This window comes from Ranitomeya variabilis, chromosome 6 (genome assembly GCF_051348905.1).
Source record: "Ranitomeya variabilis isolate aRanVar5 chromosome 6, aRanVar5.hap1, whole genome shotgun sequence".
Lineage (NCBI taxonomy): Eukaryota > Metazoa > Chordata > Amphibia > Anura > Dendrobatidae > Ranitomeya > Ranitomeya variabilis.
In genome coordinates, this window is record NC_135237.1 from 546,850,460 (window position 1) to 547,094,252 (window position 243,793).

A 243,793-nucleotide genomic window follows, 5' to 3' on the forward strand; every position below is an offset into this window, starting at 1 on the left:
ATCACCAGACACCAGGGACTGAGATACCAAATCACCAGACACCAGGGACTGAGATACCAAATCACTAGATACAGGACTGAGATACCAAATCACCAGACACCAGGGACTGAGATACCAAATCAGTAGATACCGGATTGGAGGACAATGATTTGACTTCCCCAGAATAGAGAGCAGACATGATAATTGTCCTCCATGTATAGGGTCCGGCCTTACATAACCCCTGGGCACATTGCAGAGCCCATACCCTTATACATAAGCCCCAGTTCTCGCGTCCAGGCCACACAATCGGCCATTGTGCCACATTTCTATAGATGGAGGATCTGACCCGCTACATAATGGGCGCTCTACTCTCCGGCAGACACAGGACATCGGCAGCTGGATTACATTCTCTCTGCATTTTCCTCCGCACTCAGAATGTGACAACAATCAATTGGTGCCTGTTCTCTCAGCAGCTGCACCAATTTTTTTTTCTTTTTTTGGAGGAAGGGGGTGAAGGACGGTTTTTACTTTTTTTTTTTCATTTTCAGAGGGGAATTGCGGCTGAGGATCCCAGGAGGGAGGGGGCACATCTTCAGCTTCATTTCTCAGAACGCACTGATGGATAAAGGGATCTGCACCGAAAAATGACAAACCACATCCTCTATTCGTTAACTGAATGGGTGGAACAGGATTATTTCTACATTAGACCCCCTTCCTCTCTCTCAGGGGGGCAACGCACCATGATAATGACGAAGCAGAAAAAGAGTGATGGCACATTACTATATACAGCCCGGACTGGCAGGGGTGCAGCTATAGGGGGCCTAAAGGTGCCATACTCCTGGGAGCCCGGACTCCAGGAAGAGCCCCCAAAACTCAGAGTACCCCACTTATTCTTTGTGCTGCCCTAGCCCCAATGCTCCTCATTACTCCTCCTAGGCACTGATATTTGGGCAGGGGTCCGGGTATTGTCTGCATGGTAGCACAGAAGACCCCACAGGGAATATCAGAGAGGGGAGCACCAGCAAAGACCAGGGTGTCATAGCTATTAATGGTTTCGTCCGGAGGTTTCGGGGAGGCCGATTCGAAATCTGTATTATTTTAGGGTGCCTGATCCTTCTTTATCATGGGGGGCACATCAGGGGGTCACATTTGTACAGAGAATCGATCTGAGGTCTAAATTATTTTGGGGGTCTGGTCTGGGGACTTTATTACTTTAATGGCTATCTTTTTATTTGGGGGGTCTATTTTTTAGGGAGCATTTATTTGGATCTGGCCTGGAGTCTAAGTTACTTTTCGGGTCTGTATTAGTTTTGGGCATCTGGTCTGGGGTCTGTAATAATTTGGGGGGTCTCGTCTGGCATTTGGATTTGTTTGAGGAGTTTGGCCTGGAGTCTATATTACATTTGAGGGTCTGGTCTGGGGGTCTGCAGTTTTTAGAAAGTCTGTTCTGGGGTCTACAAAACTTTTAAGGGTTTAGTCCTGAGTCTGGATTAGATTTGGGGGTCTAGTCTTCATATTTGTCTGATTCACAGTCTGCATTAATTAAAGGGGTCTGTATTATTTTTAAGAGTCTGGTTTGGGGTCTGTATTTATGTAGAGGGTCTGGTCTGGGGTCTATATTACTTTTGAAGGTCTGGTCTGAGGTTTTATATCAGTTTAGTGAATGTGGTTGAGGGTCTGTATATATTTAGGGTGGTCTCATGCAGAGGACTCAGCGGGGGTCAATAACCCCATTGAAGGAGTAGCCTTTTCTTGAGGGGGCAGAACGATTTCCTATCGGAAAGTCCTTTCTCTAACAGGTAAACTCTATATACTTCCAATAATTCTGAATTATTTTCCTATTAGGAGGTATAAGCGAGCAGAGTGGGTGGAGATGGGAATAGTAGAAGCCTCGGTATAGGGGGAAGCTCGGCTGCGCAGCGCGCTGTGACCTCTGCTCTGCTTGGAGCACGGACAGACAGTTAAATTACAGGACATATGTGAGAACGCGCTCCGGCCATAATTAGTAGGCACGCACCTATGGCATGCAAAGGCTGAATTTGGACTCGGCTGCACTTTATCACTGTGATTTGGATGGGATGTGAAGCGGCAGCGTGCTGAAGATGTACCAGAGCTGGATATGTCATTTTAACTCACTTTTTTTCATTGTACACAAGAAAATTCAGTCCATCTGCAGCGCTATGAAAAACCATTGGATCAATGGTGATTAGGGTCGCAGTCTGATCATGAGGGCACTGCGACCATGACAAGCAAGTTTTTAAAAAATCCAACACGGTTGGACATCTGGCGACTTGCTTATCATGGTCGCAGTGCCCTCAGAGTCTGGTCCTCTCCACCACATCCTTTCACCTTTGCACGTCTTTTCCACATCGTCTTCAACCTTCTTCACTCTGGGCCAGAACTTCCAGCTCGACCAGGTCTCTCCCGTCACTGCACACCGCGCCTTTACAGCGCACATCATGATGTCACAACGTTACGACGTGCGTTGCCTTAAGCCCTGTCAGTGCCCTTCGGGACGCACTTCGGTGATGACATATGCCGCCATGACACGGCAGCAGCATATGTCATCACGTGCTAAGACGTCAAAGACCTGGCCGAGATGGAAGTCCGGGACCAGAGGGAAGAAGATCAAAGAACATGCGCGTGACCGGGGAAGGCAAAAAAAAGGCACGAAGGATGGGACGCTGGAAGGTAAATGTTGAGGGGTTTTGTTTAGCTTTTTCACACTTTTTGACAGTCCTCTATAGTTTAGCAAAATACATGCTGCAGCAGGCGGCCATATTGCTTTATTCGCATGGAGTGAATTGCAAAACATACAAATGCTGGAGAATACAAGTTTTTTTTCATTCGAAAATTACATTTCACTCAAATAAATTTGCTTATCTTTGAGATATATGGATGATGGCTGGATGGATGGTTGGATGAATGAATGAATGGATGTGGACTGATGGTTGGATGGATGGATGGATGAATGTTTGGTTGGATAAATGGATGGATGGGAGGATGGATGGATGGTTGAATGGATTGATGAAAGGATGGACGGATGGATAGATGGGAGGATGGATACATGGATGGATGGATGTTTAGATGGATGGATGGATTGATGAGAGGATGGATGGATGGGTGGATGGATGGATGGTTGGATAAACGAATGTGGACTGATGGTTGGATATATGGATGTATACATGGATGGATGGTTGGATAAATGGATGAATGATGTTTGGATGGAATGATGGGAGGATGGTTGGATGGATGGATGGATAAATGGTTGGTTGGATGGATAGATGGATGATTAGATAGATGGATGGATGATTAGATAGATGGATGGATGGTTATTTGGATAGACCAACCATAGAGTGCAGCAGCACACTGTGTTCAACAAAATATTTACAAAATAACTTTTCCAATTTGTGCGCTATATTTCAGTAATGCAATTTACATTTGATATCATGAATGTTTGCAGGTATCTTGGTGCACACAGTGTGCTGCTGTACTCTTTTGTATCAATTAGTGATGAGCAAGGGTGCTCGACACTGCTAGTGATTCCATCGAGCATTAGGGCGCTCGGCACTGCTTGTTACTCCATCGAGCATTAGGGCGCTCGGCACTGCTAGTTACTCCATCGAGCATTAGGGCGCTCGGCACTGCTTGTTACTCCATCGAGCATTAGGGCGCTCGGCACTGCTAGTGATTCCATCGAGCATTAGGGCGCTCGGCACTGCTAGTTACTCCATTGAGCATTAGGGTGCTCTGCACTGCTAGTTACTCCATCGAGCATTAGGGCGCTCGGCACTGCTAGTTACTCCATCAAACATTAGGGCGCTCGGCACTGCTAGTTACTCCATCGAGCATTGGGGTGCTCGGCACTGCTAGTGATTCCATCGAGCATTAGGGCGCTCGGCACTGCTAGTTACTCCATCGAGCATTAGGGCGCTCGGCACTGCTAGTTACTCCATCAAACATTAGGGCGCTCGGCACTGCTAGTTACTCCATCGAGCATTAGGGCGCTCGGCACTGCTAGTTACTCCATCGAGCATTAGGGTGCTCGGCACTGCTAGTTACTCCATCGAGCATTAGGGCGCTCGGCACTGCTAGTTACTCCATCGAGCATTAGGGTCCTCGGCACTGCTAGTTACTCCATCGAGCATTAGGGTGCTCGGCACTGCTAGTTACTCCATCGAGCATTAGGGCGCTCGGCACTGCTAGTTACTCCATTGAGCATTAGGGCGCTCTGCACTGCTAGTTACTCCATCGAGCATTAGGGCGCTCGGCACTGCTAGTTACTCCATCGAGCATTAGGGCGCTCGGCACTGCTAGTTACTCCATCGAGCATTAGGGCGCTCGGCACTGCTAGTTACTCCATCGAGCATTAGGACGCTCGGCACTGCTAGTTACTCCATCGAGCATTAGGGCGCTCGGCACTGCTAGTGATTCCATCGAGCATTAGGGCGCTCGGCACTGCTAGTTACTCCATCGAGCATTAGGGCGCTCGGCACTGCTGGTTACTCCATCGAGCATTAGGGCGCTCGGCACTGCTAGTTACTCCATCGAGCATTAAAGTGCTCGGCACTGCTAGTTACTCCATCAAACATTAGGGCGCTCGGCACTGCTAGTTACTCCATCGAGCATTGGGGTGCTCGGCACTGCTAGTGATTCCATCAAACATTAGGGCGCTCGGCACTGCTAGTTACTCCATCGAGCATTAGGGCGCTCGGCACTGCTAGTTACTCCATCGAGCATTAGGGTGCTCGGCACTGCTAGTTACTCCATCGAGCATTAGGGCGCTCGGCACTGCTAGTTACTCCATCGAGCATTAGGGTCCTCGGCACTGATAGCTACTCCATCGAGCATTAGGGTGCTCGGCACTGCTGGTTACTCCATCGAGCATTAGGGTGCTCGGCACTGCTGGTTACTCCATCGAGCATTAGGGTGCTCGGCACTGCTGGTTACTCCATCGAGCATTAGGGCGCTCGGCACTGCTAGTTACTCCATCGAGCATTAGGGTGCTCGGCACTGCTAGTTACTCCATCGAGCATTAGGGTGCTCGGCACTGCTAGTTACTCCATCGAGCATTAGGGCGCTCGGCACTGCTAATTACTCCATCGAGCATTAGGGTCCTCGGCACTGCTAGTTACTCCATCGAGCATTAGGGCGCTCGGCACTGCTAGTTACTCCATCGAGCATTAGGGCGCTCGGCACTGCTAGTTACTCCATCGAGCATTAGGGCGCTCGGCACTGCAAGTTACTCCATTGAGCATTAGGGCGCTCTGCACTGCTAGTTACTCCATCGAGCATTAGGGCGCTCGGCACTGCTAGTTACTCCATCGAGCATTAGGGCGCTCGGCACTGCTAGTTACTCCATCGAGCATTAGGGCGCTCGGCACTGCTAGTTACTCCATCGAGCATTAGGGCGCTCGGCACTGCTAGTTACTCCATCGAGCATTAGGGCGCTCGGCACTGCTAGTTACTCCATCGAGCATTAGGACGCTCGGCACTGCTAGTTACTCCATCGAGCATTAGGGCGCTCGGCACTGCTAGTTACTCCATCGAGCATTAGGGCGCTCGGCACTGCTAGTGATTCCATCGAGCATTAGGGCGCTCGGCACTGCTAGTTACTCCATCGAGCATTAGGGCGCTCGGCACTGCTGGTTACTCCATCGAGCATTAGGGCGCTCGGCACTGCTAGTTACTCCATCGAGCATTAAAGTGCTCGGCACTGCTAGTTACTCCATCAAACATTAGGGCGCTCGGCACTGCTAGTTACTCCATCGAGCATTGGGGTGCTCGGCACTGCTAGTGATTCCATCGAGCATTAGGGCGCTCGGCACTGCTAGTTACTCCATCGAGCATTAGGGCGCTCGGCACTGCTAGTTACTCCATCAAACATTAGGGCGCTCGGCACTGCTAGTTACTCCATCGAGCATTAGGGTCCTCGGCACTGCTAGTTACTCCATCGAGCATTAGGGCGCTCGGCACTGCTAGTTACTCCATAGAGCATTAGGGCGCTCGGCACTGCAAGTTACTCCATTGAGCATTAGGGCGCTCTGCACTGCTAGTTACTCCATCGAGCATTAGGGCGCTCGGCACTGCTAGTTACTCCATCGAGCATTAGGGCGCTCGGCACTGCTAGTTACTCCATCGAGCATTAGGGCGCTCGGCAGTGCTAGTTACTCCATCGAGCATTATGACGCTCGGCACTGCTAGTTACTCCATCGAGCATTAGGGCGCTCGGCACTGCTAGTTACTCCATCGAGCATTAGGGCGCTCGGCACTGCTAATGATTCCATCGAGCATTAGGGCGCTCGGCACTGCTAGTTACTCCATCGAGCATTAGGGCACTCGGCACTGCTGGTTACTCCATCGAGCATTAGGGCGCTCGGCACTGCTAGTAACTCCATTGAGCATTAAAGTGCTCGGCACTGCTAGTTACTCCATCAAACATTAGGGCGCTCGGCACTGCTAGTTACTCCATCGAGCATTGGGGTGCTCGGCACTGCTAGTGATTCCATCGAGCATTAGGGCGCTCGGCACTGCTAGTTACTCCATCGAGCATTAGGGCGCTCGGCACTGCTAGTTACTCCATCGAGCATTAGGGCGCTCGGCACTGCTGGTTACTCCATCGAGCATTAGGGCGCTCGGCACTGCTAGTTACTCCATCGAGCATTAGGGCGCTCGGCACTGCTAGTTACTCCATCGAGCATTAGGGTGCTCGGCACTGCTAAATACTCCATCGAGCATTAGGGCGCTCGGCACTGCTAGTTACTCCATCGAGCATTAGGGCGCTCGGCACTGCTAGTTACTCCATCGAGCATTAGGGCGCTCGGCACTGCTAGTTACTCCATCGAGCATTAGGGCGCTCGGCACTGCTAGTTACTCCATCGAGCATTAGGGCGCTCGGCACTGCTAGTTACTCCATCGAGCATTAGGGCGCTCGGCACTGCTAGTTACTCCATCGAGCATTAGGACGCTCGGCACTGCTAGTTACTCCATCGAGCATTAGGGCGCTCGGCACTGCTAGTTACTCCATCGAGCATTAGGGCGCTCGGCACTGCTAGTGATTCCATCGAGCATTAGGGCGCTCGGCACTGCTAGTTACTCCATCGAGCATTAGGGCGCTCGGCACTGCTAGTTACTCCATCGAGCATTAGGGCGCTCGGCACTGCTAGTTACTCCATCGAGCATTAAAGTGCTCGGCACTGCTAGTTACTCCATCAAACATTAGGGCGCTCGGCACTGCTAGTTACTCCATCGAGCATTGGGGTGCTCGGCACTGCTAGTGATTCCATCGAGCATTAGGGCGCTCGGCACTGCTAGTTACTCCATCGAGCATTAGGGCGCTCGGCACTGCTAGTTACTCCATCAAACATTAGGGCGCTCGGCACTGCTAGTTACTCCATCGAGCATTAGGGTCCTCGGCACTGCTAGTTACTCCATCGAGCATTAGGGCGCTCGGCACTGCTAGTTACTCCATAGAGCATTAGGGCGCTCGGCACTGCAAGTTACTCCATTGAGCATTAGGGCGCTCTGCACTGCTAGTTACTCCATCGAGCATTAGGGCGCTCGGCACTGCTAGTTACTCCATCGAGCATTAGGGCGCTCGGCACTGCTAGTTACTCCATCGAGCATTAGGGCGCTCGGCACTGCTAGTTACTCCATCGAGCATTAGGACGCTCGGCACTGCTAGTTACTCCATCGAGCATTAGGGCGCTCGGCACTGCTAGTTACTCCATCGAGCATTAGGGCGCTCGGCACTGCTAGTGATTCCATCGAGCATTAGGGCGCTCGGCACTGCTAGTTACTCCATCGAGCATTAGGGCGCTCGGCACTGCTGGTTACTCCATCGAGCATTAGGGCGCTCGGCACTGCTAGTAACTCCATTGAGCATTAAAGTGCTCGGCACTGCTAGTTACTCCATCAAACATTAGGGCGCTCGGCACTGCTAGTTACTCCATCGAGCATTGGGGTGCTCGGCACTGCTAGTGATTCCATCGAGCATTAGGGCGCTCGGCACTGCTAGTTACTCCATCGAGCATTAGGGCGCTCGGCACTGCTAGTTACTCCATCGAGCATTAGGGCGCTCGGCACTGCTGGTTACTCCATCGAGCATTAGGGCGCTCGGCACTGCTAGTTACTCCATCGAGCATTAGGGCGCTCGGCACTGCTAGTTACTCCATCGAGCATTAGGGTGCTCGGCACTGCTAAATACTCCATCGAGCATTAGGGTGCTCGGCACTGCTAGTGATTCCATCGAGCATTAGGGTGCTCGGCACTGCTAGTTACTCCATCAAGCATTAGGGCGCTCGGCACTGCTTGTTACTCCATCGAGCATTAGGGCGCTCGGCACTGCTAGTTACTCCATCGAGCATTAGAGTGCTCGGCACTGCTGGTTACTCCATCGAGCATTAGGGCGCTCGGCACTGCTAGTTACTCCATCGAGCATTAGGGTCCTCGGCACTGCTAGTTACTGCATCGAGCATTAGGGTGCTCGGCACTGCTAGTTACTCCATCGAGCATTAGGGCGCTCGGCACTGCTAGTTACTCCATCAAGCATTAGAGTGCTCGGCACTGCTGTTTACTCCATCAAGCATTAGGTGCTCGGCACTGCTGGTTACTCCATCGAGTATTAGGGTGCTCGGCACTGCTAGTTACTCCATCGAGTATTAGGGTGCTCGGCACTGCTAGTTACTCCTTCGAGCATTAGGGTGCTCGGCACTGCTGGTTACTCCATCAAGCATTAGAGTGCTCAGCACTGCTGGTTACTCCATCGTGCATTAGGGCGCTAGGCACTGCTGGTTACTCCATCGAGTATTAGGGTGCTTGGCACTGCTAGTTACTCCATCGAGTATTAGGGTGCTCGGCACTGCTGGTTACTCCATCGAGCATTAGGGCGCTCAGCACTGCTGGTTACTCCATCGAGCATTACGGCGCTCAGCACTGCTGGTTACTCCATCGAGCATTAGGGTGCTCGGCACTGCTGGTTACTCCATCGAGCATTAGGGTGCTCAGCACTACTAGTGATTCCATCGAGCATTAGGGTGCTCGGCACTGCTGGTTACTCCATCGAGCATTAGGGCGCTCGGCACTGCTAGTTACTCCATCGAGCATTAGGGTGCTCGGCACTGCTCGTTACTCCATCGAGCATTAGGGCGCTCGGCACTGCAAGTTACTCCATTGAGCATTAGGGCGCTCTGCACTGCTAGTTACTCCATCGAGCATTAGGGCGCTCGGCACTGCTAGTTACTCCATCGAGCATTAGGGCGCTCGGCACTGCTAGTTACTCCATCGAGCATTAGTGCGCTCGGCACTGCTAGTTACTCCATCGAGCATTAGGACGCTTGGCACTGCTAGTTACTCCATCGAGCATTAGGGCGCTCGGCACTGCTAGTTACTCCATCGAGCATTAGGGCGCTCGGCACTGCTGGTTACTCCATCGAGTATTAGGGTGCTTGGCACTGCTAGTTACTCCATCGAGTATTAGGGTGCTCGGCACTGCTGGTTACTCCATCGAGCATTAGGGCGTTCGGCACTGCTGGTTACTCCATCGAGCATTAGGGCGCTCGGCACTGATAGTTACTCCATCGAGCATTAGGGTGCTTGGCACTGCTAGTTACTCCATCGAGCATTAGGGCGCTCGGCACTGCTGGTTACTCCATCGAGCATTAGGGCGCTCAGCACTGCTGGTTACTCCATCGAGCATTAGGGTGCTCGGCACTACTAGTGATTCCATCGAGCATTAGGGTGCTCGGCACTGCTGGTTACTCCATCGAGTATTAGGGTGCTTGGCACTGCTGGTTACTCCATCGAGCATTAGGGTGCTCAGCACTGCTAGTTACTCCATCGAGTATTAGGGCCCTCAGCACTGCTGGTTTCTCCATCGAGCATTAGGGTGCTCGGCACTGCTAGTTACTCCATCGAGCATTAGGGTGCTCGGCACTGCTAGTTACTCCATCGAGCATTAGGGCGCTCGGCACTGCTGGTTACTCCATCGAGCATTGGGGCGCTCAGCACTGCTAGTTACTCCATCGAGTATTAGGGCCCTCAGCACTGCTGGTTTCTCCATCGAGCATTAGGGTGCTCGGCACTGCTAGTTACTCCATCGAGCATTAGGGTGCTCGGCACTGCTAGTTACTCCATCGAGCATTAGGGCGCTCGGCACTGCTAGTTACTCCATCGATCATTAGGGTGCTCGGAACTGCTGGTTACTCCATCGAGCATTAGGGCGCTCAGCACTGCTGGTTACTCCATCGAGTATTAGGGCGCTCAGCACTGCTGGTTACTCCATCGAGCATTAGGGTGCTCGGCACTGCTGGTTACTCCATCGAGCATTAGGGTGCTCAGCACTACTAGTGATTCCATCGAGCATTAGGGTGCTCGGCACTGCTGGTTACTCCATCGAGCATTAGGGCGCTCGGCACTGCTAGTTACTCCATCGAGCATTAGGGCGCTCGGCACTGCTAGTTACTCCATCGAGCATTAGGGCGCTCGGCACTGCTAGTTACTCCATCGAGCATTAGGGTGCTCGGCACTGCTAGTTACTCCATCGAGCATTAGGGCGCTCGGCACTGCTAGTTACTCCATCGAGCATTAGGGTGCTCGGCACTACTAGTGATTCCATCGAGCATTAGGGTGCTCGGCACTGCTGGTTACTCCATCGAGCATTAGGGCGCTCGGCACTGCTAGTTACTCCATCGAGCATTAGGGTGCTCGGCACTGCTGGTTACTCCATCGAGCATTAGGGTGCTCAGCACTGCTGGTTATTCCATCGAGCATTAGGGTGCTCGGCACTGCTAGTCACTCCATCGAGCATTAGGGTGCTCGGCACTGATAGCTACTCCATCGAGCATTAGGGCGCTCGGCACTGCTAGTTACACCATCGAGCATTAGGGTGCTCGGCACTGCTAGTTACTCCATCAAGCATTAGGGCACTCAGCACTGCTAGTTACTCCATCGAGCATTAGGGTGCTCGGCACTGCTAGTTACTCCATCGAGCATTAGGGCGCTCGGCAGTGCTAGTTACTCCATCGAGCATTAGGGCGCTCGGCACTGCTAGTTACTCCATCGAGCATTAGGGCGCTTGGCACTGCTAGTTACTCCATCGAGCATTAGGGTGGTCGGCACTGATAGCTACTCCATCGAGTATTAGGGCGCTCGGCACTGCTAGTTACTCCATCGAGCATTAGGGTGCTCGGCACTGCTAGTCACTCCATCGAGCATTAGGGTGCTCGGCACTGATAGCTACTCCATCGAGCATTAGGGCGTTCGGCACTGCTAGTTACTCCATCGAGCATTAGGGTGCTCGGCACTGCTAGTTACTCCATCGAGCATTAGGGTGCTCGGCACTGCTGGTTATTCCATCGAGCATTAGGGTGCTCAGCACTGCTAGTTACTCCATCGAGCATTAGGGTGCTCGGCACTGATAGCTACTCCATCGAGCATTAGGGTGCTCGGCACTGCTAATTACTCCATCGAGCATTAGGGTGCTCGGCACTGCTAGTTACTCCATCGAGCATTAGGGTGCTCGGCACTGCTAGTTACTCCATCGAGCATTAGGGTGCTCGGCACTGCTAGTTACTCCATCGAGCATTATGGTGCTCAGCACTGCTAGTTACTCCATCGAGCATTAGGGCGCTCGGCACTGCTGGTTACTCCATCGAGCATTAGGGTGCTCGGCACTGCTAGTTACTCCATCGAGCATTAGGGCGCTCGGCACTGCTAGTTACTCCATCGAGCATTAGGGCGCTCGGCACTGCTAGTTACTCCATCGAGCATTATGGTGCTCAGCACTGCTAGTTACTCCATCGAGCATTAGGGCGCTCGGCACTGCTGGTTACTCCATCGAGCATTAGGGTGCTCGGCACTGCTAGTTACTCCATCGAGCATTAGGGCGCTCGGCAGTGCTAGTTACTCCATCGAGTATTAGGGCGCTCGGCACTGCTAGTTACTCCATCGAGCATTAGGGCGCTCGGCACTGCTAGTTACTCCATCGAGCATTAGGGTGCTCGGCACTGATAGCTACTCCATCGAGTATTAGGGCGCTCGGCACTGCTAGTTACTCCATCGAGCATTAGGGTGCTCGGCACTGATAGCTACTCCATCGAGCATTAGGGCGCTCGGCACTGCTAGTCACTCCATCGAGCATTAGGGTGCTCGGCACTGATAGCTACTCCATCGAGCATTAGGGCGTTCGGCACTGCTAGTTACTCCATCGAGCATTAGGGTGCTCGGCACTGCTAGTTACTCCATCGAGCATTAGGGTGCTCGGCACTGCTGGTTATTCCATCGAGCATTAGGGTGCTCAGCACTGCTAGTTACTCCATCGAGCATTAGGGTGCTCGGCACTGATAGCTACTCCATCGAGCATTAGGGTGCTCGGCACTGCTAATTACTCCATCGAGCATTAGGGTGCTCGGCACTGCTAGTTACTCCATCGAGCATTAGGGTGCTCGGCACTGCTAGTTACTCCATCGAGCATTAGGGTGCTCGGCACTGCTAGTTACTCCATCGAGCATTATGGTGCTCAGCACTGCTAGTTACTCCATCGAGCATTAGGGCGCTCGGCACTGCTAGTTACTCCATCGAGCATTAGGGTGCTCGGCACTGCTAGTTACTCCATCGAGCATTAGGGTGCTCGGCACTGCTAGTTACTCCATCGAGCATTAGGGTCCTCGGCACTGCTAGTTACTCCATCGAGCATTAGGGCGCTCGGCACTGCTAGTTACTCCATCGAGCATTAGGGTGCTCGGCACTGCTAGTTACTCCATCGAGCATTAGGGCGCTCGGCACTGCTAGTTACTCCATCGAGCATTAGGGTGCTCAGCACTGCTAGTTACTCCATCGAGCATTAGGGTGCTCGGCACTGCTAGTTACTCCATCGAGCATTAGGGTGCTCGGCACTGCTAGTTACCCCATCGAGCATTAGGGTGCTCGGCACTGATAGCTACTCCATCGAGCATTAGGGTGCTCAGCACTGCTGGTTATTCCATCGAGCATTAGGGTGCTCGGCACTGCTAGTCACTCCATCGAGCATTAGGGTGCTCGGCACTGATAGCTACTCCATCGAGCATTAGGGCGCTCGGCACTGCTAGTTACACCATCGAGCATTAGGGTGCTCGGCACTGCTAGTTACTCCATCAAGCATTAGGGCACTCAGCACTGCTAGTTACTCCATCGAGCATTAGGGTGCTCGGCACTGCTAGTTACTCCATCGAGCATTAGGGTGCTCGGCACTGCTAGTTACTCCATCGAGCATTAGGGCGCTCGGCAGTGCTAGTTACTCCATCGAGCATTAGGGCGCTCGGCACTGCTAGTTACTCCATCGAGCATTAGGGCGCTCGGCACTGCTAGTTACTCCATCGAGCATTAGGGTGCTCGGCACTGATAGCTACTCCATCGAGTATTAGGGCGCTCGGCACTGCTAGTTACTCCATCGAGCATTAGGGTGCTCGGCACTGCTAGTCACTCCATCGAGCATTAGGGTGCTCGGCACTGATAGCTACTCCATCGAGCATTAGGGCGTTCGGCACTGCTAGTTACTCCATCGAGCATTAGGGTGCTCGGCACTGCTAGTTACTCCATCGAGCATTAGGGTGCTCGGCACTGCTGGTTATTCCATCGAGCATTAGGGTGCTCAGCACTGCTAGTTACTCCATCGAGCATTAGGGTGCTCGGCACTGATAGCTACTCCATCGAGCATTAGGGTGCTCGGCACTGCTAATTACTCCATCGAGCATTAGGGTGCTCGGCACTGCTAGTTACTCCATCGAGCATTAGGGTGCTCGGCACTGCTAGTTACTCCATCGAGCATTAGGGTGCTCGGCACTGCTAGTTACTCCATCGAGCATTATGGTGCTCAGCACTGCTAGTTACTCCATCGAGCATTAGGGCGCTCGGCACTGCTGGTTACTCCATCGAGCATTAGGGTGCTCGGCACTGCTAGTTACTCCATCGAGCATTAGGGCGCTCGGCAGTGCTAGTTACTCCATCGAGCATTAGGGCGCTCGGCACTGCTAGTTACTCCATCGAGCATTAGGGCGCTCGGCACTGCTAGTTACTCCATCGAGCATTAGGGTGCTCGGCACTGATAGCTACTCCATCGAGTATTAGGGCGCTCGGCACTGCTAGTTACTCCATCGAGCATTAGGGTGCTCGGCACTGCTAGTCACTCCATCGAGCATTAGGGTGCTCGGCACTGATAGCTACTCCATCGAGCATTAGGGCGTTCGGCACTGCTAGTTACTCCATCGAGCATTAGGGTGCTCGGCACTGCTAGTTACTCCATCGAGCATTAGGGTGCTCGGCACTGCTGGTTATTCCATCGAGCATTAGGGTGCTCAGCACTGCTAGTTACTCCATCGAGCATTAGGGTGCTCGGCACTGATAGCTACTCCATCGAGCATTAGGGCGCTCGGCACTGCTAGTTACTCCATCGAGCATTAGGGCGCTCGGCACTGCTGGTTACTCCATCGAGCATTAGGGCGCTCGGCACTGCTAGTTACTCCATCGAGCATTAGGGCGCTCGGCACTGCTAGTTACTCCATCGAGCATTAGGGCGCTCGGCAGTGCTAGTTACTCCATCGAGCATTAGGGCGCTCGGCACTGCTAGTTACTCCATCGAGCATTAGGGTGCTCGGCACTGCTAATTACTCCATCGAGCATTAGGGTGCTCGGCACTGCTAGTTACTCCATCGAGCATTAGGGTGCTCGGCACTGCTAGTTACTCCATCGAGCATTAGGGTGCTCGGCACTGCTAGTTACTCCATCGAGCATTAGGGTCCTCGGCACTGCTAGTTACTCCATCGAGCATTAGGGTGCTCGGCACTGCTAGTTACTCCATCGAGCATTAGGGCGCTCGGCACTGCTAGTTACTCCATCGAGCATTAGGGTGCTCGGCACTGCTAGTTACTCCATCGAGCATTAGGGCGCTCGGCACTGCTAGTTACTCCATCGAGCATTAGGGTGCTCGGCACTGCTAGTTACTCCATCGAGCATTAGGGTGCTCGGCACTGCTAGTTACCCCATCGAGCATTAGGGTGCTCAGCACTGCTAGTTACTCCATCGAGCATTAGGGTGCTCGGCACTGCTAGTTACTCCATCGAGCATTAGGGTGCTCGGCACTGCTAGTTACCCCATCGAGCATTAGGGTGCTCGGCACTGCTAGTTACTCCATCAAGCATTATGGTGCTCGGGCACGCTTGTTTCTCGGCCTAGCATGGGGGTGCTCTAGCACAATGCTCGAATTCCTGTACCGCATGTTTCAAGGCTATTAGACAGCCAATCAACATGTGAGGATTGCCTGCTATACCCAATATTGCAGTAGCCATGTTGGCTACTGGCATTACTGTGGTTGGCCGGACGCATCTCATGTCATCGGGTCTATCCAAGACCTGGGACCCGATGCTCTGCACACTGACCTCTGAAATCAGAGGATAAAAGGAATATTCACTGCTTCCCCCACCCAATTCTGGGCGCCGAGCAATGGGTGGGGAAAGCAGTGAATATTTATTAAGCATTTACAACTGGCAGATTAGTTATTTAAAAAAAAAAAAAAATTTGAAAAAACTGACCGTCACATCCAAACATAGATTAAGTGTGAACAGGTGCTGAACCTTTGAGTCACCAACTCTTATACAGTCAAGCAAAAAAGGCAGCCGTAAAGTGGCTACCAGGTACACATAAAATTGGCCTTTTTTATGCGCTAAACGCTCTCATTTTTCATATTTCTAGTGCAGTAATGCAGTTCAATTTCCGTGTTTCATGTTTGCATGTGTTAGCGCTGCAGTGTGCTGCCTTTTTTGCTTGATTTAAGAAAAAAAAAAAACACACAAAAAAGGTGTCTATAAGACGTCCCCTGACAATTCCCCTCATTCACGCATTTATTGGAAAGTAAGGGTCCCGCGCACGTCTGGGGTAGTCCACGTCACCACGATCACCGCTGTAATGTCAGCAGCGTATAAAGCCTCGTTCTCAGAACAAAGCTTGATGTGCTGTAGCAGCTGCTGCTGGTTCTCATGCTGAGGGTAGCGCAAGAGCTGGCAGCGGTGACGTCAGGAAGGTTACCGCTGGTCACAGATGCTGTGTGATGGCAAAGGAAACAGCATCTGTAACCGATGGTAACCTGTTATGACCCCAATGGCGAGGGTCTCAGAGGAACGTGGGAGTCTGCAGAATACAAAAATCCAGCTCATAGGGCAGTGGTAACTGGGTTGACCATATATCTACTCCTAACGCCAACACTAGAAGTAGCCGGGGATCATTCCTACGTTGATTCTAGATGACACGCGCCAGCCGGAGAATCTAGCTACCCCTAGTAGAGGAAAACAAAGACCTTTCTTGCCTCCAGAGAAGGGGACCCCAAAGCTGGATAGAAGCCCCCCACAAATAATGACGGTGAGGTAAGAGGAAATGACAAACACAGAAATGAATCAGGTTTAGCACAGAGAGGCCCGCTTACTGATAGCAGAATAAAGAAAGGTAACTTATATGGTCAACAAAAACCCTATCAAAATCCACACTGGAAATTCAAGAACCCCCGAACCGTCTAACGGTCCGGGGGGAGAACACCAGCCCCCTAGAGCTTCCAGCAAAGGTCAGGATATAGATTTGGAACAAGCTGGACAAAAATACAAAACCAAAACAAATAGCAAAAAGCAAAAGGCAGACTTAGCTGATATAACTGGAACCAGGATCAGTAGACAAGAGCACAGCAGACTAGCTCTGATAACTACGTTGCCAGGCATTGAACTGAAGGTCCAGGGAGCTTATATAGCAACACCCCTAACTAACGACCCAGGTGCGGATAAAAGGAATGACAGAAAAACCAGAGTCAAAAAACTAGTAACCACTAGAGGGAGCAAAAAGCAAATTCACAACAGTACCCCCCCCTTAGTGAGGGGTCACCGAACCCTCACCACGACCACCAGGGCGATCAGGATGAGCGGCATGAAAGGCACGAACTAAATCGGCCGCATGAACATCAGAGGCGACCACCCAGGAATTATCCTCCTGACCATAGCCCTTCCACTTGACCAGGTACTGAAGCCTCCGCCTGGAGAGGCGAGAATCCAAGATCTTCTCCACCACGTACTCCAACTCGCCCTCAACCAACACCGGAGCAGGAGGCTCAGCAGAAGGAACTACAGGCACAATGTACCGCCGCAACAAGGACCTATGAAATACATTGTGAATAGCAAACGACACAGGAAGATCCAGACGAAAAGATACAGGATTAAGGATTTCCAATATCTTGTAAGGCCCAATAAAACGAGGTTTAAATTTGGGAGAGGAGACCTTCATAGGAACAAAGCGGGAAGAAAGCCATACCAAATCCCCAACGCGTAGTCGGGGACCCACACCGCGGCGGCGGTTGGCAAAGCGCTGAGCCTTCTCCTGTGACAACTTCAAGTTGTCCACCACATGATTCCAGATCTGCTGCAACCTATCCACCACAGAATCCACCCCAGGACAGTCAGAAGGCTCCACATGACCCGAAGAAAAGCGAGGATGGAAACCAGAGTTGCAGAAAAAAGGCGAAACCAAGGTGGCGGAACTAGCCCGATTATTAAGGGCAAACTCAGCCAACGGCAAGAATGTCACCCAATCGTCCTGATCAGCAGAGACAAAACACCTCAAATAAGCCTCCAAAGTCTGATTGGTTCGCTCCGTCTGTCCATTAGTCTGAGGGTGGAAAGCAGACGAAAACGACAAATCAATGCCCATCCTACTACAAAAGGATCGCCAGAACCTGGAAACGAACTGGGATCCTCTGTCTGACACAATATTCTCAGGGATGCCGTGCAAACGAACCACGTTCTGGAAAAACACAGGAACCAGATCGGAAGAGGAAGGCAGCTTAGGCAAAGGAACCAAATGGACCATCTTGGAGAAGCGATCACATATCACCCAGATAACGGACATGCCCTGAGATAGCGGAAGATCAGAAATGAAATCCATGGAGATATGTGTCCAAGGTCTCTTCGGGACAGGCAAGGGCAAGAGCAAACCGCTGGCACGAGAACAGCAAGGCTTAGCTCGAGCACAAGTCCCACAGGACTGCACAAATGACCGCACATCCCTTGACAAGGAAGGCCACCAAAAGGATCTGGCCACCAGATCTCTGGTGCCAAAAATTCCCGGGTGACCTGCCAACACCGAGGAATGAACCTCGGAAATGACTCTGCCGGTCCACTTATCCGGGACAAACAGTCTGTCAGGTGGACAAGACTCAGGCCTATCAGCCTGAAATCTCTGCAACACACGTCGCAGATCCGGAGAAATAGCTGACAAGATAACTCCATCTTTAAGAATACCAACAGGATCAGCGACTCCAGGAGCATCAGGCACAAAGCTCCTAGAAAGAGCATCGGCCTTCACATTCTTTGAACCTGGTAAATACGAGACAACAAAATCAAAGCGGGAGAAAAACAATGACCAGCGGGCCTGTCTCGGATTAAGGCGTTTAGCAGACTCGAGATACATCAGATTTTTGTGATCAGTCAAGACCACCACACGATGCTTAGCACCCTCGAGCCAATGACGCCACTCCTCAAATGCCCATTTCATGGCCAACAACTCCCGATTGCCCACATCATAATTTCGCTCGGCAGGCGAAAACTTCCTAGAGAAAAAGGCACAAGGTTTCATAACAGAGCAACCAGGGCCCCTCTGCGACAAAACGGCCCCTGCCCCAATCTCCGAAGCATCCACCTCAACCTGAAAGGGAAGTGAGACGTCAGGCTGGCACAAAACAGGCGCCGAAGTAAACCGGCGTTTCAACTCCTGGAAAGCCTCCACGGCAGCAGGAGCCCAGTTAGCTACATCGGAGCCCTTCTTGGTCATATCCGTCAAAGGTTTCACAATGCTAGAAAAATTAGCAATAAAACGACGGTAGAAGTTAGCGAAGCCCAAGAACTTCTGAAGACTCTTAACTGACGAGGGCTGAGTCCAATCAAGAATAGCTCGGACCTTGACTGGGTCCATCTCCACAGCAGAAGGGGAAAAAATGAACCCCAAAAAGGGAACCTTCTGTACACCAAAGAGACACTTTGAGCCCTTGACAAACAAAGAATTTTCACGCAAAATTTTAAAGACCAACCTGACCTGCTCCACATGCGAATCCCAATTATCAGAAAAAACCAAAATATCATCCAGATAAACAATCAAAAATTTATCCAGATACTTCCGGAAAATGTCATGCATAAAGGACTGAAAAACTGAAGGCGCATTGGAGAGCCCAAAAGGCATCACCAAGTACTCAAAATGACCCTCGGGCGTATTGAATGCGGTTTTCCATTCATCACCTTGCTTAATGCGCACAAGGTTGTACGCACCACGAAGGTCTATCTTGGTGAACCACTTGGCACCCTTAATCCGGGCAAACAAGTCAGACAACAGCGGTAAAGGATACTGAAATTTGACAGTGATCTTATTTAAAAGCCGATAATCAATACAAGGTCTCAAAGATCCGTCCTTTTTTGCCACAAAAAAGAATCCCGCACCAAGAGGGGAAGAAGACGGACGAATATGTCCTTTCTCCAGAGACTCCTTGATATATGAACGCATAGCGGTATGTTCAGGTACCGACAGATTAAACAGTCTTCCCTTAGGAAATTTACTGCCTGGGATCAAATCTATAGCACAGTCACAGTCCCTATGAGGAGGCAGTGCACTGGACTCAGACTCACTGAAGACATCCTGATAATCAGACAAATACTCCGGAACTTCCGAAGGCGTAGAAGAAGCAATAGACACAGGCAGGGAATCCCCATGAATACCACGACAGCCCCAACTTGAGACTGACATAGCCTTCCAGTCCAGGACTGGATTATGGGTCTGTAACCATGGCAGCCCTAAAACAACCAAATCATGCATTTTATGTAAAACCAGGAAACGTATCACCTCGCGGTGTTCAGGAGTCATGCACATGGTAACCTGTGTCCAATACTGCGGTTTATTTGCTGCCAATGGTGTAGCATCAATACCCCTAAGAGGAATAGGATTTTCTAATGGTTCAAGAGTAAAACCACAGCGCTTAGCAAATGACAGATCCATGAGACTCAGGGCAGCACCTGAATCTACAAACGCCATGACAGGATAAGATGACAGTGAGCAAATCAAAGTTACAGACAGAATAAATTTAGGTTGCAAATTACCAACGGTGACAGGACTAACAACCTTAGCTATACGTTTAGAGCATGCTGAGATAACATGTGTAGAATCACCACAGTAGTAGCACAAGCCATTCCGGCGTCTATGAATTTTCCGCTCATTTCTAGTCAGGATTCTATCACATTGCATTAAATCAGGTGTCTGTTCAGACAACACCATGAGGGAATTTGCGGTTTTTCTATCACATTGCACCGAATTAGGTGTCTGTTCAGACAACACCATGAGGGAATTTGCGGTTTTGCGCTCCCGCAACCGCCGGTCAATTTGAATAGCCAGTGCCATAGTATCATTCAGACCTGTGGGAATGGGAAAACCCACCATAACATTCTTAATGGCTTCAGAAAGGCCATTTCTAAAATTAGCGGCCAGTGCACACTCGTTCCAATGTGTCAGCACGGACCATTTCCGAAATTTTTGGCAATACACTTCAGCCTCGTCCTGCCCCTGAGACATAGCCAGCAAGGCCTTTTCTGCCTGAATCTCAAGATTGGGTTCCTCATAAAGTAAACCGAGCGCCAGAAAAAACGCATCAATATCAGCCAATGCCGGATCTCCTGGCGCCAGCGAAAAAGCCCAATCCTGAGGGTCGCCCCGTAAGAACGAAATCACAATTTTTACTTGCTGAGCAGAATCTCCTGATGAACAGGGTCTCAGGGACAAAAACAATTTACAATTATTCACGAAATTCCTAAACTTAAACCTGTCTCCGGAAAACAGTTCAGGAATCGGTATTTTAGGTTCTGACCTAGGATTTCTGATAACATAGTCTTGTATGCCCTGCACACGAGTAGCCAGCTGGTCCACACTTGTAATCAAGGTCTGGACATTCATGTCTGCAGCAAGCATAGCCACTCTGAGGTAAAGGGAAAGAAGAAAAAAAAAAAAAAACTCAGAATCTTCTTTCTTATAATCCCTCTTCTGCAATGCATTAAACATTTAATACTGGCCTGGCAAACTGTTATGACCCCAATGGCGAGGGTCTCAGAGGAACGTGGGAGTCTGCAGAATACAAAAATCCAGCTCATAGGGCAGTGGTAACTGGGTTGACCATATATCTACTCCTAACGCCAACACTAGAAGTAGCCGGGGATCATTCCTACGTTGATTCTAGATGACACGCGCCAGCCGGAGAATCTAGCTACCCCTAGTAGAGGAAAACAAAGACCTTTCTTGCCTCCAGAGAAGGGGACCCCAAAGCTGGATAGAAGCCCCCCACAAATAATGACGGTGAGGTAAGAGGAAATGACAAACACAGAAATGAATCAGGTTTAGCACAGAGAGGCCAGCTTACTGATAGCAGAATAAAGAAAGGTAACTTATATGGTCAACAAAAACCCTATCAAAATCCACACTGGAAATTCAAGAACCCCCGAACCGTCTAACGGTCCGGGGGGAGAACACCAGCCCCCTAGAGCTTCCAGCAAAGGTCAGGATATAGATTTGGAACAAGCTGGACAAAAATACAAAACCAAAACAAATAGCAAAAAGCAAAAGGCAGACTTAGCTGATATAACTGGAACCAGGATCAGTAGACAAGAGCACAGCAGACTAGCTCTGATAACTACGTTGCCAGGCATTGAACTGAAGGTCCAGGGAGCTTATATAGCAACACCCCTAACTAACGACCCAGGTGCGGATAAAAGGAATGACAGAAAAACCAGAGTCAAAAAACTAGTAACCACTAGAGGGAGCAAAAAGCAAATTCACAACAGTAACCTTACTGAAGTCACCGCTGGTCACAGACATTGCCGGCAATCGCAGAGCACTGCGAGATCCAGGGGTGTGTGCTGGTGTAACAGCCTATGAAGACTCTTAAAGTTACCAGAGTTCACAGCCACTGGATCTCCTGGCAGCTATGAGGTCGAGAAACCCTAAGAGAGCCTTTAAGGGAAACTTTAAGGTTACTGGAGTTCCCTGCTGCAGGGATATCTGGAGGCTGTGAACTCCGGTAACTTAAAATCTCCCAGATGTGTGCACATGCTGCGTTTTTACCGCTTTTTTATTGCGATTTTCACCTGCAATGAATGCTGTTTAAAGGTAGTTGAAAAAAATGAAATAAAGGCTTAGTTAAAGAGATAGAGGGATGGATAGATAGACAGACAGAAAAAGAAAACACAGCAACCTCTGCATAAGCCAAGCTATGTGAAAACACTAAAAACATTAAATCTAGACTGTGTTACTCCTCAGTAAGATGAACCTACAAAAATGAAAGTTCTTAGCGCATAAACTGGCAATTTATGTTTGTCCATCAACCATGGCAATGGTGACCTCTCTCTGATGGGTCCCTGTTCTAGTGTACATGCCTCTCTTGGGCTATCAACCTACAGTTAAATGGACAAACTTGTCTCTCTCGGGCCATGAGCCTACAATTCAAATGGGCAAGTAGAACTGATGAAAATCACCTGCTGGTCAATGGGAGGAGTGCAGAGTCAGGCTGGAGGCAGTCACAAACCTGACCAGCACCTCCTAAGGGCTTGTTCACACTATCCTTTTTTTGCTGCGGATTTTTCAGCTGCGGGTTTGGAAAACCCGCAGTTGAAAACCGCGGTGGTTTTGCAGCGCCCCAGAGTCCTGGTCGTTGCAGTACTGTAGCTCCGCCACTAAGGGGGGCTATGGTACGTCTGATGGCACTGAAGGAGTTCATCTGACCAGGTATCACAGACACCAATACATTTCACAGTCTGGCCTCCAGGGGGAGCTAAGGGTTCTATTTATTAGGCCACTCCTCACAATCTGGTAAAACTGGGGGTTAGGCAGGAAGTTAGAGAGAAAGCTGACTGGGTTGGAACCAGGCAACACCTTGTGGCAGAGGGTGTTGTAGGGGAAGATTCAGAGGGGTCCCTGTCAGGGGTGGGATCCTGACAGAGGCCTAGCAACCAGAGAGAACGTTACGGGACCGCGCCTGCACGATATACCGGCGGTACCCTAAGAAAGGACAAGAAGCGAGGTATATTGTGCTGAGTGAGAAACGAGATCAACGCAACAAGGAGAATACCAGTAGGAGTCGTGCTGTAAGACGAGGCAACATCCTATTGAGGCGCATAACCGGTGGCCGGAACGCCGAGGAAGTATAGAGCTCCAAGCCAAACTTCGAACCTACGGCAGGACAGTCAGTTATAGGCGGGCTGTCTCACCCAATTGACCTAGGAAGACACAGGGGGTTAACAACAGGAGTGGGGCGACGCTAGAGTCCTGGAAGAGCTCCGAGCCTACCCGTCATACGGGTGCGTCCTAGCCATATCATCTGGGGGGACGAAGAAGAACATCAGAATCGAGTTGTGAGGGAACTTCAGAAACAGACACAACAGTTGTGAGGACTATCCCGTGGTGCTCAGCAGGGAAGGACTACAACACACAAGCGCTAGCAGGTAGGCACAGATTTCCACCTGCAAAGGGAACTCTGGAGGTGCCATCGGACCGACCAGGCTTGCGCAGCCCGGTGAACCGTATTCCGGATTGAGGACCCTGAAGCCTTCAGTATAGAGGTAAAGAGACTGCAACCTGGTGTCCTCGTTATTTACTGCAACCTGCACCGCACCACTACAACATCATCACCATCCCGCACACCTATCATTGGGCGCCCCTCAGCAGGGTCACGGACCGGGTCTAGCCACCGTGACAATCCCAGAACAGAGACTCAGAGGCCCGGTACCGGGTACCCCTCGGCCCTGTGGCAGTGGGGGCGCTGCAATTTTGGCGTCACGAACAGGATCTATTTAAGCCTGAAGAATCAGGTCATGTGTGCCTTGGAACTGTGATTTGTTGTGCTTGGACTGTGACTTATTGCAAAGACTGTGTATTGCCACTTGCCGCCAGAAGTTCCTGCCAAAACTGCCGCCATTACAACGCTGAGGAGAGCGCAGGAGAAGAAGAGGGGCGTGGAAGTGGGCGTAAACAAGCTGAAGAGCGCGAAAGACAATGGCCGCCCAGTCTAAGTATTTCTGCACCGTGAGGACGTGTCCGTCAGCAGCCGAGATCCGCCTCCTGATTCTCAATGGTGGGCGGAGGCAGAGGAAACGAAACCGCCCACGAAGGAGAGAGCGGGAAAAGGACGAGGAAGAAGAAGCGAACCACGTGGAGGACGCCATGGCGAGCTGCCCGGAACCGGAGCGTGGGGTCGGAGCAGAGGACTCCCCCAGCTACCCGGAGGGACACCGTGACCAGGCCTCCACCGCTGATACTGACTTCCTGCCGGCCGGAGTGGATGAGCTCAGCAACCAACTCCTGCGGACGCAGCTGAGCACTGAGGCCGGGTGGAAGAAGACCTTCATCGGGAGCCTCACCAGACGTCTGTCGGCAGCCTCGTCTGGTCCGGAGCAAGAAAGAAGTTCCAGCACTCCGAAGCCAGAAAGCAAGGCTCTGCCGGAAAGCGAGATGCTGCAAACGGAGATGACAACGCCGCAGCGCAAGGCCCTGCAACTAGCATTCCAGACCCCAGCGGAGACGGAGCAGATCGGCACCGGAGGGACCGCATCTGAAGCAGGTATGAAGAATGACCCTGCCCCGCCAGCAGAGGACCTGCTGATAGGCCCCGTCGCGGTACCCCCTCTCCCTGGGACCTATAGACTCCGGCGCTTTACACCCTGGGATCGGGCCATGGGTATGGGGCACTTCTTAAAGGCTCCGATCTCGCCGATCACCGTGCCGAGCGAGGTCTATGCGGAGCTACGGCCGCCAGAGCGAGAGTAAACCTCGATGCCATGGATATGTAAATAGTTAACTGTTTGTTTCCCTGCTTTTTGCCGCTTTATACCCGTTTAGGGTTAACTCTTAAAGGGATCCCTTTGTTTACCCGGGATCCCTTCTTCTGCTTTTTGTTTTTGTCTCCTGTTTATTCATCATTGAAAGAACTGCTGAATCATGAACAATGCATGATTACAAACTTTTTGTACATAGTTTGCACCTTCTTAAAGGTGCTCTCTACTGGTTTTATACAAGGAAAGGACTCTTTGCGAAGACACTGGTCTTGGAACCAGCACCGGAGTCCTTACTGCAAACAGACTTGCAGCTTGAAAAGTTGCACTACCTCATAGAGACTTGGTTCCCTCTTAAAAGGAATGTTCACATATTGCACTTATGAACAGTGTTGCCTTGAGATGGTTAAATGGCAATAATGTCTTGAAAGAAGAAGTTAAATGTAACTAACTAGTTGACTGTAAGAAATGTTGGTAATGTGCTCTGAAATAAAGTCCTGTAAAGGTGAAAGCTAGAAGAAAGATGCAGCAGACCCGTAGGGGTAGACATAGCGTCCTGCATACATGTCAGTAAGAAAGTAATGAAGGAAGTTTAATGTTTTATTTAATAGAAAATGTTTAATAATGTGCTAGAAAATGAGGACAGGAAGTGAACCCGTAGGGGTTAGTGGTGAGTCCTCTTAGGAGCCATACAGAGATGGCTCAGTAATCCTGAACTGAAAGATGGATGATATGTTCTATACTGTGTATAGTAGTAGAAAGACAGTAGGCCCGGGCAGAAAGGGGCGGTCCTGTGACCGAAAGGAGAGGCAGTAGGTCTGGAGCAGTTAGGACAGGCGGTCCTGCCGATGTAAAGAAGGAGAATGCATAAAAGTTGATTAGCATTATAATGTTTTATAAGAGGGTCTTTAGTGGATTTAGCAAGTACGTCCTTAAAGGCAAAGTTAAATTATTGTTCGAAAATTTGCACTTAGTAGAATACCCGGTTGGGTAAGAAAAGTTATTTAAAATATTTAACCATGTTTGTAACGTTCAAGTGTCCTCACCTCCCATAAAGGGAAGCTCTGTTAAAAAGTTTACTTGTACTTGCAATTTCAAAATTGTATGTCTTTTTGCTGACATGTATTGTTGTTTTCTTCCCAGTCCAGGAGTACTGGATTTAACCGGGGGGGAGTGCAGCGCCCCAGAGTCCTGGTCGTTGCAGTACTGTAGCTCCGCCACTAAGGGGGGCTATGGTACGTCTGATGGCACTGAAGGAGTTCATCTGACCAGGTATCACAGACACCAATACATTTCACAGTCTGGCCTCCAGGGGGAGCTAAGGGTTCTATGTATTAGGCCACTCCTCACAATCTGGTAAAACTGGGGGTTAGGCAGGAAGTTAGAGAGAAAGCTGACTGGGTTGGAACCAGGCAACACCTTGTGGCAGAGGGTGTTGTAGGGGAAGATTCAGAGGGGTCCCTGTCAGGGGTGGGATCCTGACAGAGGCCTAGCAACCAGAGAGAACGTTACGGGACCGCGCCTGCACGATATAGCGGTGGTACCCTAAGAAAGGACAAGAAGCGAGGTATATTGTGCTGAGTGAGAAACGAGATCAACGCAACAAGGAGAATACCAGTAGGAGTCATGCTGTAAGACGAGGCAACATCCTATTGAGGCGCATAACCGGTGGCCGGAACGCCGAGGAAGTATAGAGCTCCAAGCCAAACTTCGAACCTACGGCAGGACAGTCAGTTATAGGTGGGCTGTCTCACCCAATTGACCTAGGAAGACACAGGGGGGTAACAACAGGAGTGGGGCGACGCTAGAGTCCCGGAAGAGCTCCGAGCCTCCCCGTCATACGGGTGCGTCCTAACCATAAGATCTGGGGGACGTAGAGGGAGAACATCAGAATCGAGTTGTGAGGGAACACGAGAAACAGACACAACAGTTGTGAGGACTATCCCGTGGTGCTCAGCAGGGAAGGACTACAACACACAAGCGCTAGCAGGTAGGCACAGATTTCCACCTGCAAAGGGAACTCTGGATGTGCCATCGGACCGACCAGGCTTGCGCAGCCCGGTGAACCGTATTCCGGATTGAGGACCCTGAAGCCTTCAGTAAAGAGGTAAAGAGACTGCAACCTGGTGTCCTCGTTATTTACTGCAACATACACCGCACCACTACAACATCATCACCATCCCGCACACCTATCATTGGGTGCCCCTCAGCAGGGTCACGGACCGGGTCTAGCCACCGTGACAACCCCAGAACAGAGACTCAGAGGCCCGGTACCGGGTACCCCTCGGCCCTGCGGCAGTGGGGGCGCTGCAGTTTTCCCTGCGGGTTTTTGTGCGGTTTCTTCTGCGGATTCCACTGCGGGTTTCCAACTGCAGTTTCCTATTGGTGCAGGTGGAAAACCGCTGCGGAATCCGCAGAAAGAATTGACATGCTACTTCTTTTTTTCCGCAGACAATCCGCGCTGATTTTCTAGTGGAAAAAAGCAAAGTGGGCACAGCGGTTTTTGTTTTCCATAGGGTAACATTGTACTGTACCCTGCATGGAAACCGGCTGCGGATCCGCAGCTGCAAATCCGCTGCGGATCCGCAGCAAAAACCGCAGCGTGTGAACATAGCCTTAGTGTAAACAAGTACAATCTGCGATGGACAAGTACAATCTGCGATGGCTGCATTTTTCTATATAATGCAGCTTTTGCAGCTTGCACCTGCTCACACTTAGGAGGTGCTGGTCAGGTTTTTCTGTGTAGATAAGATAGATATGGAGCATCTATTGTGATGTGCCAGGTTCTGGGGTGGCTGAGGGCTGATATTTTTAGTCTACAAAGGGGTCAATAACCATGGCTCTCCCCAGCCTGATAAAATCAGCCCGCATCTGTCTACTTTGCCTTAGCTGGTTATCAAAAATAGGGGGACCTCATTTCATTGACTTCCATTATGCTCGTTACTCGAAAAGATCTACCGAGCATTACTATTTGCTTGATTCGAGCTATGAGCACCCGAGCATCACCAATATCTATTTATCTATCTATATCTATCTATCTAGTTCCTGGAGATTTTACATTAATATTTTCCAACTTTTATGACCATAAATGAGTTTTCTATTGCCCAATACCAAGTACGGCAGGAGACCAAGGTGTTGGATGGATCCACCAGAACCACTCATGGTGATATCGCATTGTGTAACCTCTGGTTTCCCATAGGACTGAAGGTGACCTCAATGCATTGTAGGGCCATTAAGTGACAAGGTCAACCCTACTACATCTGAATATAGAGCAAACATTACATTTTCTATTAAAAGAGTGACAAACCCATAACAAAGGAATAATATGGAGAATGATCGATCACCTAGATGACCCGAGACACTAAGTCACCCCAGAGACATGGAAATGATCATGAAAGTGCATTCAAAACTGAAAGCTTCTGTGCCACTCTCTGGGGGTTGGGGAAATTGATCTAATTTTGGGTCTGGGTGTGAGCTACTCAGCTACGGGTGCAAGAAAAGATGCCGCATCACTCACATCCATCATCAATCAACCAAAAGGTGACAGGTTTCAGAAGGATGGGAAAGAAGAAGTGAAGCTCAATGAATAGTGCGACACACGTGCTGCCATCTGCACCACAGCCATATAATGGGACGAACAATTGCATCAATCTATGAATTTATCTCTCGGTCTCTCCATATATCTGTCCCTGCGTAGCCTCTAATGCATATTTCATAGTGTCTCTACTGCAGATCTATCACTTATCTATCTCCCAGCTCACCACAAAGGCAAAAGTCCAAAGCACAGCTACAGTACCAAAACCAAGCTGATACATAGCACCAGAAGCAAACTGACTTAATATGTAGGCACCAAAAGCTCCGGTAATCTCATACTAACCTCATATTTACCTGTCCGTTTCATATCGGTCTTTACCTTCATAAATTTCCCAGCTTCCCTAAGTACAAAACTTTAATGTACAGATATAAATTCAAAACCAATGTACTTGAACCATGCTTATTCCATAAATATACAAGCAAGCATACAGTAGGTGCGGAAAATATTCAGACCCCTTTACATTTTTCACTCTTTGTTTCATTGCAGCCATTTGGTAAATTCAAAAAAGTTCATTTTTTTTCTCATTAATGTACACTCTGCACCCCATCTTGACTGAAAAAAACAGAAATGTAGGAATTTTTGCAAATTTAATAAAAACAAAAAACTTAAATATCACATGGTCATAAGTATGCAGACCCTTTGCCCAGACACTCATATTTAAAGGGAATGTGTCACCTCATTTTTCGCATATAAGCTGCGGCCATCGCCATTAGGGGCATATGTACAGCATTCTGTATTGCTGTAGATAAGCCCCCGATGTAACCTGAAAGATGAGAAAAACAAGTTAGATAATACTCACCCAGGGGCGGTCCGGGTCCGATGGGCGTCTAATGTCGGGGTCCGGGGCCTCCCATCTTCATGCGATGACATCCTCTTCCTTGCTTCTGTCACGGTTCCTGCGCAGGCGTACTGATTTGCCCTGTTGAGTACTGCAGTGCGCAGGCGCCGGAAAAGCTCAAAGAGGCCCAGCGCCTGCGCACTGCAGTACTCAACAGGGCAAATCAGTACGCCTGCGCAGGAACCGTGACATCAAGATAACAAAATGAATACAGCACCAGAACTATGCTGATAACATAAATACAGCACCAAACCAAACATAATGAGAAAAAGCAAAGAACCAAAAAGTACAGTACAAGAACAAAGCAACTTTTCTTTTCCATCTGGCCCAGACCTTCGTGACGACTTCTCCTGACCCATCTATTCCAACTATACCTTCTCAGTTTTGCAGCACATCCCTATGCTGTTCCCCCTGATTATAGTTCTACACAGTGTACGACGCTAAATATAATGCTGCCACCTGAATAAAATAGTGGCCAATACTGTGTCCTCTGAATACACTAAATCCCCACTGAGGGCTTCCTGAAAAAAAAGAAAAATTGCCCAGACTGCTTCTGAATAAAGAAAAAGGTCATGATGTGCTTCCTGAATAAAAAAAATAAAAAGTCCTATGCTTTTCTTCTGAAATGTGGCAAACAATCTGTCCACTGAATAATAAACAATATTCACACTCCACCCCTTCAAAAAGCCTCTTTTATCATTCCATCTATCTAACTATATTACCTGATTTTACATAGGACTGCTTATAGAGCCATTAATATGCATCAAAATAGAATCCCACAAATAGCAACTCCAGGTCTGCGACTTTCACAGAATCCATGTGTAACAATACAATTCCATCGCATCGTAAACTACAATCTGGAAATATGAAGGGCAGGCGCCAGCCCATACTAGTAATCGGCAGCCTATACCCCCTCTATATGAGCTGGCATTCAGTTTTAGCATGGGAACGCATGTTAAAAGGATAAGAGTGAAGTGAGTAGAGAAAGGGGGAGCCGGCGCTTTTATCTCTCGCACAAAGGACCTCACAATCACTGGTCATTATGGGGGATTAGGTCTTGGAGTTGAAGGGCCGTGAAGGCGCAGGTCAGCCCTCCTACCAAGGTAGCATTGTGATCAGCATCCTCACCATTCACCGCCCATCCCGGCCTCTGTCCTGATCTATCACCAAAGCATCTAATCTATGGTCAGAACTAAAAGGAGGAAAACACTGAAACTCCACATCCAAAAGTTGCTTAAAAAGAAGGGAAATGTAGCTATAAATATTTTATTACCTTTACGATCTGCAATAAACAATCTATCATTTATCTATACTGTATAATATATATAGATCAGATATAGATGTGTTGTATTGTAGACCAATCTATGCCGGCCGGATTCGATGGCCACAGATGGTGAAATCTGACTCATCGTTTATGGGTTTCTTAAGTTGCTTTTCCTTTTTTGGCTCATGGTATTCATTCTCATTTTTAAGTACCGTAATTCTACAAAATAGCATATGGGATGCATGAATTTGTGCAGAGTCAAAAATGACCATTACTTTAGTTTTTAACCTTTTTTTTCTCTTAAACATTGCACATATACCAACTTAAGCTCCGGCTCATTTCTTTGGTCTTGCTGTACTTTTTTGTACTTTGTACAAAAAGGAGTGTGGCTCCATTTTTTGAGCTTGCATTTCTTTTATATAGCTTCCATGGGCAGGTGTCTAACCAGTCAGGCCCCTGTCCTGCTCTGGCCCATCTATATTGAGGTTGTCTGACACAGGGTAAATTTTTAATACTAGAGGTTAGGACCAGCCAGACTGGGTACACCTTGTCACAGTGGGATGGCTTTTACACTTTCTCTAATCCAAAACAGTGTTTACTAAGTACCCCATGACATTTATTTTATAAGTACTATTACTATTTACTTACTACAGGGTATGGGCACATTTTGTTTTTATGTTAGGTTTTGTCTGTTAAGTGCCACAGTGTGAATGTGCTCTTATATGTTGCATGTAGGGATGAGCAGACCTGTGGATGTTCGGATTCGTGAGGTTCGACCGAACTGCAGTCCAAAGTTCAGTTAGGGTACCACAACTCTAACCTGAACCCCATAGAAGTCAATGGGGACCCGAACTTCAGTGCTGTAAAATAGTCAGGGCTAGGAGGCTGCAAAATGAGGGTAAAAGCAGGACAATCGCCCTGCAAACAAATATGGATAGAGAAATGATTTAAAGTAATATAGAATAAAAAAAAATAAATAATATTAAAACAGGGAGCAGAGGGCCGAGTGGTGAAGGACGTGGACGTGGCGGTGTAGGTGGAAGAGGCTGAGGAAGAGGTAGGCAACACTGTTTTTGTGTTTTTTTGTGGAGAGTACTCTGAAAACAGACTCATTGGGGCTACACTAGAAACAGGCCGTGTAATAATTTACACTTTTTTGGGGTGCAAAGAATGAGGAGAGCATCAAATAGGGAACATGGACATGGTGCTTCAGGGGTATTGGTGTAGCTGCTGCAGGGCGAGAACGTGGTTGATCTTTGTGGTTTTAAATTGGATGGTTGAGAGTGTCTCCAGTTCCATCACATTGTCTTCCGCTTGGTCTCTTGCTGAAAGCGTAGAGTTGGCACCTGCGAACCATCGGCATCTGACTTCCACCTCAACCCCTTGCAATTCAGGCAAGCAGTCTGAGCCCCAAGACATGCCGCAGGCACTTCTGCTTTTTGATGACTCTGCTGTCTGTGGTTCCGTGGCCCATCCAACTGGCCCTGCCCAAGAAGAGGCTTAGTGCACTGATGTCCAACCACTTGTTCTGTTTGAGGATGAGTACGTGGGTGGGATTGTGCAAACGGTTCATGGACAACCGCAGCACATCTCTGATGATGATGACGAAACTCAAGTGCCAACTGCTGCGCTTTCTGCAGTGTGGCAGGGGTGAGGACTGAGTAGAAGATGATGCGGGGGTGGTGAGGTCCTAGCCCCCACATGGAGCCAAGAACATCCGAGTGATGTGGGCAGTTCCGAGGAAGAGGAAGTAGTCACGCTGTCCCAGTTGCACAGCAAAAGAGGGATCAGGGTGCAAAAGCACAGTGACCGGCCCCTAGCTAGTGCATCGGCTGCTACTGCCCACTGCGCCAATGTACTGAGCACACTAAAGGCAACTCAAAGGAGCTCTCTGGCATGGCATTTCTTCAGGCAATGTGCTGACAACAAGACACTGGTCGCTTGCACGCTGTGCCTTCAGAGCCTGAAGAGAGGTATAAATGTTCTGAACCTGAGCAACACCTGTATGACAAGGCATCTGAATTCCAAGCAGGAGGTGCAGTTGAGTGCACAAATCAAAAACCATGACAGACCTGAGCCTCCTCCTGCTCCCTCTTCTGCTGCGGTCTCTGCCTCTTCCTCCTGCTCACCATCAACAGGGCATCTGGCTCCCCGCAAAGAGAGGATGTGACACCACCACCACTAGCAATGTCACTGATCATCTCCACACCATCCCATAGAAGCATTCAGCTTCCCAGCCCCAAAACACTGGTGAGAAAGAGGAAGTACCCCCTATCCACCCATGAGCCCTGCTCCTGAATGACAGCATTTCAAAATTACTGGTCTTAGAAATGCCGCCATTCTGGCTGGTGGAGACAGACAGTTTAAAAAAACTGATGTAGGTGGCTGTCTCACAGTAGGTGGTTCCCAGCCGTCACTACTTTTCCAGGAGGGCCATTCCTGCCCTGCATGAACATGGTGCTGACAATATCAGGTGTGCTCTGCGCAATGCCATCAGTGGCAAGTACCATATAACCACCGATACGTGGACCAGTGAGCACAACCAGGGACGTTACATCTCCCTAACTGCCCACAGGGTAAATGTAGTGGCAGCGGGGCCTGAAGCAGAAAGCATTTTAGCATATGGCCTAACCACCACTGAGGATTGTTGGATGTTTCTCTGACCATGTTGCCTCCTCCTCCTACTCCGCTCCTCCACCACCTCCTCATCTGTTCAGCTTAACACCTGCATCCCCAACTTCTGCACAGCCTTGGTGAAATGATAGCCGACTGTCCTGAAACTAATCCCATACTGCACAGGAGCTGTGGATGGGATAAAACAGATCGACACGTGGCTGTTGTGTTGTGCTGGTGAACCTCAAGCCCAGCCTGGTGATGTGCGATAACAGCCAAAACCTCGTAGCAGCTCTGGGCCTAGCTGGATTGATGCAAATCCCTTGCCTTGTACATATGCTGAATTTGGTGGTGCAGAACTTCCTGAAAAATTACTGAGATGTCAGAGCTGCTGCAGAAAGTGCAGGATGTCTGTGCGCGCTTTCAGCTTTCTCATCCTGGTGCTGCTCGCCTGTCTGCACTGCAGCGTCACTTCTGCCTTCCTGCTCACCGCCTCATATGCGATGTACCAACAAGGTAGAGCTCCACTTTGCATATGATGGAGACACTGCGAGCAGCAGCAGGCAATAGTGGAGTTTTAGCTGCAGCACGCACGGGTGAGTTGCTCTGCGGAATGACACCACTTCACCACCAATTATTTGGCCACCATGCGGGACGTGTGTGCCGTGTTGCGCTGCTTCGAGTACTCCACGGACATGGCTAACACTGATGACGCCATCATCAGCGATATTATCCCACATCTATGCCTCCATGAAAAAAACGCTTCAAGCGATGATGAATAAGCTGGTGGCAGAGGAGAAAGAGGAGAAGCAGGGACCAATCACACCATTATCAGCCCCATTGTCTACACATGGATCGGAGGGTCGGTTCCTGCTCACAACTGACCAGCAAGGGGACAGTTTTGGAGGATGAGGAGAAGGAGCCATGTTCACAGCAGGGTGGCACTCAAAGCAGCTCTCGGGCATCACTGGAGCGTGGCTGGGGTATACAAAGGACACAGACGATCCACCTCCCATCGAGGACAGCTTATCGTTGCCTCTGGACAGCCTGGCACTCATGAGCCAATACATTCTGTTGTGCCTGCGCAACGACCGCCAGGTTGCCAGGATTGCTACCTGTTCTGATTACTGGGTGGCCACCCTGTTGGATCCCCGCTACAAGGACAACGTCACTGGAGCGTCATTGGAAAATGAGGGAAAACAAGTACCCAGTAGATAACAAGGGCTCAGTGGAAGCAGAGGAACAAGTCTCCAATGCCGCTGGTGTACCGGCACCATCTTCGGAGGGACAGTTAGCATGGCCGAAATATGGAAAACCTTCGTCAGCATGCCAAATCATATGCCACCACCATCTCATATGGTCCATATTAGCAGTAGGCAGCGTTTCGACAACATGGTGGAAGAGTAAATGTCCACACGTCTCCACGTACTGAGTGATGTGTCTGCCAAACAACTTCAGGGTCTCCAAATTGGACACATGGCCTAAGCTTGCCTTTTACACTTTACAGGTGCTGAACTGCCTTGGGGCAAGTGTACTGTCCGAACGTGTATTTAGCAAGGCAGGGGGTGTGATCACAGACAGGTGCATCCACCTGTCCACAGCCAATATGGGGAAGCTCACATTCATTAAAATGAACCAGGCGTGGATCCCAAAGGACTTGTCCGTACCTATGGCTGACTAGTCAACCAGCTGCACCCAGCCATTGTGATACTCTACTGCAGTTAGTTCGTTCTATTTGCCATTCCCAATGTTTTGGGACCTCCCCAAACTAAAAAAAACAACACATAGGCAGGTGGTTAATTGATACAGTGGGCCCTGGCTAGGGTGAGCTGTGTTGGGGAGTCGTTATTTGGGTGAGCTGATTCAGGGGGGCCTGATTTGGTTGAGCTGTTCTTTGAGTCCTGGTTTGCTTTGACCACCCACATCGAGCACGGCATTATGTGTTAAGCACTCGCACTGCTCCTATGTAGGTGAGCCCAGGATGACAGTTCCCTTTCCTGAACTACCAGGTGTAGAGAGAATTTGCCCAGTTCAGCCCAACAGGCACTGTTGGAGGGGCTTTGAGAAACCTGTAGAGGGGACTTACAGAATTCCAGATGCAATACTTATGTTGAGCTTGAATCCTACCTCGACTAGTGTGGGTATGTGTGATGGCCCCAGTCTTTCCTGCCATCCCAGTGTGGCGATGATGGAATGAACGGGTTTTAGCGAGACCCTTTGGATGGCAAAGAAGGTTCTGCAGGTCTTGTCTTTGAGCGTCTCTATGACTTGTTTGAAGCTGCCTGATTGATGGATTTCCAGGCCCAGGTAGGTGATTTGTCTGGTCCCTGTAAGTGCCCAGTTATTTGGCACAAGTGAATGATGCTGGGTCTATTTTGGCTTTCTCCTCTGGACACCATGATGTTGGTTTTCTTTGGGTTGATCAGTATTGCCCATGTGGAGGTGACTTTTTGCAAGATTTGCAGGTTATCTTGGAGGCCTTTCTCAGTTGGTGACAACAGCGGTAGGTCATCTGCCTACAGCAGAAATTTTACCTTGGCGTCATAAAGGGAGAGACCTGGTGCCGGATAAGATCCAAAGCAGTGGTCAATCATTGATTTAGATGGTGGACTGCAGCAATGTCTGACTCCACAACTCTGCTTGAAATAAGCCTCATGCTGCAGCAGTTCTCGGTATAGGAACTTTTTTTTTTTATGACGTCAGAGGTTTTTTTTTTTCCTGTTCTGCTCTCAAGCAGTTTCAGGAATAGTTTTGGAAGTTCAGAGGTCTTTCTAAATGCCACGAAAGAGGCATATTCTGTCCATGCTTCATGTTGTGGACGTGGCTCTGAATGAGGCTGTGCGGGGTGTAGATGTGGTCAATGGTGCGGTGGTTTGGCATGAACCCTATTTGGCTGTTTCTGAGAACGTTGTGCTCGGTGAGGAAGCTCAGGATGCCGGTGAACAATTTCCCAGGTTGATGCTGACACATATGCCTCTGTGGTTGGAGGGGGTCGTACCTGTCCCCACTCTTATGGAGGCGTTTGATGAGGCCTTGGTTCCAGGCACCAGGGAAGTTGCCGGCATGTCTTATGGATGAAATTCTCTATTATCTATCAATCTAATATGCATCTATAATTATCTATCTTCTATCTATTATCAATATATTATCTATCTATCTATCTATCTATCTATCTATCTATTAATCTATCATCTATCTATCTATTATAGGTATTTTTAGGTTAGGTTTCCAACTCATGTGTTTCCTCACCGTTGTTATTAACGGGAGCGCCACGCTATCAGCACATGAGCAATCACATCTTACTTACATTCCTGAGCCGAAATGTCGCCACTTTGGAATATTAAATAGCGCTTTTTTTCACCTTTAACTGGTGTGCTGCCTCCATTTTCTATCCTCTAGACTGAGGTTTGGTGCCTTGGTGGCACGGCCCCCAGGTACGCTGTTTGCCTGTTGCTGCTTTTTCGCTCTTTTTTCTTTATCTCTAATATATGTATCATCAACCTATTTATTATCTATCACCGAAGAGGCATATTTGCTCTTTATAATAACTTTGTGTTCCACTTCATTTCCTGCAGGGAACTTAATCTTTAAGAAAGCAAAGGATTAAAGGGTCAACGGGGTAACAGGAATCCCCGACAGCTCACTCTCCACACGCTTTCTACACTAAATCATATATTTGTGGGAATCAAGGAGCAGCAATGGCAAAGGGCGGGAGATGGGAACACGTGCAGATAGTAATGATGACAGGAGCCCAGTGACATGGAGGAGCAGCTGCTGTCACGGTCCTAACAAGTGGGAAAATCAAATCTTCATTCTCACACACAGCCCTGGAGGTCAGAAGACGACAAACACGGCAGGTTCTGCGCCACGTTGGGTCAATGTTAAAAATAATAAATTGCCATTCATCAATGAGGACAATGTCACGTCTATGTGATCATAAGTAATCCAACCAATAAAAAAGCCCCCAAATAAAAATAGGAAATCTTGAGTAAAACCAATATAGCCACTATTATATCGGATACATAGTTTGTCACCTATTTTTCCCAGGTCCAGAGGAAAAAACCATCCAATGATGCCGTTGCCCCAAAATCTCTATTTGTCTTTCAAAAACATAAGCAAGTAAACCTCTGATCATACTGACATCGCTATGCAAAAAAAATATATAACTACTGTCATGCTAAAAGAAAGTGAGAAAAAAATCACTGAAATCAGCTCACCGATATGCAGATCACTTGGAAGTTACAGTGCATCAGGGAAATGGAACAAAGGAAAAATCCAGAGGGGGATATTCATAAAAAACTTATCAAAATGTTATCGTGCAAAAAATGTTTTAGAGACTACAAAAAGAAACACTCTCCCAATGGAGAGAACATGTTGGATTTTTTCTTCATACTATAATACTGCTCCTATGTACAAGAATATAACTACTATAATACTGCCCCTATGTACAAGAATATCACTACTATAATACTGTCCCTATCTACAAGAATATAACTACTATAATACTGCCCCTATGTACAAGAATATAACTACTATAATACTGCCCCTATGTACAAGAATATAACTACTATAATACTGCCCCTATGTACAAGAATATAACTACTATAATACTGCCCCCTATGTATAAGAATATAACTACTATAATACTGCTCCTATGTACAAGAATATAACTACTATAATACTGCTCCTATGTACAAGAATATAACTACTATAATACTGCTCCTATGTACAAGAATATAACTACTATAATACTGCTCCTATGTACAAGAATATAACTACTATAATACTGCTCCTATGTACAAGAATATAACTACTATAATACTGCTCCTATGTACAAGAATATAACTACTATAATACTGCGCCCTATGTATAAGAATATAACTACTATAATACTGCTCCTATGTATAAGAATATAACTACTATAATACTGCTCCTATGTACAAGAATATAACTACTATAATACTGCCCCTATGTACAAGAATATCACTACTATAATACTGTCCCTATCTACAAGAATATAACTACTATAATACTGCCCCTATGTATAAGAATATAACTATTATAATACTGCTCCTATGTACAAGAATATAACTACTATAATACTGCGCCCTATGTATAAGAATATAACTACTATAATACTGCTCCTATGTATAAGAATATAACTACTATAATACTGCTCCTATGTACAAGAATATAACTACTATAATACTGCCCCCTATATACAAGAATATAACTACTATAATACCGCTCCTATGTATAAGAATATAACTACTATAATACTGCCCCTATGTACAAGAATATAACTACTATAATACTGCTCCTATGTACAAGAATATAACTACTATAATACTGCCCCCTATATACAAGAATATAACTACTATAATACTGCTCCTATGTACAAGAATATAACTACTGTAATACTGCTCCTATGTACAAGAATATAACTACTATAATACTGCTCCTATGTACAAGAATATAACTACTATAATACTGCTCCTATGTACAAGAATATAACTACTGTAATACTGCTCCTATGTACAAGAATATAACTACTATAATACTGCCCCTATGTACAAGAATATAACTACTATAATACTGCTCCTATGTACAAGAATATAACTACTATAATACTGCTCCTATGTACAGGAATATAACTACTATAATACCGCTCCTATGTATAAGAATATAACTACATTAATGTTGTACACTGCATATAGTGAGTTCCCGTCTAATCATAAACCGTGTAATTATGAATGAGAATATGAGACTAGTAGAAGTCCCGTCAGGTGAGCGGTGATGTTTTTATGTGGAGGAAACACACATCTTCATTGTGAATCCTCTGTCATTGCGGCTTCCGAGCTTTGCTGTGAATGATGTAACTTCGCTCTATGGTTTCCTGTCACTTCTGCACCGTCCTATTATATAATTGACACTTTCAGTTGGATGTGGCCAACGACATTCCTGCAGGGGGCCGAGTGTGTGACAGGTGATTTATGGCCGCCCTTGCGGGTTCTTCTTCCTCCGGCAGAACATTTATGTAACATGGGCAGATTAGCTGGAATTAGGCGATAATGAGAAGTGAACGTTATTACAGAGAAGACGTGTGTGGTAACACTCCCCACTATCGCAGACCGCAGGGGTCCACCATCCACAGAGAGTCCGTTACACAAGCCTGCCCTCATGTCAGGCTGCAGAGAACAAGCCCCGAGCACCAGGTGTAAACTTCATCTTATGGGATTTGTCAAGGGGTTTTTTAAAACTATAAATATCTTTCGACACAAAGGGCCAAATTGCCAAAATTTGGTTCCACATTTGTGACCCAGAACCTACATGAGCCCCCCCCACCTATGGAGGTCATGAAGTTATGGAGACCATGAAGTTCTGGAGACAACCAGTCTTCGCTTCCGATTTTCCTCTTACCCTTTCAAGACCTATACGTTTTTTCATTTTTTATACGTTTTTTCATTTTTTATTCAATAGTTGTATCGGGGCTTGTATTTCTTTTTCGCAGTCCAAGCTGAAGTTTTGTCTTTTTTTAATTCTTTCTATTCTATTTTTTTAAAATAAATTTTAGGAGGTAAAGTGAACCCCAAAAACTGAATTTCTGCCATTTTGATTTTTTTTTCTCCGACTGGGAATAAATATTGTGATATTTTATTAGTTCGTAACAGTTGCGCAAGAAGCAATTTCAGAATTGATAATTTTTTTTTTATATATTTCGGTAAAAGTTTGGAGGGTGAGATGAACTCTAATTTATTTTTTTTTACATTTTTTATTTGGACTTGACCAGACCATGCCATTGGCACCTCGAAATAATGTGGAGGAGGAAACCCATGGGGTCGAAAAGCAAATCTGCCATTTCCAACCTCTTGAATGCCACGGTCATAATGGACAGTGGCATATAAGGGGTTATCTGCTGCAGTTGGAGGGCGATCAGATCTTAGCAGATAGATTTGGGTGTCAGCTGAATTGCGCAGTCAGCACTTGTGCAGATCTAATAGCACCCTGCCTCCCCTACTGTCCCTATATTGGTTCCACACCAATCGCCGAGCAGGAACCTAAGCCCTGTATATTCCTAGATCTAAGGCTACTTTCACACTAGCGTTAACTGCAATACGTCGCAAATGCGTCGTTTTGCCGAAACTACGCATCCAGCAAAAGTTCTTGCTGGATACGTTTTTTCGTCATAGACTAACATTAGCGACGCATTGCCAAACGGTGCGTCCGTTTTGCGACGCTTGGGCGTGTGGTAGCGGACCGTCGGGAGAAAAAAACGTTACATGTAACGTTTTTTGCTCCCGACGGTCCGCTTTTTCCGACCGCGCATGCGCGGCCGGAACTCCGCCCCCACCTCCCCGCACTTCCCCGCACCTCACAATGGGGCAGCGGATGCGTGGGAAAAATGCATCCGCTGCCCCCGTTGTGCGGCGGAGACCACGCTAGCGTCGGGAACGTCGGCCCGACGCACGGCGACGGGTTGTTCCCGACGCTAGTGTGAAAGTAGCCTTAGCCCTGAATAGGGAAGGGGGATGAACACTGGTCAGTCCCCACTGTACACTAAAGAAAAAAAGGGAGACAAACAAGGGGAAGGAACTTAGTTTCAGCAGACTCAGAGAGGTAACCCCAAATGTCCTCCAACAACACCAGAGAGGAAATTAGCCAGCTGCTATAGCACCAAGCCTTCACAATGGAAAATATGATTACTGTCTGAAGTACACTGGGAGTCTATAAACACCCAGGTCCAGGTGTGTCAATTAGAGCCAGAGGGAGGTTGCCATAATAATTAAGAAGGCGTCTGCAATGCCAAACGCAGAGACCTTCTGCAGTAAGATGCAGAGCGACTAATCTGTAGCATCTGACACACCCGTGACACATAAAGTGGGCGCTTTTACAGCGTAGAGTCACAAAGGGAGCCTCATCAAGATATGGTGGCATAAAGGGGACACTATTACTGTGTGCAGGTACAAATTGGGCACTATTATGTAAAGGCACAGAGCTTTATTACCATGTGAAGACACATGGGGGCACTATTCAATATAGAGGGGGCACTATTCTGATATACTCAGTGTGGAGGCATATAGTGGGTGCTATTACAAGGAGCCTTATCAAGGTATGGCGGCATAAAGAGGGCACTATTACTGTGTAGAGGCACAGAGGGGACACTTAATATGTGATGGGAAAAAAGAGGGAACTGTTGTATGAAAGAACAAGGGGTCACTATTATAACGTGGGAGCACAAAGGGGGCACTGATACGATGTAGGGGCGCAAGGTGGACACTATTCGTGTGTAAAGGCATAGGCATGCCACTTTTACCTTGTGAAGATACAAAGGGGCACTATTACTGTGTGGAGGCATAAAGGAGACTATTACTGTGTATACAGAACCTTTATATCATGTACAGATCATATATAATATATGCAGAACCTCTATATTGTAAACAGATCTCCCAGGTGTATACATAACACATCCTATACTATGTGTACAGATCCTTTATAGCAGGTACAAATTCTATTTAATATATTCTATATAGTGAAAACTACCATATACCACGTCTGTAGTACATACTGATCTTATATAATCGATATTTTGACTCAGTGGTTAGCACTGCAGCCTTGCAGCGCTGGGGTCCTGAGTTCAAATCCCACCAAAGAGACCAAGTGCAAGGAGTTTGTATGTTCTCCCCGTTTTTACGTGGGTTTCCTCCGGATGCTCCGATTTCCTCTCTCATCTCAGAGACATACTGATAGGGGATTGTGAGAAATTGCCAGCCTTCAGAAAGTGTTTGCGACCATCAGGTGTGTTTTACAGAGGCAGAGTTGGTACACGGTCCCATACAGTGCTGAGCCCTATTCTACAACTGGTCTAAGCCAGAATATGGCAAGAACCACTCAAGTAAGAGAAACATTAGCCCATCGTTATTTTAAGACGTGAAGGTCAGTCAATCCGGAAAATTGATAGAACCTCAAAAGGTATCCCTCAAGTGCTGTCATGAAAACCATCAGTCACGATGATGAAACTGGCTTTCACGAGGACCGTCCCAGGAAACGAAAACCACAAATTACCACTGCTGCAGAGGATAAGTTCATCAAATTTAACAGCCTCAGTTTCTACATGTGTGGTGCCCACTGTGAAGAATGGAGGAGGTGGTGTGATGTTGTGTGGGCGATTTTCTGGTGACACTGTAAGTGATTCAGTCTAAATTTAGGTCACAACCATGCATGGCTAACGTAGTGCTCTGCAGCAACGTCCATGATGTCTGGTTTCGTACTCCGTGTTGCGTTGCAATAGCCTAAAAACCTCCAGGAAATGCAAGGATGATGTCACCAAGAGGGAGAGGGATGGAAGGCGCATCAGATGACATCGCCTCCACGATCACCCAACCTCAACCCAATGGAGACGGTTTGAGATGAATTGGACACAAAGTGGAGGCAAAGGAGCCAGCGAGCGCTCAGCACCACTGGGGCTGATGACAGCCATTACAGGTGCCGATCTGATGGATCCGCTGGAGAGAAGGCTGAGGGGGTATAACGCTGTCGTTATAGTTAGAGGGGGGCACCAAGAGGCATCTAAGGTGTAATACATATTCTGGTTTGTTTCCTTTGTTTTTCTTTACTCCTTGCTTCTGTACATTTTCCCTCCAAGTTTTGCTGCCTTCAGTCTGAATCTACAATGTGCACCTTGCAATAAGAACAATGAAAATCACACACAGAGTATTTACATCCCAGACGTCACGTTGAGGTCCACATTGTGCATGTGTTTCTGAATTTCAAGAGCCCTAGGAGCATAATTTTCATTTACTGAAATACTCTGTGCTGCTGTGATTTTTATATCTTCTGTGCTATAATAAGATGAACATTAAGCACAGGTGTGACAAGGGCAGGCAATGCTGGATGCTACTTAGATGTCACAGGGTGGACACATAAAAGTAAGAATATATTGGGACCCAGTGCAGCTCGGCGCTAGTGTCCGGTTTGTATAAAAAAAAAATTCTGGTTACATAAAAAATCAGAACGGAACAAAAATGACCAATTTCTATTCTAGGCTGCCTGGAACAATGGAGTTTTTTTTTTCTGCGCTTTTCACTGTCAGGCTGACCTTGTGGAGGCAGCAGCTGATGTTACATACACAGCGCATGATGAAACCCGCTGCAATAGGCGCCATCAATAGGAATGGAGCTAGGCTGCCATCTGCTGGAGACTACATGAAGTTCGCCAAACTGTCAGTATTTTACCTAATGAGGAGTTGTATTATTATTATTATGTACGCTGAGTTGCAATACCAAATGCCGCCTATGATCAAGAGGGGCGCTGTTTATGGGGAAAAAAAATAGTCAATTTTATTAAATCCAGGACAACCCCTTTAAATAACCAGAATGGGTGATACAATCATCTAATATTAAAGTTAGAACTCGGTCAAAAGTGAGAGAGATATAACTTTAAACACTGCTCCAATTGTCTGATTTTTGCTTTAATCGTGCCACCAGACAATTACAGGGCCACCAAACTACCCCCATTATAAATACTACTTTGCTCCCATTAACATACTTCTCTACTTACGGTGGCGCTGCAATAGTTCGCTTCCATTAATTATACTCCAAAGTTCCCCCCATATTTAGTGTCTGTTAGAAATGCTATTACAGTGCCCTTATTTACAGCACCCCTATTTACAGGGCTATCACCTCTCCATAGTGCCTCCAGGAAACATGCACCTATAGTGCCCATTTATAGTACCTCCATTATTAATGCCATCAGAGATGGCTGATGGGTCAGAGATGGGCAAAGATGGCTGATGGAGCCGAGCTGGACAGAGATGGCTGATGGAACAAAGATGACTGATGGAGCAGAGCTGGCCAGAGATGGCTGATGGAGCAGAGCTGGCCAAAGGTGGCTGATGGAGCAGAGCTGGCCAGAGGTGGCTGATGGAGCAGAGCTGGCCAGAGGTGGCTGATGGAGCAGAGCTGGCCAGAGGTGGCTGATGGAGCAGAGCTGGCCAGAGGTGGCTGATGGAGCAGAGCTGGCCAGAGGTGGCTGATGGAGCAGAGCTGGCCAGAGGTGGCTGATGGAGCAGAGCTGGCCAGAGGTGGCTGATGGAGCAGAGCTGGCCAGAGGTGGCTGATGGAGCAGAGCTGGCCAGAGGTGGCTGATGGAGCAGAGCTGGCCAGAGATGGCGGATGGAGCAGAGCTGGCCAGAGATGGCGGAAGGAGCAAAGCTGGCCAGAGATGACTGATGGAGCAGAGCTGGCCAGAGATGACTGATGGAGCAGAGCTGGCCAGAGATGGCGGACGGAGCAGAGCTGGCCAGAGATGGCGGACAGAGCAGAGCTGGCCAGAGATGGCGGACGGAGCAGAGCTGGCCAGAGATGGCGGACGGAGCAGAGCTGGCCAGAGACGGAGGACGGAGCAGAGCTGGCGGACGGAGCAGAGCTGGCCAGAGATGGCGGATGGAGCAGAGCTGGGCAGACAACCTATGGACAAACATGGGGTTGTTTCTAGGAAAAATAAAATTAGATCCATCTTCATTTCTCACTTTTATCAGCACCATCTATTATAGAAGTGTCTATACATCTTCTCACAGTCTGGGCCTCCATTCATATCTCTACAGGTGCGTTACCCCAGACCGTAATCTGCTTTACCACAATGTGCAGTCCAGGTGTGTGACATGTTCTGCAGGTGCCAGGCACCAACCGGGTGGTTTTTCCAAGTATTTTTACCACCCAAAATGTATTAATAGATCCGTGATATAATAAAAAAAAAAACAGCTGCAGATTTATATATACAGCGGAGCCTGAAATAAATGTATGCAGCGGAGAATGCCAGCTGTGTCCAGATGCCAATGCTGGGCTGGAGGGGGGTGTGCCGAGAGCGAAGCTGTTATACAATGCTGTGAGATACAGTTGCGTGAAAAAATCCCCCTTCCTGATTTCCTATTCTTTTGCATGTTTGTCACACTTAAAATGTTTCAGATCACCAAACAAATGTAAATATTAGACAAAGATAACACAAGTAATCACAAAATACCATTTATAAATGATCTTTATTATTAAGGAAAAAAGAAATCCAAACCTACAGGGACCGGTGTGAAAAAGTGATTGTCCCCTAAACCCAATAACTGGTTGGGCCGCCCCTAGCAGCAACAACTGCAATCAAACGTTTGCAGTGACTGGTAAGGAGTCCCCTACAACCCTCTGCAGGAATTTTGGCCACTTATAATTACAGAATTGTTGTAATTCTGTAAGGGGGAGAAACTAACCAGGTTTGCCTCATCCGTAACGGGTCAAGAACCGTCAAGTCTGTCATCTAGGATACAGGGGGGGAGAGCTTGGGGTGTCCGTGTGCTCGAGAGAAGGGGGCATGGCTAAGAAGATAATGCACGTGCAGAAATTCAAGCAGTTCGGGCGGGACGGCACGCGCGAGAGAGTCATGTCAGAGTAGATCAGCTGTGAGGCGACGGGGCAGCGCTGACCTGAGCCGGGGACGAAAGGAAACAACCAACGGGGACCCACTGAGACACCACAGATAACGCTGTCCTCACTAACACCGCTGTCCCCACTTACATCGCGGACCTTTAAGAGACTGCTGACTCAGCTGACGCCGCTGACATGACCGCCCCGGCCGGGAGTACTGACCGTGAAAGGCAAGGTTTGTGTACGGGATACAGGCGCTCATCGGTAGGGACCAAGTTGGCCATTATAGTGTCTGGACAGTGTCACAAGGTCTGGCTGTGTAGGGACTCTCACCGCTGAGGGAAGAGACTATTCCTCCTTCCTCCCTTCATCTGTTGGGGCCAGCGCCCATGATAATACCATAGACTATCACCTCCATCGCCAGGTTCACCAGAGGACATCACCACCACCAGGACCACCAGAGGACACTGTCATAGGACACCGCCATCATCAGGACCACAGGAGGACACAGTTGACGGCAGGGAAGTTTCTCCCATTGTTTTCACAGAACTGTGACAGATCCTATATTTTTTTGTCACGTAATCTATATGTCCTCAGTCACGGGCAGAAGCACACCCGTGGCTGATGCCCAAAGTGTTAAGAGTATTATTTGTATTATTCTCCCCTGTTCGTTAAAAAACCTTCCCCCCTATTAGTTCTCTATGTATTAGGTATAACCTTGCTCCTTGTGCACATATCTCCCTGAGAGGAGTAACTACTGTTTATTAAACCCCTTGGTCTGCCTGCTGTCCATCACTGCATCCCGCAACCTGCTTATAATTCAGCCACGTTGGGGGTTTCCAAGCATGAGCTGCCTTTTTTAAGGTCATGCCATAGCATCTCAATCGGATTAAGGTCAGGACTTTGACTAGGCCACTCCTAAGTCTTAATTTTGTGTTTCTTAAGCCACTCAGAGGTGGACTTACTGGTGTGTTTTGGATCAATGTCCTGCTGCATAAGTGTGCTCAGCTTGAGATCACAAATAGATGGCCAGACATTGTTCTTCAGGATTTTTTTGATACACAGCAGAATTCATTGTTCCATTTACCACAGCAAATCTTCCAAGTCTTAAAGCAGCAAAACAGACCCAGATCATCACATTACCACCACCATAGTTTACTGTTGGTATGATGTTCCTTTTCTGAAATGCTGCATTACTTCTACGCCAGATGTATTGAGACGTACACCTGCCAAAAAGTTCAACTTTTGTCTCATCAGTCCACAGAGTATTCTCCCAAAACTCTTGGAGATCATCAAGGTTTTTTCTGTCAAAAATGAGACAAGTCTTTATGTTACTATTGCTCAGCAGTGGTTTTCGTCTTGATACTCTGCTAGGCAGGTCATTTTTGCCCTATCTCTTTCTTATGGTGTCATGAACACGCATCTTAACTGAGGCAAGTGAGGCCTGCAGTTCTTTGGATGTTGTTGTGGAGTCTTTTGTGACATCTTGGATGAGTTGTTGCTACATTCTTGGGGTAATTTTGGTCGGCCCGCTATTTCCTGGGAAGTTTCACCACTGTTCCATGTTTCCACCATTTGACTAATGGCTCTCACTCTGGTTTTCTGGAGACCAAAATATTTAGAAATGGTTTTATAACCTTTTCAAGGCTGATAAATCTCAATTACGTTGTTTCTCATTTGTTCCAAAATTTCTTTGGATCGAGGTATGATGGTTAGCTTTTGAGGATATTTGGTCTACTTCACCTGGTGAGGCAGCTCCTATTTAAGTGATTTCTTGATTGAGAATAGGTGTGGCAGTAATCAGTCATGGGTGTGGCTAGGGAATTGTATCTCAGCTTCCCAAAGATGTGATAAACCACAGTTAATTTATGTTGTAAAGGAAGGGGAACAATCACTTTTTCACACAGGGCCCTGTAGGTTTGAATTTCTTTTTTCCTTAATAATAAAGACCTTCATTTATAAACTGCATTTTGTGTTTACTTGTGTTATCTTTCTCTAATATTTCAAATTGTTTAGGTCTAGGGCAGAGGTCCCCAACCTTTTTTGCACCAGGGACCGGCTTTAAGCAAGACCAGTTTTCCATGGCCCGGTGGGGGTGGGGCAGGGGCGGGGCTTTGGTCATATGGGGGTGGGGTTATGGAGGGATGGAGCTTAGTGCATACTTATCATATAATTATGACATTTATAATGAGAATGTGATTCAACTTACCATAGGTTCAGAATGAGTGGGAGCACCATGCTTGTTTCCCTGGTGCTCTGCACCATTATTGCCCCATAGCTGTGCCATATAGTGCTCTGCACCATTATTGCCCCATAGCTGTGCCATACAGTGCTCTGCACCGTTTATTATTGCCCCATAGCTGTGCCATACAGTGCTCTGCACCGTTTATTATTGCCCCATAGCTGTGCCATACAGTGCTCTGCACCGTTCATAATTGCCCCATAGCTGTGCCATATAGTGCTCTGCACCATTGCCCCATAGCTGTGCCATACAGTGCTCTGCACCATTATTGCCCCATAGCTGTGCCATACAGTGCTCTGCACCGTTTATTATTGCCCCATAGCTGTGCCATACAGTGCTCTGCACCGTTCATAATTGCCCCATAGCTGTGCCATATAGTGCTCTGCACCGTTCATAATTGCCCCATAGCTGTGCCATATAGTGCTCTGCACCATTGCCCCATAGCTGTGCCATACAGTGCTCTGCACCATTATTGCCCCATAGCTGTGCCATACCGTGCTCTGCACCATTATTGCCCCATAGCTGTGCCATATAGTGCTCTGCACCGTTATTGCCCCATAGCTGTGCCATATAGTGCTCTGCACCGTTATTGCCCCATAGCTGTGCCATATAGTGCTCTGCACCATTATTGCCCCATAGCTGTGCCATATAGTGCTCTGCACCGTCCATTATTGCCCCATAGCTGTGCTGCTGCTGCTGCAATAAAAATAATAAAACACATACTCACCTGTCTTGCTTGCAGCTTCTCGGCGCCATCTTCCCGGCGTCTCTCCGCACTGACTGATCAGGCAGAGGGCGGCGCGCACACTATATGCGTCATCGCGCCCTCTGCCTGAACAGTCAGTGCGGAGAGACGCCGGGAAGATGGAGACAGCGCCCGGCGTGTGGAACGAGGACAGGTGAATATGTCATACTTACCTGCTCCCGGCGTCCCGCTCCTTCCCCCGGACAGCTGGTCTTCGGTGCCGCAGCCTCTTCCTCTGTCAGCGGTCACCGGCACCGCTGATTAGAGAAATGAATTATGCGGCTCCGCCCCTATGGGAGGTGGAGCCGCCTATTCATTTCTCTAATGAGCGGTCCCACGTGACCGCTGAACAGGGGCGCCACGGACCGGCTGAAAAACCCCAACGGCCCGGTCCTGGTCCGCGGACCGGCGGTTGGGGACCTCTCGTCTAGGGTACAAAACGAAGACTAAAACCTGGTGATCGAGGGAATGAGTGAGGGCTAATACCTATTGGTTTAGAGTAAAAGTAAAGGCTGGTGGGTCTAGGGCAGACGTGGGCAAACTGTGACCACATCCAGCCCTCTGACTTTTCCAGTCCGGCCCGCAGACCAAGACAGCTGAAGAGTTGAAACAGCGGCCTACGGGCCGCCCCATGGCCCGCCCAACCGTGGCTGCCAGCTGTTACCACTCTATGCATCCTCAGGATATCTGTGGTGAATACACTGGTGACTCCATCTTCCACCAAACACCGTGTGAAACAGCAGACGTGATGACATTACATCGCGTCAGCTGTGCACTGCGGACAGTTAGTGGATCAGAGAGAGCAGACCAACGGGGTAACTGGAGCGAGGCGAGTACATGTGGTATAGTTTTTTTCATGTGTATGTGAGGGCACATACTGTATATAGGAGGCTATGTGGGGCTCATACTGTATACAAAAGGCTATGTGGGGGGATCATACCATATATAGGAGGACATGTGGGGCTCATACTATACATAGGACCCATGTGGGGCTCATACTGTATATAGGAGGCTACGTGAGGGCTCATTGTATATGAGTCTATGTGGTGGCTCATACTGTATATAGGCAGTCATGTGGGGGCTCATACTATACATAGGTCCCATGTAGGGACTCATACTGTATATAAGTAGCTATGTGGGGGCATACAGTATATAGATGGCAATGTAGGGGCTCAATGTATATAAGAGGCAATGTTGGGGGCTCATCCTGTATACAGGCCATGTGGAGACTTATACTGCATATAGGAAACTATGTGGGCACTCATACTGCATATAGGCCATGTAGAGACTCAAACTGCATATAGGAGGCCATGTGGAGGCACATACTGTTTATAGGAGGCTATATGGGGTCTCATACTGTATATTGGAGGCAATATGAGGGCTCATACTGCTTATAGGAGGCTATGTAGGGGCTCATACAGCATGTAGGCTAAGTGGGGGCTCATGATGTATATAGGAGGCTATGTTGGGGCTCATATTGTATGTAGGAGGCTATGTGAGTGCTCACACTGCATTTAGTAGGCTATGTGGGGTTACACTGTATATAGGAGGCTATGTTGGGGCTCATGCTGTATATAGGAGGCTATGGGAGTGCTCATAATGCAGTTAGGAGGCTATGTGGGGGCTAATATTGTATATAGGTGGTCATGTATGGGCTCATACAGTACATAGGAGGCTATGTGGGGCTCATACTGTATATAGGAAGCAATGTTGGGGTATATACTGTATAGAGGTGGCAACGTGTGGACAGTGTATAGAGGAGGCAATGTGGGAGCTCATACTGCATATAGGAGGCTATGTGGGGTCTTATACTGCATATAGGAGGCTATGTGAGGGCTCAATCTGCATACAGGAGGCTATATGGGGGCTTATGCAGTATGTAAGGGATGTCAGCATACATAATTCTGCTCAATATTAAGTGATACAATTATTAATATACGGTAATTAATATGTTAATATTAAACAGATGAATTAATTTCAGCCTATTGGTTCGGCCCTCCACAACAGTCACAGTGTCTCATGTGGCCCCTCAGAAAATTAATTTCTCACCCCTGGTCTAGGATATAAGTGCTACCTGATGATCTACAGCAGGGGGCACAACATTTTTCGGTCCAAGGGCCACATTGATATACTGAACCAATCCCAAGGGCCACATAAAAATGTAAAGGGATAATTACATGAATACATCACCAGAACAACCGTTAGTACATTAGACGCAGGCAGTATCACATATTTTCATACAAGTACTTTATAGGCAACTTCTGTTCTCACTGAAGTCGGTCCTTTTCTCTTCTCCATTTTATCCAAACACCATGATGAGATTTCATGCCCAAAGCTCGTATCTGCAGAATTCCCTGTTCTCTCTCTTCAGCAGCACTTCCCGATACGGAGCCCTTAAATACTGCCCCATAAATATCTCCTATACTACACCCCTGAATAATGATTACTCCTCACTGTGCTTCTTGCACAAAATATCCCCCCAAACTGCCCCTCTATAATATCCCCACACTGACTCTCTCTATAATATACCCCCACACAACCACTCTCCATAATATACCCTTACACTGCCCCTCTCCATAATAAACCCCAATATTGCTCTTCTACATAATATAACCCCATCCATAATAAAACCCCCACATTGCCTCTGTCCATAATATACCCCAACACTGCCCCTCTATTATATACTCCAAAACTGCCCCGTCTCCATAATATACGCCCACATTGCCTCTCTTTATAACATACCCCCATACTGCCCCTCTCCATAATGTTCACCCTCACAGCCCCTCTCCATAATAAACCCCCCACATTGTCCCAGTCCATAATAAATCCCCCACACTGCCCCTCTATAACATACCCCTACACTGTACCTCTCCGTAATATACACCCAGACTGCCTCTCTCAGATCGTATATATAACAAAACAACCACAATGCCCCTCTACATATTGCCCCACAGCCCCTTGCTATACTATGCACCCTTTCACAATCTGCCAATTGCCAAATAATGTCCTCTGTTTCCCCATTTATGTGCCCTCCGCCTGGACCACTCATCTAAAATAAAATCACATTTCTTCAGCTCCTCTATGGAGCATTTACCAGCCCAACATCTCTTCAGCTTGTGCAGCCCCGGCAACAGTATGATGATGTCACCGCTGTGCTGACCTCATCACGCTGCTGTATGTCGGCTCCCCGACGCGCGCTGCTCTGTCTAGGTCTTGGCAATGCAGTGTCCAAATGTATTTGAGTCTGAAAGAATATATGTTTCCGGACAGCACAGCAGACCACACAACATCGCTTGGACGTATGCGACCCACGGGCCATATTTTGCACAGGCCTGATCTAGAGTATAAGTGTGGGGTAATTCTTGGTATTCTTTGATATAAATGAAAACCAAAACCTGGTAGTAGAAGGAAGAAAATATTTTTTTGTTTTTTTAAACACTGGTGGTCTAGTGGTTTACCCAATTCCACCAGGGCCTCTTCTAACATAAGATCTGTGGATATGACATTAATTGTCTGTATCGGTAAATTTACATAATTTAGTAAAAATAGAATGTAATAGTCCCAAAAAAATATACAGTGGACACGGAAAGTATTCAGACCCCTTTAAATTTTTAACTGTTTCATTGCAGCCATTTGGTAAATAATAATAATTTTTATTTATATAGCGCCAACATATACCGCAGCACTTTACAACTTATAGAGGGGACTTGTACAGACAATAGACATTACAGCATAACAGAAATCACAGTTCAAAACAGATACCAGGAGGAATGAGGGCCCTGCTGCTCGCAAGCTTACAAACTATGAGGAAAAGGGGAGACACGAGAGGTGGATGGTAACAATTGCTTTAGTTATTTGGACCAGCCATAGTGTAAGGCTCGGGTGTTCATGTAAAGCTGCATGAACCAGTTAACTGCCTAAGTATGTAACAGTACAGACACAGAGGGCTATTAACTGCATAAAGTGTATGAGAACATGATACGAGGAACTGGTTATGATTTAAGTTTTTTGAATGGGCCACACAGGGATGGTTAGGTTAGTGCGTTGAGGCGGTAGGCCAGTCTGAACAAATGCGTTTTTAGGGCACGCTTAAAACTGTGGGGATTGGGGATTAATCGTATTAACCTGGGTAGTGCATTCCAAAGAATCGGCGCAGCACGTGTAAAGTCTTGGAGACGGGAGTGGGAGGTTCTGATTATTGAGGATGCTAACCTGAGGTCATTAGCGGAGCGGAGGGCACGGGTAGGGTGGTAGACTGAGACCAGAGAGGAGATGTAGGGTGGTGCTGAGCCAAGGAGTGCTTTGTGGATGAGGGTAGTAGTTTTGTACTGGATTCTGGAGTGGATGGGTAGCCAGTGTAATAACTGGCACAAGGTAGAGGCATCGGTGTAACGGTTGGTGAGGAATATGATCCTGGCAGCAGCATTCAGAACAGATTGGAGCGGGGAGAGTTTGGTAAGAGGGAGGCCGATTAGTAGAGAGTTACAATAGTCCAGACGAGAATGAATAAGTGAAACAGTAAGGGTACTGTCACACAGTGCAACTTTCCAACGATCACGACCAGCGATACGACCTGGCCGTGATCGTTGGAAAGTCGTTGTGTGGTCGCTGGAGAGCTGTCACACAGACCGCTCTCCAGCGACCAACGATGCCGAGGTCCCGGGTAACCAAGGTAAACATCGGGTTACTAAGCGCAGGGCCGCACTTAGTAACCCGATGTTTACCCTGGTTACCAGCGTAAAAGTAAAAAAAAAAAAAAACGTACATACTCACATTCCGGTGTCCTTCAGGTCCCTTGCCGTCTGCTTCCCGCTCTGATTGAGTGCCGCCGTAAAGTGAAAGCAGATCACAGCGGTGACGTCACCGCTGTGCTCTGCTCCGGCCGGCAGTCAGTCAGAGCGGGAAGCAGACAGCAAGGGACCTGAAGGACACCGGAATGTGAGTATGTACTGTTTGTTTTTTTTTACTTTTACGCTGGTAACCACGGTAAACATCGGGTTACTAAGCGCGGCCCTGCGCTTAGTAACCCGATGTTTACCCTGGTTACAAGCGAACGCATCGCTGGATCGCTGTCACACACAACGATCCAGCGATGACAGAGGGAGATCCAGCGACGAAAGAAAGTTCCAAACGATCTGCTACGACGTACGATTCTCAGCAGGGTCCCTGATCGCTGCTGCGTGTCAGACACAGCGATATCGTATGGATATCGCTGGGACGTCACGGATCGTACCGTCGTAGCGACAAAAGTGCCAATGTGTGACAGTACCCTAAGAGTTTTTGCAGAGTCGAAAGTAAGAAAAGGGCGAATTCTAGAAATGTTTTTGAGATGCAGATAAGAACAGCGAGCCAGTGATCGGATGTGGGGGGTGAATGAAAGCTCGGAATCAAGGATGACCCCAAGGCAGCGGGCATGTTGCTTTGGAGTAATGGTGGAACCGCACACGGAGATAGCAATGTCAGGCAAAGGTAGGTTAGTAGAGGGAGAGAACACGAGGAGTTCAGGTTCAGATAGAGGGAGGACATGATGTTGGAGACAGCGGTAAGACAATCACTGGTGTTTTCTAAAAAGGTTGGCATGATAACAGGAGAAGAGGTGTATAATTGGGTATCGTCAGCATAGAGATGGTACTGGAACCCAACTCTACTGATTGTTTGTCCAATAGGGGCAGTATACAAAGAGAAGAGGAGTGGGACTGATCCTTGAGGAACCCCAACAGTAAGCAGAAGGTGAGAGGAGGAGGAACCAGCAAAAGAAAAGTTAACAAAATTCTCGTTGATGTACACTCTGCACCCCATCTTGACTAGAAAAAAAATCAGAAATGTAGAATTTTTTGCAAATTTAATAAAAAAAAGAAAACCTGAAATATCAATTAGTCTTAAGTATTCAGGCCCTTTGCTCACACACTCATATGTAAGTCACATGCTGTCCATTTCCTTGTGATCCTCCTTGAGATGGTTCTACTCCTTCATTGGAGTCCTGCTGTGTGTAATTAAATTGATAGGACTTGATTTGGAAAGGCGCACACCTGTCTATATAAGACCTCACAGCTCACAGTGCATGTCAGACCAAATGAGAATCATGAGGTCAAAGGAACTGGCCAAGAAGCTCAGAGACAGAATTGTGGCAAGGCACAGATCTGGCCAAGGTTACAAAATAATTTCTGCAGCACTCAAGGTTCCTAAGAGCACAGTGGCCTCCATAATCCTTAAATAGAAGAAGTTTGGGACCACCAGAAGTCTTCCTAGACCTGGCCATCCAGCCAAACTGAGCAATCGTGGGAGAAGAGCCTTGGTGAGAGAGGTAAAGAACCCCAAGATCACTGTGGCTGAGCTCCAGAGATGCAGTAGGTAGTTGGGAGAAATTTTCACAACGTCACCTATAAAAAAAAAAACACATGAAGGACTCCCAGACTATAAGAAATAAGATTCTCTGGTCTGAAGAGATGAAGATAGACCTTTTTGGTTATAATTCTAAGCGGCATGTGTGGGGAAAACCAGGCACTGCTCATCACCTGCAAACTACAATCCCAACAGTGAAACGTGGTGGCAGCATCATGCTATTGGGGTGTTTTTCAGCTGCAGGGACGGGACAACTGGTTGTCACTGAAGGAAGCCTGAATTCGGCCAAGTACAGAGATATCCTGGATGAAAACCTCTTCCAGAGTGCTCTGGACCTCAGACTTGGCCGAAGGTTCACCTTCCAACAAGACAATGACCCTAAGCACGCACCTAAAATAACAAAGGAGTGGCTTCAGAACAACTCTGTGACCATTCCTGACCGGCCCAGCCAGAGCCCTGACCTAAACCCAACTGAGCATCTCTGGAGAGACCTGAAAATGGCGTCCACCAACGTTCACCATCCAACCTGACGGAACAGGAGAGGATCTGCTAGGAAGAATGGCCGAGGATCCCCAAATCCAGGGGTGAAAAACTTGTTGCATCATTCCCAAGAAGACTCATGGCTGTACTAGCTCAGAAGGGGCTTCTACTCAATACTGAGCAAAGGGTCTAAAGACTTATGACCATGTGATAATTCAGTTTTTCATTTGTAATAAATTTGCAACAATTTCTACATTTCTGTTTTGTTCAGTCAAGATGGGGGCAGAGTGCACATTAATGAGAAAAAAATGAACATTTTTGAATTTACCAAATTGCTGCAATGAAACAAAGAGTAAAAAATTTAAAGGGGTCTGAATACTTTCCGTACCCACTGTATATATATCAAAAAGTAATATAAATCAAATGATCAGTACAAAGCCTTATTTTAGAAAAATGAAAGCCGACTTTTATTTTCTTAACAGCCATCCGTTGGACATAAACATGCATACGTAATTCTGTTACGCACACATCACATTATTTTATGTTAGTCATCAAAGATTAAACATACAACATACGTCCTTACAAAAATTAGTCAAAATGCAACCTAAAAACATTTTCTTTTTTTTTCCTCAAGGTCAAAAAAATCATTGTGCTGGGTACCAACATATTTTTTTCTTTTTTTTTTTTTTTTTTTACAACAGTTAATTTAAACACATTCGCTCTTTTTTTTTTTTAATTCTTGGCTGCACATGGAGAAAAAAAAAAAAAGCTGAAAATGAAAAAAAAAAATCCAGTTGTATGTTTATATATAATTTTTTTTTTTTTTTTTACAGCAGAAAAAGGCCGATCCGCCATGCAGTTTAAGCAATATTAAATATTAGTATATTTTCTGGGATGGGGGGGAAATAAAATAAAGTTTAAAAATATTTAGTTCAAGTCACAGAATTTTCCCCACATTCAGGGGGAAAAAAAAAATATCGAATGCGATGCATAAATAGCTGCCACTGAAACGGCCATTGTAAAACTGTTTACACCGCCTTCCCAGGCTTCAATCCCATTGATTTTGGCACAAAAAAAATAAGACGACGTCAGAGCTTACTTAAGAACAAGAACACAGTTTAAAAAAAAAAAAAAGTTTAAGAAAGGGAAAGTGATAGAGAACCGGAGTGAGGAAATAAAACAGTAGAGAGAGGAAGCCAGGCAGAAATAGTCATTGCAATCACTGAAATCCTGTAAAGTCTCAGTCATTGCAGAATACTGTCTTGTGTCCACAGCAGATATGCACCGACGGCACTGTTATTGCAGCATTGCCTTGATTTGCTTCGAGGTAGTCTCATCATTCAAATGTTTCGTTGTGTACCTGGGGAAAGCAGAGGGTGATCACAAGTTACATCCTGTATTATACCCCAGAGCTGCACTCACTATTCTGCTGGTGCAGTCACTGTGTACATACATTACATTACTGATCCTGAGTTACATCCTGTATTATACTCCAGAGCTGCACTCACTATTCTGCTGGTGCAGTCACTGTGTACATACATTACATTACTGATCCTGAGTTACATCCTGTATTATACCCCAGAGCTACACTCACTATTCTGCTGGTGCAGTCACTGTGTACATACATTACATTACTGATCCTGAGTTACATCCTGTATTATACTCCAGAGCTGCACTCACTATTCTGCTGGTGCACTCACTGTGTACAAACATTACATTACTGATCCTGAGTTACATCCCATATTATACCCCAGAGCCGCACTCACTATTCTGCTGGTGCAGTCACTGTGTACATACATTACATTACTGATCCTGAGTTACATCCTGTACTATACTCCAGAGCTGCACTCACTATTCTGCTGGTGCACTCACTGTGTACATACATTACATTACTGATCCTGAGTTACATCCTGTATTATACCCCAGAGCTGCACTCACTATTCTGCTGGTGCAGTCACTGTGTACATGCATTACATTACTGATCCGGAGTTACAGCCTGTATTATAATCCAGAGCTGCACTCACTATTCTGCTGGTGCAGTCACTGTGTACATGCATTACATTACTGATCCTGAGTTACAGCCTGTACTAAACTCCAGAGCTGCACTCACTATTCTGCTGGTGCACTCACTGTGTACATGTACATACATTACATTACTGATCCTGAGTTACATCCTGTATTATACTCCAGAGCTGCACTCACTATTCTGCTGGTGCAGTCACTGTGTACATACCTTACATTACTGATCCGGAGTTACATCCTGTATTATACTCCAGAGCTGCACTCACTATTCTGCTGGTGCACTCACTGTGTACATACATTACATTACTGATCCTGAGTTACATCCCGTATTATACCCCAGAGCTGCACTCACTATTGTGCTGGTGCAGTCACTGTGTACATACATTACATTACTGATCCTGAGTTACATCCTGTAGTATACTCCAGAGCTGCACTCACTATTCTGCTGGTGCACTCACTGTGTACATACATTACATTACTGATCCTGAGTTACATCCTGTATTATACCCCAGAGCTGCACTCACTATTCTGCTGGTGCAGTCACTGTGTACATGCATTACATTACTGATCCTGAGTTACAGCCTGTATTATAATCCAGAGCTGCACTCACTATTCTGCTGGTGCAGTCACTGTGTACATACATTACATTACTGATCCTGAGTTACATTCTGTATTATACCCCAGAGCTGCACTCACTATTCTGCTGGTGCAGTCACTGTGTACATACATTACATTACTGATCCTGAGTTACATCCTGTATTATACCCCAGAGCTACACTCACTATTCTGCTGGTGCAGTCACTGTGTACATACATTACATTACTGATCCTGAGTTACATCCTGTATTATACTCCAGAGCTGCACTCACTATTCTGCTGGTGCAGTCACTGTGTACACACATTACATTACTGATCCTGAGTTACATCCTGTATTATACCCCAGAGCTGCACTCACTATTCTGCTGGTGCAGTCACTGTGTACATACATTACATTACTGATCCTGAGTTACATCCTGTATTATACCCCAGAGCTGCACTCACTATTCTGCTGGTGCAGTCACTGTGTACATACATTACATTACTGATCCTGAGTTACATCCTGTATTATACCCCAGAGCTGCACTCACTATTCTGCTGGTGCAGTCACTGTGTACATACATTACATTACTGATCCTGAGTTACATCCTGTATTATACTCCAGAGCTGCACTCACTATTCTGCTGGTGCAGTCACTGTGTACATACATTACATTACTGATCCTGAGTTACATCCTGTATTATACCCCAGAGCTACACTCACTATTCTGCTGGTGCAGTCACTGTGTACATACATTACATTACTGATCCTGAGTTACATCCTGTATTATACTCCAGAGCTGCACTCACTATTCTGCTGGTGCACTCACTGTGTACAAACATTACATTACTGATCCTGAGTTACATCCCATATTATACCCCAGAGCCGCACTCACTATTCTGCTGGTGCAGTCACTGTGTACATACATTACATTACTGATCCTGAGTTACATCCTGTACTATACTCCAGAGCTGCACTCACTATTCTGCTGGTGCACTCACTGTGTACATACATTACATTACTGATCCTGAGTTACATCCTGTATTATACCCCAGAGCTGCACTCACTATTCTGCTGGTGCAGTCACTGTGTACATGCATTACATTACTGATCCGGAGTTACAGCCTGTATTATAATCCAGAGCTGCACTCACTATTCTGCTGGTGCAGTCACTGTGTACATGCATTACATTACTGATCCTGAGTTACAGCCTGTACTATACTCCAGAGCTGCACTCACTATTCTGCTGGTGCACTCACTGTGTACATGTACATACATTACATTACTGATCCTGAGTTACATCCTGTATTATACTCCAGAGCTGCACTCACTATTCTGCTGGTGCAGTCACTGTGTACATACCTTACATTACTGATCCGGAGTTACATCCTGTATTATACTCCAGAGCTGCACTCACTATTCTGCTGGTGCACTCACTGTGTACATACATTACATTACTGATCCTGAGTTACATCCCGTATTATACCCCAGAGCTGCACTCACTATTGTGCTGGTGCAGTCACTGTGTACATACATTACATTACTGATCCTGAGTTACATCCTGTAGTATACTCCAGAGCTGCACTCACTATTCTGCTGGTGCACTCACTGTGTACATACATTACATTACTGATCCTGAGTTACATCCTGTATTATACCCCAGAGCTGCACTCACTATTCTGCTGGTGCAGTCACTGTGTACATGCATTACATTACTGATCCTGAGTTACAGCCTGTATTATAATCCAGAGCTGCACTCACTATTCTGCTGGTGCAGTCACTGTGTACATACATTACATTACTGATCCTGAGTTACATTCTGTATTATACCCCAGAGCTGCACTCACTATTCTGCTGGTGCAGTCACTGTGCACATACATTACATTACTGATCCTGAGTTACATCCTGTATTATACCCCAGAGCTACACTCACTATTCTGCTGGTGCAGTCACTGTGTACATACATTACATTACTGATCCTGAGTTACATCCTGTATTATACTCCAGAGCTGCACTCACTATTCTGCTGGTGCAGTCACTGTGTACACACATTACATTACTGATCCTGAGTTACATCCTGTATTATACCCCAGAGCTGCACTCACTATTCTGCTGGTGCAGTCACTGTGTACATACATTACATTACTGATCCTGAGTTACATCCTGTATTATACCCCAGAGCTGCACTCACTATTCTGCTGGTGCAGTCACGGTGTACATACATTACATTACATTACTGATCCTGAGTTACATCCTGTATTATACTGCCGAGCTGCACTCACTATTCTGCTGGTGCAGTCACTGTGTACATACATTACATTACTGATCCTGAGTGACATCCTGTATTATACCCCAGAGCTGCACTCCCTATTCTGCTGGTGCAGTCACTGTGTACATACATTACTGATCCTGAGTTACATCCTGTATTATACTCCAGAGCTGCACTCACTATTCTGCTGGTGCAGTCACTGTATACATACATTACATTACTGATCCCGAGTTACATCCTGTATTATACCCCAGAGCTGCACTCACTATTCTGCTGGTGCAGTCACTGTATACATACATTACATTACTGATCCCGAGTTACATCCTGTATTATACTCCAGAGCTGCACTCACTATTCTGCTGGTGCAGTCACTGTATACATACATTACATTACTGATCCCGAGTTACATCCTGTATTATACCCCAGAGCTGCACACACTATTCTGCTGGTGCAGTCACTGTGTACATACATTACTGATCCTAAGTTACCTCCTGTATTATACTCCAGAGCTGCACTCACTATTCTGCTGGTGCAGTCACTGTGTACATACATTACATTACTGATCCTGAGTTACATCCTGTATTATACCCCAGAGCTGCACTCACTATTCTGCTGGTGCAGTCACTGTGTACATACATTACATTACTGATCCAGAGTTACATCCTGTACTATACCTCAGAGCTGCACTCACTATTCTGCTGGTGCAGTCACTGTGTACATACATTACATTACATTACTGATCCTGAGTTACATCCTGTATTATACTCCAGAGCTGCACTCACTATTCTGCTGGTGCAGTCACTGTGTACATACATTACTGATCCTGAGTTACATCCTGTATTATACCCCAGAGCTGCACTCACTATTCTGCTGGTGCAGTCACTGTGTACATACATTACATTACTGATCCTGAGTTACATCCTGTATTATACTCCAGAGCTGCACTCACTATTCTGCTGGTGCAGTCACTGTGTACATACATTACTGATCCTGAGTTACATCCTGTATTATACTCCAGAGCTGCACTCACTATTCTGCTGGTGCAGTCACTGTGTACATACATTACATTACTGATCCGGAGTTACATCCTGTATTATACTCCCGAGCTGCACTCACTATTCTGCTGGTGCAGTCACTGTGTACATACATTACATTACTGATCCTGAGTTATATCCTGTATTATACCCCAGAGCTGCACTCACTATTCTGCTGGTGCAGTCACTGTGTACATACATTACATTACTGATCCTGAGTTACATCCTGTATTATACTCCCGAGCTGCACTCACTATTCTGCTGGTGCAGTCACTGTGTACATACATTACATTACTGATCCTGAGTTACATCCTGTATTATACCCCAGAGCTGCACTCACTATTCTGCTGGTGCAGTCACTGTGTACATACATTACATTACTGATCCCGAGTTACATCCTGTATTATACTCCCGAGCTGCACTCACTATTCTGCTGGTGCAGTCACTGTGTACATACATTACTGATCCTCAGTTACCTCCTGTATTATACTCCCGAGCTGCACTCACTATTCTGCTGGTGCAGTCACGGTGTACATACATTACTGATCCTCAGTTACCTCCTGTATTATACTCCCGAGCTGCACTCACTATTCTGCTGGTGCAGTCACATTACCCATATAATAAGAGGCGGCTCTCCACCTCTGTGCTTGCATTAATAGGGTGGCCACTTCTCTAAGATAAAACTTATCTGGCCACTAGATGGCGCTCAGGAGCAGACTGCTATGGTTATACATTGCATATTAGCTCCCTCTAGTGGCAGCACACGATGTTACTGCAGAGGATTATGTCGGCTCAGAAATCTCAGCTCAGGCGGCTGTAAAGATATGAGGATCTGTTCGGGAATGTTTCAGCACAGAATGTTGGTCCTTAATACGATATGATGATGAAAGAACAATATAAGAAATGGTTAACAATGGCTACACGGGCCGGTAGTGGCGGTGCTGACAAGCTGTAAATAAGCTTTTGTGCTCGGTCTGTGTTCTCCGCTATGGATCCACGCTCCATTACCTCTGAGTTCTTCAGTAAGCAGATGCTTCACATCTAGAGCGGAGGTGGTGTTGGGAAAAAACAAATGAGACAGTCAGGAGACTGCAGCGCCTCCCACAGAGTGCTGGGAAATGAGACGGTCACAGGCGGCTGGCGCTATAACTCACAACTCGCCCTATGGAAATCAGTGACCAAATCCTGACTCCTTCAGGCGGGTGGGGTCGCTGCTGGGAAGTCCGTACCTGAGAGCGTTTAGGAGACCTTCTACACTGTTGGGGGACTGTTCTTTGAGGACTTTAATGCAGCCTTTCATCTGAAACCAGAAAATAACAGCGGGGTTAATACAGTACGGCCCTAGTACCCCAACGTCCGTTTATTGCCATACATGCATGACGACCTGAAAGTAAAACAATCATAGCAAAAATAGTCTTCCGATGCCAAAACAGCGCCACCTTTGTCCGTGGCTGTGTCTGGTATTACAGCTCAGTCTCATTGACTTGCCTGCTATGTAGTGTCACTGTTCTAAGGGTTAAAAAAAATCCTGGACAATCCCTTTAAATATGACCCTCCCCCTCCACAGTCCAGTCACTTAAAGAGGGCGAGGTTACATTTTAAAGGTACATTCCCTATAAAGTGATGGTTATCAATACCCCATTATAAAAGGGCTGACATAAAACGCATGCTGCACAGTCCCTCTTAGGCTAGTTTCACATTTGCCTTTAAAAACGCAGTGTTTAAAACGCAAACGCTGGTGGTGAAAAAAACGCATGTAAACGCGTGCAATCGCTGCGTTTTTTAGACGCATGCGTTTTCTCATGCGGTAAAAAAAAAGCGGCGTTTTGACGCGTTTACATGCGTTTTTTCCTGCGTTTGCGTTTTTGAAACGCATGCTGAGAAGTGTGTGACAGCTGCCAATCATCAAAATCATCTAGAAAACCCACTATAAACAGAAATAGCTAGGGTTGGGGTTAGGGGTAGGATCCCTAGGGTTAGAGTTAGGCCGGGGTCACACTAGACCGTAATACGGACGAGTGCTATGCGATAAAAAAAATCGCATAGCACTCGGCCCAATGTTAATCTGTGGTGCAGCTCCCATTATCCGATATTTTCTCCGCCGTATTCAGGATCCGAGTGAAATCGCAGCATGCTGCGATTGTCAGCGTATCTCGGCCGAGACTCGCCAATGCAATGTGCCCTCTGCTGGATGTCCTCATGAACTGGAGCCTTGGAAAAGTTCCCACACTCGAGTTCATATGAGGAGATCCAGCAGAGGGCGCCTCACCGCAACTCAAGGTAACTACAGATCACCCTGCAATCCATTCATTCCCGGGGCTTTACAACCACGAGCAATGCTTTAGCACAGCTCCTGGCTGTAAAATGATTTAACCCCTTCAGATGAATTTACTTCGTGGGACGTGACAGATCATCGGAAGGTATGAGATATTGTTGATTTTTTATTTTTACTTTGTTACAGAACGAGGGTCTTCAGCTGGATTAAGAGAATAATAAAATATTACAACACCCTGTGTCTTTATTTCAATAAAGGACTTTGTAATAATGTGTGTGTTTTAGTAACCATTTCGTACTATTGGATTAATAATGGATAGGTGTCATAATTGACGCCTCTCCATTAACCTGGCTTAATGTCACCTTACAATAGCAAGGTGACATTAACCCTTCATTACCCCATATCCCACTGCTACACGGGAGTGGGAAGAGAGAGGCCAAGTGCCAGAATAGGCGCATCTTACAGATGTGCCTTTTCTGGGGTGGCTGGGGGCAGATGTTTGTAGCCAGGGGGGGCCAATAACCCTGGACCCTCTCTAGGCTATTAATATCTGCCCTCAGTCACTGGCTTTACCACTCTGGCGGAGAAAATTGCGCGGGAGCCCACGTCAATTTTTTCCGTCATTTAACCCTTTATTTTAGAAGCTACAGCGCCCAAATTTTGCACATACACACTACTAACATTAGTAGTGTGGAATATGCAAAAAAAAGGGGATATGAGATGGTTTACTGTATGTAATCATGTCTCATATCCTGTCGGGTTTCGGAAGGAGAAATGAAAAGCCGACAATTGAATTACCGACTTTTCACATATCTCGCGCTGAATTATATATATATATATATATATATATATATATATATATATATATATATATATATATATACAGGTCCTTCTCAAAAAATTAGCATATAGTGTTAAATTTCATTATTTACCATAATGTAATGATTACAATTAAACTTTCATATATTATAGATTCATTATCCCCCAACTGAAATTTGTCAGGTCTTTTATTGTTTTAATACTGATGATTTTGGCATACAACTCCTGATAACCCAAAAAACCTGTCTCAATAAATTAGCATATTTCACCCGACCAATCAAATAAAAGTGTTTTTTAATAACAAACAAAAAAACCATCAAATAATAATGTTCAGTTATGCACTCAATACTTGGTCGGGAATCCTTTGTCAGAAATGACTGCTTCAATGCGGCGTGGCATGGTGGCAATCAGCTTGTGACACTGCTGAGATGTTATGGAGGCCCAGGATGCTTCAATAGCGGCCTTAAGCTCATCCAGAGTGTTGGGTCTTGCGTCTCTCAACTTTCTCTTCACAATATCCCACAGATTCTCTATGGGGTTCAGGTCAGGAGAGTTGGCAGGCCAATTGAGCACAGTAATACCATGGTCAGTAAACCATTTACCAGTGGTTTTGGCACTGTGAGCAGGTGCCAGGTCGTGCTGAAAAATGAAATCTTCATCTCCATAAAGCATTTCAGCCGATGGAAGCATGAAGTGCTCCAAAATCTCCTGATAGCTAGCTGCATTGACCCTGCCCTTGATGAAACACAGTGGACCAACACCAGCAGCTGACATGGCACCCCACACCATCACTGACTGTGGGTACTTGACACTGGACTTCAGGCATTTTGGCATTTCCTTCTCCCCAGTCTTCCTCCAGACTCTGGCACCTTGATTTCCGAATGACATGCAAAATTTGCTTTCATCAGAAAAAAGTACTTGGGACCACTTAGCAACAGTCCAGTGCTGCTTCTCTGTAGCCCAGGTCAGGCGCTTCTGCCGCTGTTTATGGTTCAAAAGTGGCTTTACCTGGGGAATGCGGCACCTGTAGCCCATTTCCTGCACACGCCTGTGCACGGTGGCTCTGGATGTTTCCACACCAGACTCAGTCCACTGCTTCCTCAGGTTCCCCAAAGTCTGGAATCGGTCCTTCTCCACAATCTTCCTCAGGGTCCGGTCACCTCTTCTCGTTGTACAGCGTTTTCTGCCACATTGTTTCCTTCCAACAGACTTACCATTGAGGTGCCTTGATACAGCACTCTGGGAACAGCCTATTTGTTGAGAAATTTCTTTCTGGGTCTTACCCTCTTGCTTGAGGGTGTCAATGATGGCCTTCTTGACATCTGTCAGGTCGCTAGTCTTACCCATGATGGGGGTTTTGAGTAATGAACCAGGCAGGGAGTTTTTAAAAGCCTCAGGTATCTTTTGCATGTGTTTAGAGTTAATTAGTTGATTCAGAAGATTAGGGTAATAGGTCGTTTAGAGAACCTTTTCTTGATATGCTAATTTATTGAGACAGGTTTTTTGGGTTATCAGGAGTTGTAGGCCAAAATCATCAGTATTAAAACAATAAAAGACCTGACAAATTTCAGTTGGTGGATAATGAATCTATAATATACGAAAGTTTAATTGTAATCATTACATTATGGTAAATAATGAAATTTAACACTATATGCTAATTTTTTGAGAAGGACCTGTATATATATATATATATATATATATATATATATATATATATATATATATATTATACTGTATATATGTTTTAACGAACATTTGAGCCCATAAATCCATTAGATGTCGGTTTTGCAAGCCTGCGAGAAAATCTAGGCATACGGATGTCACACGGATCATTTGATGCGAGGAAATCGCATCCTCGCACTGCACACGGATGACTGTTTTTGAAACATTTGTGCGATTCTCGTCCGTGAAAAACGGACTGTTTTTTTATACGTTGTGTGTGTCCCCGGCCTTAGGGTTAGGATCCCTAGGGTTAGGGTTAGGGGTAGGGTTAGGGTTTGGATCCCTTTATCACCTTGATGGTGGGGGGTGGCTTATCAGTGTGTATTCTTGTTTTTTTTCTACTGAAACGCATGCGTTTAAAACGCAACCAAACGCATGTGCTTAAAAACGCATGCGTTCACATAGACAGCAATACGTTTTTTTGCCGCAAATTTTCTGTTAGTACAATAAACCTCATTTCAAGGCAGAAACATTACTGTGTCCAACAGTTATTAGATATATGAAACTGAAATAGCTGTTGCAAAAAAAACAATTTTTATAAAACATTAAGCTTAAGATTAATAGGGGTGCCCAAACTTTTTCATATAACTGTAGATACATAATATAGATAGATATAAATATATAGAAAAATTGTAAAAACTAAACTGTATTATTAAAAATTAAAAAAAATAAGAACATTTAGTATAACAACCTGACCTGAACAATATATTGTGTGAATAAATAAGACACAGGGTGAGAGTTGGTGTCTAGGGTGATAAGTTCAGGGCCGACTGATGTGATAATGGAGGTTGTGATTAAAGATTTTTTTTTCTTCCAGAGCAGCTTGAAAAGTATTTTTAAAAAATAAAAATGTGCTGTCCTGGCTTTCTTATCATCAAACCTTCAATTTCAGATCAGCATTTCCTAAAAGTGTTCAGTAGCCGCGGTCACGGAGGGGGTGACCCTGAGCCGGCAGTCTGTGTGCCCCGCCAGAGCGCCGGCTTAGTCTGTCATTTTTGATCAGGTCTCTTGACACCAGCGCGTCTTTGAGAACTTTCCTGCTGACTCGGTGTTGTGCTAATGGACACAGCGCGCGGACCTGCGGTGCTAATGCACTTCCTGATGCCGGCGAGGACGCGCCGCTCTTTAATATTCAAAGAGAACAAACATACATCAATCTTTGACATTTTGGCGAAGGCTCCCACGGGATGCACGTGGTCGTACAGGATGATGACTCCCACCATCACTCTCAGACAAAAGGACACGGTCTCTTCATTTGTAAACCGACTCCTGTATTCTCTGCAATGAGTGAGAGAAGCGCAATGTTGAATATTTCACCAGATTATTACCGTAAGATCACAATATATTGACGCATTCACATCTCTCAAGTGAATCTCCATGTAATTAAAATATTTTTTTTTAGAACGGTTATAGCTTCATTTTTTTCTCATACAGACACATTTAAAGGGAGCCTTTCACCAAGTCAAAAATGGCCGATTTTTGCGCTTGTTTTATTTCCGCTGCTCCCGTTGAGTATTCCGCTTTTTGTTTTTTTAAAATCCGCCATACGGTTCCAGAGATATGGGTCTTTTACTCATGCAGTGCGGATTTTACTGCCCTTTACTAGGGGGTGTGTCTGACAAAATTCTACAGGGGCGTGTCTAGCATGCTCCGCCCCCTCCTAAAGACCTTATGGTCTAACTAAAAAGGCCCATATCTCTGGATCCGTGCGAAGAATTAAAAAAAAAAAAAAAATGTTAAACTCAGGGGAACAATGGGAATTAAATAAGAGTTAATTAGTCGTCACTTCGGACCTGGTGACAGGTCTGCTTTAAATAATAAAAAAGGATTTTCCTGCTGTCACAACTATGGAGAATCTTAGGAGCTTACTGTATAGTTTCTTTAAAGGAGCTGTCCACCTTTGGGAACTTTATTTTTTTTACTTCAATGTATGTATTTGGGGCTAAAATTAAAAAAAGCAGTGAAATTGCAAAAAAAAAAAAGTTAAATTTCACAATTTTTAAAAAAATTTGTTTACTATGTTCACCAAATGCTAAAACTGACCTGCCATTATGATTCTCCAGCTCATTACGAGTTCGTAGATACCAAACATGTCTAGGATTGTTATTATTTAAGCGGTGAAAAAAAAAATCCAGTTTTTTGTATAAATTTTTTTTTAAAAAGCGTCATTTTCCGAGACCCGTAGGTTGATCTGGGGTTGGGTGTGGTCTTATTTTTTACGCGCCGAGCTGACGATTTTATCGATACCATTTTGGGGGTAGATATGATCTTTTGATCGCCCATTATTGCATTTTATTGTAATGCTGTGGCGACCAAAAAAAATGTAACATAATTCCAGGGTTTTGATTTTTTCCCCCTTACGCCATTTACTGATTTTTATATTTTTTTTTTATAACTTTTAAAACATTTTTTTTTTTACACTTTTTGCTTGCTTCAATAGTCTCTTTAGGAGACTTAAAGCTGCGATCATCCAATCACCTCTGCGGCAGACCTCGGCGCTGGGCGAGACCTGGGCGGCGCTCATAACAGAGCGGCAATGACAACCACATGGGTCTCCTGCAGACCCTGGGTTGTCATGCCAACTCATCGGTACCCCGCAATCATGTGACAGGGGCGCAGATGGGCGGGGTTAGTGACACACTTTCAGCACGGCCATGTTAAATGTCAATGTCAGACATTGACAGCGCCATTTAACATGTTAACAGTTGTGGGTGGATCATGAATCCACCCGCGGCTGTTAGGGGCACATGTCAGCTGATGAAATGAATTGGCATGTGCAGGAAAACATGTGGCCTCAGCACCAGAGTCCACATGGATGCAGGGACATGACCGATGACTTATGTATACGTCATAGGTCCTGAAGAGGTTAATTAACTAATAGTACATATAATACAATAGAAAAAAACACTAAAGAAAAATTTAAAAAATATTAAGAACTTACGGAGTTTCCAGCATTACCCGACACACACTGGCCATGGTGCTTAGACAATCAGTGGTATTTTCTATAGGTAGGTTCTTGTTCTTTGAATGGGGAAGAAAAGTAGAAAATCCAATGCAAGAAAAAAAAATAATTAAACTGATGCAAAAAAATGTAAACACATAAAATGTGATCATAAGAAATTATCTCGCCATGTTGATGTCCCAATAGGGCAACCTTATAGGTGTTTTAAGGGGAGAATGGGGTCTCCTGACCTTTGATCGTTTAATTTCCTGCTTTTTGCTCAAATCTAATTTAACATTTTTTTAAAGCAGCTATACTAGTTATATTTATTTTTAACTTTTTAAGTTTACATAAAATTTTTCAAGGGTTTTTGCATGTAGTTATTTTTATTATCCTTGACCTAACCCTAAACCTAACCCTAGTCCTAAGTCCAAAATCTTACCTTAACCATTACCATATTCCTAGCCATAACCCGAAATCTAACCTTAACCCTAAGACTAGACCTAACCGTAGCCCTAACCCAAGCTATAACCCAAGCCCTAATCCACACTCTAACACAAGCCCTAACCCACGCTCTAACCCAAGCCCTAACCCACGCTCTAACCCAATCCATAACCCAAGCCCTAATCCACGCTCTAACCCAAGCCCTAACCCACGCTCTAACCCAATCCATAACCCAAACCCCAACTCAAGCTCTAACCCAAGCCATAACCCAAACCCCAACTCAAGCTCTAACCCAAGCCCTAACCGTAGCCCTTACCCAAGCCATAACTCAAACCCCAACCCTAGCCCTAACCCAAGTCCTAACCCAAGCCCTAACCCACGCTCTAACCCAAGCCATAACCCAAACCCCAACTCAAGCTCTAACCTAAGCCCTAACCGTAGACCTTCCCCAAGCCATAACCCAAACCCCAACCCTAACCCAAGTCCTAACCCAAGCCCTAACCCACACTCTAACCCAAACCTTAACCCAATCCATAACCAAAGCCTAAACCCAAGCCCTAAGCCAAGCCCTAACCCTTACAACTGGTGAGCGCCTCCACCAAAAATGTTGCTCTCTTCAGTCAAAAATTAGAGTAACATTTCTTACGCAAATTACACCACACCCTTCGATGATTGAGTTGTCACGTGCCACACTGCTACCAACTACGCCCACTTTGGCGGAACTGGCATACAAACGAAAAAAGTTTCAAAACTATTGCGGAACTTCATGTTGCTCAAAAATATTGCGCTATATGAAGGCGTTTTATAACAGTATTCTGGCAAAAACACGTTCATGAATTGGACCCTTAAAGTAGTAATATAATGTTGGTGTTTTTTTTGTTTTTGTCGTACTGGTGGACCATTTTTAGTTTTTTGGATTTAGGACAGCACCCCCACCCCACCACCGGGTCTCTGTCTCTACTTCCACAAAATTACAAGCAAGAGGAAAGGATAGGAACTTTGGCAGAGCTCAGTGCAACATTTGTAACCTCTGTTGCTGACTATGCAGAGCGCAGCAGTCGAGATGAGTTTTGTCACTGGCTGCTGCGCTCTGCATAGGAGACGACAGAGATGACAAAGTTAATTTCACCATTCTATGAGCTCTGCATAGGAACCTGGAAACCAGAAAATGCCCTAGGCCTCTTCTCTTACCTCCGATACAAACTTAGTTGTGGCATCGCTTAACGTTTTGAGCATGGGCGTGGCCTCAGCGTAGAATAGTGACATCCTATTGGCCAGTTCATTATTTACTTCGTTTTCTCCCTCTGCCTAGAATTAGAAGTGTGGAAGAGGAATAAACATCATGTATATCCCCGAGATTCATCACATTACTCCTAAATACCGACTCATTACCGCGCCCTGAACAAGAAGGGGCTACATCGGAGACCTGCACTGAATCCGGGGGATGGAAAGGTCATTACTGGAGACATCTGGTCCCCTAATGAATAATCATCAAACTGAGAATCACTGATTAACCAAAGTCAGAAAAAAAAAACATATAAACACACATTTCAAACTTTTAGCATTTTATGCCATAATTTTGTGATAATTGTGGCACAAAAAAAAAAAAAAAAGAAAACCAGCACCATGCAGTGGTTGTGAGCAAGGGGGAATTAAATGCTAACAATCCTCAATGCAGAAAATAAAAAAATGAAAAAAGGAATAAAAATAATGAAAAAAGATGAGATGATGACCAATAAAAAAACACAAAAAAACAAAAAATAGATAAAATGTCGTACAAGAGAAAAAAAAATAATTAGGATGATCATAAAAATAATAAATGCAAAATATTTAAAAAAAAATAAAAAGGTATTTACAGGCTCCTACCAAACTTAAAACCTTTATAAAAAAAAAACAAAAAACCAGAACACAAAAAAATGTAAAGCAAAAAAAATATTAATTTTTTAAACTACAAATTAAGTAAATTTGAAGCACAGTTTTTTTTTGTTTTTTTTTTTAAACAACTGTTGACCAGGCTATAGAAGAAAAAATAAAAAGAATAATTGTTTTAATATTTGATTTTTGACTTAAATATTAAATGGATTTCTCCACTTTTTTCTTCTTTTAACCTAAAGGTGGAGAACCCCTTTAATACTTGCATTATTGGCGAAAAAAAAAAAAAGTGAAGGACCCCTTATAACTTTTGGCATATCCTTTTCTTTTTTCTTAAAAAACTATTTTTGATACAGATTTAGAAGAGAAAAAAACATTTGCTTAATGGTATATATATATATATATTAAAGATAAAAGAAAGAAGAAGAAAAAACATTGCAGGATATGCCAAGAGTATAGGGAGGCTCTGCACTTTTTTTTTGTATTTTATAAATAATGTAAATATTAAAGGGGTTCCCAACCTTTTGGTTAAAAAAAAAAATGAAAAAGAAGCGGAGCAATCCTTTAACATGTCTAACAGTGATGTGCGAATGTGTTGGGATAAGGTGTTTTCTGAGCATGCTCGGGTGCTAATCGAGTGACTTCAGCATGCTCGAATAATATTTTCGAGTCCCCGCAGCTGTTCAATAGCCGCAACACATGTAGGGATTGGTTAACAAACAGGTTTTTGAACAGACACAACACATGCAGCTGCAGGACCTGAGCATGCCCAGATAACACCTTATCCCAGCACGCTCGCTCATCACTAGTCTTTTAGCCAAAAAAAAAAAGCAAATATTAAAGGCGTTCTCCACTTTTTTTTTGCCATATTACATCACGGTGCCAGCAGGAGGTCGCATGAAGCCGTAATACGGTCGTGTGCAGGAGAAGAGAAGTGTAGCAGTGATGGCGGCGGCGTCTACTAGAAGGACGGCCCGCGCACAGCGTACCGGGACATTGTTAATCCGCATGCGGCTCAGGGTTCGCCTGTAATAGCTGAAATCGTTCTGTATAGCGGGATTTGTCATCTAGAAAGAAGAAAAAGGGACATCAATCATGAAATGAGCACAATACACGATAACTATAGCACACGGGAAAGAATGACAAACAAGATGGCGGCATGGCGGCTGGCACAGTGCGGGGACGACAACGTAGGGTGGAAACAGGCGGCCCCTCGAGTGGGTTTATGGCCATTGCTCAGCCCCCGGTATCTTGGTCTTACTAGCAGTGGAGCACAGCATTCTTCATACTGCTTAGTCTGAGAGGAACATGATGTAGGGGCAGAGACCCTGATTCCGGAGAGGTGTCATTTTCTGGGCTGCTTGCTGTAGTTTTGATAATTTCCTGCAGATAAAACAGTGATTTGATCACTAGAAGACTACTTGGCCTGCTGCCAGTGAGTCCAGCCACGGCCCTCACCACTGATTAGCAGCTTTCTGCCTATGCAGATACCATTGGTGTGGGCGGGCTTATTCAGGGCCTGGCATTCCAGAGCATCGCCACTCCAGAGCATCGGCACTCCAGAGCTCTGCTAGATCTGCAGCAGAGACAATAGGTATTTTATCAAAACTGCAGCAAGCAGCCCAGTAATTGATACATTGCTGGAATCAGGGTCTCTGCCCCTACATCATGATGTTCTGAGATTACATATCAAAAAACGGTTGATCGTAAAATCAAAAGGTTATAGGTCCAAAAAACTAATGTATTAATAAATGAGGACTGATTGCGGAGCTCCCCTCGTCGTCGGTCAGGCACATTTATGCAAATCGTCTTTTTCGCATCAGCTGAATATTAAATATCAGATATTTTACCTTAAGCTCATCAAAACGGAGAGTGAAGTGAAGGATTTCGGCAAACTGTTTGGCAAGAGCCTGCTCTCGCTCCAGGTGCTGTGTTGGGGAGTAGGGAGTGCTGGTGAGGGCCCCCAGGAGCCCCCGTAATGCCGCCTCTAAACACACAACCGAAAACTACTGTAAGACATCACACAACGGTATAAGGCACAGATACCAAGAGTGAGTCCGGCCAAACCCGCGTAACACTCAATATTCCCTCGAGACTCCGGGATTTATGGAAAACGCTGGCCGTGGGAGTCCCCCCTTACACAGTCAACGTACCTAGTCTTTGAGAAAATTCATAAAACTTTTTTAGTTTTCCGACTAGCGGCACCACGGCCCCCCAGGCTTTCTCCTGTAGCTTCTCATCAGTAGCATGCTGTATGGCCTGCAGAACAGAGGACATACACAAGGCGATGAGCAGTATATCAGAGAGTCATAGTACGGGGGGTATTGGCCACCATTACGTTTTACGTTCTCCCACACCGCATGCAAAACTGAGGGGAAATGTCCCCCGATGCATAGGAAGTCACAGGCCGACAGTAAGACAGTTACTGCCCTGCTGGATGGGACTAGATGAGATCCGGGCACAGTGCGGCCCACATAGGAATAGCCACAGGGTCAGACACAGTGGTCTTCAGCACCATGCGGCCACCCGACATGTCACCAGTGATGGCACCCTCAGAACACAGACACACCGGGGGCCGCCGGCTCCACAGGTCACCATTTATCCTGTTGTGTGACGGAGTCTCAGCGGTCCTGATGACATTACAAGAACACGATGCCTGTGTGGAGACTCCGTACACAGCGGAGCAGCACATCAGAGGGAATGGCGGGAGGGGGGTAGTTGTATTTTGTCTTTTAATTATCAGTCAGTACTTCTGGGGGCTATAATACTATGTGAGGGGATTTGGGGACATCATACTATTTGAGGGCTTTATACTGCGTGCGGGGGACATCATACTATGTGAGGGCATCATGCTGTGTCTGGGGGACAGAGGGCACATCATACTATGGAAGCATGGCAGTGGAGGCATCAAAATGTATGTCAGGAGGCTGTGGGGACATCATACTTTGTGAGGGCATCATACAGTGTGCAGGGGGGGGGGACTGTGGGGACATCATACTGTGTATGGGGGACTGTGGGGACATCATACTGTGTATGGGGGACTGTGGGGACATCATACTGTGTATGGGGGACATCATACTATGAGAGGGAATTAGGGGAATCATATGAGGGCATCATACTGTGTGGGGAAGACTGTGGAATCATACTGTGTCAGGGCATCATACTCTGTGTGGGGGACTGTGGGGACATCATACTGTGTGTGGGGGACTGTGGGGACATCACACTGTGTGAGAGACTGTAGGGACATCATACTGAGTGTGGAGGACTGTGCAGACATTATACTGTGTGGGGGACTTTTGTGACATCATGCTACGGGAGGAGGGCAGTGGAGGCATCATAATGTATCTCAGGAGGCTGTGGGAACATCATACTGTGTGAGGGCACCATACGGTGTGTGGGGGACTGTGGGGACATCATACTGTGTGTGGGGGACTGTGGGGACATCATACTGTGTGTGGGGGACTGTGGGGACATCATACTGTGTGTGGGGGACTGTGGGGACATCATACTGTGTGTGGGGGACTGTGGGGACATCATACTGTGTGTGGGGGACTGTGGGGACATCATACTGTGTGTGGGGGACGGTGGGGACATCATACTGTGTGTGGGGGACGGTGGGGACATCATACTGTGTGTGGGTAGCTCCTCTCATCTCCTCCTTGTCCCATCATACATACATATTTCCCATGGGAGGAGGGCAGTGGAGGCATTATAATGCATCTAAGTAGGCTGTGGGTACATCATACTGTGTGCAGGTTTCTGAATGCAGCTATACCAAATATGTGTATTTTTTATTGTTTATTTTCAATGGGGCAAAAGGGGGGCGATTTGAACTTTTATATTTTTTAAAACTTTTTTTTTTTTTTTTAAACACTTTTTACTGGCTTCAATAGTCTCCTTAAGAGACTTGAAGCTGTGATCATACGATCGCTGTGTAGCAGAAATTATTAACTGCTATGAAGACAGGCGTCTATAGGAGATCTACAGTGACAGGCACGGATCTGTCATGCCAACCCATCGGCAGCCGTCGCACGATGGTGGAGTTTCTGACGCATCTGAGACTGCACAGGTCACGTGTCCTATGGTAATATGTGTTAGCAGTAGCTGCTGCTCAACGTACATAATTCTGCTCAATATTAACTGATACAAATATGAAATTGTAATACACAGGAATCTGTCAGCAGTTTTTGCCAAGTAATCCGATAGCAGCATGATGTAGGGGCAGAGACCCCGATTCCAGTGATGTGTCACTTATTAGGCTGTGTTTTGCTGTTTTGATCAAATCAGTGTTTTATCATCAGGAGATTATCACTACAGGACTAGGTGCCTCCTAGTCCAACCACACCCCCACCACTAATTAGCAGTTTTCTGTCAATGTACACAGAAAGCTGCTAGTGGTGTGGGTGGGGCTATACACCGAAATCTGCCAATCAGTGATGTGGGCAGAGTTATACACAGAAATTTGCCACTGTTGTGGGTGGGGCTATACACCGAAATCTGCCAATCAGTGGTGTGGGCGGAGTGATACAGAAATTTGCCGGTGTTGTGGGTGGGGCTATACACTGCTCAGCACTCTGAGCTCTGTTAGATCTGCAGCAGATAAAACAGGGATTTTATCAAAACGACATCAAGCAGTCCGGTAAGTGACACATTTCTGGAATCAGGCTCTCAGCCCCTACATCATGCTGTTCTCAGATTACATAGCAAACACCTGCTGGGTAAATCAGTTGGTTTGACCTCTACAACAGTAAGGGTCTATTATGTTGCCACTTGGGAAAATGAATTGCCCACCCCTGGACTAGAATATAAAATACAACACAACCGTAAAAGTAATACTAAATAAATGAGTCAAAATAAAATATGAGAAATGAGCCATTTACCTCTCTGATCTCCAGCCCTGCTCCGCGGTACGACTGTAGATCATCCAGGATTCCTTCCGCGTCCTTTAATACTACATTCACCTGATTATAAATATCTTTCTCGGATTCTGTAGGTTGAGCATCTAGACGGCATGAAATCATAACGACTGTTACCATCGATATCAGGATCCCCGACAACAGGGGCAACAATGGGGAGAAGGAGAAGCAGGCAACCCTGACGGGAACTTCATTACTTCTGCACACTGATTACTACTTAAAGGGATTGTCCACATTGGACCCGCCATTTCCATAAGAAAGGTCCTCATGCGTCATGTCCATCTGCTGGGTATTTGTCCAGCAAGCATCACATGGAGCCAATAGTTACCAATGGGCACCCTGAAATGTGGGAGCACTGAAGACCCTCCGGAAAAAGAGGTGCCCTTAATAGAGGTGGGTCCCAATAAAAAGGCAGCCCCTGCTATAACTGCCACATAAAAGGGAGATTCAAGGTGGACAACCCTTTAGGTTGTGTGGGTAGGACTTCATTTTGGGGATGACCCCGGTCACAATACTGGAATGGACCCTAAAAGGCTACGTCCATCTTTGGGCCATGAACGAAAACTCTACCCCAATCTTCTAAAGGGCTAGAAAGCTTTTAGGAAGGACTCGGGTCCCTACCCCGGCCGCTCGGGTCCCTGCGCTGGCCCCTGCCCCTCGGGTCCCTGCCCCTCGGGTCCCTGCCCCAGCTGCTCGGGTCCCTGCGCTGGTCCCTGCGCTGGCCCCTGCCCCTCGGGTCCCTGCGCTGGCCCCTGCCCCTCGGGTCCCTGCGCTGGCCCCTGCCCCTCGGGTCCCTGCGCTGGCCCCTGCCCCTCGGGTCCCTGCGCTGGCCCCTGCCCCTCGGGTCCCTGCGCTGGCCCCTGCCCCTCGGGTCCCTGCGCTGGCCCCTGCCCCTCGGGTCCCTGCGCTGGCCCCTGCCCCTCGGGTCCCTGCTACACTCCTACGCCAGTCCTGCCTGCTCGTCTGTCCCTACACTGGCTATGCTGTATAATCTACAGTCCATCACTAGGTACAGTCCATCCCTACACTGAACCCGTGGAGTCTGGCACATACTGGCGCAGATTTACCAAGGTGTACACACATTTGGGGGCATAATGTTGTTTTGACTTTTTAGGTGTCAATCAGCAAAGATACAGCCCTAGAGGAGCCCGGCGTACAGGAACGGGGCTGTGGCTGAGAAGGCGGGACGGGGCTTCAATGTGATAACATTTACCACAATTTTCATGTAAAATGAGACAGAAATTCACCAATTTATCATCCAGAGGAAACCAATGTGATAAACTTGGTGCAGTCTTACGGTGAGTTCACACAGGGAGTTTTTGCTGCCTTTTTTTATGCTAATTTTCAGCTGCTTTTACAGTACCAGCAAAGCCTATGACATTTCAGAAATCTCATGCTCACACATTGGTTTTTGTGTGATCAGTATTTTGTGCTTTGCTGCGTTTTTTTGGACATAGAGCATGTCACTTCTTTCCCTGTTTTTGCTGCGTTTTTTCACCCATTGACTTGAATGGGTGTTGAGAAAAACGCAGCAAAAACGCAGGTATCATAATTAGCTGCTGAAAATCCAAAGACATTAGCGTGGACAAAGAGAAAAAAAATGCACCAAAAAACCGCACTAAATACGCAACAAAGAAACGCACCTAAACCTGCGTTTTTCACGCAGCTTCTTTCCTGCCAAGAAGATCAGGTTTTGCTGCAGAAAAAAAAGCAGCAAAAACGCCCTGTGTGAACTTACCCTTAGACCGTCATGTCTCAGTAGTGGACAGAGGTAGTAAATCTGTCCCAGTATGTCCTAAAGTCACTTCAACAATATTACATTATGAATTCCCAACCAGGATATGCTCTCATATTGCGTCCTAGGGGTCCTCATAACAGTCCTTGTTCTAATACTATCTACTCTGGAGTTTCTAAGCAGGCTATCCTCCGGGGTCCCTGTAACAGTCCCTTATATGGTCCATATTCTAATAGTATCTACACACGAGTTCCTAAGCAGGCTATCCTCCGGGGTCCCTATAACAGTCCCTTATATAGTCCATATTCTTATACTATCTACACATGAGTTCTTAAGCAGGCTATCCTCCGGGTTCCCTATAACAGTCCCTTATATAGTCCATATTCTTATACTATCTACACACGAGTTCCTAAGCAGGCTATCCTCCGGGGTCCCTATAACAGTCCCTTATATAGTCCATATTCTTATACTATCTACACATGAGTTCTTAAGCAGGCTATCCTCCGAGGTCCCTATAACAGTCCCTTATATAGTCCATATTCTAATATTATCGACTCAGGAGTTCCTAAGTAGGCTATCCTCTATGGTCCCTAAAACAGTCCCTTATATAGTCCATATTCTAATACTAACTACTTGGGAGTTCCTAACCAGACTATCCTCCGGGGTCCCTATAACAGTCCCTTACACAGTCCATGCTCTAATATTATCTACTTATGGGTTCCTATCAAGGCTATCCTCTGGGGTCCCTATAACAGTCCCTTACACAGTCTATGCTCTAATATTATCTACTTATGGGTTCCTATCAAGGCTATCCTCTGGGGTCCCTATAACAGTCCCTTACACAGTCCATGCTCTAATACCATCTACTCTAGAGTTCCTAAGCAGGCTATCCTCCGGGGTCCCTATAACAGTCCCTTATATAGTCCATATTCTTATACTATCTACACATGAGTTCCTAAGCAGGCTATCCTCGGGGGTCCCTATAACAGTCCCTTATATAGTCCATATTCTAATATTATCGACTCAGGAGTTCCTAAGTAGGCTATCCTCTATGGTCCCTATAACAGTCCCTTATATAGTCCATATTCTTATACTACAGGTCCTTCTCAAAAAATTAGCATAAAGTGTTAAATTTCATTATTTACCATAATGTAATGATTACAATTAAACTTTCATATATTATAGATTCATTATCCACCAACTGAAATTTGTCAGGTCTTTTATTGTTTTAATACTGATGATTTTGGCCTACAACTCCTGATAACCCAAAAAACCTGTCTCAATAAATTAGCATATTTCAACCGTCCAATCAAATAAAAGTGTTTTTTAATAACAAACAAAAAAACCATCAAATAATAATGTTCAGTTATGTACTCAATACTTGGTCGGGAATCCTTTGGCAGAAATGACTGCTTCAATGCGGCGTGGCATGGAGGCAATCAGCCTGTGACACTGCTGAGATGTTATGGAGGCCCAGGATGCTTCAATAGCGGCCTTAAGCTCATCCAGAGTGTTGGGTCTTGCGTCTCTCAACTTTCTCTTCACAATATCCCACAGATTCTCTATGGGGTTCAGGTCAGGAGAGTTGGCAGGCCAATTGAGCACAGTAATACCATGGTCAGTAAACCATTTACCAGTGGTTTTGGCACTGTGAGCAGGTGCCAGGTCGTGCTGAAAAATGAAATCTTCATCTCCATAAAGCATTTCAGCCGATGGAAGCATGAAGTGCTCCAAAATCTCCTGATAGCTAGCTGCATTGACCCTGCCCTTGATGAAACACAGTGGACCAACACCAGCAGCTGACATGGCACCCCACACCATCACTGACTGTGGGTACTTGACACTGGACTTCAGGCATTTTGGCATTTCCTTCTCCCCAGTCTTCCTCCAGACTCTGGCACCTTGATTTCCGAATGACATGCAAAATTTGCTTTCATCAGAAAAAAGTACTTGGGACCACTTAGCAACAGTCCAGTGCTGCTTCTCTGTAGCCCAGGTCAGGCACTTCTGCCGCTGTTTACCTGGGGAATGCGGCACCTGTAGCCCATTTCCTGCACACGCCTGTGCACGGTGGCTCTGGATGTTTCCACACCAGACTCAGTCCACTGCTTCCTCAGGTTCCCCAAGGTCTGGAATCGGTCCTTCTCCACAATCTTCCTCAGGGTCCGGTCACCTCTTCTCGTTGTACAGCGTTTTCTGCCACATTGTTTCCTTCCAACAGACTTACCATTGAGGTGCCTTGATACAGCACTCTGGGAACAGCCTATTTGTTGAGAAATTTCTTTCTGGGTCTTACCCTCTTGCTTGAGGGTGTCAATGATGGCCTTCTTGACATCTGTCAGGTCGCTAGTCTTACCCATGATGGGGGTTTTGAGTAATGAACCAGGCAGGGAGTTTTTAAAAGCCTCAGGTATCTTTTGCATGTGTTTAGAGTTAATTAGTTGATTCAGAAGATTAGGGTAATAGGTCATTTAGAGAACCTTTTCTTGATATGCTAATTTATTGAGACAGCTTTTTTGGGTTATCAGGAGTTGTATGCCAAAATCATCAGTATTAAAACAATAAAAGACCTGACAAATTTCAGTTGGTGGATAATGAATCTATAATATATGAAAGTTTAATTGTAATCATTACATTATGGTAAATAATGAAATTTAACACTATATGCTAATTTTTTGAGAAGGACCTGTATGTACACATGAGTTCCTAAGCAGGCTATCCTCCGGGGTCCCTATAACAGTCCCTTATATAGTCCATATTCTTATACTATCTACACATGAGTTCCTAAGCAGGCTATCCTCTGGGGTCCCTATAACAGTCCCTTATATAGTCCATATTCTTATACTATCTACACACGAGTTCCTAAGCAGGCTATCCTCCGGGGTCCCTATAACAGTCCCTTATATAGTCCATATTCTTATACTATCTACACATGAGTTCTTAAGCAGGCTATCCTCCGAGGTCCCTATAACAGTCCCTTATATAGTCCATATTCTAATATTATCGACTCAGGAGTTCCTAAGTAGGCTATCCTCTATGGTCCCTAAAACAGTCCCTTATATAGTCCATATTCTAATACTAACTACTTGGGAGTTCCTAACCAGACTATCCTCCGGGGTCCCTATAACAGTCCCTTACACAGTCCATGCTCTAATACCTCCTTATGAGCCTCTACACAGGCTATGCTGTGACACTGTAGGGCGTCCCTATGACACCCATACCAATACTATCACTGAGGGGCCCTTACATAGACGACATTTTAGCACTATCTACCCATTAGTGCCCCCAGTGGACAATCTGTATAATTACTTCTATCGTGAATTACTGGGAACGGAGTGGTAATTCTCCACGTGAGAGCCATGGTGAGCAATGAGATGGACACATGAATGATTCTGCTCAGTGGTCCGGGCTACGAGGGTCTACGCATAATTCTATTAGTAAGGGTCCGTCCCTGTGACCCTCGCATGTGGCTAATGCCCACCCAGTGATATGTGACGTGTAGGTCCTTTGTGTTCACAGATGTAAAATGCTTAATAGACGCTGACTAGAATTGAGAGGCCATCGCTTAAAGGGATGAGGGGGGAATTTGTAAGCTGCAGAAGACTGCTGTGCGGAGGACAGAAGCGGGTAAGATGGTACAGTCAGGAGCCACTGGTCATCAGCCCTCGTCATGCACCGCGCGATGCCCATCAGTGTCAGATCAGTCACATAATCAAGACTTGTTCTACCCCGGTAAGAATGGCGGCAAATGCCAAGCCAAAAGGTCCAGCAAAGAGCATCAGAATAGTATAACTGCGCTCCCATCAGAGGCGGAACACAGGCTGTCATAAGCAAGTCTGCTCTTCTGTATGCAGAATACAGGCTGCCACATGTGGGCATGTACACTGTATGAGAAATACCGGCTGCCACATGTGGGTATGTACACTGTATGAGGAACACAGGCTGCCACATGTGCATATGTACACTGTATGAGGAATACAGGCTGCCACATGTGCGTATGTACACTGTATGAGGAATACAGGCTGCCACATGTGCATATGTACACTGTATGAGGAACACAGGCTGCCACATGTGCATATGTACACTGTATGAGGAATACAGGCTGCCACATGTGGGTATGTACACTGTATGAGGAATACAGGCTGCCACATGTGGGTATGTACACTGTATGAGGAATACAGGCTGCCACATGTGCATATGTACACTGTATGAGGAATACAGGCTGCCACATGTGCGTATGTACACTGTATGAGGAACACAGGCTGCCACATGTGCATATGTACACTGTATGAGGAATACAGGCTGCCACATGTGCGTATGTACACTGTATGAGGAATACAGGCTGCCACATGTGCGTATGTACACTGTATGAGGAATACAGGCTGCCACATGTGCGTATGTACACTGTATGAGGAATACAGGCTGCCACATGTGCGTATGTACACTGTATGAGGAATACAGGCTGCCACATGTGGATATGTACACTGTATGAGGAATACAGGCTGCCACATGTGGGTATGTACACTGTATGAGGAATACAGGCTGCCACATGTGCGTATGTACACTGTATGAGGAATACAGGCTGCCACATGTGGGTATGTACACTGTACGAGCAATACAGGCTGCCACATGTGCGTATGTACACTGTATGAGGAATACAGGCTGCCACATGTGCGTATGTACACTGTATGAGGAATACAGGCTGCCACATGTGGGTATGTACACTGTATGAGGAACACAGGCTGCCACATGTGCATATGTACACTGTATGAGGAATACAGGCTGCCACATGTGCGTATGTACACTGTATGAGGAATACAGGCTGCCACATGTGCGTATGTACACTGTAAGAGGAATACAGGCTGCCACATGTGCGTATGTACACTGTATGAGGAATACAGGCTGCCACATGTGCGTATGTACACTGTATGAGGAATACAGGCTGCCACATGTGGATATGTACACTGTATGAGGAATACAGGCTGCCACATGTGGGTATGTTCACTGTATGAGGAATACAGGCTGCCACATGTGGGTATGTACACTGTATGCAGAACACAGGCTGCCACATGTGGGTATGTACACTGTATGAGGTATACAGGCTGCCACATGTGGGTATGTACACTGTATGAGGTATACAGGCTGCCACATGTGGGTATGTACACTGTATGAGGAATACAGGCTGCCACATGTGGGTATGTACACTGTGTGAGGAACACAGGCTGCCACATGTGGGTATGTATACTGTATGCAGAACACAGGCTGCCACATGTGGGTATGTACACTGTATGCAGAACACAGGCTGCCACATGTGTGTATGTACACTGTATGAGGAATACAGGCTGCCACATGTGGGTATGTACACTGTGTGAGGAATACAGGCTGCCACATGTGCGTATGTACACTGTATGAGGAATACAGGCTGCCACATGTGGGTATGTTCACTGTATGAGGAATACAGGCTGCCACATGTGGGTATGTACACTGTATGAGGTATACAGGCTGCCACATGTGGGTATGTTCACTGTATGAGGAATACAGGCTGCCACATGTGGGTATGTACACTGTATGAGGTATACAGGCTGCCACATGTGGGTATGTTCACTGTATGAGGAATACAGGCTGCCACATGTGGGTATGTACACTGTATGAGGAATACAGGCTGCCACATGTGCGTATGTACACTGTATGAGGAATACAGGCTGCCACATGTGGATATGTACACTGTATGAGGAATACAGGTTGCCACATGTGCGTATGTACACTGTATGAGGAATACAGGCTGCCATATGTGGGTAAATACAATATGAGCAATACAGGCTGCTACATGTGGGTATGTACACTGTATGAGGAATACAGGCTGCCAAATGTGCGTATGTACACTGTATGAGGAATACAGGCTGCCACATGTGCGTATGTACACTGTATGAGGAATACAGGCTGCCACATGTGCGTATGTACACTGTATGAGGAATACAGGCTGCCACATGTGGATATGTACACTGTATGAGGAATACAGGCTGCCACATGTGGGTATGTTCACTGTATGAGGAATACAGGCTGCCACATGTGGGTATGTACACTGTATGAGGAATACAGGCTGCCACATGTGGGTATGTACACTGTATGAGGAATACAGGCTGCCACATGTGGATATGTACACTGTATGAGGAATACAGGTTGCCACATGTGCGTATGTACACTGTATGAGGAATACAGGCTGCCACATGTGCGTATGTACACTGTAGGAGGAATACAGGCTGCCACATGTGCGTATGTACACTGTATGAGGAATACAGGCTGCCACATGTGGATATGTACACTGTATGAGGAATACAGGTTGCCACATGTGCGTATGTACACTGTATGAGGAATACAGGCTGCCACATGTGCGTATGTACACTGTATGAGGAATACAGGCTGCCACATGTGCGTATGTACACTGTATGAGGAATACAGGCTGCCACATGTGCGTATGTACACTGTATGAGGAATACAGGCTGCCACATGTGGATATGTACACTGTATGAGGAATACAGGCTGCCACATGTGGGTATGTTCACTGTATGAGGAATACAGGCTGCCACATGTGGGTATGTACACTGTATGAGGAATACAGGCTGCCACATGTGGATATGTACACTGTATGAGGAATACAGGTTGCCACATGTGCGTATGTACACTGTATGAGGAATACAGGCTGCCACATGTGCGTATGTACACTGTATGAAGAGTACAGGCTGCCACATGTGCGTATGTACACTGTATGAGGAATACAGGCTGCCACATGTGGATATGTACACTGTATGAGGAATACAGGCTGCCACATGTGGGTATGTTCACTGTATGAGGAATACAGGCTGCCACATGTGGGTATGTACACTGTATGAGGAATACAGGCTGCCACATGTGGGTATGTACACTGTATGAGGAATACAGGCTGCCACATGTGGATATGTACACTGTATGAGGAATACAGGTTGCCACATGTGCGTATGTACACTGTATGAGGAATACAGGCTGCCACATGTGCGTATGTACACTGTATGAGGAATACAGGCTGCCACATGTGCGTATGTACACTGTATGAGGAATACAGGCTGCCACATGTGGATATGTACACTGTATGAGGAATACAGGTTGCCACATGTGCGTATGTACACTGTATGAGGAATACAGGCTGCCACATGTGCGTATGTACACTGTATGAGCAATACAGGCTGCTACATGTGGGTATGTACACTGTATGAGGAATACAGGCTGCCACATGTGCGTATGTACACTGTATGAGCAATACAGGCTGCCACATGTGCGTATGTACACTGTATGAGCAATACAGGCTGCCACATGTGGGTATGTACACTGTATGAGGAATACAGGCTGCCACATGTGCGTATGTACACTGTATGAGGAATACAGGCTGCCACATGTGGGCATGTACACTGTATGAGAAATACAGGCTGCCACATGTGGGTATGTACACTGTATGAGGAATACAGGCTGCCACATGTGGGTATGTTCACTGTATGAGGAATACAGGCTGCCACATGTGGGTATGTACACTGTATGAGCAATACAGGCTGCCACATGTGGTTATGTACACTGTATGCAGAATACAGGCTGCCACATGTGGTTATGTACACTGTATGCAGAATACAGGCTGCCACATGTGGGTATGTACACTCGTGACACGCGTGTCTGCTCTTCTGTATGCAGATTACAGGCTGCCACATGTGTCTGTTCTTTTGCATGCAGATTACAGGCTGCCACATGTGTGTTTAACTGTATGCAGCACACATGGTGCTGTAAATGCGACTTCTGCTTCACACAAGATAACAAGTGTCTGCCGCACTGTATACAGAGTACAGGCTGCTACATACATGACTGCTGCTCTGTATACAGAATACAGGCTGCTACATACATGACTGCTGCTCTGTATACAGAATACAGGCTGCTACATACATGACTGCTGCTCTGTATACAGAATACAGGCTGCTACATACATGACTGCTGCTCTGTATACAGAATACAGGCTGCTACATACATGACTGCTGCTCTGTATACAGAGTACAGGCTGCTGCATAGATGACTGCTGCTCTGTATACAGAGTACAGGCTGCTACATACATGACTGCTGCTCTGTATACAGAGTACAGGCTGCTGCATAGATGACTGCTGCTCTGTATACAGAGGACAGGCTGCTACATACATGACTGCTGCTCTGTATACAGATTACAGGCTGCTACATACATGACTGCTGCTCTGTATACAGAGTACAGGCTGCTACATACAGGACTGCTGCTCCGTATACAGAGTACAGGCTGCTGCATAGATGACTGCTGCTCCGTATACAGAGTACAGGCTGCTACATACATGACTGCTGCTCTGTATACAGATTACAGGCTGCTACATACATGACTGCTGCTCTGTATACAGAGTACAGGCTGCTACATACATGACTGCTGCTCTGTATACAGAGGACAGGCTGCTACATACATGACTGCTGCTCTGTATACAGAGTACAGGCTGCTACATACATGACTGCTGCTCTGTATACAGAGTACAGGCTGCTACATACATGACTGCTGCTCTGTATACAGAGTACAGGCTGCTACATACATGACTGCTGCTCTGTATACAGAGTACAGGCTGCTACATACATGACTGCTGCTCTGTATACAGAGTACAGGCTGCTACATACATGACTGCTGCTCTGTATACAGAGTACAGGCTGCTACATACATGACTGCTGCTCTGTATACAGATTACAGGCTGCTGCATACATGACTGCTGCTCTGTATACAGAGTACAGGCTGCTACATACATGACTGCTGCTCTGTATACAGAGTACAGGCTGCTACATACATGACTGCTGCTCTGTATACAGAGTACAAGCTGCTGCATAGATGACTGCTGCTCCGTATACAGAGTACAGGCTGCTACATACATGACTGCTGCTCCGTATACAGATTACAGGCTGCTACATACATGACTGCTGCTCTGTATACAGAGTACAGGCTGCTACATACATGACTGCTGCTCTGTATACAGAGTACAGGCTGCTACATACATGACTGCTGCTCTGTATACAGAGTACAGGCTGCTGCATAGATGACTGCTGCTCCGTATACAGAGTACAGGCTGCTACATACATGACTGCTGCTCTGTATACAGATTACAGGCTGCTGCATAGATGACTGCTGCTCCGTATACAGAGTACAGGCTGCTACATACATGACTGCTGCTCTGTATACAGAGTACAGGCTGCTGCATAGATGACTGCTGCTCCGTATACAGAGTACAGGCTGCTACATACATGACTGCTGCTCTGTATACAGATTACAGGCTGCTACATACATGACTGCTGCTCTGTATACAGAGTACAGGCTGCTACATACATGACTGCTGCTCTGTATACAGAGGACAGGCTGCTACATACATGACTGCTGCTCTGTATACAGAGTACAGGCTGCTACATACATGACTGCTGCTCTGTATACAGAGTACAGGCTGCTACATACATGACTGCTGCTCTGTATACAGAGGACAGGCTGCTACATACATGACTGCTGCTCTGTATACAGAGTACAGGCTGCTACATACATGACTGCTGCTCTGTATACAGAGTACAGGCTGCTACATACATGACTGCTGCTCTGTATACAGAGTACAGGCTGCTACATACATGACTGCTGCTCTGTATACAGAGTACAGGCTGCTACATACATGACTGCTGCTCTGTATACAGAGTACAGGCTGCTACATACAAGACTGCTGCTCTGTATACAGATTACAGGCTGCTGCATACATGACTGCTGCTCTGTATACAGAGTACAGGCTGCTACATACATGACTGCTGCTCTGTATACAGAGTACAGGCTGCTACATACATGACTGCTGCTCTGTATACAGATTACAGGCTGCTGCATAGATGACTGCTGCTCCGTATACAGAGTACAGGCTGCTACATACATGACTGCTGCTCTGTATACAGATTACAGGCTGCTACATACATGACTGCTGCTCTGTATACAGAGTACAGGCTGCTACATACATGACTGCTGCTCTGTATACAGAGTACAGGCTGCTACATACATGACTGCTGCTCTGTATACAGAGGACAGGCTGCTACATACATGACTGCTGCTCTGTATACAGATTACAGGCTGCTACATACATGACTGCTGCTCTGTATACAGAGTACAGGCTGCTACATACATGACTGCTGCTCTGTATACAGAGTACAGGCTGCTACATACATGACTGCTGCTCTGTATACAGAGTACAGGCTGCTACATACATGACTGCTGCTCTGTATACAGAGTACAGGCTGCTACATACATGACTGCTGCTCTGTATACAGAGTACAGGCTGCTACATACATGACTGCTGCTCTGTATACAGAGTACAGGCTGCTACATACATGACTGCTGCTCTGTATACAGAGTACACTGCTTTATTACATTCCTGATGTGTCCTATTTGACTACAGATGAGTATGATATAACATTGATTGTCAGAGGGCAGATTTCTACCAGAAGTAGTCAGGATTCTTCATTTTATAAATGCAGCATCAATCACATACGGGGAAAACAAGTCTTGATTCACAACTGTCTAAAATAAAAGTACAATACCAAAATCCCATAGAGATAAAAGGGAGAAAAAAGGAATAAAATATAATAGAAAGAGGTGGAAAAAAAGAGCGAATAAGGACAGGATGGAGGAAGAAATAAGCGCTCTCACATTGCCCCATAGAACGAGGAGTTGCAGGTGGACGCACACACAAGAGACGAGACACAATGCGACAAGCAAAGGGCTTCCCAAGTTTATCCGCCATCATATTTTATTATTTAAAGGGACAGTAACATGGTTTAACAAGATTAGGCAGAATTTAGATAGGAAAAAGGGGGGAAAACTACAGCCTCCTCCACGACTGGTGTTCCAATCTGAACGGAAGGTGGCGGCTTTATGTCCACGGTCGTGGTAATCATCCATTCAAGGAGCAGCCGAGGATACAACGTCTGTAGTGCCATCCATAAGATCACGGCTGAGCATGCTGAACGCAAGACGGCCTTTTTTCCTAACAAGATAGGACTTAAAGGGGTATTCTAATTCCCTTAATTCACTGGGAGAGGGGGAAAACTACTGCAAAGAAACAGAGGAGGAAAAACAAGGGAAGCCCCAAAAAGCCAATTACAGAACTCAAATCCATCCATCTAATCAGTGATCGGCACCAAACCACTGAGTCTACAAGAAGTGCGCTAACATGGAGTCAGCACCCCCTGCAGGCACTAGGAGGTAACAGCAGCCATGCCGAACACTGGACGTAAACTTGCAACATCTTTACCATAGACTTTGTTTTTGGAGGACTGTAGAAATCTTCCACTGACACTATGGCTACATCAGAGGTCTACAATCCCGTGCTATCTAGCTGGGGGGACTACAACTCTCAGCATGCCATGAAAGCAGTAGACTGTCGGGTCACGGTGAGCAGAATATCTTCATGATACACTGTAATCCAGCACCGGTCTACATAGGGGTTTGTACTTTAGGTGTAAATCCTGAATGTTTCCATTCATTGAAAGCAAGCGGAGGTTTTCAAAACAGAAGAAATTAGGTACAGTGGCATGTAAAGGTTTGTGCACCCCTGGTCAAAGTTACTGTTATGCTGAACAGTTAAGCAAGTTGAAGATAAACTTACCGTATCTCAAAAAAGCCTAAAGTTACAGATGACACATTTCCTTTGTATTTTAGGCAAAACATATATACTTGTGCTCAAAAGTTTACATACCCTGGCAGAATTTTTGCATTCTCGGCTTTTTTTCAGAGAATATGAATGATAACACCAAAACTTCTTCTCCACTCATAGTTAGTGGTTGGGTGAAGCCATTTATTGTCAATCTACTGTGTTTTCTCTTTTTAAATCATAATGACAACCCAAAACATCCACATGACTCTGATCAAAAGTTCACCTACCCTGGTGATTTTGGCCTGATAACATGCACAGAAGTTGACACAAATGGGGCTGAATGGCTACTAAAGGTAACATCCTCACCTGTGACCCGTTTGCTTGTAATCAGTGTGTGTGTGCATAAAAGCTGAGGGAGTTTCTGGGATCCAGACAGACTCTTGCATCTTTCATCCAGCCACTGATGTTTCTGGATTGTGAGTCATGGGGAAAGCAAAAGAATTATCAACAGATCTACAGGAAAAGGTAGTTGAACTGTATAAAACAGGAAAGGGATGCACAAAGATATCCAAGGACTTGATAATGCCAGTCAGCAGCGTTCACACTGTGATTAACAAATGGAAAATCAGGGGCTCTGTAGAAACAAAACCAAGGTCAGGTAAACGAACAAAAATGTCATCCACAACTGCCAGGAAAATTGTTCAGGATGCAAAGAAAAACTCACAAATAACATCAGCTGAAATACAGGACTCTCTGAAAACTAGCGGTGTGGCTGTTTCAAGATGCACAATAAGGAGGCACTTGAAGAAAAATGGGCTGCATGGTCGAGTCGCCAGAAGAAAGCCATTACTGCTCAAATGCCACAAAGTATCTCGACTACAGTATGCAAAACAGCACAAAGACAAGCCTCAAAACTTCTGGGACAAGGTAATTTGGAGTGATGAGACAAAAATTGAACTTTCTGGCCACAACCATAAATGTTACATTTGGAGAGAGGTCAACAAGGCCTATGATGAAAGGAACACCATTCCTACTGTGAAGCACGGAGGTGGATCGCTGATGTTTTGGGGATGTGTGAACTCCAAAGGCACAAGAAGCTTGGTCAAAGTTGAAGGAAAGATGAATGCAGCACGTTATCAGCAAATACTGGAGGCAATTCTGCACTCATCAGCCCGGAAGCTGCGCATGGGACGTACTTGGACGTTCCAACATGACAACGATCCAAAACACAAGGCCAAGTCGACCTGCAATTGGCTACAGCAGAATAAACTGAAGGTTCTGGAGTGGCCATCTCAGTCTCCTGACTTCATTATCATTGAGCCTCTCTGGGGAGATCTCAAGCACTCAGTTCATGCTAGATAGCCCAGAAATTTACAGGAACTGGAGGCTTTTTACCATGAAGAGTGGCCATGTGAGAAAATAAAGAACCTCATCCACAATTGCCACAAAAGACTTCAAGCTGTCATTGATGTTAGAGGGGGCAATACACGGTATTAAGAAATGGGGTATGTGAACTTTTGATCAGGGTCATTTGGATATTTTGGGGTGTCAATATGATTTAAAAAGAGAAAATACACTAGTTTGACAATAAATGGCTTCACTCCAACCACTAACCGTGAGTGGAGAAAAAGCTTTGGTGTTCTCATTCATATTCTCTGAAAAAAGCCCAAGAAAGCAAAATTCTGCCGGGGTATGTAAATTTTAAGCACAACTGTATATATACACACACACATTTTCATCTTTTACATTTTAAAAATTACAAAAAGGAAAATGGGTTGATGCAAAAGTCTGGGCACCCTGCATGGTTAGTACCTAGTAAAAACCCCTTTTGCAGGTATCAAAGCTTGTAAATGCTTTTTGTAGCCAAGGAATTTCATCCATTCTTCCTTGGAGAATTCCTCCAGTTCTGTGAGATTCCTGGGTTGTCTTACTTCCTCTGCTATTTTGAGGTCTAGCCACAGATTTTCAATGATGTTCAGATCAGGGGACTGTGAGGGCCATTGCAAAACCTTCAGCTTGCACCTTTTGAGGTTGTCGATTGTGGATTTTGACATGTGTTTAGGACAATTATCCATTTGTAGAAGCCATCCTCTTCTCACTTTCAGCTTTTTTACAGATGGCGTTATGTTTGTATCAAGAATTTGTTTAAATTTCATTGAATCCATTCTTCTCTGTACCCGTGAAATATTACCCATGCCAATTGTATACAACACAACCCCAAAGCATGACTGATCCATCCCCATACTTAATGGTTGGAGAGATGTTCTTTCCTGAAATTCTGCGCCCTTTTTTCTCCACACATACCTCAATACATTATCATTGTGGCCAAAGAGCTCTATTTTAACCTCATCAGTCCACAGGACTTGTTTCCAAAATGCATCAGGCTTCTGATGCTGAATTTATGGTGAGGATGCAGGAGAGGTTTTCTTCTGATGACTCTTCCACGAACGACATATTTGTGCAGGTGTCCCTTTACAGTATAACAATGAGCCACAACTCCAGAGTTTGCTAAATCTTTCCGAAGTTCTCTTGCAGTCAAGAAAGGGTTCTGATTTTCCTTTCTAGCAATCCTACGAGTAGATCTCACTGAAATTTTGCTTGGTCTTCCAGACCTTATCTTGACCTCCACTGTTCCTGATAACTACCATTTCTTAATTACATTTTGAACTGAGGAAAAGGCAACTTGAATACGCTTTGCTATCTTCTTGTAGTCTTCTTCTGCTTTCTGGGCCTCCACCATTTTCATTTTCAGAGTGCTCAGCAACTGCTTAGAAGAACTCATGGCTGCGGTACGTGGCACAAGGTTAGAGGAGGCTGGGTGTTTATAATGCTGGGAAATTTGCATCACCTGGCCTTTTCTGACAATGATCGTGAACACGCCATAACCCTAACAGGCTAACTAAGGTCTGAAACTTTGGTCAAAGTTATCTGAAAACACAAATCTCCAATCAGGGCCAGCTCTAGGTTTTCATGGTCCCCGGGCAAAAGAGTCTCAGTGGGTCCCTTTAACACATACCACTATTCATGATGAACAGATACAGCAGAGAAATACAGGTATAGTACAATGCCAAAGATTTCACTTCTTACATTACATGAGTGATATCAATAGCTCAGAAACCAGACAGTACAGTCCTCCATACAGTATAATGGGCCCCATATAATGGTCCATACAGAATAATGGACCCCATATAATGTTCCATACAGAATAATGGACCCCATATAATGCTCCATACAGAATAATGGACCCCATATAATGCTCCATACAGTATAATGGACCCCATATAATGGTCCATACAGAATAATGGACCCCATATAATATTCCATACAGAATAATGGACTCCATATAATGCTCCATACAGAATAATGGACCCCATATAATGCTCCATACAGAATAATGAGCCCAGCCCCATATAATGCTCCATGCAGTATAATGAGCCCCATATAATGCTCCATACAGAATAATGGACCCCATATATTGCTCCATGCAGTATTATGGGCCGGGCCCCCATAGCGTGCCGGTGTCCCCGCCTGCGCACTTACCTGGGTGCTGACTCCAGGCCCTGTCTCCATTGATGCCCAAACTTTTCCATGAGCCCATTTTCCTTTTTGTAATTTTTACAATGTAAACAATGGAAATATATATATTTTTTATTGCCTAAATACAAAGGAAATGTGTCATCTGTAACTTTGGGCCTTTTAGAGAACACAACTGTTCACAATAACAGTAACTTTGACCAGGAGTGCCCAAACTTTTACATGCCGCTGTTTCATGGAACCAACTTTTAACCTAAAATATCCAATGAAACTGCAAACGCCGCCTATAAAGAAGGAGTAAAACTGATAACTTTATATAGCTTGAGCGAGTCAGTGTTCACATACAGTCATGGCCAAAAGTTTTGAGACTTATACAAAAGTTTGCTTTTTCGATCTTTTGGTTGGATATTTCCATGGTTACAATTATCAGAAGTTTATACATTCTTATTGGGAAACGCTTGAAGTTTCTGTAAAGTCTCAATATTTCCAGCGCCCTTATTTCTGCAGTTTCGCCCCGACAGCTGGATATCATTTTCTAAGCAGATCATGATTGATGGCCGCCAGTTCGCGTCTCATCAGTGCTTGGAGTTTATCACAATTTCTGGGTTTTTATTTGTCCTCTGATTTTTGAGGATTGACCACAGGTTGTCAATGGGAAGTTTCCTGGCCAATAATGCCATTGTTTTGCCCACTGAGCCACTTAGTTATCACTTTTGCAATGCGACCGTGTCTCTATTGTGCTGGAAAAAGTATCATCACCAGATTGCTCCTGGATTGAAGACGTTGCCTTTGGAGGAGATGAGGATCCTTTTCTGTATATATGGTCATGTTCTCAGGCTTCATTAGAGAAAGTCCGATCCCTGCACAATGTCAGTCTGTCCTTGATGGGGTTTTTTTTGTGGAGAGAAGTGGTTTCTTTGCTGCCCTTGTTGTCACCAGGCCGCCACCAAAAATCCTTCTCCTCACTGCCTGCTGCCATCTTGGAGCAAGCTCTGCACTGGTGCCATTAATCCTCTTTATTTAGGAGACGTCCTGGCACTTGCTGGACTTTCTCGGGAACCCTGCAGTCGCCTTCTCAGCCACTGAACCTCTCTCTTAGAATGGGGCTTTAGTGATCACAGTAAGTTAATTTTCATGGAAAGGAGTGACTGCACTTTTTGACATTCATCTGATCGCTCGTCACAATCTAAAAGTTTACGCAAATTACAACTATAAAAACTGCAGCAGTAAACAGAACGAATACCAAAATTTGTGTCAGTCTCAAAACTTTTCGCCACGCTTGTAGACCGTAATATAATTGCAATACCCCGGTATTACAGCAAAAAACTGGACACTAAAATGCATCACAATTATGGTTGTCAAGGCCAACTCTGCTAAGAGCTATCACTACACAACTCCAGAGCTGCACTCACTATTCTGCTGGTGCAGTCACTGTGTACATACATTACATTACTGATCCTGTATTATACTCCAGAGCTGCACTCACTATTCTGCTGGTGCAGTCACTGTGTACAATACATACATTACTGATCCCGAGTTACATCCTGTATTATACTCCAGAGCTGCACTCACTATTCTGCTGGTGCAGTCACTGTGTACATACATTACATTACTGATCCTGTAGTGATCCTGAGTTACATCCTGTATTATACTCCAGAGCTGCACTCACTATTCTGCTAATGCAGTCACTGTGTACATACATTACTGATCCTGAGTCACATCCTGTATGATACTCCAGAGCTGCACTCACTATTCTGCTGGTGCAGTCACTGTGTACATACATTACATTACTGATCCTGAGTTACATCCTGTATTATACCCCAGAGCTGCACTCACTATTCTGCTGGTGCAGTCACTGTGTACATACATTACATTACTGATCCTGAGTTACATCCTGTATTATACCCCAGAGCTGCACTCACTATTCTGCTGGTGCAGTCACTGTGTACATACATTACATTACTGATCCTGAGTAACATCCTGTATTATACTCCAGAGCTGCAATCACTATTCTGCTGGTGCAGTCACTGTGTACATACATTACTGATCCTGAGTTACATCCTGTATTATACCCCAGAGCTGCACTCACTATTCTGCTGGTGCAGTCACTATGTACATACATTACATTACTGATCCTGAGTTACATCCTGTATTATACTCCAGAGCTGCACTCACTATTCTGCTGATGAAGTCACGGTGCTATTTTTTGTACACCATTAGCTGGTTCTATCCAGTGGAAGATTTCTTGGTCTCCATAGCCAGACAGACATGTAGGAGCGGACAGACACCGAGTGCAGACGGACAGACACCGAGTGCAGACGGACAGACACCGAGTGCAGACGGACAGACAGACGCAGTCTACGGCAGGCAGAGAGAAGTAGATATATAAAATCATATTCTCACTTTCAAAATCAAGGAAAAAATTTGGCCCCTGCTCAAGATCTGTGCATGTCAAAACTTTAAGAAGGTTCCCCATGTTAAGATACCTGTCGAGACAAGAATGAGAAAAGACAAAGCATGTCTCCATCAGACAGAACACCCGATATACACAAGGAGAAAATGATTATGGAAGAGGAGGACGAGGCTTGGCACACGTGGCGGCCGTCCGCTCCCTGGAGAACCTGAGGAGCATAGACACTGAGGACATCACAGAGATTTTCACCCATTAGTTCCTTGGCAGGTCAGCAGTGGTGTCGCCTGGTCTTCTAACCTCCTTACGGGAGGGTGCAAGGCCACCAGAACCTCATCGGATGGCACAATGGGCAACGTAATCTTCTTATACGGGTGAGGAATGGTGGCCCAAGCCTAAAAGACACTGGGGGCATCACTGCTGACTACACGCCTGTATTAATACAGAAGGGAATTGATCACAAAGGACCCTCGATGGCCTCGGAAAAAAATAAAAACCTAACCAAGGGTCGTCAAGCAATGGAGATGTGTCCACCAACTCCAAAGGGTCGGTCACATTGCGTTGGCCCATCCTTGGTCTTTTGGATGATGTAAATGTCCTCCCTGACAGCGACATCATGTCATGCACCCTCTTTCTTTTTTTGGGTGGTGGGTTTTGTAACCTACAACAGTTCCCACCGGGTGGTGAATAATGAGAGAACCCCAGTGGGTTACCGGCCCCAGCTGTGGAGGAAGCGGCTGTGAGACTTACTTTCAAAATCCAAGAAAAAATGAGCGGCATTGTGGTCTAAGTCTCTGGTTAGCACCTTAATGAGATTACCCATGCCAGCCAAACCTAAAAATAAAAAATGGCAGTGTCATTCATTTCCAGTAACAGAGAGACATGAAAGCCGGGTGTCAGTTACAGCTTCCTCCTCCTGTGGTTTCCTACGTGAGTGAGTGCACGTGGATGGAGACCAAGGCTTGTAGCTCCCTGGAGGAGTCTGGGCTAATCGTGTCCTCAGGAAGAAGAAAGAGACATTACACAATATGTGACACAGGAACAGCAGAAGTCATGGATCCAGATGCCCGAGCCCCCTGGACGACTAAGGCAGTGTTCACACCTAGTGTTCCCGATGCATAAAAAAAAAAACATTAACCATGGATGCACATTTCATATCTAGAGTGGAAACGGAAAGTATTCAGACCCCTTTACATTTTTCACTCTTTGTCTCATTGCAGCCATTTGGTAAACTCAAAAAAAGTTCATTTTTTTCTCATTAATGTACACTCTGCACCCCATCTTGACTGAAAAAACAGAAATGTAGAATTTTTTGCAAATTTATTAAAAAGGAAAAACTGAAATATCACATGGTCATAAGTCTTCAGTCCCTTTGCTCAGACACTCATATTTAAGTCACATGCTGTCCATTTCCTTGTGATCCTCCTTGAGATGGTTCTACTCCTTCATTGGAGTCCAGCTGTGTTTAATTAAGCTGATAGGACTTGATTTGGAAAGGCGCACACCTGTCTATATAAGACCTCACAGCTCACAGTGCATGTCAGACCAAATGAGAATCATGAGGTCAAAGGAACTGGCCAAGGAGCTCAGAGACAGAATTGTGGCAAGGCACAGATCTGGCCAAGGTTACAAGAGAATTTCTGCAGCACTCAAGGTTCCTAACAGCACAGTGGCCTCCATAATCCTTAAATAGAAGAAGTTTCGGACCACCAGAAGTCTTCCTAGACCTGGCCATCCAGCCAAACTGAGCAATCGTGGGAGAAGAGCCTTGGTGAGAGAGGTAAAGAAGAACCCCAAGATCACTGTGGCTGAGCTCCAGAGATGCAGTAGGGAGATGGGAGAAAGTTCCACAAAGTCAACTATCACTGCAGCCCTCCACCAGTCAGGCCTTTATGGCAGAGTGGCCTGACGGAAGCCTCTCCTCAGTGCAAGACATATGAAAGCCGCATAGAGTTTGCTAAAGAACACATGAAGGACTCGCAGACTATGAGAAATAAGATTCTCTGGTCTGATGAGACGAAGATAGACCTTTTTGGTGATAATTCTAAGCGGTATGTGTGGAGAAAACCAGGCACTGCTCATCACCTGCCCAATACAATCCCAACAGTGAAACATGGTGGTGGCAGCATCATGCTATGGGGGTGTTTATCAGCTGCAGGGACAGGACGACTGGTTGTCATTGATGGAAACATGAATGTGGCCAAGTACAGAGATATCCTGGATGAAAACCTCTTCCAGAGTGCTCTGGGCCTCAGACTTGGCCTAAGGTTCACCTTCCAACAAGACAATGACCCTAAGAGCACAGCTAAAATAACAAAGGAGTGGCTTCAGAACAACTCTGTGACCATTCTTGACTGGCCCAGCCAGAGACCTGACCTAAACCCAATTGAGCATCTCTGGAGAGACCTGAAAATGGCGTCCACCAACGTTCACCATCCAACCTGACGGAACTGGAGAGGATCTGCAAGGAAGAATGGCCGAGGATCCCCAAATCCAGGGGGGAAAACCTTGTTGCATCATTCCCAAGAACACTCATGGCTGTACTAGCTCAAAAGGTGCTTCTACTCAAGACTGAGCACAGGGGCTGAAGACTTATGACCATGGGATATTTCAGCTTTTCTCATTGCAGCCGGCGCCACAACTAACTGCAGCCGGCGCTATAAGTGCAGTTTGTGGCTTGTGAAGGCGGGGGGCGCTCTGCTTTGCATCAGATGGAGAACCACAGTTTGGCGTCCATGGTTCTAAAACATGTCCTGGTTACACAAGCAACCACTGTAGGGGGGTGACCCAGAACAATGGAGGAAATCCCATCCATGGTAATAATCCCAACAATCTGTGCACGGTGAACAGGCAAAAGATACCGTGAACTCTTGGCACAATAGTTTGGAGGTTCACTGGGTATTTTTTGTGATGACTGTTCTAATTACATGGAAACCATCAGCAGGCTGCTCTTGACTGATCTCCTATTCCTGCCATGTCTGTACAATGCCTTTTTGGGTATGCCCGGCAGCCTGCCCCCTAGTGGCCATGTGCTGATAAATAATGAGATGGGTCAGCTGCAGCATCGCCTGCTTGTTGATGGTTTCCAGATTTTTTTTTCCCCGAACACTCCACAGATTAAATATATTGGAAATGCACCTTTCGATAATCTGGCACCTGGGAGAAGGGGACAATTGACTTTTTACACCAAAATGTGGACTCGTTTCTCTGTGAACGAGGAAGACTTTAAAAAAAAAAAAGTGGATGTTATAAAAATACCAGCCCCGTGAGAACTGCAGCACATACAGGGGGGCTTTGATGTTACCATGTACTGTTATAGCACCTGCCATCCCCCCAATATTCACACTGGCAGTATATTAGGACACCTGCCAGAGCCGCCTCCTGATAACATCTCCCGTCACTACAGCGTGGCTGCGTGGTTATATAAGAATGGGTTAATAGGTCAGTGAAGGCTGGTGCCTTATTACTGGTAGGGGTACACATGCAAACTGGAACTTCTGGTTAAAAAAAAAAATTAAAATAAATTGTATTAGCAAACAATTCTTAAGGCGCTGCCCGCGGTCACCACTAGGGGGAGCTCACTGCATACAGAACTTTACAGCTCCCATTGAACTGAACAGTAAACCCATGCTCCCTCTAGTGGTGGAAAAAAACAATTGCACCATTTACCCAACAGAGATAGAGATCTAATCTGCTGCACTAATCTCTCCTGTTCTGATTATTTGCTACAATGTGTCAGTCCAGGCACTGTCCACACTGGATAGAACTGCAGCAAATCCTGCAACTGTTAGTTACAGGAGTTAGTTACTCGTAGATTTCCATTCACTGAAAGGAAGCAAGGAGAAATGGAGCTGAGCTTGTGGGGTATTCGGTGCAGTCACGGCCGACATTTTGACTTTCAAAGAAACTGGAACGGTTTGATAAGACTGCGTAACTTATTTTTTAAAAAAGGGAATACCCCTTTAACAGCTTTTTAGAGGGGGTCTTCTAATCTAAAAAGTAACGGCGATAAGCCATCGCTTTATGATTGGTGGAGGCAGCACTGGGGTAGGTTTATACTGCAGTTCCCTGGAGAGCCTGGTGGCCGAGGGGGGCGCTATGCAGTAAATAAATCAGACCAGACCCCCACTGACCATAAAGTGATGCCATAAATACCCCCTTTAAGAATGAATATCAGGGGAGGGATGAAATAGGCACCAGATGACCTTTAGTATGTTGGGGGTCTGGGGTCAGTCGGGGGTCTTCTTCAGCAGAGAGTAGCTGGTTGTGGGAACGTGACCCGCCGCCATTCAAGGACACCATGATAAACTTGACCTAGTTCTCCGGAGTAAGACGTGCGGCCCGCCGCGTCCTATTAGCATCACAAGCCCCGCCGCAGCCTCATGGGGATGGATGACGACGGGCTCCATGTCAGGACCGGACAGGCGGAAAGCAGATACATCATCGGAAAACAAGCCTTGCACGCATGCCCTTCACGCTGCCAACATCCCAGCGTGATACCGGAGGGGGGGACTGCACCGCCATGAAGAGAGATGCCCGGGGGTCAACTGGGCGTGAAATACCATAACAAGAGGGGAAACTGAGCCCTGGCGGCCGGAGGGTCCGCAAAGGCAACGAGCCGATGAGACGTGCAGGGAGCAAGTGGTTAACTAGAGGCTGCATGATGCTTATGGGGGCAGCAGAGCCCCTCCGCACCCCAAGATGGTGCACCGTCACCCCTCCCAAAATCTTAATAGTCCAGTGTTTTAGGCATAATAGAATTAAAATAATTGGTACGCGTGCATCTGGTCTTCATAAAGGGGTGGTCTGCACAAGGAGGTGGTCTTTGGAGAGGATTCATTGTACGCTGTGTAGAAAAGGTGTAAAACTGATACAGCTATGGCAATCCCATCTGTGCTGGGTCCCACGGGGGAGCGACATGCCACCAGACGGCGGATGAAGCCCCCATGAGAACGGTGGTGGAGGAACGCTGACATCTAGTGGCGAGAAAAGAGAAGGCGGCACGTGTGAACGGTGTAACAGACATTGCAGACTAAAGGACGCTGGACACTGCGGCTGTATGCTCTGCTGATGTAAAGGCAATGTATCATCATTTTTACTTATTAAAACTATACATCAAAACATACTGGTACTATTATAAGGAGCCCTGGTGGTCTAGAGCAATGGAAGGGTTAACGTAAGGAGCCCAGGAGCAGAATTCTGGTGGCCTGGAGCAGTGAAGCGGTTAATGTAAGTAGCCCTGGTGGTCTAGAGCAGTGAAGGGGTTAACCTATGGAGCACTGGTGGTCAGAAGTGAAGTGGTTAATGTAAGGAGCCCTGGTGGTGTAGAGCAGTGAAGGGGTGAATCTATGGAGCACTGGTGATCTGGAGCAGTGAAGTGGTTAATGTAAGGACCCTTGGTGGTCTAGAGTAGTTAAGGGGTTAATGTAAGGACCTGGTGGTCTAATACAAGTAATGTAAGGACCTATGAAGTCTAGGAGTAGTGAAGAGGTTAATTTAAAGCTCTCTGGTGGTCTAGAGAAGTAGAGAGATTAATGGAAGAACCCCTGGTGATCTAAAATGATGACAAAAAGTTAAAGTAATGACCCCTGGTTGTTCAGAGGAATAAAAGCATTAATGAAAGCATCTATAACGGTCTAGCGTAATAAATGGTGGTACGGACTGGTGATAGGGGTTAATTTAAGGATCTCTGATGGTCTAGAGCAGTAAAGGGATTAATTTAAGAATGTAAGGACCCCCTGATGGTCTACAGTAATAACGGTTAATGTAAAGATCCCTGGTGGTATGGAGCAGTAAAAAACTTAATGTAAGGACCCCCTTGTGATGAGCAAAAAATGGAGTTTATGCAAGTAACCTTGTTCATCAGTGACAATAAAACGGTTACTGTACGGATCCCCTGTGGTCTCAGGCAGTACAGAGGTAAACAGGATCCCTGGTTGTCAAGAGTATTAATGGGGTTAAGGTAAGAACTTTTGGTGGTCTAAGGCAGTAAAGAAGTTGATGTAAAGATCCTGGTGGACTAGGGCGTTACAGGGATTAATGTAAGGACCCCTGACGTGCTAGGGCAGTAAAGTGGTAAATGTTAGGCTATGGGCACACTTTGCGGTTTTTGCTGCGGATCCGCAGCGTTTTTGGACGCTGCGGGTCCGCAGCAGTTTTCCATGTGGTGTACAGTACAATGTTAACCTATGGAAAACAAAAAACGCTGTGCACATGCTGCGGAAAAAAACGCGTGGAAACGCAGTGGTTTTCATTCCGCAGCATGTCAGTTCTTTGTGCGGAATCCGCAGCGGTTTGGCACCTGCTCCATGTTAAAAACCCGCAGGTGTCTAAAACCGCAGTGGAAACCGCACAAAAAAAAAAACACTATAAATCCGCAGTACTTTTTGCACTGCGGATTTCATCAAATCTGCTGAGGAAAGATCCGCAGCAGAATCCGCAAAGTGTGCATATACCCTAAGGCTCCCTGGTGGTCTAGGGTAGTAAACAGGTTAAATAAAGAAAACCCTGGAGGCCTAGAGAGAAAAAACCCCAAGGTGAATTAATGTAAGGTTTCCTGGTGGTATTGACCAAGGAAGTGGTAAAAGAGGAATTCCAGCCTTAGGGTATGTTCACACGGTGCGGTTTTTGCTGCGGATCCGCATCCTTTTTCCATGTAGGTTACAGTACAATGTAACCCAATGGAAAACAAACCCGCTGTGCCGACGATCCTTTTTTCCCCAGGAAAATCTGCACGGATTTTCTGCGGAAAAAAAGAAGTACCATGTCAATTCTTTCTGCGGATTCCGCTGCGGGTTTCCAGCAGCACCAATAGGAAACTGCAGTTGGAAACCCGCAGTGGAATCCGCAGGAGAAAAAGGACAAAAAACCGCAGAGAAAAGCACCGCGGTTTTCACTGCGGATTTTTCCAAAAAAGGACCTGAAAAATCCGCAGTGAAAAAAGGATCGTGTGAACATAGCCTTATACGTTTATTGATTTATGGCATAGCCTTCCAATGGGACCAGTATCTATCTAAAACAGAGCGGTGAGGCACATCATTACGTAAGGAGAGGCGGTCGGAAATTCATTTCTACGGTAATTCTGACTACTACTCTATTGAGTACAGAGTGCAGCGGGGTCCGGTATTGGAGATGGATGAGGGTCCCAATGGTGGAACACAGGTCTAACATACAGTCATGGGAAACTGTGCGGAGACGTGATAAAGGAACAAGATGGGACTCGCTCTTTCCTGTAAAGAAAGATCCTTATCATTTTAAGGAAGTAAAGAAATAATGTAATGATCCCTGGTGGTGTAGAGCAGTAATGGAGTAATGTAATGATCCCTGGTGGTGTAGAGCAGTAATGGAGTAATGTAATGGTCCCTGGTGGTGTAGAGCAGTAATGGAGTAATGTAATGGTCCCTGGTGGTGTAGAGCAGTAATGGAGTAATGTAATGATCCCTGGTGGTGTAGAGCAGTAATGGAGTAATGTAATGATCCCTGGTGGTGTAGAGCAGTAATGGAGTAATGTAATGGTCCCTGGTGGTGTAGAGCAGTAATGGAGTAATGTAATGGTCCCTGGTGGTGTAGAGCAGTAATGGAGTAATGTAATGATCCCTGGTGGTGTAGGGCAGTAATGGAGTAATGTAATGATCCCTGGTGGTGTAGAGCAGTAATGGAGTAATGTAATGATCCCTGGTGGTGTAGAGCAGTAATGGAGTAATGTAATGATCCCTGGTGGTGTAGGGCAGTAATGGAGTAATGTAATGACCCCTGGTGGTGTAGAGCAGTAATGGAGTAATGTAATGATCCCTGGTGGTGTAGAGCAGTAATGGAGTAATGTAATGATCCCTGGTGGTGTAGAGCAGTAATGGAGTAATGTAATGATCCCTGGTGGTGTAGAGCAGTAATGGAGTAATGTAATGATCCCTGGTGGTGTAGGGCAGTAATGGAGTAATGTAATGATCCCTGGTGGTGTAGAGCAGTAATGGAGTAATGTAATGATCCCTGGTGGTGTAGAGCAGTAATGGAGTAATGTAATGATCCCTGGTGGTGTAGAGCAGTACTGGAGTAATGTAATGATCCCTGGTGGTGTAGAGCAGTAATGGAGTAATGTAATGATCCCTGGTGGTGAAGAGCAGTAATGGAGTAATGTAATGACCCCTGGTGGTGTAGAGCAGTAATGGAGTAATGTAATGACCCCTGGTGGTGAAGAGCAGTAATGGAGTAATGTAATGATCCCTGGTGGTGTAGAGCAGTAATGGAGTAATGTAATGATCCCTGGTGATATATAGCAGTAACGGAGTAACGTAATGATCCCTGGTGGTGTAGAGCAGTAATGCAGTAATGTAATGATCCCTGGTGGTGTAGAGCAGTAATGGAGTAATGTAATGATCCCTGGTGATGTAGAGCAGTAATGGAGTAATGTAATGATCCCTGGTGGTGTAGAGCAGTAATGGAGTAATGTAATGATCCCTGGTGGTGTAGAGCAGTAATGGAGTAATGTAATGATCCCTGGTGGTGTAGAGCAGTAATGGAGTAATGTAATGGTCCCTGGTGGTGTAGAGCAGTAATGGAGTAATGTAATGGTCCCTGGTGGTGTAGAGCAGTAATGGAGTAATGTAATGATCCCTGGTGGTGTAGGGCAGTAATGGAGTAATGTAATGATCCCTGGTGGTGTAGAGCAGTAATGGAGTAATGTAATGATCCCTGGTGGTGTAGAGCAGTAATGGAGTAATGTAATGATCCCTGGTGGTGTAGGGCAGTAATGGAGTAATGTAATGACCCCTGGTGGTGTAGAGCAGTAATGGAGTAATGTAATGATCCCTGGTGGTGTAGAGCAGTAATGGAGTAATGTAATGATCCCTGGTGGTGTAGAGCAGTAATGGAGTAATGTAATGATCCCTGGTGGTGTAGAGCAGTAATGGAGTAATGTAATGATCCCTGGTGGTGTAGAGCAGTACTGGAGTAATGTAATGATCCCTGGTGGTGTAGAGCAGTAATGGAGTAATGTAATGATCCCTGGTGGTGTAGAGCAGTACTGGAGTAATGTAATGATCCCTGGTGGTGTAGAGCAGTAATGGAGTAATGTAATGATCCCTGGTGGTGAAGAGCAGTAATGGAGTAATGTAATGACCCCTGGTGGTGTAGAGCAGTAATGGAGTAATGTAATGACCCCTGGTGGTGAAGAGCAGTAATGGAGTAATGTAATGATCCCTGGTGGTGTAGAGCAGTAATGGAGTAATGTAATGATCCCTGGTGATATATAGCAGTAACGGAGTAACGTAATGATCCCTGGTGGTGTAGAGCAGTAATGCAGTAATGTAATGATCCCTGGTGGTGTAGAGCAGTAATGCAGTAATGTAATGATCCCTGGTGGTGTAGAGCAGTAATGGAGTAATGTAATGATCCCTGGTGGTGTAGAGCAGTAATGGAGTAATGTAATGATCCCTGGTGGTGTAGAGCAGTAATGGAGTAATGTAATGGTCCCTGGTGGTATAGAGCAGTAATGGAGTAATGTAATGATCCCTGGTGGTGTAGAGGAGTAATGGAGTAATGTAATGATCCCTGGTGATGTAGAGCAGTAATGGAGTAATGTAATGATCCCTGGTGGTGTAGAGCAGTAATGGAGTAATGTAATGATCCCTGGTGGTGTAGAGCAGTAATGGAGTAATGTAATGATCCCTGGTGGTGTAGAGCAGTAATGGAGTAATGTAATGATCCCTGGTGGTGTAGAGCAGTAATGGAGTAATGTAATGATCCCTGGTGGTATAAAGCAGTAATGGAGTAATGTAATGACCCCTGGTGGTGTAGAGCAGTAATGGAGTAATGTAATGATCCCTGGTGGTGTAGAGCAGTAATGGAGTAATGTAATGATCCCTGGTGGTGTAGGGCAGTAATGGAGTAATGTAATGATCCCTGGTGGTGTAGAGCAGTAATGGAGTAATGTAATGATCCCTGGTGGTGTAGAGCAGTAATGGAGTAATGTAATGATCCCTGGTGATGTAGAGCAGTAATGGAGTAATGTAATGATCCCTGGTGGTGTAGAGCAGTAATGGAGTAATGTAATGATACCTGGTGGTGTAGAGCAGTAATGGAGTAATGTAATGATACCTGGTGGTGTAGGGCAGTAATGGCGTAATGTAATGATCCCTGGTGGTGTAGAGGAGTAATGGAGTAATGTAATGATCCCTGGTGGTGTAGAGCAGTAATGGAGTAATGTAATGATCCCTGGTGGTGTAGAGCAGTAATGGAGTAATGTAATGATCCCCGGTGGTGTAAAGCAGTAATGGAGTAATGTAATGATCCCTGGTGGTGTAGAGCAGTAATGGAGTAATGTAATGACCCCTGGTGGTGTAGAGCAGTAATGGAGTAATGTAATGATCCCTGGTGGTGTAGAGCAGTAATGGAGTAATGTAATGACCCCTGGTGGTGTAGAGCAGTAATGGAGTAATGTAATGACCCCTGGTGGTGTAGAGCAGTAATGGAGTAATGTAATGATCCCTGGTGGTGTAGAGCAGTAATGGAGTAATGTAATGATCCCTGGTGGTGTAGGGCAGTAATGGAGTAATGTAATGACCCCTGGTGGTGTAGAGCAGTAATGGAGTAATGTAATGATCTCTGGTGGTGTAGAGCAGTAATGGAGTAATGTAATGATCCCTGGTGACATATAGCAGTAATGGAGTAATGTAATGATCCCTGGTGGTGTAGGGCAGTAATGGAGTAATGTAATGATCCCTAGTGGTGTAGAGCAGTAATGGAGTAATGTAATGATCCCTGGTGGTGTAGAGCAGTAATGGAGTAATGTAATGATCCCTGGTGGTGTAGGGCAGTAATGGAGTAATGTAATGATCCCTGGTGGTGTAGGGCAGTAATGGAGTAATGTAATGACCCCTGGTGGTGTAGAGCAGTAATGGAGTAATGTAATGATCCCTGGTGGTGTAGGGCAGTAATGCAGTAATATAATGATCCCTGGTGATATATAGCAGTAATGCAGTAATGTAATGATCCCTGGTGGTGTAGAGCAGTAATGGAGTAATGTAATGATCCCTGGTGGTGTAGAGCAGTAATGGAGTAATGTAATGATCCCTGGTGGTGTAGAGCAGTAATGGAGTAATGTAATGATCCCTGGTGGTGAAGAGCAGTAATGGAGTAATGTAATGATCCCTGGTGGTGTAGAGCAGTAATGGAGTAATGTAATGATCCCTGGTGGTGTAGGGCAGTAATGGAGTAATGTAATGGTCCCTGGTGGTGTAGAGCAGTAATGGAGTAATGTAATGATCCCTGGTGGTGTAGAGCAGTAATGGAGTAATGTAATGATCCCTGGTGGTGTAGAGCAGTAATGGAGTAATGTAATGATCCCTGGTGGTGTAGGGCAGTAATGGAGTAATGTAATGACCCCTGGTGGTGTAGAGCAGTAATGGAGTAATGTAATGATCCCTGGTGGTGTAGGGCAGTAATGCAGTAATATAATGATCCCTGGTGATATATAGCAGTAATGGAGTAATGTAATGATCCCTGGTGGTGTAGAGCAGTAATGGAGTAATGTAATGATCCCTGGTGGTGTAGGGCAGTAATGCAGTAATATAATGATCCCTGGTGATATATAGCAGTAATGGAGTAATGTAATGACCCCTGGTGGTGTAGAGCAGTAATGGAGTAATGTAATGATCCCTGGTGGTGTAGAGCAGTAATGGAGTAATGTAATGATCCCTGGTGGTGTAGAGCAGTAATGGAGTAATGTAATGATCCCTGGTGGTGTAGAGCAGTAATGGAGTAATGTAATGATCCCTGGTGGTGTAGAGCAGTAATGGAGTAATGTAATGATCCCTGGTGGTGTAGAGCAGTAATGGAGTAATGTAATGATCCCTGGTGGTGTAGAGCAGTAATGGAGTAATGTAATGATCCCTGGTGGTGAAGAGCAGTAATGGAGTAATGTAATGATCCCTGGTGGTGTAGAGCAGTAATGGAGTAATGTAATGATCCCTGGTGGTGTAGAGCAGTAATGGAGTAATGTAATGATCCCTGGTGGTGTAGAGCAGTAATGGAGTAATGTAATGATCCCTGGTGGTGTATAGCAGTAATGGAGTAATGTAATGATCCCTGGTGGCGTAGAGCAGTAATGGAGTAATGTAATGATCCCTGGTGGTGTAGAGCAGTAATGGAGTAATGTAATGATCCCTGGTGGTGTAGGGCAGTAATGGAGTAATGTAACGATCCCTGGTGGTGTAGAGCAGTAATGGAGTAATGTAATGATCCCTGGTGGTGTAGGGCAGTAATGGAGTAATGTAATGATCCCTGGTGGTGTAGAGCAGTAATGGAGTAATGTAATGATCTCTGGTGGTGTAGAGCAGTAATGGAGTAATGTAATGGTCCCTGGTGATATATAGCAGTAATGGAGTAATGTAATGATCCCTGGTGGTGAAGAGCAGTAATGGAGTAATGTAATGACCCCTGGTGGTGTAGAGCAGTAATGGAGTAATGTAATGGTCCCTGGTGGTGTAGAGCAGTAATGGAGTAATGTAATGATCCCTGGTGGTGTAGAGCAGTAATGCAGTAATGTAATGATCCCTGGTGGTGTAGAGCAGTAATGGAGTAATGTAATGATCCCTGGTGGTGTAGAGCAGTAATGGAGTAATGTAATGATCCCTGGTGGTGTAGAGCAGTAATGCAGTAATGTAATGATCCCTGGTGGTGTAGAGCAGTAATGGAGTAATGTAATGATCCCCGGAGGTGTAAAGCAGTAATGGAGTAATGTAATGATCCCTGGTGGTGTAGAGCAGTAATGGAGTAATGTAATGATCCCTGGTGGTGTAGAGCAGTAATGGAGTAATGTAATGATCCCTGGTGGTGTAGAGCAGTAATGGAGTAATGTAATGATCCCTGGTGGTGAAGAGCAGTAATGGAGTAATGTAATGATCCCTGGTGGTGTAGAGCAGTAATGGAGTAATGTAATGATCCCTGGTGGTGTAGAGCAGTAATGGAGTAATGTAATGATCCCTGGTGGTGTAGAGCAGTAATGCAGTAATGTAATGACCCCTGGTGGTGTAGAGCAGTAATGGAGTAATGTAATGATCCCTGGTGGTGAAGAGCAGTAATGGAGTAATGTAATGATCCCTGGTGGTGTAGAGCAGTAATGGAGTAATGTAATGATCCCTGGTGATGTAGAGCAGTAATGGAGTAATGTAATGATCCCTGGTGGTGTAGAGCAGTAATGGAGTAATGTAATGATCCCTGGTGGTGTAGAGCAGTAATGGAGTAATGTAATGATCCCTGGTGGTGTAGAGCAGTAATGGAGTAATGTAATGATCCCTGGTGGTGTAGAGCAGTAATGGAGTAATGTAATGATCCCTGGTGGTGTAGAGCAGTAATGGAGTAATGTAATGATCCCTGGTGGTGTAGAGCAGTAATGGAGTAATGTAATGATCCCTGGTGGTGTAGGGCAGTAATGCAGTAATGTAATGATCCCTGGTGGTGTAGAGCAGTAATGGAGTAATGTAATGATCCCCGGTGGTGTAGGGCAGTAATGGAGTAATGTAATGATCCCTGGTGGTGTAGAGCAGTAATGGAGTAATGTAATGATCCCTGGTGGTGTAGAGCAGTAATGGAGTAATGTAATGATCCCCGGTGGTGTAGGGCAGTAATGGAGTAATGTAATGATCCCTGGTGGTGTAGAGCAGTAATGGAGTAATGTAATGATCCCTGGTGGTGTAGAGCAGTAATGGAGTAATGTAACGATCCCTGGTGGTGTAGAGCAGTAATGGAGTAATGTAATGATCCCTGGTGGTGTAGAGCAGTAATGGAGTAATGTAATGATCCCCGGTGGTGTAGGGCAGTAATGGAGTAATGTAATGATCCCTGGTGGTGTAGAGCAGTAATGGAGTAATGTAATGATCCCTGGTGGTGTAGAGCAGTAATGCAGTAATGTAATGATCCCTGGTGGTGTAGGGCAGTAATGGAGTAATGTAATGATCCCTGGTGGTGTAGAGCAGTAATGGAGTAATGTAATGATCCCTGGTGGTGTAGAGCAGTAATGGAGTAATGTAATGATCCCTGGTGGTGTAGAGCAGTAATGCAGTAATGTAATGATCCCTGGTGGTGTAGGGCAGTAATGGAGTAATGTAATGATCCCTGGTGGTGTAGAGCAGTAATGGAGTAATATAATGATCCCTGGTGATATATAGCAGTAATGGAGTAATGTAATGATCCCTGGTGGTGTAGAGCAGTAATGGAGTAATGTAATGATCCCTGGTGGTGTAGAGCAGTAATGGAGTAATATAATGATCCCTGGTGATATATAGCAGTAATGGAGTAATGTAATGATCCCTGGTGGTGTAGAGCAGTAATGGAGTAATGTATTGATCCCTGGTGGTGTAGAGCAGTAACGGAGTAACGTAATGATCCCTGGTGGTGTAGGGCAGTAATGGAGTAATGTAATGACCCCTGGTGGTGTAGAGCAGTAATGGAGTAATGTAATGATCCCTGGTGGTGTAGAGCAGTAATGGAGTAATGTAATGATCCCTGGTGGTGTAGAGCAGTAATGGAGTAATGTAATGATCCCTGGTGGTGTAAAGCAGTAAAGGAGTAATGTAATGATCCCTGGTGGTGTAGGGCAGTAATGGAGTAATGTAATGACCCCTGGTGGTGTAGAGCAGTAATGGAGTAATGTAATGATCCCTGGTGGTGTAGAGCAGTAATGGAGTAATGTAATGATCCCTGGTGGTGTAGAGCAGTAATGGAGTAATGTAATGATCCCTGGTGGTGTAGAGCAGTAATGGAGTAATGTAATGATCCCTGGTGGTGTAGGGCAGTAATGGAGTAATGTAATGATCCCTGGTGGTGTAGAGCAGTAATGGAGTAATGTAATGATCCCTGGTGGTGTAGAGCAGTAATGGAGTAATGTAATGATCCCTGGTGGTGTAGAGCAGTAATGGAGTAATGTAATGATCCCTGGTGGTGAAGAGCAGTAATGGAGTAATGTAATGATCCCTAGTGGTGTAGAGCAGTAATGGAGTAATGTAATGATCCCTGGTGGTGTAGAGCAGTACTGGAGTAATGTAATGATCCCTGGTGGTGTAGAGCAGTAATGGAGTAATGTAATGATCCCTGGTGGTGTAGAGCAGTAATGGAGTAATGTAATGATCCCTGGTGGTGAAGAGCAGTAATGGAGTAATGTAATGATCCCTGGTGGTGTAGAGCAGTAATGGAGTAATGTAATGATCCCTGGTGGTGTAGAGCAGTAATGGAGTAATGTAATGATCCCTGGTGGTGTAGAGCAGTAATGGAGTAACGTAATGATCTCTGGTGGTGTAGGGCAGTAATGGAGTAATGTAATGATCCCTGGTGGTGTAGAGCAGTAATGGAGTAATGTAATGATCCCTGGTGGTGTAGAGCAGTAATGGAGTAATGTAATGATCCCTGGTGGTGTAGAGCAGTAATGGAGTAATGTAATGATCCCTGGTGGTGTAGAGCAGTAATGGAGTAATGTAATGATCCCTGGTGGTGTAGAGCAGTAATGGAGTAATGTAATGATCCCTGGTGGTGTAGAGCAGTAATGGAGTAATGTAATGATCCCTGGTGGTGAAGAGCAGTAATGGAGTAATGTAATGATCCCTGGTGGTGTAGAGCAGTAATGGAGTAATGTAATGATCCCTGGTGGTGTAGAGCAGTAATGGAGTAATGTAATGATCCCTGGTGGTGTAGAGCAGTAATGGAGTAATGTAATGATCCCTGGTGGTGTAGAGCAGTAATGGAGTAATGTAATGATCCCTGGTGGTGTAGAGCAGTAATGTAATGGTCCCTGGTGGTGTAGAGCAGTAATGGAGTAATGTAATGATCCCTGGTGGTGTAGAGCAGTAATGCAGTAATGTAATGATCCCTGGTGGTGTAGGGCAGTAATGGAGTAATGTAATGATCCCTGGTGGTGTAGAGCAGTAATGGAGTAATATAATGATCCCTGGTGATATATAGCAGTAATGGAGTAATGTAATGATCCCTGGTGGTGTAGAGCAGTAATGGAGTAATGTAATGATCCCTGGTGGTGTAGAGCAGTAATGGAGTAATATAATGATCCCTGGTGATATATAGCAGTAATGGAGTAATGTAATGATCCCTGGTGATATATAGCAGTAATGGAGTAATGTAATGATCCCTGGTGGTGTAGAGCAGTAATGGAGTAATGTAATGATCCCTGGTGGTGTAGAGCAGTAATGGAGTAATGTAATGATCCCCGGTGGTGTAAAGCAGTAATGGAGTAATGTAATGATCCCTGGTGGTGTAGAGCAGTAATGGAGTAATGTAATGATCCCTGGTGGTGTAGAGCAGTAATGGAGTAATGTAATGATCCCTGGTGGTGTAGAGCAGTAATGGAGTAATGTAATGATCCCTGGTGGTGTAGAGCAGTAATGGAGTAATGTAATGATCCCTGGTGGTGTAGAGCAGTAATGGAGTAATGTATTGATCCCTGGTGGTGTAGAGCAGTAACGGAGTAACGTAATGATCCCTGGTGGTGTAGGGCAGTAATGGAGTAATGTAATGACCCCTGGTGGTGTAGGGCAGTAATGGAGTAATGTAATGATCCCTGGTGGTGTAGAGCAGTAATGGAGTAATGTAATGATCCCTGGTGGTGTAGAGCAGTAATGGAGTAATGTAATGATCCCTGGTGGTGTAGAGCAGTAATGGAGTAATGTAATGATCCCTGGTGGTGTAAAGCAGTAAAGGAGTAATGTAATGATCCCTGGTGGTGTAGGGCAGTAATGGAGTAATGTAATGACCCCTGGTGGTGTAGAGCAGTAATGGAGTAATGTAATGATCCCTGGTGGTGTAGAGCAGTAATGGAGTAATGTAATGATCCCTGGTGGTGTATAGCAGTAATGGAGTAATGTAATGATCCCTGGTGGTGTAGAGCAGTAATGGAGTAATGTAATGATCCCTGGTGGTGTAGAGCAGTAATGGAGTAATGTAATGATCCCTGGTGGTGTAGAGCAGTAATGGAGTAATGTAATGATCCCTGGTGGTGTAGGGCAGTAATGGAGTAATGTAATGATCCCTGGTGGTGTAGAGCAGTAATGGAGTAATGTAATGATCCCTGGTGGTGTAGAGCAGTAATGGAGTAATGTAATGATCCCTGGTGGTGAAGAGCAGTAATGGAGTAATGTAATGATCCCTAGTGGTGTAGAGCAGTAATGGAGTAATGTAATGATCCCTGGTGGTGTAGAGCAGTACTGGAGTAATGTAATGATCCCTGGTGGTGTAGAGCAGTAATGGAGTAATGTAATGATCCCTGGTGGTGTAGAGCAGTAATTGAGTAATGTAATGATCCCTGGTGGTGAAGAGCAGTAATGGAGTAATGTAATGATCCCTGGTGGTGTAGAGCAGTAATGGAGTAATGTAATGATCCCTAGTGGTGTAGAGCAGTAATGGAGTAACGTAATGATCTCTGGTGGTGTAGGGCAGTAATGGAGTAATGTAATGATCCCTGGTGGTGTAGAGCAGTAATGGAGTAATGTAATGATCCCTGGTGGTGTAGAGCAGTAATGGAGTAATGTAATGATCCCTGGTGGTGTAGAGCAGTAATGGAGTAATGTAATGATCCCTGGTGGTGTAGGGCAGTAATGCAGTAATATAATGATCCCTGGTGATATATAGCAGTAATGGAGTAATGTAATGATCCCTGGTGGTGTAGAGCAGTAATGGAGTAATGTAATGATCCCTGGTGGTGTAGAGCAGTAATGGAGTAATGTAATGATCCCTGGTGGTGTAGAGCAGTAATGGAGTAATGTAATGACCCCTGGTGGTGTAGAGCAGTAATGGAGTAATGTAATGATCCCTGGTGGTGTAGAGCAGTAATGGAGTAATGTAATGACCCCTGGTGGTGTAGAGCAGTAATGGAGTAATGTAATGACCCCTGGTGGTGTAGAGCAGTAATGGAGTAATGTAATGATCCCTGGTGGTGTAGAGCAGTAATGGAGTAATGTAATGATCCCTGGTGGTGTAGAGCAGTAATGCAGTAATGTAACGATCCCTGGTGGTGTAGAGCAGTAATGGAGTAATGTAATGATCCCTGGTGGTGTAGAGCAGTAATGGAGTAATGTAATGATCCCTGGTGGTGTAGAGCAGTAATGGAGTAATGTAATGATCCCTGGTGGTGTAGAGCAGTAATGTAATGGTCCCTGGTGGTGTAGAGCAGTAATGGAGTAATGTAATGATCCCTGGTGGTGTAGAGCAGTAATGGAGTAATGTAATGGTCCCTGGTGGTGTAGAGCAGTAATGGAGTAATGTAATGATCCCTGGTGGTGTAGGGCAGTAATGGAGTAATGTAATGATCCCTGGTGGTGTAGAGCAGTAATGGAGTAATGTAATGATCCCTGGTGGTGTAGAGCAGTAATGGAGTAATGTAATGACCCCTGGTGGTGTAGAGCAGTAATGGAGTAATGTAATGATCCCTGGTGGTGTATAGCAGTAATGGAGTAATGTAATGATCCCTGGTGGTGTAGAGCAGTAATGGAGTAATGTAATGATCCCTGGTGGTGTAGAGCAGTAATGGAGTAATGTAATGATCCCTGGTGGTGTAGGGCAGTAATGGAGTAATGTAATGATCCCTGGTGGTGTAGAGCAGTAATGGAGTAATGTAACGATCCCTGGTGGTGTAGAGCAGTAATGGAGTAATGTAATGATCCCTGGTGGTGTAGGGCAGTAATGGAGTAATGTAATGATCCCTGGTGGTGTAGAGCAGTAATGGAGTAATGTAATGATCCCCGGTGGTGTAGAGCAGTAATGGAGTAATGTAATGATCCCTGGTGGTGTAGAGCAGTAATGGAGTAATGTAATGATCCCTGGTGGTGTAAAGCAGTAATGGAGTAATGTAATGATCCCTGGTGGTGTAGAGCAGTAATGGAGTAATGTAATGATCCCTGGTGGTGTAGAGCAGTAATGGAGTAATGTAATGATCCCTGGTGGTGAAGAGCAGTAATGGAGTAATGTAATGATCCCTGGTGGTGTAGAGCAGTAATGGAGTAATGTAATGATCCCTGGTGGTGTAGAGCAGTAATGGAGTAATGTAATGATCCCTGGTGGTGTAGAGCAGTAATGCAGTAATGTAATGACCCCTGGTGGTGTAGAGCAGTAATGGAGTAATGTAATGATCCCTGGTGGTGTAGAGCAGTAATGGAGTAATGTAATGATCCCTGGTGGTGTAGAGCAGTAATGGAGTAATGTAATGATCCCTGGTGGTGTAGAGCAGTAATGGAGTAATGTAATGATCCCTGGTGGTGTAGAGCAGTAATGGAGTAATGTAATGATCCCTGGTGGTGTAGAGCAGTAATGCAGTAATGTAATGATCCCTGGTGGTGTAGGGCAGTAATGGAGTAATGTAATGATCCCTGGTGGTGTAGAGCAGTAATGGAGTAATATAATGATCCCTGGTGATATATAGCAGTAATGGAGTAATGTAATGATCCCTGGTGGTGTAGAGCAGTAATGGAGTAATGTATTGATCCCTGGTGGTGTAGAGCAGTAACGGAGTAACGTAATGATCCCTGGTGGTGTAGGGCAGTAATGGAGTAATGTAATGACCCCTGGTGGTGTAGAGCAGTAATGGAGTAATGTAATGATCCCTGGTGGTGTAGAGCAGTAATGGAGTAATGTAATGATCCCTGGTGGTGTAAAGCAGTAAAGGAGTAATGTAATGATCCCTGGTGGTGTAGGGCAGTAATGGAGTAATGTAATGACCCCTGGTGGTGTAGAGCAGTAATGCAGTAATGTAATGATCCCTGGTGGTGTAGAGCAGTAATGGAGTAATGTAATGATCCCTGGTGGTGTAGAGCAGTAATGGAGTAATGTAATGATCCCTGGTGGTGTAGGGCAGTAATGGAGTAATGTAATGATCCCTGGTGGTGTAGAGCAGTAATGGAGTAATGTAATGATCCCTGGTGGTGTAGAGCAGTAATGGAGTAATGTAATGATCCCTGGTGATGTAGGGCAGTAATGGAGTAATGTAATGATCCCTGGTGGTATAAAGCAGTAATGGAGTAATGTAATGACCCCTGGTGGTGTAGAGCAGTAATGTAATGATCCCCGGTGGTGTAGAGCAGTAATGGAGTAATGTAATGATCCCTGGTGGTGTAGGGCAGTAATGGAGTAATGTAATGATCCCTGGTGGTGTAGAGCAGTAATGGAGTAATGTAATGATCCCCGGTGGTGTAGAGGAGTAATGGAGTAATGTAATGATCCCTGGTGGTGTAGAGGAGTAATGGAGTAATGTAATGATCCCTGGTGGTGTAGAGCAGGAATAGAGTAATGTAATGATCCCTGGTGGTGTAGAGCAGTAATGGAGTAATGTAATGATCCCTGGTGGTGTAGAGCAGTAATGGAGTAATGTAATGATCCCTGGTGGTGTAGAGCAGTAATGGAGTAATGTAATGATCCCTGGTGGTGTAGAGCAGTAATGCAATGATCCCTGGTGGTGTAGAGCAGTAATGGAGTAATGTAATGATCCCCGGTGGTGTAGAGCAGTAATGGAGTAATGTAATGATCCCTGGTGGTGTAGAGCAGTAATGGAGTAACGTAATGATCCCTGGTGACATATAGCAGTAATAGAGTAATGTAATGACCCCTGGTGGTGTAGAGCAGTAATGGAGTAATGTAATGATCCCTGGTGGTGTAGAGCAGTAATGGAGTAATGTAATGATCCCTGGTGGTGTAGAGCAGTAATGGAGTAATGTAATGATCCCTGGTGGTGTAGAGCAGTAATGGAGTAATGTAATGATCCCTGGTGGTGTAGAGCAGTAATGGAGTAACGTAATGATCCCTGGTGACATATAGCAGTAATGGAGTAATGTAATGACCCCTGGTGGTGTAGAGCAGTAATGGAGTAATGTAATGGTCCCTGGTGGTGTAGAGCAGTAATGGAGTAATGTAATGATCCCTGGTGGTGTAGGGCAGTAATGCAGTAATGTAATGATCCCTGGTGGTGTAGAGCAGTAATGGAGTAATGTAATGACCCCTGGTGGTGTAGAGCAGTAATGGAGTAATGTAATGATCCCTGGTGGTGTAGAGCAGTAATGGAGTAATGTAATGATCCCTGGTGGTGTAGAGCAGTAATGGAGTAATGTAATGACCCCTGGTGGTGTAGAGCAGTAATGGAGTAATGTAATGATCCCTGGTGGTGTAGAGCAGTAATGGAGTAATGTAATGATCCCTGGTGATGTAGAGCAGTAATGGAGTAATGTAATGATCCCTGGTGGTGTAGAGCAGTAATGGAGTAATGTAATGGTCCCTGGTGGTGTAGGGCAGTAATGCAGTAATGTAATGATCCCTGGTGGTGTAGAGCAGTAATGGAGTAATGTAATGACCCCTGGTGGTGTAGAGCAGTAATGGAGTAATGTAATGATCCCTGGTGGTGTAGAGCAGTAATGGAGTAATGTAATGATCCCTGGTGGTGTAGAGCAGTAATGGAGTAATGTAATGATCCCTGGTGATGTAGAGCAGTAATGGAGTAATGTAATGATCCCTGGTGGTGTAGAGCAGTAATGGAGTAATGTAACGATCCCTGGTGGTGTAGAGCAGTAATGGAGTAATGTAATGATCCCTGGTGGTATAGAGCAGTAATGGAGTAATGTAATGATCCCTGGTGGTGTAGAGCAGTAATGGAGTAATGTAATGATCCCTGGTGGTGTAGAGCAGTAATGGAGTAATGTAACGATCCCTGGTGGTGTAGAGCAGTAATGGAGTAATGTAATGACCCCTGGTGGTGTAGAGCAGTAATGGAGTAATGTAATGACCCCTGGTGGTGTAGAGCAGTAATGGAGTAATGTAATGATCCCTGGTGGAGTAGAGCAGTAATGGAGTAATGTAATGACCCCTGGTGACATATAGCAGTAATGGAGTAATGTAATGATCCCTGGTGGAGTAGAGCAGTAATGGAGTAATGTAATGATCCCTGGTGGTGTAGAGCAGTAATGGAGTAATGTAATGATCCCTGGTGGTGTAGAGCAGTAATGGAGTAATATAATGATCCCTGGTGGAGTAGAGCAGTAATGGAGTAATGTAATGATCCCTGGTGGTGTAGAGCAGTAATGGAGTCATGTAATGATCCCTGGTGATATATAGCAGTAATGGAGTAATGTAATGATCCCTGGTGACATATAGCAGTAATGGAGTAATGTAATGATCCCTGGTGGAGTAGAGCAGTAATGGAGTAATGTAATGATCCCTGGTGATATATAGCAGTAATGGAGTAATGTAATGATCCCTGGTGACATATAGCAGTAATGGAGTAATGTAATGATCCCTGGTGGTGTAGAGCAGTAATGGAGTAATGTAATGATCCCTGGTGGTGTAGAGCAGTAATGGAGTAATGTAATGATCCCTGGTGGTGAAGAGCAGTAATGGAGTAATGTAATGATCCCTGGTGGTGTAGAGCAGTAATGGAGTAATGTAATGATCCCTGGTGGTGTAGAGCAGTAATGGAGTAACGTAATGATCCATGGTGGTGTAGAGCAGTAATGGAGTAATGTAATGATCCCTGGTGGTGTAGAGCAGTAATGGAGTAACGTAATGATCCATGGTGGTGTAGAGCAGTAATGGAGTAATGTAATGATCCCTGGTGGTGTAGAGCAGTAATGGAGTAATGTAATGACCCCTGGTGGTGTAGAGCAGTAATGGAGTAATGTAATGACCCCTGGTGGTGTAGAGCAGTAATGGAGTAATGTAATGATCCCTGGTGGTGTAGAGCAGTAATGGAGTAATGTAATGACCCCTGGTGGTGTAGAGCAGTAATGGAGTAATGTAATGACCCCTGGTGGTGTAGAGCAGTAAAGGAGTAATGTAATGATCCCTGGTGGTGTAGAGCAGTAATGGAGTAATGTAATGATCCCTGGTGGTGTAGAGCAGTAATGGAGTAATGTAATGATCCCTGGTGGTATAAAGCAGTAATGGAGTAATGTAATGATCCCTGGTGATGTAGAGCAGTAATGGAGTAATGTAATGATCCCTGGTGGTGTAGAGCAGTAATGGAGTAATGTAATGGTCCCTGGTGGTGTAGAGCAGTAATGGAGTAATGTAATGATCCCTGGTGGTGTAGAGCAGTAATGGAGTAACGTAATGATCCCTGGTGGTGTAGAGCAGTAATGGAGTAATGTAATGATCCCTGGTGGTGTAGAGCAGTAATGGAGTAATGTAATGATCCCCGGTGGTGTAGAGCAATAATGAAGTAATGTGTGAGCTCCCTCCCACATTATTAAGCGGATCGCTTTTCTATATAATGGGACTGTGATTGACAGATTAGTTTGTCAGCTTCTGAGGACAGAGACTAACGGGGCAGAGCAGTTTAAAAGAAAAAACAAAGCACACACTCAGCGAACGCCTAATCCCCCAAAGCCAACGTCTCCTGCAACAAAAATAAAATATAAACCACAATATTCCTCATCTGTCTGTAGAGAAGATAATCCATAATGTCAAATGATGATCCTGATCACTGTGAGAGCAGTCATTGATATGACTGCTCACAGACAGCCGGCGATACACTGCGGGAGTGATTACCTCCTGTCAGTGTATCACTGAGCTGCCGTGAGAGAGTTCTCATGCAGCAGCGGTGCCGTGAGAGCACTGGAGCTGATGAACTCCGGTTACCTCGCTCACGGCAGCTCAGTGATACACTGCAGGAGCGACTACCTTCAGACAGTGTATCGCCGGCGGCCAGGTAGTGCGGCCACATCTCCAGATGTGACTGTTCTACACGTGAGAGATTACATGGACTACGGCGGACAGGTGAGTATATGTTGGTTTATTATTTTACATTTTTTCTAGGAGACGAGGGCTTCGGGGATTTGGTGTTAGGTGAGTATAATGTGTTTTTTTATTTTTAGTTGAACGTGTATGTAGTTATTTTATAACTGTGAGCACTGGCAGGTGATACTTCCTCTCTCATCTGTGTTCAGATGACAGCGTGGGAAACACCATAGGAAGCCGGTAAAAATGCAAAAAAAAGCCTCAGCAAATCCGCAAACATTTTTACACCTACGTTTTTGCTGCGGATTTGACTGACTCAATTGAAGTCAATGGGTAAAAAACGCTGCAGAAATGCACAAAGAATTGACATGCTGCAGAAAAAAAACGCACAGCAAATACGCACGGAAAATTACTAATCATTCCATAACTTTTTTGGCCCATTTCCAAGAGGGAAAAACTTATCGTAGTTTCAAAGAGGAATTGTGCCATGCATTTATCATTCGGATCCTCCACGTAATTATTAGAAGAAGGTCCTGAACAGGGGACCCCTGAAATAAACCTGAAACTCCATGACAACTTAAAAAAAAAAAAAAACATTGCATCCGAAGCTGAGCTCACCTGATCTCCACACATCTGCTGACAGCGAATGGAAACATTATAATTCGTTTATTTATTTATTTATTTAAAGAATCCTTCATAGAGCTGTGGGTTTGCTACAATAATAAATCCTGTGTGAGAAGTACAGCTCCGCAGACTGACACAATGTAACACAGCATCAGCACAGGAGAGAGCGCTGCTCTGCACATGATTACACAGAGGATTCTCTGGATGAGACATTTGTATCCAGTCTGCGACCGCTTCACAAAAAACTGCTAAAACACAGCGAGCGCTGATCTCACTGGTGACAGGAGCCATCCAGGAAGATACCGGGGTCTGCTGCACCACAAGAAGTCCCTATCATGTGTCTGACATTGTATGCACCATAGGAAGGACTGCAACATCACACACAACCCACCGGCAAAATATCTGTATAAGAGGTGTCATGTGAAAGCCCAGAGACACCGTGTATGCTGCCCACCACCGACCTCATATATATGGCCGTAATCTACAGAAAATACATCACATTACTGATCCTGTATGACCCGGAGTTATAGCCTCGATTATACTCCAGAGCTGCACTCACTATTCTGCCGGTGCAGTCACTGTGTACATACATTACATTACTGATCCTGAGTTACATCCTGTATTATATCCCAGAGCTGCACTCACTATTCTGCTGGTGCAGTCACTGTGTACATACATTACATTACTGATCCTGTACTGATCCTGAGTTACAGCCTGTATTATACCCCAGAGCTGCACTCACTATTCTGCTGGTGCAGTCACTGTGTACATACATTACATTACTGATCCTGAGTTACATCCTGTATTATACCCCAGAGCTGCACTCACTATTCTGCTGGTGCAGTCACTGTGTACATACATTACATTACTGATCCTGAGTTACATCCTGTATTATACTCCAGAGCTGCACTCACTATTCTGCTGGTGCAGTCACTGTGTACATACATTACATTACTGATCCTGAGTTACATCCTGTATTATACCCCAGAGCTGCACTCACTATTCCGCTGGTGCAGTCACTGTGTACATACATTACATTACTGATCCTGAGTTACATCCTGTATTATACCCCAGAGCTGCACTCACTATTCTGCTGGTGCAGTCACTGTGTACATACATTACATTACTGATCCTCAGTTACATCCTGTATTATACCCCAGAGCTGCACTCACTATTCTGCTGGTGCAGTCACTGTGTACATACATTACATTACTGATCCTGTACTGATCCTGAGTTACAGCCTGTATCATACCCCAGAGCTGCACTCACTATTCCGCTGGTGCAGTCACTGTGTACATACAATACATTACTGATCCTGAGTTACATCCTGTATTATCCTCAAGAGCTGCACTCACTATTCCGCTGGTGCAGTCACTGTGTACATACAATACATTACTGATCCTGAGTTACATCCTGTATTATACCCCAGAGCTGCACTCACTATTCTGCTGGTGCAGTCACTAATACATTACTGATCCTGAGTTACATCCTGTATTATACCCCAGAGCTGCACTCACTATTCTGCTGGTGCAGTCACTGCGTACATACATTACATTACTGATCGTGTGAATTATATTAATGAAATGCATACTTCAGAGCTGAAATCATCCTGTATTTAATTTCCTGTTGGTTTATTCTGGAAAGTGAAGTCTTCACATGAGACATTATTTACTAACACACCTGATGACCATTTCTAATAACCAGAAGTAAAATAATGAGTGCAGCTCTGGAGTATTTCTGTAGATTATTCTGTATATGACCCGCACTATGGTTGTGGGCAGAGGTGGTCGGCGGTGGGCAGCGGTGGTCGCACTCCTCACACAAGGATATATACACAGCACACAGATTGTAGATGGACGGGTCGCTCACTTACTCCCAGTGTTGTAGTTGATATATCGGCTCCCAACCTGCAAAACACAAAACACGACGTCAGCTTTAAGACAGAAAAATATGATGGTGGTAACAAGCAGAAACAGAAGTGTAGCTACCAGAAGGGGTACAGGGGACGGACGCCTGGGCCCCGCACTCCGAGGGGCCCAACCCTGAGCTACTGCCGCCATTACCACATTTCCCTGCACTATCATCGTCTGCTCTGCTGCTCTGTAGACCGGGAGCACATGAGCAGATGCCCCCACTGGACGCTGACTGCCAGCACTGGACCTCTGTGGCTGTGCCTGCAGCAGAGACATCACCACGCAGAGCACCTTCCTGCCAGAGATGAGAAGGACAGGACACAGGATGGTGCTATACATAGGAGGGCATGTGGACACATGATGGTGCTGTACATAGGAGCGCATGTGGACACAGGATGGTGCTGTACATAGGAGAGCATGAGGACACAGGATGGTGCTGTACATAGGAGCGCATGAGGACACAGGATGGTGCTGCACATAGGAGCGCATGAGGACACAGGATGGTGCTGTACATAGGAGCGCATGTGGACACAGGATGGTGCTGTACATAGGAGAGCATGAGGACACAGGATGGTGCTGTACATAGGAGCGCATGTGGACAGGATGGTGCTGTACATAGGAGCATGAGGACACAGGATGGTGCTGTACATAGGAGCGCATGAGGACACAGGATGGTGCTGCACATAGGAGCGCATGAGGACACAGGATGGTGCTGTACATAGGAGCGCATGTGGACACAGGATGGTGCTGTACATAGAAGAGCATGAGGACACAGGATGGTGCTGTACATAGGAGCGCATGAGGACACAGGATGGTGCTGTACATAGGAGCGCATGAGGACACAGGATGTGCTGTACATAGGAGTGCATGAGGACACAGGCTGGTGCTGTACATAGGAGTACATGAAGACACAGGATGGTGCTGTACATAGGAGCATGAGGACACAGGATGGTGCTGTACATAGGAGCGCATGAGGACACAGGCTGGTGCTGTACATAGGAGCGCATGAGGACACAGGATGTGCTGTACATAGGAGTGCATGAGGACACAGGCTGGTGCTGTACATAGGAGTACATGAAGACACAGGATGGTGCTGTACATAGGAGCATGAGGACACAGGATGGTGCTGTACATAGGAGCGCATGAGGACACAGGATGGTGCTGTACATAGGAGCGCATGAGGACACAGGATGTGCTGTACATAGGAGTGCATGAGGACACAGGCTGGTGCTGTACATAGGAGTACATGAAGACACAGGATGGTGCTGTACATAGGAGGGCATGAAAACTGCAGCATAAAACCTTCTATAAACAAAAAATCCCCAGAAAGTTGAGGATGAATGAATATAATAAAAAGCTAAATAGAAGCCAATACACATAGCCAGCAGGTGTGTACCGAGAATCATATATGGGTGCCGGCCCCCGAACGTGAACTCAGTCTGGGCAACAAGACCCCCATAGCAAAAAAAGAGAGAAGACGTACCAGGGGGTGCACTTTCTACTTTACATGTGTAATATTCTACCTCCTGTCCTTCTTCTGATTCCCTCTTTTTCCAGTTCCTTTTCAGGGTCTTGTCCAGACATGAGTATTCCTTTTAGGGTCACCTGGATACATTCAGAGAGCTGTGCCCATATACTGGCCTCTATACACAGCTACTAGCTGATGATAATCAGTTCTTGCCATAAAACAGGGCTGTGCAGGTTACAGCCCACAGACAGGGACAGAGCCCTGAACCAAAGGCATGTGAGCTAATGCGGGGGTCATTATACAATGTGGGAGCTAATGCGGGGTCATTATACAGTGTGGGAGCTAATGCGGGGTCATTATACAGTATGGGAGCTAATGCGGGGCCATTATACAGTGTGGGACCTAATGCAGGGGGTCATTATACAGTATGGGAACTAATGCAGAGGCCCTTATACAGTATGGGAGCTAATGCGGGGGCCCTTATACAGTATGGGAGCTAATGCGGGGGCCCTTATACAGTATGGGAGCTAATGCGGGGGCCCTTATACAGTATGGGAGCTAATGCGGGGGCCCTTATACAGTATGGGAGCTAATGCGGGGTCATTATACAGTGTGGGAGCTAATGCGGGGTCATTATACAGTGTGGGAGCTAATGCGGGGTCATTATACAGTGTGGGAGCTAATGCGGGGTCATTATACAGTGTGGGAGCTAATGTGGGGTCATTATACAGTGTGGGAGCTAATGCGGGGTCATTATACAGTATGAGAGCTAATGCGGGGGTCATTATACAGTGTGGGAGCTAATGTGGGGTCATTATACAGTGTGGGAGCTAATGCGGGGGTCATTATACAGTATGGGAGCTAATGTGGGGTCATTATACAGTATGGGAGCTAATGCGGGGGCCATTATACAGTATGGGAGCTAATGCGGGGGCCATTATACAGTGTGGGAGCTAATGCGGGGTCATTATACATTGTGGGAGCTAATGCGGGGTCATTATACAGTGTGGGAGCTAATGCGGGGGTCTTATGGGAGCTAATGCGGGGTCAATACAGTGTGGGAGCTAATGCGGGGTCATTATACAGTGTGGGAGCTAATGCGGGGGTCATTATACAGTGTGGGAGCTAATGCGGGGTCATTATACAGTGTGGGAGCTAATGCGGGGGTCATTATACAGTATGGGAGCTAATGTGGGGTCATTATACAGTGTGGGAGCTAATGCGGGGGCCATTACACAGTGTGGGAGCTAATGCGGGGTCATTATACATTGTGGGAGCTAATGCGGGGTCATTATACATTGTGGGAGCTAATGCGGGGTCATTATACAGTGTGGGAGCTAATGCGGGGGTCATTATACATTGTGGGAGCTAATGCGGGGTCATTATACAGTGTGGGAGCTAATGCGGGGTTCTTATGGGAGCTAATGCGGGGTCAATACACAGTGTGGGAGCTAATGCGGGGTCATTATACAGTGTGGGAGCTAATGCGGGGTCATTTTACAGTGTGGGAGCTAATGCGGGGGTCTTATGGGAGCTAATGCGGGGTCAATACACAGTGTGGGGGCTAATGCGGGGTCATTATACAGGGTGGGAGCTAATGCGGGGTCATTATACAGTGTGGGAGCTAATGCGGGGTCATTATACAGTGTGGGAGCTAATGCGGGGTCATTATACAGTATGGGAGCTAATGCGGGGTCATTATACAGTATGAGAGCTAATGCGGGGGTCATTATACAGTGTGGGAGCTAATGCGGGGTCATTATACAGTGTGGGAGCTAATGCGGGGGTCATTATACAGTGTGGGAGCTAATGCGGGGGTCATTATACAGTATGGGAGCTAATGTGGGGTCATTATACAGTATGGGAGCTAATGCGGGGGCCATTATACAGTGTGGGAGCTAATGCGGGGTCATTATACAGTGTGGGAACTAATGCAGGGGCCCTTATACAGTATGTGAGCTAATGCGGGGGCCATTATACAGTACTAGATTGTGGCCCGATTCTAACACATCGGGTATTCTAGAATATGCATGTCCCCGTAGTATATGGACAATGATGATTCCAGAATTCGCGGCAGACTATGCCCGTCGTTGATTGGTCGAGGCCTGGCGGCCTCGACCAATCAGAGACGCGGGATTTCCAGGACAGACAGACAGACAGACGGAAAAACCCTTAGACAATTATATATATAGATGGGAGCTAATGCGGGGGCTATTATACAGTATGGGAGCTAATGCGGGGGCCATTATACAGTATGGGAGCTAATGCGGGGCCATTATACAGTGTGGGACCTAATGCAGGGGGTCATTATACAGTGTGGGACCTAATGCAGGGGGTCGTTATACAGTATGGGAACTAATGTGGGGGTCGTTATACAGTATGGGAGCTAATGCGGGGGCCATTATACAGTATGGGAGCTAATGCGGGGGCCATTATACAGTATGGGAGCTAATGCGGGGGCCATTATACAGTATGGGAGCTAATGCGGGGCCATTATACAGTATGGGAGCTAATGTGGGGGCCATTATACAGTATGGGAGCTAATGCGGGGGCCATTATACAGTATGGGAGCTAATGCGGGGGCCATTATACAGTATGGGAGCTAATGCGGGGGCCATTATACAGAGTGGGACCTAATGCGGGGGGTCATTATACAGTATGGGAGTTAATGCGGGGGTCGTTATACAGTATGGGAACTAATGAAGGGGCCGTTATACAGTATGTGAGATCATGTAGGGGTCGTTATATAGTATGGGAGCTAATGCTGGGTCATTATACAGTATGGGAGCTAATGCGGGGGTCATTATACAGTGTGGGAGCTAATGCGGGGTCATTATACAGTATGGGAGCTAATGCGGGGGCCCTTATACAGTATGGGAACTAATGCGGGGGCCCTTATACAGTATGGGAACTAATGCGGGGGCCCTTATACAGTATGGGAGCTAATGCGGGGGCCATTATACAGTATGGGAGCTAATGCGGGGGCCATTATACAGTATGGGAGCTAATGCGGGGGCCATTATACAGTATGGGAGCTAATGCGGGGGCCATTATACAGTATGGGAACTAATGCAGGGGGCCCTTATACAGTATGGGAGCTAATGCGGGGGCCATTATACAGTATGGGAGCTAATGCGGGGGCCATTATACAGTATGGGAGCTAATGCGGGGGCCATTATACAGTATGGGAGCTAATGGGGGGCCATTATACAGTGAGGGAGCTAATGCGGGGGCCATTATACAGTGAGGGAGCTAATGCGGGGCCATTATACAGTGTGGGACCTAATGCAGGGGCCATTATACAGTATGGGAGCTAATGGGGGGCCATTATACAGTGAGGGAGCTAATGCGGGGGCCATTATACAGTGAGGGAGCTAATGCGGGGCCATTATACAGTGTGGGACCTAATGCAGGGGCCATTATACAGTATGGGAGCTAATGCGGGGGCCATTATACAGTATGGGAGCTAATGCGGGGGCCATTATACAGTATGGGAGCTAATGCGGGGGCCATTATACAGTATGGGAGCTAATGCGGGGGCCATTATACAGTATGGGAGCTAATGCGGGGGCCATTATACAGTGAGGGAGCTAATGCGGGGGCCATTATACAGTGAGGGAGCTAATGCGGGGGCCATTATACAGTGAGGGAGCTAATGCGGGGCCATTATACAGTGTGGGACCTAATGCAGGGGGTCATTATACAGTATGGGAGCTAATGCGGGGGCCATTATACAGTATGGGAGCTAATGCAGGGGCCATTATACAGTATGGGAGCTAATGTGGGGGCCATTATACAGTATGGGAGCTAATGCGGGGGCCATTATACAGTATGGGAGCTAATGCGGGGGCCATTATACAGAGTGGGAGATAATGCGGGCCATTATACAGTGTGGGACCTAATGCGGGGGGTCATTATACAGTATGGGAGTCAATGCGGGGGTCGTTATACAGTATGGGAACTAATGAAGGGGCCATTATACAGTATGTGAGATTATGTAGGGGTCGTTATATAGTATGGGAGCTAATGCGGGGTCATTATACAGTATGGGAGCTAATGCGGGGGACATTATATAGTTTGACGGCTACTGTGGGGACGATCACACAGTTTGGGGGCTTATATACAATGTAGGAGCTATTATACAGAGTGGGGGCATTTTTGCAGTGTGGGAGGTAACGTGGGGACCATTAAAGAGTGTGGGGGCTGCTTTGATGTCACAAAATAAACATTATTACTATATAAGGGGCACAGTGATGGCCATTATTATGTGGGGTGGTAAGAGGAGCCATTATTGCACCAAACAGCAGGTGCAGTAATGGGGTCACATACGGCAGCAGCAGCTCAGTATTGGGGTATCAGTAGGATGAGGAGTTTGGTCATCTGCTGAGGCCCCCAAGAGCTGAAACCCTATGACTGAGCAGAACTCAGAATAGAGCTCCGTTAACATGTCTGTATCTTATACTCCACAGCAGCATTCACAATTCTGCCAGCAGAAACCAGATCAGTCAGAAGTCAAGCTTTATTGCAGAGGGTTTTTTTATACAATATTTACATTATGGCAACTAGTTCTAAACTTGTAGTAATCCATAAAGAGCACCAGGTGGCAGCAGAACACCAATAGACAACTCCATGGACCTGCAGCATTTGTATGGGTGTACGAGAAAGCGAGAATTCGAGCGAGCGGCTGTGTCAGCACAATGCCAGACTGCGCTGCAATCAGACGGCGCTATATCCCAGGACGCAGCAGTGCCCTTTACAGTAAAAAGGCAATCTTAAAATAGGGCAAATCTTTATTACATCTCGCCAAAATCAACACTTTTTTTCTTATTTTTGGTGGATAATTTGGGATTTTGAAGTCAATTTTTCCAGCTTTTACATTAAGTAATTATTGTACTTGTTAAAACATTTCTCTCAAGTGCCACAGATCAGTCGGCGGCCGGCGAGTGGGACAGTCAGGTCACCAACAATCTCATTCACACGGTGCAGTACCGCACACTGACACCAGAGGGCAGTGTAAGACCACAGGTGGCACAGCATACTGCGGAGAGGACAGAGGCCACCAGACGGGTGAGGAGCACAGCAGAGAGTACCACAGGGTAGGCTTAGATACACCGCAGAGAGTGCCACAGGGTAGGCTTAGATACACCGCAGAGAGTGCCACAGGGTAGGCTTAGATACACCGCAGAGAGTGCCACAGGGTAGGCTTAGATACACCGCAGAGAGTACCACAAGGTAGGCTTAGGTACACCGCAGAGAGTACCACAGGGTAGGCTTAGATACACCAGACAGTACCACAGCACAGGCTTAGATACACAGCAGAGAGTACCACAGGGTAGGCTTAGATACACCGCAGAGAGTACCACAGGGTAGGCTTAGATACACCGCAGAGAGTGCCACAGGGTAGGCTTAGATACACAGCAGAGAGTACCACAGGGTAGGCTTAGATACACAGCAGAGAGTACCACAGGGTAGGCTTAGATACACCGCAGAGAGTACCACAGGGTAGGCTTAGATACACAGCAGAGAGTACCACAGGGTAGGCTTAGATACACAGCAGAGAGTACCACAGGGTAGGCTTAGATACACAGCAGAGAGTGCCACAGGGTAGGCTTAGATACACTAGAGAGTGCCACAGGGTAGGCTTAGATACACAGCAGAGAGTACCACAGGGTAGGCTTAGATACACCGCAGAGAGTACCACAGGGTAGGCTTAGATACACCGCAGAAAGTACCACAGGGTAGGCTTAGATACAACAGAGAGTACCACAGCACAGGCTTAGATACACCGCAGAGAGTGCCACAGGGTAGGCTTAGATACACCGCAGAGAGTACCACAGGGTAGGCTTAGATACACAGCAGAGAGTACCACAGGGTAGGCTTAGATACACAGCAGAGAGTGCCACAGGGTAGGCTTAGATACACTAGAGAGTGCCACAGGGTAGGCTTAGATACACCGCAGAGAGTGCCACAGGGTAGGCTTAGATACACCGCAGAGAGTACCACAGGGTAGGCTTAGATACACCGCAGAGAGTGCCACAGGGTAGGCTTAGATACACAGCAGAGAGTACCACAGGGTAGGCTTAGATACACAGCAGAGAGTACCACAGGGTAGGCTTAGATACACCGCAGAGAGTACCACAGGTTAGGCTAAGATACACAGCAGAGAGTACCACAGGGTAGGCTTAGATACACAGCAGAGAGTACCCACAGGGTAGGCTTAGATACACAGCGGAGAGTACCACAGTATAGGCTTAGATACACCGTAGAGAGTACCACAGGGTAGGCTTAGATACACCGGAGAGTACCACAGCACAGGCTTAGATACACCGCAGAGAGTACCACAGTATAGGCTTAGATACACCGTAGAGAGTACCACAGGGTAGGCTTAGATACACCGCAGAGAGTACCACAGGGTAGGCTTAGATACACCGCAGAGAGTATCACAGGATAGGCTTAGATACACAGCAGAGAGTGTCACAGCATAGGCTTAGATACACAGCAGAGAGTGTCACAGCATAGGCTTAGATACACAGCAGAGTACCACAGCATAGGCTTAGATACACCGCAGAGAGTGTCACACCATAGGCTTAGATACGCCGCAGAGAGTGTCACAGCATAGGCTTAGATACAACGTAGAGCGTGTCACAGCACAGGCTTAGATACACGGCAGAGAGTCACAGGACAGGCTTAGATACACGGCAGAGTATCACAGGACAGGCTTAGATACACGGCAGAGTAACACCGCATAGGCTTAGATACACCGCAGAGTATCACAGGATAGGCTTAGATATACCGCAGAGTATCACAGGATAGGCTCAGATATCACAGGATAGGCTTAGATACACCGCAGAGTATCACAGGATAGGCTTAGATACACCATAGAGAGTATCACAGGATAGGCTTAGATATACCGCAGAGTATCACAGGATAGGCTTAGATACACCGCAGAGTATCACAGGATAGGCTTAGATACACCGCAGAGTATCACAGGATAGGCTTAGATATACCGCAGAGTATCACAGGATAGGCTCAGATATCACAGGATAGGCTTAGATACACGGCAGAGTAACACCGCATAGGCTTAGATATACCGCAGAGTATCACAGGATAGGCTCAGATATCACAGGATAGGCTTAGATACACCACAGAGTATCACAGGATAGGCTTAGATACACCATAGAGAGTATCACAGGATAGGCTTAGATATACCGCAGAGTATCACAGGATAGGCTTAGATACACCGCAGAGTATCACAGGATAGGCTCAGATATCACAGGATAGGCTTAGATACACCGCAGAGTATCACAGGATAGGCTTAGATACACCATAGAGAGTATCACAGGATAGGCTTAGATACACCGTAGAGAGTATCACAGGACAGGCTTAGATACACGGCAGAGTATCACAGGACAGGTTTAGATATACCGCAGAGTATCACAGGATAGGCTCATATCACAAGATAGGCTTAGATACACAGCTCAGCAGACAGTATCACACAGGATAGGCTTAGATACACCGCAGAGTATCACAGGATAGGCTCAGATACACCCGAGTATCATAGCATAGGCTTAGATACACAGCTCAGCAGACAGTATCACACAGGAGAGGATTAGATACCCCAGTTTAGCATACAGGACACATGATAAGCTTGGGTGCACGGGCTCAGCAGACAGTATCTCACTCCATTAGCTTGGATGCACAGCCTGGATGAGCTGCAGCGGGGGAGGGGACCTTACACCCCTGTAATAAGAGACAATGAATCCGTGATGGAGGTTTTCTTTGCTGTTCTCCACAATCGCTGCCGATCACCGCGTGCCGCACATTGTCAGTACCGCAAGGCACCGCTGCCACAGATCGAACTACAGGCAGCCGCTGGCGCCTGTTACCATGAAGTACACGGACGCGCTCAGTCCAGCTGAGGGTTCGCTACAGTTTTATCCTGTGCAGATGCTACAATGTATCCGTGCAGATCAGATGCATCAGTCGCAGCCCGCAGTGGATACAATGGTAGGAAACATTAAACAGTCATTGCATTCACTGACAGGAGGCAGAGATACTGAGAATGGTGAGGAAGATGCCCACAAGTACACTGGAAAGCTGCAGAACTTATTTGCTTTCCAATGGTTAAGGTTTAGTTATTAAAAGTGGACACTCCCTTTAACTAGGGGGTCTCCTACAGGGGCGGAGGGGTGAGTCATACCCCCTTTAAATACATTTCCACGTTCGTCACCTGCATCGGGTACATTTACTTCTCCCCATACAGAGACGGGAGCATGTAGAGGCGGACAAGTCCCGTCCTGCCGTTCTCGGTACGCAGCCCCACTTCTGAAGAGGGGACAGCTGAGCAAATATTTACCAGCAGATGAGAGGCTCCTCAAGCGTCTCCGAGAATCGCCCGTACGCCAGGCTCCGAGGCGCGGCAGCTCGCTCCTGAGGGTCTGGAAAGAACAAAACCAAAAGAAACGTTACTGGGGGGCATCAAAGCAAAACATTCCCAATAGGAAAATACCAAATATCAAACCGGAAAAAGAGCAGTTGAAGTCTACGGAGGAGAGGAGCAGCGCGAGAGAGGCAGAGAGACACTCTCAGATTATGCTGCTGCATTCTGGTGTTTTATTTTAAGCTAGTGCTGGATTCACAGCTACACGGTTCACTACTGCTTCATGATGTCCTGCATGCTGCTACGGCTTTATGGTGTCTTATCTCATGCTACTGCTGGATTCACCGCTACACCACTCAATACAAGTATATGATATCCTGCATGCTACTACTGCTTTATGGTATCTTTTCTCTTTCTATTGTTGGCTTTACAGCTACACCACTCAATACAATTGTATGATATCCCCCACTCTTCTGCTGCTACTTAATGGTTTTATCTCATTCTAGTGCTGGATTCATAAGTACATCGCTCAGTACCACTGTATGATTTCCTCCATTCTTTCGCTGCTACTTTATGGTTTTATCTCACCCTAGTGCTGGATTCACAGCTACACCACTCAATACTGCTGTAGTATATACTCTCCATACTGCCACTTTCTGGTCTTTTATCTCATCCTAGTGTTTGATTCACAGCTACATCACTCAATACTGCTGTGGTATATTCTCCATTCTGTTAGTTTATGATGTTTTATCCAATTTTAGTGTTTGATTCACAGCTACACCACTTAGTACTACTGTGTGACACCCTCCATGTTGTGGCTTCCTAGTGTTTTATGTCATCCTAGTGCTGGATGCACAACTACACTAAAAAAAACTTTTTATTCATCCTGGACATCTCCTTTAAGGCCTGGGTTACAGGAGACACTTTGTAATGGTGCAATTTGGTCTTATAATTTTTCATTTTCTCTGCAGCGGATATCTGAAAAGGGGTTGATAAACCGTCACACAAGTTCTGCTCTACCGGACAGAGCAAAATAGGTAAAAAAAAAACAAAAAACTTATTGTCAGATTTAGTTTTTACACTTTTTTTTTTTTTCTTTTTTTTAACTCCACGTTGTAATTCGCCTTACAGTAAGGAGCCAGATGACAGCTCCAGCAGAATAACCCGAGGATACAAAGAAATTGGAGAAAGTCATCCCAGTTATGAGGAAGAACCAGTTTGTGTCTGTACGGCCTCCTCCCGCCACTCCCAAATTTTACCTGCAGGGGTCTGTTCTCAGCAACGACAAGGCCGACACTGGAGGTATTTAGGTATTTACTGGGCAAAAAGTCATACTGAACTTGCCATGGCCATGATCCACGGGCCCCCTTACACCGTAGCATCTAATTATCCAACATGCTACAGTCGAGGCCAAAAGATTTCAGACTGGCCCAAATTTTGGTTCTTGCAAAGCTTTACTGCTTCGGTTTTTATAGCATCAATTTGCGTTAATTCCAGATGGCTAGGAACAGTAATTGTAAGATCATTTCAGTGGTTAGCTCGGGAGAAAGCGTTAATGAGGACAAGGCAGCAGATATCACTGTCATGCAGATTACCTCCAAGGAAACATGTGCAGTCATTATCGCTTAGCATAAAAGGGCTTCACAGGCAAGGACATTGCTGCTTGTAAGATCGCGTCTAAATCAACTAATTATCAGATCATCAAGAACTTTAAAAGGGATGAGGTTCAATTGCTTTGAAAAAGGCTTGAAGGCACCAAAAAAAAAGTCCAGCAAGTGCAAAGACCGTCTCCTAAAATGGATTTAGCTATGGGATTGGTTCATCGCGAGTGCAGAGCTTGCCCCGAGATGGAAGCAGGCAGGTGTCAGGGAGGAGAAGGCTTTTGGAGGAGGCCTTGTGACAAGAAAAGCAGCAAAGAAGACACTTTTCTCCAAGGAAAACATCAAGGACAGACTGACAGAGGACGGGGGGTAAATTTATTTTCTCTGATGAAGCCCCTTCCAACTGGAAGAATGATTAGAGAAGAAAAGGTCCTGTGTCTTAACAGTAAAGCCTCCTGAGATCATTCATGTGCGGGGGCTTCTCACCCATGGAGGGGCTCACTCACATTTCTCCCCAGAAACACGGCCATGAATAAAGAATGGGATCCAACCCTCCTCCAAGAACATCTTCTCCCATCATCCAGGAGCAATGTGGTGATGGCAATGCTTTTACCGCATGATGGAGACCAAGTGATAGCTAAGTGGCTCAGTGAACAAAACATTGACATTTTGGGTTTATGGGCCGGCATCTTCCCATCAGAGGGGTAGCAGGACCTCTGCCCTAAGTAAGAAAGTAGTGCAGATGGGAGAGCAGACGTGGGCCCCCCTCTCCAGTGGACCCCAACATCAGCCACGTGTCAGTCCACATACGAGTCCAGGACTTCGCAGCTTCACTCTTTGCCAACAATGGCCGTCCGATTATGTGAATTGTGGGGGAACCTCCAGCAAACCCAACAATGGTGCTCGGAATGGAGCGTTGGTCACACGTTCTTTATGAATATGGAAAATATTGGGAATTACCTTTTAAAGGGGTTGTCCAGAAAATAAAAGGCTTGGAATGGTTAAAATATAAAAGTAGCAACACTAACCCTTGACGTTCCCTTAAACACTGATTCCTACACTTATCTGATCCCATGCCCTCTTAACCATCTGTCCACAAGGCAGGTATGGTTAGGGGCATTTCATGCCATTTCCTGAGTATCAACTCAAAACCAGAGGGCTCAGGATAAGTAACAAGAGCAGCGGGGATCGGCCACATAAGCATTACATCTTTTCTTTTGGTCAGAGCGGGAGAATTCCGTTAAAAAGTGATGCCCGTGTAATGCCAATGCTGGCGCCCCTGCTCGGTTCCCTTTCCTCCTCCTGCTGTTTCTCTGTGAACGCCGCATTTCCCGGTGGCGCACCTAGTGCCTGCGCACCTGCTAAGATGCAAATAGGCGGAAGGCACCTTACATAAAAGGTGGGAACTCCCCAATAGGGAGCTGCCAAGCAACGTGTATTCATTAGTTTGTTAGGTCCCCTGGTCTGTGTGTGGCCAGCGCTTGACCCTCATTCCCTGGTGCGTGTGTGGCCAGCGCCTGAACCTCGTTCCTAGGTCCGTTTAGGCCAGTGCATAAACCTCATCCCCTGGTCCATGTGTGGCCAGTGCCTGAACCTCATCCCCTGGTCCGTGTGTGGCCAGCGCCTGAACCTCCTCCCCTGATCCGTGTGTGGCAAGCGCCTGAACCTCCTCCCCTGATCCGTGTGTGGCCAGCGCCTGAACCTCCTCCCCTGGTCCATGTGTGGCCAGTGCCTGAACCTCGTCCCCTGGTCCATGTGTGGCCAGCTCCTGAACCACCTCCCCTGGTCCATGTGTGGCCAGCGCCTGAACCTCCTCCCCTGGTCCGTGTGTGGCCAGCACCTGAACCTCGTCCCCTGGTCTGTGTGTGGCCAGTGTCTGAACCTCATCCCCTGGAGCGTGTGTGGCCAGCGCCTGAACCTCCTTCCCCTGGTCCATGTGTGGCCAGCGCCTGAACCTCCTTCCCCTGGTCCATGTGTGGCCAGCGCCTGAACCTTGTCCCCTGGTCCATGTGTGGCCAGTGCCTCAACCTCCTCCCCTGGTCCGTGTGTTACTAATGGATGAATGTGAATGACAAGCACAATCGCACAAGCCTGACTCCACCATCAGGAGCTGCAGTGAGCACCGCCGCTTACCTGCACCTCTCCTAGGTAAGCCCGAATATTGGGTCCATGAGCCATGTGCGCCACCTGCGGTCGTGGCTCCCCATAACCAAAACACAAATGTACGATCGCTGGGGGTCCTAACGTCTCGTGTGTGAGTGAAGCAGAAGTGCACAAGTGTGACCGCCCCTCTATTCATTCCCACGGGTGCGGTACTGACCGTGTAACCCCACGGCTCCCATAGAGTAAATGGGGCACAGCGGGGGTCCCGCAGCTAGACCCTCACCAATCGTACATTTAAATAGGGGCTAGAAACTGTACCCCCCAGTAGAAGTGACAATATAGATTAGCAAGTGGCATCCTGGCAGGCTGTAGTGGTTGGAAAGTGGCGTGGCACGCTGGGATCTGTAGTTCCTCTATGGAGACTTCCGTATTCTGAACTGTCATACGTAGAAAGGGGAAGCCGGGAGCGACGGGTGAGGAAGCGCCAGCACAACGCCTTCCTATAAATGCCGTACAATTAGCTCGTGTCCCGGCCTGCACGTCTGTGCAGAGTAATGCAACGTGGAGCTGCCGGCAGGGAAAGGGTTACGATAATTTGCATTTACGCAAAGGGATACTATGCAAAATAACCAGTGGGGACAGTGCAAAGCAGAACCGGCCACATGTCAGGAAACAGCACCACGCCGGCACACCGCGGCTGAACTATGAATGCTGCTCTGGAGTTCTGAGCAAGTTCTGGAAATCGTGCAGCCAAATGCTCAAGGAAGACCAGAGACCCTGGCTTCACGAAGTCCGCAGCCTGCTGTGAGCGACGAACCGCAGCCGTGTGGCCCTTAAAGGTGAAGTGCAGACATATTTAAAGGGGATTCTTCTAGCTTTACGAAAATAACGCTAATAGGATTCCTAAACACTTTCGCCATCTTATCTGACAAGGGGGTGTGGTCTGTAGAAAAGGGGGAAAAGGGGGTTGCTCACAGAGAATTGTCCGGACCAGACACACAGCTGTGTGACGTCCATCGGGCCGCTAACATGTTACCCCTTTCAGCGGAGGATGACGCAATTTTCCTTGGAAAGAAGTAAATTTTTATGCACAGAGGGTTAAAAAAAAAAAAATTAAAAAAAAAAAAAAAAAGTACAGTCCTCACTCAATGGGAACAGAAATCCTGTCCCATTGGCTGCCCCTGATTCGTCAGCACACGGGGTCTCTGGTGTTTAATTAGCCGTGTCCTCGGGGGGCAGCTCGGCGCACTCGCTGCTCATTAAGGCCTACTTCAAGGAGATGAAGCTCGTCAGCGATGGAAAATTAAATAAGCGCATGCATTAATGTTTTCCCTTTCATGTCCGATCCGGAAGGACATTTCTGAAGGTAACGCTATTGGGGTCATGCTGTGCCGGGGTCACTGGGCAGGGACGGTGCCAAAACTACACAGGTAATGGAGACTGCAGAGGGATCCGCACGGTAGCAGGGACGGCGCTAGAGAGCGCGGGGGCGTCCCAAGAGAGCGAGCGCGGGGGCGTCCCAAGAGAGCGAGCGCGGGGGCGTCCCAAGAGAGCGAGCGCGGGGGCGTCCCAAGAGAGCGAGCGCGGGGGCGTCCCAAGAGAGCGAGCGCGGGGGCGTCCCAAGAGAGCGGGGGCGTCCCAAGAGAGCGGGGGCGTCCCAAGAGAGCGGGGGCGTCCCAAGAGAGCGGGGGCGTCCCAAGAGAGCGGGGGCGTCCCAAGAGAGCGGGGGCGTCCCAAGAGAGCGGGGGCGTCCCAAGAGAGCGGGGGCGTCCCAAGAGAGCGAGGGCGTCCCAAGAGAGCGAGCGCCGGGGCGTCCCAAGAGAGCGAGCGCCGGGGCGTCCCAAGAGAGCGAGCGCCGGGGCGTCCCAAGAGAGCGAGCGCCGGGGCGTCCCAAGAGAGCGAGCGCCGGGGCGTCCCAAGAGAGCGAGCGCCGGGGCGTCCCAAGAGAGCGAGCGCCGGGGCGTCCCAAGAGAGCGAGCGCCGGGGCGTCCCAAGAGAGCGAGCGCCGGGGCGTCCCAAGAGAGCGAGCGCCGGGGCGTCCCAAGAGAGCGAGCGCCGGGGCGTCCCAAGAGAGCGAGCGCCGGGGCGTCCCAAGAGAGCGAGCGCCGGGGCGTCCCAAGAGAGCGAGCGCGGGGGCGTCCCAAGAGAGCGAGCGCGGGGGCGTCCCAAGAGAGCGAGCGCGGGGGCGTCCGGCTCCTGTGCTCTGTATGATTTCTCATCAGATGGATGTTTCCGCTGCGATCCCTTCCTGCGCCCTTTACCTTCATCTCGGCTCATGATGAGTTTTTTCATGTCTGGCGAATATCATTCTACATCTGCAGTGAAGACTGGCACAAAAGGAAGAACACGGCACTGCAAAACAAGGCCGATAGGTAGGCTGTGCAGGGTGTGTGAAAAGCTGGGTGATGACCCAGATGAACCTGTGCTTTCCATCGTGGAGACTTTTCAATAATAAAGAATCATTGAAATCTCCATAGAATAGAGCAGAGGCCGGGGGGCCGCACTCAGCACTTGTCGCTTTCTAGGACTGACAAGCGGAGGTTTTCCGGGGAAGCGAAAAAGCCCAAAAGAATAACATCAGCGAGCAGAACATCGGCCTCCAGACATCAGCGTGCTGCGGCCCGCCACCGACCTGCACAAGCAGAGACCCCGGCACTGAGAGATCACCCCCGGCACTGAGAGATCACCCCCGGCACTGAGAGATCACCCCCGGCACTGAGAGATCACCCCCGGCACTGAGAGATCACCCCCGGCACTGAGAGATCACCCCCGGCACTGAGAGATCACCCCCGGCACTGAGAGATCACCCCCGGCACTGAGAGATCACCCCCGGCACTGAGAGATCACCCCCGGCACTGAGAGATCACCTCCGGCACTGAGAGATCACCCCCGGCACTGAGAGATCACCCCCGGCACAGGCCTCTGCTATTCACACACAGCTGACAGACTGTATGACGAGCCAAGCTACCCCCCACACCGCTGTATGAGGAGCCCCGATACCCCAGCACCGCTGTATGAGGAGCCAAGCTACCCCCACACCGAAAGAAGGAAGGAAGGGAGGGAGGGAAAAGAAGGAAGGGAGGGAGGGAAAAGAAGGAAGGGAGGGAGGGAAAAGAAGGAAGGGAGGGAGGGAAAAGAAGGAAGGGAGGGAGGGAAAAGAAGGAAGGGAGGGAGGGAAAAGAAGGAAGGGAGGGAGGGAAAAGAAGGAAGGGAGGGAGGGAAAAGAAGGAAGGGAGGGAGGGAAAAGAAGGAAGGGAGGGAGGGAAAAGAAGGAAGGGAGGGAGGGAAAAGAAGGAAGGGAGGGAGGGAAAAGAAGGAAGGGAGGGAGGGAAAAGAAGGAAGGGAGGGAAAAGAAGGAAGGGAGGGAGGGAAAAGAAGGAAGGGAGGGAGGGAAAAGAAGGAAGGGAGGGAGGGAAAAGAAGGAAGGGAGGGAGGGAAAAGAAGGAAGGGAGGGAGGGAAAAGAAGGAAGGGAGGGAGGAAAAAGAAGGAAGGGAGGGAGGAAAAAGAAGGAAGGGAGGGAGGAAAAAGAAGGAAGGGAGGGAAAAGAAGGAAGGGAGGGAGGAAAAAAGGGAGGAAGAAGGTGAGGATGGATGGGTAGACAGAGTTGGGGCGCAGTGCTGTGGTGTTTCAGGGCACGGGGAGGTCCGGCTGCCATGAGTGATGTACAAAATTTATAAAAACAAACACAGCAGAGAATTAAAATTCCAGAAGAGGAATGCAAAAAAACCCTAAAGGTTACCGCACAGAGGAGCATGGAAAATGGAGGAGAAGTGAAGTAATTGCCTTCTGCTACGGTCAGTGAATGTAACCGCAGCTGTTAGAGGAGGCCGGGAACATCCCAGAGAAGGGGCCGCGGACCCTGCACATACACTACAGTGTCAGGACGTTCACAGACCTGATGGTGGGGAGTCGCACCGGTATCGGGTATGTAGCCCGCAATGCTAGGCAGCAGGACACCACAGAAATAACCAGGAACAGCACCACACTTCTCTGTGGCTTTGTCAGGTATTGCAGCATTCAGCAATCGATCGTATGGGATAACTTTTGGGATTAATCCTTTAAGTCAGTAATGTCCTTGGACACAACTCCACATATGCGGTGAGATGGTTCGGCAGAGAGAAAAAGGCACCCAAGCCACAGCCAAACAAAATCCACTGCCGGATTCTGAATGCAGCTCTGGAGGAGAAAACATTATGTTGACAACAGGAAAAAAAATAATAAAATTCTACATTACAGACCACCCTTAGATAAGTAATCCCAGCCCCCCCAGTCCTCCTCTATGACCGGTGCTCGGGATGGGCACTGCCACAACAGAGAGGGAGCAGCAGACAGTACCCGGCCGCTCCTGCCCTGATATGACCTCTTCCCATGCAGTGTATCAGCGGCACTAACACGTGGCTGACCTAATTAATCCCCTGCTCGTTATACACATCACTATCAATATACTGCACCAGGGAAGGACGCCAGAGGCTGCGGGCCACTCCCGATCACCCGCAGCACACAAAGGGTTACACTGATCAATAGTGCAACCCCGGAAGGCAACAGTGGCGCATGTACTGGGGTCAGCAATGTAACGTGTACACCGCACGCTACACAGAGCAACTCAGGAAACTGCTGAAAGGAAAAAGGCAATGTGTCCCATAAGGCCACGTTCACACTTTGTGGGTTCCTCTGCGGGTTAATCCCGCAGTGGAATTGATAAATCTGCAGGGCAAAACCGCTGTGGTTATCCCTGCAGATTTATCGTGGTTTGTTCCGCGGTTTCCGCTGCGGGATTACTCCTGTACTATTGATGCTGCATATGCAGCAATATGCAGCATCAATAGTAATGTAAAAAATAATAAAAATTGGCCTTATACTCACCCTCTGACGTCGCGATCTCCTCGGCGCTGCAAGCGGCTGTGCCGACAAGGACCTTCGTGACGTCACGGTCATGTGACCGCGGGCAGCGCTGAGAGGTGAGTATAGCTTCATTTTTTATTTTAATTCTTTTTTTTACACCAAAATATGGTTCCCAGGGCCTGGAGGAGAGTCTCCTCTCCTCCACCCCGGGTACCATCGGCACATTATCCGCTTAACGTCCCGCAACGTGGGCACAGCCCCATGCGGGAAGTTAGCGGATCAATGCATTTCTATGGGTGCAGAATCGCTGCGATTCTGCACCAAGAAGTGACATGCTCCTTCTTTTTTTCCGCAGAAAAGCCGCGCAGCTTTTTCCGCGGAAATCCGCAGCATGTGCACAGCGGGTTTTGTTTTCCATAGGGTAACATTGTACTGTACCCTGCATGGAAAACTGCTGCGGATCTGCAGTGTCAAATCCGCTGCGGATCCGCGGCAAAACCCGCAAAGTGTGAACATAGCCTAATCCAAAATATTGTATTTTTCATAACGATATCCATGAATTTGTTTGAATCGACCATTGCAACATGTAGCAGAGAGATCCATAGTCTCACTGCTCTTACAGTAAAGAATCCATAGTCTCACCGCTCTTACAGTAAGGAATCCATAGTCTCACCGCTCTTACAGTAAGGAATCCATAGTCTCACCGCTCTTACAGTAAAGAATCCATAGTCTCACCGCTCTTACAGTAAAGAATCCATAGTCTCACCGCTCTTACAGTAAAGAATCCATAGTCTCACCGCTCTTACAGTAAAGAATCCATAGTCTCACCGCTCTTACAGTAAGGAATCCATAGTCTCACCGCTCTTACAGTAAAGAATCCATAGTCTCACCGCTCTTACAGTAAGGAATCCATAGTCTCACCGCTCTTACAGTAAGGAATCCATAGTCTCACCGCTCTTACAGTAAGGAATCCATAGTCTCACCGCTCTTACAGTAAAGAATCCATAGTCTCACCGCTCTTACAGTAAAGAATCCATAGTCTCACCGCTCTTACAGTAAGGAATCCATAGTCTCACCGCTCTTACAGTAAGGAATCCATAGTCTCACCGCTCTTACAGTAAGGAATCCATAGTCTCACCGCTCTTACAGTAAAGAATCCATAGTCTCACCGCTCTTACAGTAAAGAATCCATAGTCTCACTGCTCTTACAGTAAAGAATCCATAGTCTCACTGCTCTTACAGTAAAGAATCCATAGTCTCACTGCTCTTACAGTAAAGAATCCATAGTCTCACTGCTCTTACAGTAAAGAATCCATAGTCTCACTGCTCTTACAGTAAAGAATCCATAGTCTCACTGCTCTTACAGTAAAGAATCCATAGTCTCACTGCTCTTACAGTAAAGAATCCATAGTCTCACTGCTCTTACAGTAAAGAATCCATAGTCTCACTGCTCTTACAGTAAAGAATCCATAGTCTCACTGCTCTTACAGTAAAGAATCCATAGTCTCACTGCTCTTACAGTAAGGAATCCATAGTCTCACTGCTCTTACAGTAAGGAATCCATAGTCTCACTGCTCTTACAGTAAGGAATCCATAGTCTCACTGCTCTTACAGTAAGGAATCCATAGTCTCACTGCTCTTACAGTAAGGAATCCATAGTCTCACTGCTCTTACAGTAAGGAATCCATAGTCTCACTGCTCTTACAGTAAGGAATCCATAGTCTCACTGCTCTTACAGTAAGGAATCCATAGTCTCACTGCTCTTACAGTAAGGAATCCATAGTCTCACTGGTCTTACAGTAAAGATTCCATAGTCTCACTGCTCTTACAGTAAAGATTCCATAGTCTCACTGCTCTTACAGTACAGAATCCATAGTCTCACTGCTCTTACAGTAAGGAATCCATAGTCTCACTGCTCTTACAGTAAGGAATCCATAGTCTCACTGCTCTTACAGTAAAGATTCCATAGTCTCACTGCTCTTACAGTAAAGATTCCATAGTCTCACTGCTCTTACAGTACAGAATCCATAGTCTCACTGCTCTTACAGTAAGGAATCCATAGTCTCACTGCTCTTACAGTAAAGATTCCATAGTCTCACTGCTCTTACAGTAAAGATTCCATAGTCTCACTGCTCTTACAGTACAGAATCCATAGTCTCACTGCTCTTACAGTAAAGATTCCGTAGTCTCACTGCTCTTACAGTAAAGATTCCATAGTCTCACTGCTCTTACAGTAAAGATTCCATAGTCTCACTGCTCTTACAGTAAAGAATCCATAGTCTCACTGCTCTTACAGTAAAGAATCCATAGTCTCACTGCTCTTACATTAAAGATTCCATAGTCTCACTGCTCTTACAGTAAAGAATCCATAGTCTTACTGGTCTTATAGTAAATATTCCATAGCCACACTGCTGTTAAGTCCGTTGGTCACTGTTGAAAGCCTAGATGAAAGCACAGATCATTATACAGATCTCTGTACCGTTTCTTCATACTGCACAATTATTAGATCATCCCTTTAAGTCTCAGTCTTTCTAATCTGAGTAAACCCAAGTTTGGTTCTGCAGTCCTCCCACCCCCTTAAAGGGAATCTGTCATCAGGTTTTTGCTATGTAATCTGAGCGCAGCATAATGTAGGGAGATCCTGATTCCAGCGATGTGTCACTTTCTGAGCTGCTTGCTGCAGTTCTGATTAAAATTCATTCCTTTTTTCTCTGCTGTAGATTTAGCAGAGCTCAAATGCTTAGCTGTGTATAACCCCGCCCCCACACCACTAATAGGCTGCTTCTGTGCACACTGTGCATAGGCAGAAAGCTGCCAATCAGTGCTGGGGGGTGTGGATGGACCAGGAGGCACAATACACCTAGTCCTGTAGTGATAATCCCCTGCTGATAAGTGATTTTTATAAAAAAAAACACTGCAGGAAGAAGCACAGTAAGTGACACATTGCTGGAATCAGGGTCTCAGCCCCTACATAATGCTGCTCTCACATTTCATAGCAAAATCTGATGACTTATCACCTAAAATAACCTCAGTCGCTCTTCTCTGCCTCCGCTCAAGTTCAGGCAACTTCCAGTAACAACTTGGCCACACAAGAACACAAACCGAAAAACACTGCTAAAAAACCTGCAAAAAAGTGGGGGGTTATCCTGCAACCCACCGAGTACGGATCAGCATAACTCCGGTTTATAGACATTTCTGACAACCAAGATGACAGGCAGGAGACTTCTCACAGTGGTAGTCAGCCTGCTGGTGACGCTGTCAGATGTAGCAGTGCTAGTGCGGTTCTCACCTAACCACAAAGAGTGCAGAAGCAACAGGGGGCAACAAACTCAGCTCTGCTACATCAGGAGAAACAGCTGCGGTGTGTATAATGACACTCCCTGTCCGGCAGCACGGAGCCCGTGTCCAGCGAGGACCCTGCACTAATCCATTTACCTAAGCAGAATTAAAACGATCCGAGTCAGAAGTGACATAATGTGGTGGTGATAATGATCGCGGGGGAACACCACGGCAAAAACAGAATGAGACGGCGCTGTGGACACCATCATCAATAATGGCAGGGAGAGCTCCGCGCCGACTGCGCCGCACAAGGAAAGGGAGCGCTCCACGCAGACTGCGCCGCACGAGGAAGAGGAGCACTCAACACCGACTATGCTGCATGAGGAAGAAGAGCGCTCTACGACAACTATGCTGCACGAGGAAGAGGAGCGCTCCATGCCAACTATGCTGCACGAGGAAGAGGAGCGCTCCACTCCAACTATGCGGCACGAGGAAAAGGAGCGCTCCACGCCAACTATGCTGCACGAGGAAGAGGAGCACTCCACGCCAACTATGCTGCACGAGGAAGAGGAGCGGTCCACGCCAACTATGCTGCACGAGGAAGAGGAGCGGTCCACGCCAACTATGCTGCACGAGGAAGAGGAGCGGTCCACGCCAACTATGCTGCACGAGGAAGAGGAGCACTCCATGCCAACTATGCTGCACGAGGAAGAGGAGCACTCCACGCCAACTATGCTGCACGAGAAAGAGGAGAACTCCACGCCAACTATGCTGCACGAGGAAGAGGAGCGCTCCACGCCAACTATGCTGCACGAGGAAGAGGAGCGCTCAACACCGACTATGCTGCACGAGGAAACGGAGCGCTCCACGCCAACTATGCTGCACGAGGAAGAGGAGCGCTCAACACCGACTATGCTGCACGAGGAAACGGAGCGCTCCACGCCATTGGGGCTGTTTAGTTTGGAAAAACGAAGACTAAGGGGTGATCTTATGTTAATGTATAAATATATGAGGGGACAGTACAAAGACCTTTCTGATGATCTTTTTAATCATAGACCTGAGACAGGGACAAGGGGGCATCCTCTACGTCTGGAGGAAAGAAGGTTTAAGCATAATAACAGACGCGGATTCTTTACTGTAAGAGCAGTGAGACTATGGAACTCTCTGCCGTATGATGTTGTAATGAGTGATTCATTAATTAAATTTAAGAGGGGACTGGATGCCTTTCTGGAAAAGTATAATATTACAGGTATATATATTAGATTCCTTGATAGGGCGTTGATCCAGGGAACTAGTCTGATTGCCGTATGTGGAGTCGGGAAGGAATTTTTTTCCCCATGGTGGAGTTACTCTTTGCCACATGGGTTGTTTTTGCCTTCCTCTGGATCAACATGTTAGGGCATGTTAGGTTAGGCTATGGGTTGGACTAGATGGACTTACAGTCTTCCTTCAACCTTAATAATAACTATAACGCCGACAGCGCTGCATGAGGAAGAGGAGCGCTCAACACTGACTATGCTGCACGAGGAAGGGGAGCGCTCTACCTCTCACACCCGATCTGTGGCGCCACATTGACAACATAGGATTTGTTTGGTAACAGATCTTCAATAACTTTCTATACTGTTGAGACAAACGTGTGACAATAATCCTCCAGCTTCTATCTGGACCCGTCCACGAGCTGCTGCTATATAAACAGGTCAACACATTTTTGCAGTCAGCGGTAGAACCAGATTCTTCTCTGTAATGGAGCCGCTTCGGGCACCGGATTTTCCCATTCACCGACAGCAAGGAAATGTCAGGAGGAAAAGCTGGATGACACAACATGGATCGGTCGGGGTTAATGGCTCAGCTCCTCTTTTATATAATTAACACTTTCACCTCATACAGATCCGGCACATATAAGTCACAGACTATGTGCAGCCAGTGCAGGGGTCCTTCACTGAATCCCCCCTCCCTGCTCTATAATGCTGATCACTACCCACAAAGGGTTAAACAAAGCAGATTAGCGATCTACATCTAACATAGGATTGTGAGTCAGGATTGTGGCTACACCGTGCGGCGGCCGGGGCCCGGGGAGCAGCCGGTAACCATACCTTCCATTCACACCGAGGCTTCCAATTAGTATTCATGGCACAGGCTCAGACAGCGGCAGCCTGGCATTATCTGCCCAACATGTAATCGGGTAATAAGACGCCTCGCCGAGACTAAGTGACCAGACCAACAGCACACGGCGGGTGGCCGAGCCTGGCATCACCGGGGAAAACTGCTAACCAGCGCCAGGGAACAGACCAGGACACACCACTGATGCCATGTCAGATAATGGAGACGATACCAGGGGTGATGGTGCATAGGGACATAGAACAAGGAAGACATACTGCCCTATACACAAGAATATAACTACTATAATACTGCCCCTATGTACAAGAATATAATTACTATAATACTGCCCCTATGTACAAGAATATAACTACTATAATACTGCCCCTATGTACAAGAATATAGCTACTATAATACTGCCCCTATGTACAAGAATATAACTACTATAATACTGCTCCTATGTACAAGAATATAACTACTATAATACTGCTCCTATGTACAAGAATATAACTGCTATAATACTGCTCCTATGTACAAGAATATAACTACTATAATACTGCCCATATGTACAAGAATATAACTACTATAATACTGCTCCTATGTACAAGAATATAACTACTATAATACAGCCCCTATGTACAAGAGTATAACTACTATAATGCTGCTCCTATGTACAGGAATATAACTACTGTAATACTGCTCCTATGTACAAGAATATAACTACTATAATACTGCCCCTATGTACAAGAATATAACTACTATAATACTGCCCCTATGTACAAGAATATAACTGCTATAATACTGCTCCTATGTACAAGAATATAACTACTATAATGCTGCTCCTATGTACAAGAATATAACTACTATAATACTGCCCCTATGTACAAGAATATAACTACTATAATACTGCCCCTATGTACAAGAATATAACTACTATAATACTGCCCCTATGTACAAGAATATAACTGCTATAATACTGCCCCTATGTACAAGAATATAACTACTATAATACTGCCCCCTATGTACAAGAATATAACTACTATAATGCTGCTCCTATGTACAAGAATATAACTACTATAATACTGCCCCTATGTACAAGAATATAACTACTATAATGCTGTCCCTATGTACAAGAATATAACTACTATAATACTGCTCCTATATACAAGAATATAACTATTATAATACTGCTCCCTATGTACAAGAATATAACTACTATAATACTGCTCTTATGTACAAGAATATAACTACTATAATACTGCCCCTATGTACAAGAATATAACTACTATAATTCTGCTCCTATGTACAAGAATATAACTACTATAATACTGCTCCTATGTACAAGAATATAACTACTATAATACTGCCCCTATGTACAAGAATATAACTACTATAATTCTGCTCCTATGTACAAGAATATAACTACTATAATACTGCTCCTATGTACAAGAATATAACTACTATAATACTGCCCCTATGTACAAAAATATAACTACTATAATTCTGCTCCTATGTACAAGAATATAACTACTATAATACTGCCCACTATGTACAAGAATATAACTACTATAATACTGCCCCTATGTACAAGAATATAACTACTATAATACTGCTCCTATGTACAAGCATATAACTACTATCATACTACTCCTACTGTATGTACAGGAGGTGTATACACAGTGATGTATCAGTGTACATGTATACACGTGTATTACAGTACGGTAATATAGACCATCAGTTACGGTAGCTCCCACTTCAGTATATATCCCCTGCTCCCGTATCTCAGCATGACTATGAAAATTCACAAGTCAGGAGGCACAATACGCCCGGTACCCATTCCCGCGGGACCTGTGACATCAGCGACACTTCGCCAGCTTTCCCAAGCACTGAACCTGTTACTGTAGGGTAGAGTTCAGCACAAATATACGGTATCACAGAGTGGTATGATATGGCGGTGCTTAGGATGGAGAAGGCATTCTGTGGGGGATCACCTCCTAATAAGGGGCAGATAAGTTGTGGTCAGAGTAGGTTGGCACATCAACAAGCAGCGGCAGCTGGGCATGAACTTGTGAGAAAATTTATGGTGAAAGTGGCACAGGGCCTGCTCTGACAGATGCCGCCATACATGACTAGTGAGGGATCAGTCAGGTCCAAGGGCTAGAAGAGATGGCATCATTGGGGTTGAGGGGTGAAGCTGGCACTAGAGGCAAAATACAAAGAGTTGTACCCACAGAGAATGACTGAATTGTAACAATGCCAAGACAGTGGCTGGAGAGGCAACATGGCACGATGCCCACGAGGCACAGGCAAGGCCAGGTGGGAACACTGGATTCCGAGAAGAAAACCAGTGGTGGCATGGCGGGATCAGGGTGACTGCTGAACGGAGATAAAGCAATGATTGGTAGGATGGCATAGAGGACAACATCCGGGAAATGACACCAGTCCGGATGGCACACAAGGCGGGGGGGGGGGGGGGGGGGGGGGGACTTTGACATTGGACTGGATGGCAAGAAGGGAAAGATGCCGGCAGGACGGCGCACGGAAGGAGGGCCGGCGGGGCGGGACGGCGCACGGAAGGAGGGCCGGCGGGGCGGGACGGCGCACGGAAGGAGGGCCGGCGGGGCGGGAAGGAGCACGGAAGGAGGGCCGGCGGGGCGGGAAGGAGCACGGAAGGAGGGCCGGCGGGGCGGGAAGGAGCACGGAAGGAGGACCGGCGGGGCGGGAAGGAGCACGGAAGGAGGACCGGCGGGGCGGGAAGGAGCACGGAAGGAGGACCGGCGGGGCGGGAAGGAGCACGGAAGGAGGACCGGCGGGGCGGGAAGGAGCACGGAAGGAGGACCGGCGGGGCGGGAAGGAGCACGGAAGGAGGACCGGCGGGGCGGGAAGGAGCACGGAAGGAGGACCGGCGGGGCGGGAAGGAGCACGGAAGGAGGACCGGCGGGGCGGGAAGGAGCACGGAAGGAGGACCGGCGGGGCGGGAAGGAGCACGGAAGGAGGACCGGCGGGGCGGGAAGGAGCACGGAAGGAGGACCGGCGAAGCAGGAAGGAGCACGGAAGGAGGACCGGCGGGGCAGGAAGGAGCACGGAAGGAGGACCGGCGGGGCAGGAAGGAGCACGGAAGGAGGACCGGCGGGGCAGGAAGGAGCACGGAAGGAGGACCGGCGGGGCAGGAAGGAGCACGGAAGGAGGACCGGCGGGGCAGGAAGGAGCACGGAAGGAGGACCGGCGGGGCAGGAAGGAGCACGGAAGGAGGACCGGCGGGGCGGGAAGGAGCACGGAAGGAGGACCGGCGGGGCAGGAAGGAGCACGGAAGGAGGACCGGCGGGGCAGGAAGGAGCACGGAAGGAGGACCGGCGGGGCAGGAAGGAGCACGGAAGGAGAATCGGCGTGCAGGATGGCGCACAAGGAGAACAGTAAGTAGGCTGGGTGACCTGTAGATAGAAAGAGAGGCAAATTGGCACAGAGAGATTTAAAGAGTAAACTGGCTGAGAAGTGAATGATGGGCAGAGAAGCGACAGAACAGTGACCACAGGCTGCACCCAGGGGTCATCACAGGTGAGGTGACAATCAGCAAAGATGTAGAGAGGGAATGCTGTGTAGGCTGGCACACATGTGGAGTGGTGGGCACGCTGGCACAGAGATGGAATGAGAGGTATGCTAATACATAGGGGGGCTGTTGGAGACAGACAGCATGGTGCGCAGTCAGAGGGCTGACAGCAACAGGCAACCTGGCACAAGGGGAGAGGCGGACAGCGACAAGCAACCTAGCATGCAGTCGGGGGCAGACAGCATCGGGCAGCTTGTCACAAGGGGGGCGGCCACAGGCAGTCTGGCACAAGGTGGGGGCGGACAGCGACGAGCAGCCTGGCTCAAGTGGGGGGGTGGACGGCGAAGGGCAGCCTGGCATGCAGTCGGGGGCAGACAGCGACGGGCAGCTTGTAACAAGAGGGGGTGGGGGACAGCGGACAGGCAGCCTGAAGGAGATAGGCAGCCTGACATGCAGTCGGGGGCTGACAGCGTCGGGCAGCTTGACACAAGGAAAGGTGGGACGGCGACAGGCAGCCTGGAACAAGGGGAGGGGGCAGACGGTGACGGGCAGCCTGGCACAAGGAAGGTGGGCGGACAGCGACGGGCAGCCTGGCACAAAGGAGGGGTGGACGAAGATAGGAAGCCTGGCACAAGGGGAGATGACGGCACCCCCCCTTTGTGCCAGGCTTCCCGTCGCCGTCCGCCCACCTTCCTTGTGCCATGCTGCCCATCGCCGTCCGCCCCCTCCCCATGTGCCAGGCTGCCTGTCACGACTGGCAGCCTGGCACATGAGGGTGGGGGCTAACGGCGACGGGCAGCCTGGCACAAGGGGGATGACGGCGACGGGCAGCCTGGCACAAGGGGGATGACGGCGACGGGCAGCCTGGCACATGGGCGTGAGGGATGACGGCGGCGAGCAGCCTGGCACAAGGGGGGGATGACGGAGACGGGCAGCCTGGCACAAGGGGGGGGATGACGGCGACGGGCAGCCTGGCACAAGGGGTCGGATGACGGGGACGGGCAGCCTGGCACAAGGGTGGGATGGCGGCGACGGGCAGCCTGGCACAAGGGTGAGATGACGGCGACGGGCAGCCTGGCACAAGGGTGAGATGACGGCGACGGGCAGCCTGGCACAAGGGGGGGGGATGACGGCGACGGGCAGCCTGGCACAAGGGGGGGATGACGGCGACGGGCAGCCTGGCACAAGGGGGGGATGACGGCGACGGGCAGCCTGGCACAAGGGGGGGATGACGGCGACGGGCAGCCTGGCACAAGGGGGGGATGACGGCGACGGGCAGCCTGGCACAAGGGGGGGATGACGGCGACGGGCAGCCTGGCACAAGGGGGGGATGACGGCGACGGGCAGCCTGGCACAAGGGGGGGATGACGGCGACGGGCAGCCTGGCACAAGGGGGGATGGCGGCGACGGGCAGCCTGGCACAAGGGGGGATGGCGGCGACGGGCTGCTTGGCACAAGGGGGGATGACGGCGACGGGCAGCCTGGCACAAGGGGGGATGACGGCGATGGGCAGCCTGGCACAAGGGGGGATGACGGCGGCGGGCAGCCTGGCACAAGGGGGGGGATGACGGCGACGGGCAGCCTGGCACAAGGGTGGGATGACGGCGACGGGCAGCCTGGCACAAGGGGGGAGGGATGACGGCGACGGGCTGCTTGGCACAAGGGGGGATGACGGCCACGGGCAGCCTGGCACAAGGGGGGAAACTAGTGGCTGGCACCTTGCACATGGGGTTGACAACACAGCAGCAGGAATACATAGGTGGCTGATAAGCAGGTGGCACTGTCCCAGGCTGCTGCCCCCTCTTCCTGGTCTGGGGGTCCTCACCTGCTGTAGCTGGGGCAGGGACACGACAGGGAAGGACGCTCCTCGGGCCTACAGTCCCCGCTGCCGCATCTCCATTCACTGCTTCCTCCTCATTGAAGCTCCCGGCTCTGACACACACTGCTGCAGCAGCGGCGGGGGCGGACACCACTCTCGTCCCCGCCTACTCCTCCGCCTGCCGGGGACAAGGGCTTCACACAGGAGCCCCAAGATGGCGTACGACTAATGACCATTTCCGGTCACCTTCAGCTATCGCCCCGCCCCCTCATCTGACGCCTTCACATTAGAGCACAAAGATGGCGCCAGCCTGTGACGTCCCCTGTCCATCGCCATACTGTGACTGGCGAACGTGGAATTAAGCGCTGGATGGCAAATTAAAAGGGTCACTGCTAATGAGCAATTATTCTAACTCGAAACAGTGAGGCCCATTAGTTGTATATCAGAGAATAGAAACATTATACATTATATTATATTTAGCCTTTTAAATGCCCTAACTGACTTTAGTTTATAATTTTTTTCCACACTAGAAAATATTTTTATAATGATAGTCTAATAGCAACGGTGATTGTGAATGGTGGATCCTGTGTAATCTACTGTATATAGAGGTGTTATCAGTCATTGTACAGGAGGAGGAGGTGAGCTGTGACATCACCTATTGTGAATGGTGGATCCTGTGTTATCTACTGTATATAGAGGTGTTATCAGTCATTGTACAGGAGGAGGAGGTGAGCTGTGACATCACCTATTGTGAATGGTGGATCCTGTGTTATCTACTGTATATAGAGGTATTATCAGTCATTGTACAGGAGGAGGTGAGCTGTGATATCATCTATTGTGAATGGTGGATCCTGTGTAATCTACTGTATATAGAGGTGTTATCAGTCATTGTACAGGAGGAGGAGGTGAGCTGTGATATCACCTATTGTGTATGATGGATCCTGTGTTATCTACTGTATATAGAGGTATTATCAGTCATTGTAAAGGAGGAGGTGAGCTGTGATATCATCTATTGTGAATGGTGGATCCTGTGTAATCTACTGTATATAGAGGTGTTATCAGTCATTGTACAGGAGGAGGAGGGGAGCTGTGACATGATATATTGTGAATGGTGGATCCTGTGTAATCTACTGTATATAGAGGTGTTATCATTCATTGTACAGGAGGAGGTGAGCTGTGACATCACCTATTGTGAATGGTGGATCCTGTGTTATCTACTGTATATAGAGGTGTTATCAGTCATTATACAGGAGGAGGAGGGGAGCTGTGACATCACCTATTGTGAATGGTGGATCCGGTGCTATCTACTGTATATAGAGGTGTTATCAGTCATTGTACAGGAGGAGGAGGTGAGCTGTGACATCACCTATTGTGAATGGTGGATCCTGTGTTATCTACTGTATATAGAGGTGTTATCAGTCATTGTACAGGAGGAGGAGGTGAGCTGTGACATCACCTATTGTGAATGGTGGATCCTGTGTAATCTACTGTATATAAAGGTGTTATCAGTCATTGTACAGGAGGAGGAGGTGAGCTGTGATATCACCTATTGTGAATGGTGGATCCTGTGTAATCTACTGTATATAAAGGTGTTATCAGTCATTGTACAGGAGGAGGAGGTGAGCTGTGACATCACCTATTGTGAATGGTGGATCCTGTGTTATCTACTGTATATAGAGGTGTTATCAGTCATTGTACAGGAGGAGGAGGTGAGCTGTGGCATCACCTATTGTGAATGGTGGATCCTGTGTTATCTACTGTATATAGAGGGGTTATCAGTCATTGTACAGGAGGAGGAGGTGAGCTGTGACATCACCTATTGTGAATGGTGGATCCTGTGTAATCTACTGTATATAGAGGTGTTATCAGTCATTGTACAGGAGGAGGAGGTGAGCTGTGACATCACCTATTGTGAATGGTGGATCTTGTGTTATCTACTGTATATAGAGGTGTTATCAGTCATTGTACAGGATGAGGAGGTGAGCTGTGATATCACCTATTGTGAATGGTGGATCCTGTGTTATCTACTGTATATAGAGGTGTTATCAGTCATTGTACAGGAGGAGGAGGGGAGCTGTGACATGATATATTGTGAATGGTGGATCCTGTGTAATCTACTGTATATAGAGGTGTTATCATTCATTGTACAGGAGGAGGTGAGCTGTGACATCACCTATTGTGAATGGTGGATCCTGTGTTATCTACTGTATATAGAGGTGTTATCAGTCATTATACAGGAGGAGGAGGGGAGCTGTGACATCACCTATTGTGAATGGTGGATCCTGTGTTATCTACTGTATATAGAGGTGTTATCAGTCATTGTACAGGAGGAGGAGGTGAGCTGTGACATTACCTATTGTGAATGGTGGATCCTGTGTAATCTACTGTATATAAAGGTGTTATCAGTCATTGTACAGGAGGAGGAGGTGAGCTGTGATATCACCTATTGTGAATGGTGGATCCTGTGTAATCTACTGTATATAAAGGTGTTATCAGTCATTGTACAGGAGGAGGAGGGGAGCTGTGACATGATATATTGTGAATGGTGGATCCTGTGTAATCTACTGTATATAGAGGTGTTATCATTCATTGTACAGGAGGAGGTGAGCTGTGACATCACCTATTGTGAATGGTGGATCCTGTGTTATCTACTGTATATAGAGGTGTTATCAGTCATTATACAGGAGGAGGAGGGGAGCTGTGACATCACCTATTGTGAATGGTGGATCCTGTGTTATCTACTGTATATAGAGGTGTTATCAGTCATTGTACAGGAGGAGGAGGTGAGCTGTGACATTACCTATTGTGAATGGTGGATCCTGTGTAATCTACTGTATATAAAGGTGTTATCAGTCATTGTACAGGAGGAGGAGGTGAGCTGTGATATCACCTATTGTGAATGGTGGATCCTGTGTAATCTACTGTATATAAAGGTGTTATCAGTCATTGTACAGGAGGAGGAGGTGAGCTGTGACATGATATATTGTGAATGGTGGATCCTGTGTAATCTACTGTATATAGAGGTGTTATCATTCATTGTACAGGAGGAGGAGGTGAGCTGTGACATCACCTATTGTGAATGGTGGATCCTGTGTTATCTACTGTATATAGAGGTGTTATCAGTCATTGTACAGGAGGAGGAGGGGAGCTGTGACATGATATATTGTGAATGGTGGATCCTGTGTAATCTACTGTATATAGAGGTGTTATCATTCATTGTACAGGAGGAGGTGAGCTGTGACATCACCTATTGTGAATGGTGGATCCTGTGTTATCTACTGTATATAGAGGTGTTATCAGTCATTATACAGGAGGAGGAGGGGAGCTGTGACATCACCTATTGTGAATGGTGGATCCGGTGCTATCTACTGTATATAGAGGTGTTATCAGTCATTGTACAGGAGGAGGAGGTGAGCTGTGACATCACCTATTGTGAATGGTGGATCCTGTGTTATCTACTGTATATAGAGGTGTTATCAGTCATTGTACAGGAGGAGGAGGTGAGCTGTGACATCACCTATTGTGAATGGTGGATCCTGTGTAATCTACTGTATATAAAGGTGTTATCAGTCATTGTACAGGAGGAGGAGGTGAGCTGTGATATCACCTATTGTGAATGGTGGATCCTGTGTAATCTACTGTATATAAAGGTGTTATCAGTCATTGTACAGGAGGAGGAGGTGAGCTGTTACATCCCCTATTGTGAATGGTGGATCCTGTGTAATCTACTGTATATAAAGGTGTTATCAGTCATTGTACAGGAGGAGGAGGTGAGCGGTGATATCACCTATTGTGAATGGTGGATCCTGTGTAATCTACTGTATATAAAGGTGTTATCAGTCATTGTACAGGAGGAGGAGGTGAGCTGTGACATCCCCTATTGTGAATGGTGGATCCTGTGTAATCTACTGTATATAAAGGTGTTATCAGTCATTGTACAGGAGGAGGAGGTGAGCTGTGACATCACCTATTGTGAATGGTGGATCCTGTGTTATCTACTGTATATAGAGGTGTTATCAGTCATTGTACAGGAGGAGGTGAGCTGTGACATCACCTATTGTGAATGGTGGATCCTGTGTTATCTACTGTATATAGAGGTGTTATCAGTCATTGTACAGGAGGAGGTGAGCTGTGATATCACCTATTGTGAATGGTGGATCCTGTGTTATCTACTGTATATAGAGGTGTTATCAGTCATTGTACAGGAGGAGGAGGTGAGCTGTGGCATCACCTATTGTGAATGGTGGATCCTGTGTTATCTACTGTATATAGAGGGGTTATCAGTCATTGTACAGGAGGAGGAGGTGAGCTGTGATATCACCTATTGTGAATGGTGGATCCTGTGTAATCTACTGTATATAGAGGGGTTATCAGTCATTGTACAGGAGGAGGAGGTGAGCTGTGATATCACCTATTGTGAATGGTGGATCCTGTGTAATCTACTGTATATAAAGGTGTTATCAGTCATTGTACAGGAGGAGGAGGTGAGCTGTGACATCCCCTATTGTGAATGGTGGATCCTGTGTAATCTACTGTATATAAAGGTGTTATCAGTCATTGTACAGGAGGAGGAGGTGAGCTGTGACATCACCTATTGTGAATGGTGGATCCTGTGTTATCTACTGTATATAGAGGGGTTATCAGTCATTGTACAGGAGGAGGAGGTGAGCTGTGATATCACCTATTGTGAATGGTGGATCCTGTGTAATCTACTGTATATAAAGGTGTTATCAGTCATTGTACAGGAGGAGGAGGTGAGCTGTGACATCCCCTATTGTGAATGGTGGATCCTGTGTAATCTACTGTATATAAAGGTGTTATCAGTCATTGTACAGGAGGAGGAGGTGAGCTGTGACATCACCTATTGTGAATGGTGGATCCTGTGTTATCTACTATATATAGAGGAGTTATCAGTCATTGTACAGGAGGAGGAGGTGAGCTGTGACATCACCTATTGTGAATGGTGGATCCTGTGTTATCTCCTGTATATAGAGGTGTTATCAGTCATTATAGAGGAGGAGGAGGTGAGCTGTGACATCACCTATTGTGAATCATGGATCCTGTGTTATCTACTGTATATAGATTTGTTATCAGTCATTATACAGGAGGAGGAGGAGAGCTGTGACATCACCTATTGTGAATGGTGGATCCTGTGTTATCTACTGTATACAGAGGTGTTATGAGTCATTGTACGGGAGGAGGAGGTGAGCTGTGACATCACCTATTGTGAATGGTGGATCCTGTGTTATCTAACATACATTTGTTATAAAAGCCTTTCAAAATCAATGTGTCATTTTCTGATGACACTTTCCTTTTAAAGGATAGTTCAGGCTTGCATTATGGTGGGGGAGAGGGTTACATTTTATATTAACCCCTTCATGCCGCGGCCCTTTTTCGTTTTTGTGTTTTCGTTTTTCGCTCCCCTCCTTCCCAGAGCCATAACTTTTTTATTTTTCCGTCAATATGGCCATGTGAGGGCTTATTTTTTGCAGGACGAGTTGTACTTTTGAACGACATCATTGGTTTTACCATGTCGTGTACTAGAAAACGGGAAAAGAATTCCAAGTGCGGTGAAATTGCAAAAAAAGTGCAATCCCACACTTGTTTTTTGTTTGGCTTTTTTGCTAGGTTCACTAAATGCTAAAACTAACCTGCCATTATGATTCTCTAGGTCATTACGAGTTCATAGACACCTAACATGTCTAGGTTATTTTTTATCCAAGTGGTGAAAAAAAATTCCAAACTTTGCTTAAAAAAAAAAAAAAAGTGCTGTTTTCCGATACTCGTAGCGTCTCCATTTTTCGTGATCTGGGGTCGGGTGAGGGCTTATTTTTTGCGTGCCGAGCTGATGTTTTTAATGATCCCATTTCGGCGCAGATACGTTCTTTTGATCGCCTGTTATTGCATTTTAACGCAATGTCACGGCGACCAAAAAAACGTAAATCTGGCGTTTCGGATTTTTTTCTCGCTACGCTGTTTAGCGATCAGGTTAATGCTTTTTTTTAATTGATAGATCGGGCGATTCTGAACGCGGCGATACCAAATATGTGTAGGGTTTTTTTTTTTTTTTTTATTTAGGATGGGGCGAAAGGGGGGTGATTTTATATTTTTTTCACATTTTTAAAAACTTTTTTTTTTCACTTTTGCCATGCTTCAATAGCCTCCATGGGAGGCTAGAAGCAGGCACAGCCTGATCGGCTCTGCTACATAACAGCGATCATCAGATCGCGGTTATGTAGCTGAAATGCAGGTGTGCTGTGAGCGCCGACCACAGGGGGGCGCTCACAGCTACCAGCGATCAGTAACCATAGAGGTCTCAAGGACCTCTATGGTTACCTTCCTGATGCATCGCCGACCCCCGATCATGTGACGGGGTCGGCGATGACGTCATTTCCGGCCGCACGGCCGGATGCGGTAGTTAAATGCCGCTGTCTGCGTTTGACAGCGGCATTTAACAGGTTAATAGCGGCGGGTGAATAGCGATTTCACCCGCCGCTATTGCGCGCAAATGTCAGCTGTACAAAACAGCTGACATGTCGCGACTTTGATGCGGGCTCACCGCCGGAGCCCTGCATCAAAGCAGGGGACCCGACATGCGCAGTACATGTACGGCACATGTTGCGAAAGGGTTAAAGGGAATCTGTCAGCAGGACCAACCCTCCTAAGCCATCAATATGGCCATGTACTGTAGTTTATAGGAAGCTGAATAAAATGATACATTGATATCTTTGATCCGATGTCTTATTCCAGAGAAATCCATGTTTTTGATAATATGTAAATGAGCTGTTAAGATCTATGGGCCTGACATAGATCTCCCTGAGAGTCTGCCTTCGGAGCTTATGGTAAATGTAAGGGGCATTACCAGTGTGAGATATGTAGATCAGGAGAGCAGACTGTCAGTCATTATATGTCTCACATCGGTAATGACGCCCTAGATTTACAATAAGCTCAGGAGGCGGAGTCTCGAGGAGATCTAAGTCCGGCCCATAGAGCTTAACAGCTCATTTACATATTAACAAAAATGTGGATTTCTCTGGAATAAGGGTACCATCACACAGTGAAATTTCCATCGCTACGACGGTACGATTCGTGACGTTCTAGCGATATCGTTACGATATCGCAGTGTCTGACACGCAGCAGCGATCAGGGATCCTGCTGAGAATCGTACGTCGTAGCAGATCGTTTGGAACTTTCTTTCGTCGCTTGATCACCCGCTGACATCGCTGGATCGTTGTGTGTGACAGCGATCCAGCGATGTGTTCGCTTGTAACCAGGGTAAACATCGGGTAACTAAGCGCAGGGCCGCGCTTAGTAACCCGATGTTTACCCTGGTTACAAGCGTAAACGTAAAAAAAACAAACAGTACATACTCACATTCCGGTTTCTGTCCTCCGGCGTCTCAGCTCCTCTGCACTGTGAGCGCCTGCCGGCCGGAAAGCGAGCACAGCGGTGACGTCACCGCTCAGCTTTCCGGCTATGGCGCTTACACAGTGGAGAGAAGCAGAACGCCGGGGACAGACACCGGAATGTAAGTATGTACTGTTTGGTTTTTTTACGTTAACGCTGGTAACAAGGGTAAACATCGGGTTACTAAGCGCGGCCCTGCGCTTAGTAACCCGATGTTTACCCTGGTTACCCGGGGACTTCGGCATCGCTCCAGCGCCGTGATTGCAAAGTGTGACCGCAGTCTACGACGCTGGAGCGATATTCATACGACGCTGCGACGTCACGGATCGTGCCGTCGCAGCGATGGAAATTTCACTGTGTGACGGTACCCTTAGACATCGGATCACAGACATCAAGGTATCATTGTATTCAGCTTCCCATGACCTACATGTCTATAAATGGCTTAGGAGGGGTGATCCTACTGATAGATTCTCTTTATAGGATTCATTTACAGGCTCAGTCTGATGTCTGTTAGTTTCGGTGTTTGTCTCGGGTCTCTATGTATTCAGGAGTCTAAATTCATTTTAGGGTCTGGATTTATTTTGGAGTTTGTGATTTGCAATTTGTAGAACTTATGTTCAAAGGAGAGGGAATGAGGAAGATGGAGGAACGAGAGGCAGACCTAAACAAAGTGCTGCAAGTTCTCATGAAACAACTGTAACAGTTCTCCATAGAACTGTATGAGAACCAACTGTCATCCCCTATCAGAGTAATGGGAAAATCTGTATTCAATGAAGACACATTTTCCCATTATTGAGATAGGAGATGACAATTGGTGCTTTTACAATTCTATGGAAAAAGGAGGAACTAGAAGCAGACACACACACACATTTTGCTGCAAGTTCTCTTGATACCACAGTTACAGTTCTCCATAGAACTTTATGAGCACCAACTGTCATCTCTTATCTCTGTAATGGGAAAATCTGTATTCACTCTGCAGGATCCCTGATGTTTGTGGAACTTAAAAAGGGAAACTATTGAACGTTCTCGTCCCATTTTGCTGCCAGATGAAATCTTGGGTAACACCAAATAATGTTATTCCTTGTCACCAGGACCTCAGCAGACATCTCCCCATATCTCAGCTTCCTGGACCATGTGGGAGTGTGAGATTAGGGGCTTTAAACATCCTCTAATATTCCAGAAATCTCATCTCAGAACAAAGTGATATTACAGTAAAACCTATAAAACAAGAAGTAGAGAACGACCAAAAAAAAAAACCCCTCCGTGCTGCAGCTTTCTATTCCCTTGCACTTCCCTGACCTGTGAAATGTCTATATACGGTCACCCGTAATAAAAGCAGAAGATGCGTCTCTTATTAAAGTTCTGGGGAAGCGGCCGTCACGGCTCCCTGCTCCCCTCTAATTTATATCACAGAAGCAGACTCCATGGAAGATGGATATCGTAATAATCCAACAACATCCAGACCAGCAACAAAATAAAAAAAAAACATAATAAACAGATAAAAGTTTTATAATACATTGACTAAAAGGGGATATCCATCAGATCTACGTCTGTTAAGGCAATTCCTCATTTGCGTTTTCTTTGGGGGGGGGTTCTAATCACTTTTCCTTTTTTCGTCTTGTGGTGTTCACTGACTTTTTTGTGCCAAATTGTTGAAAAATAAAAAATGATCATTATTTTCACCTTTAACTTTTTACAGATATAAAATACGATGAATAAACTAATACGTTCAGACTGGTATAGAGGGAAGATGACTCTGCCTTCGGGGTCTTACAGTCTACAGGATAATGGGGAAGGAGACAGTGGGTTGCGGCAGCTCCGGGGATGGTGAGGTGGCAGCTCATGTGTTGGGTGAGGTGGCAGCTCCCGTGGTGGTGAGGTGGCAGCTCCCGTGGTGGGTGAGGTGGCAGCTCCCATGGTTGTGGGTGAGGAGGCAGCTCCGGTGGTGGGTGAGGTGGCAGCTCCGGTGGTGGGTGAGGAGGCAGCTCCGGTGGTGGGTGAGGAGGCAGCTTCGCTGGTGGGTGAGGTGGCAGCTCCGGTGGTGGGTCAGGTGGCAGCTCCCGTGGTCGGTCAAATGGCAGCTCCAGTGCTGGGTTAGGTGGCCACTCCGGTGGTGGGTGAGGTGGCAGTTGCAATGGTGGGTGAGGAGGCAGCTCTGGTGGTGGGTGAGGTGGCAGTTCCCATGGTGGTGAGGTGGCAGCTCCCATGGTGGGTGAGGTGGCAGTTACAGCAGTGGGTGGAGGCAGCTCCGGTGGTGGGTGAGGTGGCAACTCCTGTGGTGGTGAGGTGGCAGTTCCAGTGGTAGGTGAGGTGGCAGCGTGGTCTTTACATGCGGTAGCTTTCTTGAAGAGATGGGTTTTCAAGTTCCATCTGAAGGTTCCAATTGTGTTGGATAATCAGACGTGTTGGGGCACAGAATTCTTGAGAATTCTTGAGAATGGGGGACACTCGGGAGAAGTCTTGGAGTTGATTGGGTGAGGAGTGTATGAGTATGGTAGAGACGAGGAGGTCTTAGGAGGACCAGAAATTATGTGTCGGGTGATATCAGGAGATTAGTTCAGAGATATACGGAGGAGACAGATTATGGACGGTTTTGTAGGTATTAGTAGTTTGATCTTTATACGTTGAGGAATTGGGAGCCCATGAAGGAATTTGCAGAGGGGTGGTAGACTAGTCGGACAGCATAGTGAAGGAGAGGTGCAGGAATTTTAGCAGGGAGGCAACAGGGGATGATATTGCAGTAGTCGAGGTGGGAGATGACGAGGACATGCGCTAACATTCTAGTAGATTCATGGTTGAGGAAAGGCCAGATTCTGGAAATATTTTTCATTTGCAGGCAGCAGGAGGCAGTGAGAGTTTGGATTTGAAGGATCGGGCAGAGTAGAGGCAGCAGAACTTTAGAGAGCAAGAGGAGAAAATGGAGGATATTTCTGGTAGACATCCTTGGATTCTGTACTGCAGAGAGCTAGATCTGTGTATTAGCAGTGTATAGGTGGTACTGAAAGCCATGGGATAAGTTGTCCAAGGCCAAAGATATAGATAAAAAATAGTAGGCGTCCCAAGGCAGAGACTTGATGGACACCAACAGAGAGCGGGTGGGATGAGGAGGTAGTGTGGGAGTGGGAGACGCTAAATGTGCGGTTGGAAAGGTATGAGGAGATCCAGGATAGGGCGAGGTCTTTGACACCAAAGGAAGAAAGGATCTGTAGTAGGAGGCAGTGGTCAACTGTGTGGAAAGTAGAGGACAGATCTAGAAGGAGGAGTACAGAGTATTGTCCGTTAGCTTTGACAGTAAGTTGTTAGTAATTTTGGTCAGGGCAGTTTCGGTGGAATGGTGGGGAAGGAAGCCAGATTGTAGAGTTGAATGAGAGGTGGAAGTTCAGCATAGACATGCTGTTCGAGAAGCTTAGAGGCGAATGACAACAGAAATAAGGGGTGATTGCTGGACGCAGAGGTCGAGGGATGGTTCCTTCAGGATTGGTGTGATTGTGGCATGTTTGAAAGCAGAAGGGAAAGTACCAGAAGTTAGTGAGATGGGTTGGGGCTGGGATAAGAGTGGTGGTGAGGATGGAGACGAGGTGTGATGTGATGGGGTTGAGTGCACAGGTGGTGAGGTGGGCTTTGGAGAGGAGATGAGTAAGCTCTCCTCCAGTGATCCTTTTAGTATATTGTGCATTGCTGATAAACTAAATGTAGGTTAGCGAAAAGTATGCATGATGACTGCAGGATCAGACTACAGAGGGTGTGTTTGTAGTCTGTAACCATAGAGACACATGGGTCTGTAAAAAAGCTGCCGACACAAAACAGTAAAATATTTTTCATCAAAACTATTTGCAAAGTTGCTTCATTTTTTATTTTAGATTTATGGAAGCAATACAAGAAGAAGAAGATATATTTCTTTACAGCCATATAATGGTATACCTGAATACTAACGCCGCTGTGACTGGCAGAAGTCCAGGATCAGCTCACAATCCAAAGGCTTTACACAGATGTGAGGATATCCCCGAGCTCCAGTGTCATAAAAGAGGATCTGGAAGAACAAGGAAAGATATTTAAATGCTCAGGCTGCAAATACCTTCACTATAAGAGCAGTCATAAGAACAGGACAGAACAGATATAGTATGGAGAAAAGGAAAGAGTGAGAGGGCTCATGAGTCCAAGTGTATTCAGTCTACGTCCATGAGGCCTACTGAGCAGTGTGAGATCTCCACAGCAGGGAGGAAGGACATTGAGGTGCTGTCAATCAGGCTAGGTGGGCGGAGATTCAGCAGCAGGGAGGAGGGACACTGAGAACTGTCAATCAGGCTAGGTGGGCGGAGATTCAGCAGCAGGGAGGAGGGACACTGAGAACTGTCAATCAGGCTAGGTGGGCGGAGATTCAGCAGCAGGGAGGAGGGACACTGAGAACTGTCAATCAGGCTAGGTGGGCGGAGATTCAGTAGCAGGGAGGAGGGACACTGAGGTGCAGTTAATCAGACTAGGTGAATGGATATTAAGTTTGAACATTCAAAAAACAGGATTATACAGCCATTCTGACATGCATTTCCAAAGAAAGTACACCAGCCTCGCCAGGTCTATCTACCCAATAATGAATGCAATTTATATTGTGAAACCTGGAGACAGATCAGTATTAAAATACCCCATAAAGTGCACCTCCAACCAAAAATAAAGACCTAGCCCAAGACTCCCTAGTAACTGAGTGCAGATCCTCAGCTATGGGACCCTCCTTGCTTCAGGGTCTAGGACTGGCCAATTTAGGTCACCTAGAGGATCTCTCCCCTCCCTCTCTGAGCTCCTCCTGGTCATTATTTATGGGGGAGCCGTTTTCTCCCCACTTCTATTCTGTTATAATGTCCGGGACTGAAGCAAAAACATCAAAAGTTGCAAAATCTTGCACAAAAATGTGACTTTTCTATTCCAATTTTCTGTCATAAAGTGATGAATTGTGCAGGATTTAACACAAACAAGACTCGTTGCAACCAAACACAGCGCCGCTCCTGCGCACAGGTGATGTGCGGCACTGCAGTTCAGCTCCTTTCACTTCGATGGACTGGAGTTGCATTATCAAGCACAATCTAGAGAAGAAACAGCGCCACTTCTCCCTTAGTCTGTGCGTGGTATTGCAGCATTCTAGTTTAACTACTATTTGCATTCCAGTTGCAATACCAGTTGCAGCCTATTCAGAAAAGTGGCACTGTTTCTGGAGAAAAAAAAAAAACTTGTTTCCTTTTCCTAATCCTGAGTAATCCTTGAGGAGGTTTTCCAAATATTAAAAGTTATACCCTGTCCGCCGGCTTTTGGAACTGGTGGGGCTCAGGGGTCGGATCAGCAAGTTATCCCATATACAACTTTTCATACATAAAGTATATATGACTTATTAACACCGGAATACCGCTTTAAGAAAATCCTATAGAGTCCCGTATGTACAGTAGGGGTGGCGGAGTCCCCCCTTATAGGACCGTCTCTGTATATATTACCAGACCAGTCACTAGTAACAATAATCCGCACCCCAGACCTGCGCTCCGAGCGTTTCGCTCATTTTATTCATTTTTGCAGACGAGTTAATTGTGTCGAGGCGACAGACAGAGTGCGGCGGCCGTGCGTGGGAGCCGCCATCCATTCCCTCTGGAGCACCAGCACATACACAAGGAGCCGCAGTCTCGTTATTTCCCCGAGAAATGTCAGCAATGCGAATCTGCAGAATCATGGAAGAATTGTGACACAGCTCAGATTTATCCACCGAGGCACAGATTATTCCAGAAACATTTATCATAGCGGAAAATCATCCATGAATCTGAAGGAAATAAACTCCACCGGTCTCCTGCTAGTGCGGCTCACACCCTATACCCCACTGATAACACATACCAGCACCTGACCAAAAAGATCAGCCTTTCTGCCTTGATCAACAGACCCCCTCCACAGTATGATGAGCCCACAGCCCCTCCAAACAGTATTATGCCCTTAGAGCCCCCCAACACAGTATGATGGTCCTCACAGCCCCAACATAGTAAAATGGCCCCCATAGTGGCCAACACATAGCATGTTGTCCTTACAGTAGTATAATGGCCCCCATAGCTCACCACACACAGTATGGTGTCCTAATAGTAGTATGATGGCCCCCATAGCTCACCACACACAGTATGATGTCCTTACAGTAGTATAATGGCCCCCATAGCTCACCACACACAGTATGATGTCCTACTACTAGTATTATGGCCCCCATAGCTTCCCACATGCAGTATGATGTTCTACTAGTAGTATGATGGCCCCCATAGCTTCCCACATACAGTATGATGTCCTACTACTAGTATTATGGCCCCCATAGCTTCACACATACAGTATGATGTCCTACTAATAGTATGATGGCCCCCATAGGTCACCACACAGTATGACGTCCTACTAGCAGTATGATGGCCCCCATAGCTTCCCACATACAGTATGATGTCCTACTACTAGTATTATGGCCCCCATAGCTCACCACACAGTATGATGTCCTAACAGTAGTATGATGGCCCCCATAGGTCACCACACACAGTATGATGTCCTACTAGTAGTATAATGGCCCCCATAGCTCACCACACAGTATGATGTCCTACTAGTAGTATGATGGCCCCCATAGGCCACCACATACAGTATGATGTCCTACTAGTAGTATGATGGCCCCATAGCTTCCCACATACAGTATGATGTCCTACTAGTAGTATGATGGCCCCCATAGCTCACCACACAGTATGATGTCCTAACAGTAGTATGATGGCCCCCATAGGTCACCACACACAGTATGATGTCCTACTAGTAGTATAATGGCCCCCATAGCTTACCACACACAGTATGATGTCCTAACAGTAGTATGATGGCCCCCATAGGTCACCACACACAGTATGATGTCCTACTAGTACTATAATGGCCCCCATAGCTTACCACACAAAGTATGATGTCCTAACAGTAGTATGATGGCCCCCATAGCTCACCACACACAGTATGATGTCCTACTAGTAGTATGATGGCCCCCATAGGTCACCATATAAAGTATGATGTCCTACTAGTAGCATGACGGCCCCCATAGCTTCCCACATACAGTATGATGTCCTACTAGTAGCATGACGGCCCCCATAGCTTCCCACATACAGTGTGATGTCCTACTAGTAGCATGACGGCCCCCATAGCTTCCCACATACAGTATGATGTCCTACTAGTAGTATAGTGGCCCCCATAGCTCACCACACACAGTATGATGTCCTACTAATAGTATGATGGCCTCCATAGGTCACCACACACAGTATGATGTCCTAACAGTAGTATGATGGCCCCCATAGCTCACCACACAGTATGATGTCCTACTAATAGTATGATGGCCTCCATAGGTCACCACACACAGTATGATGTCCTACTAGTAGTATAATGGCCCCCATTGCTCCTCACCCACAGTAAGATGTCTTTACAGTAGTATGATGGCCCCCATAGCTCACCAAACACAGTATGATATACTAACAGTAGTATAAAGGCCCCCATAGCTCACCACACACAGTAAGAGGACCATACAGTAGTATGATGGCCCCTATTGCTCCCCATCCACAGTAAGATGTCTTTACAGTAGTATGATGGCCCCCCTAGCTCCTCACCCACAATATGATGTTCTTAGTATGATGGTGCTCACATCTCCCCACACACAGTATGATGTCCTTACAGAAGTATGATGGCCCCTAAACCTCCCCACACACAGGATGAGATCCTAACAGTAGTATGATGGCCCCAATAGCTTCCCACATACATTATGATGTCCTTACAGTAGTATGATGGCCCCCATAGCTTCCCACACACAGTTAAGAGGTCCTTACAGTAGTATGATGGCCGCCCTAGCTCTCCTCACAGAATGAAGTTCTTACAGTAGTACAGTAGTATGATGACACTCCTCGCTCCCCTCGCACAGTATGAAGTCCTTACATTAGTATGATGGCTCCCCACACACAGTATGATGTCCTTACAGTAATATGATGGACCTCATAGCTCCCCACATACAGTATGAGGTTCTTACATTTGTATGATGGCCCCCATAGCTACCTGCATACAGTATGAGGTCCTTACAGCAGTGTGAGGTTCTTACAGTAGGATGATAGAAGTAGAAAATCTGAGAGCAAATAAAGCGCAAATAAAGTGTAACTGGTTAAAAACATGGGGTGCAGTGGGGAGAGGTACGCTCACCTTGTTTTGTTGCAGTTAAGCAATAAGTGAAAGCATGGATCAGCTGCTGCAGAGAGCGAGGATAATGGTGAAACTGGGTGTATGTGTCCAACTCTGCGCCACTGATAAAGATGAACGGCGGACGAAATTCGAGTTCATGCAGGACCTCTTCCTCAGGACAAAATCTTACAAGTCCCGAGGAAGAGGTCCTGCATGACCTCAAAACGCGTTGACTATTAACCTGCTTGAAATAAAGCTTTGAAGAATTTTGTCCGCCCATATCTCTCCACATACAGTATGATGTCCTTACAGTATGATGACCCAATAGCTTCCAACACACAGAATGATATCCTGGTGGTGATGACCCCATTAGCTCCCCACACATACTATGATGTCCTTACAGTTGCACGATGGCTCCCACAGCTCCCCACACAAAGTATGATGGCCTCACAGCCTCCCACACATTATGATGGTCCAGACAGCCAACATAGTATGATGAACCCCACAGCTCCTCACACAGTATGATTCCCTCATAGTCCCCAACACAATACGATATCCCCCACACAGTATGATGACCTCACAGTCCCCCAAACAATATGATGGTCCTCACAGCCTCCAACATAGTATGATGACTCCCATAGCTCCCTACACAAAGTATGATGTCCTCACAACTCTCACTATTTCCAGTCCTTCAGCAGTAACGGTTCGCAGGCCAGACAGGAACAGCTAAAGGGTCGGATTTAGCACTTTTTGACCAGATCTGGTATAAGGGCAGCCTCTGCATCACCTTGTGTCAATTACAGAGGTAACAAAGATTCAGTATATGGGATTTTAACATTCCTAATCCTTTGGCCATCTTTCATGCTTATCTTCCAGTTGTACAGAGGTTCAGCATAAGTGAGTACACCCTCTTTGAATAGTAATAGAAATGCAGCAGATGTGTGTTTTGGATCATTGTCATGTTGGAAATGTGTGTGTCTACTAAGGGCACTGATTTCTCTCACACTAGAGCAGAACATCTGTGACTTCATGATACCATCACTGACATGTAGCTCCCGACACCAGCAGGTCATGAAGCCCCACATTAGGACATGGCCACCACCATGTTTCACTGTAGGCACCAGACATTATTCTTTGCACTAATCATGTTTGTGACGCCACACAATTTTAAAGCCATCAGTTCAGGGAAAATTTCTCTTAGTCTCATCACTCCAGAGTATAGAGTCCTAGTAGTCTCTACATGGACCCTTGCAAATTGTAGGCGGGTGTTTTTGCACATGGGCTTCAGGAACCGCTTCCTTTGTGGACGACACCCATGCATGCCATTCCTCTGCTGCATACGTCGTACTGTGCCACAGGAAAAACTCACCCCGGTTTGGCTTTCTACTTCTTCTTTAGCTAATTGCAGTAAAATTGTATCTCCATTTTCTTCAACCCTACTTCCCTTCTTATCAGAAAATGCTTCTGTTCAGGTTTTAATGTCCATGTTCAACCTGGACAACTGTGTGAGATGGTGGAAATTCCATCTTTGTTATATTTTTATGTCACTTTTGCTCCAGGATCTAAATGATAAGTACATTTTTGCTGATCTTCTTGTAGCCGTCACCTTTCTTGTGTTAAGAAATAATATTCTTTTTCAGGTGACATTTCTCTTCCATGTGGTGCCATTTCTGACAGCATTTAATGGGAAGGGGTTTTCTTTGTTAAGTAACGGGCTTTTATAGTCGCCTGTCTGCTGGACACCTGTGTAATGAATGATTAGACGTACCTGTGGTCAAATTTTTGTTACATTTTGTACTCTAAATTTTAGCCTTGCTCCTAAGACTTTCATTGGGGTGTACTCTAAATATAAGCATTGCTCCTAAGACTTTCATTGGGATATACTCTAAATTTAAGCATTGCTCCTAAGACTTTCATTGGGGTGTACTCTAAATATAAGCATTGCTCCTAAGACTTTCATTGGGATATACTCTAAATTTTAGCCTTGCTCCTAAGACTTTCATTGGGGTGTACACTAAATGTAAGCATTGCTCCTAAGACTTTCATTGGGGTGTACTCTAAATTTAAGCATTGCTCCTAAGACTTTCATTGAGGTGTACTCATTTTGGACATATGGTCTTAAATAAATTTGTTATAAAAATGACTTTTTTGGGTGCGAAAAAAACCAAACAAATCTTGTTTGCAATCAATGACTCATTTGTGGGAGTATTGTGTAGTATGGTATGCATAGAAAATGTGCATTCTAAAAAGGAAACTAAAGATTTCTGACAAATTTAAGCAACATCACTGGGTTAAACCATCATTATTCAGGCTTTATGATTCATTTACGCGGATGTGGCAGAGTTGAGTTGATAGTCATTGTGCCTCAATGACCAGTCAATGACAAATAATGAATTTCCTACAATGTTTTCCTGTATTGTAAGAAAATCCTCTGTAACCAATTGTTGTGATGTTAGCAATTTTCCATAGTCAGCGCTGCAGCATATAATCTATCTATAATTGACTAAGGGGTACTTCCATCTGTTTGTCTGTCTGTAACGGAAATCCCACGTCGCAGAATGGTCACGCCCGGCCGGATGCGACCAATCAGCGACAGGCTTAGTCCGGCCGCGAATTGGCCTCTCCCTACTCTCCTCCAGTCAGTGCCCCTCCCTACTCCCCTCCAGTCAGCGCCAATGTGTCGCCCCATCCTGGACCAACTTGTTACTATTAATGCTGCCTATGCAGCATCAATAGTAAAAAGATAAAATGTTAAAAATTAAAAAAAATTTAAAATTGTGCTATTCTCACCCTCCAGCGTCCACCGATGCGCACGATGCTGCCGCCAGCTTCCGTTCCCAGTGATACATTGCGAAATTACCCAGATGACTTAGTGGTCTCGCGAGACCGCTAAGTCATCTGGGTAATTTCACAATGCATCACTGGGAACGGAAGCTGGCGGCAGCATCGCGCGCATCGGGACAGCTTCAGTGGACACCGGAGAGTGAGTATATAACTATTTTTTATTTTAATTTTTTTTTTTTTTAACAGGGATTTGGTGCCCACACTGCTGTATACTACGTGGGCTGTGTTATATACTGCGTGGGCTGTGTTCTATACTGCGTGGACTGCATTCTATACTGCGTGGGCTGTGTTCTATACTGCGTGGGCAATGTTATATACTGCGTGGGCTGCGTTCTATACTACGTGGGCTGCGTTCTATACTGCGTGGGCTGCGTTCTATACTGCGTGGGCAGTGTTATATACTACGTGGGCTGTGTTCTATACTACGTGGGCTGCGTTCTATACTGCGTGGGCTGCGTTCTATACTGCGTGGGCTGCGTTCTATACTGCGTGGGCTGTGTTATATACTATGTGGCCTGTGTTATATACTACGTTGTCTGTGCTATATACTACGTGGCCTGTGTTATATACTATGTGGGCTGTGTTATATATTACATGGGCTGTGTTATATACTGCCTGGCTGCTATATACTACGTGGGCAGTGTTATGTACTGCGTGGGCTGTGTTATATTCTACGTGGCCTGTGTTATATACTGCCTGGCTGCTATATACTACGTGGCCTGTGTTATATACTGCCTGGCTGCTATATACTTTGTGGCCTGTGTTATATACTGTGTCGGCTGTGCTATATATTATGTGGGCTGTGCTATATACTATGTGGCTGCTATATACTACGTGGCTGTGCTATATACTACGTGGCTGTCTGTTACGTGGGCTGTGCTATATACTATGTGGCTGCTATATACTAGATGGCTGTGCTGTATACTACGTGGCTGGCTATATACTGCGTGGCTGTGTTACATACTACGTGGCTGTGCTATATACTACACGGGCTGTGCTAAGCGTGACGTACATACATACATACATACATATTCTATAATACCCAATGCGCTAGAATCGGGCCACCATCTAGTATCTAATAATCAGCCTCAATATAGCACAGACTACATACTCTAATATAGCAGTTATATTGTATCCTTGTACATAGAAGCAGTATTATAATAGTTATATTCTTGTACACAGGGGCAGTATTATAGTAGTTATATTCTTGTACATGAGGCAGTATTATAGTAGTTATATTCTTGTACATAGGGGCAGTATTATAGTAGTTATATTCTTGTACATAGGGGCAGTATTATAGTAGTTATATTCTTGTACATAGGGGCAGTATTATAGCAGTTATATTCTTGTACATAGGAGCAGTATTATAGTAGTTATATTCTTGTACATAGGAGGCAGTATTATAGTAGTATTCTTGTACATAGTGCGGGCAGTATTATAGTAGTTATATTCTTGTATATTGGGGCAGTATTATAGTAGTTATATTCTTGTACATAGGGGCAGTATTATAGTAGTTATATTCTTGTACATAGGGGGCAGTATTATAGTAGTTATATTCTTGTACATAGGAGCAGTATTATAGTAGTTATATTCTTGTACATAGGGGCAGTATTATAGTAGTTATATTCTTGTACATAGGGGCAGTATTATAGTAGTTATATTCTTGTACATAGGGGCAGTATTATAGCAGTTATAGTCTTGTACATAGGGGGCAGTATTATAGTAGTTATATTCTTATACATAGGAGCAGTATTATAGTAGTTATATTCTTGTACATAGGAGCAGTATTATAGTAGTTATATTCTTGTACATAGGGGCAGTATTATAGTAGTTTTATTCTTATAAACCTACAAAACGGGCAAGGCAGTGGATCAATAAATAATGTCAAAACAATATACCGTTGTTCACAATGTCATTGTGCACAAAATCCATGCCAGAATAGGGGTTGATAATAAAGTATAACAAATTTTATTTAAAAAAATATACAATCACAAAGACCAAATATACAGTGGATGAATTATAGCATTTAAAAAATTACCAGTGTCCATAGATGTTATAAAGGTGGTATAGGTACACTGATAAACATGATTATCCTGCTGCAACACCTGCAATGCACTGAGCTGAACCGTCATATATGAGATGATAATATATAGTGAGGACGTGCTAAGGAAATAACTAGGCTAAATAGCCTACCAATAGTCCACTAGTGCTTCTGATATTAGCTGACAGAAAGCATGACTGCTATCCAAAGTAATACATAGGGGGCAGTATTATAGTAGTTATATTCTTGTACATAGGGGGCAGTATTATAGTAGTTATATTCTTGTACATAGGGGCAGTATTATAGTAGTTATATTGTTGTACATAGGGGCAGTATTATAGTAGTTATATTCTTGTACATAGGGGGCAGTATTATAGTAGTTATATTCTTGTACATAGGGGCAGTATTATAGTAGTTATATTCTTGTACATAGGGGGCAGTATTATAGTAGTTATATTCTTGTACATAGGGGCAGTATTATAGTAGTTATATTCTTGTACATAGGGGGCAGTATTATAGTAGTTATATTCTTGTACATAGGAGCAGTATTATAGTAGTTATATTCTTGTACATAGGAGCAGTATTATAGCAGTTATATTCTTGTACATAGGAGCAGTATTATAGTAGTTATATTCTTGTACATAGGAGCAGTATTACAGTAGTTATATTCTTGTACATAGGGGCAGTATTATAGTAGTTATATTCTTGTACATAGGGGGCAGTATTATAGTAGTTATATTCTTGTACATAGGGGCAGTATTATAGTAGTTATATTCTTGTACATAGGGGCAGTATTATAGTAGTTATATTCTTGTACATAGGGGGCAGTATTATAGTAGTTATATTCTTGTACATAGGGGCAGTATTATAGTAGTTATATTCTTGTACATAGGAGCAGTATTATAGTAGTTATATTCTTGTACATAGGGGCAGTATTATAGTAGTTATATTCTTGAACATAGGGGCAGTAATATAGTAGTTATATTCTTGAACATAGGGGCAGTATTATACTAGCTATAGTCTTGTACATAGGGGGCAGTAAACAAAACGTAGAGAAAGAATGATCACAAACAGAATTCCAACATTATTACAGAATGACATCAAGTTAAGTTAATCTGAAAATCTGAATGAAGAATGCAAATAAATGAAGCACAACTTTTATACATGGACTGTCATGGATTTACCACAACAGAAAGGAGCCAGAAGACCACAGCATCTGATTTCTCCTACTCCTGCACTGATTAGAACCACTTCACCTTCATATTACAAAAAGCCGGTTTCAGATAGCAGTGAGAGCTTCTAGTGCTTTCCTGAGTTGATGGTCTCAGCTGTTCAGTGTTGGCCACTCCTCTCTCCTATATATACTACTTGCCTCTGGAAATTAAGGATGGCAATGTTAGTTTCACACTGCCTGGCTCTGGAATTGGAGCTATTGGTTGTTTGATGAGGTGTTTAAAGTGTTTATCTATAGACTTTTGCTTGGTTATTTGGTGTGTGCATTTCCTCATCTTCTCCTCATTGTTTTTTCCTTCCTTCACTCTCCAATGTTCCACTCTGTTGTCTGTGAGTGTACATTTGTGAGATTGGAATTTTCATTTATCCCTGTATATCCTCCCTTGTTTGTCTTGTTCCTGTATTTTCATACACTACTAATCTCCTTTTCCTTGGATGGCAGAGGGGGACAGATATAGGGCAGATTCTGGAGCTCAGCAAGGTACGTGGCCCCGGCATCTTCACCATCAGAAGTAATCCGGGGAGAAGGGACAGCTAGGGCGCCCTTAGCGTTAGGGACAAGGAAGGAGCCATTGGCCCCGGGATACCCAACAACAGAATTGTGACATGGACTACTACAGTAAAAACTATAACGATGCACCACAATAACAACCCTATAAGACCTTTTCCATAAAATGTGCTATGAAGAAAAACGTTTTGAAAATCAAGTCATTTCATGGCAATGAATTCTTCATATTTTCAATTTTTTCGTTTGCTGCCATTTATTGGAATCTTTATTATCTTCCACCTTAATGATATTGATATTAAATAATGTTCTTAATGGTAAAGACAGAGACTGAAGTTCTGACAAAGATTTCAATAGACAAAAATGTTTGTGAAAGTTCTGACAAGTCCATTGATTGACTCCGCGCCTGCGATCAATGTGTTTATTCAGTACATGTACTTTAAGCACAGCGAATATCCCTGTTTGCTGGGTGCGCTTGGCACTAAGCTGAGCCTGCAAGCTCCTCTTAATTATTCATGTACAGCTCGGCTTCAATAAGCTTCCGTGACCCTCTCTGCTTTCTAATGATCTCTGCGAAAATCAATTTCTCTAGTCAAGAAAAAGTCAGAAAACAGACAGGGCACCCGATCCGCTTAAAGAGACAGCTACTTCATAAAAGCGGCATTAAAGGAAACCTCTGCTTCATTATAATACAGATTATATTAAAAAAAAAGCTTAATTATCATCCAATTAAAAGTTCTGCAACGCCCTAAATTTGTTTGCTTATTTCCACTCTTAGTGACCGAGCTAATTCTCACTTTAATGACCAGGACAAATTTTTTTAAATCTGACCAGCGTCACTTTATGGGGTAATAATCCTGAAAAACTTCAATGGATCCCACTGATTCTGAAATTGCTTTTCCGTGACATATTGTGCTTTAAGTGGCAAAATTTAATCAATAGGATTTGCGTTTATTTGTGAAGATATCGAAAATGTAACCAAAAAAAATGAAAATTTCGCAATTTTCAAACTTTAAATTTATATGCCCTTAAATCAGAGAGATATGTCACAAGAAATACTTGATACATAACATTTCCCACATGTCTACTTTACATCAGCATCATTTTTGAAACATCATTTTTTTTTGTTAGGAAAGTTAGAAGCGTTCAAGTTGATCAGCGATTTCTCATTTTTTTCAACAACATTTACAAAAACCTCTTTTTTTTAAGGACCACATCATCACATTTGAAGTAGATTTGGGCGACCTATATGATAGAAAATATCCAAAACTGACATCATTGTAAAAACTGCACCCCTCAAGGTGCTCAAAACCACATTCAAGAAGTTAATTAACCCTTCAGGTGATTCACATGAATTAATGGGATGTGAAAGGAAAAAATGAACATTTAACTTTTTTTTTTTTCACCAAAATTTTACTTTAGCCCCAATGTTTTTTTACTTTCACAAGGGTATCATGAGAAAATGGACTCCAAATTTTGTTGTGCAATTTCATCTGGGTACGTTAATACCCCATATGTGGGGGGAAACTACTATTTTGGTGCATGGCAGGGCTTGGAAAGGAAGCAGCAGCAGCGCTTGAATTTTTTAAAGCAATGGACGCCATATATGCCCTATAAACATAATTTGCATTAAGTTAGCAACAATAGCCACATGCCCATTCCACATTAATATTTTCAGCAAATTTTATTAAAGAGTACCTAAACTTTTTTTCTATTATTCTCTAAACATTGATAGAAAAGTTAGGAATCCTTGGCATATACTTAATTACATTATTTTGATTCCCTCTCTCCTAAACAAAATGGTGAGAGTTCTGTTTTAACGCCCTTGTTACTGTCCTTTTAGATGCGGCTTTGAACTGCAGCTTTAACAAGAATGCATATTACAAACATTCTGTCTGAGCAAGAAGGAGGGGAGGAGAAATGCTCACATGGAGGCAGCGTTTGTAAATAGTGTTTGAATTCAGATTCTTGCCAGAGCTGCAGTTCAAAGCAGCGACTAAAGTAGCACAAACATGGCAGATAAACCAGCATTTTAAGCATGGTGTTTGGGAGAGAAAAAAAAATAAGATAATGGAAGATATTACAAAGATTCATAACTTTGCAAAAGCTCATCAATAAGTAAATTAGAAGAAAAATGGTTTTTTTTGTTTTTTTTTTAGTAAAAGCCTCTACAGGGTACAATTTATATCACAATCACTGGATGCTGATATAAGATCACCTCTAGCATAAACCACCTCTAATTGAGTATGGTGAAATCAGTGTTTATTTCCAAAGCCATTCATCTCGGCGCCACTCTAAGATAGAGAAGGACACATGTGCATCATTCACGTAGCATCGAGACGTCTACAAGCTGTACCAGTCTACATATCCAGCCTGCAGGAGTCCTTTGTCCTAGCAGCCATCATGTTCTTATTTCTAAGTCTCATTGAATGAAATTTCCTCGTAGATACAAAACATTTGGCTTTTATATTCTTCTTATAAAACCATTCTGAGTTCACGCTGAGAATCCTTCAAAGCTTCGTGTCCGCTGCGGCTGCTCTCGCATTAACATAATATTACATCAGTCGGAGTGACCTGGATTTGATAACGAGCAAGTTCTACTGTAGAAAAATGAAGGATTCAAGACCGTGTTCACACCGAGATCTCCATGAACTGACGCATGAGTGCGAGTTAGAAAACAGCGGCAGATCTGGAGATCACTTGGTCTTATAGGCATACTCTTATGTACTTGAAAAATTCTGTCCTGGCACAAAGATTTTTAACCAGTTTGAGCCAAGATTCCCATGGAGGGTCTACAGGGCATAAGGCGTTGAGGATGCCTAGACCGTTACTAAATTTGTCATTTATGATGCTTACATAATGAAGTGTTGTATCCAATCTCATTGCAGAAACTAAGAGGACTCAACAAATCCAATCAATTACAATCGGTTCCCAAGGACCCAACAGATCCAACTCCATTACTATAGGTCCTCGAGGACCCAACAGAGGCAACTCAATTACAATCGGTTCCTGAGGACCCAACAGAGGCAACTCAATTACAATCAGTTCTCGAGGACCCAACAGAGGCAACTCAATTACAAATCGGTTCTCAAGAACCCAACAGATCCAACTGAATTACAGTAGGTCCTCGAGGACCCAATACACGCAACTGAATTACAATCGATTCTCGAGGACCCAACAGAGGCAACTCAATTACAATCGGTTCTCTAAGACCTGTGACAAAACACTCCGGGATCGCCTTTGCTGGGGTCAAAGGTCACGTGGTTGGTGCATTAAACTCTGAGGCGGACAGCAGGATTCTGAGCAGACTGACCGTAGGTCAGATTTATTAAAGTGAAAGCAATTATAACAAAAACAAACCATAAAAATAAATCCTTAGCCTGTCCGGCTCTAACTAAACAAATACGATGCTATCTAACAACTGGGGGGGCTTCTCCCACCCAGCTAACGTTACACAGTTCATGAGCACAGCTCTCACTCACGTTTGTCCCACACAGACAGGCATTCTGTGTGCCCCAGGCTGACGCCTGATTCCTCCAGCTGGTCATCTTTTAAACCTGCACTTATTAACCCATGAGTATGCTGAAGACACTGAGCAGCCTAACTCACATAGGACAGGTATCTAGGCGAGATATACCTGCCCCCAACTACCAGACCGACATGACTCATACATATCCCCCCCCCCGCTCAGACCACTCCGGTCGAGCAAGGACACTCCCGAAACAGTGCACTCGGGATAGCGCATCGGCGTTTCCCATCTGCGCCCCTGGGCGATGCTCTACTGTGAAAGAGTAGGCCTGCAGGGCAAGGAACCAACGAGTTACCCTACTATTACGGTCCTTGTGGAGTTGCATCCACTTGAGAGGGGCAAGGTCCGTGACCAGCTTAAACTTCCTACCTGCCAGGTAATACTTGAGGGAGTCGAGAGCCCATTTAATGGCTAGGCACTTTTTTTCAACCACGGCATACCTCTGCTCATGTACATTTAATTTCCGGCTGAGGTAGAGGACCGGGTGTTCCACTCCGTCCTTCACCTGGGAAAGTACAGCTCCGATACCAGTATCAGAGGCATCAGTTTGCACCACAAACTCGCTGCTGAAATCGGGAGTCACTAGTACGGGCTGAGAGCACAAAGCCCGTTTCAGGCTGTGGAAGGCCTCTTTGGCCGCTGAAGTCCACTTTAACATGACGGAATCCTTCCCTTTGGTAAGATCCGTCAAGGGGGTGGCAATGGCTGCAAAGTTGGGTATGAACCGGCGATAATAGCCGGCAATCCCCAGGAACGCTTGAACTTGTTTCTTATTCACTGGCTGCGGCCAGCTCTGAATAGCCTGTATTTTGTCGATCTGGGGCTTAATCACTCCTCTGCCTATCACGTAGCCCAAATATCGGGCTTCTTCAAGCCCGATGTGACATTTCTTGGGGTTCGCAGTTAAGCCTGCTTCTCGCAGGTCATCAATCACCGCTAGTGTTGAGCATTCCGATACCGCAAGTATCGGGTATCGGCCGATACTTGCGGGTATCGGAATTCCGATACCGAGATCCGATACTTTTGTGGTATCGGGTATCGGTATCGAAACAACATTAATGTAATAATGTGTAAAAGAAAGAATTAAAATAAAAAATATTGCTATACTCACCTCTCCGACGCAGCCTGGACCAATCACAAGCCGTGACGTCATGGGAGGCAGGACACGCGCGACCAATCACAAGCCAGAACGTAATTTTAAAATCCTGAAGGACCTGAAATTATGTCACGGCTTGCTGTGATTGGTCGCGTCGCGGCCACATGGGCGACGCGACCAATCACAAGCCGGGACGTCACGGGAGGCAGGACACGCGCGCATTTTAAAATGCGCGCGTGTCCTGCCTCCCATGACGTAAAGGTAAAAGCGTGTGCACGAACTGCTAGAATGGTGCTAAGGTAGGCTCCCACACCTTCATATAATAGTGAAAAAAACCTAGCACTCAACTTGATGCTTTTAGTGAAGTATTTATTGTAGTACCCAATAAACGTTTCGGTCCGTCATATGGACCTTCATCAGTAACGTACTATGGTGAGACTTGCGTATAGAGACAATATTGTCCCGGGGTACATGTGGCGCCTTAAGTAAACGCTGGACCTATATAGAGACTGTGGAGGATATCCTGTGAAGCGCCGTCATCAGACGCGGAGTCCACCGCTGCCTCCCATGACGTCACGGCTTGTGATTGGTCGCGTCGCCCATGTGACCGCGACGCGACCAATCACAAGCCAGAACGTAATTTTAAAATCCTGAAGGACCTGAAATTACGTCACGGCTTGCTGTGATTGGTCGCGTCGCGGCCACATGGGCGGCACGCGACCAATCACAAGCCGGGACTTCACGGAAGGAAGTAAACGCGCGAATTTTAAGCAAAGAACGGTTCCCTCCGTGAGGTCCAGGCTGCGTCGGAGAGGTGAGTATAGCAATATTTTTTATTTTAATTCTTTCTTTTACACATTAATATGGATCCCAGGGCCTGAAGGAGAGTTTCCTCTCCTTCAGACCCTGGGAACCATCAGGGATACCGTCCGATACTTGAGTCCCATTGACTTGTATTGGTATCGGGTATCGGTATCGGATTGGATCCGATACTTTGCCGGTATCGGCCGATACTTTCCGATACCGATACTTTCAAGTATCGGACGGTATCGCTCAACACTAATCACCGCCTGTACTTTCTGGAGGTGAGTCCCCCAGTCCATGCTGTAAATTACGATGTCATCGAGGTAGGCAGAAGCGTACTGCCTGTGGGGCCTCAAGACTCGATCCATCAGTCTCTGGAACGTTGCTGGTGCTCCGTGAAGTCCAAATGGCATGTAGATATACTGGAACAGACCTTCCGGTGTAGCAAATGCCGTCTTTTCTCTGGCCACCTCGGCCAGCGGGATCTGCCAGTACCCCTTTGTTAGATCCAGGGTCGTAATGTATCGGGCTTTACCAAGCCGGTTGATCAACTCATCGACCCAGGGCATAGGATACGCATCAAATTTAGAAGCCGCATTCAGTTTCCTAAAGTCATTACAAAATCTTATGGAGCCATCCGGCTTGGGTATCAACACGATTGGACTGGACCAAGCGCTGTGCGACTCCTCAATGACTCCTAAGTCCAACATTGCCCTCACTTCCCGGGAGACGGCTTCACGGCGGGCTTCCGGAATCCGGTAAGGCTTCACATGGACTGTGACCCCGGGTTCTGTGACGATCTCATGTTTCACCAGCTTAGTCTGGCCAGGTTTTTCCGAGAAAAACTGTCGGTTCTGTAACAAAAACTGCTTCACCTCAGATTTTTGTCGTTCCGAGAGAGTCTCGGCAATCTGCACCTCCGGTACGGTAGGTGCGCAAACCGGGCGGGGTATATCCACCGCTAGGGCAGAGCGGTCTTTCCAGGGTTTTATCAGATTCACATGGTAAATCTGTTCTGGCTTTCTTTTACCAGACTGGTATATTTTATAGTTCACTTCACCAACCCTCTCCATGACCTCAAAGGGGCCATGCCACTTCGCCAGAAATTTCATATCCACCGTAGGGATTAGGATCAACACCCTATCCCCGGATACAAAGGTACGGACCTTAGCACCTCTATCATAACTTTGCCGCTGGGCTCCCTGGGCCTGTAACATATGGTCCCTAACAATGGGCATGACCGCGGCAATACGGTCCTGCATTTGTGTTACATGGTCGATCACCGTTTTAAAGGGAGTGACTTGACCTTCCCAGGTTTCTTTTGCGACGTCCAACAGACCACGGGGACGATGTGCGTACAATAGTTCAAAAGGCGAGAATCCTGTGGAAGACTGGGGAACTTCCCTAATGGCAAACAGCAAATAGGGTAACAAGTAATCCCAGTTCTTCCCGTCTTTGTCTATCGCCTTCCGGAGCATTTGTTTTAAGGTTTTATTGAACCGCTCAACCAACCCATCTGTTTGAGGGCGATAGACAGATGTACGCAATGGGTCTATTTGTAGGAGCCTACAGAGCTCCTTCATTACCCTTGACATAAAGGGAGTCCCCTGGTCGGTGAGTATCTGTTTAGGAATTCCCACCCGACTAAACACTTGTACCAACTCTTTAGCAATCGTTTTGGTAGCCATGTTTCGTAAAGGGATGGCTTCCGGGTAGCGAGTGGCATAGTCCACGATGACGAGAATATGTAGGTGCCCACGTGCGGACCGGGGAAGGGGCCCAACCAAATCCATCCCAATTCTCTCAAATGGGACTCCAATGACAGGGAGAGGTACCAAAGGGCTACGGCACCGAGTTTTAGGTGCGGAGATCTGGCACTCTGGACAGGACTCACAATAGTTACGCACATCACTATGTAAGCCGGGCCACACAAAACAATGGGATATCCTTTCTGTGGTTTTCTGCACCCCCAGATGTCCCCCCATTATATGTCCGTGGGCCAGGTCCAGTACCTTCCGCCGATAAGGTTTGGGTACCACTAACCGTTGCACAGTGTCCTCCCCTTTTTGCTCTACCTGGTAGAGCAAATCATTTTCAAGAACCATATACGGGTATGCTAGCCTGGTGTCAGGTTCTACGGGTACCCCATCTATTATTTTTACGTTTTTCCTAGCCGGAGCCAGAGTAGGATCTTTCATTTGCTCGCTGTGGAAGTCATCCACCTGGACTTCCAAATCTGGCAGGCAGGGGGCTGGATGGCTACCTGCCCCCTCCTCTCGCTGAGTTTCCTCAGTTTCCCCCGCCATAACTGAGAAGGGGTACTGAAGGTTAGATTCACTAATCTCCCCAGCAGCATCTTCCTGTGGGGTCTCCTCCAGGAGCTCGGGACCTCCAGATAGCATGGGAGAAGATTCACGGTTACAGCTACCGTGAAGGAGCAACTGATTCTCCCACAACGGCCAGAAATGAGGAAAATCCCTGCCCAGGATTATATCATGTAACAATGCGGGAACGAGTCCCACTTTGTGTTGCACAGACCCATAGGGAGTGGAGATACATATGGCCGCTGTAGGATATGAGCAGGTGTCACCATGCACACACGTTACAGAAAATTTATCAGACGGACCAGATGGAAGTGCCACCAGACTGGCTTTCACCAGAGTCACCACACTTCCAGAGTCTAGTAATGCCACAACATTTTTCCCATCAACAGATAATTATCACAGGTGTTTCGCTGTATCATTTTGACCCGCATTCACACTTACTAGCCGTGTAACCAAAGACATGCGTTTCTTAGAGTCCGTAACGTCACACTGCATGGGTTCAGTGGTAACAGGACAGTTTGCAGAAACATGGCCCTTCTCATGGCAACGGAAACACCTAACAGGCCCCCTATTGAAACCAGAGTCCGACACCCTTGATCTCGGGGTGCGAGCAGTCCCGTGTTCCTCCCCCACAGTTTTTGGCAATTTTCCTTCCCCCGCAGTCCCTGGAACAGTCTTACCGGTTCCACGAGGAGGAGGTACAGTTCGGGTAGTAGCGGTATCATCAGGAAGTCCTTCCGCCACGGAATAACGCTCCACCAAGTCCACCAATTGATCCGCTGTCGCGGGATTTCCTTGGCTCACCCACTTTTTCAGCGCCGGTGGTAGTACTCTCAGGTACTTGTCCAGAACGACCCGCTGGATTATCTCCGGAGTTGTCAGTACCTCGGGTTGCAGCCATTTCTTTATCAAGTAGATCAGGTCGAACATCTGCGATCGCGGTGGTTTATCTGGCTGATAGGTCCACTGATGTACCCTCTGTGCACGGACAGCCGTCGTCACACCCAGCCGGGCCAGGACCTCAGCTTTCAGCCTCTCAAAGTCCTGAGCGACTTCCGGGTCCAAGTCATGGTAAGCTTTTTGGGCCTCACCGGAGAGAAACGGAGCAATTAGATCGGCCCATCGTTCCTTCGGCCACTTCTCTCTCAACGCTGTCCGCTCAAACGTTGTCAGGTACGCCTCGACGTCATCTTCTGCGGTCAGCTTTTGCCAGTACCGACTCACATGGATTCTCCTGGACTCTGCTTCCGGGTTAGCCTCAGGCATGCTCACTAAGCGCTGCGCCACCTGTTGGAGAAGCTGGCGGTCTGCAGTCGTCACGTCCACCAACTCCTTCAGCTGTGCGGCCATCAAGCGATTAGCTTCCTGCTGTACGGCAGCGGACTGTACTAGGGCTTTCACCACGTCTTCCATACTGTCGCCTGTGCCACGGAGTGCCCGCGTTCTCCACCACAATGTGACAAAACACTCCGGGATCGCCTTTGCTGGGGTCAAAGGTCACGTGGTTGGTGCATTAAACTCTGAGGCGGACAGCAGGATTCTGAGCAGACTGACCGTAGGTCAGATTTATTAAAGTGAAAGCAATTATAACAAAAACAAACCATAAAAATCCTTAGCCTGTCCGGCTCTAACTAAACAAATACGATGCTATCTAACAACTGGGGGGGCTTCTCCCACCCAGCTAACATTACACAGTTCATGAGCACAGCTCTCACTCACGTTTGTCCCACACAGACAGGCATTCTGTGTGCCCCAGGCTGACGCCTGATTCCTCCAGCTGGTCATCTTTTAAACCTGCACTTATTAACCCATGAGTATGCTGAAGACACTGAGCAGCCTAACTCACATAGGACAGGTATCTAGGCGAGATATACCTGCCCCCAACTACCAGACCGACATGACTCTTACAGACCCAACAAAGGCAACTCAATTACAATCGGTTCTCGAGGACCCAACAGATCCAACTCAATTACAATAGGACCCCGAGGACCCAATACACGCAAATGAATTACAATCGGTTCTCGAGGACCCAACAGAGGCAACTCAATTACAATCGGTTCTCGAAGACCCAACAGAGGGAACTCAATTACAATAGGTTCTCGAGTTCCCAACAGATCCAACTCAATGGCAAAAGGTTTTTGAGGACGCAATACACAACTCAATTACAATTGGTTCCCAAGGACCCAACAGATCCAACTCAATTACAATCGTTCTTCGAGGACCCAACTCAATTACAATCGGTTCCCGAGGATCCAACACATGCAACTCAGTTACAAATTGATTGCCGAGAATCCAACAGACGCAACTCAATTACAATCTGTTTTCGAAGATCTAACAGACCCATCTCAATCGGTTCCAGAGGACCCAACAGGTCCAACTCAACTAAAATCAGTTCCCAGCAGACACAACTCAATTACAAATCGATTGCCGAGGATCCAACAGACGCAACTCAATTACCATATTCATCTTCTTTAACAGTGGGCACACTGTTTGCTACAGCCGCTGACTCCTCCGGCGGCTGGGTGATCGCGTGTGCCTGCTATTAAAGAGAATGAATATTCATTACTCTCCATGCCCATGGGAGTGAGCCCATGATGGTGATCTTCTACAATGGCTTGACAAATTTTCATCACATTTTTATTAGTTTGGAAAGTTGATTGTAATTACAATAAAAACAAAACAACAACATATGCGAAAGATTGAACAACTCGTTGAGAAAAAAAAAAATCACTGGAGGCAAACATGACCTTCCCCAACGATGTCGGCCATCAGACTGATTCAGAAGGATTCCGTGAATATTCACCTAGCGGTGAAAGGCTGCACTACAATCGCCCCGTCCTCCTGTTTCTATTGTGTACCCCCTTCTTATGTGAAAATTCATATAAGTGAAAAATATAACGACAGAGACCAAAAACATTGCAGTGGCCTCAAATGCACACCATGCATGATGATAAAAAAGAGGAAATGCCCAAGTCAAAATATGAAGTATTAAGTGAGAACACTGAAAAGGAAACCGGGTAAAAAGCGTGAAGCAATACTGCTGGATAATACAGATAGCAAGGGGACCAAGCAAAATTCCAGACTAAACAAGCACGCCTAGCTATCATAGTCAAAAACATACGAGATCCAGCTCACTTGTGTTTCGCTTGTATGCTTCATCTGGGGATCGAACTAGCATATTTAAGATATTTAAGCCATAGCAGATGAAATCAAGGCTAATGTCATAAATACAAAGAACGTGACGGAAAGTCCTCCCGTATCAGACATGTGCAAAATAAATACGCCAGTCTGATATCGAGGTAAATAACCAGTAAGTATGTGTAAAAGATGTGTTAATACTACATATAATAATGTAACAAATGTCAGCAAAAGCCACAAAATCGAAGATCGTGTAAATATATGAAAAGAAACATATATGGTGATCGGACAGAAATTACACATGATAACAAGCACCATAAGGGAAACAATAAGTGCTTAAAATTTGGATTAATCCAATTAATTATACATAAATAAGTAAAAAACATAAAATAAACACTATAAATAAGTGTATAATTTAGGTATACTGGAAAAAAGGAAAGACAGAAATTGGAGCTTGTAGTACGAGTTTAAAACTCATAATTATGCTAAAAAAAACTATGAAAACCAGCAGTATGAATAAGTGAATTTGATATGAACGAATGTGAATTGATAATTATATATAAAACAAAGTGTGAACGGGTGCATGTGAATGAGTATTTGGGTGCACATGAATATTTTATAAGACAGAATCTGCAATGGAGGACGTAGGGATATTGTTCTAGTCAAAATGATGGAAAATTTGTAGGAAAAAGTCAATGGGTTCCCCACACACTGGGGGTGTCAATCATGCAACAGCACCCATCAGAGTAATATAACTTCCATTATGATTGGAAGACACAATGAAAAAGTGCACGAAGAATAACTCTGAGCCAAGGGTCCCAAGGGTTTCTAGTGAGTTAGGCATCCTCCACTTTCAGCATGTCTTCTGTAAATGTCCAAATGCTCATCATGAGTCATCTATTATGTCTGGTTCAAAACAGTAAATAGAAAAAAAAGGGGAAGAGGGGTATGCAGCTGCAGTTGTCACTCCATCCCAGTGTATAGGAGGTGAAAAGCATTAGTGGGTGTAACAAATGCTGGCGTCCCTGCGTGGTTCCCCTGCCTCCTCTGTGCAGGGACATAGACATACTCACCGCCACCGGCTGCGCGGTGACCTCCAAGCCTACTGCTTTCCTGCTCTCAAGCTTCCTGTGCACTCACCTCTTCTTAAAGGGGTAGTGCGCATACTGTGAAAATGCCCCTAGGCAATGGCTGGGAGGCATTTAGTATGAAAGGCACAGTCCCCAGTAGGGAGGTGCTTGAGCAATGTTTTCCCATTAGTGTTTGTGCAACTACCGAGTTGCCAGGTCCCAGCCCCTGTATCTGAATCTTCTGGCCCTTGTGTGGCCAGAGCTTGAATCAGAACCCCTGGTCTTTATATGGCCAGGGCCTGAACCTGAAACCGCATCCGGCAGTACCTGACCCCTGAAGCCACACCGGCGGTACATGAATGCAGTAACCGCATCCGGCGGTACTTGAACCTTTAAGTCGCACCAGCGGAATCCAAACCTGTAACCATTCCATCAGTACTAGGACATACACCTGTGTCAGTCCTGGTTACAGTTCCAGAGTCCGTACTGTCGGAGGCTGTTCTAGGATCCGAATCCAACCCTCTCTCCGTGTCAGTATCCGTTCTGTCCGAAGATCCAGAACCTGTGCAGTCTGAACACAGTCCATATCCTGTCTTGCCAAGTTACTCTGAGCCCTGTATGTGTCTGCGAGTCAAGACGGTCCAAAATATGGAGATTCTGGCTGTAGAACATCTGTGTTCTTGTGATGTCATACAATTCCATATGTTAATGTCGTATGGGATTCCTGCTTGAAATTTCCCATCTACTGGCCTGAGCACTGTTAGATCTGGATGTGTCGCATATCATATGACTCCATTGCTGGGAATCCTTATGTCTAGTGACAACTTCTGCTGGTTATCACAGTTGTGGAGTTGCAGATGCGATGAATCTGTGCTGCACTTTATGTACATGCTCAATAGTGACCAGGGCTGTGGAGTCGTAGATGAGATGAATCTGTGCTGCACTTTATGCACATGCTCAGTAGTGACCAGTGCTGTGGAGTCGTAGATGAGATGAATCTGTGCTGCACTTTATGTACATGCTCAGTAGGGACCAGTGCTGTGGAGTCGTAGATGAGATGAATCTGTGCTGCACTTTATGTACATGCTCAGTAGCGACCAGTGCTGTGGAGTCGTAGATGAGATGAATCTGTGCTGCACTTTATGTACATGCTCAGTAGCGACCAGTGCTGTGGAGTCGTAGATGAGATGAATCTGTGCTGCACTTTATGCACAAGCTCAGTAGTGACCAGTGCTGTGGAGTCGTAGATGAGATGAATCTGTGCTGCACTTTATGTACATGCTCAGTAGCAAGGCAGTGCTGTGGAGTCGTAGATGAGATGAATCTGTGCTGCACTTTATGTACATGCTCAGTAGCGACCAGTGCTGTGGAGTCGTAGATGAGATGAATCTGTGCTGCACTTTATGTACATGGTCAGTAGTGATCAGTGCTGTGGAGTCGTAGATGAGATAAATCTGTGCTGCACTTTATGTACATGGTCAGTAGTGACCAGTGCTGTGGAGTCGTAGATGAGATGAATCTGTGCTGCACTTTATGTACATGCTCAGTAGTGACCAGTGCTGTGGAGTCGTAGATGAGATGAATCTGTGCTGCACTTTATGTACATGCTCAGTAGTGACCAGTGCTGTGGAGTCGTAGATGAGATGAATCTGTGCTGCACTTTATGTACAAGCTCAGTAGTGACCAGTGCTGTGGAGTCGTAGATGAGATGAATCTGTGCTGCACTTTATGTACATGCTCAGTAGCGACCAGTGCTGTGGAGTCGTAGATGAGATGAATCTGTGCTGCACTTCATGCACATGCTCAGTAGCGACCAGTGCTGTGGAGTCATAGATGAGATGAATCTGTGCTGCACTTTATGCACATGCTCAGTAATGACCAGTGCTGTGGAGTCGTAGATGAGATGAATCTGTGCTGCACTTTATGCACATGCTCAGTAGTGACCAGTGCTGTGGAGTCGGAATCAAGAGTCAGGGAAATTGAGGAGTCGAAGGCTTGGCTTACCAACTCCACAGCGCTGGCGTTTACGAGTAACCAATCTTTTATACAAAATATGATATGCCAACCCAATACACGCAAGTCCAGCCCCTGGTAGGTCAACAAACAATGTTTTAGAAGACCAAAAGTATTCATCGTGACACTAAGACAGCGTCAATCCAAGAAAACGAAGGATAAATCGCCGAATGTACATCAAGACCATTTTGGCCACTGATAACGTCATCTACAATTGACAATTGTTCTTCAAGAGACGGGTTATTGAAGTTTTATCATCCTTAGAAGAAGAAAGAGCGTTTCCGTCTGACAGAAGACTAGTTCTTTAGATGGGAGAAACGTAAATCTTATCTTACGGCTATAGAGGACTCCAGTCATGTACATTGTTATCTCTTTTATAAGCCCTGTTAAGAGATGCATCACAGATCTTTGCTCTTCATGGATCTGAGCTCTATCCAGCTCATTCTCCTCTAGGCTTGGGATAGGGGCTAAAAACACTTTCCTATTGTCCTAATATACTAAGCAGGAACAAAAAAAAAGACATAATAGGCAGCAGAACTTTGCCGAGCGCATCACATGGATTCAGCGGGGATGAATGCTCGCGGGTGCTGAGCAGAACTGAATAATGCTTCTCTATCACAATGTACAACAATATGGGAATGATAGAATGGAGGTTGTTTCAGGGCACAGGAAAGGTACAGGGGAGCGGAGACTGGACTAGCGGCAAATAGGCAATGTGCTATTCAGAGCAGCACTCAGTGCCCTGGTGAAAGATTCCCACTAAAATACACAATCCTCCTCGGCACACCACCTTTCCTGACCCAAACCATAGACATTAGGATGGTTTTTTTTAGGTCAGTTAAAATGAGTTTCTAGGAACCTATATAGTCACCACTCCAGCTCCTCGCCCCCCATCTTTTCAGACCCAAACCATACACATTTGGCCATGAAAAAAATGCATTGAGCGCATTGAAATCTCAAGATGAAGCAAACGGGGCATCTACCACATCAAGAAATGTTGGAGCCAACAGTTGCCAGTAGCTTTGGTGCGAAAATAAGGATTGGATGGAAATGGTCATAATTTTGGGGGTAACAGTTTAGTATTCATCAAAGAAGCATGTATGAAGATATTTTTGGAGAGCACAATGTATGGGGATATATTGCGGGCAATGTATGGTGCTATCTCCTAAGTAGGGAGATGCTGGGCCTTTGAGGAGAAGAGAAATAAACCAGCAAACCCGTGATGCATTAGTTGAACTTCGGGAGCACGGACCCGCTGTGTCCAAACGTGTAAGGTCCAAAAGAAGAAAAATGTCCAGCTCCACCGAATCCGTGAAGATAAAATTTCTCTATTCACAAACTTGTAACATAGAGGGTACAACTCCAGCACAAACCATATGGGTGTGAATCTCAACGCGTTTCTGGAGACTAAGCTCCCTTATTCATGAGCTTAGTCTCCAGAAACGCGTTGAGATTCACACCCATATGGTTCGTGCTGAAGTTTGTACCCTCTATGTTACAAGCTTGTGAATAGAGAAATTTTATCTTCACGGATTCGGTGGAGCTGGACATTTTTCTTCATTTAGATGCTGGACCTGCATAGTCAGTGTGACTGTAAACTGATTGATCTGAGATTTACTGCAATAACAGCACCTCAATGATCATTTTTTTAATGCTTCACACACTCCAAACAAGGAGGGCAGTATTAAGCCTCTCAGTGCTAATTTTGCTACTAAATCAAAATCCTGAAACCAAGTCTTGTGTGTCACATACATTGTGCTTCAAGCATTGTAAGACAAGCTAGCCATTTTTTTAAGCCAAAAATCTCCATAAACTAGATATTTAAACACAACTGTCTACCTTACAAAATGTGCTCATTGATGCTTAGCATCTGGTTTACCTGGTATTTGCTTTAAAAAGCTCAAAAGGGTTCAAAACAGTCCTAGTAGACATCAAAGTGTTTTAGACATATTTTCCAGCCAACTAGAGGCTTTGCATGAAACATTTGGCAAAATCGGCAAATTTTAATTTCAAATGATCTTCCCAACTTTATTTGTAAGCATCTATATTGGATAAGTTTCAAAGCTTCATATGTTACTATTTTCTAGGGGTATGAGGCACAAAAAAAGAATTATTTGGGTATCAAATAGAAAAGAAAGGTATTGATATGCAGAAGTAGACACTCCAGAAAATAATTGCTGATATTACAGGACAACAGCAGAACAGGGTAAACATTGGATACGGTAAAATGTATTTAATACCGGATCGACTGAAAAGTGGGGAGATTCGGGTTCTTGTAGCCGCAGTTTTGACAACTCGGAACGACTTAACTTGTCAACTTTTTGAAACTCCTGGTGGACGAACTTAATAAATAAGAGTTTGGTGGGAGTTTGTGTACAAAGACACCGATACTAATATGAAGGAGCCACCATGTTTCTCCAACCGGATATGGAATGCAAAGATTACAAAGTCAAGGAATGAAGAGGCTTGAAGAGACAAAAAGTGGCCTCTTCGTTCTAGAAATCCTACAGAATCACATCAAGACCTACCAATAATGTCTTTTGTCATGAACCTCTTTAAATCGTTGAGAAGTCCTAGATAAAGAAAGGTCTCGAAACCAAGAACATTCAGTAGTTGTCAACAACTGCTAAACCAACAGGCTGATACTTTTCATTGCCAAATATTAACGTTTGTCACATTGGAGAGCACTTTTTAAGCCAATTATTGCCCAATTTTTCTCCAGAATTTCCTTCCATGATCAGCTTTTTAAAGGATGACTGGACAATGTGACATGTAAATCATGGAGACCCACAATTAGCACCTTAAGTCCAATGTGTTGATGTTCCATTTCCTATATTTCCCTCACCGTTTTCATACGCAGTTCTACAAAAGCCGCCATGTCGCTTGTATAATGAGCAACCGCTGTTCCGTTACATAATAATTCCCATCCCAGACTCATGGACGGGCTCCAAGCTCTTATCTTGATATCATTACCATAGATTTGCTGCTGCTCAGTTTTCATCAAAGAAAAACAATGAACTAACGGGAACATATCATCGTTTACCTCCAATTATTTTATAGGGCTTGGAACTCGATTTGTATTTATTGCTCAAAAGGTTGTTAGTGATTTTTGCATATTTTTTCACTTAAAAAAATGGCAGCAACTTTCAATATTTTTTACCAAATAATTGCATTTTTTATAGCTAATTTTTTTTATTGCAAATGTTATTTTCCCTTGCATTCAAACACATTTTTTATAAATTTAAATAAAAACCTTATTTATGGTTTTGGTTGGAGGAGAGAGGCAGAGACACACACTGTGCTGTTTCTTTAGTAAGAGTTTCTCACCTCAGTGCTGGATTCACAACTACACTGCTCAGTACTGCAGTGTAACATCCTAAATGCTGCTGCTTCTAGACAGGTGATAAATAATGACAGGAGAGCAGCAATCCCTCATGTCTGTGTGTATGGGAGATGTTATAGCAGCTACTCTCCATCCAGTAGCTCAGAGACAACTGAAAATTAGAGTGAAGAGTCTGCAGATGGGAACACTGGTGACAAATGCAGGATACAAGTCACATAATGATCAGAATTAGTATTGGCACGGTTTTGCATATCATTGGTGTTTTCTTTTCACATTTATTATGAATTCTTTTAACTTTTATTTCTATTATTAGAATCTTCTCAAAAAAGTCAGAAATTAACTTTCGACAACTCGATTTTGTTATAATTTTTGTTTTCTTCACATAGCAGCCCAAGGTATGGAGAAAAGCAACCCTCAAATGTGACAACTGATATGGCTACATGATCACTGGAACTAATGGAGGAATTAGCAGCTTCTTCTGCCGTTTTCAGAACTTTGATAAAAGCGAATAGAGTGAGATGCGCATGCGCGGCGGCTGCGAATGGAGAAGCGAAGGCGCGAGAGTCTGTTTATTTCTGTGAATGTTCCAAAAATGGAGTCTGTTCTGGTGATTGGTGGTTGGACCCACTTAATCAAGCTTTAGGATTGTTGTAAAAAAATAAAGAGGCATTCTCGGTATGAGACGTCAGACATTGGGGTATCCAGAGAACCGGGGCGAAACACAAACAGAATGTAAATGCACAAAGAAGGCACCAGACACTTCTTCAAAAGCTTTGAAAAAAAAAGGAGTAATTTCTTTCTAATTCAGACAGAAATAAGAGCGTGTATGGCGCTCCTTGGTACAAACGTACAACTGCTCTCAGCAGCATGACCAGTCCAGCTGTTTATCAGCGTGATACAAGGATCAGACGCCGATAAGCTTTTGGTGATTCTGTTTTCTCTAAAAATCTAGAACAAAATGGTATTATTTCTTAATAATGTCTCATGCTGGAAGAAATGGTCGATCTCTTTTATGTTTTTGTAAAGTAGAGATTAATTAAAAAAAAAATTGTAGAAATATTTGGCCACTGGAAGGTTGGCATCCAATGAAGAGCGAACCGGCAAGAAATAAAGTGAGGAGTTAACTCTTGGATCACGATGGTGGTATATTAGTTGGAAAAAGAGAGAGCTCATGAATGTATAAAGCTTGGTAAATTCATGATGGTTAAACTGGTTAAATGTAAGCCTAATCCAAAATGTGTCAATTATTAGAGACAAGTCATAGAAAATACACAAAAGTCTAAAAATTATCCGTCCTTTACGCCTTATTCAGCCAAAACTGATAAAATTAAATAGTTATTCATAGGTGACCAAAGAGATCAACTATTACCTTTTACATGTACATCTGTGTCTGGCTGTAAGGCAACTCCCTACAGCAGGAGCTCTTCAATATTGTTCTGTGTCCACCGGGAGGTCACACAAAGTGAATCCCACCTTTTTGGAGATGTCCATCACTTCTGTTGTTTGTAAGCTAAAAATTATAAGTCTATGTGTGTTCCAAAAGATCAGATGTTGCCTCTCTGCCAACGAATCGGTCTATGGCTCTGGCTGCAGCAGATACATAGATATATTTTCAGTGTGCCAATGCGGTAATCAGGGGATATTTGTGATTTGTAGGGCTTTCTATTGCAACTGTCTTGTATGGAAGGAGATAAAGTAATGTTCAACTTTGCCACAGATTGAGGAAAAGATTTGAGAACACACATGTGCCTGATTACTAATGTTTTGATGGGTCCATGCGATGCAGAGGTAAAAAGTCCAAAAGATTATTATGTGCTGCACATCTTACAACCAATGCAAGACAAATGCATAGGACATTGCCTTGTTATACTTCCATTGAGACCTTTAATCTTTTCATGGGAGCATGGACTGTCCCAGAGAGGTGGTGAGTTCTCCATCCACGGAAGTCCACAAACAGAGGGTGGATAGACATCTGTCTGAGATGGTTTAGTGAATCCTGCATTGAGTAGGGGATTGGACCAGGTGACCCAAGAGTGTTATGGACCTGGTGGTTAGGAGCACCCGGAATGACCTGATGGTTAAAACGGAAAACCTGGGACAAGCTCTGAGGAGGTGGCAACTCTACTGACCGCAATCCCTAATCCTATCACACACACTAGAAATAGCCGTGGAGCGTGCCTAACTCTCCCTAGACGCCTCTTCACAGCCTAAGAGCTAACTACCCCTAAAGATAGAAATAGAAGCCTACCTTGCCTCAGAGAAATTCCCCAAAGGAAAAGGTAGCCCCCCACAAATAATGACTGTGAGTTAAGAGGGAAGTGACAAACACAGGAATGAAACAGATTTTAGCAAAGGAGGCCGAATCTTCACTAGATAGACAGAGGATAGGAAAAGGAACTATGCGGTCAGTATTAAAAACTACAAAAACCACGCAGAGTGTGCAAAAAGACCTCCACACCGACTCACGGTGTGGAGGTGCAGCTCTGCACCCCCAGAGCTTCCAGCTAGCAAGGAAATATCATAATAGCAAGCTGGACTAGAAACATAGCATGTACTGAGAAATATATTCAAAAACCAATGAACAACAAATGAACTAGCAGAGACTTAGCTTCTGCTGGAGTAGACAGGTCATCTGAGAAATCCAAGAGAGATCTGAACCAGTACTGAGACATTGACAGCTGGCATGAACTAACGATCTGAGCAGAGTTAAATAGGGAAGCCAGCAGAAGCAATAAGTGAGGGCAGCTGAGAAAGCCAACCTCAAAGATCAGCAGTTCCACTCAAAGCCACCAGAGGGTGTCCAAGGACCGAACTCACCAAAGTACCATTCACGACCACAGGAGGGAGCCCGAGAACGGAATTCACAACACAAGAGGTCCCTTCCAATTCTAACATTATATGATTCTAGGAGCGTAAACCCCCAGGTCGCAATTCCATAAATGTTCTCCAGTAGCTGATCCCAGAAAAAATTGTAATTTGACAAGCAGAAGATCTGGACAGGTGGAGTCTCGCCAGATATGGGTAGATGAGGACAATGTTAGGCATCGGTCACTCAAACTAATATGTGCTTCGTTTAACGGATATATTGCAAGATACGTCATGATGTACTCATTAAATGGATATCATTATAGCCTATGGTAGTCGAATGCCACTGTTATACTCTTGTTGACCATCCAACGCTAGGAAAGAGCAACACTAAGACTGAGTCAGACCATCTGATTTCTCAAGAAAACGACCCTATGAGTGAATCAGTGGTTAGCACTGCAGACTTGCAGAGCTGGGGTCCTGAGCTCATATCCCACCAAGGACGACATTTGCAAGGAGTCTGTATGTTCTCCCCGTGTTTGTGTGAGTTTTCTCCGGGCACTCCAGCTTCTTCCCACACTCCAAAGACATACTGATGGGGACAGTAATGATAATGTCTGCAAAGCACTGCAAAATATGATCGTGCCCTTTAAAGGGAACCTGTCACCCCCAAAATGGCTGGTGAGGTAAGCTCACCGGCATCAGGAGCTAATCTACAGCATTCTGTAATGCTGTAGATAAGCCGCCGATGTTACCTGAAAGAGGAGAAAAAGACGTTAGATTATACTCACCCAGGGGCGGTCCCGTTGCGGTCTGGTCGGATGGGTGTCTCCGGTCCGCTCCGGCGCCTCCCATCTTCATTCCATGACATCCTCTTCGGGTCTTTACGCCGTGGCTCTGGCGCAGGTGTAATTTGCCTGCCCTGTTGAGGGCAGCGCAAAGTACTGCAGTGCGCAGGCGCCGGGCCTCTCTGACCTTTCCAGCGCCTGCGCACTGCAGTATGCTGTAGATAAGCCCCTGATGCTGGTGAGCTTACCTCACCAGCCATTTTGGGGGTGACAGGTTCCCTTTAAGCAAAGCGTAACAAACAAATAGGAGTAGATAATGAAGACGACTTGATGACCTGGATAACTAGTCGTTACAGAATCCAAACACTTCTAAGAGAATTGCCAACATCCATAAAACTTCATCTTATTGCCACTATTTGTGGTAATTGATGCTACGTATGGACCTACATATGCAACCTTTCCCATCGTATCTATGTAATGGTTCCAATAACTTGAATTTCTAGTAATTCTCTCTCTCCACTTGATTGGAGTCTAGAATAAAAACTGGACTGATGGCTCATAAATCTGTCAAGTCCTACTGCACCAACGCTGCTCATTTTCACAAGTGTCGGTCATTACAGAATGTACATTCTCTAGTTTTGCTCTTCTAGATCCTGAAAGCCTTGTCTAGGACTGTCTCGTTGGTTGTTCTTTTTTTCCTATCGCTCCTTCAATCCGTACTGGTCTTCTCCAATGGTTGCCAATTCAGCCTAAAAATATGATTTGGACGTTAAACTTTCAGATTTAGAAGTCAAAAGACCCCAAATTTTCTTTAGACTTAAACTCTGGAATAAGCTCAGTCTGTCCAAAATGTGTTAAAATTTCCATCTGGTACCGAGAAGAAGTACTTGATTTCTTGTAAATCCCCATCTTGCCCGATACTCAAAAAAATCCAACAGTCACCAATATATTATTCCATCGATGTCCAACACTCACTGGATTCAATCAACCCATGCCATGCCGGAGCTTTGCATAAAGTGGCTGCAAAATATGCTTTAAATATGTAACCAACCTTTCCCTCATTGACCTGTTGGACTTCACATCCAGTTCTGTAACAAGTCGAGAACAACGACGTCTACAGCGGCCGGTATTTACGCTGCCAGAAAAAGGGATTATAAATATTCATGAACTGTTTCTCCAGCAAATCCATAAAGCCGGCGAGGAGTCATGTTTAAATCATGCTGCTTGTATTCTGCGACTCATCAGCTATAGATTACAAAACTATCAGCCTGGCCAGAACGTAAGAAAATGATACTGGATACACATCCAGGCATCGAGCAACCGGCCAGAAGATTAATCTGCTTGATAAATACCCCTCGGCATCCTGGTTTTCAAGAGCGTTCTTCTTTCACAAGACGGTAATTACCGGCTAGTAAATAATCATACAGGATCTGGATGTAGTAAAAACACCGAAAAATAAAAATTGCAGGTGGAAGAAGGTCAGTCAGGATGATGTTTGGTGCCATTTTTGCTTTAAGAACTCGACCTTGCATTTACTTAGAACATTCATACTGCTATCAGGAGATGGAGCAACAAGATACTCCACTTACTTGTCCAAACCCTCTGAGCTGACAGAAAGTAGAGATGTGCATGCGCTCATCATCTCCCGCCTCGATTACTGCAACATCCTCCTCTGTGGCCATTCCCGCTAACTCTTTTGCACCACTCCAGTCTGTCCTCAACTCTGCTGCCCGGGTAATCCACCTCTCTCCTCGCTACTCCCCTGTTTCTCCTCTCTGCAAATCTCTCCACTGGCTCCCAATTCCCCAACAAATCCAGTTCAAACTGCTAACACTGATCTATATAGCCATCCACAATCTGTCCCCTCCCTATATCTCAGTAGTAATCTCCCAATATCTTCCCTCACGTAATCTTCGATACTCCCAAGACCTCCTACTCTCCTCCATACTTATTCGTTCCTCACACAACCGCCTCCAACATTTCTCCCGAATGTCCCTCGTCCTCTGGAATTCCACACCTCAACATGTCTGAATATCCACCACCATCGGATCCTTCAGACAGAACCTGAAAACCCATCTCTCCAGGAAAGCTTACATCCTGCAATAACCATTCTGCCGTCTCACCACCACCCGAGCTGCCGCCTCACCACCACCAGAGCTGTCGTACCTCCGACCTGCTGTCTCTTCCCCATAATCCCGTGGAATGTAAGTCCACAAGGACAGGGTCCTCTCCCCTCTGTACCAGTCTGACATTGTAAATTTGTTTACTGTAAACGATATCTATAACTCTGTACGTAACCCCTTTCTCATGTACAGCCCCATGGAATTAATGGTGCTATATAAATAAATAATAATAAAGTTGTAACCTTCAAAGAAATAGCCTCATCCGCCATAATGGTGAAAAAATGGCTAGGAGATCAATCAGTTATTGCTATGTCTCACCTGGTAAAGTGGATCCTCGTGCCACTAGTCCAGAGAAGTATCTCTAAGGTAGCATGGACAGATGGTGTTGGTGCAGCAGGGTGAGCCAGCTGGAACCAAAGAGGCAGATGTAGCCATGCTGGACAGTGACAGAATGAAGTCGTCTGACTTGTTAATGAAGAACCAGCTGACTGACAGGAGATTTTGAAGCAAAAAGATCTGTTGGTATTGAAGGGTTTATTCAGTAAGCTTGCAGAGCGGAGTTTGTCACAGAGTCAAAAGCAGTGATGGCCCTGTTTGGTAAGGTTACACGGTGACATAGCAGATCTGGCTTTGCCACAAACTGCCGGCAGAACTATCCAAAGATGTACCAGTTGCTGGGAAAAAAAGCAGAGCTTGTTTTGCCATAGAGTCCAAGAACTAAGAAACAGTTTCCGGTAAAGGCTTGTATGCCAAGTACCTGAATACTGAGGCGGTGTGACATCACAAGAGCCCAGATGGCCATGTTAACCCGACGTGTAGAAATTAAGAGAGATGGACAAAAGCAGGGGTATGATCCAGAGCTCAGTGCTGGAGCCAGGACAGGCGAGTAACAGTTATTTTGCTTGCCCAGGTCGTAGTATCGTCATCATGCCATTACACTGCAAAAAGATTATCTCGATTGCAGCTGTTTGTGGTCAATCGTTTCAGCTCAGTTAAAAAAAAAAATCCAATTGTAAGACATGGAGGTTGTGCAAACACAATGTAACAGTAGCCCAACATCACAGCAGAGACAAAATTTGCAGATAATGATGTGACAATAAAAGACTTTTTTCCCTTCCCTATAAAGGCCTCATTGCCAATTGAAAATTAGACAAAGAATACAACCGTCCTAAAAGGGCTAACATCACTGAAATTTGTCACGAACGTTACTCAATTCATAAAAAATTTATTAAAACCTTCATGTATTAGAAGGTTATACAAATAATTAATATGCTTCCGGTCTTAAAGGTACCCTTCAGCTTTATCTTTAAGCATGGGTCCTTAGTACTAGTAGGTCAGCTCCCAACTTGTTCCTGGCACTGTACAGGGTTTCGTGTGTTGAGCATGTCATCAGTGCTGTGTGTGAAGGGGGCTGGCTGACTCATTTCAAAAGCTAAGCTAACCATCACCTGTGACAAAGAAGGCGGGTGATGATACACAACTGTTCATAGTATCCCGGGCTTCACTTCCTTCCCCTTTGGCTGCTGCCCATGGTTGTGCTCCACATCAGGTTTTGCCAGTTATCCAGCATGAATCAATGGCATCATCTACCATGACCTATTTAAGGACAACTGACACAAACAACTGTGTCTTGGGATTGAGACTACAGACTTCAATGTTTAGTGTGCTCCACCTTCTGTGCATACTGTGGTTTTGCTTTCTTCCTTCTCTGCCGGGTTCTACTTCCTCCATCTTTCTGCTCCAGAGATTCCTGTGTGTGCCAAGTCATCAATGCCCACATGACTTCCTGCACCAATACCCATGGTAAGGGCCCACCAGGATCTGAGGCTTAGAGGATCCACCTCACCTGGAGACCCTAACAGGCAGGCTCAGCTAATATTAACTGGTTAGCCCATTTACACATAGCTCTGATGACCTGCCAACATAGGAATAACTGTCCTGTGCCTGACAAAAGCTGGAAGGGAACCTGCCAGGACCCAGGGTCGTTGCTGATATCTGAAAATGTCGTCACTTTTAAGACATGAAGAGTTTCAGTAAGTTGTATATTTTACTAATTTAAGAAGACTTAAGTATTCTTTACAATGTTAGATTGTTAGTGGTCCAACCATTGGCATCACCAATGATATGTTCCATAGTTTGGCATAAAGCAGTTTTTTTAAAGTGCTAGAAATAGTTAAAATCATGGCAATCCCCTACGATCTAACCCCTATTTAGTGAAAATATGATAAATGATCGCAGCTGGAATACTATTTTAACATGTCAAGTCACTTCTAATTTAAGTATTAGTTTCATGAGTGTGGATTCAAACCCTTAGCTTGTGCTTTGTGGTTGGCTTCTCTGTCCACCAAGCCACAGCAGATACACTTTTTCTCCAGGTGTTTCATTTCTGTTATCCTTGCTTCAGTCTTTTTAGGGTAACAGGTGTTTTCATTTACTCATTTGTCTGCCCTATCACCTTTCGGGTGCGACTTTGTATTTTCCTCCTGCTGGTATTTCCTGTTGGTGATAATCTAATTTGGATGTATAAGTATAAGCTAGTCAGTGAAAGACCAGCTAGGGTTTATCTCTTTGCTGTTTATGTTCTTTACCTATCACCTTTTTTCTGTTTCTTTTTAGGAAGAAGGTGAACATTTTCTAGCAGAACGTACTTAATATTATTTTAAAAATTATTTTGTATATCGTGGTTTGCTTTACTCACTCTGGTATCTTTTTTTATTTTAGCACACTTTCCCCTCTGTAGGTAATTTACACTCTAATCTACTCTTTTTCTTTAGGAGGAACGTGAAGCGTTCGACGGCCTTTCGGGCAGCATAGGTCCGAGTTGCCATCGTCTAGTCTGTGGTTAGGGCTATCTCAGCTCACGCAGGATTCCAGGGTCGCTAGTCTGCGCAGGGACCAGTAGGGTCACTTGTAGTTTGTATTGTGCTACCTATTTTCACGAGTGAGTTGCTACACTATCACAGCAATTAGGAGATATGCTAGGGAGTAGTTTATTAGTTTTGTATAAAATAAATCTAATATATATCAATCTATAAAGCTTTTAGGCCACATGGGCATCCAGTGGACCCTGCCTTTATGAGAGAGGGGAGCCACTGCAAAAAGAGACTTCTGCTCTAAGTATTAAACATCTGTCAATTTATCTACATTCATCTCATCACAATATTGGGCTGTGCCATAAGTAAAAAAATCTTAAAATTTTTCGTTTTCAATTTGTTCTCAATTTAAATCTTAATTTTCATGATATCACTAAACAACTAAAAAAATAAAACATAATTCAAATCTTTAAAGGGTTTATTTCTTCATCGGATAGTGCTTGTAAGTATAAGCAATTTACTACTTATTAAAATTTTCACCCGTTCTTTAGATATTGACACTTTGCTTTTGTTTACAGCTCTCCGTCTTGGAGACCGACCATCGCTGCTAGAAAGCAGAACATGTGCAGTGTTTACAAGCTCTTTAAAGCTTGGAAGCGCTGATTTGGAGCTAGCCAGGATTGCTGGAGTGCACTGCTACCTCCCAATCCGGGCCTGCTTCAGTGCAGCATTTACCATCTAGACAGCAGCGGTGGTCGGTCGGCAAGGTAACAAGCTGTAAACAAAAGAAAAGTTAATATCTCAAGAATGGCTGCAAATTTTAAAAAGCAGTAAATTGCCAAAGCCGTTGTTCTTACAAGCACTATCAAAAATACTCATCTATGACAAAGGAAATAATCTTTAAATGACAACTTCTTCTACGAAAAGTTAAACTTTCCAGATGTCACCACTTTGTCATTTCTCCACTATACATCCCAGTGCTTCCAAACAAGACACCAAAATAGCAACATGCCTAAAAGAAGTCATATAGAAACACAGATGACCCCAAATAAATTACATGTCTTATTAAAAGTAGTAAAAAATAAGTGATAAAAAAAAAAATATTCCAAGAAGTATAATATACTCCAAGTCTGAGTCCTGCCAGAACAGATAAATTACCAAGGACTGCACCGACAATGAGCCGTGATAATCCCCCGTCAATTATTAAGGTAATCCTCTTTACTAGCGGAGATTTAGAAAGTGAGAAATTAACTTTGCACCAAAGAAGGAGGCGATGTGTCTGTATGGGAAAAATCTATTCAATTTCTACTAGAAAACTAAGGGGAAAAAATCTCAATGAAAGGTGTAAGTGAAACATTAAGTTTCATCTGATTTGCAGCTCTCTCGCCCTCTCTCCCAGCAGAAAGTCCCAGTAATGCCTCAGCATAATTTCAGCCAGACGCAAAGCTACATGCAAATATGCGAGCATCAGCAGCCACAACAAACTATGGTATCATAAACTATAATATGTATCTGTCAGACATATCAGGGACTGACAGGAAAATCAATTCAAAATGGTAAGTACAACAAATAGTTATTTTTGCACATTATAGACCTATTTCTTCATTTTCTTACCGACATTAAAACTTGTTATCTCTTTCTTCTCTACTGCTCTATCAATAATTTAGATAATACTCTTTCCTATATACAAGAATAACTACTATAATACTGCTCCTATGTACAAGAATGTAACCACTATAATACTGCTCCTATATACAAGAATATAACTACTATAATACTGCCCCTATGTACAAGAATATAACTACTATAATACTGCCCCTATGTACAAGAATATAACTACTATAATACTGCTCCTATGTACAAGAATATACGGTAACTACTATAATACTGCTCCTATATACAAGAATAACTACTATAATACTGCTCCTATATACAAGAATATAACCACTATAATACTGCCCCTATGTACAAGAATATAACTACTATAATACTGCTCCTATGTACAGGAATATAACTACTATAATACTGCTCCGTATGTACAAGATTATAACTACTATAATACTGCCCCTATGTACAAGAATATAACTACTATAATACTGCTCCTATGTACAAGAATATAACTACTATAATACTGCTCCCTATGTACAAGAATATAAGTACTATAATACTGCTCCTATGTACAAGAATATAACTACTATAATACTGCTCCTATGTACAAGAATATAACTACTATAATACTGCTCTTATGTACAGGAATATAACTACTATAATACTGCTCCGTATGTACAAGATTATAACTACTATAATACTGCTCCTATGTACAAGAATATAACTACTATAATACTGCTCCTATGTACAAGAATATAACTACTATAATACTGCTCCCTATGTACAAGAATATAAGTACTATAATACTGCTCCTATGTACAAGAATATAACTACTATAATACTGCCCCTATGTACAAGAATATAACTACTATAATACTGCCCCTATGTACAAGAATATAACTACTATAATACTGCTCCTATGTACAAGAATATACGGTAACTACTGTAATACTGCTCCTATGTACAAGAATATAACTACTATAATACTGCCTCTATGTACAAGAATATAACTACTATAATACTGCCCCTATGTACAAGAATATAACTACTATAATACTGCTCCTATGTACAAGAATATACGGTAACTACTGTAATACTGCTCCTATGTACAAGAATATAACTACTATAATACTGCTCCTATGTACAAGAATATACGGTAACTACTATAATGCTGCCCCTATGTACAAGAATATAACTACTATAATACTGCTCCTATGTACAAGAATATAACTACTATAATACTGCCCCTATGTACAAGAATATAACTACTATAATACTGCTCCTATGTACAAGAATATAACTACTATAATACTGCTCCTATGTACAAGAATATAACTACTATAATACTGCCCCTATGTACAAGAATATAACTACTATAATACTGCCCCTATGTACAAGAATATAACTACTATAATACTGCTCCTATGTACAAGAATATACGGTAACTACTGTAATACTGCTCCTATGTACAAGAATATAACTACTATAATACTGCTCCTATGTACAAGAATATAACTACTATAACACTGCTCCTATGTACCAGAATATAACTACTATAATACTGCTCCTATGTACAAGAATATAACTACTATAATACTGCTCCTATGTACAAGAATATAACTACTATAATACTGCCCCTATGTACAAGAATATAACTACTATAATACTGCTCCTATTTACAAGAATATAACTACTATAATACTGCCCCTATGTACAAGAATATAACTACTATAATACTGCCCCTATGTACAAGAATATAACTACTATAATACTGCTCCTATGTACAAGAATATAACTACTATAATACTGCCCCTATGTACAAGAATATAACTACTATAATACTGCTCCTATGTACAAGAATATAACTACTATAATACTGCCCCTATGTACAAGAATATAACTACTATAATACTGCCCCTATGTACAAGAATATAACTACTATAATACTGCCCCTATGTACAAGAATATAACTACTATAATACTGCCCCTATGTATAATAACTATTGATTCAGCAGAATTAACTCCCTTTTTAACCATTAAAAACAATCATACACTTACCGTATCTTTACCAACTCATTTAGATGGAATTATCTAGTGGGCTGAGGCCAAATTCCAGGACTTTTTCTAACCTCTTGTGCTGAATACTGACACGAGAAATATCCGATCAGCTGTATAAATCATTTCTGTGCAGGTTTCAGGTAGAATTGTCATTTACAGACATGTAAAAGGGGAAGTGACCGGTTGTGACTTCCTCTTGTGTTGTTCTCTCGGCTCCACAACAGCCAAATATCACGTATTTTAGAGAAGCTGTGAAAGAAGTTTCCATTTTGTCTGAAACATTGAAATATGTTCAAATAAGGTAACTCATAGCAAGAGAAAAATAAAATAAAAATCTCAGTAGTAAGTGTTTATCTATAAGGGAAGCAATCATCAGGAAATGCCCTTTTTGCTATTTGAATATAGTATGTTAAATTTAAAAAATTGGATTTTTTTTACATATCACTATCTGTATAAAAAAAAAAAAAATAATAAAAACAGTAAGAGATTACTTCCAATTTTCACAATAGACACAAGGGCTGTTTTACACCGATACTTCCTGTCCTTTCAGAAAGAGTTCTCAGCAGGATCGATTCGATAAAAGGCTGGATTGTCATGACTGATAACACCTCTGTGCACAGCAGGTAACACATTATCCACCAATAACGATAGGTAACAGCACAGCTCACCTGCTCCCCCTCTGTTCACAATGACCTTTGCAAGCGCTCATTAGACACTGCAATACAAAAGATAGTGTCGGGGGTCTAACTATTGTGGCTATGTACATGCGTTGTTTCCTGAAACAGGAAGTTAGGGTCTAAAAAAGCCGTAGATGCCTATATGAAAATTAAAATGTATTTTTATTATTATTAATACACATTGTGATATGTAAAAAAAAAGATATTGCCAAAAAATGTATATATAAGGCGCCATACGTGTTGCTAGTCATAGCACGCTATGCTGCAGTAAGAAGGTCTTTTTCCTCATTCCTTCTGTAATCCGCCACATAGACATATACAACTCCTCGGTCTGGTATGTTTTCATCCTGAGACTGCAAGCAGGATGACATGAGACTGCAAGACTTACTGAAAATGGAACTTAAAGGGGTTGTCTGGGACTCTAATATTAATGACCCATTCTTAGGATAGGTCATCAATGTCTGATTGGTGGGGGTGCAACATCCAGCACCCCCATCCGACACCCCTGCTGATCAGCTGTTCCCAATGTTGACATGGCTGGAGCAGCTCAGTTACGGAGCTGCACAGAACAGCCCTGTCGACTGTGTAGTGACCGCGGACGGGGGCTGCACATCCACCCTGCATTTAAGCACCCGGCTGCGGCCACTATACAGTCAATACAGCTGTGCAACTCCAAAACTGAGCAGTTCCAGATGCCGCCGACACCAGGAACAGCACTGCCACTGGTGTCACACCGCCACCGATCAGATACTGATGACCTATCGCATGGATTGGATATGAACGTTAAAGTTCCAGACAACCCCTTTAAAAGGGGTTTTTCCAAAATCACAAGATGTTTTGTGTCCTTAGGATAGTGAATAACTTGTTGATCATTGGGGGAATGATCTCTGAAACCCCCAGCGATCCTGAGGATGACGCTCCCAAACCCTGATAGGAGCGGATGTGCACATGCTCACAAACCCTGAATGCAGCGGATGTGCACATGCTCAAACCGTGAATGGAGCGGATTTGCACATGCTCACAAACCCTGAATGCAGCGGATGTGTACATGCTCACAAACCCTGATAGGAGCGGATGTGCACATGCTCACAAACCCTGATAGGAGCGGATGTGCACATGCTCACAAACCCTGAATGGAGCGGATGTGCACATGCTCACAAACCCTGAATGGAGCGGATGTGCACATGCTCACAAACCCTGATAGGAGCGGATGTGCACATGCTCACAAACCCTGAATGGAGTGGAAGTGCACATGCTCACAAACCCTGATAGGAGCGGATGTGCACATGCTCACAAACCCTGAGTGGAGCGGATGTGCACATGCTCACAAACCCTGAATGGAGCGGATGTGCACATGCTCACAAACCCTGAATGGAGCGGATGTGCACATGCTCACAAACCCTGAATGGAGCGGATGTGCCCATGCTCACAAACCCTGATAGGAGCGGATGTGCCCATGCTCACAAACCTTGATAGGAGCGGATGTGCACATGCTCACAAACCCTGAATGAAGCGGATGTGCACATGCTCACAAACACTGACTGGAGGGGACGTGCACATGCTCACAAACCCCGAATGGAGCGGATGGGCACATGCTCACAAACCCTGAAAGGAGCTAATGTGAACATGCTCACAAACCCTGAAAGGAGCTGATGTGCACATGCTCACAAACACTGACTGGAGCGGATGTGCACATGCTCACAAACCCTGAATGGAGGGGATGTGCACATGTTCAGCCTTCTTTCCATTCATTATCAGTGGGACTCCCAGAAAGAAAGGACCATTGTGCTTGGCTTTCTCTTAGTAGTTCCATAAACAATGAATGGAGTGAAGGGTGACATATGCTCGTCCGCCCCATTCTCTTTATAGCGCCGTCCTCGGGATCATTACAGTTTCTCCAATGATCAGCAAGTTATCCTCCATCAAATGGATTGGAAATAAACATGTTTTCCTAAAATTGCAAGTTAAGTATGTGGGATGTAAGCCAAGTCTATGCAGCAAGCTGAGTAAGTCTATTCTATAGCAGAAATAACGTTCTGTGATTCCGGCTATGATCAAGTGGTGGTGACATTTGGCTTCAGCAAGAGAAATGATGTAGTTTTCCCCCCATTTACTGCAAGTCTGCGACTGGTACAGAGCGTCTCTCTTTGCTGAAAGGCGGTACCGAGAGTTGGACATACTAAATGATGCACATATAATCTCGTAAGTAAATGGACAGGGCTTGGGTGGCAACTGAGACCTCCGAAAACAAGAACTTAAAAAGCAATATTGATGATGAGGAAAAATTGGACATTATTGTAGTTACAAAAACAGGTTCTGCCACATGCATGGCTTGTTTCTTGTTTCTTTGGTTCTTTTTTTATTTTCGGAGTATTAGCATTGCTCCTGTATTCTTATTGCATGGTCTATTGAAGTCTCAGGGAAGTTAAAAAACCCTCCTCCACATTCCCTTCTTCTTGATTTTACACTGGAGCCCTTCTTATTTAGTTTGGCTCCTGTGTACACAAGCTCAGCAGGAGGTCAGGAAGAAGGCCGGACCAGGGCAAGACTGGAAACAACCAGCAACCGAACTATCACTGACAACTGAAACGATGGCGGAGTCTTCAGCGGGGGTAGCGCTGAGCAACAATGCAGAAGTCTGGCGCCTAATCCCTGCGGCCAGTGATTGGCAGCAGTGGTCACAATGTGAATGCGAGTAAACAAACTGGATCAAGTGGGGATAGTAGAGGTCGGCATTGTTTATTTTTTTCTTCTATTACATTTTTAACTCTTTTTACATATTTTTGGGGGATACAAATTAAATATTGTAGCGACTCTGAGTAGTCCCAAAGACAATGAATACAGAGGTGGTGTGCACACGCAGGGACCACCTTATTCCGACAAGCCATTCAGAACCCCTTCTTACGATAGGTTGGGGTCTCTGTGGTTGAACCCCCCAGCGAATGTTCACCTCTCCGGAGAAGATTGTTCGGCCAGAACTTAGGACATATTCGGTTAGCACCTTCCACGCCCCGTCCCAACGTCAGCACATTTCCTAATCTATGTCCAGCATGTGCAATGACCTCCCATTGACATAACATCATGGTGTCCTACCAGAGATGTTACAACACCCAGCAGTGTGTAACGTCTGGTATGCGCTGCACGGGCGACACAGGCAGGACCTGACCAGTCATTCTGGGCAGCCTTACCCCACACATCCTGCCCACCAGAGACCACTGACACCTCCAGCGCGGCTCTGTAGTGTCACATCTCACAAGGTACGAGGAAGTTTCTCTATCAGCACACACCTCGCTAATGAGGAAGAGCGCCGGAGTAACCCTTCACCTCCTGCAGGCAAATAACGTGACTTATACCACTGTAAGAACAATGACACGTAAAAACGTTATCCACATCTACAGGTGCTTCTCACAAAATTAAAATATCATCAAAAAGTTAATTTATTTCAGCTCTTCAATACAAAAACTGAATCTCGTATATTATATAGAGTCATTACACACGGAGGGATCTATTTCACATGTTTATTTCTGTTAATGTTGATGATTATGGCTTACAGCCAATGAAAACCCAAATGTCATTATCTCAGTAAATTAGAATAATTAACATAAAACACCTGCAAAGGCTTCCTAAGCGTTTACAAAGATCCCTTAATCTGTTTCAGTAGCTCCACAATCATGGGGAAGACTGCGGACCTGACAGACGTCCAGAAGGCAGTCACTGACACACTCCACAAGGAGGGGAAGCCACAAAAGGTCATTGCTAAAGAAGCCGGCTGCTCACAGAGTGCTGTATCCAAGCATAATAATGGAAAGTGGAGTGGAAGGAAAAAGTGTGGTAGAAAAAGGTGCACAAGCAACCGGGATAACCGCAGCCTTGAAAGGATTGTTAAGAAAAGACCATTCAAAAATTTTGGGGAGATTCACAAGGAGTGGACTGCTGCTGGAGTCATTGCTACAAGAGCCACCACACACAGATGTATCCAGGACATGGGCTACAAGTGTCACATTCCTTGTGTCAGCCACTCATGACCAATAGACAACGCCAGAAGCGTCTTACCTGGGCCAAGGAGAAAAAGAACTGGACTGTTGTCAGTGGTCCAAGGTGTTGTTTTCAGATGAAAGTAAATTTTGCATTTCATTTGGAAATCAAGGTCCCAGAGTCTGGAGGAAGAGTGGAGAGGCCACAACCCAAGCTGCTGGAGGTCTAGTGTGAAGTCTCCACAATCAGTGATGGTTTGGGGAGCCATGTCATCTGCTGGTGTAGGTTCACTGTGTTTTATCAAGACCAAAGTCAGCGCAGCGGTCTACCAGGAAATGTTAGAGCACTTCATACTTCCCTCTACCGACAAGCTTTTTGGAGATGGAAATGTAATTCTCCAGCAGGACCTGGCCCCTGTCCACACTGCCAAAAGTACCAATACCTGGTGTAAAAACAACAGTATCACTGTGCTTGATTGGCAGCAAACTCGCCTGACCTTAACCCCATAGTGAATCTATGGGATATTGTCAAGAGGAAGATGAGACACCAGACCCAACAATGCAGATGAGCTGAAGGCTGCTATCAAAGCAACCTGGGCTTCCATAACCCCTCAGCAGTGCCACAGGCTGATCGCCTCCATGCCACGCCGCATTGATGCAGTAACTGATGCAAAAGGAGCCCGACCAAGTATTGAGTGCATTTACTGAACATACATTTCAGTAGACCAACATTTCGGATTTACAATCATTTTTTCAAGCTGGTGTTATAAAGTATTCTAATTTACTGAGATAATGACTATTGGGTTTTCATTGGCTGTAAGCCATGATCATCAACATTAACAGAAATAAACAGTTGAAATAAATCACTCTGTGTGTAATGACTCTATACAATATATGAAATTCACTTTTTGTATTGAAGAGCTGAAATAAATTAACTTTTTGATGATATTCTAATTCTGTAAGAAGCACCTGTATTTCACTAATAACTTCATATTGTGGAGTTTATATAGGATTGGGCAACATAAAAAGCTACATTACTGATCCTGAGTTACATCCTGTATTATACTCCAGAGCTGCACTCACTATTCTGCTGGTGCAATCACTATGTACACACATTACATTACTGATCCTGAGTTACATCCTGTATTATACCCCAGAGCTGCACTCACTATTCTGCTGGTGCAGTCACTGTGTACATACATTACATTACTGAACCTGAGTTACATCCTGTATTATACTCCAGAGCTGCACTCACTATTCTGCGGGTGCAGTCACTGTGTACATACAGTACATTACTGATCCTGAGTTACATCCTGTATTATACCCCAGAGCTGCACTCACTATTCTGCTGGTGCAGTCACTGTGTACATACATTACATTACTGATCCTGAGTTACATCCTGTATTATACCCCAGAGCTGCACTCACTATTCTGCTGGTGCAGTCACTGTGTACATACATTACATTACTGATCCTGAGTTACATCCTGTATTATACTCCAGAGCTGCACTCACTATTCTGCTGGTGCAGTCACTGTGTACATACATTACATTACTGATCCTGAGTTACATCCTGTATTATACCCCAGAGCTGCACTCACTATTCTGCTGGTGCAGTCACTGTGTACATACATTACATTACTGATCCCGAGTTACATCCTGTATTATACTCCAGAGCTGCACTCACTATTCTGCTGGTGCAGTCACTGTGTACTTACATTACATTACTGATCCTGAGTTACATCCTGTATTATACCGCAGAGCTGCACTCACTATTCTGCTGGTGCAGTCAGTGTGTACATACATTACATTACTGATTCTTAGTTACATCCTGTATTATACCGCAGAGCTGCACTCACTATTCTGCTGGTGCAGTCACTGTGTACATACATTACATTACTGATCCTGAGTTACATCCTGTATTATACCCCAGAGCTGCACTCACTATTCTGCTGGTGCAGTCACTGTGTACATACATTACATTACTGATCCTGAGTTACATCCTGTATTATACCGCAGAGCTGCACTCACTATTCTGCTGGTGCAGTCACTGTGTACATACATTACATTACTGATCCTGAGTTACATCCTGTATTATACCCCAGAGCTGCACTCACTATTCTGCATGCTTTAGAAGTGAAACCAGTCTGCATGCGATGTAAACATTGATTATGCAGCGGTGCTAAGAATTCCCTCTAATCTAATATTGATGGCTTAATTTAGGGATAAGTTGTCAATTTTAGAAGGCTATAAAACCGCATTAAACAGCCACGACATGAAATATGGAGGCGACATGTTAATTCATCCCTGAGCCGGGAAGTGATGAGATCTCTGTTACATAAGACGTCTCTGCGGCATCGATGCAAACCTCAGCCGGGGTCACCGAGCCGTCTGCTCCATTGTGTCAAGATGTTCTGCTAATAGAATCATTATGTTCCTGGATACACTGGGGAAAATAACTATTTGATACACTGACAAATCTGTAAGTTTTCCCACCTACAAAGAATGGAGAGGTCTGTGATTGTTATCATAGGTACACCTCACCTGTGAGAAAGAATTAAAAAAAAAATCCAGAAAATCACATTGAAGGATTTTTAATTAAATAAATTTATTGCATGAAATAAGTATTTGATACAATAGAAAAATAGAACTTAATATTTTGTGCAGAAACCTTTGTTTGCAATTACAGAAGTCAGACGTTTCCTACATTAGCAAACACCTCCAATTAGAAATGTAGTATAGTTCTTCTGATTAGCTATGTCGCTTAGCCCATGTGCAGGGAATTGCAGTAGCTTAGGTATCCAGGTGACAGTTAGTGGTTGTAACTATGGATACCTAAGCTACTTCTCGTTCCCTGCACATAGGGTAAGCAACACAATGAATCAGAAGAACTATACTACATTTCTCATTGGAGGTATTGGCTATTATTATTATTATTATTATTATATCAAATACGTATTGGGATGGGATCTTGGAGATGGGAATACCCTTTTAACTTTTTATTTTTCCATATGAAGTCTTGTTCTTTTCTTTTTTTGTGGAGCGAGTTGTAATTTTGAATGACACCATTTACTTTACCACAAAAAAAAAAAAAATGGATTCAAGTGGGACGGAAAGGTGAAAAAAAGCAATTCAGCCGTGGGGTTTTTTGTGTTTATTTTTGGTCTTGTTTTACCAGGTTGATTGTGCAGAAAAAGTGGCTACACAAAGAACAGTATATTTATTTTTTACTTTTTTTGTTTCTTTTTTCTATTTTTATTACCTTTAATGGCTTAAAAAAGAATGTTTAACTTTGTAAAAATTAATTTGGTTTGTGTGGAGAAATACTGAGACTAGTAGGCCAGGGATCACCGTCATTGACACCTAGAAGAAATCCCATATACTGTGCTATATATATATATATATATATATATATATATATATATATATATATATATATATATATATATATATATATATATATATATATATATATAAAAGGTGCAAAGGTTGCACTTGTTTGTGGGCCCCAAAATCTGAGAGGCCCCATAATTTCGTAAAGCCATAGCACTGCATGTGATGGCATATTATATAAATGCATAATAATATAATAAGTGTATTTTTGCTCTTGTTAAGGAAATATATACTGTATATACGATAGCCCATACACAGACCGACGTAAAGTTTTAGCACCGTGGCCCGGAGCCTTAAACTACTCCTAAGGCTGTATCTCCTCATCAAAGACGCTTTCCCTTCAAGTTTAAAGAAAATGGTATTTCTAAAGAGTGACTCCAACTGTTGTTCGAAGGGATTGGATAGTCTGAAAATACCATGGGTTAGGATCCAAGATCTGTGAACTCCAGCAGGGCCCTGACTAGGAAAGGAAGGGGGATGTTTCTCTGGTCAGTTTTGGATCCTTTCTGCTTAGGTTTCGCAAGCAAGGGATCACTGAGAGCAGAAGAAAATGGATTTTTAAAGAGTGACTCTTCCTGTTGTTCAAAGGGACTGGATAGTCTGAAAATACCATGGGCATGGACCCTAAATCTGGGAAGCCCAGCAGTGACGTCACCAAGAAAACAGGGGATGTTTCTCTGGTCAGTTGTGGATCCTTTCCACTTAGGTTTTGCAAGCAAGGGATCACGGAGAGGAGAAGAAAATGGATTTTTAAAGGGTGCCTCCTCATGTTGTTCAAAGGGATATGATAGTCTGAAAATACTATGGGTATGGATCCAAAATGAGGGAAGCTTAGCAGTGACCTCACCAAGAAATGGAGAGGATGTTTGCCTGGTCAGCTTTGGTTCCTTTCCGCTTAGGTTTCACAAGCAATGGATCACTGAGAGCAGAAGAAAATGGATTTTTAAAGAGTGACTCCTACTGTTGTTCGAAGGGACAGGATAGACTGAAAATACCATGGGCATGAATCCAAAATCTGGGAAGCCCAGCAGTGACCTCACCAGGTAAGGCGGTGGGGTGTTTCTTTGGTCAGTTTTGGATGCCTGCCGCTTATGTCCTGCAAGCAAGGGATCACTGGAGATCTATGTAAGCAAGCTGATGTCCAGATTGTGGAGCCCAGTCAGAATGATACATCGCACAGTCATTCCAAAAACCAGTGTCTGCAGGCAACCCACTATCTAGAGATCATGTGATCGCTCCCAACCAATAAATATATCAGTAATTAGTACACACTATATAGGGATAGGCATTAAAGGGTTGTTTCTATCAGCCAATTACTACATTTTGCTTGGATTGCCCTGCATTAGCTAGGATGAAAATTCAGTAGGAATGGTAATTCCTGCACAAGTCGACCACATATCACACATCTATTATATAACTTATCCCTGGCTCCTGCAGAAGATACAATGGACGCAACACAATATAAGCAAAGGACACCTTACTACAGTACTGGAGGATGATTAGCAAAACAGCGTCTAAACAGTTAATAATTAGGACACTTAGCAACTGATGATAAATGACAAAGGACAATTCAGTGATTATTTGACAATTCCAGCTAAGGTGCCGAAATCAAACAGGAAACAATCAGCATGTTCAATGTCACAGAGGTCAACGAGATATTATGTGTGCCCCTATACATACCCATCAAAGACCAAAAAAAAAGCCACGTTTTCAGTTTGCTAGTGTTGAAATAAATTGGGCCATCGCTGAGGAAATTTGTGATTTAATGTGATCTGATACAAATATATCAGAGGTCATGAAAAGAAGAGCAAGAATGTAACAAAGAAATTAAATTAATAATAATTGCAACAATGTATCACAGGCTACAGACATCTGATATCACGGTGTGATACTGTTACATTGTATCCATCAGCTGACACATACCATACACACATGTTCCCCCGCCGCACATATCAGAGGTACCTCCCCAAATCCTCTTATTTTACAGTTCCCAAGGTCATCAACAGAGCGAGATCAAACAAGAACCAGACACCAGAGGGGTGAAGAGAAGGAGCAAAACACAAAGAACATCACAGAAAATACTAATTGCTTGGACCACACAGCTTCTGAGCCAGGATCTAGCTGTCGGAGTATACAATGGCATGTAAAAATTTGGGCGCCCCTGTTGGAAATTACTCCTATTGTGAATAGTTATTCAAGCTGAATGTGTAATGATCTCTAAAAGGCCTAATGTTACAGATGACACATTTCCTATGTATTTTAGGTAAATATATATATATTTTTCCATCTTTCAAATTTTAAAAATTACAAAAAGAAAAATGGGCTGATGCAAAAGTTTGATTCCAGTTCTGTGAGATTCATAGGGCGTATTGCATCCTCTGCTATTTTGCTGTCTAGCCACAAATTTTCAATGATGTTCAGATCAGGGGACTGTGAGGGCCATTGTAAAACCTTCAGCTTTCGCCTTTTGTGGTCGTCTATTGTGGATTTTGACGTGTTTTTAGAATCATTATACATTTGTAGAAGCCATTCTCTTTTTAACGTCAGCTTTTCTTACAGTTGGTGTTATGTTTACATCAAGAATTTGTTTAAATGTAATTGAATCCATTCTTCTCTGTACCCGTGAAATGTTCCCTGTGCCATTGACTGCAACACAATCCCAAAGCATGATTCATTCACCCCCATGCTTAATGGTCGGAGAGATGTTCTTTTCCTGAAATTCTGCGCCCTTTTTTCTCCACACATACATTTGATCATTGTTGCCAAAAAGTTCTATTTTAACCCCCATCGGTCCACAGGACTTGTTTCCAAAATGCATCAGGCTTGCTTAGAAGTTTTTCATACTTCTGACGCAGAATTTTATGGTGAGGACACAGGAGAAGTTTTCTTCTGGTGACTCTTCCATGAAGGCCATAATATTGTAGCAGGTGTCGTTGAACAGTAAAACAATGTACCACAACTCCTGAGTCTTATGCTAAATCTTTCTGAAAGTCTTTTGCAGTCAAACGGGGGTTCTGATTTTTTTTCTCTAGCAATACTAGGATCAGCTCTCACTGACATTTAGCTTGGTCTTCCAGGCCTTATCTTGACCTCCACTGTTCCTGGTTAACCACTATTGCTTAATTACATTTTGAAATGAGGAAAGGACAACTTGAAAACGCTTTGCTATATTCATATAGCTTCTCCTGCTTTGTGGCCTCCACCATTTTCAGAGTGCTAGGCTGCTGCTTTGAAGAACTCATGGCTGCTGTTTTTTTTTGTCACAAGGTTAGAGGAGGCTGGGTTTTTATAAAGCTGGGAAATTTGCATCCCCTGACCTTTCCTAATGACGATAGTGGACAAGCCATAACCCTAACAAGATAATTAAGGTCTGAAACTTTGGTCAAAGGTAATTGAGCACACAAATCTCCTAGGGTGCCCAAACTTTTGCATCGGCCCATTTTTCTTTTTGTAAAAAATGACTAAATATTTTTTTTTTGCCTAAAATACAAAGGAAATGTGTCATCTTTTACTTTAGGCCTTTTTGAGATCATTTCATCTTCATCTTGCTTAACTGTTCACAATAAAAGTAATTTTAACCAGGGGTGCACAAACTTTTACATGCCACTGTATGTTGGTGTGTATGTGTAGTTGTGTGTGTATGTATCTGTGCATATTAATGTGTATGTTTAACCGTATGTATATGAATGCATTTATGTGTCTGCATGTATTCATCCAGCTGTGTTTATCTATTATATGCATGTACACACGTGGTCAAAATTGTTGGTACCCCTCGTTTTATGACAGAAAAAGCCACAATGGTCACAGAAATAACTTGAATCTGACAAAAGTCATAATAAATTAAAAATCTATGAAAATGAACAAATGAAAGTCAGACTTTGCTTTTCATCCATGCTCCCACAAAATAAAAAAAAAAAACTCATGAAATCGGCCTGCACAGAAATGATGGGACCCCTGGAAAAAATGTGACAAAAGGGACATGATAAATCACGGTGTGTCCACTAACTAGCGTCACCGTTGTCTACACTCCTGGAATCAGTGTTGGCCGGTATATAGGGCTACAGATCCTCACTGTGCTGTGTGGTGACATGGTGTGTATCACACTCGGCATGGACCAGAGGAAGCCAAGGAAAGAGTCGTCTCAGGAGATTAGAAAGAAAATAATAGACAAACATGATAAAGGTAAAAGTTATAAGACCATCTCCAAGCAGCGTGATGTTCCTGTGACTACAGCTGCACATATTATTCAGAAATGTAAGATCCATGGGACTGTAGCCGACCTCCTTGGACGTGGCCGCAGGAGGAACATTGATGACAAATCAAAGAGACGGATAATACGAATGGTAACAAAAGAGCCCAGAAAATCTTCTAAACATATTAAAGGGAACCTGTCACCCCGTTTTTTCCGTCTGAGATAAAAATACTGTCAAATAGGGCCTGAGCTGTGCATTACAATAGTGTATTTTGTGGACCCTGATTCCCCACCTATGCTGCCGAAATACGTTACCAAAGTAGTCGTTTTCGCCTGTCAATCAGGCTGGTCTGGTCAGATGGGCGTGGTGTCTTCCCCCAGATCTTGCTTAGTTTTCCGTTGGTGGCGTAGTGGTGTGCGCATGCCCAAGGTCCCGAATCCGCTGCACAGGGGAGTGAAAAGAGCGCGATGTGCACTTTCATTGGTGATCGGTGGGGGCGGCCATCTTCCTTTGGCCGCGTGTGCGCAGAAGCTCTGCTCAGGCCCTATTTAACAGTAATGCTCTGCTCAGGCCCTATTTAACAGTATTTTTATCTCAGACGGAAAAAACGGGGTGACAGGTTCCCTTTAAAGGTGAACTTCAACCTCAAGAAACATCAGTGTTAGATCGCACCATCCATCGTGAGCCAAAGTGGACTTCATGGGAGACGACCAAGGAGGGCACCATTGTTGGAAAAAATCATAAAAAAGTCAGACTGGAACTTGCCGAACTACATGTTGACTAGTCACAAAGCTTCTGAGAAAATATCCTATGGACAGATGAGACATAAATGGAACTTTTTGGCAAGGCACATCAGCTCTATGTTCACAGACGGAAAAATGAAGCATATCAAGAAAAGAACACTATCCCTACTGTGAAACATGGAGGAGGCTCTGTTATGTTCTGGGGCTGCTTTGCTGCATCTGGCACAGGGTGTCTAGAATCTGTGCAGGTTACAATGAAATCTCAAGACTATCAAGGGATTCTACAGAGAAATGTGCTGCCCAGTGTCAGAAAGCTTGGTCTCAGTCCTGGGTCTTGCAACAAGATAATGACCCAAATCACACAGCTAAAACACCCAAGAATGGCGAAGAGGAAAACATTGGACTATTCTGAAGTGGCCTTCTATGAACCCTGACCTAAATCCTATTGAGCATCTTTGGAAAGAGCTGAAACATGCCGTCTGGGAAAGGCAACCTTCAAACACGAGACAACTGGAGCAGTTTGCTCTTGAGGAGCGGACAAAATACCTGTCGAGAGGAGCAGAAGTCTCATTGTCAGTTACAGGAATCGTGTGATTGCAGTGATTGCCTCAAAAGGTTGTACAACAAAATATTAGGGGTACCATCATTTCTGTCCAGGCCGATTTCATGAGTTTTATTTTTTTTAATTCTGTGGAAGCATGGCTGAAAAGCAATGTCTGACTTCCATTTGTTCGTTTTCATAGATCTTTTATTTATTATTACTTTTGTCAGATTCAAGTTTATTTCTGTGACCATAGTGGGTTTTTCTGTCATTAAACGAGGGGCACCAACAATTTTGACCACGTGTGTAGCTGCATTTATGTATTTATTTAGGTGAGTGTGTATCTTCTGTGTTTATACTGTATATATGCAAACATCTAGGTGTATGTGCGCGAGAGTGTTTGTATGAATGAATATAAGCATACAGGTTTGTGTGTGCGCTTGTATCAGGGATGTAGCTAGCATTGTGACTGTCTATGTATGTAGAGTAAATCTATTTCTAATAGTGTTATTGACATGAAGTTTTTACCAGATGTCGGTAACAGCTCATCCAATCCACACAAAGAAATCACCACAGATGTAAATAAATTAAGTGTAATAATGAGAAATGACACAGGGAAAAAGTATTGAACACATGAAGAAAGAGAGGTTCAAAAAGCCATGGAAAGTCACAGCTGAGATCAACCAGTAATTAGAAAGCAATCCAACCTATAAGTGACAAATAATATCAGCTGATGACCTATAAAAAGATGTCTCATTACCAAGGTGTCACATAAGAAACATCTCATAATGGGTAAAACCAGTGAGATGTCTCAAGACCTTCACAACCTTATTGTTGCAAAACATATTGATGGCATTGGCTACAAAAGAATTTCTACACAACTGAAGATTTCAGTGAGCACTGTTGGGGCCATAATCTGGAAGTGGAAAGAATATAATTTCACCATAAGACACGACCAGGTGCTCCCCGCAAAATTTCAGACCCAGGAGTGTTAAGAATTATCAGAAGAGTTGTCCAAGAGCCATGGATCACCTATGGAGAGCTACTGAAAGACCTGGAATCAGAAGGTGCAGTTGTTTCAATGAAAACTATAAGTAAAGCACTCAACCTCCATGTGGCCTGTATGTACGCTCACCACGCAATAATCCATTCCTGAACAAAAAGCATGTTCAAGCGTGTTAACAGTTTGGTCACCAACATTTAGACAAGCCTGTGAAATACTGGGAGAATACAATCTGGTCAGATGAGACCAATATTAAACTGTTTGGATGCCATAATACACATTATGTTTGGAGGCCAGATGGCACTGCAAATAATCCCCAAAACACCATACCAACAGTGAAGAGTGGAGGTGGCAACATCATGGTGTGGGGCTGTTTTTCGGCATGCAGCACTGACAAACTTCATATAATTGAAGGAAGGATGAATGGACAAATGTACAGAGACCTTCTTGATAAAAATCTGATGCAAGCTACCAGTATGATGAAGAGGAAATGAGGGTGGAAATTTCAGCAAAACAATGATCCCAAATACAGTCAATGAAACTCTCAATTAATTTCAGAAAAAGAGAATAAAACTGCAAGAATGGCCAAGCCGATCACCGGACCTGAATCCTATAGAAAATGTTTGGAAGGAACTAAAGCTCAGAGTTCATAGAAGGAGCCCACATAAGCTTCAGGATATGAAGAGTGTTTGTGTGGAAGAATGAGCCAAAATCAGACCTGAGCAATGTCTGCAACTAGTTTCTCTAAACAAGAAATGTCTTGAAGCTTCATCACCAACAAAGGCTTTTATAAAAAGTATTAAATACATTTCAGTAAGTGTGTTCAATACATTTTCTCGCTGTCATTTCTCATTATTACACATAATTTATGGACATCTATGGTTTGATTTGTTTGCCTGTGAGGATTGGATGGATTGTTGCCAACATCTGGTGAAAATTTCATGTCAATAACACCTTTAGAAATATATTTTATTAGAAAATTAGTGACGTGTTCAATACTGTTTTCATCTGTTGTACGTAGTGTATGTGTATAACCAGGTGTGTATATACTGTATGTACTGTATATGTGTATATACGTACTGTATATGTAGGTATATATATGTACGATATATGTGTATGTAGGTGTATATATGTAATGTGCATGTGCATATATGTACTGTATATGTGTATGTAGGTGTATATATGTACTGTGTATATGTATCCAGGTGCATATATGTACTGTATATGTGTATGTATGTGCATGTAGGTATATATATGTACTGTATATGTGTATGTATGTGCATGTAGGTATATATATGTACTGTATATGTGTATGCATGTGCTGTATGTGTATGTAGGTTTATATATGTACTGTATATGTGTATGTATGTGCTGTAATGTGTAGGTGTATATATAGGTGAATATATGTACTGTATATGTGTATGTACATGCTGTATGTGTATGTAGGTGTATATGTACTGTATATGTGTATGTAGCTGTATATATGTACTGTATATGTGCATGTAGGTATATACAGTATATGCACTGTATATGTGTATGTAGGTGTATATATGTACTGTGTATATGTATCCAGGTGCATATATGTACTGTATATGTGTATGTATGTGCATGTAGGTATATATATGTACTGTATATGTGTATGTATGTGCTGTAATGTGTATGTAGGTGTATATATAGGTGAATATATGTACTGTATATGTGTATGTACGTGCTGTATGTGTATGTAGGTGTATGTACTGTATATGTGTATGTACGTATAGGTGTATATATGTACTGTATATGTGTATGTAGGTTTATATATGTACTGTATATGTGTATGCATGTGCTGTAGGTTTATATATGTACTGTATATATGTATGTACGTGCTGTATGTGTATGTAGGTGTATATGTACTGTATATGTGTATGTACGTATAGGTGTATATATGTACTGTATATGTGTATGTACGTGCTGTATGTGTATGTAGGTGTATATGTACTGTATATGTGTATGTACGTATAGGTGTATATATGTACTGTATATGTGTATGTACGTGCTGTATGTGTATGTAGGTGTATATATGTACTGTATATGTGTATGTAGGTGTATATATGCACTGTATATGTGTATGTAGGTGTATATATGTACTGTATATATGTATGTAGGTGTATATATGCACTGTGTATGTGTGGAGATGTTGCATATTCTGGCTTTCTGATGTGACATGTCTGCAGATAGGTGAGGTGCAGACACTGTGGTGTATGTATGTATATATATATTAGACACAGGCTGCCGTCACTGAGATGCTTCCTGCCATCCACACAGCACAGTCACATCTCACACAGCAGGTGCCACATTCCTGCACCCTCTGTATACACTATATACCCTCTGTATACACTATATACCCTCTGTATACTCTGCCCCCATCTGCTCCCCTCCCCCTCATCAGTGCATTGCTGGATGCAGGGGTCATGTACCTGTGCCGTCCGGACCCTCAGTGCCGGACCCTCGGGGGGCTGCAGGCTGCTCTCAGCGTCTAGTTCTTCTGATTTCTGCTGTCAGGAGCTTCCGGGTCGGTGAATCTGAGCGTCAGAGGCTGAGATCTGCTGAGCAGCTACTGAGGAGAAATATCTCTATAAAAGGAAGAGACACATGATGGAGGAAGAGGAAGCTCACCTTCCCCAGCCTCACCCTCCTCCCTGCTGCCGGGGCTGCCGGACACGCAGGGGTTAATGCTGGCCTGGACAGGTGGGCACCATGCTGCACCACACAGGGGTCCTGCAGGAAGAGGGCAGGCAACTGCATACATAGCAATTCCCCAATGTGTCCCCAGTGTCAGCAGTGGATGACTTACTGATTGGGCATCTCCAAAGGGCCAGAGCTGTACATCATGGCCAGTTCTCCAGGGACATGGAGGAGATTCTGAAGAGAGCGGTGTCAAGCGGCGATTTTAGCATGAGCTTTTACATACAACAGTTCTCCATGTCATTTACACATCGTTTTCAAAGGAAATATTCATCAAAACGCACGCACGCACGCACACACACACATATATATATATACAGTGGGGGAAATAAGTATTTGATCCCTTGCTGATTTTGTAAGTTGGCCCACTAGCAAAGACATGAACAATTTTAAGGGTGGGTTAATTTTAACATGGAGGGATAGAATATCAAAAATATAATCCAGAAAACCACATTGTATAAATTCTATAAATGTCTTTGCATTTTGCAGTGAGAAATAAGTATTTGATCCCCTACCAACCATTAAGAGTTCTGGCTCCTACAGACCAGTTAGACGTCCTAATCAACTCGTTACCTGCATTAAAGACAGTTGTCTTACATAGTCACCTTTATAAAAGACTACTCTCCACAGACTCAATTAATCAGTCAGACTCTAACCTCTACAACATGGGCAAGACCAAAGAGCTTTATAAGGATGTTAGGGACAAGATCATAGACCTGCACAAAGCTGGAATGGGCCAAAACCATAAGTAAGACGCTGGGTGAGAAGGAGACAACTGTAATAGTAAGAAAATGGAAGAAATACAAAATGACTGTCAATCAACATCGATCTGGGGCACCATGCAAAATCTCACCTCGAGGGTATCCTTGATCATGAGGAAGGTGAGAGATCAGCCTAAAACTACACGGAGGGGAACTTGTTAATGATCTCAAGGTAGCTGGGACCACAGTCACCAAGAAAACCATTGGTAACACATACCGTAAAGGTTTAAAATCCTGCAGTGTCCGCAAGGTCCCCCTGCTCAAGAAGGCACATGTGCAGGCCCATCTGAAGTTTGATAATGAACCCCTGGATGAGTCTGTGAGCGATTGGGAGAAGGTGCTGTGTTCAGATGAGACAAAAATTGAGGTCTTTGGCATTAACTCAACTCGCCGTGTTTGGAGGAAGAAAAATGTTGCCTATGACCCAAAGAACAACGTCCCCACTGTCAAGCATGGAGGTGGAAACATTATGTTTTAGGGGTGTTTCTCTGCTAAGGTCACTTCACTGCATCAATGGATGGAGCCATGTACCGTAAAATCCTGAGTGACAACCTCCTTCCCTCCACCAGGAAATTAAAAATGGGTCATGGCTGGGTCTTCCAGCAATAATAATCTTTATTTTTATATAGCGCTAACATATTCCGCAGCGCTTTACAGTGTGCACACATTATCATTACTGTCCCCGTTGGGGCTCACAATCTAAATTCCCTATCCGTATGTCTTTGGAATGTGGGAGGAAACCGGAGTACCCGGAGGAAACCCACGCAAACACGGAGAGAACATACAAACTCTTTGCAGATGTTGTCCTTGGTGGGGTTTGAACCCAGGACTCCAGCGCTGCAAGGCTGCTGTGCTAACCACTGCGCCACCGTGCTGCCCATGCAGACCGTGCAGCAAGACAATGACCCAAAACATACAGTCAAGGCAACAAAGGAGTGGCTCAAAAAGAAGCACATTAAGGCCTTGGAGTGGCCTAGCCAGTCTCCAGACCTTAATCCCATAGAAAACTTATGGAGGGAGTTGAAGCTCCGAGTTGCCAAGCTACAGCCTCAAAATCTTAATGATTTAGACATGATCTGCAAAGAGGAGTGGACCAAAATTCCTCCTGACGTGTGCAAACCTCATCATCAACTATAAAAAACGTCTGACTGCTGTGCTTGCCAGCAAGGGTTTTACCACCAAGCATTAAGTCTTGTTTGCCAGAGGGATCAAATATTTATTTCTTCCAGCAAAGTGCAAATACATTTATATAATTTATACAATGTGATTTTCTGGATTTTATTTTTGATATTCTATCTCTCAATGTTAACCTACCCTTAAAATTATAGACTTCATGTCTTCGTCAGTGGGCAAACATATAAAATCAGCAAGGGATCAAATACTCCATCCATAAGTTTTCTATGGGATTAATGTCTGGAGACTGGCTAGGCCACTCCATGACTTTAATGTGCTTCTTTTTGAGGCACTCCTTTGTTGCCTTGACTTTATGTTTTGGGTCATTGTCTTGCTGGAAGACCCAGCCATGACCCATTTTTAATGTCCTGGCGGAGGGAAGGAAGTTGTCACTCAGGATTTTACGGTACATTGCTCCATCCATTCTCCCATTGATGCAGTGAAGTAGTCCTGTGCCCTTAGGAGAGAAACAAGCCAAAAACATAATGTTTCCACCTCCATGCTTGACAGTGGGGACTGTTGTGAATTCTGCTTTTGGGCTCCCTCCGGTGGTTGTAGGTGGTAATGCAGTTGTCCCTGAGTTGCAGTCCTGGTCAGGTGTATCTGCTGATTGCAGTTCTGACTGGGGTATTTAGGTGTGCAGGATTCATTAGTCCTTGCCAGTTGTCAATAGTTGTTGGGAGGTGTTTGACCTCTGCCTGGTTCCTCCTGCCTTCCTGCCAAATCAGCAAAGATAAGTGTCTGGGTTTTTTTTCCTGTGACACACATGCTGTGTGTTTCACAATTCAGTGCTATTCCTTGTGTTTTCTTGTCCAGCTTAGATTGTGTCAGTATTTTCTCAGTCTTGCTGGATTCTCTGGAGTGGCAGATATACATTCCATGTACAGTAGATTGTGGAACTTTTTGTATTATCTGCTGTGGATATTTTTGGAATGGTTTTAATACTGACCGCCTAGTAATCTGTCCTATCTTTTCCTATTTAGCTAGAGTGGCCTCTTTTGCTAAATCTTGTTTTCTACCTGCGTGTGTCTAATCTTCTTCTCACAGTCATTATTCGTGGGGGGCTGCCTATCCTTTGGGGGTCTGCTCTGAGGCAAGATAGCATTCCTATTTCCATCTATAGGGGTATTTAGTCCTCCGGCTGTGTCGAGGTGTCTAGGGTTGTTAGGCACACCCCACGGCTACTTCTAGTTGCGGTGTTAGTTCAGGATCTGTGGTCAGTACAGGTTCCACTGACTCCAGAGAAAGTTTCATGCAGCTCCAAGGTCACCGGATCATAACAGTACAACTGGACCATAATGAGTTAAATGCATCTCAGAAGAAGGGAAGAAAGGTGTTGAGCCATTTTTTTTTCTGCAGCCTGTTTTGTCTTTTCTTCCCTCTTTATCTATGGGTGGCTGAGGAGTCTTGTGCCAGCATGGATGTTCAGGAATTAGCTTCTCGTGTAGACCAGCTTGCTGCTAGGGTACAGGGTATTTCTGATTATATTGTTCAGACTCCTGCTTTAGAGCCGAAGATTCCTACTCCTGATTTGTTTTTTGGTGATAGGTCCAAATTTTGGGGTTTTAAAAACAATTGTAAACTGTTTTTTGCTCTGAGACCGCGATCCTCCGGTGATTCCATTCAGCAGGTTAAAATTGTCATCTCCCTGCTGCGTGGCGATCCTCAGGATTGGGCATTTTCCCTGGAATCTGGGAATCCGGCCTTGCTTAATGTAGATTCCTTTTTTCAGGCTTTAGGATTATTATATGATGAACCGAATTCTGTGGATCAAGCGGAGAAAACCTTGTTGGCCCTGTCTCAGGGTCAAGAGGCGGCAGAATTGTATTGTCAGAAATTTAGAAAATGGTCTGTGTTGACTAAATGGAATGATGATGCTTTGGCGGAAATTTTCAGAAAGGGTCTTTCTGAATCTGTTAAAGATGTTATGGTGGGGTTTCCCACGCCTTCCGGTCTGAGTGATTCTATGTCTCTGGCCATTCAGATTGATCGGCGCTTGCGGGAGCGTCAAACTGTGCGCGCTGTGGCGTCGTCCTTAGAGCAAAGTCCTGAGCCTATGCAGTGTGATATGATTTTGTCTAGAACGGAACGACAAGGATTCAGACGTCAGAATAGGTTGTGTTATTATTGTGGCGACGCTTCTCATGTCATTTCAGTCTGCCCTAAGCGGACAAAAAGGATCGCTAGTTCATTTACTATCAGTACTGTACAACCAAAATTTCTGTTATTGGTGTCCTTGATCTGCTCATTGTCATCATGTGGATTCAGGCGCCGCCTTGAACTTAATGGATTTTGAGTTTGCCAGCCGTTGTGGTTTTCCCTTGCAGCCTTTACAGAACCCTATTCCTTTAAGGGGGATTGATGCTACACCTTTGGCTAAAAATAAGCCCCAGTTTTGGACATAGGTGACCATGCACATGGCGCCAGCCCATCAGGAAGATTGTCGATTTCTGGTGTTGCATAATTTGCATGATGTTATCGTGCTGGGTTTCCCGTGGTTGCAGGTACATAATCCTGTGTTGGATTGGAAATCTATGTCTGTGACTAGTTGGGGTTGTCAGGGGGTTCATAATGATGTTCCTTTGATGTCAATCTCCTCTTCTGAAATTCCAGACTTTTTGTCTGATTTTCAGGATGTATTCGATGAGCCCAAGTCCAGTTCCCTTCCACCGCACAGGGACTGTGATTGTGCGATTGACTTGATTCCAGGCAGTAAGTTTCCTAAGGGCCGACTTTTCAACCTGTCTGTGCCTGAACATACCGCCATGCGGAGTTATATTAAGGAGTCTTTGGAGAAAGGGCATATTCGGCCATCTTCTTCACCGTTGGGAGCAGGTTTTTTTTTTGTTGCTAAGAAGGATGGCTCCTTGAGACCCTGTATTGATTACCACCTCTTGAATAAGATCACGGTCAAGTTCCAATACCCTTTACCTTTGCTTTCTGATTTGTTTGCTAGGATTAAGGGGGCTAGTTGGTTTACAAAGATTGACCTTCGGGGGGCATATAATCTTGTTCGTATTAAGCAGGGTGATGAATGGAAAACTGCGTTTAATACGCCCGAAGGCCATTTTGAATACCTTGTGATGCCATTAGGGCTCACTAACGCTCCATCTGTTTTTCAATCCTTTATGCATGATATCTTCCGGACTTATATTGATAAATTCTTGATTGTATATTTGGACGATATTTTGATTTTTTCCGATGATTGGGAGTCTCATGTGGAACAGGTCAGGATGGTATTTCAGATCCTTCGTGACAATGCTTTGTTGGTGAAGGGGTCTAAGTGTCTCTTTGGGGTGCAGAAGGTTTCTTTTTTGGGCTTTATTTTTTCTCCCTCATCTATGGAGATGGATCCGGTTAAGGTTCAGGCCATTCATGATTGGATTCAACCCACATCCGTGAAGAGTCTTCAGAAATTTTGGGGTTTTGCAAATTTTTATTGCCGTTTCATTGCTAACTTCTCCAGCGTGGTTAAACCCTTGACTGATTTGACGAAAAAAGGCGCTGATGTGGCGAATTGGTCCTCTGCGGCTGTCTCTGCCTTTCAGGAGCTTAAACGCCGATTTACTTCTGCTCTGGTGTTGCGCCAACCAGATGTTTCTCTTCCGTTTCAGGTTGAGGTTGATGCCTCTGAGATTGGGGCAGGGGCCATTTTGTCTCAGAGGGATTCTGTTGGTTCTTTGATGAAACCGTGTGCCTTCTTCTCCCGCAAGTTTTCGCCTGCTGAACGCAATTATGATGTCAGCAATCGGGAGTTGTTGGCTATGAAGTGGGCGTTTGAGGAGTGGCGACATTGGCTTGAGGGAGCTAAGCACCGTATTGTGGTCCTGACCGATCATAAGAATAATAATAATAATAATAATAATAATTTTATTTATATAGCGCCAACATATTCCGCAGCGCTTTACAACTTATAGAGGGGACTTATACAGACAATAGACATTACAGCATAACAGAAATCACAGTTCAAAACAGATACCAGTAGGAATGAGGGCCCTGCTCGCAAGCTTACAATCTATGAGGAAAAGGGGAGACACGAGAGGTGGATGGTAACAATTGCTTTAGTTATTTGGACCAGCCATAGTGTAAGGCTCGGGTGTTCATGTAAAGCTGCATGAACCAGTTAAGTGCCTAAGTATGTAACAGTACAGACACAGAGGCTATTAACTGCATAAAGTGTATGAGAACATGATGGAGGAACGTGATTATGTTGTTGTTTTTTTATTAATAGGCCACACAGGGATAATTAGGTTAATGCGTTGAGGCGGTAGGCCAATCTGAACAAATGAGTTTTTAGGGCACGCTTAAAACTGTGGGGATTGGGGATTAATTGTATTAACCTAGGTAGTGCATTCCAAAGAATCGGCGCCGCACGTGTAAAGTCTTGGAGACGGGAGTGGGAGGTTCTGATTATTGAGGATGCTAACCTGAGGTCATTAGCAGAGCGGAGGGCAAGAATTTGATTTACCTCGAGTCTGCCAAACGGCTGAGTCCTAGACAGGCTCGATAGTCCTTGTTTGTTTCCCGTTATGATTTCGTGGTTTCGTATCTTCCGGGTTCTAAGAATATTAAGGCTGATGCCCTTTCTAGGAGTTTTTTGCCTGATTCTCCTGAGGTCCTTGAACCGGTCGGCATTCTGAAAGAAGGGGTGGTCCTTTCTGCCATTTCCCCTGATTTACGGCGGGTTCTTCAGGAATTTCAGGCTGATAGACCTGACCGCTGTCCTGTGGGGAAATTGTTTGTTCCTGACAGATGGACTAGTAGAGTGATTTCTGAGGTTCACTGTTCTGTGTTGGCTGGTCATCCTGGTATTTTTGGTACCAGAGATTTGGTTGGTAGGTCCTTTTGGTGGCCTTCGTTGTCACGTGATGTGCGTTCTTTTGTGCAGTCCTGTGGGACTTGTGCGTGGGCCAAGCCTTGTTGTTCCCGTGCTAGTGGGTTACTTTTGCCATTGCCGGTCCCTGAGAGGCCCTGGACGCATATTTCTATGGATTTTATTTCTGATCTTCCGGTTTCACAGATGATGTCGGTTATCTGGGTTGTTTGTGACCGGTTTTCTAAGATGGTTCATTTGGTGCCTTTGCCTAAATTGCCTTCCTCTTCAGAGTTGGTTCCGTTGTTTTTTCAGCATGTGGTTCGTTTGCATGGTATTCCGGAGAATATTGTGTCCGACAGAGGTTCCCAGTTTGTTTCTAGGTTTTGGGAGACCTTTTTGTGCTAGGCTGGGCATTGATTTGTCTTTTTCTTCTGCATTTCATCCTCAGACAAATGGCCAGACCGAGCGAACTAATCAGACTTTGGAGACTTATTTGAGATGCTTTGTGTCTGCCGATCAGGATGATTGGGTGGCCTTTTTGCCATTGGCCGAGTTTGCCCTTAATAATTGGGCTAGTTCGGCTACTTTGGTTTCGCTTTTTGCAATTTTGGTTTTCATCCTCGTTTTTCTTCTGGGCAGGTTGAGCCTTCTGACTGTCCTGGTGTGGATTCTGTGGTTGACAGGTTACAGCAGATTTGGGCTCATGTGGGTGACAATTTGGTGTTGTCTCAGGAGGAGGCTCAGCGTTTTGCTAACCGTCGTCGGTGTGTTGTTTCCCGGCTTCGGGTTGGGGATTTGGTTTGGTTGTCTTCCCATCATGTTCCTATGAAGGTCTCTTCCCCCAAGTTTAAGCCTCGGTTTATTGGTCCTTATAGGATTTCTGAGATTATTAATCCGGTGTCTTTTCGATTGGCGCTTCCGGCCTCTTTTGCTATCCATAATGTCTTCCATAGATCTTTATTGCGGAAATATGTGGTGCCCATTGTTCCCTCTGTTGATCCTCCGGCCCCTGTTTTGGTTGATGGGGAGTTGGAGTATGTGGTTGAGAAGATTTTGGATTCTCGTTTTTCGAGGCGGAGGCTTCAGTACCTTGTCAAATGGAAGGGTTATGGCCAGGAGGATAATTCTTGGGTTTTTGCTTCTGATGTCCATGCTGCTGATTTGGTCCATGCCTTTCATCTGGCTCGTCCTGATCGGCCTGGGGGCTCTGGTGAGGGTTCGGTGACCCCTCCTCAAGGGGGGGGGGTACTGTTGTGAATTCTGCTTTTGGGCTCCCTCCGGTGGTTGTAGGTGGTAATGCAGTTGTCCCTAAGTTGCAGTCCTGGTCTGGTGTATCTGCTGATTGCAGTTCTGACTGGGGTATTTAGGTGTGCAGGATTCATTAGTCCTTGCCAGTTGTCAATTGTTGCTGGGAGGTGTTTGACCTCTGCCTGGTTCCTCCTGCCTTCCTGCCAAATCAGCAAAGATAAGTGTCTGGTTTTTTTTCCTGTGACACACATGCTGTGTGTTTCACAATTCAGTGCTATTCCTTGTGTTTTCTTGTCCAGCTTAGATTGTGTCAGTATTTTCTCAGTCTTGCTGGATTCTCTGGAGTGGCAGATATACATTCCATGTCTTTAGTTAGATTGTGGAACTTTTTGTATTATCTGCTGTGGATATTTTTGGAAGGGTTTTAATACTGACCGCCTAGTAATCTGTCCTATCCTTTCCTATTTAGATAGAGTGGCCTCTTTTGCTAAATCCTGTTTTCTACCTGCGTGTGTCTAATCTTCTCCTTCTCACAGTCATTATTCGTGGGGGGCTGCCTATCCTTTGGGGTTCTGCTCTGAGGCAAGATAGCATTCTTATTTCCATCTATAGGGGTATTTAGTCCTCCGGCTGTGTCGAGGTGTCTAGGGTTGTTAGGCACACCCCACGGCTACTTCTAGTTGCGGTGTTAGTTCAGAATTTGCGGTCAGTACAGGTTCCACCGACTCCAGAGAAAGTTTCATGCGGCTACAAGGTCACCGGATCATAACAGGGGACGTTGTTCTTTGGGTCATAGGCAGCATTTTTCTTCCTCCAAACACGGCGAGTTGAGTTAATGCCAAAGACCTCAATTTTTGTCTCATCTGAACACAGCACCTTCTCCCAATCGCTCACAGACTCATCCAGGGTTTCATTATCAAACTTCAGATGGGCCTGCACATGTGCCTTCTTGAGCAGGGGGACCTTGTGGGCACTGCAAGATTTTAAACCTTTACGGTATGATGTGTTACCAATGGTTTTCTTAGTGACTGTGGTCCCAGCTGCCTTGAGAACATTAACAAGTTCCCCCCGTGTAGTTTTAGGCTGATCTCTCACCTTCCTCATGATCAAGGACACCCCACGAGGTGAGATTTTGCATGGTGCCCCAGATCGATGTCGATTAACAGTCATTTTGTATTTCTTCCATTTTCTTACTATTGCACCAACAGTTGTCTCCTTGTCACCCAGCATCTTACTTATGGTTTTGGCCCATTCCAGCTTTGTGCAGGTCTATGATCTTGTCCCTGACATCCTTATAAAGCTCTTTGGTCTTGCCCATGTTGTAGAGTTTAGAGTCTGACTGATTAATTCAGTCTGTGGACAGGAGTCTTTTATAAAGATGACTATGTAAGACAGCTGTCTCTAACACAGGTAACGAGTTGATTAGGATCGTCTAACTGGTCTGTAGAAGTCAGAACTCTTAGGGTATGTGCACACGTTGCGGATTTTGCTGCGGATCCGCAGCGGATTTGACGCTGAGGATCCGCAGCAGTTTTCCATGCGGTGTACAGTACAATGTGAACCTATGGAAAACAAAATCCGCAGTGCACATGCTGTGGAAAATTCCATGCAGAAACGCTGCGGAAAAAAAGAAGTAGCATGTCACTTCTTTCTGCGGATTCCGCAGCGGTTTTCAACCTGCACCAATAGGAAAGTGCAGTTGAAAATCCACAGAGGAATCCGCAGAAGAAACCGCGTGAAAATCCGCAGTGAAAACCGCAGTGGTTTTGCACTGCGGATTTTCAAAATCCGCTGCGGAAAAATGCGCAGCAAAATCCGCAACGTGTGCACATAGCCTTAATGGTTGGTAGGGGATCAAATACTTATTTCTCACTGCAAAATGAGTGAGATTATTGGTGTCATTCAAGTTTCACATCTTTTCCATCCGTGTCTGACCGCCATGCCGACTTCTTGATGACTTTTGTCTGCAGTTTGTAACAAAGGCGCATCTTACTTCTCACATTTCCAGCACTGTCCCATTTTCCCACCTATTCCGAACCTACAGAAACTTCCCATACTGCTGCTACCTCCAATTCTGTGGTGCCCCATCAGTGCCCATTACCCCTTGAGTGCCATCTCCGGTAATAATACCCTCCAAGTTCCCCCTCCATTCATGTTTTTGAAATGGCTTTTGGGTGCCCTCAACAGTCATAAAACCCCCAGAGTGCTATCTCCAGTAACAATTCCTTTAGAGTGCTAACTACCGTAATGATGCCCCCTGTCTGCTCACTAAAGAAATAGTGCCCACTCCAGTAATGATGATCCCCGAGTGCCCTCTTCAGTAATAATACTCCCTGAGTGCCCACTCCAGTAATGATGATCCCCGAGTGCCCACTCCAGTAATGATGATCCCCGAGTGCCCACTCCAGTAATGATGATCCCCGAGTGCCCACTCCAGTAATGATGATCCCCGAGTGCCCACTCCAGTAATGATGATCCCTGAGTACCCACTCCAGTAATAATGATCCCTGAGTGCCCACTCCAGTAACAATGATCCCTGAGTGCCCACTCCAGTAACACTGATCCCTGAGTGCCCACTTCAGTAATAATGATCCCTAGGTGCCCACTCCACTAATGATAATCCCCGAATGCTCACTCCAGTAATGATGATCCCTTAGTGCCCACTCCAGTAATAATGATCCCTGAGTGCCCACTCCAGTAATGATGACCCCTTAGTGCCCTCTCCAGTAATGATGATCCCTGAGTGCCCTCTCCAGTAATAATGATCCCTGAGTGCCCTCTCCAGTAATAATGATCCCCGAGTGCCCACTCCAGTAATAATGACCCCTTAGTGCCCTCTCCAGTAATGATGATCCCTGAGTGCCCTCTCCAGTAATAATGATCCCTGAGTGCCCACTCCAGTAATAATGATCCCCGAGTGCCCACTCCAGTAATAATGATCCCTGAGTGCCCACTCCAGTAATAATGATCCCCGAGTGCCCACTCCAGTAATGATGATCTCTGAGTGCCCACTCCAGTAATAATGATCCCTGAGTGCCCACTCCAGTAATGATGATCTCTGAGTGCCCACATCAGTAATAATACTCCCTGAATGCCCTCTCCAGTAATAATTCTCCCGGAGTGCCCACTCCAGTAATAATGATCCCTGGGTGCCCACTCCAGTAATGATGACCCATGAATGTCCACTCCAGTAATATGCTCCCCGAGTGCCCTCTCCAGTTATAATGATCCCTGGGTGCCCACTCCAGTAATGATGACCCCTGGGTGCCCACTCCAGTAATGATGACTCCTGAATGTCTACTCCAGTAATAATGCTCCCCGAGTGCCCTCCCCAGTAATAATGATCCTTGAGTGCCCTCTCCAGTAATAATGATCCCTGAGTGCCCTCTCCAGTAATAGTGCCTACTTAAATAATAATGCTCCTGCTTTACCCTTAAGGTGTCCCCTGTGCGCCTCTTCCAGTAATTTTGCCCCCTAAGTTACAATGCCCCTACTGTCACTTACAAGTAATAATGCCCACTGAGATCCCCCTCCAGTTATAATACCCTGTTCTGCAGTCCCCACAAAAAAATAAAGCTTACTCTCACCTAATTTGATCCTCTTAGGCTACTTTCACACTAGCGTTAACTGCAATACGTCGCAAATGCGTCGTTTTTGCGAAACGCCGCATCCAGCAAAAGTTTTTGCTGGATACGTTGTTTCGTCATAGAGTAACATTAGCGACGCATTTGCGACGCATTTGCGACGCATTTCCAAACGGTGAATGCGTTTGGCGGCGTTTGGGCGTATGGTAGCGGTCCGTCGGGAAAACAAAACGCTACATGTAACGTTTTTTGCTCCCGACGGTCCGCTTTTTCCGACTGCGCATGCGCAGTCGGAACTCCGCCCCCACCTCCCCGCACATCCCCGCACCTCACAATGGGGCAGCGGATGCGTGGAAAATATGCATCCGCTGCCCCCGTTGTGCGGCGGAGACCACACTAGCGTCGGGAACGTCGGCCCGACGCGCAGCGACGGGTTGTTCCCGACGCTAGTGTGAAAGTAGCCTTAGTCATCTTTTGCCCTGCACTTAAGAGCGGGAGCAGGTGGCGCAATGTAGTGACGCACCTGAGGGCAGATATAGAGAGGACAGGTTAGATCTGAAATGTTTGGAGGGGCAGTTGCAGGGGCGTAACTTTATAGGGTGCAGGGGTTGCAATCGCACCCTTGCCCTTGAGTCTTGGGACACCTAAAAGTTCTTTTGGCCCATATAAGAAGACCATTCGAGTATGTGCACACGATGCGGATATTGCTGCGGATCCGCAGCAGTTTCCCATGAGTTTACAGTACAATGTAAACCTATGGGAAACCGAAAACGCTGTGCCCATGCTGCGGAAAAAAACGCGCTGAAACGCAGCAGTTTACATTCCGCAGCATGTCAATTCTTTGTGCGGAATCCGCAGCGGTTTTACACCTGCTCCATAATAGGAAACCGCAGGTGTAAAACAGCAGTGGAATCTGCACAAAAACCGCGGTAAATCCGCTACAAATCCGCAGGAAAAACGCAGTCTTTTTGCCCTGCGGATTTATCAAATCCGCTGTGGAAAAATCCACAGAGGACCATTCTACGTGTGCACATACCCTAAGGGTCTGTGCACACGTCAGGATTTTCTGGCAGAAATTTCCTGACAAAAACCGGACATTTCTGCCAGAAATCCGCATGCGTTTTGTTTGCGTTTTTATGCATTTTTTCCCAATGCATAGAATAGCGGGAAAACTGCGAAAAATCCGCAAAATTAATGAACATGCTGCTTTTTTTACCGCGATGTGTTTTTTTCGCGGAAAAAAACGCATCATGTGCACAAAAATTGCAGATTGCATTCTAAATGATAGGATGCATATCTATGCCTTTTTTATGCGTTTCTATAGCGTTTTTATCGCGAAAAAAACCTGAACGTGTGCACATACCCTTAAAGATCTGTGATAGTTGGGAGCCTGGTGGAGATTTTTTATTGGGGCCCAAATGCTTCAACTGGACGGGGTTGTGTGCCCGATTCATCATCTGCTTTTACTATAAACTCCTTTTTTTTCTCCTTTTCGTTAATTTTTTTTTTTTTGCCCAATCTTTTTCAAAATGGCGACCACGGTTAATAAATTTAGAAAAAAAAAACGAAAAATGCGATCTATTTCTTTTTAAAGCCAAAAAAAAATAATTGCAATTTCTTCTAAAATGTCGCAGAAAAAGATGGAAATTATTGACCCAGTTGAGGATTGTGGGGGGATGTGAATGAGCAGAAAATATCGGAAACACAAAACCCCGATCACAATGGCGAACGGAAAAAAGAACAACAGGCACACGCATTTAAGATGGGCTTAAAAAGGGCACAAATGAAAAGGCAGGCTAAAAAACATTAACAACATGACAAAAAAGTGCAATAACAAACTGGGCCTAGGAGTAGGTTGGTAACAGCTTATACACAATGGTTGCACAGCACAGTGGCGGCCACACGGATGCTGTTTATATGGCAGCCATTATTCACTACTAATTGAGAAAAATGACAAAGGAAACTGAATTGGAACTTTACTATTGAAGATGTAAAACAACAGATCAAGCATTGGGCCTTTATGATCAAAAATGGCAGCAAGTAGGCCTCGTTGTCCATAGCAACCAATCATGGAGAGGCTTTATTTTCTGCTCAGCAGCTGAAGAAATGAAAGCTGAGTTCTGATTGGTTTCTATAATACACAAGGCCGGTCCTGTGTTAGTAATTGATCCCTTATATATTTTTATGGAGTAACGTAGATACAATGGGGAAGACTTGGGTCGCTGTAAAAAAAAAAATCCCTGTCTGTTGCTCAAAGCAACCAATCACAGAGCGGCTTTCATTTTTTAAGAGCAGGATATGAAATGAAAGCTGCTCTGTGATTGGTTGCTAAGGGCAACATAGTATTTATTTTAGGCTATGTTCACACTTTGCGTTTTTGCAGCGGTTTTTTTTTTTTGTGCCAAGTTTAAGCTGCTTACAAAAACAAGGTTTTGCTCTTTTTTTCTTCTGCACTTTTTGTTTAGTTTTTGCAGCTACCCATTGCTTTCAATGGGTGAAAAACGCTGAAAGAAGTGACATGCTGCATTTTGTCAGGGAAAAAAAAAACCAATGTGTGTGCATGAGATTTCTGAAATCTCATTGACTTTGCTGGTACTGTGAAATGCAGCTGAAAATTTGCATAAAAAGACGCTGACAAAAAAAAAAAACAACTCCAAAAACGCAATGTGTGAACATACCCTTAGACAGGTTTCATACATTTCTGCCAATATTGGATTGTTTGCGTATTTTTCTACAAAGCAAAACAAAACCAGCAGAAAAAAAAAAACTCAAAAAGACCTTGAAGTAAAACGCCTAAAACAATAAAATGAAAAATAATATAATAAAATAATAAAAAAAAGCAAAAAGAAAACTGAAAAAAAAAAAAATTAACAAAAATGCTTCAGAGCTAGTGATACCCAAGCATGCTCGAGTGCTTTGGCGTGTGCCCAAATACTATGCTCGAGTCCCCGCGGCTGTTTGACAGCCGCAACACATGGAGCCGCGGGGACTTGAACATGTTATTTGAGCACGCCAAAATCCTTGATTAGGCCCCAAGCATGCCTAGATAACACCTTATCTGAGCACACTCTCTCCTCACTATTCACGACTGAAAAAAAATGCCAAGAAATGACAGTGCTACCCAAAGCAGTTTCCGCTTAAAAAACTCACTATTTTTGACAGCTTAAAAAAGACGGCGTCTTTAATAATCCGAATTTCTGGTACATTTTTAAAGTTGTGGCTGCACAGCGTATTAGCCGTAACAACGTTCCCCATGTATCGCCTCCACATTGCACCGCTTACAAGCGAATGGGGTCTCATTGCTCCCCCGAGCGTCCCGCAGGTTGCATGTCAGGGTCCCAATATGACCCCATACACTTCTTTTGCGCTGTGACACCGAGCAAACATTGGACGTGTGACGTGTCGTAGTGTAGCTCCTGCCTAATGGTGAAACGTGAACTAACGTGCCCTGCTTCTTCATCCACACGTGAATATAAGGTCCATCACATTCCCAGCTCTGTATAGGGCACGTTTATACTGCGCTGTCAAAAATGCAAGGAGAAAAAAAACTGCACCAAAGCCCCCCATTACTTTACCACACTTTTCCAGATTCTGGTTTTAGCGCTGCAGTTTAAAATCAGTCAAAACCTACATTGCAAAACTGCAGCAATTTTTGGTGGCATCATATGCAGTTACGAACAGTTTTGAACCATCTTGTCAAAAAGGTCTCTTGGAATCGTACCCAGTCCAGTCTGACCCCTGACTAGGAATCAGCTGGTAATCATCACTTCACCTGTGATCCCAGGATCAGCTCTGTGCACATGTTGCAGATTTGCCTGTGGATTTTTCCGCACTGAATCCGCACCTCTTGGCAGAAAGTGCAGGTGCGTTTTTGCTGCGGTTTTGCTGCGGATTGGCCTGACACAATGAGGGTATGTGCACACGTTGCAGATTCTGCTGTGGATTTTTCCGCAGCGGATTTGGAAAATCCGCAGTGCAAAACCACTGCGGTTTTCACTGCGGATTTTCATGCGGTTTCTTCTGCAGGTTTTCAAATGCACTTTCCTATTGGTGCTTGTTGAAAACCGCTGCGGAGTCCGCACAAAGAAATGACATGCTACTTATTTTATTCCGCAGCGTTTCCGCGCGGATTTTTCCGCAGCATGTGCACTGCGGATTTTGTTTTCCATAGGTTAACATTGTACTGTACACCGCATGGAAAACTGCTGCGGATCCGCAGCAAAATCCGCAGCGTGTGCACAAACCCTGAAAGTCAATGGGTGCAGAAACGCTGCAGATCCTCACAAAGAATTGACATGCTGTTTCCGTGCGTTTTTTTCCTCAGCATATGCACAGCAGATTTGCTTTTCCATAGGTTTACATGGTACTGTACACCACATGGAAAACTGCTGTGGATCCGCGGGCAAATCCGCAACGTGTGCACATAGCCTTACAATGAAAAACCGAGGCATCTGCTCACACAATTAGGGCTTATTCAGACAGCAGGGACTTTTCTCATAGCAAAAAGTTCAGCGATTTCTATCAGCGTTTTGGATCAGATTTCCTCAGTAATTTTCTCTAATGCTAAAAATGAAATAAATTTACAACTCTTCTTTTTTTGCCTCGTTAATCACAGACGGCGCACACATTGGACACAAAGCTTCAGTCACAGTCAGTGTTTGTATGCGGAAATGACAAAGAAAAATGATTATCGAAAAATTGTCACCTGTTCTGTACTTACGATACTCAGAAATACGGATCAAAAACACTGATGTGTGAATAAAGCCTGAGGCTACGTTCCTGCCTTGAGCTTTTGATGTTAAACAAAATCGGCGATTTGCGTTTTTTTTTCTTTTTCGAAAATAAGCAGCATAAAAAAAAACTCACCCAAATCTGATTGTGGGGACGTTAAGGTGAAGACTTCACAGCGACATGTGTTCCAATATAAAGTAACGCGGCAAACAATGTCACACATCACCGCAATACAAGTCACCTCGTACACCGCGTTTGCTGGCGTTTAATCATACACGAGGTATAAATCGCTGAATAAGTGAATATAGGAGATGAAAAACCTCAAAAACCATGAACAAATTCTTACTAGAGTACAGTCATACAGTTTTTAAGTCATTTTTTCTTGGCTTAAAATAAAAAAGGGACACTTATGGATGTGTTATAGGCCAGGTGCACTTTACATTTGTGCCCAATGTCAGGCAAATACGCTCAGGAGTTATGTGCCCGATGGTGGCCACAGTCAAGATGGGCGTCTAGACATGCGGCTTCCATAGGGACCCATTCTTAAGAGATGTATACCGTATGCTATATGTTTCTTTGCAGTGAAGGCCGGAGAGCAGGGAGAAAATGAAGTTTGTTCTTCTCGGCAGCCTCAGCCTTTGTGCTGGGGATACATCGGACACCTATTCAAGTCTATAGGTGCGTGGAAAACATTGGACTGCACTTGGATATCATACGAGTGCAATCTGATTTCTGCAAATACACACAATGGAAAAGATGGAGAAATTTTATTCTCCGTCGCCTCACTTGTTCTACGAATCTCTCATCCAAGAGAATCAGATCATACCAAGGCTTTATTCATGCATCAGTATTTTTCATCAGTATTTCTATGCTAAAACCACGAGTATCTCCAAAACACTCTCTGTATATTCCGCCTGTCCCTTTAAGGAACACATGCCTGCCAGGCAGTTGCCTAAAGAACACTTTTTAATAGCTTCTGTCTGGTGAATAGGGTCGTATGGCACCGTCCCAGCATACATTGGGAAAAGCTGCACCGTATACTGTTGGCTCAGTGCACACACGCAGACTGCACCTAAGTTTTTGCTGCAGTTGTCACCGTTCACATTCGTAAAGGTTTTTTTTCACAAACAGAAACACCTTCAGTAATTGACTCGTTGCTTCTTCCACGTGGAAGAGACGCAGCACCATGTGTACTATGGGCATAAACGCGCGTTTTTCCTTATAGAAGAATGGGATGCTTATTCATAGAGTATTTGAAGCAGTTTTTCATGCAATGTGGATTTTGGAGCAGAATCTGCTCCAAAATCCAAATAAAATAAAAACTTTGTGTTATCATACCCTAAATGTTCCTTAAGATTTAGCAAGAACCATAACGGCTCATTCACAAGGTGTGTTCACAATTGTGCATTATTGCCGCAATGGTTTTTTTTGGCTGAAAAACCCAAATCTAAGGTTATGTTCACAAGTTGCAATGTTTTTTTTTTTTTGCTGCGTTTTTTTCTGCAAATTTTAAGCTGCTTTTTACGGTACTAGCAATGTCAATGAGATTATTATTATTCTTTCCTGACTGATTTGGAAAACTGCAGCATGTCACTTCGTTCAGTGTTTTTTCAGCGTCTTTGCAGCTTTTTTCACCCATAGGAAACATTGAGTAAGTGCAAAAATGTAGGTTTTGCTGTGTTTTGGGTGAAAAAACCTTAAGGAAGTTGTATTATGATTTTTTGGGGGGCACTAAACTTTATCAACATGTAGCAATAAAAAAGCAGCAAAAAATGAAGGAAAAACTAAGCAAAATTTGCTTTTTGTAAGCAGCTTAAAATTTACATAAAAAAACGCAGCAAAAATGCAATGTGTGAACATAGCCTTTCCATAGTTTTTCCGAGTTGTATTTTGGTGAGGTTTTGATGTGTTTTTTTTTATACTTGAAGTATAATATGGAGTGTAGCACGTTTCCCCAACAAAAAGCTGTCCAAGGCTATGTTCACACTAGGTGTTTTTACAGAATTTTTTTTTTCTGTAGAAAAAAGCAGGTTTTGCTTGCTGGGTTTTTTTGTGTGTTTTTGTCATGCTGCATTTGTCGCTTGTGAAAAAAATAATCTCAATCTATTTAATCAGGTTTTAGCACAAAAAACACTGCAAAACCTGATACCTGCGTTTTTTGGTGTGGATTTTTAGCGTTTTTTTGGTGCGGATTTTCAGCGTTTTTCACCACCCATTACTTTCAGTGGGTAAAAAACGCTGAAAAAAAAACAGAAAAAAGTAACATGCGCCATTGTGCAAAAAAAACATGCAAAGCACAAAATCCTGTTGACAAAAAATAAACAATGTGTGTGCAGGAGACTTCTGAAATCTCATAGACTCTGCTGGTACTGTAAAACACAGCTGAACATTCGCAAGAAAAAAACGCTGCAAAAAAGCCTAGTGTGAACATAGCCCAACAACGAAAAATCCTCAGCAAAAATAAAAATAAAAATCGTGGTTTGGCAGCGATTTATGAACAGAAAGAACGTCAAAGAATTGACTTGAGGCATTTTCATTTTCTACCAAGTGGTAAAAAAGGCAACATGTGTAAATGAGTGGGAGTTTGTTAAGAATGGTTTTGCAGATTTTTTTTATTACGGATTTTGACAATGAATCTGCTCCAAAAACCACATTAAAAAAACTCAGTGTGAACATGCGAAATCCGCAGCTAAAAAACGCTTGTAATCCGCACATAAATTAGATCAATATAGTTTTATCAAAGCCAAATACCAGGAAGTATCAAAAACAAAGCAGCTTTATTTATAACATGACACACCAAAAAGAGACAAAAACTGCAGTCAAAAGTGCGCTAAAAACGCAAACCCAAAAACACAAGTAACCTCATTAAATTTTTGCTGAAAATCTGCATCATCAAAACTCACAAACTAATATTTGACGGACTTTTAATGCTGTGTATTTTTGAAAAAAATGCAAATAATCAAATTTGCTTAATGGGCGCAGAAATGGTGCGGAAAATCTATAACATCAAAAAGTTCATGGTGGGAACATAGCCTTGGGGTTTATTCACATTTTCAGGTGATAATTATCACAAACACGTGGAGTTCACTCAATTTTTTTTTCTGGCAGTTTATAAATAGCAAAATTGTGGTTTTTTTTATGTAAATTTTAGAAAAGAAAGGCGTCAAACATCACTGCAAAATCAATGGAAGCATATAACGCATGTAGTGATGGGACTTGGATGGGGCCACTTGGCGCCATGATGGTTTCTGGCAGCGTCAGAGACATCTGTGTAGTTTTGGAATATGAGACAGACCTCATTATGGAGTGAGTAATGGGTTAATGGGACAAGACTTAATTAGAAAAACCTGGACCTCTCAGAACCAGATCGTCTGCAGGTGAGGAAGGTCCAGGTGATATCACTGAGGCTTTATAACCCTGCTGAGAGGAGTTGTCCTCACCACACAAGGGCAGAGGCAGGAGATTTGTGGAGCTGAGGAGTGAGAAGAGGATTGATGGCTGAGAAGATGAAGACTCATCTGAATGTGGTCATCATTGGCCATGTGGACTCTGGGAAGTCCACCACCACTGGGCACCTTATCTACAAATGTGGGGGCTTTGACCCTAGGTCTCTGGAGAAATTGGAGGCTGCAGCAGGACAGGTTAGTATGGAGGTGTGCACATCTTGGGTGGAGGTGTGGGGTCTTCTACAGGTTTGGTGGGGTATTGAGATGTGTAACCCGGGGAAAGGGGATAACTTGTCATCAACATGTCAGGATGCTGTGCCTATGGACCCCAGTGTGAGGTACCAGTTTTTTTTGTGGTGTCCATGAGATCTGTTTTACTTTTATAGCTGGTGCAGCATTATCTGCATAAAATGTGCCGTGTGAACATGGCCTAACGAGAGCACAAGTTGCATGTGTTAAGCTAAAATCTATTGTAATGAGCACTAGAAGCCCAATATACCTGGTGATGGCTTTATCTTCAAATGTTCTGCTTGACGTCATACAATGAGCCTACAAAAGTGGAAGGAAGCAATGAAGGCTCCTAGTGAATGATGGCAAGCAGAGCTCCGTGTCTAGTAAGTTATTGTAATTGGTGTTTATCTGTAAAGCATGTGCAGTGTTCCTGCAGCGCCACCATGGGAGATATTGGGTGTTGCAGCTTCCTGTAATAGGTGCCTCTTCTATTCATTCTGGACTCTATTGTGTTAATGGTGATTGGAAGCCTAGTGTGATCTTGAATTCTTTCTCTAAGCTCCCACTATTGTAGGTAAGTTCTTCATGTGCTCTCATAAACTGCTTGTGTATAAGGTCTTCTAACAGTGGTGGCCATTACTGAATCTTCTTCTAGATCGGCAAGAGCTCGTTCAAGTTTGCATGGATCTTGGACAAGTTGAAGGCGGAGAGGGAGCGAGGGATAACCATTGATATTTCCCTGTGGAAGTTCCAAACCAATAGGTTCACCATTACAATAATTGATGCCCCAGGGCATAGAGACTTTATCAAGAACATGATCACTGGCACATCCCAGGTATGTGGTGTCCTAGATGGTATAAGTTAACACCCCAGATGTATAACTTCTTGTCGTGTTGACTTTCACCGATAAAGCTGCTGTGTAACTTGGAAGCCACTCTATTTTCTTACTGTGTAGCTTAATCAGTAAGTCTTTAAGGTTACTGGCAGCTCTCCCGACTTGAGCATGGCAGCTTCATGTACTTCTATGCAGCGGTCCTCTCGGGAGAGCCACCAGCCAATACTCTGCGTTCAGATTATATGGCCATACAACTGCCCTTACAGGTTCATATTCTCTATTGGTCTGTTATTTCAGGCTGATGTTGCTCTTCTAATGGTCTCTGCAGCCACTGGTGAATTTGAAGCTGGGGTGTCCAGAAATGGTCAAACTAGGGAACATGCCCTACTGGCCTACACCATGGGTGTCAAGCAACTCATTGTATGTGTAAACAAAATGGACCTGACGGATCCTCCATACAGCGAGAAGAGGTTTAATGAAGTGGTAAGGAATGTGACCATGTACCTAAAGAAGATCGGCTACAACCCAAATACTATTCCCTTTGTGCCAGTATCGGGGTGGACTGGAGAAAACATCTCTTCTCCAAGTCAGAAGGTAAGTCAATGTCTAATTTTTGAGGTTTGTCTCAAAATACCCTCCACCTGCCACTTGATGCCTTTGAGTTTTAGCAAACACTAGGGACATGTTAACTCATTTGGTCCTCACTTGTGGAAATCTGGGTCTAAGATGCATGTGAAATCTAATTTGTCATTCTGAAGACTAGTCTTTAAAATATTTTAGACAAATCTTTGGCATGATCCTTGGTTAACGAATATCCACTTGGTACTTCCTGTATCTTCAACAGATGGGATGGTTTATAGGATGGAAAGTGAAACGAAAAGATGGCTTTAGTAAAGGACAGTCTCTACTTGAAGTCATGGATAACCTTGTTCCTCCAGTCCGGCCTGCCAACAAACCCTTACGACTGCCATTGCAAGATGTATACAAGATAGGTGGTAGGTAGCAATATTTAGACTGGGAAAAACCTAATCCAAAGTTCTGTCAGTTATTTAAAACGGTGTTTCTTCTCATTTAAGGGATTGGCACTGTGCCTGTGGGTAAAGTTGAGACTGGCATCCTTAAACCAGGCATGACTATCTCCTTCGCACCATCAAACTTCAGTGCTGAGGTAAAATCTATAGAGATGCATCATGAGCCTGTGCAGACGGCATTTCCAGGCTATAACATAGGCTTTAATGTCAAGAACATTGCTGTGAAGAATCTGAAACGTGGAAATGTTGCTGGAAACTCCAAGAGTGATCCTCCGACTGAGGCCACCAGCTTCACTGCCCAGGTAAGGAACATCCTCAACTCTTAAAATCGTGGCAGTTCTTGTAGTTGTTTAAATTGACGGTCTTTGTTTTGGTAGGTCATCATTCTAAACCATCCTGGCTTCATCAAAGCTGGCTACTCTCCAGTCATAGACTGCCATACTGCCCACATCACATGCCGGTTCTCAGAGCTTCAGCAGAAGATCGATCGTCGGTCTGGCAAAAAGCTGGAGGACAGTCCATATCAACTGAAATCTGGAGATTCAGCCATTGTAACTCTAAAACCCATTAAACCCTTCGTTGTAGAGAGGTTCTTTGATTACCCACCTCTAGGTAGGTGTCTTTATACTTCATCCAGAAGTTGTGTAGGGTGGCCAACATCTGGTCATCAATCTAACAATTTTTGGCATCCATTGGCTTACTTTCTGATTGCAGGACGTTTTGCTGCCCGGGATTTGAAGCAAACTGTTGCAGTGGGTGTAGTAAAATCAGTGGAAAGAAAACTGAGCAGCTTGGCCAGGAAACAAGTCCCAAAGCCAATCCTGGTGAATTGAAGAACATTCCACCTTGACATGTTAAGCATTCTTTAGTTTCTATACAGTCTTATGTATAGTCAGTGGCTACTTCTGCCATAACAGTGATGTAAACTGCTTTATGTTTAAAATTATTTGTATTAAAAGCATGTCGATGTAATCAGTCTTAGGTTTAGTGTCCTGTCCATGAAGGTTGAAATTAAATCACTAGACTGCTGTGAGTGGCAGAATCTTCCCATTAATTGTCTGACCAAAGATGTCATCAAGCTGCTCCATACAGTCCAGTTGACCACTGTGTGTATGAAGAAGGCGGTCATCTTGGGCACTTTAAACCACAGGCTTGATAACATCTTTGGTCTGAACTTTTCAGCTCCAGCAACACCCCTAAAACATGGCTAATGACAAGCAAATCATTTTGCAGGACCCAGGTTCAGCCACCACATGGGTTGTTGGCTGCCAGACAGGACCTCTGAGCTTTGTCCTACCTGCTGGCTTTTGAACTAGACAATGTTGCAGCAGACCTACAAAGTGGAAGGTCCTGGGGATTCCAGCAGGTTAAAACCGTTTGCAGCAGAGGTGTCAAACTGCATTCCTCGAGGGCTGCCAACAGGTCATGTCTTCAGGATTTCCTTGTATTGCACAGGTGATAATTTAATCACCTGCACAGAATGATTCCAGCACCTTGTGGAATGCTAAGGAAATACTGAAAACATGACCTGTTGGCGGCCCTCGAGGAATGCAGTTTGACACCTCTGGTTTGCAGGGTTCCTGTCTCACAGACAACTGATGGACCGGTGTCCTGCATAACTTCAGGCGCATCTGCTCCCACTTCATGACCTAGAACTGATCAGGATGGAGGCCTTGTGGCTAAATCCTATAGTAAAAGCCTTGTTGGTCATCCATTGAACACTAACACGAGCAGCAGGATTAAAATTAAAAAAACAAAACTAAACTGGTCATTTTTGATCTGGTGACTGGTCCCACTTGCAGATTACATGAGATATTGTGTAAATGGGATCTCTGCCCTGACAGGCATATGCTTGAGTTTGAAACAAAGGTCTAAGGTGATGGGGTTAAAAAAAAAAAAAAAATACGGTAAATCATGTTCTGATATTAGAATGGTCTTGGGCATTTTATTTTTTCCAATCACCTCTTCAAAATC

General features: G+C 45.3%; 2 protein-coding genes across 14 annotated transcripts; one reads left to right on the forward strand and one right to left on the reverse strand.

Annotated features, from left to right (window-relative positions):
- Positions 1 to 55,799: 55,799 nt before the first annotated feature.
- Positions 55,800 to 235,282, reverse strand: CYRIB (CYFIP related Rac1 interactor B). 13 transcript variants are annotated; one of them, XM_077271231.1, is made up of 15 exons: positions 235,177 to 235,282; positions 162,323 to 162,431; positions 131,682 to 131,763; positions 121,818 to 121,851; positions 96,365 to 96,448; positions 95,608 to 95,690; positions 76,213 to 76,334; positions 73,486 to 73,591; positions 73,183 to 73,319; positions 72,322 to 72,399; positions 70,652 to 70,768; positions 69,017 to 69,096; positions 67,227 to 67,353; positions 62,489 to 62,559; positions 55,800 to 56,719 (listed from the first exon to the last, which is right to left on the reverse strand). In XM_077271231.1, exons 6-15 carry the CDS (start codon positions 95,678 to 95,680, stop codon positions 56,656 to 56,658), a joined length of 975 nt encoding a protein of 324 aa, XP_077127346.1. In that variant the 5' UTR covers positions 95,681 to 95,690; positions 96,365 to 96,448; positions 121,818 to 121,851; positions 131,682 to 131,763; positions 162,323 to 162,431; positions 235,177 to 235,282; the 3' UTR covers positions 55,800 to 56,655. The 13 variants fall into 13 exon arrangements, with proteins under 13 accessions (XP_077127346.1, XP_077127345.1, XP_077127342.1 ...); XM_077271230.1 differs by lacking the exon at positions 235,177 to 235,282 and adding an exon at positions 219,696 to 219,837; XM_077271227.1 differs by lacking the exon at positions 96,365 to 96,448 and having other exon boundaries at positions 235,177 to 235,278.
- Positions 235,283 to 239,659: 4,377 nt separating this feature from the next.
- Positions 239,660 to 242,796, forward strand: LOC143783049 (elongation factor 1-alpha). Its single transcript, XM_077271240.1, has 7 exons — positions 239,660 to 239,917; positions 240,609 to 240,788; positions 241,086 to 241,382; positions 241,633 to 241,783; positions 241,865 to 242,121; positions 242,197 to 242,431; positions 242,534 to 242,796. The coding sequence occupies exons 1-7, from the start codon at positions 239,771 to 239,773 to the stop codon at positions 242,650 to 242,652; spliced, it is 1,386 nt and encodes a 461-aa protein (XP_077127355.1). The 5' UTR covers positions 239,660 to 239,770; the 3' UTR covers positions 242,653 to 242,796.
- Positions 242,797 to 243,793: the final 997 nt, after the last annotated feature.

Coding starts and splice junctions, on each gene's coding strand:
- CYRIB (XM_077271231.1), bottom strand. CDS start 95,680: ATGGGGAACCTTCTTAAAGTTTTGACATGCACAGATCTTGAGCAGGGG. Junction 70,769..72,321: donor TGCGGATTAACAATGTCCCG/GTACGCTGTGCG, acceptor TTCTAATTCTAG/GCAGAGGGAGAAAACGAAGT. Junction 69,097..70,651: donor CAACTAAGTTTGTATCGGAG/GTAAGAGAAGAG, acceptor CCCCATTCAAAG/AACAAGAACCTACCTATAGA.
- LOC143783049 (XM_077271240.1), top strand. CDS start 239,771: ATGGCTGAGAAGATGAAGACTCATCTGAATGTGGTCATCATTGGCCAT. Junction 241,383..241,632: donor TCTCTTCTCCAAGTCAGAAG/GTAAGTCAATGT, acceptor TATCTTCAACAG/ATGGGATGGTTTATAGGATG. Junction 242,432..242,533: donor CTTTGATTACCCACCTCTAG/GTAGGTGTCTTT, acceptor TTCTGATTGCAG/GACGTTTTGCTGCCCGGGAT.